This window comes from Pocillopora damicornis, chromosome 7 (assembly GCF_964200805.1).
Source record: "Pocillopora damicornis chromosome 7, jaPocDami1.2, whole genome shotgun sequence".
In the NCBI taxonomy this organism is placed as follows: Eukaryota; Metazoa; Cnidaria; class Anthozoa; order Scleractinia; family Pocilloporidae; genus Pocillopora; species Pocillopora damicornis.
Genome location: NC_142676.1, coordinates 126,991 through 404,055, shown reverse-complemented (window position 1 = coordinate 404,055; position 277,065 = coordinate 126,991). Strand labels below are relative to the sequence as shown.

Sequence of the window (277,065 nt, the reverse complement as noted above, 5' to 3'; positions counted from 1 at the left end):
TGTTTTGATGTTGAGTAAAATTTTCCTTTTCATATATTTCGCTTAAGGAAGCTGCCTTCAACGTCTTTTTCGCCTTTGGAACAGTTTAAAACCGTCAAGAAATATACTTTGCATTTTCCTTTCAGTCACGACGGATGAAGCCGTTACGGATGCCTCTCTACCATGCACGTGTTTCTATTTTAAGTGAGCTTATCTCGATTCAGCTGACATGTTTAGAGCGAACTGAAGGATTTTATAAATGGGAATGATGGAACCCCCCAATATCAAGAAGATTTTTCGAGGGATGTTGAGGCGTGCCGTACGTTCCATTGATAACGCAACTTTCAGCCATGTACTGAACTGCGAACTATAGCCTTGAAATTTTATGTTATAGGGTACTAACAAGGCAGAAATATTCAGTGAAGATCGCGTGCGGCTCAGCTGGGAACTTTTCCGGTTTAGCATTGAACAAATTGCGCGATTGTTGATTTTATTGATTAAGGAATAATTTGCAACCAAAGAAGATGCAGTTTTTAAGTTAGCAGATATAAGGTAACCAATCAGCGACTGTTTGAAAATTTCCACTCAGCTAAGCCGCCCTTGGCCACTTCCTTAATCTTCTCACTCCTAAGATCTCATTAGTATTTCTCCTCACTGTCTGTAGCAAAATTCTTAAAATGTTACATCAGAGAAAATGGTAATGAATCAACTAATTATATCCTAACTGATAGTTTTCTACATTCTCATAAATTGCCTGCTCGATGTTGTATTGATGTTTTAAGGAGAAATTCTGTCTTACTCACTCATGGTATTAAAAGGTCAACATGTTTGTCAGAAATGGCAGACTTAATTTTTTCGTTATTTCAAGTGTAGTCTCAACATTCTCGAGCCATGAAGACACACCGGAAATAAGTATCAGAAGTAAAGTCATATTGTGTCATACTCACAACTGTAAGCCTTCGAAGTCGGGCCTTTGTTTGACTTGTGATCCCTTTGAACAGCATGTTCTTATGACACTCATTCCCCCTCCCGCTTAACCTCCTCCTCCTCCTCCCCCCCCCCGCCCATGCACCCCCGCCTCTTGCAGAGGTGTTAGGAAGCTGTGTATCCGGTGCCTCTCACTCAGTGGAATAGTTGATGTGCACAGTTTTCAGGTATGCCTTAGCGCGGTATGTCTGGTATGGCGTTTGTATTGCTGGCTCTCAAAAAGGCGTCTACACCAGCTGAGGTGTGTTGATAATTCTTATTAATCATCAGTGCTTATCGCGGATTATTTACCCTGGACTTAAAAAGAGATTGAAATATCTTACATTCCCAAACAATTCAAGCTAAGAGGCCAATTGCATGGGCTCCGGTCGCTACCGAAAGAAAGTTCTTCTTATGTCTAAAGACTACTTTTAAATACCGTGCTAAGTATATATTATGAACCGTAGCGAGTAAATAAAACTTGTATCCCAAGCTTTGAAGGCAACAACTATACATTCCGAGAGAAGGTCATGCGCTAATTTGATGAAAAAAAAAAAAAAAAAAAACCAGTTTGACTATTTCCTGGGAAAACTGCGTATAGATATCGATCTTTGTCATTGTCATATTTACTAAACTAGGGTGAAATATTGTAATTGGAAATTCTCGTAACTGGAGACTGGAGACTAGGCTCTTCAGTGTAACCGCCCGAGATTATTAAAAAGTTTACTTCAGCGGTTACACAAAAAAGATAATTTTCAATATGGCGGACGGCGCGGAAACCTGTGTGACTTTATTCTCTCAATCCAGTAAAGTTTTCGTTTGGAACCCTGAAGATGCTGAGAAAATTCGTGTTGAATATCGCATAGTTGGATCACTCATTGGATCACTACCTCGTAAACCAAAACAGAACCATTGTTTTTCTTTGCCGCTTCTTCTTTCGCAAGCAGAGGCCACGTTACTTTTGAACAAGGGACTGGCAAGGATGTTTGACTTACCGGAAAATCTCCCGGTTCCATCGAATGAAGAAGTTAAGACGTTTCATGAGCTTCGCCATGACAGCGTTGTTAAACAGAGAGAGTTGTTTGAAAGAGAAAGAGAAGAAAAGCAGGTGGAATTAGCAGAAATTATCGAGGAGGGAAGAAGGAGGAAGAGAAAACTGAGAGAGAAAGATGAAAATGTAACTAGTCCAGTAAAAAAAGTGAAAAGTGAAGAATTAGAAGAAGGCAATCCTGAAAAATGCAATCAAAAGGAGGAAAAAGTTGCTAATCAATTGGATTCGAAAGGTAATATAGACAATGGTTTGACAACTAATGAAGAATCAGTAAGAAAAACTGATAGCATTGAGGCCCGTCACATTGAAATTGAATTGGGTTGTAAACGTAAGGACAAGTCTAGCTTGCAGAGGGTGTCGCCTAACCGTGATACTAATCATGAGGAAACGAAGGCCTTGTCTGCCCTTGGAACTTTAATTCACATTCCAACAATTATGCCATTGCAAAGACTGCAGACTCTTTCAGCTGCACATTGGACATACCCCCACACAGAAACTGAAAAGCTGCATTACAGGGTATTTTTGGACTTATGGGAAAAAGGGTATTATTTAACATCTGGTGTTAAATTTGGAGGAGATTTACTAGCATATCCTGGTGATCCATTCAGGTATCACTCATATTACATTGTTATTATTGTTCCATGGGGAAAGAAAATTACTCCATTTGATATGATCTCAGCTGGAAGACTGGGTGCTACTGTTAAAAAAACAGCCCTTATTTGTTCTGTAAATGATGAGACAGATGAAATTTTGTATACATCCATCAAGTGGAGTGGGATTAGTTAAAAATTTAAAGTGTTAATGATACAAACATTTTGGATTAATTTTTGTGAATTCTGATTTTAAAAATTTGAAGAGACACCATTACCTTATTGGTGAATTAAAGCAATGACTAGGTGAGCAAATGATTTATTTTCCTTTGAATTTCACTTTACATTTAAACCAAGGGAACACAAGAAGCATTTCCATCACGGAGCTATGGATGGTTGAACTCCTGCCTTTGTCTTTTCTCCTTTGCTTCTCTGGTTTTCAATGTTGGTGTAATTATAGGTGTGATGTGTTTTCTTTCATTGTTCCTTTTCACTTGTGTAACAAAATTAGATAGGAAAGAAGACTGGTTATGATCAAATGAAATTGCTTTCTCAGTGCTCATCACCTAATATGTACATATCAGACATTGGTTGTAATTTTTCAATGATTAGGTGGATTAAAAAAAAAACATAATTGTCACAGACTTTACAGGCCTTTGTGTATCTCTTAGGCTAATGGGACAAGCATTGTGAGCACAGAGCCTGTAAATAAAAATAAAAAATACTGTAGAGCTTAATTGTATAAAGAAAAATGTTTTTTTCACTTTCTATGGTGAAACTTGATGATAAGTACTGTCTACTTCGGTGTAGGGCATCAACAATGAAGTGTGAAGGTCTGGAGTTTCAATCCTTGGGAGAGAGACTCAGATTTTTTGTCTCGTTTACAGAGATTATAAGAATATTTTTTTCACCAGTTGAACAATCAAAAAGAACAATGTCTTTCTTTTTTATTTACATACACATGATCAATGGAATGATACTTTGTATACAATAACACTGCGTATCAAAATGTGATTTACAAAAAATTCATGGCTTTGGATTTTGTGCATTGGATGATTCTAGACTATTTAGACTATTCAAATATTTTATGCTTGCAACTAGTATATTTGAGTAATTCAGTGCAAGTCTGATAACAAAACTTTCCATGATTTTTTTTATCAAATTCGATCCAAACAAGTTTTATTTACCTAGAATGAAGTAAAAAGATTTTTGTTGATAAAAATATTGAATATTTCATTACATTCATGGGAATGAGAAAAAAGAACTATTTTCAGAGAATTGAAAAGCAAGGTCTTGTTAAACTGCTCCATATGCTCTTGAAAGTTTCATCATTATACTATAGAAGTTAAATTGCTTTTAATCGCACAAAAGAAATAAAAATGAGCTATCAGCATTATTGAAACCCTTGTTATTCAAACCTGAAAGATAAGTTCTGATTCTTCTTTTAAAAAGGGTAATCGGGACCGAAATTAACCCTATGACCCCTCAAAGTGACTAGCATCTAATTTCTCCCTCCATAATCACCCCCTAAAACACACATTGAGGTCAAAAGAATAAAAGAAAGGATCACCAGCCAAAGAAGTTCTTGATTGTTAAACAAATTCTCCTCGTCAGCTCCTTAAGAAATGTATGAAGAACCTGCATACTGATGTTGGGTTGTAAAGGGTTAAGTAGCAAAACACTAGGTATAGGTTCTGAGTCCATGTTTTTTAAACCAAAAGAAACTGGTAAAGTTGTACAGATAACTTACTTAAAACGAAAAATGTGTTTATATTTCATCTATTTTAATTTTTAAAGTATAATTTATTGAAGCAAAAGATGCATACTTTACAAAAAAAAGGCAACTTATCATTTCCATCGTTAACATGTCCTATAACTTTCACAACTGAAGCCGAGCGGTAAAGCACAATAGGCGCTCCAAGACCCATATTTCTCGCAACATACATCGTGTTCATGACATCCCTGATGGAAACAACAGTCACCACAGACCCAAGACCAGCATGAACAGTTGGGGCCACACATACCAGTGCAATTATTTTGTTTTGGATCAAGCGCTAAGTCACAGCGCTTTTGTCTCTTACTATGGTGCCCAGAAATTTCATTTCCCAAATCGCGTCTAGCCCTCAACTCGTGTGGAGTCTGAACGTCTGAAGTCTTCAGGAGATTGTAACACAGGGCATGAAATGGCTTTAACATTTCCGATTGGGTTACGTTTTCAGCAAGTGCTTGTGACAAACGTTCTAGAAGTTGAATTTCCGGTTCTTGCCGCAGCTCTCTTATGGCCTCATGGTAATGGATTTTTAACGCTTGAAGTTCGACCTGTGTTTCCTCGGAGGTCCGGCCCATCGTCAGAAACTCGTGAAGATTGTGTGATACTTTGGGAATGGCTTTGGGAATATAAAACAATGATGGACCGCGCCTAAAGAGGATTGAAAAAATTATTGATCAGAAGTTAATTCTCTGTGGACGTAAGTGCTGCCAGCTTTAAAAGATCGCGTGGTCTGTTTCGTCGTGTTAAGTGATATTCAAGAGGTTCAGGCGCTGTTTACAAAACGGCGACATTTTCTTTAAAGAAACTTCAAACATGCGGTTGTTTTCTGTAATAAACGGCTTTCAGAAAATGTTTATGTGGATTGGATTATCTTACCGAGTGCAGGCATGACAAAGTGGTTTCTAAATGCTGTCTATTTTACATATCTAAAAACTGTGTTTCTTCTTTCTTCTGTTTACAGACTGATTCATTACAAGTATGCCGGTGAACAACTTCATCATTTTTCAAGGGTTTTTTTTTTCCAATTTTCAGTAGTCTACTGTTGTACGATGAATTACAATGTTACCGGTATTACCCACTTTACGCTATGAATGACGTAGCAGAACAGAATAAGAACGTCAGGGAACTTTCGAGGGCGTTTTTCAGTATAGCTGCTGACAATTGATCGACAGATATCTTTCATCAAAGAGCACGGGTCAATGACAACTCTTCTCCCGATTGCGATAAAAAAACATCGTTTCACTTACCCTAGGAAATCTTGATCTGTAATCTTGTAATAGAACATGTCTGTACCAAGTTCTTGGTATAACACTATTATTCTCCCGGCCGTCTCCATCAGTTTTATCGAGCCTTGTTCAATATCAAAACAAATCCCCAAAGTCTGGTTATGATAGTAGCATCCTTTTACTCGCTGCTCTGAGTAATCCTCGAAGTGGAACGCTTGAGTTGAAGATTTACAATCACAGCTTGCTACTGAGCAACAAAAAACTACCACCGTTAAAAGAAAAGAAATTGGAATGTTTGAAGAAGACATTTCAGAAAATGCTGTAAGTTACAAACGTGAAGTGAAGTGACTACTGTTGTATGAGAATCACACTGCAGGACTCACTCCTGTTGAATTTGTGGCACGGTGTAGAGCAACTTGATTCTTAAATGTATTGTCTCTCTGGCCAAAGTCCACTTTTTAAACGTGACCAGCAGTTTCAGTTTCTTCATAAGCCGCCACAAAAAATTCCACCGGATCTTATTCCGTTTTTTCATTATCAAAAAACACGTACATCTGTTCTCATGATTGCCCTTTTTGGTAACATCTGTTCAAACTCTGCTAAAGGAAGCAGCTCTCAGCGCTTTTGTTTTTGTTTTTAATCCCCTAGTTTTTTAGGCCCAGCATTATTCATGATGAAAACTGTTCGTTTTACTTTCTTCACATCAAAGTATATAGAAAGAGTCGGTAGTGAATACAAGTGAACATCTTTTGCCGACGATACAGAAGCCCAGGAAAATAATCAATTTTTCTGCGAACCGTGAAAAGCCCTTTCTTCGACATTCAAAACGAAACAGTTTAAGGGCTTCAGAAAGCACCCTTTTGTCATTCAAGAATTTAGACGGCTTCAGTGCCTAGGGAAATCGTTAAATTTTGATTACCGCAATGCTTGTTTGGTTCAGAATGTTTTCATTTAGGACATAACTAAGGTTGGGATTACGTGAAATAAACATTTCATGCATGAATTCTTTCACGAAAGTATCGCGGGGTCTCAATCATTGGAAAAAGGAATCCGCGTAAAGTGATTTGGAGTTATGTAAACCCGGCATGACTAGTTTGATTAAATTCTGGCCTGAAATACAGCGATAAAACGAATTCCTTGTAGTAATACTTTAGTGGTGGTACATCCACAGGTTAGCTCTTTGTCCTCTGTTTTCAGGTCGCACATGAATCGGTAAAACAGAAAACCGGACAAAAGCTATGCAACATCTTAAAAATGGCGAACATTCATCAAAATCGTCAAATCCGCCAAGCTGATTTCGCTCTGACAAATTTGACTGATATTTTGTCAAATTTTCAATTCCGCCAAGCTGATTTCGCTGTAACGAATTTGACTAAAATCAACAAACCCATGAACATTCACTCAGTTTGGCGAAAGTCTTTTTAAATCTAGCCATTTTTGTTACCGCGTGAATTTCTGGACATAAATGGAAAAATCAGACAGGAAGCAGCAAAATGCTGAACCTACATGACTCCAAACGGATGAATGTCAGATTAAGACTATATTGATATATTTGCGTGAGCAATAGCTCGTGGCCTGTGTCAAGGCTGGGTTTATCAAAGTTTAGAGCTGCCAGATGATACATTTCAAGATTCGTTTCGATTCGAAAAGTAAAGTTTACTCGAGAGGAAAACTGTATTATTTTGGTGAAAAAGAAAAACACCCTAAATGGAAAAATAAAACAAAAAGGGCAAGGATTATCAAAAATGAAAAGTATTATGAGAGACGAACTTGAACAATCTGAGCTCTTAGGAATATTTTCAGTTCTCATCTTGAAGTTCGATACCCATTACTGTTACGATGCCTTTAATCCATATACAGAGGAAATTTTTTTTAAGTCATTGAGTATATCAGGATTAATTCAGTCGAGTGGCAATATGACTGGTTTTCAATTTTTGTTTTTTTTACATCCATCAACAACTAGAGCATTAAATTCAATTGTTTACAGAGGCAAGTTTGCCAGCTTGATGATTAAACCCAGCGGTTAAGCGCTGCGAACATTTCAAGGGCAACAAAAGAGACATTTCGAGTCGTTTCTAAAGAGATTTTAATTTGAGGCAGTCAGATTAATCTTTAATCTTTCTTTACACTCGCTTAAAATTTGTTGGGATGTAAAACACGATAATAAGATTTAAATCTATGCTAAAAAATCAACCTTGACATAATTAATTACTTACTTATAATATCAAATTATTTAGTAACTAAAAGTTTGTTTTCCATGAATGCTGTGAGTCTGACATATAAATTGAAGGCGATTCTGTCTGTCTAAGACTAAAGGGTAAGCTGTTCCAGAGGGTTGCGCCATTATAATGAAAATATTTTCAGAAGGTTAGCTTGCAGTAAAGGAACAACCAGTTTGTTTACGGAGTCCCTTAGGGAACTGTGTGTTTCATTGTGGAAGAGTTGGACAGGAGATACTCAGGGATAAGGCCATTCATTCATGAATTACAATCGCGCATACGAATTTCAGCAAAATTATTTTCAACAAGGGAGCATTTCTTAATTCGAATCCCATCAAAGCTGAAATTACATGATCGAAGCAGCCGTGATTAAATCTGCATGACTGAAGGGAAGTTACATGAGATGGACAATGATTAATGGAGTTGCCTTTTTTTTTTCTTCCCAGTGTACTCTGATCTTAACTTAACGGGTCTCTGTAAGAACGGAGCCCAAGCCAGAATTATTTAATTGTGTTACCTGAATATGTTAAAATTTAGTTAGATTGCTAGCTTGTTATGGCATGTAAAGAGTGTAGCTCAGCTTGGCTGTTCGAATTCTCTATCACAAAAAAATTCATCTGGCGAGTGTGCCGCTCTTGTTTCCTTAGTTTCGTTGGGACAACTGGTGGGAAGATATTGGCATTCTCGGTGATTTAGTAAAAACCTCTAAAGCTGGTATCTTCTTCGTCGCATCGCCAAGAAAGGTATACTAGCCAAGTTGGCAGAACTTTGAGAAGGGATGGGAAAAACCAGGCGTTTATATTGAATTTTTTTACAAACTTTAACAAATCTTTGGAAAGTTTGGGGAAGGGTATCCTAGCCTATACTCCGCCGAATTTTTCGAAATTACCCAAGTATGGTTTTTAGTATATTGATCGTTCAAAACGGATAAAGGAAAAACTTGACTACTTGATAAACCAACAAGTTTCTTTATTTCCCATGATGACATCTTTGCAACCAGTAAATGAGACAGTACTTATAACAGAATAAAGCGTATTTAGAACCACTGGAGAGAAAATATAATTGCATTGAGATGTGTGAAACTAAACTACAACTGACAGGTAAAGTCAGAACCCCTCGTTTTCTTGTTTTGCCAGAGTATAATATCATCATCTCGCGCATTATTTTCCCAACCATGATCCTTTTTTCATGCATTTTTTATAAGAACTGAAACCAGAACACTTTAAACCAATTGGCACCAAACAGTAAGAACTGTACGGTTTCCTCTTGCAACACAGGTCATGCTCATAACAGCCCCGATGCCAACAGCAATCTCCACAAAACCACTTCCAGCACCAACATCCTTTACCGCAAAGTCCGCGGCATTTATTCGCCGTTGGCCTCACGCATCCGCGCTTCTGCCTGTCTTGACCATAATCAGCGTAATCTTCCTCCATGTCATGTGCAGCTCGTAGCTCGGGTGCGATCTGTACACCAGAAGTTTTCAGTAAGTTGAAGCACAAGGAATGAAAAGGCTGGAGAATTTCTAAACGAGTTGAGTTATCGCCCAGGGCCGCAGACAGCTGCTCCAGTAAGTGAGTTTCTGGGACATGCTGGAGCTCACCTATGGCTTCCAGGTAATGATTCTTCATGAGGTCCTCTTGTTCCTTATCATTCTGAGAACTGCGTCTCAAAAACTCCCTCAGCGCTTCTGGACTTGCGGGAATGTTGGCAGGGACATAAACAGATGAAGGACCATGTCTGTGGAACGAGGAAAAGCTCTGCCAATTAAATGGCTTTCTTGTTGTGGATCAAATTGTTTAGTGATGGCAAAGGATTGAGCAGAGAATGGATTTCTGGCATGGATTTCAAACCGAAAAGTGGTCAATTAATGAACTAAAAAATCAATCGATCCTGTTTTAATTCTTGAGGCTTCAAAAAATGAAGCAGACAAAGGAACATCATGGAAATTCTTTAAGTGCCTATGACACGAATTTTTTATTTTTTGCGTAAGTACTTTGTTCATCATATGTGCAAACCAATTCCGATGGGAGAAAATTATCTAACAACTTAAAACTCGGTCTTTTGGCGCCCTGAAGTGCTCTTATTTTGTCTTATAAGTGTCCCGTGGACTGGTAACGAACTAGCGGCTGATGACGTAGAAAACTGTGAAAACTTTCAGTTGACGCTTGCAAATCTCTCACATCTCTTATAATTTTGTATCAGTCAGCGTTGAAATACTCTTGAAATAACGTGCGATAGCGAAGTATACCTATCTTCAGCAAGCTCTACCGGAAGTTGTGAGTACGGTTCAGCCGTAGGAAGACGGTTTCTTGCCTGCGGTGTTTAGGTGAAGATCAGAACAAAAAATACCCGTAACTTAATGTTTAGTTTGCTGCGTTTGTGTTTTGTTTTCTATGACGAAATCTACGTTAAGAGTGGGTAGCTGTGTTCAATTCTGTTGCCATAACATTTTATTCCTTCACACTAAGTGCGTTGAAGGTTCCCCTCGGTGCTCGAGAATTTCGTTGTTGTAGAGAAATTCCCTTGGTAAACCAAAAGCTAACTTTTTACGAAAGAATCAGCTGTATCACGAGGCACGATGGATTTTTACCGAAAATTCATCGAGCAGTTTCACCGCAAGTTTCTGCTTTCCTCAGAGATCGCAAAGGCAGAGGCTGTCGTCGCCACCGTCGAGCCCCTCAGACCGAACGGAAAACGAGTGAGTTTATAGTCATCTGATTCAAGCTAATCTCAAATAGGAATTTTAATAGAGAAAAACTTCTTTGGTTTAAGTGCAGCATTGCCATATGACCCATTCCACTCAAAGGAAAAATCTGACATTAGTACTATAAATGAATATTTCTTACGCATCGACTGTACACGTAACAAGGCACTTGGATTCGGTACCATCTAATTCAATAAAATTAGTGTTTCCTTATTTATCTCGTGGCAGCGCTGTTATCACAATGATAATGCTACTGATGCTACTTTTAGTTTCTTGAGGGCAGGGGGTAATTGATAGCTTGTGGGATGGCCTTTCGGAAACCAAGGTTAGGAGAATTCACGGCCCCTTCATACTTGTCTTTATGCCAGTATCTGCCAGAGGTTTCGCACTGTTACGCAACAGTTCGAAACAGGATAACGGTCAGCTCAGGAAAGGGCTTGAACTTCATTACAAATGATGTAAATCTGTTATTAAAATACGATGGAAACTACAATTGGTAGGATTTTCATACAATAAGAAAAGCGCAAATGTAGTCATGTGGAAAGACACGGAGTATGAGTACATCTCAAGCGCGTGAAATAAACAACAATAAGGAGCTCACCATTCTTCGCTTGCGAAATGTCAGCTGAAAAGAATGTTAGATAATCGTGTATGGCGTAGAAACTAGCCCCTTAATCAGCATTCTTTTTAGGCGAATTCATTGGTTATCTTCCCCTGATTTGACAAGTGGTATGTGTTCGTAACAGGTGTCTTCGAAGCCGTTACGGAGCATAAGGCCGACGACGTTGAAGAGTAAAATCTCCTCGATATCGACGATCGAAACGCGTCTATTTTGGCCATACAGCTACATCCTTTCGAAAGTAGTGTATAGAAATACCCAGTTTATGTGTATTATTCTTGTAGCTAACATCATTTGGCGCTTCGGCCACGTAATACGTTCTTCCTATCTTACTGATAATTGACGACGTGTGTTCACAGTTTTCTACGTCACAGCTACGTAACATGGTCATTTTGGCCGCGCGCGTAACAGGCACACATTTTGGCTGCCAAATCGTACCTTCAATGCCCCAATAATGGTCAAGGAGAACTCGCTAGGCGCTAAGGTCGATTATTTCTAATTTTAAATGCAGCTATCAAGCATAAAATGCAAAAAAAAAAATTTCGCTTCATGAGCACTTTAAGGAACTACCCTTTGAAACTAATATAAAAATTTAAGAGGAAAATTAAAACGAAGGCCCTTTTTCGTCCTTCGATGTAATTAATGGTAGCCATTTCCAAATGAGGACTGAATCACACACTTACCCAATGAAACCCTGACCCATAATGTTGTAGTAAAACATTTCAGGTCCAAGGTCCATGTAAAGAACCATCTCATCGCCATTGGCCTTTAACAATTTCATGAATCCTTCACGAATATCGAAGCAGACGCCCAAGGTTTTATTGTGGACGTAACATCCCTCTACGTAGTCTGCGGAATAACTCTGCAAACGGAGGCCTTGATCCACAGCTGTACAATCGGAGATTCCTCCTATGCACAAAATCACTACAAGCAAAAAAGGCGTTAATGTAGGGCGATTCATTGTGTCGAGCTCAATTTACCACCATTCGTTATCCTTGGCGCGTGAACGTTTTTAGAGAAATGAATGCGAGGGGACAAGTAATTGGGTTTTATTGGATCGATTAGCTCTGAATCGTTGTTAAGACTTCCTGTATGGTTGCTGGGATACTGCTCATATTGGGTTAGTATGTTAAAAACACTTTTTTATAGACACCAAATCATTTTCCTCTTTGACCTCGCTTATCTCCGCTCACAGAAATCTGCGTTCAGCTAATGACAATCATTTATTGCTGTTGTAACACAACCCGCTGTGAACTATTTTAGTCCAATAAATCCCTGTATTAGTAATTCTACTTCAACAGCAGAGTTTTCTAAAAATGCGCACGTGATGTAGAGCACATAAACTTTGCCTTAAACTCTTTGAAGACTTTCAAGGATGTTAATTTTGCGAAAGGAAAACTGATAATATTATTTACACAAATCAGCATTTACTTAAGCCATCGTGACAGTTCACTAATTACTTAATATGTTTGAGATGAATATGAAAAATAAAGTTATTGGAAAATATACGAAACAGTGAAAAGTGATCTTCAGAGTAAGTAAGATTCTATGAAATTTCAATTTAGTGACATTTTCAACTTAGTGGATTACAAGAGCTTTCCTTTCCTCAAAGTCCAATTTACGTGTTTGTTTTCAATAAAGCTTTAAAATGGCATCCTGTTTAAGAGGAGGAGAAGAAATCGTACTTGCAAATATTTGCAACATTGTTACAACTTCCCGTGTTTGGAAAGTTAACTTGTTTTTAACTTCCGAAAATGTGACTTAATTTATCATGACTTAAACCGGCTGTAGACGTACTTTAATTTATCTCTACTGATACCTCAATGAAACCTCTTTGTCTTCACTGAAACACTTTAACGGTGCAAAAACAAAATGATAAAGTATTCCTAGGATAATGTAGCCACCCTTTTTCACAAGGTTAAGCCTTTAGTTTTGAGCTCGCTGTTCGTGGACAATGAATAGGTATCACTTTCCAGAAACATTGTATCAAATCGGATTAATTTCGTAATGTCTTAAGTAACATTACTGAACATAAATCACGCAATGCCTCTTCGGTAAATATCGGATCGCTTTGATTTTTCCAACTGATACGTGTTTTAATACTCAAAACCACTTCAAAGAGTCGTCTTGACGTAGCTTTATGCACTCAGTGAGCGGTATGCGATAATGGAACGAAAACTGATAATGACCAAATAAATTTTACTTGATCACTGACGTTAGCGATGCCATTTTCATTCTGTAAATAGTGTTTATATTTTAATAAAAAAAAAAATTGACGCAAATACGCAATTTGACTGCATCAGAGGCAGCCATGTATTGTACGAAAACAGAGAACCGTGGATGTTAATCAATGAATATTGCTTTTATTCATGCTCATTTTGGTTTTTATAATCATTTAATTGCACCAGCATTATGTCATCAATGTCTTTTGGTCCACTTCTCGATCCACGTTATCCCCACCATCTCCAATTCAAACAATCCCTATAACCTCCAAATCTGGAGCATGTAAAACCGTACAAATACGGGAAAAGGCAGTGTGGACTTGTTGGGTTTTCCTTACAACAGAGATCATGCTCGTAACAACCCTCATGGCTGCAGCAATCGCCGCAGACCCAACTCCAACACGAACATCCTTTGCCACACATTCCTCGGCAGTTATTTGCCGTCGGGCGCACACAGCTACGCTTTCCAGTAGTATCTAAGTTCAAGTCATGCGCAGCCTTGAACTCTGGTTGAATTTCTGTGTCCGATGCTTTAAGAACATTCAGACAGAGCACATGAAATGGCTTCATTGTTTCTATCTGTGTAGAAGTATCCGCTAGGGCTGCTGAAAGTCTTTCCAGTAGCTGGACTTCCGGGACATTGTGAAGCTCGCACATGGCCTCTCGATAGGGGTTCTGTACGGTTTAGAGCACAGGTGTTCCCTTCTTTCTGACCAAGGCTGCTAAGGCCTCTGGAGTTCTACGAACTTTATTGGGGACGTGAGTCATGGAAGAGTCATACCTTGTGGAAACATGTGAACAACAATAAGCAACTTAGATCGAATAGGCTATCGCAGCGAACAATTTTAAGAACTCATGACATCACTGGCTCTCTGAGTAAGCCTGTGCTCGTCCCTACAGCTATGCACGATTAGTGTGCGGCTCTAGATATTATTGTTAATATTATTGTTATTGTCATTTTTTTTATTATCATTATCACTTATATCCTGTAATTTGTTTTTTAACTTTTTCGCCGAAAATACGCAAAGAAACAGCACTTCGTCAGCAAACTATGCCTTACCCCTCAATAAAATAAACCTGAATGATAAATTTTTAGGGAATAATTATCCTGACTGTAAATAGATGAAAATCGTATACGTAAACTGCGGACAAAAAATGAATATGAAAGCAGTTCTCGTTGTAATGAACACTACTTGAGTTTTAGTAAATATAAGGCCTGAAAAAAATCCAGGCCTGAACGGGATTTAAACCCATGACCTCTGCGATACTGGTACAGTGCTCTACCAACTGAGCTAACAAGCCAACTGGATTGGTTCCAAATAGACCCGTTAAGTTATGAATAAAGTTCAATAAATATGTGAAAATCGTATATGCGAACTTCGGACAAAGAAACGAATATGTAAGCGATTCTCGCAGTAATGAACACTACTTAAAAATTCCCGTACAGGCCTGAATGGTTTTCAAGCCTTATTTTCACTATTGCTTAGGTAAAATTTGTTAAAGATTTTGTCTGCAGTCATGATTACGAGGATTTCAGTCGCTCTGATAGCTTAGGCCTTTGATTTTTTCGGTTGCGACTAATACCGTGCACGCATAAATTAGTAATTTACTGATTTTGCTTACCAAACAAATGCTTGATCCAAGACTTGGTAAAGAATCATTTTAGGAGTGAGTTGCCTGTAATGTAGAATTTCATCGCCATTCATCTTCAGTAATTTCATAAATCCTTTGCGAATTTGGAAGCAAACGTTCAAGGTGTGATTGTGAATGTAACATCCTTGGACTTCGCCCAGAGAATGATTCTTTAACTGGAGACTTTTCGCACTAAAAGTTACTCTTGTAGCGGACATAATTGTGACAACACTCACAAGCACCACGAACATTACCAAAGGGTGGTTAATTGCGAAGGAAAGTGTTTGTTAATTTTCACGAAACGACGGATTGAATTCTCTGATTACAAGCCAGCGAAGCTCAATTTTGGCAAAGCTTTTGTCCCCACAACATGGTAACAAACGCCTTGAATTATTTGCCTAAGTTTTGAATTAATTTCACCTCCAGGTAACACCAACAAAGGACGATAATGAAAACTATATAACGGGAAATACGATGTTAGAGCCATGTTTAACAGGCTGGATGAATTTCATAATAAGAAAAACACTCACCAGCCTGATCAATTCACTATCACACGGAAAGTCCATCGTGGAGTTCGAAATTTTGTCACCTGTAATTACTGAGTAAAATGATTATTTTTTTTTGCCTAGCTCGCTGTCCAATTAAGGTCTTTGGCTCAAGTGTGTCAAACAGCCGCTTTGCTTTAAGCATCAGAAATCAAAGTTTTATAATCAGACAACTGCTTTAATAATAGCGAGAAGATAGAGACGATTGTATGAAAAGAAGACAACCAACGAAGTGGGCCATCGAAACGACATTACGTGAAAAAATGGACTTAACCCATAACCAATTAAATCACTTTCCTCTTAAACAAACCGTGAACAAGCGTTAGAAATTAATATAATGAACTTAAGGCCCTCTCGCAAAATATTGAGAACTGTGCTTCACCAAAACGAGTGTAACACTTCTAAACCTTGCGGGGAATGGGCAGAGGTTTGCTTTTGCTTTGCAAAAAAAAAAAATAATCACGTAGTATACAGTACTTTATTTATTCCTATTTCATAGGTTTTCCAGAATAAATTTTCCAAAATGTTAATGTCACTGTTTCTAAGCATGAAACAATAACATACGAGAAGTTATATTTTCTGTCATCAATTTATCATAACAAATCATACTATGTTTTTGAATCATTAATAACCATAATAACTTCTCTGTTTCTTTTTGCCGAGCTAAAAACTTACCATCTCTCTTAATCTATTTACAAACATGATGTTATCGACACATGCTGATCCTAGCAATATGCAAGACGCGTGTCATACGAACTTCATAATAGACCTCGCTCACCGTGGAGTCTCTGTGGCTCAGTGGTAGAGCATCGGAGCGCGGAATTCGAAAGTCTGAGGTTCGATTCCTCCTGGGGACTCAGATTTTTTCTTTGTCTCACGCTCGTGACAAGACGAAAAACACCTTTCCCCGATAACCATAAGTTTCATTCAAAATTAGTTCCATCACCACTTGGATATGTGTCGGTTGAGTTCCATATTTGTTTGTACAACGAGGTACATGGTAAAAAGTATCAGAAGAGTTGACGAGGGCCAACCTAAAGAAAAAGAAATTACAGTTAGGCTACATGAAATAACACGAGAGTTTTGAGTTATCAAAGTACCATACAAGGACCACATTGCTTGCCCTACCCCCTGTCCCCTTAGCAAATTTTGTCGTCTTCCGCAGCACAACAAAAACCAAATGTTTAGAATCCTAAAGAATGCGAACGGCAACGAAATTTTTTCTAATTCTTTCTGTCACGGACCAAAAACCATGATTATCTCGGAAAATTTAGCTTAAGGTACTAGATTTAAACAGCAAATTACGCAATTGTTATAACATTAAAGAGAAGTTTACTATGTTTTTCTTTTCGAACATACCGAAATATAACATTCTCTTGATGTAAAACCAAATGGGTTCGGATCCACTCAAAAACACCAGGTTACTTAGAATCAAGCAAGACACGGTCACAACACCAAACATGGCGCGAATCCGGCGGGATGCTGCTGGAGAAAGCTTGTCCTGAAAAGGAAAGAAACCAAACGGTTGGAACTAAAAGCATGGAATGCGTTATAACAACCGCGATGAAGGCCATTGAGTATGATAACCGATAGAGAATCGCGTCTGAAGATAGCAAGTAAAGACTATCCATGAAATTAATTTTACTGATGCTGGAGCAGACATACAGCATTTTTATTACGTTGCATTATGACAAGCCCTTACTGGCACTTCACGCTACGGTACCATCCAGAGAACGGGAGCAGCTCTGTAGCTGAGTACTAATGGTTTCCAAAAGGGTCCCAACTGATAAGTGGCCATAACATTTAGACGTTAGGCGTAAAAAATTCACACATTTTAACCGTTAGTCATAACGGTCAAAAGTTAACCTTAAAAAAATTTCTCGTGACCACAACAGAAAGATATTGACCATTAGCCGTAAAAGCCATCGCCCAATTGAGACCCTCTTCTAAGCGGAATTGGACCGTTTTCAAAAGAAGCTTGAAGTAATCAATTTAATTGAGATTTCATTCGAACGCAAATATACCTACCTCCCATCGTCTGACAGAAGGAAGCTTTAACACAATGCCTGCCATAGATTCTACCACAACTCCAATCCAATTAGGGATGAACCACCATACCGTGTGCGCATGCGCGCCATGCCACAGCCATATAAAGGCAAAAGCGGAAAACGAAGCTACAATTTGACGAAAAACACCTGTGCGGGACCCTCCCAGAGGTATGTAAATATATCTGCAACAAACCATAGAATGCCTATCAATACACACGATGCACAGTGAAAGCAGCATCTATTTTGACAATCTTTCATTGACAACCGCGCTCGCTTTATTCATCAGCGACGAAGCTTAAGTTGAGAATGACAAAGAAAGCTAGCTAATGAAGGTCCTTCAAACCCACAACAACAACCTTATCGTATGTCAGATTTTTAACATAATAATAATAATAATAATAATAATAATAACATTCACTGACCGCTCCCCCAATGGAGCTTTTCAGTCAATACAAACAAATTAGTGACGTAGATGAACACCGTGTTTGTAAACCCCAAAGCGCAGCCAAAGCGTCGAGCACGGGGCAACTGAGAACAATCCAGTGAGTAACGGGGTGGAGGGCATGAATCTGGAACCACCAGATTACAAGCCCGGCGCCCTAACCACTCGGCCATTCTGCTTTCCTTCCTTCATCTGCTCTGACACTTAATAGTGCAGCTTGATTATCAGTACTTGAATATGGACGTTCAATAGAAAATTACTGACCTTTTCATCCAGAAATTAAGACCCCTGTCGAAGTATCTGTGAAGTTGAACAAAACGGAAGACATTCTGAAACCATTACATTGTAATTATACAATACTCTTCAGAGATGGTTTGTTTTTTACGAGATTTAGACGATTCCCCTATCAGTAGTAGTAAAGTCAAAGGATGGGGAAATTTTGGGTCTGTTCTCATGGTTTGTTTCTGCATAGCTCCAAGATTTACCGATTGGAACGCTGGATTGGTAAAATTTTAATCTCTTCTCTTTATTCAAGAGCTACTTTCAGTTTCTCACCGACAACCCAAACCGTTGCCTCCAGGTGAAGGATGAGCGAAAAAGTTTGTAACTGATTATTAAATCTGAAAATTTGAAGCCGATAAAGAAACCGTGAAAAATCACAGTGTAAGAATGATGGTGTCATAAATTTACGGAAAGTTGAGCAGGAAAACAATCTGCTTCCTCGACTTAATTCGCAATTTCTGTGCACTGTTCTAAATGCGTGTTACATTCGCCATGGTATTCGATTCTGGAAAAGTGTTAATCTACTTTGATAGTCTCCACCAAGAGCGCGCTTTATACGTGCTGTACACAATCGTGTCACGCGTGTGACGTGCCTCTCCCCTTTCTGTCGTTCGCATGCCTGCTGTCCTGTGAAGCCTTCTCACTCAAAAGTATTCAATTTCCCAATCGTGAGAGCGAAGTGGCAAAAGGACACAAAGCTACTTACTTCCACATGTCAGTAAAGAGGTACAGTGTCGTGACACATCTGGGAAGTAAAGGAACTTCGATTCTATCGACCTCCGCCAGTAAGGTTGTACAGCGGTAGAACACCTTGTACTTAACAAGAAAGATGTGTAGCTGAGAGTACATGATCCCACACAGGGCCCAATTGTCCAAGGCACTAAATAAGCGAGGGTCTTGAGTAAAGGCCGTCGAGTAGATAAAGTGTAAATAGCACTCTAGGAAAAAGTACCAGAATAGGGTGCGTGCTGTTCCCCATAGAAGGGATTTTACCTCTTCTCTAGTAAACGGCCTGTACGGTTGATAAAACTACGGAATACGAGAATGCATGTATGAGAAACATAAAAATGTAAATAAACTGTATAAAGATGCCATACAGAAGTACTTGCAGCTATATATAGAAAACCACAGCATCACAAGTGGTTTGGTTTAAAGACACCTGATTGAAAAGCGGTTTAAGAGCAAAACATAATTAAGTTACAGGATAAACTGAAAATGCCAGAATGCAGAACAGTATAACTCAGCAAGTCATACCAAGGTTTAAGTTTGAAGCCAATAAGACAACTTTGCCCGCAGGCTGAACTGGCGCAAACAACATGAGAAGACTTTGAAGGACACGGGCTCTAGGAACAACAGGCTGGCGAGGTAATCTAGAGAATCGATTCTATTAAGCAGGAGCGTTTTGCTGGTAATCAATGTATAAACAAAGGCTTTAGGACTTGTATTACAATTAACAAAAACCACTTACTGTCCTCTGAAAAGTATCGAAGTCGACAACAGGACCATTGGCAAATAACGGCAAATAAAAGTTATAGACCAGCATGTCTATAAGCGAATACTGCTTTAGGGGTTTGTCTTTTTTCATCTCACGTGATCGCCAGCAATATTCCATTCCAAAGCTTATGCAGCGGAGGTTTCCCATCATGCATACAAATAATGTAAAATTTTTTATCTCTCCGATTGGACTCAGAGGATTAATCTGGAGAAACGAAAATAAGGAAGAAATTTCTCGTTACAAATCAAAATGAAGAAAATTTTGCGACACTTTTCTTTCCTTGCTCCACACAGGGCGCACGCTTTCAACCTTGTTGATTTGTATACACCACCCTCGAGAATGGAAATTTCAAGTTTGTTTTCTGTCAGATTTCTCGGTTTCCCTGCGTCATCTCATCTTTCAAACAGTCTTATTAAAATTACCCGTGAGACCATGAGCTCTGATTCTCTTAAATCATTATAAAATTATACTTGAAAAATAAATTGTTTGAAAGAAACTGGACAGCTCCAACACCATCAACAAGACCCACATTAACATAACAACAAAAATTAAACACAGACATTTGAATTTACAGATCAATGTCCTTGTCTGAGCAACTGCACACTTACCCCTCCCCTGACCCAGTAACCAAGTCAACTGATAAAATGTTAGGATTAATGTTGGGTCAGGGGAGGGGTAGGTGTGCATTTACTCAGATACTGACATTGATCTGAAGTTTCTTACCTGCCACATTCTTACTGAGTGTATCTGTAGAGAGAGAACAATACCAAGAGAGCAGATCCACATGGCAATGATCGACTTGAACAAGAAACAAGAGGCATAAACAAGCAGGCAATGTCCAACCATGAACAAAACTGGTTTGAGGCCGGTGATATAAAGCAAAAATGATAAGGCAAAGGCAAGGCAATACAGTGGTTTGAGCTAAAAAGATAAAGACAGACACATTAATTAATTCTATATAAATTACAACCTCTCCAACACACCCTTTGGTGACAGAGGAAAGTGGCAGTTGAGGAGGTAGGGACCTCAAGCAAACCACGTCTGCGATGGCAACACAGGCATGGCAAACAAGAGATCAATTGGGCACGACAATAGTTGAGCACAAGTGTTTTAAAACTTTGTACATTTCTTAGTTGTCCTCTACAAAACAACAACATGAAATAACCAAAATTTAAGTTTTCTCAGACTGATAACAGAAACCATGACAGCAAATTTATTAATAAGAGACAGTAAACACATCCAGCCATTTGCAAAATTCTAACAAGAAACATGAATCATTTTTTAATTGACATCTCCCTTGGTATTGCTGTTCTGAGTGCTAAAGGTCCCTAATATCCACCACGAGCCACCTCCCCTTCAATGAGTAGTTGTTCATGAGCATACACCACACAGGTAAATAGTGCTTTTTGCACACACTGATTGGCTTGTTCAGAAATGATTAGCAAGTATTGTTCACCTCTACTTTCATGAATAATAGAAAATAAAAGGTTATGAACTGGGTGTTCTCTGTCAACTTGTTCCAAGAAGCTCAACATTGTTTATGCATCTTGAAAAATTAAGCAAATTTTCTTTTAAAGTTCATGATTAACACATCTGTGCTAATCTTGTCAATTCTCAGCCCTTCTCATTCCTTTTTGTTTAATTTTCCTGATATCACACTGATATTTTCAGGTTCCCCAAATACTGAAGGTAAGGTTACAAAAGCTACTGAGATTCCATGATGTGGCTTTTTCATCTGGGAAATTGCTACTAGACTGGGTAAAAATTAAATTTCATTTCCATGAGATTGAGTAGATTCAAGAAAAAAAAGAGTTCTTTCACATTTCACCTGTGGAATAAATATTGAGAAAAAGAGTCCTCCAAGCATGTGAACCAACATGGCAGGCATCAAGGATTTTATTGCACTTATCCAAAATTCCCACTCAAAATCAGTCACATCCTGCAAACAATAAAGCAAACAAGCAAAAAAATTAGCAGATCATACAACATTCCCTAAACAAATGGAAGGAGCACAGACAGAAAAGATACAAAACTTATCAGTCTTTTAACTCCCAAAATCTAATTTCTAATTCTCCCTCCCAGCTGCTACACATTTCCTTGTAAATTTGTTAAGAGAATTTGGTGTTACATCACTACAACAACCTACTTGTTTTCTTGATGACATACGGACAGTGTAAGAAGAACTAAACAGGGAGAAGGCTCAATTTCTCAGCCTGGTCTGTAGTAAACACATCAGAAATAATCAGTGACAAAAATAAATATTGTCTGATTAACACTGGGAAAAGAAGTTCATGCGGTTTTTAGTTTTTTGTCACTGATAACTCATTCCCATGATGGACTGTGCCAGTGATTGATAATCAGGCCAAGTTTTAATAGCTAGGATGTCTAACCTTTTTTCTTCCAATAAATTTCCATCCCTCCTGTAGGTCATCTGCATAAATCTCATCTTTATAGTCTGTAAAGATTTGAGAGAAAATCTTTTTAATTGCCACTCAAAGTTTATGGAGTTTATGATTTCTCAGAGCCATTGAATCGTAAGATAGTTATTTCAAAAAAAAAATTGATGTCTTGCTTGAGAAAGACCACCATTGGCTCCTTCAGTTTGGATTTCAACACATGAAATCATCAAAACTAGTTAAAGGTTGTCTAGAAGCTTTAATTCTCTTACTTTCAAACATGACTGAGATAAAAAAAATATATAGGAAAAATCTAAAACTTTTATCATAAAAAGAAGACTTTTCATCAGTAGCTCAGGCCCACAGTCAGTTGGCCAGTAGCTGACTGATGCTCAACTGATACTTAAGTCCCTTGATGTCTCAGTTGAGATGTCTACTAATGTTGGTCAAATATCAGCGGACCATTGGTCTACTACTGGCCACATATTGGCTGACTAAGAGTCAGCATATTGGTCAATTATTGGTCAAGATGTAAATTAATGCATCAAGTATATCGACCAAAAAGGCCAAATGAAGTACACATAATTCCAGAGAAATTGTATTTTTATTTCATCAAATGCCTTTAAGTAATAATGGTTTCAAACAATTCTTCCCTCTAAAATTACTGAAGGGTTATGCTGGGTATTTTCTACAGCAATGAATGCCTGAGTTGTTTGGTTTCCTAAATTACAGAAATGTCATGAAACAAATGTCATGTCCATCTCTGAACAAATGTACTTCTTAGCAACAGAACTATTTTAAGCTATGCTTTGGTCACCTTCAGAAGCTTTGTAAATGCTGTACATGGCACATGATAACAAAGAAATCCACACAACCCAATAAACTGAAATCTCAGCCAAAGGTAGAGGGCCATGTTTTCTGTTCTGATGATCACTACTCTTGTTTTCATCCACATTTTCCATGTCAGAGGTGGACATCTACCATGAAAAAAATAGTAAAAATGTGTTGGGAGTAATATATTAAGTGAGAGTAGGATTTGTTCAGAAACATAACTTAAATAAAAAATGAAGATAATCATGAAAAAAAAAGATATTCTACAAAATTTAAAATGCAATAATGTAGTTTGATTAATCCAGCACCAAAAAATGAATATGTACAAATATGTATTGGTGTTAAGAAGTAAAAGTAAATTTTTCAAAGACCACAAAATTGCATAAGCCACAAGGGCGAGTGCAATTTATTGTATTTGAAAAATGCTCATTTACACCAAATTGCAAGAAAGATCATGTTGTTACTCGTTGATAATTTACATGAAAAAAGCATCACTGTGACAGTAAGTCATGACAGATAAAATTTTGACAAGGTGCACACCATCAGCAATTTGCACAACTTTGTTACAATTTTGCATTCATGTTACATGAAAAATGTCCTCATTTTCAGCCAATCAGATGCTGTAATTTTTCATGTATATTATTAGCAGTGGAACTAGACTAGAAGTGAAATTGAAGGGGTTCAGTAGGCTGGCTGATATCAAACATCACTAGAAAAACAAATTCAGTCTTACAGCAAAGCAAGTCTGATATGTTAATCATGAGTATAATTATAGGCAGAACTGGACAACACAATGTCCTTCTTATTATCAAAACTATGAGTAGATTTGGGAAACAAATTACCCATTCATATCCCCAAAACATATTCATTACGTGAAAAAAAAAATTGACTTTTTGCCAAAAGGAAATAAACCCAATAGTCTATAGTAAAAGCAACAGAGTCCACTACAATGATGTGTACAGTGCAACGACACAGGCATAACACTTAAACTGTAGAAAAATTTAAAGTTGAGTCTTAAGAAGCTGGATACAAAAACTGTATGCAGAAACACTAAGTTCGGAGATCTGCTTCACTCTCCTCGATCAGTTAGACATCTGAATGGAAGATAATTATTTATTTTGCGTGATCATTGTTGATAGTTTTGAAACCGCGTGAAATTACCGATACATTTAAACTCTACAATGTTTTCATTGTTATTGAACATTCACAATCAACGTAAACTCCAGTTTACGTTTCACAGGTCCCTTTGGCACGTAAATCACACGCGCGAGGCACAGAGAGCTGAATTAGATAACAGATATAAAACGTATCTCATGGATATGTACTTACCTATTAAATTTCCCCGCAGAATCCAGCTGTTCCTCTTTTTTCGGCAATGTTCACTATTCTGTGCCACATGGAAAGGCAACAGCTGAATTATAGATCCGAAGGAAGTTGGTTTACAACAACATCAAATCCAATCGCGCACACCTTTGCCCCTTTCCGATTAAATGTACCCACGTACCCAAATTTGTGAAAAAACCTTACCTCCTTCTTAAGTCTATCGCACAATATTCCACTGATACTACAACATTTTAGAATCACATTCATGAGGAATGAACCTTAACAGTCACCAACAGCTGAATCGATATCATTAACTTCCAGTTTCAGCTGGTTAAACAGAAGCCTTGATTAACTGATCAGCGGCTGCCAAACGCACGATTCTGAACACACTTTATATTTTCTTAACTAAGCGTCCATGAGCATTAGTTTTCTCCAGACCCTACTCCACTATTTCCACTTCGAGAAAATTGTTTTAAATGTCATCCACGGTCAATGGACTTCCTTCGGGAACAACGAGATCTCGTCTGACATTTCATGGGGAACACGCCATTTCACATTGCGCTATCAGACCCCCTATCGGTGGGTGGAGTTGGGCCAGAAAAGCTGAAAACTATGTGTTGGGTAAGGCTCAAGAGAATATAAAACTCTTGATAAAGCTTCAACATAAGAATCAAATCTGGTGTTCTAAGCTTTTATCTTACGTCTTCAAGTTTGAACGAATAAACCGAAATGACAGACAATCAGATTATTTCCGACCATTTTCGCAAGTTTATTTCATTATCTCGGCATGCTTACAAAGCAAGAAGTATCGTAACCCACACGCATTTAGCGCTGTGTAAGTGATATAACGGACCTAGTGAGTTTCTAAAAGTCTTGACGCCTCTTATTTATGGGACTGAAAAACTTAAGGAGAACATGTTTTCGAAGTAGTTCATAGATATATAATCTGGGTATTTTTCGGCGACGAGGTGCCAGACTGATATGAGGATTCCTCAGTTATCGACATGTGAAACTGAAGACCACTACCCTTTGGATGCAGCAGCATATCGCTGAAAGTATTCGGTGATGAAAAAAGCGCAACTCTTTCTATCCTCTTTGTATACGCGTGCCTCCCTAACGCTTCCCTGTTAGTGCGGCAGAGATGAGAGGGGGATGGAGGTCCTAAGCCTTGCGTAATTTCTTTTCATCAAGAATCTTCACCAGCACTGGAATTAGACATGAGGTAGGTAAATTCTGAAAGGAAGACGGCGGGAAAAAAAATTAGCAAGAAGCGAGGTAATATAGCTCACCTAATAATTTTATAGTTCTAATTTTTTTATCGCTCGGGAGGAGGAGGAATTTTTTTTGGGGGGGGACGCATGGCTTTCAGGGAGAGCGGAGAGAAGGTCTGTCCTCAAAAACAAAAAGTATTAAGGGGGCACTGTATGAAATTGACTGCCAGTCACTGACTGCCAACGAGGTGTGATCATAAGAATGTTACAGAACCTAATGCATAATGCGGGGATCAGGTAACTTTAATCGAGCCACAACGAAAATTATACCCCCTCCCCTCCCCCCGGACGATAAATAATGACCATTCCCTCATTCACTTTTATTTTTCTTGCTTTGTCTTTGTGTTAGGTTTGTTATCATTGTTATGTTATTTTCGTTGTTGTCGCGGCTGTTGTTACATGAATCGTCGGCATAAAAATTTACCTGCAAAGGTTATCTTTCTGTCTGTCAGAAGACCTGTTTCTTGCAACATTTTCTTAAGCTCGTCGTCAGGGATACCAGCACCTGTAAGTCCAAGTGCTTCTCTTAATTCACGTGACTCGATGTACCCTTTATTCTGAGCGTCAAAAATATGGAAGGCAGACATAAGATCTTTTGTTGTGTGGCAGGAGTTTTGACGGTCTTCTTCGTTTATTTTCTTTTCCTTTAATTTTCTGTGGCCTGAGAAAAAATGAATGAAATCAGGGTTTCTTGATATCTTCAGATAAGATAAATAAGGACTAAAGGTGAGGAACCTGTTATTACTTTTTGCCTGGGAGGGGGAGGGGGGGGTCACAGGTCTTTGGTTGTAGGTCCCACAAGGCTCTGTAATATTTTTGTGATCTTCTCTCATTGGCATCTGATTGGAAGTCAATTTTCCGCAGACCCCCTTCACACTCTGTTCGTTTCTCCTGAAAACCATGTGATCCCCCCCAAAAAAATCCTTCATCCTCCCCCCCCCCTCCCCCCGTCAGGCGATAAATACCGACTAATCTCTATTTTTAAGGAAATCTTTGAGGGAAAAAAAACGGGAACATTTCGGCTGAAGCGCTTTATTCGAAGACTAGGAGCACGCAATGAATTAGATATTTAGCGTTGAAAAAAGAAAACATCTAAAGGAAGCTTTAGGTTTAGGTTTAGCTTTATAAAAAATTTAAAAAATTTTCCTTCTACGGACTCGAACTCGTTACAAAAAATACTTTTAATGGCTCATATTATAGACAATAAAGCTATTCATTTAATATTATGAAGCCATACAAAAGGTGATTTTGAATATATTTTTGTTGGGAGCTAGCTGCTTACTGCTTTAAAATATTGAAAAAATAATCTTACCTCGAGATACCATCTTAAGAAAGCGCGTTATATTCAGCTCAAGCTTAGTTTCTCACTCTGATCTAAATGGGGCATGACTGACAACGTGTTTTATATCCTAGCTAGGTGGTAACTACAACTCGTGCTTGTGTTTGTTATGACGCATTCAAAATACCCCATCAACAGTCATCGTTATTTTTGTGACTAAATTAATCACGTAAACCCCCCTGGGCAGTCACTCAATAAGTCCATGGATGAATTATTTTTCAGTAAATCTATTGGATACTTACGCTATGTCATATTAGGAATACTTCAGAGTTTTAACAGCAAATACGTAATGATATATTTTCTTTAAGTTGATCTTACGTGTTTAGCGGTTGTTTTTCTTCAGTCGAATTTGAGATCAAAGTGTTTTCTTAGTTATTCGGCAGTTCACCTGTTCTTTTGCGCCTGTTTGATCAATCCTTTTTTTGCGCACGTAGAACTGGCTATCACAACAATAACTGCATCAAGTTTTAGCCACGTTCAATAGATTATTCAAAAGCCACGGCGGGCTTTTGGAACTTAAGCTGCTGATTTCATGAGCAGGAAAAACATCCATTTGAAATCCTTCGAGTTATTTAGTGATACTTTGTAAATCAATAAACCTCGCTTCGCTAAAACAACTGTTCTGGTGAAGTCAGCGAAACAAATAAACGGGGGAATCTACATTTATTTTGTGGCGTCATCGACGTTCAAGTTTCAGTCAACAAAACGCTTGTTTTCATTTAATTTGACTCACATCAGGAGCAGATAATGCCGAATGACAATTCCTCGCTGATGCATCTTAAATTTGTTTTGGGAACAACATCAACACCGTAATCGGGAAATTATTTGGCCGGTTGCAAACAAAAAAATTCAAACTAAAAATACAAACTCTATATCGGAACAGCAATTTGATCGAAATTTTTCGAAATGGTCTTCGAGCGAATGTCTTTCTATTCCGGTTAAAAAAAATTGAAATCAGCTTTATTTATTAGTTTAAACTAGAATAAATGTTATCCCTATTTGACTCAGCGCTAAAGCTCAAAAGGTTTTACTACTTGAAGATCTTCGTTTGTTGAAGAATAGTTGAAAATCAGTGACTCGGATCCACGAGAGAACCGCTCTTCACTCCTTAATTGTTATTCAAGAGCGTGACTTTGAAACTTACACCATCAATAACAGGTTGTAATTAAAAAAAATAGGTTTCTGAAAGAAAGAGCACGTCTAGGGTTGTACATTTTGAATAAGGCCTGGTCTGCTTAGTTATGAAAAATCATACGAGACAACTTTGTAATAATTTGTTCTGAGCCCTATGTGACTGTTAGAGAAAATATTTTTTCCACGAGAAACCCAAAACAGCATAAGATTCTGCCTATTTTTGGAATTAGTTCTGTACCCATAATTTAAGTCCCCATCTTAGAGCACGTGTCAGTCTACAGCTCTAAAATAAAAAAAACCCATTCTAGTCCAAAGGTTTCATTTATTAACCAAACACGCCTTCCGTATGATTATCCGAATCAGCTCAGATCGTCCAAAACAATGCTCGAGAGATCGGGAAGATTACATGAAAAGAAGGCCAAGTGACCGCTTGACGAACCATGTCAGCAAAAACTGACTTACTTCTTAATTTTGTGTTTTAAAAGATCGCTAGGATCGCAAAATCGTCTCAAAGTTGATGGCAATTGGAACGATACGGGAAATCAGAAAGCGGAAGTACTGCATTTTGTCGCTTGTTACACAAATATCTCTTGATTACGTGACTAATTTCCTTTGTGCATTGCAGAAGGCCATTGAAAACATTAGGACCAGTATAAAATGCGTAGTCATGGGAAACCAAACGGTTTAACACGTATAAGACACAGTTTGAGTCGAATATCTCCAAATAGCAATTAATTTTCTTGAGCCTTGAATATGCTAATTGCATCCTTCTTGCCAACTTCAAAAATAACATTCAACATCCAAACAAAAGCCACAACAACCATAGCACAGTATTTTCATTTAATAAAGATGTTACCTCTACATTTCAAAATCTGAACAATTGATCCATGGATAAACCAAATAGTTGTAATCATAAGAAGTTATCAACTTTCGATTTTCATAATTTGAAATATTCAGCACATCATGGAATGAACAAACTTCAAATTCAAAACTGAGGATTTTTTTATCTGATGACACTAAGACTCTATTTTCCTCACTCGGTAGAATACTATGTGATGATTGCGGACCACTATTTATGGCAAATAAAAGTGCTACTGCAGACTACAAATAACACTACAGTCTTCACTGTGGCTCTTTTGGGAATTAAAGATATCACATAATATCAAGCAAAACATCCCTTTTAGTTTAGCCTAGTAGTGCCATGACACATTAAGTTTACTTAACCAATCCTGACCCATTTTTGAACCAGTAACCTGATGTTCACGGAAGACAACTTTTTTTCAGCTCATATTTGAGTCATGTTTTACATATACATTGTACAGCAATGAAAAACTGTCCATGCCAACTTATTCTGAGCTGCACTAGCCTGGAAACTGATATCAATGTCATCATCATCATTGTGAGCCTTATGACAATGTGTACACAAAATTTACCTTTAGTTAGTAGAAAGAGGACAAACAAAAAGGCATGGAGACCCTCTACAAGAACTCCAGAATTTAAAACTGAGGTACCCTCCGTAAGTTCTTTGCTTGTGAAAGTCTTCATCAAATATCCATTAGGTTTGACCTGATACAGCTTTGTGCATGTTACCAGCTGCCTCCGTGACCACCACCTCCACTACTTCCACCTCCACCAAACCCTGCACCACTGCCAAAGCTACCTCCCCCAACCATAGGTGACCTGACAAAAATGGGATCAGAAGTAAAACTCCCTGTGTAACTGCTGCTGCCCCATCTGTCCACCATGGTGGGTGTAACAAATGATGGGTGCTGCAGCTGTAACATCATCAGTCGGAACTGAAGATCAGGGAGGAAGTCATAGGTATGGCAGGCACCACCTTCATCTTCACGTCTGTCAGCTGATTGGCGGCAGATTGGACAAGTTGCATGGTCTTCCAGCCACTTGGTCAAGCAAGGTTCACAGTATTTGTGACCACAAGCCAACAGCCTTGTTTTCGTTTCCGGCTGAAATTCCTCCAAGCAAATGGGACATGATTTGCTTTCATAAGTTTTTTGAGACTGTCTAGCTCTGTCTCTTTCGTCTTGAATTCTCTTCAGTTTTCTTTCACATCTTTTACGTTCTTGTTCTTGCTTATGCCCAATGTACAGCCCAACACCAACAATAATGATCAACAGCACACAGAAGACGATAAGACCATAGTTTGTTGAACGCTCGAGGACTTTACCGCTGAAAACTTCACCCATTCGGACAATGGCGAGTTCCACACCTTGATCGTAATCTCTCTTTTGCATGTATGGCTTCATTTCCTCAATGATAATATCAATCTGGTCATGGGATAACAATTCCATGGCTCTTTTTCCTGTGGAGACATACAGTTGACGATCTAAAATGGAAATCAGCAACATTGCTCCGTCATCACATCCCGCGTGGCCGACACCCCAGCTGTCATGTAAATGTTTGGCAAACGTCTTCGCTGTTTCTTCAACAGGTTCACCAGGAATGCCTCTCATTCGGTTTAAAACTGCAACGCCAATTTGAAATCCAGGTTTCTCGTCGTTGCTGCACCCTGAATCAGTATTTTTAACAACTGAATATATCAACTCTTCAATCTTGTTGGCAGCATTGTAGCTGAGAATATTCTCCGGATCACAGATCCAGGAAACCTCTCCTCTACGACCACAACCTTTAACATCTCTCGTAGGATTCGGAAAATCCTCCTTGTACCATTCTCTAGTTGCCCTTCCTTCTTGCAGGAAACAAAAAGCCGCAAAAATAACCAAGAAAATAACAGACGCGAACGCCATCTAAACGACTTTCAGTTTTGTTTTATCACAAGGATGGCCGCTGACTTATTTAAAGTAGGCGCGCATCCTTTACGTGGACTACGCGCATTGGCCGCTCGACTTCCTCGCAAGTACCTGAAAATGTTGCGTCAGGGGCTGTTTACAAAAAGGTTCGTGACTAAAACCCTCCAGAAAAATCTGTAGTGTTTCAGGGCTGCAATTCTATCTTTAACCTAGGGAAAGGACCACACTCTTCCACTTTACCTACATGTAAATTTCCTTGTTCTCTCGATATCCAAAAAGGGTTCTTGTGTAAACTGCATTCTGTTGCTTTCGCAAAAAAGGTTTAAGTTTGAACGGTAAAATGTAGTTCTTCCACCTTAAATATATTAATTAAATATTAGAATCAAACCATAGTTAAAATCTTTGAAAAATTGTAAGTTTGCAAAAATATGTGTTTAGACTTAACTATAAGCAAGTCTCAACTACCAGAGGTGATTAACATGTTACTTCTCCCTAAAAATATCTATACATAATTCAACAAATAAGTAATGAGAATACTCAAACTTATCAGGTAGAAGTTGTTATCTTGACTTCACAACAAATTCTTGTGACTAATTTAAAAGGAAATATGTGGCAGCTAAATAGGGAGAATTAACAATCAGATCTTGGGAGTCAAGGGTTCAGATACTTGAACTGAGTCCATTTTAAAGAAGCTATTAAACATTCACTTGGTAAAGCTTGGTCAGTTCATGTTGTCATTCAAAAACTCAATTCTCCTGCATAAATTTGACAAATTTTTCCTCGAAAAACAATCAAGTTCACTGTTATTTGTATTTAATGGCCCACAAATAGCCCAATCACCAATAGCTTATCAGGACTGTCCAATAACTGTCCAAGGTTAAACTGAGATTGTCTTCACTTTATGTTCATGAAAGATGTTTTAACTCTTCCTTTACACTGTAAACACTTTTAAAAGTAAATAATTTGTACATCTTTTTCAAAATGTGAAGCAGATTAGAATGTCTGAACCTCTATTTCTAGTACATTTAAAACAACTTTGTGTGATCAGATAAATCAAATGGAACTACTTTCAAAAAGCTGCAAATAATTTTATTACATGTATCAGTCCACAGCCAAGAACCTCTACAAAATATATTTACATGGAATATTGTGATACAGTTTGAACTTCTTATAAATAAAAATATGTGATGGGTGATCATGAGGAGGGTAGGTGCTAGTAGTGATGTCACACAGTCTTGAGTTTTGTTACAATAATGACTCTTAAACTCTGGTCAAGTGCTGTACACACACAAAGCCCTTCCTATAAAGAAAAAAACAGTAAAACTGGTGTCAAAAGATTATCAGAAGGAATAACAATGATACAAATAAAGATTTTAGATAATTTAAGTTTGAATTGTTTTGTTTAAGAAAACAATTTTTTGTCCCAGAAAACAACCTCATTGCCATCCCCTTCCTCATCCATTGTCCATTCTACAAGTGTAAAAATTTTTCAGTTTGTGTCCCTCTTCCTCCTCAAGAAAATTGCTGACTTTCAGACCCATCCTCTTTGGAAATTCCAATTAGTTCCACTTTATGGGGCTTCAACAGCAAGTGATTTGTGAAATTCCAATTAGTTCCACTTTATGGGGGCTTCAACAGCATGCGATTTGTGAGGAAACTCTTACAGTAGATCTGATTAAATGAAAAATATCATTTAATTTTAAATATTGACCTTACCATTACATGTATGCCAACTGACCTTATCTGGACTCCAGTCAAAGGAAGTGATTGGTTGAGTTGACAGACTGGCATTTTGCAACATTGATACAGAACCCATAACACCCATATCCAAGTCTTTTGCATCTTTTGTCACTCGCTGGTCTGGATATGAGCTAGGAATATCAAGTAGATTTGTAAGTAAATATATCAAGAAAACAAGAGAACACTTCTGTGCTTACCGATGGTGTGCATTATTTTTGGAAGGAAATTTTCATTTTTGGAGGAATAAGCTCAATATAAGGAGAGTAATTTATTTGACATGTACTTTGTAAGACATTGTTTTCCTAATATATTGGAATCCAAAGAATGGTTGCTCACTAAACTAATGGGAGATAGAAGTGGCTCCTGGTGGAAAAAAAAGTGTTACAAATTATACCACTTACTATTTCCAGAGATTAAGGGACCCAGACCCACCACAGGTCATGAAAATTTCACGGTTTTGTGGCAGATGTCTGACACACCAAACTGTAGACTTGTGAGCCTGTATGAGATAAGTGTTATATTAACAACCAAGAAGAGGAAGAAATTTAAAGAGATCAAAGGTAACCATCTCTAATCACACAAAGGCCCAAGAAGAGAATCAGAAATAATTGTTAAAGTAAAAAGGTTAATATACAATAATTTTGGTGAAAAGCAATTATAGTTGTGGTTAGTCATAAATTTCATTGAAAATAAGAGTGTAACTGCACATTTAAAGTTGTCAGTGTGACCATAAACTACACAAGTAGTATTACATGTTAACTGCAAATCCTGGGTGTTATAAATTAACCCTTTACACTCAAATATCAGTATGCATACCCTTCTCTATAGATTTCCCAAGGAGCTGGCAGGGAGAATTTGTTATACAAAAAAGAGCTTCTATAGTTGGTGATCATCCCCTTTCTTCTTGTGACCTTAACGTATGATTCAGGGGTGATATTGTAAGGAGAAATTAGATGCTGGTCACTGTTTGGAGTCAAAGGTTTAACAGATATAAATGCATATTTAAGTTTCAATCAAATATCACAGAATAAATATTTGCATCAAAGCAAAATACCTTCTCAGAGAGAGAAGCAAATCCTTTCTCAGGATGTTGTGTTCTTACATCAAACACGTGAAATTTTGATTCTAATGTGGTAGCCACTAGCTTGTTCATCATGATATCTTTTCTATCAAATTCAATTCCACAAACCTGCCACACAAGAAAATTGTGAGGTTAAAATAAATAGCAATTTGACTACAAAACTTAGATACAAGTAAAACATTGCTTCAAAATTGAATTTCAATGTTGTTCACAGTTTTTCTCAAGGCTAAAATCCAACAACAACCACCAATGTTCTAAATCTTGCTTAGCAACCTGGCCTCTCCTCTTTTTTCTATCTCTTGGTAAGCTTTTTGAAACTTTTCAATGTAGGAGCTCTACATGAAGCCATTTAAGACTCAAATCATGATAGTTCATTGTGATATCCCAAGCAGCAGCAGTTCATGTGATTCTCACCATTTGGAAGGGAGTAAATCAAACAAGACAACATCCTCAGGTAATGTAAGAGCACATTTGAAGACAACTATCAAACAGGTTTTTTTAGGTTTCTTTTAGAATCTTAAATAACGGTAAGTTGTAACTCTTTATACATACTTTTTAATTTGGAATAATACTTTAAATTAAGATCATATTTTTATAATCATATTTTAAAACCATTAATAAATAAATAATACTATCAGTTTATAATTTTTAAAAAGGATCACTTTTATCTATTCCAAGTGACCTTACTTAACCATGGTGAAAATCCGAAAAATAAAGTGATTGACATATGTTATTCACCCCATTTTTAACATTTGTCTCCCATCGGACAGTCATCTTTTTAAGGTCAAACATCTTTATATCACCATTGTCGTAGCCTGCTACAACTGAACGTTCTTCTGTATTGTAAGCATCTCCTGTAATAGGTAAAAATTAAATACATCTTTAGTCAATAAATGAACTGGAACCAAAGGAAACACTAGATATCCAATGGATATGACTGTATAGCAACTAAACTTAAAGCTTGAATACCAATCTAAAACAAAAATGAAAGAAAAGTAAAATAACATGATTTTAGCCACTGTTAAAAGTTATTAAAAGCAAATGTTTCAAGTGTTAGCCTTTCCGGCTCAAAACACCAGTGGTGGTTACTTTACATTATCAACTCGGAGGATTAAACCAAATTATCTTGTAATACACTGCACCAATGCAGCACCACAGTTTCTATTAACCCTTTAACTCCCAGACCAAGTTTGTGATTCTCCTTACTGTCAACCATACAATTCTTTTAATATTAGTCCTGAGAATTTAGTATTGGATCAACTAATTATCCCCTAATTGATATTTTTCTCCATTCTCATCACTTATCTGGTTGATATTCATCATCATCATCTTTTACTTGCCTTATTTACACAATACAAAAAATTTATTTACAGCAGTTATAGCTGGAAGGCGAGGAGACCCAGGAAGCCACTGGGCTTATGGAAGAGCCACCTCACTTACATTAATAAATAAAGTAAAGGAAAAGTGCTGCGAAAGTGCGGCTAGGCCAATTCAGTGATTATTTAAGTAAAAACTCTTGCATTTTTGTCTTAAGACTAAGAAGGTTTGATGTACAAGTGACTGAAACTGGAAGAGAGTTTCAAATTTTAGGACCTTGCTAGAGAATTGTAAATTGCTTGAGATTTGTACAGCACAAATGCGTTTGATAATTATTGGCTTTTCTGGTACCATAGTTGTGAATTTGGCTATTTGTAACAAAAAGATTGAGAAGCAATGAAGGCAATAGGTTATTTCTATAATAAGACATGAATTTGGCAATTTCGAATACATTTACTTGGAAAATATCTTAAATTCCTAGTTTGGAGAATAAAGGACCAGAATGGGCTTGATAGTCTGAGTTGGTGATAGCCCGCAGAGCTTGCTTTTGCAAGTAATAAATTCTATTTAAGTTAGATACGTATGTGGATGACCAGGTGCAGTTACAATGGATGATATAAGGATAAATTAAGGTGTAGTACAAAGTGAGTTTGGTTGTAGAGGATAGGAAAAAGCAAGACCTGAATATAATACCTATTGATTTAGCAATTTGTTTACATACATAGCTGATATAAACAATCTATACAAATACAATACCACACTTTCCTTAGTTAGAAACTTACCTCCTTTATTTATTTTTGAAAGAAAAGTAGATTGATAAATTATGTGAATTCTACAAACTGCAGCAATGCTCAAGACACTAAAGAGATGATGAGTTAATAAGACTTATCGAGGAAATTATTTTTACTTAAATTTACAGGCAGTTAAAGGGGAGTATTACAAGACCAGATCATAAGAGTTCACAGGCTTTATAAAAGTCTTACCAAATGCCACACACCAACAGTCACGTCCCTCTTCACCTTCAGCTGGTGCCATATTGGCCACAGGTTTGTCCTTCTGACGAGGATCCCAAACTTTTACAGATCCTGCCAAAACACAAATGAACAGCACCAAAGCCACAAAGTCAGACCTAAAGTTTTCAACCCAAAAATTTGTCTTTTCCTTTGTTCTAGGCACATTACCATTAATAGCACTTACAAATTGAAAATACAAATCAAACTAATTTGAAACATAATTTATAACTTCAAATCCTTCAAACTATACAACGTACATGTACATTGTCTGTCATGCCTTCAAAGGTCTCTTCAAAAGAGAAAATGGGCTATATTTGTAAAAAGAGGAAATTGAAACAGCCGGTCATTTACTCCTTTAGCTTCCTGATTAATCTCACCACTTTGTTACTACAACTGTATGTTGAAAGAAAGTCTTAAGTCCCCCAGGGGAAGGGGTACTGGACACAAGTAGCTTTCAAAGCATTACAAGTAATTTTCATCGCAGTACATGGCAAGGTTCCTGATCAAGTAATGTTTAGCTACTCAAGGAAGCCAAGGCAACCTTAAATTGGTTAAAAGGTCTCTTAACAAGGAAGGTTTAATGCCACTCAACAGCAAGAAATATAAACCTATTCTTGTGAAAAACAACATAACACCTTTAGGAGCCAATAAATTTGATTAATTTCTATCTCTGTGTATTTTTATGAAGTTCTCACTAGTTTGCTAACAGACTAATTAATTTGTGATGATATATCAATTTATGGAAATTTGTAGCACATTTTCCAACTGTTTTTGCAGATAGGCCTTAACTTTGATTTGTTACAAATTAGTTATGGGGAAAAAGGTGTCACTTAAACACTGCAGGTGTCTACAATAACTTAATTATGTTGATAGTTATTAATGACTCACCATCCCTACTCCCAGTGACAATCTCTGGTGCTCCCTCACCAATTCCCAGACCCCCCACACCATCAATAGCATTCACAATTTGTGAATGAGCTTTCACAGAATAAACTGGCCTCTCTGTGTTTTCAAGATTCCTGAAGAAAAAAGTAACACAATATAATTGATCAAGAAAATCAAGGTATACTGGTTTTATGGACAAAAACATACAGAAAGGATGATGATTCCAAGATTTATGTGTTTGTAACTCTGTTATAACATAATTGTCTGCTACATACCAAATCATCATTTTCCCATCAAAGTCTCCTATTGCAAGATATCTCTGTTGTAAACTTGAGGCTCCAAATGTTCCACATTTTAGTGCTGTCCTCTTCTCATCCTGTTACAAAAAACATAATGTATGATCCTCAAAACTATTCTAGAAGAGGCTCAGTGAGGCATAAACTCACAATTTACATCACACAATCTCTTACATTGTGTATAAACTATCTAACATTTTTGTAGTGAGAACATCTTGGAAAAAAAATTTAATTGCAGCTCTTAACAAAATACTTCTGTATCAGAAATTTATGAAAGAAAACGAATTACTTCTTCAAAGTGAGTTTGACAGCTTAGCATTATAGTTTATGTTAAAACTTTTGAGTGATCTGGATACACTGTATATCTGTTTGACCGGGAGATTATAACAAGCAACGAGTGAAGAGTCCCTGTATTCTTCATACGTGTTGATAACATCATTTTATCGGAAGACAGCTGCCGTCTACAAAATACAAATCTCAACACTAACATTTTTCAAAAGTTTCAGTTCCCCCTTCGAAACTTCGTATATTTGCAAAGCTCCTGTTCCACGCGCAAAGTTTCCAAGAACTACAAATCGTGCACTGCAAGGGATCCATCGTGCATCGAATAATGTGTAATCTAAAGATTTAGTAACGTGCTCTATAATCTTAGGTTTATCCACCATGGTTGCGAACCAAGGCAAACACGAACCACTTCACAGCAAATGTACGAAATCTTCCAGGCGTTCTCACCTGGGTAGGATATGGCGCATGTTTTCGCGCAATGGCCGCTGTACATCATGTCATTGGAGAATGTAGGCACGCAAGACGTTTCAAATATCCCAAATTGATCATAGGGGTTGTGCGAAACATAGAGTCACTTTGAGCTATTTATATACTATATTCACTTTCATACTGTCTTTGGTACATTTAGACATAACGATCTACTCCTGCCATACCAATTTTGCTGTCACATTCATAAATAAATTTTGAGCAGGTTGCACCTTTTTTTTTCTCAGTTTTCCTGACACAATTCGTGGCTTCTCCCCGGTGACTTTTAAGGCGTGTGTATGAGAGAGGCTCTTTTCTATTTCCTGTTGACCTTCATTAGTGAATACTGCAAAATATTTCCTCATAAATAGTATGACACTGTTCAGTTTAGAGGGTTCGATAACCTGATTCAACAAATGTCGCATAAAATGTTGGCGACATCAATTTTAAATAAAGGGGGTAAGTTTCTAAAGAAACTGTGGTGTGGCGTCGGTGGGAGAGTATAACAAAGTAACTCAGGGACCGCGCAGCAAGTTTTCGAGTGGGGGGGGGGGGGGGGCTAAAGAAGAAAGCGTGAAGGAAAATTTTTTTGTTAAATTATTTTTTGCTGAATTTATTTTTATTCTTGCAAAAAAGTGGGGGGGGTTAAAGCCCCTCCCTCTGCGCGGTCCCTGTAACTTGGTATTTTTAACTGAGTTGGCAACGTAAATTGGCCACCGTAAAGAGTTTTAAAACATACAAACACACACACATAACCCACAATTCCTCTATTCGCTCTAATGAAGGGCTAACGCTCGAAACGTCAGCTTTGAAATTCTTTTAGGTGGCCAATTTACGTTATCAACTCAGTTTTATAATATCAACTACCTTCTCAATTTTAAAAGTCCATTCGGTCCTTAGTATATGATATGATACTCAAAAACACCAGCTTACAGGCATCGTGAAAGCCTTCATATCTGAATATTTCAACAACAAATGCAAATGGTTCAGGAAGACATTTTCAAAGTACAGTTCTCACACGAAACACTAATGAAATTTTTATGCGCTCCTTGATATTCTTTAGGGTGGATCCGCATGGTGGCAGTTACAAACTGACAACAAGTTTGAGATGGCTAAAAATCGACCACTATCTTGCTGAGATATATCACAACCCATAAGCCGAATATTCAGCGATTAATTTTCTCTCCAGGCTTTGAAATTTCTCACACCATCACATAGTACACTTTGAGCAAACAGAAACTTGCCTCACCTCGTGAGGCAAAAAAAAGACTCGTCCGACTACTCTCTTGGAAATGAATAAAATGTCACAAAAAAAATATATCGGCAAAATATTCTTGAAGCAAAAAAATTATGCAGGAGAAGGTTTAGGGTAAGTTTATTTGAATTAACATCAGAGGTACTGATTTCTTACAAAATTCTCACAGGGGTAAGGATATACCAGTGTAACGTTTTTTGAAAAGAAACTTGTTTATTGCTCAAAGCAGGAGCCAAGCTGAAACGGTTCAGCAGCTTAAGCCAGAGTAAGTAGCCTTTTAATTTTCTTTTGTCTTGTTTACATTAACGCCTTCGTTGCCCGCGTCTTCCAGCTCTTTAAAGCCCACAATGCCCCCGATCTTTTTAACTTCTGAGAACAGATCCACACTTTCTATAGGTTCGTAATCTTCCGCCGCCTTTTCGGCAGCCTTTCGGACATGCTTAGCAACTTGGCAAATAGCAGTGTCGAGCTTGTTTCTGTGTCTCATTACAAAAGGACAGATGATGAGGTTGTAAATGACCGCCGTACCACTCCACGGGCCTGGAAACATGCACCAAACGAGGAGGAAGAACTTCAACAAAAAATACAACGGAATCCACTCAAGAAAAATTTCCAAAAAATTCACCATGCTGAAAACTACCCAGTATGTTAACCATTTGGTATCTTCCATCAGATCGCTGCTTTCGATCGCCTTCACTGATGCATAGGTCGGGAAAACGAAGCCGAGGAAATAGCAAAGAAGGTTCGCAGCGTAACCAACTGACAGGTATAATAAGATGAAACAGAGGCCGCCAAGAAATAGGGTTTGTCTCCTGACATTGGTAGCGGCCTCTAGCTTGTTTAAAAAATCAGTGAATATGTTGCGCTGTTCAAGAAGGTCGTTAATTACTTGAATTGACACACTACGTCGAACAGTTGCTACTAGCCTTTGGCAGATGTGAAATTTAGTCCTTTCCATACTCCATGAGGATGATCTTGAACCTCGAATAAGCGAGAGACGCCACTTAAATTTGGTCGCTTAATATCTAATTAACAATTTATGATTTCACTAATCAGGTAATTGAATATAAAGCGCGCAACTCGCGCATGATCTCAAACGGTATGTTAGATGTTGAAAGTTTCACCCCTTACCATCTTTGCGATTTCGCCCCCTGATGTAAACTGTTTTATTTTAGGGGGGCGAAACGTCCATAAACCGTATGTGAGAGTGACGGATGACTCACCACTGATATCTCGGGCGAATGTATCAAATAGACGACGCCTATCTGCCGGTTCTCAGGAGCTCCTAAATTTGGAAAAATATAGGCACAAGAAGTCACGATTTTCACATTTAATTCACTGGTAAATATCATATATGAAAGGCACCCGAAAAGCATTTTCTGAAAACCTCGAAAAATGTTGTACAAACTGTCAATATGGATTAGCTTTATGCTGAAGTTTAGAACAGTACTGGAATTACACTAAAATAAAGCCGCCAAGAAGTTTTCAACGCAATAGGTAATAAGGGCGAAGGAAGGATTGCGTTTTCCCAAAATCACTCTTTAGAATCTACCGCGACTGATCTTTCTTACCACTATGGTTATTATTATTATTATTATTATTATTATTAACATCATTATTATCATCATTTACACTATTAACACGACCATCATCGATGTTATTATCATCATTTTTTGCGAACAAATAAAACAAAGCCCACATGTTGCGGCGGAGAAGACTATTAAATGAGATTACTCGTGTGAGACTTCTAAAGTCTTGGATTTTGCTGGATGCAATTTTTATATTAAAGTTAATTGAGTTCACGATTTTTAATTCAAAGGACAGCAGGATCTCATAAGAATGAGTGACTTGTTTGTCATCAACGCAATTTCCATCTTTGCTCTCATGATATGAATGGAAAGAAAACCTGACGGTCAATCAAAATCTGAAGTTAATATTGTTAACATCAGCAATTCTGATTAAAATTGATGAGAATTAAAAGGAAACATGGCAAAAAGTTGATTTGTATGTTAAATGATCAGAGATCAGGCAATACCATAACTATGATTAGATCGACGTTTACATCAACGTACTCTTTATTCGCGGCTTTTGCTGAGCGCGCCATCTCTTAAAAGAGTTAAAATTCAATTGCCTAACATTTCCCGTGGCTTAATGCTGTTTGTGGCGTACGTTTGGAGGAATGTAACACATAAAGGTCATCAAGCTCGATTGGTTTACATCACAATATTTCAAGATGTTTCGGTTCTTTGAATATTGTTGTAAATCGAAAGGAAACGAACGTGAGGGCAGACACACAGAGAGACACACCCACACAATACAAAAGATAAAGCGAAATGGCTCAATAGAAAATGGTTAGATACATCAAAGACAAACGAGGATTTTAAATCATACTGACAAACTGCGACATTCACGAAACGTTATTTGGCTGCTTTAAGAAGTGGATCAAACTCCTTATTTGCTCATTTTCGGCAATGAAATGAGCTGATCGAATCTTTTCGAAAGAACCGTCGTAATGAAAAACGTTGAGTCAAATTCCTTAACCCTAAAATATCACTTTGCCTGCTTGCATCGGATCCCATTACCGGTCACACAAGGCAAGGGTTTTGGATAGTTTGAGTCTTCTTGCAACCATGACAACTCGTTTTAATGCCAACAAGCCGGTAGGAAAGCGGGAATCAAAATTATTCTTATGATTACTTTTTGCAGAGTTGTATCAAAATCAACTTGATATTCTCTTGCCTGAAATAAATCAACCTTGCCGTGCTTTTGTCGCGGCTCGAGCACATTAAGGCGAAACCATTGCTTATGTGTTAAAGGCACCTCTAGTCGTTGTCTTTTGCCAAAAGTTTGACGCATTTCGTTATTTGACGACCGAGCTAAGAAACAACCATCTTTCCAGTTGTATTTCTCCAAATGCGATACACCAGTCACCCACACTTTAAACATTTCTGATTCTAGTGGAAGACAGGACAGTAGACCTTTTAACTCCTGTGAGAGGCGGACCAAGACCGAAGTCCTCCTTACAATATCAATACAAAAACAAGCAGAAAAGTGATGAAAATAAAGGGAAATATCGATCAGGGGGTTATTAGTTGATTTAATACCAAATTCTTAGAACTAACGTGATAAAAATTGTAAGGCAGACAGTAAGGAGAATTACTAATGAGATGTTTGGTTTGTTCTCACGAAAAAGCTCAGGCTTGACTCTGTCTCATATACTCTTGAAAAATTGTTGTTCAAATATGCTGTACTATTATTGAAATTTGGTGGAAAGGAAATTAAAACAAACGAGATTACTTCATGCATTATAAACTCTTAAATCTTTAGTGTTTGTATTGGCTGCCTCTCTGTGCTTCCTCCAGTTTCATCGCTCAAAATCCTCAGTTGAGTTCCTTCTTACTGAAGTAAGCTCCTTAGTAATTCGCTTTCATTTCAATAGATATCCAAAAAGTCATTATTATCTAATTTTAATTTAGCAGCACGTAACAAATGTAAGGCATTTAAAGCGGTGAGGTAAACCACAGAAGCTTTAGATCAAAAACATTTAGCGGGTTTACATTTATTGAGTTTCCTGAACATTTTAAAGCATAAGGCCGTTTGGAACTTTCATGGGTCCGTTTTGGAGTCAGATGAAAAGTTCAGACAGTTCTCTGTACCTTTGGCTCATTCTGTTGGGTAAGTACCAATTTGTTGTAAGAAACAGAGAAAGAAAAATGTCACAATAACTGCGCTCCGAGAATAGAACTCAATAAAACTTTCTGACCAATCCATCTTCACGTGGTCATGGGCCAGGTAAAATGTGCACAAAATTGTTAAAGGAAATTCTATACCCACATGGTAACAGTGATTTTCTTCGAGAAGTAGGCAAGTGAAGTAATGGCATGACAACTAAGGAGTGCACCCTTATCAAAACAATGTTTCCATGAAGGAAAAAATCTAAGAGAAATTAAGCCTTTGTTGAAATGGACCAAAATAAAGTTAAGAATCAAATATACTTTCACAAATGAGAGAATCTTTTGAGTAGAATTTTTCCAAAATGTTTTGAGATATTAAAAAGACATGTTTGCTACATTGCTTCCAAGGTTATAGCTCAATAATCATCCCGTGCACATTAACTCCGCCCCATCTGCGTCAAGAACTCGAATTGTTGGACAGAATATTATAACAAAAGATGCATTTTTTAGGCTTCGGCAAGCAGGTTTTTCAGTAGCAACACGGTTTACCCAGAAAACTTCAAAAGTTTTCGTTCTGTAAGGCTTTGAGCGTACGAAACGAGCGAAACGAGTTGGAAACGAGCTAGACGATTATCCTTTGCAAAAAGTTCGTGAAATATTAAAAACTTTCCTAGATTTCGTCATTATATAGCTCTGATTTCAGGGGCCATAAAGGTCGGTAGGACATCTTAAAATAAAAGAGCTTAGCATATAGTTGACCGAAGCATATGACCAAGGCCAACCTGAATATGCTCTCGCGGGACAAATTTTTGGAATAAAATATTTCGCTTTGGAGTGAAGTTCACCTGCATGGCGTCTGCACATACAGCAAGGAATCGTTTACACGAGTAATAAGCAAATTAGATTTGACAATGGTATGCGAATTCCAACTCAAGCACTTTCAATCCAATAAAATCACAATTTAATTTATTTTAGCCGCCACGGAAAACAAAACGATGAACACTGTGTCGGTCACCGGGAAGATCCATCAAAATGTAGTGAACAAAGTGACTCAGGATTATTTCGTGTAAACACATAAAAAACTTGCCTGAAAAGAAAAAATCAGTTATTTTATTTTCTCGAGAATAAACAGGATTGTAAAGATTTCCGTATAACTCTAGATTATTCACAGCTGTAGTTCCAAAGACAATCTGTTTTTGCCATTGTTTTCTTTCTCCAAGAACTATAAGCATAATGAGATATAGAGCTGTGCGCAAATCTTGCCACACAATTAGATACGTTGAACAGTTTATAATTAAGTCAAATCCTCTATTGAAATATCGCAAAATGACAGTTGGGCGGCCTAAGCATCTACTAAAGAAGGAATGAAGACTTAAAACCATATAATCCCGAATACGCCTTTTTTAATCACTTTTGAGAGGAAAATCATTCGAAACATCCCAGTAATCCAGTCTGGCGCGATTTCATTCGTGCTCTTTCTTTGTTCATTGTGGACAACATCATTATCATTCGTTATTATTATTTGAGTCTAACATCTTTCGGCTGAGGTTTCACTTGTTAAAATCTCAACTTCATGGCATTTTTTCTTTTTTTTTCGCTAAATTGTTTAGTACCATTAATTTGTTTTGTTGAATCGTTTCACTGAAGTATTAATTCTCTGACGCTTCTATACTCAAGATTTTATTGACGAGTTTGAGTAATCTATTAATGACTTCAATAAAGGCAAGATTTTGACGCAGAAATTGCGGCTTTAAATGTTCTCGCTATCTGAAGGGTCTTCAGGGGTGATAGCTTTTACGGTTGACGGTTAATTTCTTTCCGCGTCGATTAAAAGAAAATATTTTACGGTTAACTTTCTTGACGATTTACAGTTGACTGTTAATCGCATTGAGACCCTCTGTCTAGGTCACTTATCTGTCATTGGAATTGTTAAATTTCCAGCTAGATCTGAAAAGTAGAAACACCAGAATTACTGTGACTTTATGACACAAAACACTCCAAATTCCTGTCACCCCCTCCTCCCTCAAGCACATGCAAACAATCGCTAATAAAAGTTTTTTTTTCCACTTTTCGATTCTTTTCTAGTGTTCTTCCCCAAAGAGACACAGCCACTAAAAATACTATTGACTCCTCGCCGATCTTCACACTCAGTAAAGGTTGGTGAACATGTGACACTGATATGCACAACAGGGCCAAGTGTTAAAGCAACATACAAATGGCAGAATGATTTAACTATAGGAACAGGAAAAGAGCCGAGTATAACAGGAAACATGATAACAGGAAATGCTACATTGAAAATATGGAAGACAAAATTACATCACACTGGAGTCTACAGCTGTACAGAAACACGAAAGGGAGAAGAAATTCTACAACAAACCCGTTCGGTTTTGTTAACCATCGTAGGTAAGACTATTATTCTGTTACGATTTAAAGGTATTGTTTGTCTTGTAGGTTTGATGTCATTAGATACATAACTTACACAAGTTTTCCTTTGTTCTATGGTAATCGAATCAATAAGAAACTGCACCTAACAAAGACCTTGTTAATAGAGCAGTTGCGGCCATTTTAACTTCTTGAAGCGAACAAAACCGCTTACTTTTTTTGCGAAGACCCCGAAGTTGTTCTGATAGCGAAAGCGAAAAGAAAATGGAAATCAAAGATATCCAGTTAATCACACTTTGAATTGACGATAGTCCTTGGGGTCGAGGCCCACGCATGAAAGCGAGACGAGTGTCAGCCAGTCCTGGATGGAACCCGAACCCTGATATCGTATGACCTATAGATCAACACGACACAAATAGTATAGGTTCTCCGAGCGCCAAACGTAACCAGAGATTTATATTGGAAGCTCCGATATGCTCACCTGGCGTGGGTTAGCGTTTATAAATGTGTAACAATGAACACTGACTGACTGCAATGTCAACACTACAAACCAAATATTCATAACATTTTCCAAACCAAACTTCTTCATACCACTGGCTTCTTCGCAGCACCTTGTGTGGAGAATGGCCAATTGACCTTAATTGTTATATACATTTTTTTAATTTTAGACATGTGCCATGAGGCCACAATTACGATTCAACCCACCCTAGCAAGAATTTATTCCGAAGGAACAGACCTCACATTATACTGTGAGTGTTCTAGCAATTCTAATGAAAAGACCATAACATGGATCAAGAACGGTGCCAAAGTTACACCACATAACCGCCAGAGTATAACTTCGGACGGCAAAAAATTGATGCTCAAGAATGTAAAGTTTGTTGATAGTGGTAAATACGCTTGTAATGTTACAGTGGACAGGATGGTGACAGCGACATCAAAGGAACTTGAGCTTTGGGGTACGACCCACAACTTTTATAGGTGGAAGTGTATCTTTTCAAAAGACTAGTCATTTTACATTCACCAAAGAGAGGGGGGGGCGACTTTGGGGGTCACATGGTTTTCAGGGGAAGCAGAGTGGGGGGAATCAGTCATCGCCGACAGATATAAAGGGAAACTAGAGAAAATGACTGCCAGTTAACCGTTTATGAGAGGGGGTGGTGTTAAGTAGACAGGGACAGTAGAATTAAAGATTTCAAGAAACTCACGGTAACTGGTTTGACGCGCGACTAACGCGCCTGCGCTCTAGACATTTTAAAGTGGTTTTAACTAACTGTGCCTACATTATACCACTGTTGATATGTGTCTAGTTAATGTTCTATGACGCACGTGCTCATGAGCGCTTGTAATCTCCCCTTTGAGTAAAACTTTGCTAGAACGCATGATGATGAGGCTTAGACGGGTTAATTCATAAATATACCAAAGAATAAGAATTTGGAGAACACTGAATACCTTACTTACATGACGTGAAAATCACAATATGTCTTTTTTTCCTTTTCAGTGGGAAACAAACCAGAAATCACTGATTATCCACCGGAAGTAACGCAATTTAACTTGTGGACACAGTATATTTTTTTGACTTGCATAGCAGAGGGAGTACCATATCCACGAGTAAAGTGGTACTACAATGGCGGGCCTAATGAGTCGCAAATTCCTGTGCCAAACGACGGAACTAATTTCACGGTCTTTGACAACGGGACCATGGCAATAAGGGAATTCAGATCATATCATGTAGCTGTCTACAAGTGCGTGGCTATTAATATCCTGGGGTCTACGAAGAGGATAATTCATATTCAAACCCCAAGTAAGTTTAACCCGCTGACAATGAAGGCGGCAGCGACGCGAAGGCGATTGGAGAGAGAGAGAGGAAGGGAGAGAGGGAGGGAGAGAGAGAGTGTGGAGCGAGTTCTCTAATCTGACCTAATCCTGGTGGAATGAGAGGTTACTCAAATACTTCCAAGAACAGTGTTCTATTTACAGAGTCATGTGATTTCCGAGCAGTATTTTATGTGTGCACTAATGTATTTAGTTTTTTGTGTGCAGTAAAAATAGAAGTACAAAGAAAAGTATCAGCAGCTGAGGGAAAGTCGTTCAATTGGCGCTGCACAGTCGAAGGTCTTCCAAAACCAAACGTCTACTGGGCGGATGCAAAGAGAAATGAAATAAGAGAAGGCACTCGATTCATAACAAGGTTTGCGGAGGAATTACGAATACAAAATGTACGCATGGGTGACTCTGGGCGGTACTATTGTGTCGCTTACCGTAATGAAACTCGTGAATCCAAATGGACTGAATTGAGGATGGACGTTTATGGTAAGTAGTGTTGAGAATATCCAGCTATAGCACCTGTATCATTAAACAAGGGAAAAATAAAAAGTGCCACGTTACATTATGCAGCGTCAAGTCAAGTCAAGTCAAGTCGTATAATGAGATTATGATAAAGATGATAATAAATCATAATAATAATAATGATGATGATGATGATGATGATGATCATCATCATCATCATCATCATCATGATAAGATTGAGCTTAGCCTAAACTTCTAATGTTTTTTTCCCCTCCCATGATAGGGCCCGTACCCTAATGAGTTTCTTTTAAAACTCTCCGCATTCAAACCCTACTTTAAGGACCTTTACGAAAATAAACTCTTTAAAAAAAAAGAATTCATCCGGCAGTAGCGGCTGAAAGCAAAACGCGAACTCGAGGTCTGGGCTGGTCTTTTCCTAAATTTTCTTTTAATTTTTTTTTTTTTTTTTTTTTTACCACGTAAAAATCATACATAGCCATCCAATATTTGATTAAACTTCTTTCTTCTTCATTCAGAAAATGACAGCCTCACAATCAAGTCTTCTCCCAAGAATATAACACACGTGTTTACTGGAACAACCGTAACGCTTAGGTGTGAGTTTGACAGTAAAGCACCTTTTACCACCTGGTGGGGCATAAAAGGTTTGGAAGGGTTGCCAGATTACTATAGAATGAGAGATTATGGCTCCTGGTTAGAAATAGATGACGTGGGGGAGTCGGACAACAACGTTTATTACTGCCGCGCATCGAATGGTTTCAAAACCGTCACGGCTTACACTCATTTGTCAGTGTATAGTAAGTGGAGGACATGATTACTCAGCCTTATCAATTCACTATTGTCATTTTACCAAATAAGGTCACGAGAATGTGCAAAATATGCCACGGTATTACTCTGGGGAACAGGGCAAAAATACGAGACAACAAAATGGCTATACCGAACGATTCAAACTTTGATTTTCTTTTCCCTTTTTTAGGCTTAACTTTTAAAGAAACCAACTTTAAAGCGTAACAGATTCTTTGTTGGTCACAAAGAACACTCAGATGGTTACGTTGGTGTTGTTTCAGCTTGTTTTCGTCTTTTAAGTACTCTTTGTGGGATCGATACGATGCCCAGATAAGGCCTTAAGATGTATTTGGCAAACTAAAATCAAATACTAAAAAGTGAAACAATGGTGGAAGTATAAATCCCTTAATCGATGTTTTAATATGTAATTCGAACGGACATTTTGTTCATAGCTCGTATTTTTCCGCGCCCCTTCGGGCTTCGGAAAAATACTGCTCAACTCGTAAAATATCCGAACTTATTATATATAAAACGATAAAAAAAATGTGTATATATTCAGTGAGAGGTCCTGTTTTTGTCTTTTGTTTGAAAATTCATTATGCTTCGCTGTGGTGTCAAGTCAGAAAATTCGTCAGGTATTGATGAGTCGATTAAGTTAAAAATAAGCTGAAAAATCAATAAATTTCTGTCCTCAGAGTCTACGGAGTGGAAACCGAGCAACATAACAGTTTACGTCGGAGACTCAGTTTGGTTTCACTGTGATGCACGAAGGGTCCCTCGATTTCCATTCAAAGTCGCGTGGTTTAAACGTGGACAGGGTAGTAAAATGCTCGACAAGAAAAGGTTTCGTGTTATTGCGAACGGTTCGATCCACATAACTGATATTCGGCTCAATGACGAAGGAAAGTATTTCTGTATTACCAACAAAAACTTCAAACAGACCTTTGGAACGCGGTATCTTCTAGTTAGAGGTAAACCCTGTCAGAGTTACTTTGGAATATTTCTTAATGTTACAAAAGAACCACTAAACTTCGTGCAAGGTGTCACTAGCCGTCTAAGAAATCCTTATGCAGGTAAATTTGGGATAGGTTTTATAAAAGTGGTTAGTTCAAATCAATAATAATAATGCAAAACAAGAGAGAAAAAGTGATCCCATTATATTCTCCTGCATGAGACCAAATAAGAACGTCAGGGCCAAGATTTTTGGGTCAACTGACTGCCGCGTATATCAGCACATTATTTTTCGGTTGTTGACATTAAATATGGTCCTTCTAGTGAGAACGTTGGTACAAAATCAGGATCCGCTATTCCATTTTTTAAGTAGTAACACTTTTCTCCTCGGCACAAATGATGTTCAAACAAGCTAAACAAGAAACTTAGAATTTCAAAATTTAGATGAGCTGTTAAGTATTGGTCACGAAGTGAAAGTGGGCCGCACCCATGACGGCTGGTATGGTAACCATTATAACAGACATTTACACACATCTTCAAAACTTTTTAATTCATACATCTTATTTACTTTTACAGAAAAACTCAACGGAACCAAAGAAACACCACATCAACTTACGGCTGCGTGCAAGAAATGTCGAAGTCATTTTCCTGTAGTGATTTTCGTGGTAGTAGTGAGTTATGCTGTACTTCTTTGACATGCGCAATCAAACATTCTTATTGTTTTTTCTTTTATCGTTATTGTGGAAACAACAGCTGTCATTTAAATGTTGTTACGGCCACACCATAGAGAGTGGCCGACAGTGTGCTGCTTGTTGCTGTACTCATATCCCTCATGAGCTGAAATTTCAGTCTTCTTGAAATACAAATGTAATTATAGTTGGCCACGGAATCCTCTTTAAATGCTCAATAGTTACAGGTACTGTCCCACTCCGCGAGAATGTTGGAGATGAAGCATCGCCTTGTATTATTGTAAAATTCTAATAAAATCATTTACCGAGATCTTGTGGTGAAGGAAAAGAGCGTTCAACCAGCGGGGATGATTTTTTTTTTGACATAAAACATGATTTAGATTTGAAAAATTCAGGTCATCAGGCAATAAATGATAATGAAGCAAACGAGAAATGAAGTCTTTGATTGAGGAATCAGTGAATCAATGAATCAGTGACACTATCATGAAATCGATGAATTAAGCAACTTAGCACACTCCCTTAACCACTAAACTATACATCAACCCACTCACTAACCGACTAATTAATCACTCACTACGGAATGACTGATCAATTCACTGACCAGCGCCTTCCAACTGGTACAACGCTTAACGTTACACTGGTTGAATAAAGAAGAGTGTTACATCATCTCTCATAGATTTTACCGGTTTTCGCTGGGCTGCTGTCTAAACGTGACACAGGCGTATGTTCAAAGACGCTCTTGGCCATTCATTCAATGACATTTGCGCCGACTACTCGAAATCTTCGCGCGCTTTTCTCTGCCCCAGTTGATAAAAAGAAAACTCGATGCAATGGCGAGTATATCAAAACATGATAAGTTTAAAGAAATGCGTAGTTTTCTGATGTTACTAATTAAAAGTGAACTGATTCATCCCACCATGTTTAGCAAGTTTTTGGCTCAAAAAAAAAACATTTGATCACGTAGTGTGATCGTCCATGTGAGAATAGTTTTGTAAAAGACTAATTTTGGTCGCACAGAGACAAACTTACGTATGCTGAGCAGAAGTAATCATTAGAGTCAAGTCATTAGAGTAACTCGACCCTGATGATGACTTATGTTCAGGCCGTTAAAACGTCAGGACCACACTAACCCAGAGGTCAGACTGAACGATCAACTATAGCCCGGGAGGGGGCCCTCCTGACTGCTGTTACACGAGCGCTGAAATCTTAGCCGTGAGAGGTCTCTAAGGGGTCTGGGTAAGGCAGATCCCTCACAATCCTTTAGCGCACCAACATATACCGTGAACAGTGCTTATTTTCAATCGAACCCTGCCATAGCATATGGCCGGGGGATATCAAAAAAGAGAGCCATTTAAACTTTGAATATATTTATTTTCCACATCATATATATGAATGTTTACCGTAACTGCTGCCAGCGATTTACAGAATAGTTTGAAATAACTGCTGCCACCTTCGGTTGCATTAAAATTGATTTCTTTAGGTAGGAAACTGATTGTGTTAAAGTGCACGAGTCAAAGAGATGAATACCGCGCGGCCAGGAAGACTGAAGTGCCTCTCTAGAAAGGGAAAGACCATATATATAGCAAGTGTAACGAAAATGTTCTGGCAGCTCGTCTCCACCATGTTGGGTGAGAAGAGGAGAGATCGTGGGAACGAGGTTGTGTCATTATTTGAAGTCACTCAGGAGTAAAGTGAAAGCCGTTCAGTTAGTTTTGAGTAATAACCGAAAGACGTAAGTACTCCAAAACTGCTTGCAATACCCATTTTACCTGTTTCATCCCGTTTTCCATACGTATTTTTGGTTAAAACCTAGCAAAATTTTCGAGAGATAAGGGAGGCCTTGATGAGGAAATATAACCAAAATACGGTTGCCTTTTTAGAAAACAATGATTCAACAGGTTGATTCTAAAATTTGCATAATGTGGCACCGATGCAAATTGGAAATTGAAAGACTCGCTCATGATCAGATCTTTAGATCCGATGTTCACGTTAACTAATAAAGCACCCAGTCAACAATATATTCTGAGTAATCCTAATTTAAAATATCCTGCCTTCTTTGATTTGATATTTGTCATTAGGTATCAATATCGTAACACTTTTCTGTAGGGGGTTTACGAAACAAAAGCAACAGGTCTATTATTAAGGAAACATTCGAAACAAAAAACTCGAGATGTTAATCACCTGAAAAAAATAGCAGATTTCATAAAGGAAGGATTAAAATTCGTAACTACTGAGAAATTCGATTGAAAAAATGGATCGTAAAATCTATTGAATGGAACAACGACAAGCTTTGAAATCTTCTGTTATTGTTGAAAATTTATGCTTGCTTGCGCGCAAAAGAAATATGATCAAATCACTCGCGCGCTCGTGTTTCGTTATGCAAATCCAAGATCTTTTGTTGTTGATGACAAATGACGTGTACAACTTTAACAAAACAATATTTTCTCAGCTGATGAACACGCAATAACACAACGGCAGCGCCGCTTATTCTTGACGTCAACATCTAGAAAACTGAAGCCGTCGAAATTTTGAAATCCCTCGGCAGTTAAGGTAAACACAAGTTTAAGTAACTTGACCATGGGTTACGGCTTAAACAAATTTGTGAACCACGTGGATCAAAATCTGCTTTGTAGTATTTGCGCCGGTGTTTTACAGGAAGCGGTTATAACACCTTGTGGACACTCGTTCTGTGATGAATGCTTGCATATATGGCTAAGCAGACCCAACACAACGACTTGTCCTTCCTGCCGCTCCGACGTTCCACCTTACGATGTCATTCCCGTGTTGGCGTTGAGAGGAGTCGTAGAGGGCCTGGCGGTACACTGTGATAATGATGAACACGGTTGTAAATTGGTTTTAAAACTGGAAAAACTACCAGCCCATTTACAAGAGTGCGAGTTTGCGTTGATTGAGTGCGGCGCGTGTGGGAAAAGCGTGAAACGGTTCGAGTTACCAGACCATCACGAAGAGTGTGAGATTATAAAAAATTTGGTTGCAAAACACAAGAAGCCACAGAAAGAAGAACTCACCATCGATAACCTTACAAAACAGATTGCACTGCTGGAAGTGGATTTAAACAAGACTAAAACAGCTTTGAGAGAATCAGAGGGGGATGTGCGCCGGGTCAAACGGGAACTCAGAGAATTACAATTTCAGTTGGAGGTGAGAATGTCAGAGGAGCAAGAATTTGATCAAGACTGGGACCCGGAATATAACTATGGGTATTCTCCCTCAAGCATCGCCCAACTTGCTAGTTTGGTGTCTCGATATCTTTTGAACAAACCGTATTACGTTGACAGGAATCGCATTTTTAACGCGATCAAACGCTGTTATGATTACTACCACGGGTACGCTGGTTATTCACAAGATGTACACATGTTACTTGCTGCGAGTTATGCAAGTAATTGGTTCACGGAGAACCAACGATCAAACTTCGATTCGTGGCTGCAAAATCTTGCGCGAGCTCGGTTTTTGATTTCAAACTAATGACTTGATCGCGAAAGATCGCTTTTGTTTTCAACGTCAGGCGATAAATTTGCATTTTTCCAGCATGACTTAAACATTGATATTGAAAATGTTCGCCGCATTTCATGTAATATTCCAGATCAAAGAAGTGCTGTCGTAAAACTTAAGGTTAATATTTGTTGTAAGATTCTTAAATTACTTAAAATCTTTGTCAAAGAGACTAATTAATCTGTGACAGCAGGTTGAACTCAGAGATCTTTACAAATTGTTCAAACAAGTGATATTGCGGCGGTTATGGATTGTTAATAAAGCGAAATGATGCGAAATTGTTTCCAAAACATGTATGTGAGTATTGTGTTCCTACAATGTCAAAACAAGAAAAGAATGAACGCCCGATAAATTTTGAATAAAAGGGAATTTTAGATATCGTTCTTAATGGAGTTTTAGCAGGTTCCGCCAATGATATTCCCATGCAAAATTTATTTGTGTTGAATCTTTCTAAGAAAACAAACAACTCCATAACCTAAGGCAGCCTAGTCTCTTTAGAAACGATCGCAGATCTCTGAAAAATCCACCGCTAAATTAATGAAAAAGGGAAATGAAATTAAAGTTTTCGATCAAATTGAATGAGATCCATTTCCCTCACACGTCCATTAAATTCAATTCCTTTTATCGAACGCGAAGAAAAAAACTTCATCTGAATAGCAATCAGGTCTACAGCTATTAAGCTGATAGGATTTTCTATACAATGAAGGAAAAAGAAAGAAAGAGTGATAAGAGTGTAATGTTTCACATAAGCTGGGAAAACTACTGTTCTCGCAGTCACTTTTCCTCGTGGCCTGCAAACGTGTGCTACTGACCAATATCAAAATTCAAACCGTATAAGTACAGCTAAAACTGCAAGTTCTTGAACAAGGAAAGACCTTTCATCGATAAGAATACTGTTTTATCCGATAATTAATCAGATAAACATATCTTTCAGCGGTAAGGAAGAGATTATTTGCAAATTCATAATCTCAACTTTAATACTCGTTTGTTCTTTCCTTAGAACAAACGTATCAGCTTCTGGTTTCCCTGATTTCCTCAATTCTATATGTTAGCATATGATATTGTGTTTTCATCCTTGACCTTCTTTCGGGCTAATTCGTTTGTTTCCTTCGTGACCCTCATAACATGATAATTAAAAAATCCCATGATTTCTTCTAGAATGATTTGTTTGCGTATTAACAGGAAACTAATCTTCAGTGTCGGGTTTTCGAGAAAGACTCCGAAAGAGAGGCCGCTCCTTTATAGAACCGCTTCACCACAATTCTAGTATTAAAAAAAGACAAAACGGAAATAAGTTACTCAAATCGAGTCTTAACACTTAATTATAACTGATAGTATTTTGTAAACAAGCACAAGAAGAAACACTTGAATTCTTGCCTCTGAGGGTCACTTCACGCCAAACCCAACCTTTAACTCCCATGATGTGATTACTAATTCTTCTAACTAGTTGCCTCCAATTGTCTTTCATGTTAGTTTAAAGATTTGGTTCTATGAAGATAATTGTTCTGTCCTTAGCTTTCCTTGATTCATTCAGTCTCCTATCCAAATGACTATGACTGTACCACCGACACAAATGGTTCAGGTGAGCTATTGTCTTCCAAGAAGATAATAGCTCACAGTATCTTTTTCAATATCATCCAAGAAGACACAAACCTTCAGATGCCCTAACTTCTCTGCTACGAACAGACAAAATGCCGGCAAATCAAGCCATACACAAGATATATGTGTCATAACCATCCCGTGTACTACTAGCTTGTTCAGCCGCTTTGAATAACCTCCTAAATTTTTGAGACAAAATCAGGTTCAGATTTGATTGAGTTTTTCAAGGTGTCGCCGTGGTGAGTACTCTGTATCTTCTCTATATCTGTATGTTCACTCTTTGATCAATAATAAAAATCCTATTATCTCGGCCAGAACCAGAACAATCTGGGGTCGTGGTCTTACAGGGTTTACCAGCACTCTATCCCACGATTGCACCTTAGGAAAGGGGTCTGGAGCGAGCATCTCGACCCTTGGCGTATAACAAGAATAGCTCACCGGGCGAGTTTGTACAAAGTGGGTTTCATTTTTGAGGGTTACGGTACAAATAGAACAGAAATTGGCGTAGCCTTGGCAAACATCGACAGCATTTTGTCTTCAGACACTCTACTTAAAATATGACGACGACAGCAAATGGAGAGGTTTAAATCTCTTTAATTGGAGCGCTGTAGTTTTTTTACAGGATTGCTCACGTCTACTGCATGTAAAGAAAATAAATCTTAAGCCGTCCTTCCACTATCTTTAAGAAACTAAAATACATATCTAGGACAAACTAAAACTTGTTCCAATCTTGTTGACCTCCATTGATATCAAAAGGAGTTCGAATTGTTTACAATTGCGATTTATATAATTTGAAATGTGGCTCCAAACGAATACATCGGCTCAATCATCTCTTAGTGGTCTTTATTGGTTTAAAGGGCTTGTGCCAACTACTAGTTTATCTTTACATTTCAAAATCTGAACAACTGTTCCATGGATAAATCAAATAGTTCTAATCATAAGAAGTTATCAACTTTTGATTTTCATAATTTGAAATATTCAGCACATCATGGAATGAACAGACTTCAAATTCAAAACTGAGGATTTTTTGATCTGATGACACTAGGCCTCTATTTTCCTCACTCAATAGAATACTATGTGATGATTGCGGACCACTATTTATGGCAAATAAAAGTGCTACTGCAGACTACAAATAACACTTAAGTTTTAACTGTGGCTCTTGTGGGAATGCAAGATATCATATAAAATCAAGCATAACATCCCTTTCAGTTTAGCCTAGAAGTGCCATGACACATTAAGTTTACTTAACCAATCCTGACCCATATTTGAACCAGTAACCTGACGCTCACGGAAGACATAACATTTTTTTCAGCTCATATTTGAGTCATGTTTTACATATACATTGTACAGCAATGAAAAACTGTCCATGCCAACTTATTCTGAGCTGCACTAGCCTGGAAACTGATATCAATGTCATCATCATCATTGTAAGCCTTATGACAATGTGTACACAAAATTTACCTTTAGTCAATAGAAAGAGAAAAAAACAAAAAGGCATGGAGACCCTCTACTAGAACTCCAGGATTTAAAACTGAGGTACCCTCTGTATGTTCTTTGCTTGTGAAAGTCTTCATCAAATATCCATTAGGTTTGACCTGATACAGCTTTGTGCATGTTACCAGCTGCCTCCGTGACCACCACCTCCACTACTTCCACCCCCACCAAACCCTGCACCACTGCCAAAGCTACCTCCCCCAACCATAGGTGACCTGACAAAAATGGGATCAGAAGTAAAACTCCCTGTGTAACTGCTGCTGCCCCATCTGTCCACCATGGTGGGTGTAACAAATGATGGGTGCTGCTGCTGTAACATCATCAGTCGGAACTGAAGATCAGGGAGGAAGTTATCGGTATGACTGGCACCACCTTCATCTTCACGTATGTCAGCTGATTGGCGGCAGATTGGACAGGTTGCATGGACTTCTAGCCACTTGGTCAAGCAAGGTTCACAGTATTTGTGACCACAAACCAACAGCCTTGTTTTCGTTTCCGGCTGAAATTTCTCCAAGCAAATGGGACATGATTTGCTTTCATAAGTTTTTTGAGACTGTCTAGCTCTGTCTCTTTCGTCTTGAATTCTCTTCAGTTTTCTTTCACATCTTTTACGTTCTTGTTCTTGCATAGGCCCAATGTACAGCCCAACACCAACAATAATGATCAACAGCACACAGAAGACGACATGACCATAGTTTGTTGAACGCTCGAGGACTTTACCGCTGAAAACTTCACCCATTCGGACAATGGCGAGTTCCACACCTTGATCGTAATCTTTCTTTTGCATGTATGGCTTCATTTCCTCAATGATAATATCAATCTGGTCATGGGATAACAACTCCATGGCTCTTTTTCCTGTGGAGACATACAGTTGACGATCTAAAATGGAAATCAGCAACATTACTCCGTCATCACATCCCGCGTGGCCGACACCCCAGCTGTAATGTAAATGTTTGGCAAACGTCTTCGCTGTTTCTTCAACAGGTTCACCAGGAATGGCACTCATTCGGTTTAAAACTACAACGCCAATTTGAAATCCAGGTTCCTTATCGTTACTGCACCCTGAAGCAGTATTTTTAACAATTGAATACAACAACTCTTCAATCATATCGGCAGCCTCGTAGCTGAGAATATTCTCTGGATCACAGATCCAGGAAACCTTTCCTCTGCGACCACAAGCTTTTACATCTCTCGTAGGATCCGGAAAATCCTGCGCGTACCATTCTCTAGTTGCCTCTCCTTGAAGGAAACAGAAAGCCGCAAAAATAACCAGGAACATAGCTGATACGCTCACCATCCTGACGATTTTCTTGGATTATGGCGGCTAAAACACTGAAAAATTCGTATCACAGACAGTGACGTTCAAACTCTCCTAGAGGGGAAAGAAGAAAACCGAAGGTTACGTATTCAGTAGCTTTAATAATGGCATTTCTCGCGGCTGAGAACGAAAATCGACAAGGCCGAAAGAATTGCCACAGGCCGATTTGGCCTTTTACCTGAAAGATTTCTTCTGTCAGTAAGGACGAAGTCGATGATTGAGAATTTTGTCAAATACTCCCAAAATTGCTTGAGTAAGCATGATTCACGCATCATTACCCACTGCGCGTTTTATTCGGGAATCGTCAATTCCTTTATTTTCATTTAACAATAAAGTCGGCTTTTCTTGTCATGTCTATTGTATTTATTTGTTTAAAAAAATAATACATGGTTGCTTGCAGATATGGAATTTCTATTCTCGTGCTCAACTCGACATCTCGCTCGTTCGCTGCGCTCACTCGTGAGCTATCGAGTTAAACACTCGGGGAGAAATTCTATATCTACTCGCCATTATATCCTCGCTAAGTGGTAACTACGGCTCGTGCTTGTGTTTGTCACGACGCACCCCATCGACAGTCATCGCTATTTTTGTGCTAAATTAATCACGCAAACCCCCCTCCGGGCAGTCATTCAATAAGTTTAGTTAACCAGCAAATATGTAATGAGATGTATTCTTTAGGTAAATCTTACATGTGTGGCTGTTGTTTTTCTTCGATTGAATTTGAGATCAGAGCGGTTTTCATAGTTACTCAACGGTTTACCTGCTCCAGTATGACAAGCCGATTGTAGCAATATTCAATAGCCCTTTTTACAGTTCCCAGGGCCATATTGAATTAGTAGCCGCGCAAACACGATAGCGAGGCTGCCGGTGACCCGCGTATTACAAAAACAGTTAATACAGCTGATTGGAGAAGTCTTTCGTGGTTCAATCGCTTCTAAAATGGTGCTAGTTTATAAGGATATGCAGATTACAACGCTAGAATATATCCAGAAGTTAAAAGTGAAGGATTTAAGGGAAATTTTGCGTTCTAATTCGGAAGCGACGGGCGGAATAAAAGCAGATTTGGTTTTAAAAGTCTACGCGATACTCATGCGACACGTGCTTCGACCGGGTGAGTATCAGCAGCAAAGGAACGATAATACTGCTCAAGATCACCAGAATACAACGGAAAATAGTGGTGACTTCCAGTACGATGAAACTTTAAGACGAATCTCTGCTCTCGGATGGTCTACTGATTTACGTCAGCTTTTTTGAGGGTTACGGTACAAATAGAACAGAAATTGGCGTAGCCTTGGCAAACGTCAACAGCATTTTGTCTTCAGGCACTCTACCTAAAATATGACGACGACAGAAAATGGAGAGGTTTAAATCTCTTTAATTGGAGCGCTGTAGATTTTTTACAGGATTGCTCACGTCTACTGTATGTAAAGAAAATAAATCTTAAGCCGTCCTTCCACCATCTTTAAGAAACTAAAATACATATAGAGGACAAACTAAAACTTGTTCAAATCTTGTTGACCTCCATTGATATCAAAAGGAGTTCGAATTGTTTACAATTGCGATTTATATAATTTGAAATGTGGCTCCAAACGAATACATGGGCTCAATCATCTCTTAGTGGTCTTTATTGGTTTAAAGGGCTTGTGCCAACTACTAGTTTACAACCTTAAAATTGGAGATAAATATACGAGACTGTTGGCTATTAATTAAAGAGCCCAAACACTTAAGTGGTACAACTTCCTCTTTCAGTTTCTATGATTCAATTTGCATTTTGTAAAATTCGAAAACTTCAAGGTAGGATTTTGTGTTTCAAGGCGCTTGGCATAACATGGGAAAGAGATACGCGACATAACAAATTTCAACTGCCTACTAAAATAGTTCATGCTCTCAGATCTGAGTGGTGATAAAAAATGACTAAAATGCTACTAATTTTGACCTATCAACTCCACTGGAGATAACAAACCCAAATAACTAGTTTCAACTAAAAATTTCTCAAATAAAATTCCTCAAATAAGAGGAAAGTCCATTTTTAATCACCTGGTAACAATAACTGACCATAAAACGTTAGTGAGGGAAAAATGCCTCTTTCTTCTCTGACAGGAAGTCCATTAACAGATTTATTTTGCAGTGTTTTTCTTTCCAAGAAGTTTCCTGAGCCTTTCATATCGCCCTGATACTGGTTGAAGATTGCCATAGATTGGATCTAGCCACATGACTCTGTCCTCAAAACTCATTTTCTGCAACACAGTGCTGTTGGTGTAGAATCTTGAAAGAGCATCCAAAGGCAGCAGTACAGACGGTCTAGGGGGAGGAGACAGCTTAGGCTGTGTTTCTGACACAGAATCTAAAGGTTCTCCCAGCCACCAGCCAGGTATCACCTTAGGATAATCATCAACAACTTCCTCCTCATTCCCTTTGTCCTCAACCTCATCCTCATCAACAAGCTCCTCCTCCCCCTCCTCATCAGAGACAACTTCTCCTTCTTCCACACTCCTCCTGACCTTCTTTCTTATCTTCTTAGGTTCACTATTGATAGAATCACTGCTTGCTTCTCCGTGTAGTTCCTTCGAGGCAAAATGAGTGGGTTTGCTTTCAGAGTATTTCCTGTAATGCTGGAGAAGTTCTTGTTCTTGTGATCCATACTGAACACCAGGGTGGGAGGGAGAATAGCCACCACTGTTATCCACACCAACATCTCCTTGCGTGTCATACTTTGTTCTCTTGGCGGCAGCAGGATTATGTGGTGGGACTGTTGAGCCCAGCTCTATTGAAGGATTAGCACCACCTAACACAAACAGCAAACAGTTTTTGAACAAAATAAACTTTTAAATGACCTTACAAAAATAATTTACAAAATAATTTGATGAAGTCAATTTAATATTGATAAATATTAAGTATTACATTAACTCAGTCCAAGACATGCAATAATTTTTGTTTTCATATGTCAGAACTGAATGACTGAAAAATCAGATCTTCCTTATCACTTTGTAAACATAGTAACAAAACCATTGAAGTTGCTGTAAACTCTTTGATGGTGTCAAAAATTACACCAGTAGAAAACTGAAAGAAGATAAAAATTCTTCAATTTTTGTTTAACACATACCTAAAATTTATTCAAGAGTTTATCTTCTATTTTCCTTCAAATTACCAGACTTACATTCCAGCCATGAAATTGGTTTAGTGATGCTTATCCTCAGGGAAGTTCCTTCTCATTCATACAAATTATTTTATAAGTTCACCAAATACCTTACACAATTTTGAGAATTTTTGTCACTAACTGTAAACAATCCTACTCATGAGCTAATTGGCAAACACTGCGGAAGACTTATCTTGATTTAGTAGCATAAGGTGACTATGTGGCATGCTCAAAAGGAGAATTTCATAACATACACAACACACTTGTACAGGAAACTAACATTCTTTCCTTCTAATTATTATACTATGAACATATTAAAAGTCACTTAGTATAATCTAACCATCTTCATCAACATCCATGTCCTGCTCTTCCTGATCCAGTTTCTCTCTCTTTCGTTTCCTGTCACTGCCTGAAGCAGCAGAGTTTGATGACATTCCTCTCATGTGCACATACTTTGCCACTAAATTATCAATCTGCTGATGAGGGAGCATTGGAGGAGCTCTTAGCTCAGCACTCTTGTCTCTAACACCTGAAAATTACAATCAATCCTTTGACTCCCACAAGTGATTAACTTATAATTTCTCCTGATAATATTGAATGGAGAGATATGATCCAGCGAACAGGTAAAGAGGAAATTTGAAACTTATTTGGCAGAAGTTTATCTTGATCTAATACCCAATTCTTGTGACTATTTTACAAAGAAACGTGTAGCAACTGAGGGGGAGGGGGGGGCCTATAAATCAGATCTTGGGAATAAAAGGATTAAAGCTTTGAATTCAAATGTGAGCAATAATCAATGATCCATCATTTCATGATTGGTTTTTTTCCCTTCCCAGGTAGACACAGGGTTGATGTTAGGCTTGTAAAAGGTGAGATCTAATTGTATTAAATGTAACATTGTGTATCTGCTAAGAAATGCACTACTTGAAAATAATGGAATTGGAAGAGTAACTTGTTGATTGCATTTTCCAAATAAAGTCACATATCCATTTAGGCAGGAAAGACCTTTGGTTTCATAAAATTTGCAGAACAAGGTGTAACACGACCACATCAGCTTTTGCTGAATTTTTTATCGTGTTTAAATAAATGCTGTTGTTGTTGTTGTTGTTGTTGTAATGTAACCTTGTGCATTTGCCAAGAAATACAGTACTTGAAAATAATGGAATTGGAAAAGGAACACGATTGTATTTTCCAAATAAAGTCACATATCCATTTAGGCAGGAAAGACCATTTTTTCATAAAAATTGCAGACAGCTTTTTGAACATGTATCATTTCCCTAAAATGTAAGTTGACTTTATAGGTAAATATCAAGGAAAATGTTAACCAAAATTCATGTCCATGGCATTGAAACTTATTATAACAATTCAATACAAGCAAAAATTTTGGTAGAAATGTATGGTTACAAAATTCCTCTTTGTTTTTCTGTTTGGGAAATTAATAGTGCCTAACAATGAACAGAACCATGGATACCTGAATAACCCTGAATGGAGAACTCAAGCCACAAAATTTTTCAATTATTTTTTTTTTTGTCCTGCTTCTTTTTTTCCTTTTTTTTTTGGCAAGTAATCATGGGAAATTTATATATTTGTGTCTGTGGCTACAGCCTTACTTCACAATTCTTTTATAGGCAACTGACAAAAGCCAGGAATAATGAAACTGACACTACCCACAAGGCTTTGATGAACCCGAGGAGCACTTTTTTCACATTTTCTGTATGACGTAAATTTATTCAGGTACAACAACTCACCTTCTGGTAGGGGTGTATTAAAACCGGGGTATTCAATAAAAGAACTTCTAAAGTGTTCCTCATTCTTTTGTTCATCTTGCTCCTCAATATAATCATTTATACTGCCATCGCCATCATAAATAAGCAAACTTGGTTTTGTGGCCTTGGGTAAATACCCTGGTGGATAACCCAATTGTCTCATTCGATAGATGTATGGTGGTAAATCTTGCTCATTAATTCCAAGTGCTTCCCTGAGTTCGTCAGAAATCACCCCTGGTTTGAATCTTCCAAAGCGTTTCATTGCTGAATCATCAAAGTGGTATCTAGTTTTAGAGTTCACTGGTGAAGCAAACTTATTGAGAAATTCTCGCCTGTTGGCATTGATTCTTTGCATGTCATGTGTCTCAGTGCAATCTTGGAGAGAGTGTCCAGGATTTCCACAATTGAAACAACAACTCCGACTTTTTAGCCTCACTTTTGGTGTTTCATCTGGAGCCAAAACTCGAAAATAAACTTGTTCGTATTGAGGAATGGTCCAGCCATCACTAATTTGAGGATTTAAATCGACCAAAGGCAGCCCACAGCAGTCTATGCAATATTCATCGTAGTACTGCAAAGAACTAATGATGGAAAAAGGTTGGCTACAACCATTGTCCCTGGCTAACTTGCCCACTTCACAATTTGTGTCACTGATAGACGGTGGAAAATTTTGGCTTCCAAACGATTCCCTCTCATTAATGTCGTCGGTTCGTCGTTGTAAAGTTTGAATGAATTCTTCAACCTTTTCTCTGGATCTGATCGAAGTCTTGTTATCGAAAAAAATCCCCTGAAATAAAGGAGAATGACGATCTTGTTGTCCGCCTGTAGTACTACATTTCAACTTCCACACACCGATCAGAGATTTCAAAGCATTCTTCAATCGTATGTTTTCTTGCTGTAAGTAGTTCCGAGGAATTTTACCAGGGCAATCATGCCTCTCTTCCGATGGTCTCGTTGTTTCCTTTTCTGCCTCAAATTCTGTAAAAAGAAGCTCTTCGTCGAAGCACGCATCTTCCGTAACTTCCGCCGCCATTTTGGAGAAACACTAGTTACCAGTCTGCTGACCGAGTAAACAGATAGCAATGATGATATATTCATTAAATTTTGCGACAACGGTAACAGCCATCTTGCCGCAATGTTATCCATCCATGAAAGCATTTGAAAGACTGAAATTCAATTGTGCCATATGGGCTCCTCATTTTCAGAGGTTTAGAAATGAATTAATCGCCAGAGTACATGTAGAGGGCACAACAGACCCTTGTGGCTCTCTCACTGCTCTTTGTTCCCCAGAATAATCACCCTTGTATTTCTTTTCATCAATTGATGATTCCTACTAGTGAGAAAGTGGAGGATGATAAACAAAGATTTTGAAAATCATTTTGGACTTTGAATCAGTTCTCCCAGCTAGTGACCCATGGAAGGCAATACTGATTGAATAAAACATGACTCTCAACACATGCACACATGAGCTAGGAGTCACCCTCACAAGAGGAATGGTGTCTCTTGATTTTTTTTCTCTTTCCATGCATATTTTTTCATGTTCTCAGAGATTAGCCCCTGCTTCACCAACACTAACTAATGACATACTGCATGAACACTGAGTGGGAAAGTTTCATGCTATCAACAGGGACAGAAAGTAGTTTATAAAAGAAATATTTGTTTATTTCAGTCAAAGCAATAGTAAGTGCACTTACACAGATGCATACATGTATCCCATGCAGTCCTAACTGACATCAAAAGCTATTCTTAATCTTATCCCATACCTCAGCATATCATTAAAATGACTGTAGAACTTGTTAGTTATCAGTGAAACAAAAGATAGGAAAAATGGCAATGTGAGTAAGAAATTGCAGATCACATTTTAAAGAACAGAGTTTTTCTGAGAAGTTCATTTATTCTTCTACAAACAAAGTCTTAAAAATTGGATTGGAAAAATGATCACCACAACAGATTTGATTCAATAAATCAAACAAATTGGTTCAAGTTTTCTGATTTTTAGTAATTCAAACATTAATTCAAATTCGAAAAGAAATGTGAAGAAAAATTTTTTCTTAAATGTAACATCAATTCACAGGAAAAAATCATGACAATAATTTAAATCCAAAAAGAAAGAAATGTAAAGAAATATTTACTGCTAAATGTTAACTCAGTTCACAGGAAAAAAATATAAGCAAACAAACAATATTGTTTCTCAGTTCACAGAATATTTAATATTTGATGTAAAAAGTTCTTGCAGTTACTGATAAAAAGTAATGAGCAGGGAGCAGTTTCCAAAGGCATCATTCAGTATCCCCCCCATACGTCATGTGACCCCTAAATAAGGATCATCTTCACCCTGAGACCAAGTATCACCATCATCATCACCAAGGTTACCATCCAAAGCATCAACTCCATCACTCCCTCCATCGATTGAGAGGGGACAAGCCTTAGGAACAGCACCTGTTGATAGACAAAACAACTACTTATTAAAGGGTAATTTAGTATTATCAACTAAGTTGATTATGTAAAATTACCGCCGTAAGGGTTTTCAAAGCTCACATTTTGAGTGTTAGCCCTTTGTCAGAGCAAATAATTCCTGAGATTCACTCTGATTAAGGGCTAATGCCCTAAACAGCTTTGAAATCCCTTACAGTGGTCAGTCTTAGTTATCAACTTAGTTGATAATACTAAATTACCCTATTGTACTCTCCCACTGATGCAGCACCACAATTACTTATTAAATAAGTTTACCTATTAAAGTTTCTTCATTTTATTACTTACTTTTTAGGTTCCAAGTTATTCAAGAAATAACATAGTGTGGAAATGCAGATTGCTGAATTACAGATATAACTGTAAAAGGGATGAAGTGCACTTAAGGGTTCATTACTGACATAGTCAGCTGGCAGCTCACAGCATGAACCTGGTGTTGACATAATTCTCCCAGAAGGCATTACATGGTGAGAAGAACAAAACTTAAATTCAATTTTGGCAAAATACCTCTTCTTAAGACATATTAATTCACATTCAAGCAATGTTGTGATGAAATTATCAGTGAAAATTTCAAGTTTATTCACATGTTTAAGTGTCCATGGGTGCCTACCTCTTTATAGAAAGCTTTTATCACTTACTTATGTATTAACCCAAGGAATACAACTGTGGCTAGCATTCCAAAGTTCCTTTTGGATGTGACAGCTAAAAGCTGGCTTTGAAGACATCACAGAACAGTACACAAAACAAGGAATTATGCTGTACTTACAGACAAAGGACACTGGTGCAAATCTTTTGTTAAAACTAATCCTGAATGACATTCCTGAACCTCTTATCCTTTAGAGAAATCAATTCAAATTAATGCAATTAATGCACTTCAAGCAGTGATATCAGATCACTGGGACCAAAAATTGCTTTGGGTTAGGGTTCCGTAAGTTATGTAATCCTTCAAAATCTCTGAGGTTAAAGATATTTCAAGCCAACAAATTATGTCGATTTAAAGATTTTATCATCATCTCAATTGTTCAGGTCTTCTTGAATTACATTTTAATCCCAACTGTACTTACAATCCACTGTCAGTGCTGAGGAATGACTTCAGGAGTGGTGATGACACACTGGAACTTGATTCTGATATAAATAAATAAATAAATGAAACGAAAAAATACCGACAACTTTTTCTACTAGATTACAGTATACACTACCCAAAGTTCAAACATTAGAAAATTCATTGCAACCTTTGAGCATTAAAAAAGTATACAAACGTAAAACGTAAACAATATCATGTATGATATGACCAGCCATTAGTTTAAAGATTATTATAAAGTACACCGACAGAGATTAGCTTGAAAGATTAAACACTGGAACACTCTGAGCAGATTCATGGGAAATACATTCTTTCTGTAAGTAAAAGTTTAAAGAAAATCATTATCGAGGGGATAATGAATACGATTACCGGTATGCCTAAGAGAACATGTGTTGCGGTGGTGATCACATAAGTTTTATACTCACTTTGTGAAACATTTTTCACAACGTAGGAGGACAAATGCTGTAAGAGATGTGCAAATAAAGGTTAGCATTTATAGTTAATGGATCAGACTGGTCTTTTAACATCGATCACCTTTGTTGCAGATGTTGAACGAGTCAGGGAACGCAAACAACGTGCTGCAGCCGCCATTTTGAATTTACCGCTGATCATGGTACATCGCTTTTTCGGTTGCATCATTAAGCGTGTGTAGGTTGATGGGAAGGTAGCAAAATGGCGGCGTTATCTGCACGTTGTATTAGATCAATTGCTCGTGTCTCGGTGCAAATATCGGTAAGAAATTCAGATAGTCTGATTTAAAGCAATCAAATAATACACTGGCTGATCTGATTCTTATTTTTTCACAGAAAACAGCTTTGAATGCGAACAGCGCGACACAAGGTGACTAGTGCTACGATATTTTTGCTTCCATGGTTGTCAGTTGATGTTATCAACGACTAATTATGTAACAGATCAAAATGATGAGCTTAAATATATAATTCGAACCGTTTCTCTTATTTTTAGCAAGAAGTTTGTCCTCTGCAGTGGGAAAGTCCATTCTTCGAGACTGTGGATTGTAAGTATTTATTGGTGATGTTGTCACGTGTATCTAGGTACTGTTCTTTTGCGATTAACCGTTTAATAAGATTGTTGGATTGATCTGCGTTCTCGAGAAAAACCGTTTTGGTTGATTTTGGTGATCAACCTCTCAATGGGTGGGAAACCAGTTTGAGTCAGTTGTAAAACATGGGAAGTAGGACCTCTGCTGTAGACAAAAAAATGCTTGGCAACTAATGCTTAGTAACTTAGGCTCTTTCCACATACTGGATACTGAAAGTGATTGAATGCAATCCCCTTCCTTTGACAGCTTTGTATTTCCTTACTTGAGCTATGAAGAACCCATGCATCATGTAACCCCTTCATCTTCTAGAAAATTTGCCCTAAACAGAGAAATTTATTTCTCTTTTGGTGGAAATTTAAATTTTATTGTTAGTCAAGATAAGTGTAACATTTTCCTGACTGCTTGAAGAGACAATGCAATCAGAGAAATTAATTTTGCACTGTGGTTTGCCCTCTGATGATATATTTAAGCTTGTACATACACTTGGGGGGGTTTGTGTGGGAAAGTTCATGAAAGTAGTTATCCACCACTGTATTTAGCCATTTTTACCAGCACAGATTCCTTAACTCCTTTTGAACATAGCTACAAGACACTTGCTTGTTCATTTTTAATGTGAATGGTTAAAATAAAAAAATTCTTTAAGATTTAATAAAAGCAGAAAATATGAAGTAGTCTGGGTGAATTTTAGAGTCATTTATACTTCAAAAGACCTAAAATTTTTTTGCATATGATTTCTTTCGTTGACAGACTCAAGACGATAGCAAGGGATAATGTAGTTGGAAAACTTGCCAGGAGACACACAAGATTATCAGCAGCAGTTAGTGAGTATATTTTTGCATGTCTTAAATTACTTTAAGATTCAGAAAACCATGAACACTGAAAATTCATTATATTTGGCCAATTGTGCTCTGACCGATCACAGTTAAGTGTCAGGCACATGAGTAAACCCCAAACCACAAATTCCTTACAGCTGCTGTTTATGGTTTAGTTTTCTGACACCTGACTGGCTTTTTCCACAAAACGGCATAACCTTTAGTAACTATTTCTTGTGTTCACAGTTTTCTAAGTTTCACAAAAAATTAAAGCCAGCAAAAAAGAAGATTCACACAGAGTTGCACAATACATGGGTTTTAATCTGGACTTAGTGACTGACTTTATTTAAGGCTAGCTTAAAATTGAAAATATATGACAACTTAATCAAAATTGTGTACTGAGTAACTTGATCTAAGGCAAGCTTAAAATTGAAAGTTATGACTACTTTATCAAAATTTATATTCAGGGGCAATCTTGAGAATTATGAAAGAGGTGGTATAAAAATTGTGGTGAGATCACAAATTCACTTGAGAGACTCTTTGTTAATCCTTTCTCCCCAAGGATCTCATCATTAGTTTTTTGTTCATCTCTCCTTTCACAAATTCACTTGAGAGACTCTTTGTTAATCCTTTCTGCCCAAGGATCTCATAATTAGTTTTTTGTTCATCTCTCCTTTCACAAATTCACTTAAGAGACTCTTTGTTAATCCTTTCTCCCTAAGGATCTCATCATTAGTTTTTTGTTCATCCCTCCTTTCATCTTGTCATTTTTAAGTTCAAATTAGGTATTGAGTGAAAGAGTATCCCAGGAGTTGATTTAATTAATTCCTATTGCCATGTCTGCCCAACATCATATTGATATTGGACGGAGAATTTACTTATTGATCACTGCTCACAGCCACTTTTACCTTTCACTCCTCCCCTCCCCCCTCATCTATATCAATGTCACCTTTGACCTAGTGAGTCAGAGGCCTAAAAATTAGAAGATTTGAATTACTAGGAAACAGTCACAGCAATGGGGTCAAAAAAATTGAAAGGCTATTCTATTATTAATTATTACTTTTTTCTTTCTTTCTCTACCTCTGCCTTTTACTTAGATCAAATATTGTTTACATCTGTTGTGGATATGATGTGTGAAGATGAGGAGGGAAATGGTGATGATGATATCACCACATCAGAACTTGTTACTGATGAGGATGAAATATTGAAAGTTTCGCGAATGAAGTGCTTTTATGGGCAATGCGTCATATTTTCTTAGCTTAACATATTGAAAAAGTTTTATCATCGCTCCACAATTAGTAGCAGGCTCTGATTTTATCTATGGTTGAAAGACAGTAAGCAACTTTATTTTTGGTTTTTATAGGTTTGGTGATATCAAATCCCCCGGTGATGATAGAAAACTCAGAATCAGATGATGATAGTTTGGAGGCAGTTTGTGGAGACGATGATGAAACATTTTCTTGTTGTGAAGATGCAATACCTGGTCTTTGAACAGTTTGTGATGAGAAAAAATTGGGAAAGTGACTGTATGAGGTTATGTAATGGTTTTATTTCTCTGTTAGATGTCTTTCTTTTTATTAATAAATGGTTTGCTTTAACTTGTAATTCTCGTGTCTATGTACTTTATCCAATCACTTAACCAGCGTAAACTTAGAGTTTAGTGTGTTGCTGAAAGGATCATCTCAGTCTATGCTTGAACCCCAAGTGCATTTGGTCCGGAATCCTGCACGCTCACCATCACACATGTCTCTAGCTAGACTATGAGTAGTCCATACTTTTTTAACGAAGTCCGTAGTGCGAGTCAAAATAGTAATCAGAAAAAAGAAAATTAAAGTTAGCGTGCCGCACGGAACTTCGAGAGTCAGGCGCACTCCCAGAGTTCGCTCTGGACCCTTGCGACGTACTTTGCGGGAGGAACTGCACGTAGTCTGGTTTCTAGCTTCCACACGTATTAGGCTACGTTATCCCAAAACTCATTACGTAATTATCACAATGCATTTAAACGCACAGCGCGGGTTTTATAATGACTAAAACAAACTCGCATCGCATTTTTTCCAGGTTAATCAATGAGAGCGTTAGATCCAGGAAAACATATATGCTTCGATCCTATGCCTACTTGAAAGGAAGAGTGAAAAAATAATACAAACGGCTTCTTTACGAGCCCTGAGCGTGAAAAACTCAATGAACACAGAAACTACTTTGATTGTTTTGAATATATAAGTATTGGAATGTTTTCAACATCATGATGGGTAATTATGATAGACGATGTAAGAGGGGGCGAAGTCATTCAGCTTCGGGGCGACATGGCAAGAGGGCGAAGGGATCTGCATTCTTCGCAACAGTTCACGAATGAGTCTTTTGTGAGAGTACCCACTTTTGCTTAATTATATCAACGGCTTACTGATTTATTGAGCTTTGTATTGAAAATAATAACAAAGCCTCTTTATGGTAGAGGGAAAGATTTCGACCATAACGCCGACTCACTGCTCGAATTTTCACTCTTGTTTAACTTTTTTAATAATTATTGCGTGAAACACCACAGTTGTTAGAAAGCAGAAGATTAACTGAAAAAATTTTGTCGCCAGTTTTCTCCCGCTGTGTGAAGTTGTAATCATTCAACTTATTTTGAAATAATTCCTTGGCTTTTATGACTGATTTTTCAGGTATAACTCCTATAAACAGGTTATTTCGCTTTTCTCGGATCAAATTCAATAAAAACTCATGTGGATCTGGTTTATTGGCTTCGGAAGTTTTTTTTCTTGACCCTTTTAAGGTGCACTTACCGCAAAAAGACTGAATTGTTCAATGGCATCTCAAAGCAACCTATTCTCTCTCTTTATTCACACAGATCTCATCCATGTACGACTTCCAGCTCTCAAGTATCTTCTTTTATAATCATTTACTGAATACTGTAATTACCTTTAACTAAGAAACAGTAACATGTAGGTATCCAACCTAAAATATTCAAAGCTCAGGATGATACGAGCTTTATTTATAAAATGAATTAAATATAAAAACCACCTGCAAAGGGAACTGGTACAAAGCCGATGTAGACTTTATTAACGCGGCTTTACATACAAAAACACTACAAAAATGGATACCTCTGGAGCAGGCTTTATCAACGATCATGGGTATTTGATCAATTTTATCGCCAAAATGAACCAGATGCGAAAAACTGAGGTGTTATGTGATGTCGTGCTAATGACAGAGAATGGAAACACAAAGTTCTATGCGCACAGAGCTGTTCTTGCCGCAAGCAGTGAATATTTTTACAAGCTCTACACGGGTACTTCGCTATCAAGGTACCACAGAGAAACAATTCTACAAGGCATAACAGACTCTGTTCTTCAGGTTGTTGTAGATTACATCTACTCTGCTCATGTTGTTCTTACTGAAGTAAACATTGAAGAGATACTTTGCGCTTCTTTTCAGCTCGGATTAGAATCACTAAAACTTGAATGTGAGCAGTTTCTCATTCGTCATATTTCCGTCGAGAACTGCATCAAAATGACGGCTATGGCTCGCGTTTACTCATGCGAGAAACTTCTGCGGGAAGGAAAGCGATTTATGCCAGAAAATTTCTTGGAGATTCAAAACTCAGAGGAATTCTTCAAAATGCCAAAAGAGCAACTGGAAGAAATTATCGCAGACGATGACTTAAACGTGAAAAATGAGGAACAAATTTTCAATTCAATTTGTGCGTGGACAAACTTTGATGTTATTTCAAGGCGTGACTCATTTTCCGACTTATTGAGTCACGTGCGACTGCCTTTCATTGCGCGAACCTTTCTGCTCGGCACGATCGATAAGGATCCGTTGGTTACATCATCTTCGGTTTGTAAAGAAATAGTAGCCGAGGCCTTGTCTTACAAAATGGCTGGCCACAAGGAGAAGAAATTGCTTCAGAATGAGAGAACTAAACGGAGGTAAAATGTGCAGTTAGAGCAATTTTCGAATGATTGTCGAAATTTATCTAGAATTGCATTGGTTTTGCCTAGCTTCTTTCTGTGATTGGTCCAGAAAATTCGTGCCACCCTCTTGACAAATCAGAAGCGAAAGTGAAACCGATCACGACTGTGTCACCCTCGTTTTCCCGCGCTTTAAATAGTTTGGTTGGTTTTACAGTAAATTCTCGTTGGCTCTCAAAGATATCTTTCCCCCCTCTGATTGGTTGTTGTTAAGACGCTTAACTGAAAAGTGCTCTAGTCAGAGCTAACTCATGTTGGTCATAAAAATTCACATTCGCCGTAAATTAAGTTTGCGTAGGGGTGGTGACCTACTGGTTAGCGCGCCAGAAATCAGACCGAGAGGTCTTCGAGCGAACCTGGCTGTTGTGTTCTGATCTTAGGCAAGCAACCGCGATGAGATCCGTTAAGAATGGGTCCCAGGTTCGAAAGACTTAGCTTACGTCTAAAAGTTCCCTAATAAACATTTCTTTATGTATTTCATGATGGTCAGTTCAAAATGTCCTTGAAATCCTTTGTCTTTTTGAGAATACCAGGTGGAGGTCTCAGTTGACAGATGTTATCATTCTAGTGGGTGGAGTTATCGAAAATGGCGTCCAAGCTTGCTGTCATTGTTTCAATCCGCTGACCAATAAATGGCACTGCCTGTCTCCAGTGATTGACAGTCGGTTGAACTTTGGCATGGCCAGGTTACATCGCTGGTTGTTTGTCGTGGGTGGTTCCACTTCTGGAGAGAATATGAATGTTCTTTCGACTGTAGAAAGGCTGGACCCAAAGTTCAACACTTGGGAGAAAGTCGCCACACTTACGTCAGGTAAAAGTGGTAAACCGATTTATAAGAAAGGTCCGAGAAGAAAAGTGCTGGCTTTTTTGAGATGCTAGATGCTCTATGAAATTGAATTGGGTTCTGTAGTTAGTCCTATGCTAACTCAAGAGCTGTTATACCCAGGTGAGGAAGAAGAACGTACAGAGAGAAGAAGGATCAAGGGTAGGAAAACTTACACATGAGGATGAAAGCAACAAAGTGTGAAAGCAGACAGCATAACCCTAACACACCAATCTAGCCAAAAGATCGATTCAGAACAGGGATATTTTTCACCGCTGATGACCTCTAAGTTAATTGTCCTAACAACGAATTAGAAATATCCGTTTTTGTTTTGTTTGTTTTCCAGGTCGCTTTAACCACGAGACCGTCGAGCTCGATGGGAAAATCTACGTCATAGGAGGGGTCCTGGGAAACAGTAATCAGGAGCAAACAATGGAGTGCTATGATCACGTGACTGATTCTTGGTCCTCACTGTCCTCACCCCGTCAGACCCGTTATACACACTGCGCTGTTTCATTGGATGGATATATCTATGTTATTGGAGGTAAAGTTCGGCTCTAAATGATCGATAAAATACTTCTCCCCAAACTGACTAATTCGAGTTTCCTTTCTTGTCGATTGTATACCTCTTAATTCTTTGATAGCTTCAGAATAATTTTTGACTTCCCAACATTTTGTTTTAGCATTAAATGTTAAGATTTAGGCAAATCGAGGTGACAATAGACCCTTGAATCATATTTTAAAAAAAGTTGCAAAGGGATTATCTTTAACATGCCGACTGCAATTCGATCAGTAAAGGTCCAAAGGTCTAGATTCCATTTTAATAAGGCACATAACGCTAAAACCATATGGTAGACTTTAACCCCACGAAAAAAATTATTAGAGATTTTTGAGCAAAAATAAGCATGTTTAAAAGGTTAAAAAAAGAAAATGTCTTGCTATATTGATTGATTAAAGAACAAGTATAACGAACAAAGAAACCGACGAGAGACTTAGTAGAACACTCTCTTCATTTGATTCCACAATGAACATTCAGCTGTGAAGCTCTTATTATAACATTCTCTTAAAGGAATATCCAAAAATAACACAGTCTTGAGAACAGTAGAGAGATATGACCCGCATCAAGCTAAATGGACCCATGTGGCTAATCTAAACACGCCACGAAGCGGAGCATGCACAGTGGTACTCTCAGGTCGGATCTACGTCATGGGAGGCGGGTCAGATTTTCGCAACATTTTGTGTTCCTGTGAGATTTACGAGCCAAGCAGAAATAAATGGACCTACGGGAAAGGTAAGTGGAATTTCGTTTCAAATATTTCAGTACTAGAAGTTACCAACTTTCCGTAGGTTAAAACATAAATTCAGCTTATTTGTAACATATCGACGTTCTCGTCACTCGCATGCGTGAGCTCTGGGAACTAGATTGATATCACTGTTGACTCGTTTGATAAGTATTAAGAGAAACCTAACCATTGTGTTTGCTAATTTAAGCAAAACCCTTGAAACTTGGCTTTCTCGCTGACTGTTTTTCTTATTTCGTATCTTGTAACAGCAATCTGACCAATCTGGATGCTAAATCAGACTTGGCAGACAAACTTTTCAAACATAGAAGAGATTGGAATTTAAAAAGGCGGACATTGCCAGGAAATAAACCGGGAGAAAGCTTTTCAAGTTTGCACCATTTTACGTCATTGAAAAATTAAGGATATTTTAAATAAGACTCTCCATTTCTTAAATTAGACATGAACACCAAGCGTGACCGCGCAGGCGCAGCAGAATTTGGCGGGAAGATCTACGTGTTCGGTGGTTCTTATGGTCACGTGGCAGTGACATCAGTGGAGTGTTATGATTGGCGGGTAGACCAGTGGAACATCATAACAGAGTTACCTTACCCACGGTACGGGTTTCGCTGCACAAAGACTGTCGTCAGTAGGGACATGATGGCAGAGGTTCCTCCTCTAAAGCCGAAAGAACCTGCCCAGGAAAAGTTGATCTAGAACAGGCGTAGAGCTACGTAAAGATTTTTTTCACCACGCAGCATGGGCATTTCTTGAAATGTTAATTCCTAGGATTTTAAGGTTTTTCCTCCATCCGCAAATATAAGCTTCATTAATCTACGCGGTTTTGTGCGCGCTCAAAAGTAATGAGCGGCAAAGTCGCATGTGGGTCAGTATCCACACTCCTGGTGTATCTTTACTTGATATTTTGCATCCCAAACTTCACGCAACTTTGCCGCTAAGATTCATGGCTCGGCCGCTACACACTAAAATCCCACACAAAACCACTAGATAGACAGTCTAAACCTTCCGCAAGAAAAATGAAACTTTTCAAATGCAACACCACCAAAATTTACGGCACGTCCACATATTGGTTCCAATAAAACCCTCCTGGAGGTGGGTTTCTTCCCTGATTAATCAATTAGGATATTCGCATTCTTAACTGAACTTTCGGCGATGAATTTGAGACAAAACTTAAAATTCTCAATATTCAAATGAGACACTGATGCTCACCGGAAGTTTAGTATTCATTGAAAACTGCTTTTCCGGTACGGGGTAACGCCCACTTTTAAATTACTATCTATGCAATATAAGTGACGCCTGTGGTTCTGATATCCGTCTATTTGTGAGGTGAGTTCAACATTGCTATATTGCAGTTTTCATCAGCTCTAAGACTTTGAAATGCAAATCATATATTGAACATTGGACGTTTCAAACAACACATAGTCACTGAGGATTATTATCCGAGAAATCTAAAACTTGGAATATTCGGACAAAACTTCATCACAAAACAGAAATAGTTAGACGTATTAGCTCTATATTGAACAGGAAATAATCAAAAAAATTTTGCAACTGAGGAGATTTGAAATGTGATAAAGTTAGATTTCATTGAAAGATGAATAGTAAGCTGTAAAAAATGATTTTAAAAAAATATGTATGACACTAAACGGCCAACTGCAAGGGATGCCATACACGATGGCCTGTGTTTGTTTTATCGATAGAAGCAGCTCACTTACCCTGGTTTGTTGACGCTACTTCACTCAAATTGAATCAATTAAATGAATATTATACAATATAGTAAAGTTCTTTGGTACCTAAAGGGACTGCTCTGTTACCCCTTACCAAGCTTAGTTACCGGTTTACCATATGATTCACGCCCGGTGATCTGATGGGGTTTCTGGTTCCACTTTTTTACTTGACTGAATAAGAAAATTTGTTGTCCAGCCGGACGCATTGAATAAATTTCATTTCTAGAGAATATCATATATACATACCTAACTATGAGGTTTTACAGTAGTGTAGAACCATGGAACAGTAACAAATCGCTGGATACTTTGAGAACGGAGGTCGTGGAGCTGGTCATTCCTTCCATGCTCGTTTTACATGGTCGACTGAAACGACTTCTTATAGATTGATTGAAGTCTTGGAATATTGACGTGATTTGAAATCAAGTTCAATGAGTTATTAATGTTGAAGCAGTTACTCCGTATAATTATTTTATCTAGATTAGTAGTTTTATTGATCTTCAAGTGAAGAGATTCGACGAATGAGTCTAAACTGGAACTCGAGGGGTAAGATTCTAAAGAAACTGTGGAGCTGCGTCGGTGAGAGAGTATAACAAGGTAAACTGGTATTACCAACCGAGTTGATAACGTAAATTGACCACCGTAAAGAGCTTCAAAGCTGACGGTTCGAGCGTTAGCCCTTCGTCAGAGCGAAACTGGAACTATTTTTGTTCCCTTGTTATACTAATATATTGTTTTCTTAATCAAAATATGTTTCTGCTGAATCTTAAACTATACCTGAGAGTGAACCTGTGTTTCCTAACACTGAGTAATTTTCCAATCAGTGACCTCTCTCTCTTTCTTTAGGCTTAAGTGGTTCTTGTACATGCATCTGCTCAAATCTCAGACCGAAGGTGGAGTGGTCATGATTCAAACAGGAGTTTAATAAACAGAAGAAACATCAGTTTTACCCTGTAATCTGAACTCTGTTTAAGAACCTGTTCTCAGCCTTATGCCTTGTTAGACATTCATAAGATAAAAGACTTATCGTCCTCTTTCGTTAAACAAACTCGGAGGTTTCCAATGTGCGGGAGTTTATATTTAAACACTGTACCAAAGGTGGTTAGATCACGCGCTAAGCGTAGTGCTCAACGGGTATGTTGGTTCAGTGTCCTAAACTTGCTCTTGACACCTTGAATCTATCGCAACCATTAACAAATACTCACGTGCCATATCGTGAAAGGCACTTCAGTCAAGAATCAAAGAGGAAAGAGAACTCTGTAGTGAAACCAGAAAGTTTCCACCATCAATACGTCATTTATTGAGGTAAACGCCCCAGCCCTGTATTGAAGTCACTCTGTCTGAATGAAATGAGGGTGGGCGTTTCGTAGAAAGAGCCGGTTAGAGGACTTTATTTCAATTCCTTCGATAAAGATCCTCGTGTGAAAGAAAAAAAAAACAGATTCTGTGTTTATATCCTGTAATCAATTGCAATAATAAAAAACAGGGATTTAAGGTAAATATGCTTTTTTTAGGGCTTCTTAGGGTTTCATAAGGTCGTAGGTTTTTTTCTGATCGATATCATTCCTTATGTTGTATTAATCCTGAGTTTGATCGCAATTCAAACATATTGAATTCCTGTCAAAATTATTAAAAAAAAATGATTTAATTGAGTTACAGCGTGTGACATGATTAGAATACCATGTTAGAAATGTGGTTTTCAGCTTTTTCTGGTCGGTGCAACAGATATTTTTATAAATACTTATCTACTAAACATAAAGTTATTTTGTTAGCAAGTTTTGTTTGAAATACTGAAGGAGTTAAAAACATTAACAGCTCAAACAAAAACACCAGCTAAGGCTTTGTAATGTCTCGCTATTTAAGTCAAAGGCGATGTAAAATATTATTTCCAACAACAAAAGTGTACTTGATGACTAAGAGCTTGTGGGGAAAGTTATATTGAACAGTGGAAATTTCAAGACATTATGAAATTGATTTCTTAAATAAATCACAGTTTGGAGGAATAATAAATAAAAAAGATATATTCTGACAAAGGATCCCAAGATAATTTGTTTTAATAGGTATTCAAATCGAAGTGATAGCAGACTCAGCAAGTGACATGCAAGTTTAGGCCAAAATTATGCAAGTTCTTATGTAAACAGTTTGTACTTTTTGGTATTGTTTGTCAACCAATCATCGTCCGTATCGCAAATTCCTCAATGGCTGCCATAGTCGGCCACTGATGCGGAGTGAATTCAAAATATTCGATCTATGTCACAGCTTCATCTACAACAGTAGTGATAACAAATGTAGCGAGGGTATGTACAACAGTCTGCAGTGGTTTAAATTCCCTTAAAGCTCAAAGTTCAAGCTTTTCGGTGAAAGAAAGGGCCTTTTGTTAAGAGAATATGTGACCCGTGTCGTCCATCATTGACATGGTTCATAAAAACGCTTATGCTACAAACCCTGATAGCGGAGTCGAACTGGAGGGTTTTGATTCCTCGTTGAAATCGGATACGGCTCGACAGATCACTCAACAATGGATTGAGGTGAGATCCATAGACATTTAGTGTCATTTTACAACAACCCCTGTGAAGCTTTTGCGTGCTTGTCCATGGACAGACGGTAGTAGACACTAGCAACCGGTTTGATTAACTTTGGTGTCTTTAATGGTATCTAGGAGGCTACAGGACGTCAATTTCATTCGCCACGATTCATAGAATCTCTGCAAGACGGCGTTCTACTGTGCTAGTAAGTTTTTATAAGGACATGTTGGCTTGAGGCCCAGGATAAGCTTACCACTGCATACCACTGAGCTCATCGTATATTTGTTCTCGATCTGCAGTCTTGTGAAGCGAATACAACCAGATTCGTCGATAATTCAAGATGTGAACGAAAATCCAACCCCTCAGGAATCTCAGGTATTGTAAGAAACTTCTGTCTGACTCTTTGTAGTTCTTTCTGTGTCGGTGAATTGCACTTCGAACGCTCGACGTTCCTTTAATGTCGTAGAGGATACGGCTAGTAAGCACTCGAATATAATTGTTTTAAGTTTAGTGTTTTGCGGTTCCTTGCTGTTATGATGAGGAAAACGGTTTATTCCTAATTAATGTTAACAATTGGATGGTACAAGGCTAATCGAAAATTTGAAGCTTTCACTCGTTTCTCCAAGTCATGCCTCAAGTTGTGTATATAACTAATGAAAACATTCGTGACAATCGGTCTGCTTAGCAATATGGTGGAAGGGAGATATGGACTGTACGTTTTACTGGATAATGGAGTAAATTTTCATCTTAAATGTAAATTATGCTTCCCACGAATTTTTTTGAAACCTTAGTTGTTGCAAAGGTTACCAACAACACTACATGGTGCGAAAATTTGCTTGTTGCGACCGGAAACTAGTTCATATCATCGCCGCCATTGTTGTGGATACGTTTAGTTAGTCATCGTACAAAAACGCCAACAGGAAACGTGATTGTTTCAAAATGAAGTTAATTTCAAGTGAATCTGAAACAGTATTGTCTGGATAGGTTACATTTAAAGACTCGGTCTCAAATATTCGGAGAATAATCCGCTCCTGTAGTGTAATTCTTCGCTTTTGTGAAAATCACACAACGTCTTTGATACGCCATTCTTTAGCATGATAATTTGCATTTGTTGACAGAATCCAATGTCTCAAGACGATGATTTCATTCAATCAATCAATGTTTTATTGAGCCACGATATTTCGAAGGGCTCCTGGGTGCAATATTATAGAGTATGAAAATTATTATTGTCACGATCAATTGTTCTAGAAATACACATGTTTCTGTACATTCCATACTTATTTTCGAATCGGCAGCAGCTGTAGGTGTGAATGAGTAATTGCCAAGTTTCGTGACTAGCTTTGAGTTTAATCACCTAAATCCCAAAATATGTTGTTTTGGCCAGCTTTTGGTCAGCTAAGTGCATATTTCTCACACCATCATTGAGATGCTTTATCATGCTATCAGATAAACATTTCAACCTGAAATTTTTATTTTAGAAAATTTTTAATTTCTAATTGTTAAATTTGTTACGAGACAAAGTTATTTTCTTCACTTTTTCTAATGTAATATTGTTGAACAGAAAATCTTTATTACGTGGCTATTTCAGTTTAATTATATCACAAATATTTGTTCTTGCTACAATATTGAGCCAAATAAAGGAATGATAGGAAATTTGAACAAATTAAATAATTTAAGTTTAGTGACAAAAATTGTGCGAAATTTCTATCAAGATTGAGTGTATGAGTGTTAAGTAAAAAATATGTAACACTAGAAATCCAATTGGGACAGAAAGTATTAAAACCTAGACAAGTTTTGGAATACTTTTTATTGTGTAAACCAAGAAACTTACTTTTGAGCCAGTTTTATAACTAGCTTCTATCATTCACTGTTTGTATTCCTAACATAAACACAGTCTTAATGACATCAGGGGTGTTATTGTCTGCAGTTAAACCATTTTAAATGTGTGTTTGATGGTCTTTAACATCTTATTATCAGCCAGTTCAGTCAAGTGATGTAATGAAGTGAAAGCCCCCTAGAAACAGACAGAGTAGAGCATTGGTGTAAATTAAGACCATTGATAAAATTATTATTGAAATGTTCAAGCTGGTGTAGACAATACCCAATTGATACACAACTTATCTAGGTAAAATATGAGAATGTCTTCATGTAAGATAATTGACTAGATTAGACTTAAACTTAATTCACGCATTAATCAATTGTTACAATTTTAGAGTTCATCTTTGATAATTTTCATGTAACTAATTTTAGTTGGTGTTTGTCCTGTTTTGAAATGAATATTTAGAGATATGAGTACTGCTGAATTTTTTTTTTTTTATAATTATGTAATGTCAAATTTAAACAGCTTTGGATTTACAATTTGACTGCATGTCAACAAAAAGAAAAATGTAGTGTATAATGGTGCTGGAACTTTAGAATCCTGTATTCTTGGAGTGAAGGGCAACTCTTTGACTGCATGTTGCAATTCTTTTTCTGGCAGTGAAATTTTTCTCAGTGAAATAATTTATACTTAAGTGATCAGATGGATTTTTAACAGCCGTGATTGACCCAAAACAATTGGCTCCATTATCAACAAAGACTTGAGAGGGTCCAAGTAAAAGTGTACTAGTTGCACAGGTGGCTTGGAAATGATTATGTGTAATTTACCGTGTTTTGTCAAAACAACAAAAAATTGAGAATCATGTTTAAATGGCCTAATGCTGGTTGGCAATTAATCCTTTGTATCTGATGCGGCCTTCCTTTCATGATCTAATTGAACTGAAGAAAGTGTGAAGTACATTTAGTTGTGTTATTGTGAGAGTTTATTTTCCAAATCATCATTACTAACATAAAGGGGTAAGTTTCTAAAGAAACTGTGGTGCTGCGTTGGTGGGAGAGTATAGCAGGTAATTTAGTGTTAACAGTTTTTGCTTACCTCCCTGAGCTCTTTTAAATCAGGGTGATGTCAGTGATACGTCAGATGTTTGCTGTTTATTCAGAATTTTTTAACAAAATTATTGTATATACATACATATAGTATGCACACTTACCTTGTAGGGTTCATTTCTTGGGATCAGCCTTAGAGTAATATTTGAGTTAAGACTTAGTCATAGTCTAAAAGCTGTCTGAGACCCTAAAGGTGGAAATAAAAATGGAACTGACAATATTAAACTAAGCAGATTTAAGTTTGGTATAGGATGTAATTAGATTTCATAACAATTAACGGTTGGTTCAATGGCTAGGACCCTGTCAAAATAGTCTCAGCTGTGACCCCATTTCCTGGTGACACATGTAAGAATTCTGTTTTAAAAAAAGTCACGCAATCATAGATGAAGCCTAAAGAAACAAGGAAGCTAACAAGAGGTGTGAAGAAGATTCAGACAGATTTGATTAAGTTAAACTTAGAGATACAGCCCGACTTTTTCCATGTTGTCTCATAAATATCATCCAAATTTGATGCCATGAAATAATCTATGTTTGTGAACCATTTGTGATGTGACATTTTGAGCTTTGTAGATGATAAAAATGAGTTTATTACATACCAATAGTTAACTAATGATTTATTGTTGACATTTTTTGCAGATAAACCTAAAAAAGTTCTTGCGTGTTTGTTCTGATCTTGGTCTGAGTGCTTGGCAACTTTTCGATCCTCAGGATTTAGAAGCAGGAGATAATGTGATGTAATTATCTTTGACAATTCATTGAATTATTCTCAGCTAATAACACATTAAATGTATGGCAGTATCAGTGAATCAAAATTACAAGCAGCAACTGCTTTGAATTCAGTTTGTACAGCTGAGCATTACTTTTTAGTGTGGCAGGCTATCTTTTTAAAGATCCATATTTTTTAATTCATTTGATTTACTTTGATTTGTTATGTTTAGCAACTACAAATCAGAAGATGAAGTTGTTCAAAAGGTAATGGATAAAATTATCATGTTTTATTTAGTCTTTTTTTAAAGCTTGATATAAATAATTACTGTATTAATTTTGTTTTTCTCATGGACCTTCCAAGAAAATCAAGTTAAGGTGTTACTATAAGAAGTATTAGCATTATTATATTCACTATGTAAACATATTGATAGAGGTTTACAAGGTAAACCAAGGGCTGGGAAGTTTACAAAGACAATCAACAGACAGAGAAACTTTTTTTAGTGAGAAAATATGTTACATGTGGTCTTGGTAACTCGAGTGCCTCAAATATAATTTACCTACAAGGTGAATGTAATCTGATTAGAAGTTAATCAGGATAAATAAACTTATGGCTCATGAACTTATTATTTTAGTTTTTCTTGGCCAGGATATGACTATTAGCCTGGTTTTCTGTGTTTATTTCCCCTAAAAAATAAGAAAAATATGTTCATTGTCAGGTTGTGAGCACTTTATACTGGCTTGGGTGCACTATTCAAAGCATGTCTTACTACAGAGGACCTAAACTTGATGTTAGCAATTTTCAAAGGGAAAGTGATGGTACCATAACAGTAAAGGTATGTGACTCCATAAACAGAGAAAAACTAATGAATTATAAACAAGTTTTTTGTGGCTTAATTGTTCTCATGATGTTGAATGGAGGAAGGGATCACTGAACAAAGTATATGGCATAACTAAAGCAAATTGCAATGAAATGAGAGTACCATTTCTTAGTTATTTGTTATTGAATTATTTTTTTTAAAGGGGGTGTCTATTACTTGTAGCTCTTAGGTGACAACTTAAAGTCAACCACAAGTTTACCATGTATAAAAATATGTTATCTATTTAGATTCTGTAGATTCCATCATGCACTGCTACTTTTGATAATATCAAAATCAGATAGATGCCGTGATAGTGCGCTCAGAAGATATTATTTGAAGTGAACTGCTGTGGGTTTATCATCAACTGAAATGCTGGGCCAGTTGTTAAGTAAAGTTCTGTCCATTAATTGTTTGTGACTCTTGTCAACTTTCACATTTTATGTCAGTTGGTAACCCCTTGTGTCTGAGGGTTCATTTTAATGAATTCTGCCATATTGGAGCCTAGTTCATGAAAGCCTCGTTCATGAAAGTAATTTCCCACTCAGTTTGCTAGTGGCTTAATTCAGTTGTAGAGCTCATTAGTTCAATCTTAGGGTTCTTATTTACAGAGCTGCATTCATTGTCCAAGATCTTTTGGAATGCTTGATCAATGTTTACTCATATTTTGTATTAATAACAAAGGACAGCTGAGTGAAATAGACATGGAAGAATTTTTGTACACAAGTATTTACAATATGCAAGTGCCATTTGATGGTTTGCCCAGTGATGTTGGCTGCAACTACTGTTCTTTATCTCACATTCCTTCATATGTTAGATTACTCAGCCCTCTAAGAGCTCTGTACTTGCATTTGTTATGGCTCTTTTGTTTCTTTCATATTTGATTAAAGAATGCCTTCATTAAGAAATGCTTGCCTAACAGAGCAGAAAGCTTAAACTAAATTATATTATGCATCCATTCTCAATTGTTCAAGACTGACTTGTGGTTTATAAACAAATTCAACCACATAACCAGTACTCTTGTTTTAACATGTGACAATATTTACAATCATAAGTCTCTCTGTGTAACCAATATTTTGCAGTAAGCTTTACAACATTACTTTCAATGTGTAAATAAATTTCTGACTTCTGTGTTGTACCATATAAGCATGTATACATTACTGATCATGTGGAACAGTGAAAAAAAAATTGATGCTTTTTAAGACAAGGTTTATAAGTGAATTGAACACTACAAATGGTTAGGCAGAGTGATATTGTTTTTCTGATGCCATCTTCTGTAAAGTTTTGTGTCTCTAGTTGAATTCTGAATTTTAACTGCTGAAAAAGTATATTTCTTTCTTCCAAATCTAGATTACAGTTTGTGGTTGTTGCCATAGATGGCCCAATTTAGTTTTTTTTGGGGAAGCTTCTGCTGGTGCATAAAAACACAGTTAAAAACTACCCGTTATCATTGTTCAGTATGTACATGAGATAAAATGACTCATACGGGCAGACAATCAGAAAACACTGAGATCAATTTAATGAAATGTAAAAGTCTCATTGTCAGTTATGTGTTGTGATTAATCTGATATGCTTTTTGTTTTGTTTTTGTTTTTGTTTGTGGGTTTTTTTTAAATTTTATTTTTGTTTGTTAATTTTGTAATTTTCTGTTTTGTGTTTTTCTGACAAAGTTCTTTTCTTTGTTTCAACAGCCAACTGCCAGGGTCCCTGCTAATAATTATTCCCACAGAAGAATGGAAGACAGACCTCACATGAATGGAGGATTAAGACAGGAAAACTCAATACCAATGCACCTTACTAATGGTTATGCTGATAATAATAATACAATGGCCAATGTAAGTGTGACTAAAACATTATTGCATGGTATAGCCTGAGGCATCTAACCAGTGAAGTATAGCCATTAGCTATCACAGGGATGGAGCCACCAGCCAGAGTTACCTTATTGTTAACCCTCAGAGTGACTAGCATCTACTTTTCCCTCACAGTATCACCTCTGAATTAACATTTTGGTCACAAGAATAAAGGAAATGTTCATGTACTAAAGAAGCTCTTGATTGTTAAACATATTCTTTTGGTCAACACCTAAGGAAATGTGTAGAGAACAATATGGAAAATATGTGTCTTGACGTTAGGGTTTAAAGGGCTAAGTAGTTTGTTCAGTTTCTCTCCATCCTTGAATAATAAGGGTGACTCATCTTATAAGCTTGAAGGCCCATTCTCCTAGCAGGAATTGATTGGGAGTACTGCAGAATGGTATGCTGGTGTATAGCAGAGTTATCCCTCAGAATTTGTGAGGTTTTCCTGAGAGTTTTCATGTACCCATGTATACTCTTAGGTCATGAGAGGTACATGTACTGGGAAAGTCAAGTATAATTGTCAGAACATGTACTGGGAAAGTCAAGTATAATTGTCAGAATGGATATAAAAAAGAATGTTTATTATGGTCAGAGAGTAGAACTTAAATCCAGGTCTTGAGGAGAAAAAGGGCTGGTATTGGTTAACATGTATAAATTGTTATATAATTCTAATAAAAGGCTGACATTTTGTGTCTTTACTTTGATCTGCACAGGGAGATGATGCTGTGGAGTTTGCTGTTAATGTCAGAATACTTGGTGATGAAAAACGATTTGGCTTCTCTGTTATGGGAGGAGTAGATGAGGGATTTCCACCAAGAATTGATGAAATCTCCAAAGGTAAACTGACTTCATGACATGATGTAACATTTGTACCTCTTGTTTGAGTTTTATTTAATTTTCCATGGTATAAAGTTATAACTGAAGTGAAGAATGAATTTCTCTGAGTTATCATGAACGTTGCTCAGGTTGGGTTTAATACTAATAAATATTTGTTTATATTTTTAATAGATTCTCCTGCTGCAAAAACTGGTCTTCTGGTTGATGACGAGATCTTGGAAGTGAATGGAGAGCCTGTAACCAACCTTAGCCACACAGAAGTCATTTTAAGTATTCACAAAGTATGTCTTTAAGTTTATACAAAAATAATTTTAAAATCATTTATTTTGATACTTCAATAGAATTGATGGAATCCTGGTTAATGTTAAAAAGTTCAAAATGTTTTTAGCAAAGCACATTTAAAGGGTTAAAACTTCCTCTTTCAGTTTGCTGTTTTCTTTTGGAAATCAAGTGGTTATGAAGCTTGTGTCATGCATGATGTAATTGGATCTTTTTTTCATTTTATATTTAGTGTCTTAGAAACAGGGTCATTGCACTGAAAGTAAGGAGAGGACGAAGATCTTTTCAAGGTTAGTAAATAAATGTTTTGAAGAGGGTCATGGATCTGTTGTTAACTTATTTGTCAGAAAATGAATGGACTTAGAGTTTATTTGTGTTTTTAGAAAGAATAGCTTTACCTGATTATCTACAACAATTTAATTGTAACTGATCAGAATCTGAGATATCAGTGTTTCAGATTAGAGCAAAACCAATTGAGAAAAGTAGTAATGCGTAAAAACATAATTTAAATACTTGTGACTTCAGTGGCTTCCTAGATTGAATCAATGTTTAATACCTGTTGCACATTTAGGGCTAAACAATGGTATAGATGTTTATGATGGAATAAATGGCAACTACAATGGGCAAGTGGATACAGGCACAAGAGATAAACTTCAGCAAATCATGAGAGAGCATGAGAGTGATCCACAATTCCAATATTACAACTCTGATGCTGAATCAGAAGGATCACACAACAGTGATAAATTTTATAGAAATGGAGACATTGGTGTTGTCTCACCAACTGACCCTGGGTGGAATAAAGATGTTGGCAATAAAAGTTTTGGAATATCAGGGAAAAACTTAGCTCAATCAAACTTACAGAAACACAAGTCACTCTCAACACCACTTATTGATTTGACAAAGCTGGATGCTATAGAGGCAGCTGTTGATGTGGATGATGATGATGATGATGATACATGGGCTCTGCATAATCAAGCTTATGATAGTGACAATGAAAAAGATCATCCAGGTAGGAGCTTATCCCTCATTAAAACATAAACAACTGAAAGCATACACTCTGATTGGTCAATGCAGTGTCTACTTTTGCCCATGGGTGTACACTGCAGATGTGACATCTGGCACTTTGTTCATGATGGAACATTTGTACTGATTGTCTAAAGATACAAAACTGAGAAATAATTTTTTTCATGAATTTAAGGAAATGTGATTACAATTACTTTAATAACTAGTAGAGCTGCACAATGACTAGTTTTTGCCCACTTGTTTTGTCTGGTCATATAAGACTACACAAACAGGTTTAGTTCAACTAAAGGGAACTCTTTTCCTATAATGTATCAATGTTATATTATGAAACAAATGGTAAACACCGCAGCATACACTATTGAGTTATAGATACACACAGGAGGTTTGCTAAGCACTCAAGAAGCTAGAGTCTTGCTTGACTGTTACCTCAAGTGACTCTTATACTTCTCTTGTGCTCAGCAACCTGAAAGAAGTGTCACTTATGTTATGATGTTTAATAGCAATAGGCCCTAGTGGATTTCACTTGGGTCTGTTACCACTTAGGTAATAAACAAAATTGGTTGAACTTAAAGCAAGTCAGTATAGCCCCATCTAGCGGACTTATTTTTCTTTCTTATTGTCCATTTACTGAAAAATGTAATGATATGCTGCAGAGAAGTTGCACCTAACATATATTTGTTTATAAATGTTTTCAATAAGCTTTGAATAATCAGTGAAGAAGACCACTTCTTTTTCCTTCTGTGTGATCAATCCTCAGTTTTTAGAAAATAAACACTCAATAGTTATACAGAAATGAAAAAAGGGGGTAAGTTTCTGCTAAAGAAACTGTGGTGTTGCGTTGGTGAGATATTATAACAAGGTAATTTAGTATTATCGGCTGAGTTGGTAACGTCAATTGGCCGCTGTTAAGAGTTCCAAAGCTATACAACTTGAGATTTTCAAACTTTAAAACTTAAGCTTTATATCTCTTAACAATGGCCAATTTATGTTATCAGCTCAGTTGATAATACAAAATTACCTTGTTATTTAGGATTGTTTTTGCCAATTTAATTGGCAGAACATATTATCTATTTACTAACAAGGATTTAATACATTCTAGTCAATAGCAAAGTTTGTTTTCTACTTTAGAATAACTGTTGTTGTTTTGTTTACAAGGAGCAGCAGAGAAAGAACTGTTTTTCCCAGGCATCAGTGAACTAAAATCAAAGCTGCAAAGTGGTAACGACAGAGAAGGAATTTCGTTTGTGGAAAACCTCTTGGAGCAGAAAGATTTTCAAGATGCTACAAAAGTGAGTACGGATTTGATAACTGCTTCAATACGTGATCAAGAAGAATTATAAGTTGGGGATGTAACCAGTGTCTCTTGCTTAATTCTGTATTTTTTCCTGTTGGTTTTAGGTTTACACTAAAATGATTGAACTTGAAAGATCTGGACGAGGACCGAGTGCAGTCAGACCTGTTGCTACAAATTCACAACATCTCTCTTCTCAGGTGATTTAATCGTTACTTCCCAATACTGCTACCTTGAAGCTAGCTATGAGAATTTTGAGGTCAATCAAAACATCACTTTGGCATAATTATTATTCTTAAACTTAGCCTGAGAAGGCCTTTGTTACATCAAAACTTATTTCTTTTGCATTGTTGTTTCTATTAGTGTTTTTGTATTGTTTCGTTGTTTGTCTGTTTGTTTTAGGGATCCAAACATTTATGTAGGTTCCTTAAATAAAGATAAAATAATTTCAGTTTTAAAGTGCGCATTCTGTTGAATATTTCAGTTGAAACATTCCCTCGAGGCAGCCAGACATTCAAGAGATGCAGATGAATTGGTACAAATCTTAGAGATGCCAAACTTTCAGGTAAATTAAAGTTTTTTTGGGGTGACCAATTAAGTGTTGGAGTATTTTCATCCGCTGACTTTAAATCTTAGGCCATGATCAAATGTCGAACCTTCCAAGTGTCGAAGTGATTTAAAATGAAACACAATCCATGTTCTATTGTGGAAAATTCAACGTTGCTCTTGGTTTGTGCCCTGTCAGGCAAATTCTGTGATTAGTTGCATTTCGATTGAGTGTTCTATAACCAAATCTAAAGTTACCCCAGCGGCCAACAACAACAAATTCTATATAAAATGTCACAAGAAACCCGACATCAGTAAAAACAACTAAACTGCGACTGAATCGCCATTGGGTTATTTTTTTGCCTCTGATCAGTTGAGAAGATGGTACGAGTATCTATACCAATCGTAGAGCTTAGAAGGCAAATGTAGCGTGTCTCCGGGTTACTTTTGACAGTATTCTGAAAATTGCGCCATTTCAGGGTCTTCTGATGGCGCATGATAGACTCGCTTTCAGAGAAGCTTTGCCGAGCGAGGAAGAAGAACAGGAAGTGGATGCACCCGAATCCCAAGATCAGCAAGAACCGCAGCAACCTACGGATGAATTCTCTCATGTGGAAGACGACAATGTGAAGATTGTGAGAATAGACAAAGCAACTGAACCACTTGGAGCTACTGTAAAGAATGAAAATGGCACCGTGATGATAGGTAGAATTGTTAAAGGAGGTGCAGCAGATAAGTGTGGTAAGAATCATCTTTGTTATCTTCTCTCTTACAAAACGGTTTCAACCTTGCTGATGCTAGCGGTGTTCAGAACATTTGTCGCATTTAAGCCTAGTTATGGCCTACCTCACTTAGGAGTCCCCTTTAGCTAAGGGGAAAGGTAACGAAGAGCTACAGTGCGTCTTTTTCTTTTCCTCTTTTAAACATGCTGTTTGGTTCCTAGGTCTTCTTCAAGAGGGCGATGAAGTCCTTGAAATAAATGGAGTAAACATGAGAGGGAAAACTGTAACAGAGGTTTGTGAACTGCTGGCGGACATGAACGGGACGTTAACATTTGTTCTAAATCCAGCCAATCGATCCCGCGTCCCACCTGATAGAGAAGTCCACGTGCGCGCGCACTTCGACTACCATCCTTACGAAGACGAGTTGATACCGTGCAAGGAACTGGGACTAGCATTCAGAAAAAGAGACATTCTGCATGTTGTCAATCAAGAAGATCCTAACTGGTGGCAGGTCAGTGGTGAATGTTGTCCCAAACTGTTACCTACAACCCGAAATTATCTACCAATTTGTTATCGAGTTCGTTAGTAAAACATTCATTTTTTTGGTTTCTTTGTTTGTAGGCTTGGAGACCAGGCGAGGAAGGCAGACAATTAGCTGGACTCATTCCATCCAAGCATTTTCAGCAACAGTAAGTTTATAAAAGAGCTCGCATCAGCCACATTTAGCAACTACAATATTTTCATGGTGATTATATTTAACTTTTCATTTCTTTCCTTTTTTCCAACAGGAAAGAATCGATGAAGAAATCAACTCGAGAAGCCGAGCCGTCCAACAAAGAAAGTAAGGATTTTCAATGTTGCATTTTAGAGCTGTCTCTAACTCATTGGTGGTCAGTCACTTTCGCCGACAGCAGGCCTCGCCGTATCACCCTCACCCGGAAGACCACACTGCATGATAATTTTTTACTCCCAAAGTCAAACTATGAACTGTATAACCAACAGAATGTTGTTTTGTTTTCACCTTCAGAGAGTGGATGTCTTTGTTTCAAGCGAAAGCGAAGGAAAAAGGTTCTTTACAACGCGAAACACAACGAAGGTTGGTGTAAAGTAATTCCCCAAGCAATTCCACGTTGCCATTATTCACTATCACGCCGTCACGTTTGATTTGCTTGTACACCGGTCTAATTATGTAACAAGGTAGATTGGTATTATCAACTGAGTTGATAACTTCAATTGACCATCGTCAAGAGTTTCAAAGCTTACGTTTCGAGCATTGGCACTTCGTTATCAACTCAGTTTATAACACTGAATTACTCTGTTTTACTCTCCCACTGACATAAAACTGTTTTTTTTCCCCTCAGAATATGTGGCGGACGAGGTGTTAACATACGAAGAAGTGGCGCATTTACAGCCAGATCCTCACAGAAAACGGCCTGTGGTTCTTATAGGTAGGCCGGGTCGCTGTGATTTGTTACTTTAAAGACACTTAACTCGCCCAGTCCCCCTCTCCACTTAGTAGTGGGTAACAGTGAACTGTCAGGGAAAGCTGAGAAATAGAGGGGGGAGGAGGAGAGGGATAGTGGGAAACCTCTGGTGGAATAGCATCCCTTTCAAGAGCGAAGACGTATTCTTCTTCTGGTTCGTGTTACAGAACCAGAGATAAGCATTCACTTTTGGTTTTAACGAACACAGTATCATTGCTGGGAAATTATCCGCCTTCAACCACTCCTGTCCCATTGCCCAGAGAGATGTGATGGTCTGTATTTGCAATCAATGTTCGCTAGGGTCCTCTCCAGTTTTCAAGTCCAAGATTAATCTCACGCGACTATTTCTGCTAATGATATGAAGCAAATCACTCTTAAAGCATTTTAGACTTTGCAGTTGGGTTGAAAAATATGAATTGATCCTCTGTAAATTTTTTGTTCCATTTGTTCCTGTGTAGGACCTGATAAAGTTGGCCGGAAAGAGTTAAGACAAAAGTTGATTCTATTTTCACGAGAACGTTTTGCCCTAGTGGTACCTCGTAAGTACATTTCTGTTCGCGTTTTATCACTGAGTCATCATGTAATCAAAGAATCGTTCCTAAAGTGCAAACGAAAACTTAAACGATTTGTTAATGGACCTATTGTGTGACTCTCTGTCTCTACGTCTGTATGTATGTCTGTCTGTCTGTCTGTCCGTTTGCGTGTTCGGTTGTTCTGCTTTCTATTCTATCATCTGTTTCTCGTTCCCTCTGTCGGTCTATCCACCTATCTCCGTCCGTTGCTCGCCCTGTATGTCCGTCCTTTCTTGCTCTCTTTCCGTTTCCCTGTCAGTCTTTCTGTCTATCTGTCTGTTCCTCTCTGCCCTCGTCTACCATCTATCAGTAGGCTCTTCCTTTCCTCTGTCTGTTTTATTATAATTTTTCCACCTATAAATACATCAAGCGGAGTACTGTAATAAAAAATTTCTTTGGAGTGTTTTAATTATCATACTTCAGACTTCACATCATACTTCCCGCTTTAGACACCAGCCGCCCAAAGAGACCTGAAGAAGTCAATGAAAGAGATTATTACTTTGTTCCACTACCCACGTTTGAGGCGGACATTGTGGCCCATAAGTTCGTGGAACACGGAGAATTCGAGGGTCACTATTATGGCACCGCTTTAGACTCCATTAGAAGAGTGGCCAACTCTGGCAAATACTGTATTTTAAATCTCCATTGTGAGGTATGTCGCAAGTAGCTTTACAGTTCCATTTGTGATTCTATGCCATGCAGAGAATTTGAGTTTCATTCGAGTACAGTCCACACTTTGCATATCTTAACTCAGCACACTTATTACTAATACTCTACTCAAGTAATATTATCATATGACCCATGCGACTCGCGTGCTTTTGATGGAAATATAATAAATAATCTCCCCGCATGAGGGCCGTACGCGAGTAGGCGATCAGGCCCAGAAAAAGACGCTCAACCCAGCATGTAGCCCTGAAATGCAGGATGACAATTGAGCACCGATCATATGAAAAACTGAGATAGGGTGGGCCGAACGGGAACATTTTTGGCTCACGGTTATGACGGATCTCGAGCCGAATTGCTCAAAGTAGAAACATTTTGTTTATTAACCTCTGATATGCATTTTTATTCCAGGCGCTCAAGATGCTGAAAGCTTCTGATGTGAAACCCTACGTGGTTTTCATTTCACCGCCATCTTACGATAGAATATTGACCCTTCGGAGAGGAAAAGTGGATCCATTCAACCCTAATCCAAATTCACCTATGTCTGTGAGTACCAGTTGTTGTCGTTATCGTTAGAGCTGTCGTACCAGTTACCGGGATCAAGCTGAAATCAAATTGACAAAAAAATATGTTAGGTTTTTGTAAGAAGAAGATAAATTTTCTTTGAAATAGCGGATCAATTTGTGCGCACCTCCCCCTCCCCCAACTCAACATTAACCCTTAATTGCTGTCAGTTAACCGTTGTTGGGTTAGGGGAGGGGTAAGTGCGCAGTTGCTCAGGTTCGGGCATTGATCCAAAATAGCGATAAAAATTGTTAAATAGGAAACAAAAGGGAAAGGCCATCGACAATTTTGCAAATGTAAGAGAAATTTTGAGACTGTTCAAAGAAGTTTTTAATACTGGCTAAAATAAGGCCATACAGCTAGTAGGTGTTAACTGCTGTGAGAGTTCCCGCTCATATTTGTATTGTTTTCATTCTAAGGACGCGGAATTACATGACATGGTGACTAAAGCGAGAGAGATGGAAGAAATGTACGGCCATTACTTCGATAAAACAATCGTGAACACAGACTTGGAAAGAACATTTGACGAACTCAAACAGGCCATCGATAAACTTGATGTGGAGCCACAATGGGTACCAGCTTTTTGGGTAAATGACAGCCGTGGCAACTTGTAGAAAAAAAGCCATGGGCACCAGCTAGAGATAAACGGTGTTTCGCGAGACGACACCTTGTGTTATGCGAATGAAAAGGAACAAAGAAAGATTCATTACCGTTTTGTATCGTGGAAAGAAGGTATTTTTTTCTGAAAAGGGTGCCCAGACGAGGAAACCAAAAAATATATGGAACATTGTCAAATTAAAGGAAAATAAGTTGCCGAGGAATTTCATTTTAGTTATGCAAGTTATTCAATATGTACAGCGAAAAATTGACTGACTTTATTTTCTAAAGAATGTATAACTAATCTTTTCATTTATGGATTCTATATTGAGCCAGAAGGGGATCTGTATTAGGTGAACAAGAACGAATGCTTTAGTTTATGTAACAGAGAGTTTATATCTTCCGAAATTTTTGAGATATTTTACCGTTACTTTGCAGTATGTAATATTCTGAGTGTGGAAGGTACGACAGGTTGCTTTCCCTTTTTTGTGTGTGTGATGTTCTCCATAAAGCAGCTCCCTAGCGCTTCTGGAAAAATACGGATCAGATACATAAACTTGATAACGAAAAATTTACTTCACTGGTGGTTCTTGCTAAGAAAATCAGCCAAGTTTGAAATGTTTTTTATGTATACATATCGATGGAGACTGAGTATGTAGCAGGTCATTTCAGTGGCCCCGACCAGAAGTGCGTCATTATTTTTTAAATGTCAGTGCTGATTTCAAGTAACTTCACACAAGTCAAGTTAACAGGCAAGTTTTATTTGATTATAGAGAATTGCAAATTGTATCAAACCATTTGAACGAATGAGCAAAAAAAAAAAGCAGACAATGAAAATCTGTCAGAATGATGGAGGGAAGTCTGTCATTTGTGAGAGTTAATTCAACTGAGCTGCTTAAGGTTCAAAGCGTACTTTGAAAAGTTATATTCCCGAGAAATTGAGCTTTCATACAAAGCAAATCTTGATATAAGGCAAAAGGAGTAGGGATAAAGAACTATTATAAACAGTAATAATATTTCCTTCACGTTTTAGCGATAAAGAACGTAGCAGTGAGGTAATGAGTGTGTGGAGCAGTTTGTTCGTAATAACCGAGGATTATTTTTTACCAAAGGTATTCGAAGGGACTCTTATGTATCCATTTATATATCTGCGAGAGGTTCAAAATTATGTCTTGCTGAAAACAAAAAAAAAAAAAGCTTTACGGGTAATCGACAATTTTTTCATCAATCATATGTTAGCGTAGTTGTTACTTGGCTTATTTGATCTGGTAGTGCATTCCTTATTACACTTACGCAAGGATATTAATCAGTCAGGACTCAAAATTAAAAAGTTTCCAGGCGTCAAAAGGCGAAAAAAGAAGAAAACACAGAAAGACATGAAATAGACCATCATCAAACCTGGAAATTTCCGTGGAACAATTAGCAAACGCAGAAAAACATGATACTAGTACTGAGCGCGTGACAATCTCTTTGGTTGTGTTTCGCTTCTTTTTCTTCGTCCAGCTTGGTCAGTAAAGAAACCGCCCGTTTCACTATAGACAAAGTTTTACGCTTTTTTTCTTTTTTTTTTTTTAAATTCCGTTTCCTACCTTTTTTATCCCATTCTATGTATTTGTCATTCGTTAATCATGTTATGTAAATAGAAAGTTTAGGTGCAGTGAAGTTTTTTGTATCCAGTTACAGATGTTTGTGAAGTCTATCTTTTTTAAAAAAACCAAGTTTTGTGCAATTACTTGACTTCACTCAACAGAAGGCCGTAGCAAAGTAAAACGATTGAACTAAGGAACTGCTTACAATTTAAAAAGCAGTTTGCAGAGTACAATAACAACCCTAACCAGAGATTTACCCGTAAGCAGTCTTGTGTAAATTTTTAAATAGCTGTAACAAATTCGAAGCAAATATTTTTATATACTTCATGGGCCACAAAGTATTTAATTATTTCATGAAATTGTATGTTAATTAGTTTTAGATTTTGTAATTGCATACAATTCAAAATGATAGGTAAGAAAGCAAATTATGAGAAGATGATGCAGTTTTCTGCAGCTCCACTGTACAATTTACTGAATTGCTAATTCTCTAAGTAATGTATTTCATGGGAATAAACTAAATTAATACAGGGTGATTTTAACCTACTCTGGATAATTGTCGTTTATTTTACTATTTTAGAGCCATTAACCCTTTACAGCCTACATGAGAATGTATATTCTCCATACTGTTCTCTATACATTTTCTGTGGCACAGACAAGGAGAATATAGCTAAAAAGCAAGAGCTTTTCAAGTCTGAGAACGTTTCTTTCATTTTCATGAACTCAATGATTGATTCTGTAGTGATACCTTGGTGAGAAATTAGATGCTAGTCACGCCCGAGGGTTATTAGGTTAAGCCGGCGGGCTATAGAAACGGTTTTGTTGAAATCTTCTTCATCTGAACTGCTTGTTAATCAACTGCGCCAAAAACCAAGTTCGCTTGTGCTGGTGGATATTAGAATGGGGAAGGGGGGGCGGGGGCGGGGTTGTGTTAACCCTAGATACCTCTAGCTTTCCATGGGGGTTCACCGAAAAACCCGCCGGTACTCCGTTTGTAGTCCACGTGCATTTGGAGCGCGGGTCCCTATCTCGAAGAATGAACAATACTTGAGTTTGTTAGTGCTAGCTAGCTCAACCTGCCTGAGAAATGAGTCAGGTAAGATTCTAAAGAAACTGTGGTGCTGCGTCGGTGGGAGAGTATAACTGGGTAACTTAGTATCATCAACTGACTTGATAACGTAAATTGGCCACCGTCAAAGCGATGACAAAGAGCTAACGCTCGAAACGTCAGCTTTTAAACTCATTACTGTGCCCAATCTACGTTATCAACTCAGATGATACTAAATTACCCTGATAAATGAATCACTTAACAAAATGATTGGCCTGGTTCTCACAGGGGCAGTTGCGTTGGTACTGAATTTTATCTTTGCTAGCGAAGTAACACAATTTTTTTTTCCTTGAAGGGGTTATTTTAAAGTAAATTGAGTCTTATAAGTCATTGGGAATTGTCATAAAATAAATGATCAAAATAGCAGCTTGGAAATGTCGACAAACACTGAAGAGGTAAGAATATATCAAACAAATATTGCCAAGGATCTCACATAACAATTGTCAAACTCTTATATTGCAATTAATTTTCTGATTATTTGCTAGAGAACTTCAGGGAAATATTTGCTTTGCTTTGATTGGAATGAAAAAGAGCTGCATCACTATTAAGCCTTTCACATGCATGACTAAAACCAATCACAAGTCGGACACGCTTGTAATCATGCGCTCCAAACGGTTTGCCTTTGTTTTAGCTTTCATATTTTCATTCTCCGGATTAGCTGTTGTGACTATTTTAGTTTCGAACTGAAATACGCTTTAAGTCCACAAACAGTGGAATAATCTCAAGCAATGATGAACAAGTGGCGTAGATAAGCACCCTTCAAAGTGCCAAATAAGAAGAGAGTATTTACTCTCGTTTCCAGTCGTTGTCTACTTCCTAGTGGACTTCCTCTCAATGACGTCATGACCAAAGTCACGCTATTAAATCGAATATGGCCTACTTCGAAAGGACCTCAAGTGAATGATAACTTCGAAACTTCGAAATACGAACGAATAATATTCAAGGGAGAATGAACATCAATTTCGGACGAGCTCTGTCATGTAAAGATGATGTTTAAGCAACTATGCCCGTTACATTCACACCATTCAAGTTGTCTCGTCGCGACTGTAGAAAGGCAAAGACCTTCCTTGTATTATTATTGGTTAATTCCATTCTCTTCCTCGGAATCTATGTCGCCGCTTCAAGAAGAATTCAGGATCGATTAAGAACTTCACCATTTCCACCAAGTCACATCAATTTAACGACCCAGGTTACAGCAATAAAAAATACGTCAGAAAATGTTCGGTTGCATCCAGTAAACCTGTACAACCTTCCCAAGGAAATTCAAGACGCGCTGATGAAAGTAAACTCATTTATGGAGTCAAAAATGATTGAGAAATCCACTTCCATATGTCAATTTGCGTGGAAACTCGACAAGGCAGAAAACACCGTAAATCTATTTATTTGCGATTAATTGACTATTTTACGAGACATCTAGTGGCGTGACCTGACGAAACTCACAAGCTATTCTTACGGAATCTCTATGTAATCTTGTATTTGCTAAAATAAGCAATTCTCCGTATCATCCAAACAGATTGTTAACCTTGATTTCAAAAAAATGTTATTTGAACTATGCGATTTCCAGGTCAAATTGTCATCTAATAAAACACCCAAAAACATGGTCTCAGAAAATGAATGAAACATAATACGGCAACAAGTACATCAGCCCGCTGAGACTAAAATTTTTTTTATTTACATATGCAGCATCGCAGACATCGCTGAGACTAATTTTTTTTTTATTTACATATACAGCATCGCAGACACAAGTCGGTGCACGAGCCCTATCAGATATCTTTATATATGACTCCATACTGTTCCAAGACAAAGCATAACTCCTAACTTATTGTTTTCACTGTTGTTTTCTCTTATCAAAATGGTAATTTTGCGTAATTAAGTGTGTGATGGTGCGGAAATATGTCTTCTCGTCGCTTAATTGGATTTTTACGCCACAAAATACAGTAACTTCGACGCTGTAAATGTAATAGATCCTTAACAGCAAATAAATTATCCAAATCTATAGGTATTATTCATAAATCTAGGTTTTTTTCTCTCTACTCACTCCCTTCGTACTTTATACAATTCTATGATCCTTCCATATTTGTATTATTGCAATTTAGCTTGGGCTGGTACCTATAAGTCAAACCTTCAAAGAATTGTAACCTTACAGAAACGTGCGTTAAGAATAGTAAGCAATTCTACATACATTGCCCATACTGGCCCTATTTTAAAGGAACTTAAACTCTTAAAATTTCATGATATCCATTCGTTTCAATTAGGTACTTTTATGTTTTCATTCGAGAACTCTACACTCCCTTCCAAATTCAATAACTTTTTTTTACTGAATAGTCAAATCCACAATTATAATACTAGGAATGCTCAGTCCTTCCGTTTGCCACTGTGCAGAACGAACACCAGGAAGTTTTCAATTTACTTTCAAGGTCCAAACTTTTATAATTCGTTAAATTCTGACATAACTAGTTCTCCCTCCTCCGCTTCTTTTAAAAGAAAGCTTAAGGAATTTCTTCTCTCTAAGTATTAGCTTCTGTAAGGCAGTAATTCTTAACTAACTTACTTAATATGTGTGTGCGTGTGTGTGTGTGTGTACGTGTGCGCGGTCAAAGTTAATTACCATAAGTCCATATTGTAATTCTAATATAAGATTAGTTATTTTAAGTGAGAAAACCTGACTTGTTATAAGCCTCGTGGTTTCTTTCAGGTTTTCTCGCCATTTATTTTCTGTCATCAATTTTCTTCATTTTTTTTTTTTCCATGTGTAAATGTCGTATATGGCAAATAAATATTGTATTGTATTGTATATTTCCCTCTGCAGACAACCGTGTCTGAATGATGTGACAAATACCCCTACCCCACTCCCTCCCTTTTTTTGGAAAAAATGTGATTTTAATTCTACAATATTGGACAGTAATCAATGAAGAAGCAGCCTTTTAGGGAACAAACCCCAAGTAACTGATAACATTCTTTTTATGAAGTCTTCTCGCGCCGGAGGAAATTGAGAAGTTTTTAATTTTCTTTGATGCAAGATTTTATCAGCATATACTATTGACGTCTAGGGTTAAAACTTAATCGGGAAATTTTGAGACAGACCAGTAAGTAGAAGTTATCAATTAGTTATCATTAGAGAAAGATGTTTTTCGTCTTGTCACAAACGAGGGCCAAAAAAAATTCTGAGTTCCCATGAGGAATCGAACCTCAGACCAAGAAGCATTTCAGACTCAATTTGGAGCCAAGGCCATTTCTTGCTATCCAGACCGCCGACTCCTTCGCCGCTACGCTCTTCCTGTCCCCTTCCCCCTCTCTCCGAAAAAAATAACAAAAAGGGAATGCCTGCTCGCAGGTTTCAGGCAACCTTGACTACCATAGTCAAGAGTATTGTTATACTGTACAGCCGTTTCGAATGACACATTCGTTAACACCGCAGCCAGTCATCTGGGTACCAATTATTATTTACCATGTTCTCGTTTTTTTTTTCCTTCATTCCCTTTTGTTCCTCGTGCACGTGTTAAATCTCTTCTATGGAAGACTTATGGTACCTGCTGATGTAGTGCGTGCAGCGCTAAGAGTTATGTAATGTACCGGCTGCTCCCAAGAGACGACTTACCAATACCTGTTGTTCATTTTCTGTCATTTTACTGAAATATTTCTAAACATTGAATTGCTTAAGCTTTACATCGTTCTTTTTTTCAATCATAATACTACGAATATTCTCTCCTGCAGTTAGGTAATATCGCATAACGAACAGGGTTAAAAGCAACAATCAATTCGTAAACTTTACGAGTATTCTACCGACACCCATAGTGTTTTAATTCAGTTAAAAAAAAAAAAAAAAGGACAAACTGCGGTAAACCACTTCTAATATCTAACAGCAAAGGGCTTATCGTTGTAAGAAACGACCAGATTATGACCAATCAGGGTGCGCGTAGTATCTCGGCTACATTTCAAATCTTGGGTTTCTGGCACGGACCAGAGTAAGGGACGCTTACAACGCGCTCGTAGTTACGTAACATCCACGAGGTTCACCAGTCATCACACTAGCGAGGCAAAACGTGAAAAAAGCATAGTCCTGAACGAATAGAGATGAGTAAGAGTCAAACGTTCTACAATTCCTTTTAGTTTATCTGCAGATAATGACACTTTCACTAAAGTGGCTAAAAAACCACTTGCCTTTGAAGTGGGTGACAAGTAGAAGTTTCCTGGAAGCCGCTTTAGAGCGCGCGTGGGAGCTTAAGGCGCGTGAATTTGCGTGGAATGAAAGGCAGGTGTCTCCTCGTGACAAGTAATAAAGAAACAAGACCTTACACTTGATTTATTTTCAATAATCAGCTGGAATAATGTTTTTCGATTTTTCCCTCTACACGAAGAAAATTCTAGTTAAGATCAACCAGAGCTCTTTTGTATCAGTCATTTGAAATGCTCCGCACGCATCCTAGACATTCTTCTGTTCACTCACGTGCAATTTAACGTGAAAAAAAAAACAGTTCTGACAGTCCTTAGAAGAATTTTGTTTCAATTTGGGTGGAAGGAGTTCCCAGACAGGAAGATATCGGAATAAAAAAAATTGACATTTGGGATTCCAGATTCCAAACAATTCCATGACACTGTCCTGCTGCCTGAAATTCAAAGACTTAACACTGAGTCCCTTACAATTAAGAGGTTATGTAACAAATGGTGAATTACCTACGGGCTTTCCAAACATACCACTCATGGCTCATCTTTATTGTTATAACCATGGCTGCACTTTTCTCTTGTCCTTTTGCAATCAACATAGATTAAAGTTTGCTCGGTTGGTTGAGAATTAGAAACTGAGAACGGTATGGAAACGAGTTCGTTCAGTCGATTGAGATCACGACAGAGTTATATATTCCATAGTCACACTTTGAAGTCATGTTTTCATGTACAGAGCTCGTCTCTACAAGCCATTTAACCACTCTGACAGACTACTTCACACCCAATCAGTCTTTATTCTCTCATAATTTTACAACCACATTTCTTTACTTACAATGTAACTTTAACATTTCATGTACAACTGTTTACTTTTAACCTGTACATATGTACATGATAATTTTTCCTTCTCCTAATCTGATTTTATTTATTCATGAGCAATTCCCTAGTCCTTGATGGAAAACTTTAATTTTCCTCCTCGTTCTCCGATTTACGTATGTGGTCTAAAGACCCTACTTAATTTAAGAACTTTTTTGCCGAAATTATTTGTCGCAAAATTCCCCTTTCAGAAATAAGTGTAATCTGTATTGTTAAACACACGCCTAAAGAAATTTTCCGATTCTTTAATTCTATTTCTTTTCTAAAACCAGCCCAAATTTTTACAATCCTTATTAGTTCTCTAATATTAATTTCGTAACTTACTCGTTATCGTGTTTGAAATGGGAAAAAAATGATCGTATTGTCTTGTTTCCTCGCGCGATAGAGCGTCCGGTCAGCTGTAGACCGTACAGGTGCTACAAAATTTATGAGCATTAATTGAAAATTTCACCCCACTTTACCACTGTGTCATGAAGTTGCTACAAAATGCTTCCTACAGGTGGTAAAAGGTACCAAATAACCGGTACTTCGTTGTGTATTTCAAGCGCAAAACCCTTTAAAAAAAAAAGAGCTACTCGCGAGTGAAATACAACACGCGAGGAAGAAATCGAAAGCACAGCGGCGCCTAAAATCACGCATTATTTTCAGTTTCTTTCCAAGTGTATTCATCACAGCTCCAAACGAGAGCGTAGAATATAAGTCGTTCACTTGATTTCCAAGACTTCAGTGAATTCAGCTGAGTGGATATTTGAGCGTTTGCATGTATCTGGACTGACGAAACCAGGAACAGATTTCATTTATATTATGCGAAAGTGATAGCGTCGATAACATTATTATATGCACGATCGTCTTCTCCATGGCATACTGCATTTTTACGGCAAAACTCAGCGGTCATAGACCATTTCCGAGGTAGAAAAATGTCATATGTCCTCGATCACTGGTGAAGATCGTCGATGGTAGATTTTTTTCAAAGAATTCGCGGCGCTCGATATCTGGTTCAGAAGTGAATTCATTTCAGTCACTAATCCTTCGGCTTCTTTTTCTCGAGAAGAATGCTGGTTAAAAAACATTGTTTGATCGTATTTATCGCCATATCTGTGTAATTCACCCGTCGGTGCCATTAAATGAGACTGAAGCAGTTCGCAATCGCAACGATCGTGGACGAAAACTTTCTTTCTCCGAGGTCGCGCACATTCACACAGACAGCAGGCATCTGTTTTCCCGGGAACACTCGGACTTTGTAACACTTGTTTAGTTTCCTCGACAGCGGCTATGAATTCATCCAATACATTAAAAATGTCTTTTGATGGCGAGTCCATGGCTTAGACACAACCGGTCCCGGTGTTGATTCTTATATTAACAAAGCGCATACGCTAAATTCTGTACGTGATACGTTCAACTGCAGAGGCGCTGGCTTCTTTTGTTTTTGTTTGCGACACCGCAAAAGACCATGACCTCATATTGCATAAGTAATTTTCATCCAATCAACAGCGAGGAATCGTTTTTTAATATAAACTCGACAAGGTGAAGGTTAACGGGAAGAATGATGACAGAACTCAAATTGAAAACGAAGATCGAACGTGAACTTGCCTTCGCTTATTATTGAAACATTTCTGTCACGAATCCTTGCTTAAAATGTCTTTATTCAATTACAAAAACTTGACGCCTCGGAAAGCTTTCTCTTTAAATAGAAACAAACAACGCAATTCCTGAGCAATTTACGACACTGCATGCATAATTCGTTACGTCTGACGGCAATTCCCTAAAAAGGAAGAAATCGGGAATTCAAGAGTTGTTTGAATTTATTAGCTGAACTTCATTTTCCGAAATTTTCTATTTCTCGTCGAACTGAGATAAACTTGTGCGAATAGACAATAATTGGCGTTTATGTGTCTAGATAATTCGTGCAGATATGTTTATATTAGTCACTCGCTAAGCGTATTTTCGTCGAAAATTCCAGAGAAGTTTAATTCGTAACATGATATATGGGTTGGCGTGGGGAGTCTGCCCAAATAAACGCGTCAAAATCATTATTTAAACCGAAACATGGATGAAAAAATAAATAATTAATTCAAAACACAATCTATCTGCAATATTCGATTGGTTACTGGTGCCGATTTAAGGTACTGATGAGCAAAAAAACCTTATTCACGCGAACAAATTACAGTAAAAGTGCAAAATTACAGCAGACTAGACATTCTCCGTTGAACAAAGCTGTAAAGAAAAAACCCTACTCGGAATTAGAGCGAATAGTTTACGTAGAGATGCGGCAAAAGGGCGAGAAAATTGGCCACACGTGAATCGGATTGGACGGGGCGCTATTAGGCAACGAATGAAATTACGCGCGCTCTGCTATTTCTAACTTCGAGAAGGTATTTATAGAAACAACTGGCGGTCGAGGTATATGCAGCTAAATACAAAAGCAAAATAAAACGTAGATATGAAATACATGACTGCGTCTAAATAAAGAAAGATGGCAAAATGCAAAACCATTGGTCAAAATAAAATCGATTTAGTGTAGTTGGGTGTTAGTGGCTTGCTCCACTGAACCACCTGCCGATCACTGCCGATAAGAATCGTGCCTTTCGTGACCGATCGTGCGCGGTAGGTGTTCCTGTTTATTACGAAATAGTAGGTGCACCCGATCTGATATGAAAAACGTGATATATGCAATACAAGAAAATGTTCGTTCTAGTCACAAGTATGTAACAAAAATGAACAAAGATCATTTTTCGTGTCTTCGGCCTAACAGTTGATCCCTTAATCAGCACAGTAATTGATTTGTGGGTGATTTCAAGTCGAAGATGTGCCTCTTTCAACACTCAGAGTTCTAAGCTTTCAAAACAAAGAAAATTCACGCACGAAGAAACTCATGCTCGAGTCGTTACTCATTGTTCACATACATATTCCAAACCGCAAACTTCGTAAACAAATGTACCAACTTAGCTGCAAGGAAAAGGCTTTCTAAAGGAAAACTAGATTTGTTTTTCACATTAAACATTCATTTCTTTTCTCTGTATGTCGTCATTAGGTCTGTTGTGAGACGTTGGAAGTTTTTGTTTCAAACCAGAGTAGCATTTTAATCTGTACTTAGGAGGTCTCCTGGTTAGAAATCCATTAAAAAATGTTTGAATAACTGCAGGGAAATAACTTGGAATTTCGCAATTTTTTTATTTTAAAAATGTATGTTTTTTCCAAAGTAATATCTTCTGCCATAGATAATAAACTTTTAGTTTTATCTGACCCAGCCAAGTTATGAAACTCTGGAACCAGTTAATGGACACCCAACTCTATATTCTGGAAAAATCTCCACCTGTTCATCTCAAAATTAAGAGCCAACGGGTGTTACATAGATCTGAGCAAATACTGAGATAAAAGTTTCCCCAATTTCCCGAAAATTGTCGATAGGAAGATAAGCATAAATTGACAGGAACGGAAGTATATGCTGTCACCTGTCATGACATCTCATACTGTAAGATCGATTCAAATAATTTGATGACATTTTCTCCGGGTTCGCGAGCTTCAGGGAGGTACTCGTTACGCGCGCGTGTCCCCCTAGAGAGGCGTGACACTGCGCGTAACCACAATGCTTTCTAAAAACCCGCGCGCAAGCGCTTTCATTTCATTTTCTTGTATTTTAATAACGACAGGCTTTCTCTTCATTATTCGTCACAACACGAAATGTCCTGTACTTAAATTATCGTAAACGGCACTTATTCGAGACTCCTTCGGGAATCGTTCCCCAAAGGGTCCAGTTGAAACGAATGACACTTTTTCAGCTTTCCGAGGGCGACTGTTGACGAAAGAATGGTGAATTTGATTTAAATTGGATTTTCTTTCGAGGAAGCTTAACATCGCGCTGTGATTGGTCTGAAATCATTCGCACCACCTTCTCAACCAATAAGATAAAAAAGAAAAAGGCCAGGGGCGACATGGTGCCGCGTTTTCCCGCGCTCGGGTAGTTAACATGAATTTGCTCCGGGTTTCCATCGGTCCACGTGATGCTTAGTTTTGCTCTGATTGGCTGCTGGGATTTCTCGGGTTTTGACGCAACGACACACGATAGAAAAGCGCCCTGTTTTTAAAACCTCGTCGTGTGTCGATCTCACTAAATTCTTTGCTGAAAAAAAAGGAAGTGTTAAATATCCAAGTGTACGAGAAGCTTCTGACTCTTCGAAATAATTCAGTTCGTGATATTAATGGGCATCAACCGCCTCCAGATCAGTTTGATTTGCATTTTACCGGTCTCCCTGACCTCCTGGTCTTTTTAAAATTCAATTTTTTCGACAAAAATACCGTTAAGTGAATTACCAAGGGAATACACAAGCCTAGGAAGACGGCAAACACAAAGCATAGGCACAATATAAACATTTACAATAAAGGCTGTAAATTCAAAAAAACTTTTTTCACACGCTGAAATTAACGAAATGACTGAGTTATGAGCTCACCGTTTCGCTCTTTTTAAATAATTCCTATCTCTGCTGTCAGAGGAGAAATCAAGATTCGAGGCTCGTTAAGTTCATCTTCAGGGGAAGAGAAAAGAAAATTGTAGCTCGCAAACAGGTAAGCAGTAACAGGATTCAGCGCATAATTTAGCTTTATGTGTTTGCGCGGCAAGCGGCATCTTTTCTATTTTTCAGAGTACACAGAACTTTTTCGAAATCGCCTTGTATAACAACACAAAAAAATGGTTGGTAATTCTAAACAGGGAGCATTTTATTCTGACAAAAGTAGATGGAATTTATCTTTTTGTGTATATTTTTCACTTTTCAGAAATAAGACAATGTCGTCGATTCGTTATTGATTTTTAACATTAAATAACTGTAAATAGATATTAGAATTGAGTGTTAAGAACTCCGAGTTGAATCAAACTTCGCTCGTGACACAGGTGGGAAGGTAATATTTTCTCACAGGGGCCCTTTGTGACAGTACTGACAAGGTAAAGATCTCAGCTTTTGCATATTACTGGATGGTGTACCTGATCAACTGCAAACAAAGCTACTCAAGTTTAGTTATGCACGAATTCAGACAGAGCCTGAACGCCAAATGATAGGCAATAGAGAAAAAGTCATGATTCGACATGAAAGAGGACTCTGACTGAGTGCCACTTAAATAGAAATTTGGCCGACGTTTGTCACCGTTAATTAGAAGGATGGCATATCATGTCAACTGCTCCTTCTGCTCACAACTTTAACTCTTACCAGGCGCCCCAGTCATAATCCGATTAACTTATGGGAAATAAATGAAAGGAAATTTGTGACGTTTTTCTGTTTGAACAGAGGAATTACGCAAGATTCACACACCCTAAAACGTGGCACAGCAGTGAACTTGCGGAATGTTTTGGAATAAACTCACAAAAACAGAAACTTTGAAACTCAAATGGGAATTCAAGTATAAAATATTCAGATGGAGATCACTTTTTCGATAGTTATACCTTTTAAATGTATAATACTCAGTCTAATACTTTTTATCGTAAAATTTTATTTGTAACTCTGAACCGCTTTGAGACAGTGTTTTTTTCTTACTCTGCGTAAACTAGAAAATATGCAAAGTATGAGAGAAGCTTATGGCGAGCTTAAGTCTGGCTTTGTTCTTCGCTTTGTTCAGATCTGGGTGAGTTCACAAAAGGACCCACCATTGAGAGCGCTTATTGTAACTCGTTCACTGACAAATCGACATATAAATAAACGGTTACTTGTCAGCACTAAAGGTTTCGTCAAAGTTCAGCCAAGAAATAAGCTTGTTATCAAGGAAGACAAAATTACAAAATCCAGAGTTTCTTGAGTTGGTGGACAATTTTCTACTCGAAGCAAAAGTAACGCCTTACTGTAGGCAGACTTTTACAAAATGCATTTTCTTTCGAAGGTATGAAGAACTGTTTTCATCGATGTCTGAAAGTCATTGTGTACCGCCACACATAGCACAATTTTTAATTCGCTTGAGATGAATCATTAAGTGAACAAAATCATGGCGGAAGATATCAAAGAGTTCAATAAGGAAAGAAAATAAGTACACAAGTCGTTATTTAGTTGTGGTACGTTATGATTTGCAAGTTGTACAAAGATAAAAATCTGCTGTTTACTCGACATTTTCACAGTCGATTGCTTTAAGGAAACGAGTCAGTCCCTATATCTAGCGTGTCGTATGCACTACGATAACTTCAAATCGACAAGCAAACCAAAACAAACTCTTGCAGAGTTTTAGGGTTTTTCTCGAGGAGAAAACATTTCAGATGCGGCCGTCTGATCTCAAGAGTTAACACTCAACAAAAAGTACAGATGTTAGTTATTCCCAACAGGCTAACGTAGTGCTGTCATCTTTCCATTTAGATCAACCTTTGTAACGAGTTCACTGAATCAGTGGATGAGAAGACTTCATGTTAGAGGCCCGTTAGAGTGATGGACGGAGACTCAAATGTCATGGGTAATTTCAAAATTTTAATTCTGCATGCTTTCGGCAAGAATGATATTCCTATTGTTGTTGTTATTATTATTACTATTATTCTGCGTTCAGTGATCTGATGCACTTAATTTTCTTGAGAACTTTCGATCTTCTCTCGAATCAAACCTGTAATTATCCCAAAAGCGATCTCGTTCATTCTCGAAATCTTGAATATTCTGCGAGTTGCGGTCAATCAGCGAAAAATTAGTGTGATTCAAACTGTAACTATTGAAAGTTAATTTACATTTTCAATTGACACTTTCACTAGGTGCGCGATCGTGAATTAAAACCCTCATCAAATTAGAGTTAACCATGGACGAAAATGCTTTTCCCAAACTTTTCTACGAAAGATCAAGTCGTGCCTTTAAAGCACTAACTTGCTTTAAAACATCTCACAATCTTCATGCTACTGCTTTTAACATGCAATTTCAGTGTATTCTGTGGCACCTTTTAATCTAAGGTTACTGATGCAAAATCTGGGTCCTTCTAGAATTTATCGCACTATGTTACTCACTTTTAATTGGGTTGAAATCGCCTCGGGCTATTTTCAGAGCTGCAATGATCAACATTGAATTCCAAAAATATATTTTTGATAGTAAAATTAATTCTTCTGGTTTACAAAACAATGAAGTCTTAGTTTTTCATAGAAGGTTGAGTAAATTATTAAAAAAAAGTCTTCATTTAGGCTTTCATTCTATTGTTCAAGGAAAATACTCGTTATGGCGTTAAATACGTAACAGTGCTTTAAAGTTTAAAGGAAAATTTGAAGTAGATCCGCTTAATTTTGCTCAGCATTGTCAATCTTAGGGGAAAAGCAAAAATTCCAAGATCCAAATTGATGAATATTGGCAGAACGCGGTTAAACTGTTTGAATTAAAATTCACTGTTGTCAGATATTCATTATTTATGACACTGAAGGTAAACAACCAATCAAAAATAGGGGTTAACGAACGACTGGCATTTCAAACCAAGCTCTAAACACCACAAATATTTATCCAAAGTTCACCATGATTGGTGAAGCGAACACTGCTCCGTTATCTGGAACATGCCACTTCAGAACATTTGCTCGCACGGCTGAGAAACAAACAATAATCGTAGGTTAGTTTACCGAGGGATGTCGCAGTCACGTAGAACTCGAAGTAAGTGAATTGTTTACCATGACAAAACATTGCAGGCGTTTCGCATGGTCGGAACCAGTAGATGGATCCATACCTCATTTGTGAGTCTAGATTCCGTCGACAAAAAGTGTAATGAATTTCATAATTTCTTGTAACTAAATCTTCTGCACATATGAAAAAAAGTCTCCATGTAAGCTTTGCATGCCTTCTGTTTTCACCAAATGTTATTAGCATTTTAAGTTTAGAATCAGGGAAATTTTCTTCGCTCGATCGATTTTGACCGCAATTGGTTTAAGGCTCTATCTCGAACTACTTTCGCTTCGTTAAAAGGCCTTTAATATCTGTTTTCTTAGCGGTCCAAAAGGTAGAAGTCAACAAATCAGTGATCTGTTATGATCTGTATCCGTTATACGACAACACGTTCAAGTATTCCTCCGCCATGTTGAAAAAGTGCAATGAACGACAAGCATTATGTTGTTGTTTACAGGGCAATCTTACGGTCAAAGAAGACCTTCTCTCACCGTCGTTCTTAAACGAGTCCTTGAAGGATATCCAGATGGTGGACAGATACTAAAAGTAAGTACTTTTGAAAGATAAAAAATAATTTCATTTTATCAACGAACAACTTCAAGATATGTATCGATATGGTAATTAGTTACCGTTGATACCGGTGGAAAATATGCACGCAGTCATTAAAATCGATGTTCGTTCGAAATAATTAAGTGGTAAGGATAGTTACGTTGCGAACAATCAAGAATATTTGAATGTTCGTTCGGTAAAAGATGTCAAACTTTTGTGGAAATGTGGCCTCATTATGAGTGACAATTTGTTATCATATGCCATTGATATGAAGTAAAGTCTATAAGTGAAGTACATTTAAGCCTTCAGTTACCTACAAAAAAGAACGATCACAACGAAATAAAACAATTCTTAAAAAGGACACACCTCAGACGCTATACTCTACCAACATAGACATGGCTATCAATAGACTAAAACGAACGTAAGACATTCATTTTTTTGTCTCTGAGTAACGATTACAAAGAATTTTCCAGTGGATATGTGTAAGTCTTACGCACGAGCTGAGCGATGTTACTCGAAGGTAGATTACAAATTAGCTTCCTCTATATGCCTCTTTAATGTCGATAAATAATGATTTATTAAAGTAGGCTAGAGCAGAGTCTTCAAGGTGAGGAAGTCTACTTGCTCCGTTAATACTCTGAATTTGTCTTCCAGGAACTGATTCAAAATGCTGACGACGCAGGCGCAACTGAAGTGAAACTTTTGTTTGATTCACGTGACAATGCATTTGGGACATCTACCCTTATCAATGTGGGTTTGTCCAAATTCCAAGGCCCAGCTCTATACGTTTACAACAATGCCCTCTTTAAACAAAAAGACTGGACTGGAATTGAGAGCATAATGCAGGGATCCAAGAAAAAAGACCCAGTGGCAGCAGGTCGCTTCGGGGTTGGGTTCAACTCAGTTTATCACGTGACAGGTATGGCTGGCAAAGAGATAACAAGGGTCCTAAACTTAACAAGTTGACAAAACCTAACAGTCTCAGAGAGTCTTGCTCAGAGAAGAAAAACATTTAAATACGACACTAAAACTTGCCACCATTTAAATTTCCTATACTGTTACCAATCAAGAAACCAGGATTTCATTCTGAATTTAAACTTATGACGATAACGGTGAAAAGTAATCCTCGATTAACCTGCTCCTATAACCTGACAGCGCTATTGTATCCCTTACCCTTGATGAGTTAAAAATGGTTTCAGCTTTTTCTTTGTAAAGCATATTGCATTTCCTAGTGCAGGACCAACGTGCTTTGCTTTGCAAATACTAAATTGCAATATTTGTTCTCCTTAGATTTACCAAGTGTTGTCAGTGGCCATCACGTTGCTTTTCTCGATCCTCAAGAGACATATTTTGGGGCTGGAGAAACTGGTAGGAGGTTCGATATTCGAGAGCCCCTAACATATCAGTACCGAGATCAGTTTTCGCCTTACGAAGACGTCCTGAGTTGCAAAATCTCCTCTGGATTTTTTGAAGGGACTCTATTTCGTCTCCCTTTGAGAAAATGGCCATCTAAGATTTCGATCAAGCCCTACACAGCAGGAAAAATCAATAATCTTTTTGAATCGTTCATAGAAGAAGCTCCTGTAATTTTGCTTTTTCTAAAGAATGTAGAAATTGTAAGTATCTACGAAACCAGCTGGACTGGGAAGGAAAAGATGATTTTTTCTGTCCAAGTGAAGGAGGAGTTTCGAGAAACAGTTAAGGAGTTGAAGTGCAAATTCGTCGAAGAGGCCTCTGGTTTTCTATCCAGACCCTTTGAAATGAGTTACGAGACGGTAATAGAGATTAACCGGCCCGAAAATTCTCAACAACAATTCAAGTTCATGGTCTTAAATAGGGTTGGACATGAAAGCATGCATATGGCTGAGCTTTCTTCATCTCTTGGCATTGTTCCATGGGCCGGAGTTGCAGCATCACTGGATACACCTGATGGGAATACCAATAAGGTAAATGGTCGCGTCTTTTGTTATCTTCCCTTACCTGCCGACTCCGAATGCAAGTCAGGTCTTCCTGTTCATGTCCATGGTGCCTTTGGTCTTACGGATAATCGTAGAAATCTGAAGTGGCCCGGTACGGAAAGCCAAAGCGATGAAGCAGCAGAATGGAACATCTGTCTCACCCGCGAGGTCTTGAGTAAAGCTTATGCTAGCCTGGTCGTTGCACTCACTCGATCGCAGACCCCTGGTCAAGATTTGCTTCCTATAGTTGACAACGTTTGGCCAGATATTGATTCTGTTCAAGGCCAGTGGAAAGCTCTATTAAAGCCTTTCTTCGCAGCTCTGGCTGATCAAGCGGTCTTTTGGACCCCATCTCTTGGCGGAAGATGGATTTCTTTAGAAGAGGGAATTTTGGACCGTATGGAATTTTCTCCGAAGAAGGTTCGTGACGAGGTTCGTGAGGTTGTAGTGGACATACTTCTTCAGGCGAACGAGCCAGTAATATTCCTTCCGCGGCAGGCAATAAAGGCCGTCGAAGAATATGCAGAACATCAAGTGAGGAGGCCTAAAGACATTACGCCCTCATATGTACGTGCCGTGCTAAGGGGGGATCGTTCCGCGCTCCAGAACAGAGAGAATACCAAAGAGTCCCCTCGAAGCCCTTCCATTGAAACCTCTTGCATCCACGGACTCAAGGGAGTAGGCAGCGAAGATCGTAAGGTGTCAGAAAGACTTGGAAAAATGTCTTTAGAGCACCTTACCAGAAATGAGAAATTGTGTCTCTTAGAATTCATTCTGATGGATCGTAACTTCACGGACTTGGCTGGTCTTTCCCTATTGCCTATTGCTAATGACACCTTTAGATATTTTCGAACTGACGTTCATGATTATAATCCAGATAACTGTGTACTCATTGGGTCTCGAAACCACCCACGAAGTCTCATTCCCGGGAGCAATGGGAGATTCTTGGATGAAAACATCGAAAAAGGTGTACTTGACATATTACGTTCTCTGGCAGGGGAAATGGAAAGTAAGCGCTTGGGGCCCACACAGCTAGTAAACCTATCACCCTCTCTCGTGCCAAAGCTGGTTCGCGAAAGCATACCTAAAGCTTGGGGGATCAGTTCCACAGTTGTGTCTTGGGATCCTAAAGATGAATCCTTACCTGATGATTTATGGCTACGTGGTCTATGGTCTTGGCTCAAAACAGAATTTCCCAAAGATCTCACTCCTTTCGAAGGAATTCCTCTCATCCCCTTAGTGGACGGAAGGTCCGAGAAACGATATCTTATCAGACTGAAAAAGGACCACTGCCTGATTCAGAGTTCATCCTATTTCGCATCTTTACCGCGGAACGTGGTGAGTGCACTTCAAAAGGCAGGTTGCATCGTTCTTCCTCACCTCCCCCCATTCTGTGACCACGCTGCCTTAAAACACTACATCGAGCCGCCAACTTCCTCAGGTGTACTAAAAGTTCTAGCAACGGTCATGAATGAACCAGGGAATGACAATCTCGCCAGCTGTACTATTGAAGAAAAAGTGGCCATCAGAGCATTCTTGTCCAGTCTAAGAAATCCTACTGATGATGAAGTGGTAGCCTTAATGACGTTGCCAATCTTTCAGGCAATGGATGGGACGACCTTCACAGCAGTTCAGCCAGTAGGACCCTTATCAGGAACAAAACTTGATGTTGCTCCGCCTCGGTTACATCTACCATCGAGTACAAAGATTCACTGCTCACATGAGATACTTTCTGCCACTGATGATGACTCGTACCAGCTACTGCGGCGACTTCCCGTTCGAATTCTAAGCACTTCCGACTTTTTGATTGACAAGATATTTCCTTACATAGAAAGTGGAGGATTCTACACTCGAGAGGAAGTCTCTAACCTGATGTTTTGGGTGATACAGAGACTTCCCGCTCTATCGAGCGACAACAAAACTTTCCCGGATCATCTCAAGAATGTGCGGTTTGTTCCGGTTGCGAACGGGTCCCTCAAAGCACCTTCTGAGTTATACGACCCGGAAGATGAAATCATTCAGAAACTATTTCAAGGCGAACCCGACGTATTTCCTGCTTCAGAGTTTGCCAAAGCTCATGCACTAAGCTTGCTTCGAGTGTTCTTGGGCCTGCGGCGAAGTCGTTCCTTAGAAGCCAAAGATATTCTTTTGATCGCAAAGCAAATCACGGCAGCTCCTGAACAGTCTGCTCTCAAAAGAGCCGAGGCATTGCTTCAGTTCCTGAATGATAATGCGTACCTGGTTGAGAACGAGGTCTTGTTGGAAGAAAGCTCTGGGTCCGCAAAGAAAGTACCTTTGGGCAGCGTTCTGTCAAGCTTACCCTGGCTACCCGCGTCCAAAGAACCCCTAAGTAAATACCCACAATGCATGGCCTGGTTTGGCGTAGCGAGAAGACTCTACCCTCCTAAAGATATGAGAGATGCGGACATGGTAAATATCATTGGTTCATCTATGCCGATTCTTCGCGGAAGTCTGGACGACAAGCTTAAAAAGGCTTTTGGATGGTCTTTTCCTCCTCCAATTTCCTATGTTCTAGAGCAACTGAAAGGTGCCATAACTACTTGGCAGCAACAAGTACACAAAACATCTGAAATTGAGTTACTGAAGTTCCAGGGAATGCTGAAGGATATCTACAATCATCTGTCCAGCGAAATTGTGACAGCCGAAGCAGTATTAGTTCTCAAAGAGCATTCATTTCTGCCATGGATATGGCATGGTTCAGGGTTTGCTAAACCTACCTGTGTTGCTATGAGAAGCGAGTGTGCCTTGGATTTAAGACCCTACGTATTTGTCTTATCTGAAGATTTCCAAGGCTACTCTTCCTTTTTCAAACGTTGTGGTGTGTTAGACACTTTCAATGCCACATCAGCCCTAGAGGTCCTGCACATGATTCGAGATTGGCACTTGGAGAAAAAGCGTCCCTTAGAGGAAGTGAAACGCGATCTCCGCCTGTCTCGTGACATCCTAGACTTTTTGACCAAGGACGGATCTCGCCTTTCCTCTGACATCCGTAAGAGAGTTTTAGTACCCATCCAAGCTGAGGAAGACAGACTCATTCTTCAGCCATCCACTGATGTGAGCTATTGCGATGCAGAGTGGTTGAGACTAGGAAAGAGTGATACCAGTATTTCCGAAGTTGCCTTCATAGTGCACAAAACCATTTCAACTGAAACTGCTCGGCTTCTTGGAACACCCCCGTTAAGTAGGAAATTGGCAGTAACGGAGCCCCTTGGATTTCAGCAGAGTGGACCGTATGAACCAGTAACAACAAGATTAAGAAACATCCTTAAGGATCACAACGACGAGATGGCGACTTTCAAAGAGTTGATTCAGAACGCAGACGATGCAGGAGCAACAGAGGTCAAGTTCCTTCTTGACTGGAGGTACAGCAGTGCAGAGAAGCTACTGGCACCTGGTATGGCCGAGATGCAAGGGCCAGCCCTGTGGATTTACAACGACGCCCTCTTTACAGATAAAGACTTCGAGAATATAAACAAACTGGCAGGAGCTACCAAGATAGGGAATAAAGACAAGCTAGGCCGTTTCGGAATTGGATTTTGTACTGCTTACAATATAACTGACCTTCCTAGTTTCATCAGCCGTGAGTTCATTGCCTTTTTTGACCCAGAAACAACTCGTTTAGGAGACCTCATCAAGGACAAATCTCGTCCCGGCATTCGTTTGAATCTTAGGAACAATGCAGTGGCACTGAGTGCATTCTCTGATCAGTTTAAGCCTTATCAAGGAGTCTTTGGATGCACAATTGATAAGAATGATCGGTCATTTTTTTATGACGGAACCCTATTCAGGTTTCCTTTAAGAACCATGAGACAGGCCAGTGACAGCGAGATTTGCAACAAGTTCTATAACGAGGAGCAGTTCACCCAATTGATTTCAGCATTTCAGGAAAACGCATCAAAGATGTTGCTCTTTCTACAGAGTGTTTGCAAGATAAGTTTCTTTCAAATAGCGTACGATCAGAACCCATCCTTACCCAATGCAGTGTTTGAGGTGGAAAAGGACATATTGTTGACGTTGCCGTCAACAGGCATCCCAGCAGACAGGCTGACGTCAGAGAAAAACAATAACCAAGGAATCCGCAAAAGCGATCTTAATGGCAGCTGGGTCTTTGAACGGCACCAACACCAACACCTTGTCGACTCCTCTAGAGTAGTGTTTATGAAATTTCAAGCCTTCCCAAATAGTTCATTACAGTCCTCAAGAAACCAACGAAACACTGAAGTTTGGTTGATCACGTCATGTTACGGTGAAAGAAAATCGCTCGAGATGGCCAACACAGAAGATGGAAAACTAAATGGCTTGTTGCCTAAAGCTGAAGTCGCTGCCCTACTATCAGACAACGACGAAGCTAAGCGATGGAGCCCTAAGAAAACAGTGGGAGAAGTATTCCTTGGTCTACCTCTGGGAGTAGAAACAGGTTTTCCAGTTCACGTAAACGGCTACTTTGCTGTGACGACAAATCGCCGTAGTTTATGGGAAGATACGAAAGAGAGTCCACCGTCAAGAAAACCGATTGAAGTACTTTGGAACCAAAGTCTCCTTGAAGACGCCGCTTCAAAGGCTTACGTTCAACTCCTGGTAGAAATTGTTAGTCTACAGAGACAGGGAAAGATAGTGGAATTTCCATTTGACATCCTTTGGCCGGACCCAGAAAAAGCTCCCTCCAAGACTTGGGTAAAGTTTGCCTGTACTATTTATCAGAATATAGCAAATAGTACAGGAACTCTTTTGAGAAGTCAGTCACAATGGGTATCGTTCAAAGATTGCGTCTTTTTAGAAGAGAATGTCTCACGGTTACCGGAGAGTTCTCCAATAATGCGCACATGCGGCTTCAACGTAATTCAACTGCCAAAATTTGCTACGAACGGCTTTGAAAGAAGTGCTACACAAGAAATTGCTGCACAAACTGTTACCATGGACAAATTTGTTTGCGACATCTTTTTTCCGGCAATTGACAGGTTGCCGAACAGTCTGAAGGATCCAATAACATGTCATGTTATGGATGAATACCTTAGAGGATCGTACAAGTACGAGAAAATCTTGCGAGGATATCGATGTATCCCAACATCACCAGATGGTTACCATAGGTCTCGGCCCGGTGAACTGATTGACCCTACTGGAGCTGCTAGCAGCTTATTTCTTGAAGAGGAGCACATCTTCCCAACTGGCTCAGGTTTCCTAAGAGCAGAACGACTCGTTGCCTTGAGAAACCTTGGGATGGTAGAGGCCTTATTGCCGTGGGAAAGAATCTGCGAGAGAGCCACGTTCATTGCAACGTTAGCCACTGTTAATTATGAAAAAGCTCTGCCGATGTCGAGGAACTTAATCAAATATTTGAATGACAGCTCAAGCAAGCTATCTCCACCAGGAACTCAACAAAGGAAACAATTGTCAGAAATTTGTTTTCTTCCTGCTATGGATAGACCAACAGGGTATCACCTGCAGTGGAAGGGATCAGAGGGAAGTGCGAAAAAATTGTTTTCAGCCAGAGAGCTACGACGTGATGACTCCACATATTTAATAGGAGCGGTACTCCCAATCTTAGACGAATCTTCAGAGACCGGATGTGACCGTGTGAGCAAAGATGTCTCTAAGCTGTTAAGGCTTGGTGATCAGCGTCTGACTGTCAATGACGTCCTTCTGCAACTCCACTCCGCTGTACAAGGTCTCGTTGCGCATGATGCGGCCAGCAGAGAATGTGCCAGGAGGGTTTCCACTGCCGTTTACCAGTTCCTACAAGAGAGATTAAACACCTCAGACAAGCAAGTTATTCAAAACCTTCTCCATGGAAAGCCATGGATATTTGTGGAAGGCAAGTTTGTAACTTCTGATCAAGTTGCCTTTTCATGGAAAAGTCATGGGGATCCTTTTCTTTATTGCCTTCCCGATGACTACACCATAAAATTCAAAGATCTCTTTAGAGCACTTGGAGTCAGAGAATCGTTTTCCGGTGAGGACATGGTCGATGCATTATTTGTTCTTGCTGAGAGAAAAGATGGCGAACCTCTCACGATTCAAGAGTTTAGGACTGTAAAATCGTTCTTGGAAGATATTGCCTCGATGGATGAAGATGCTCTGAGTTCTTATTGCGGTCAGCTCCCCTTACCAGATGTGGATTTGGTGCTCACGCCTGTAGGAGAACTAACAATCAACGACACACCTTGGCTGGACTCCTGTGGGCGAACGAAATGTATTCACAGTGATATTTCCGCAATGTTAGCCCACAGGTTAGGAGCTCAAACTATGCGAGAACAAAAGCTGGACAAGTATTCTCATCGTATAGGAAAGCCCTTTGGTCAGAGTGAACGCCTAACAGATCGACTAAAAAGAGTACTGGAAGCTTATCCGTGTGATGTTGGAATACTTAAAGAGATTATTCAAAATGCAGAAGATGCAGGGGCCACGGAAGTTCATTTTATACATGATCCGCGTCAACATGGTACTACTCGTGTTTTTTCGGAACAATGGAAAGACCTCCAGGGACCAGCACTTTGTATTTACAATGACTGTCCCTTCACAGAAAAAGACTTTGAGGGGATACAAAAGCTTGGTATAGGAAGCAAGACTGGCAGCCCTGAGAAGACAGGAAAGTATGGTATCGGTTTTAATGCAGTATACCACGTGACCGATTGCCCAAGCTTCATCACAAACGCCGAAACATTGTGCGTTCTCGATCCACACGCCCGATATGCGCCTGATGCAACACTGGAGTTTCCCGGACGTCGATTTGACCCCCTTGATGACGAATTTTGGGAACACTTTGCTGACGTGAGACCCTGTTATTTAGAGGAGTTCTTTCATTTGAAAGAATCTACGATGTTCCGCCTGCCAATTAGAAACGATTTGTCCGCTAAACAGTCAGAAATTTCCTCCAAGGCTTTTAGCAACTCCGAAATTGACCAACTGCTTACCATTTTTGAAAGCGAAATCCGAGAAACGTTATTATTCCTTCGAAATGTCACCAGAGTGAGCATTTCAAGGATTGAAAACAATAAGTTGGTTCGGCGGTACGAGGCTTCTGCAACAATTCCAAACACTGACATTCCAAAGATCCAAGCTCTCGACGTAGAAATCAAGCGGAGCTTAGAGTTGAGTACCAGCTGTATTCCATGGTTTGGAATTACCTACACCAAAACCATTCAAGACACATTAGGAAGACAAGATAATTGGCTCATTCATCGATGCCTTGGTTCTCGTCTGCATGGTGAAAAGAAATTAATTCCCGAAGGAAGCAAGAATGGTCTTCTTCCTCGAGCAGCTGTGGCAGCCTGTGTGACCACAAATGAAAGTCTCTCGCCACGACGAAGACGTTCCGACAGCTTACAAAATCCAAGTCAAAACAACAAAATTCATCGAGCGTTTTGCTTCCTACCATTGCCGGTTGAGACAGGCCTTCCAGTTCACCTTAACGGCCAATTTATACTGGATAATTCTAGAAGAAATCTTTGGAAAGACGATGGAGTTCAAGGACCGAGAGCTCAGTGGAACAATTTCATCAAAAATAATGTTTTAGCTCCTGCCTATGCAGAACTCATCGTAAGTGCAAGAACATGCATACCTGGAATTTCAAAGGGAGACCCATGGTACTTTAACGATATCACAGAGGCTAAAAATGGTTTGAAATGGTATCACAGCATCTTTCCGGATTCAGATGATGTTCACTCAGAGTGGAAAAGCATTGTTTTAACAGTGTACAGACTTCTAGCGAGTTCCAATCAGCCGGTATTACCTATCTTGCGAGACCAACCTTCGCCCAGACCGCCCATGACCTCTCCTCGGACCTTTTCAAGGTTTGGCACAAAGCCACTTTTTCCGTGCTTGTGGGTTCCTCCTTGCAGCGACAGAGAAGAGCAGCAAGCACTATTCAGTGATCTTTCCAACTCAGAACTGGAAACTCTACTCCTAAAAATAGGTGTGCCGATAGTTTACGCGCCGCCAAGACTCTACACCAGTTTCAAACAAGCCGCTGCAATGGTGAAAACCGTCAGTCCCGAGGATGTTATGGCTATCATCTCGAAGCACAGGGATAGTACAGATGTGCTTCCCTGCTCTATTAACGGTACCACCTTCAAACAAGCGAGCGAATTGAAGCTATTAATCGAGTATTGCATGGGAGATGAAAACTTCCTCCAACGGTTAGATGGGTTGCCCCTTCTGCTAACTGAAGACGAAGTACTTAGAGAATTTGATTCAAGAAATCCAGTTTTTCTCACACCATTTTCCAGTCTTCTGTCTTCTCAGAAAGACCTTTTTGTTCATAAGGAATTCATCCCGCTGTTTTCAAACTTCACCAGAAATGACATTTGGAAGTCCAAAGTGTTTAAACGTTTCGACACGATATCTATTGCTCCATATTTGATTCAACTTCTTCCATCAAAATGGTTCGCAGGCGACAAACATGTCTCATGGGAACCAAGTGACAGTTGCACACCATCAGTTGAGTGGTTGACGACGCTGTGGGAATTAATCATATTGACATACAAAGAAAGGCAGTCAAGCTTCGAAGACAAAGAGGACCCATCCGAGACTCTTCGACCACTTGAAGACTGGCCGATTATTCCTACTTCTAATGGCACCTTAGCTCCTCTGTCCCTCAGCAAAACTGTGTTGGATTTGAGTACACGCATTTACAATGAAGACAGGTTGGTGAGAATCCTGTGTAAGGTTGGAAGTGCTCAGCTGGATTTTTCAGTTCTTCCAAAAGTCGACAAGGATGAGGCTTCACTCATTGCATCCCCACATCTGGCGAAGCCATACTCGAGACAAGATGTTATCAGCGTTATACACTACCTATCTAAAGGTGATGACTTCAAATGCGAACTCGGTCAAGGCGAAATCGTTACACTTCTACGATTTTTGCAGGAAGACGTCACTACCGTCTATAGTAACCAATCACTACTGAGAAAACTGCCGCTATACAAAACCCTGAATGGGAAATTTGTTAGTCTCGATTCATATGCCTTCTCGTACGTTGTCGATCTGCCTCAGTGTGTATCCCTGGCTGACATCGAAGCGCGCATTGAAAAAGAAAGTTGTGTACTATTGGAGGTAATTCAAGAAATAGAACCTTTATACAAGGCTCTCGATATCAGCCAGCTGTCACAAGTAGACGTATTCGTCAAATACATATTGCCAAACCTTGACGCGATGTCAGAGAGAGGCCTTCAGGAAGTGCTGCTCTACATCAAAGATACTCTCCTATTCACCGTAAAGAGTTCCAGTGAGAAGAGCATTTTACTCGATGCCCTGTGTGAGGCACGTATTTTTCCAGACAAAAGCGACACACTAGTCCCTGTCAGCCATTTTTATGATCCTGAGAATCCAGTCTTTACAGAGTTGCTCTCTCCTGCTGATTTTCCACCAGGAGATTACAGCCTTCCAAGCTGGCTCCCATTCCTTCGTCAAGTTGGACTTCAGAACCGTGTTTCCCAGCAACAGTTTATCCAGTTTGCAGAATCCTTAGCGTCTGATGCAGTGACCAGGTCCCAAGATACTCAGTTGAACGATGTGTCTAAAACATTGGTTACTTGTCTGTTTCAACAGGATGACCTGCATGATCCAAGCTTTCTACATGTCGTATCCACTATAAAGTTTGTCGCAACAGAAACTGCATCTAAACAACTGACAAACCTGCAGCCTCAATTTGCGTGTAAAAGTAAGGAAGACATTCCTCCTTTTACTGAGTTCCACGGAGCTTTACCATGCGAACAACAGAAAATTTCGTGGACCTCCACTCCTCTCCTTCCAGCCTGGGCCACTCCAAATACCGCCGAGAAACAAGTTTTGGAAGACCTCGGAGTTGCACTTCTCCCTCCACTGGACAAAGTTATCAATCACATCGCTCTTCTAACCAAAGCACACAGTGGAAATGTCCATAAAGACACCCCAAAAGACCAAAGGGAGCTTCTTCACGATGTCATATACGAGGCGTTCACTTTCTTGAAAGGTGAATGTAATTGCTCCGGTAACACTTTGTCAGACAAGTGCACGAAGTCTTGTCTAGCTATTGGAAACATTCTCAGGAAAACACCTTGCATTCCCGTTGAAGAAGGCCGCGTTTTTGTGGAAGGCAATCAATTAGCGTTTGAGACGACAACAGAGATGCCACCTTACTTTTATAAAGTACCGCGAGAGTACGGCCATTTTGAGCATGTACTTAAGAGACTTGGAGCACATGAGAAACCAACACCATCACAGTTTGCTGATGTCCTTGGGAGACTAAAGGAGGTGTGTGAGGATAAGCATATGGAGCCCAACGAGAAAAAGGTGGCTAGAGAAGCTACACATGGATTTTTCACCACCCTGTCACTGTTAGTGAAGGAAAAAAGCGAAGAGGCTGCGACAAGATGTCTTTTTTCACTGAACCAACTCTTTTTACCTAGCAAAGAAGGTTTTCTCAAGCCATCAAATGAGCTGATCTTTCACGATTGTCCCAGCTTTGAACGTCGTGCACGAGACTTTGCCGGTGACTTTGTGGACATCAGTCGGGAAGGAGAACTCACTGCAGACCGCCTCTCTTACCTTCTCAGTCTTCTACCTTTGCGTCTTAGGGCAAAGACGATTCAGAATTTACTGCGAGAAGAGATACATCCTACCTGTAGAGATAAGCGATGCATAGCAGACAGCACTATTGGATCAGATCCCTGTCCATTTGTAAACAGATACCGGAACGTTTTGCTCTCTCCGAAGTTGGTGAATGGAATTCTACGTGTAATCCGTCATCAAAGACAGACACCGAATTTGCCTCAAGATGTCAAAGACCAGGTACAAGTCCTTTGTAGCTCGCTCAGTGTAACTTGCATGGCATCACTTGAAACTCATTTGATTCACTTGGAATCTGGTAAACCATTACAACATAGCCAAGAAACCCAAGACTGTTTCTTAGAAGAACAGAATGGTGAGTGGGAATTGTTCATCAGGCATGGCACAGACGAAAATCCCCTCCACATCCAACTTTGCTTTCAGGTAAATCGTTTGATTCATAATCAAATAGAGAAGGAGATCTACCTTCAAGCAATGCTTGCATGTAGGGTACCAGAGGAGATCCTACCCTCACTCGACAGATGCGGTGTAGCGCAAGATCTCATGGGAAGCGAGGCGCGCACTACGGAGCCTGTTCTTGGATCTGAGATTCCGGTGATGTATCACTACCTGCTCAGGCAAGACATCGAATACTTTTTTCGGCAAGGTGAAATAGTTGGCTACGAGAAGGAACGTAGAACCGAAGATGGTCAAATTGATGACTCTGAGCCTCTCTACGTGTACGCGAAGGTGGTGAGGAAAGTGCCAAATCGTAAGAGATCCATGGAAACCAGCAGATTTGACTTCAAAGCCAAATATCGCGTTGATATTGGAGAGCCACGCCTCGTGGAAGTCAGCGTACTTGATCTTTACAAGTTTGATCGATCAAACGCTGAAATTCCAAATGCAGAACCCGAACTATCGGATTCTCGTGAAGTATCGATTTTTACTGGAGACCCCAAGGAATCAGAGCGCCGGGCAGCGAGTCGAAATGAACGTCTTGAAAAGGCGAAACAAGAAATCAAGGATACCCTGTGGGAGGCTTGGAAGTTACCTGAAAATGAAAGAAGGAAAGTCATTAAGCGTTTGTTCCTCCGATGGCACCCGGACAAAAATATAGGCTCTGACATTGCTAATGATGTGATGCAATTCCTGCTTAACGAAATAGAGAGAATGGAAAAGCTATTTCCTTCTAATTGGAGAGACAATCTGCGAGATGCTAAGGAAAAGGGAACACAAGATGGAGCCAGCAGCTTTCATGATTTCTTCAACCAGTGGAACCAGCGAGCTCGGCAAGAAAGGCAAACTTATGACACGTTTAAACGACAAAATCATCAAGGAACTCCTTATTCGAAGAGGTCCACCAACCCTCAGAAGAACGAGGCCAAGCGGTGGATGAAACAAGCCAAAGAAGACCTAAACGCAGCAAAACATCTAGAAAGTGAACAACCAAAATTCCCTGCGTTGGTTTGCTTTTTATGTCAACAAGCAACAGAGAAAGTTTTCAAAGGCGCCTTGTATGCAGCTTGCGGCATATCTGAGAAACAACTAGAAACACACGATGTACTGAATCTTGCCTATGAGATTACTGAGTTAGATGGATCACCCGCTGATATTGCCCTCCTGGCTGCCAAGCTCAAGAATTATTACGAGCAAACTAGATATCCTCATTTTCATCGTGGCGACACGATCCCTGCGGAAGCTTTTACGAGCGATCAAGCACAAGACGCTTTAGAAATTTGTGAATTACTGGTGCAGAAAATAACAGACTTTGTTAACGATAGTTTTACAAGGGTGTGACAGTTTGAACCACAAAAACTTTCAGTCGAGACCAAATATTCAGAAGAAAGGGAGGACTGTAAGATATAGCATGACGAAGAGTAGTTATGGATGGTGTAGTCGAGCCAAAGCATTTACTGTACAAAGTAGTAAGATGCATCAAAACGAATTGGTTTCGCGTCAAGAAAAGGTTAAGGGTCTAAGGTACTTCAACACCTACGTAGCGAAAGTTTGGGACCTAACTAAAAGACATTGGCCATCTAGTTCTCACTGATGTGAGACTGTGGAATAAAAGAGAAATTAATAGTAATGGATAGTGATGACCTGACAATTTTACATTTTTATCACCACTACTTCATAACTTTAAATTTTTGTATTAAGTTTATTTACAATTTAACACCCAAATTTCAGCATTTATAACATAAGAAAATAATGCAAAGGAAGGTTGGACATATAGTATGTGTAACAAATGTTTTAATGATCTAATAGTTTTGTAATGAGAGTAATTGCAGGTACCACCGCTTAAGTAAAATTAGCACTTAATCAACGAAAGAGAAACGGGTGAAAAGCCATCAGCGATCCACAGTTGAAAAGAAAGAGAGTTCAGAAAAGAAACTGGGGGTTCTTGGTACATTGTTACCACCAAATAATAATTGTGTACCAAAGGAGCCTTGCTAAGACTGTGGCAACTGACTGGCCAACAATGAACAGTTCCCTTTGGTTTCCTGTAATTTATAAATCAAGAAGAACATAGAAAAACTTTCCCATCATTTAAAATTTATTTCAAATCCTCACTTCTTGGGGGTGACCTCTAACAAGCAATTAGCCTATGGCATAAATTAAGTGTAATTGTAAGAATAACTTAACCATAATAAATGTAACATTAGGCAGTTGATAGCTATCTTTTAACAATGAACAGAGAGATGAGGGATGGGTTGCTTCTCAAAAATTATGAGGTAAATATCAGACTTTGCAGAAACAGATTAGAAGTAATTTTACAAAGACAAACATTTTGTAAGAAATTAATTGTTGTATTGTGCGTAATGCTGAAAACTATTTTAGGAGCAAATTATTTTTCTAGGAATTCCAATAAAAAATTTGATGTTATTTGTTAGACCTCTTTTCTATTTTATTTCTTTGTGAGGATCTGATTAGTGGAATACTAAAACTAACTACACCTAATTCCTTCTATGAAGAGGCAAATTTTGTAACAGAAGTCTATTTTGGAACAGGGTCACCAATCAAACAGGTATTCCATCTATCCCACTGGGCTGGAAAAAAAGTCAGAATCTCTAAATAGCAAAGACAATAAAACCTTACCAGACCTATGCTTGTAAATATATCATCCATGTATGTGGCAAGTGCATTTCTGCAAGATCTTGAGAAAAAGTTTCTTATTGCAATACCAAGTTGTTGGAAATAACATCCAAATATTAAACTTATGGTGGACAGTGGTGAGAAGAATATTTTGGAACTCATAACCACTAATACATCAATTCTTAGCCTTATCAATAAAAACAGCTATTACACATAAAATATCATTTACTTAATTCCACTAGATCATAAAAAAGTGATTTCTGCCAGTTCTCTAGGCCAGGATTGGCAAAAATCCTGGTTATACAAGTAGATTTGTACCTCAAATAGCAAAGTGAAAAAAAAGTTTGAAAGATGAGTGATTCCAAGCATTTCTGGCAGCTGATAAGCTGCTTGACTGCTTCAATGAAACTACTTAAGTGCAACTCTCCTATATAGTTTTAATTTTACAAGTTCAGTATTACATGCATGTTGCAAAAGTTATGATGCAGCCCAACAATGGGGCACAAGATGAGTACAAAAGGCTTTGTAATACCAAGCATCATGTTACAAGGTATTCCCCAAACTGTAACACTAGATCAATGTGTCTCTGACAATGATTGACACTTCAGATCTTTGTCAATTTATTTACAATACCTATCTGCTTTCATCTTTTCTCTCCTGTTTAACATTTCTTCATGAAGTTTACCATCAGTTTTTGCTTTTTTCAATCTGCTATTCTCCTCCTCACTCAGACGCAAATTCCTGTCTTGAAAACTTTGGAATTTCTTGACAAAACTAATTTCATGATTCCGCAGATCTTTTTCTCCCTCAGGTAAACTGCTGGTGCACACTTTACTATGGAAAAAGAAGAAGCAATACCAAATTATTTTAACATCAATCCACAGTCACTCATTTCAAGTTACTGACAATCTTTTTTTCAGCCTCTCATCAAACTTTGATATGGCATACAGTAGCAATGTAAGGCAAAACTCACTTAGGCATGTAGTGTCTAAACATGATGAGGTCAAACTGAGGGGTAAGCATTACATCAAACCTCAGAAGCACTTGCCCCTTTGCCCCAATTATGACGAATTATGGATATTAACTAAACTAACTAAACTGTATTTATTTTTTATTTTTCATATCTTAACCCTTTTACTCCTACAAGTGATTAGTATGTAACTTCTTCCAATGATATCTATACATTATCCAGCAACAGGTAATGAGAATACTCAATCTTATCAGCTAGAAGTTGTTAATCTTCATCTAAAATTCTTGTAACTAATTTACAAGGAAATATGTTGTAGCTAGAGGGGAGAATCAAGAATCAGCTCTTGGGAGTTAAAGGGTTATGAAATAGTAACACCATAGTTAGTCTCCTCTACTAACTATGGTAACACTTACACTTTTGGAACACTGGTCCGAACATGGAATGTCTCCTTCTCTCCAACAGTTTTTTTGCTTGCAGAGAGTTGCCCATCTTCATTGACTGACAAATAGCAGCCATTATATGTTTCAAAAGCAACTTTGTCTTCTTCAAAGACACACTCAAACTGTTCCTGAGGACCAATTGCATCTGATCTTCCAGTGACATTTCCCATCATATCAACAGACATATATTTTCCTGTATGACAAAAGATTGTCAGTGATGGTGAAACCTGAGAATATTTCATTCTTAACCTTATCACTTTCTAGATTTAAATACTTCTTCTCTTCCGTCACTTGTCTAGGTATCTTTAAGAGTTTATTTTAATACATATCAGAAGTGACAACATCACAAGACAAAGGATAAGTTTTTTCCTGATCTATCCACTTGAATGGCCATAACCTATTTTACACTTTAAACTAGTGTGGATCATGGGTGATATAACCCTTTAAATACTAAAAAGAAGGCCTGTCTACAAGCAAACAACACTGAATGCTTAATAAAGAAGTACACATAAGCACATAAAAATCAAGTAGGCATGTTTGTAACAATGAATGTTATGAAATGATGAAGAAAATAATTATTTAATTAACATAAACATTGTTAAATAATTAATTATTGCCATGACAAAGGTATTGAAAATCTATCAAGAGCAAAACGTTGTTGCCAGCTCAGATACTCACCACCTGTAAATTTCAACCAAAATTAAATTTCACATGTGATTTGCTACCGTTACATGCATAAATGTACATGTATAAATATGTTATGTAGTAATATTTTTAACTTGAGACAACAAAAGACAAATAAATAAAAATCTCAGATTGGTTTAAAAAGATAGAAAAATAAACAGTTGAAGGTCTCAAGTAGAGCTTAAAAAAAGTAAAAGTTGGCTGAAGGCATTGTGAGCTGAAATCGTATCATTTAAACAAGAACAAGTACCTATGAGCCAAGTACCCCTAAGCTGTAATGTCGTAACTGGTAAGCTTACAAAATTAAAAAGGTTAAATCATTTCTTACCATAACCCGATTTTAAGGCAATATTTTTCTCGGAAAGTGGAACAGCTGTAAACACTTCAACAGGTGCCGGCGAATTTTCACCATCATCTCTCAGTTCACCAACTGTGAACAATCCAGTGTTAAGTGCCTCGATATAGGTTGTCTGGAAAGTTTGCAGTGCAATGTTACCGCTAACTTCACGAAAGTTTTCCACTTTTCTCCAACCTCCATGACGGAGCGCATCAACATCTGTTGGCTCCTCTTCCTCTCTTTCCCTCTTCTTCTTCTTGTGCTTCTTTTTCCGTAAGCTATCGTCTAATCCTTTAAGTTTTAAACGCCCAGATTTCACTTGTTTGTAATTGTCAGCCATTTTGAGAAAACAGTTTGAGCCTGCGAGGTTTTTTATAAGCAATCGTAACGAACAGATTATACTATATGTAAGCAAAATTGTTCGTACCCTATAATATGGCGATCGCAATTTTCCGTAATATCACTGTGGAGCCAGTGCTTTTTCTTTACATGCTCTGCGTTTTTATGTCGTTCCCCCTTATGCAGCAGCTCGCTTTCCAGAAGATCTGTAATGCAGAATATGACGCCGAATCTTGCAAGAATCTCACCACCTCACAGGAAAATTTTGTACATAAGAAGACCTCCAAATGGATTTTGTATCAGTCTGTGTCTTCGATGCTTCCTTCCATAGCAGCTTCGCTGATCCTCGGTTCCTGGTCAGATAAAGTCGGTCGTAAGACTGTGCTCATTCTACCATCTGTTGGGAGTGTTCTGCTCTACATCAACTATATGCTGAATGTGGGTTTTTTCTCACTGAATGTCGACTACCTACTAATTGGGGTATGCATCTCAGGTTTCTTCGGCGGATTCGCCACAACACTTCTCGGTGTCTTCTCGTACATATCTGATATAACTGATGAATCCCAGCGTACGACGAGAGTAGCCCTGTTGGAATCCATGATATTTTTGGGTGGTACTGTTGGTAACCTTATTGGTGGAGTACTTGTATATCATAGTGGCTACATGGCGGCCTTTGGTCTGTGCTTAGGCCTGAATGTTCTGATAATAGCATACGTCGGTCTTATTCTTCCTGAGTCTTACTTTCCTGATTCAAATCAGCAAGAAAACTGGGCTTTGGTAGCGATACACAATCACATCAAGACATCATTCCATGTCTTAACTAAAGAGCGACCTCAACACCGAAGACTAAATTTGCTGGTTATCATGTTTGGAATATTGGTTTTTGTACTAATAAGTGAGTTGCTGAGGTTTTTTTTTTATTTTTCATGATTTGTTAGCTAAATGGGTATGAAACTGGAATGCTTAGAGCACTGAACTGTATATCAAAATTATGGTCCTGGGTTTGCGCATGGTCATGAATCCATCATGTTCGTTCCTCTCAGAATGTATTTCATTTCTCCATTTATGGGTAGTCTAGCCTCTCAGTTTAATCATGGTAAGATTTAAAACCTCTGGATAAGCTGTGGTTCCTTTGTGTCCTTAAAAGGGAGAGCTGTTGGCTCAAGTCATGGAAACCAAAAGAACAAGGTCACCGGATAAACAAACAAACAAAAACAAAATTTATATATTTTAGCAATTAAAATAGATATCTAACAATCCCTACCCACAAAATAGCAAAGCTCATTGGGGTGGGAGGGAAACAAACATAAAAACAAATATACATTAACAAGGATGCCATTTATCCTTGAAAACAGACATAAATTTTTACAATAAGCTCCTTTTAATCACCTGGCATCTCCTCCTGTTAACGTTAGCTTACACATTGTATAAAATTTCCCTAACTTCAGCTCCTTCTTTCAGATTTTGGTGGTTTCAATGATATCTCAGTCCTGTACAGCAAGCACAGTCCAAGAAACTTCACTTCTGAACTGGTTGGTTACTTCTTTGCTGAGGTTTTGTTTATCAAAGGTCTTGGTGTTATGTTAGGGATACCACTGATGACAAAGATTCTCAAATGGTCAGATCTTACCATTGCTATTGTTGGTTCTCTAATATCCATTGGACAATATGTATTCCTTGGATTTGCCTCCAGCAGATGGATGATGTTTGTTGGTTAGTAAAACCTTTTTGAACTTAGTGTGTTATGGTCAAACTCCTTGAAGTAAATGATGTATTAACATTTTAACCCTTGAGAGTGATAAAAATCTAATTACTCCCAATAGTATCACCCCTGAATCAAACATTAAGGTCATGAAAATAAAAGAAATGATCACAAAGTAAAGAAGCTCTTTATTATTGGCTTATTATCTTTAAAAGCACCATAAGAAATGTACAGAGGATATAACAGAGAGCATACAGACTGATGTTAGGGTGTGAAGGTTTATTTGGATTTCCTTGTAGGTGGATTGATTGCCATTGGGGCTGGTGTCACACCACCATGCATGAGGTCAATGATATCAAAACAAGTTGACTCTTCAGAGCAAGGTAAGAACTAGTCCATGGTTATTTGAATCTACTATGCTTATAACATAGGTATTCTCGATAAACTGTTATTTTCTTTAAGTTCATAAACTCAGTTTCACCAGCAGTACTGCTAGCATATTGTAGTACAATGAGTATAAGTTGTAACAAGGACTGGGGAAGAAGGAAAAATGAAATAAAATTCTTTGTTGTGTTGTATGTGGTTGTATTGAAGCTCTGACTACTTTTAGTGGTGCAAGTGTCCTGAAAATTGTCTGTTTGTGATTACCTCCACTCATGATTTCTAAACTTCATCATTGTTATCAACTACAGTACCTGTGAGGGTTAACATCACCCATAATACCAGACCACATGAAAAACTTTAGGTTGAATACTTGAACACCCAACAAATTTCTTGACTGTCTCTACTTTAATGGTTATTTCATAATTTATCAAACCCCTGATTGTAAATTGTTGTTTTTCTTTGATTTAGGTACAACATTTGCTCTCGTTGCATCTCTTGAAGTGTTGGAGACACTCCTTGCATCATTAATTTTTAACAGTATTTACAGTGCCACAGTGGACTGGCTACCAGGATTTTGTTATTTTTTGATGTCTGGAATGACTGTTATTCCCATACTCTTGCTTATGTAAGTCATTAAGTGTCACTGTATCAAATGTACACAACTTTGCTGTTTTAACAGACATCTGCCATTTTTCCTCTGCAAATGATTGATTTTGAAACATTGAAACTAATTGATGCACTTTGTTGTTGTTCAAGATTGTAGCTTTGTTCAGACACTCAGTTGTTTTTCGTGGCTCAAAAATTATTTTTGTAACACCTTTTAACTTCTGAGATGATTTTAAGTTCAATTGTGATTGATTCCTGTCTGTGAAATGTACTCAAAATTATTAATTCTTCTAAGTTGGAAAAGATGTTCATTAAGTTGACTAAAATGTTTCTGTGCTACAGTTAAAATAGGTGAACAATAATATTATTATTATATTTAATTTATGATTTAATTCTCTATTTTGTTATTTTTATTTGACAGATGGTTGTATGTTTTGGAGAGACAAAGCAATCCTTATGTAGTGATGTCTTCTTCTCCAGATGTGGATGGCTCCTTAAATAATGAGGAGGCTTTTGCAAAGTCTTCTGGACAGTTGGAGTATGGATCAAGTAAGGATGTGAAAGATGTACTGTAGAGCCACATTTGAGTGAGATGAACATTGATTTTGTCCTCAAATACAAAACGAAAAAGGCTTTTGAAACAGTTTGTCATGTGACCATTAATTGTTGAACATGTTGCTGGAATTGTGTCAATGCAAGAACTGTAAAGATCATATTTCATTTTTCCAGAATGGTATTTTACCTACAAATGCTATGGCATGTCAAAATTTTGTAAGACCAGTTGAAATCTTAAGTAGTTAGTAGTTCAATCTAGATGTACTTGCCTTCCAGAAAAATTCGCCTGAATTTCAAAGTGCTACAAAAATGATTCAGACTCATAACTCTAAGGGGTATAATAAAACAGAATAAACAATTAACTACTACTCAGAGAAGTGGAAGTGAATAGTGGTGAACATTTACTCAGCTGCTTCGTGGCAAGGTAAATGTCCACCACTTTAACCGACACTGAGGTGAATAATTGTTTTAGTATATACCACACAGAAACCAAAAAATTAGTTTATTCCTGTCAATATACCAATAAATGGAAAATAATGAAATTTTTGAAGAACAATTTTATCTCTTTAGCTGCATGGAGTTGAGTACTGCTGGCTAATCACTTCTGAACAAGCCCATAAGTGCACAAAAAGCATTCTTCACCTGTGTGGTACATACTAGAAATAACAGGCATGTACTTTTTCCTATAGTATCCATACATCGTTGAGGTAGAAGTTGTTGTCTTAATCTAACACCAAATTCTCAGAACTCTTTCACAAGTAATCGAGTTGCAGCTAGAAGGGAGAATAAATAATCGGATCATGGGAGTTAAAGAGTTACTGAAGTTGCATTTTACTAATTTTCGGGTAACCTTATTTACTGAAAATGAGGATAAATAATTAAATCAATTATCAGAAATATTTATAGTGAGCAGATATTTTTAAGAGCTCTTTCCATGACACCAGTATAAAAGAATATTAAATTGTAAACTGTCTCATAATGATGCAGCATATGAATGATTCATTCTTATTTTCTTTATTAATAATTGTTATCAAATTATGAAATTAAGGTCAAGAATGGGGACTTTTGATTTATTGCCAGTCAAAGAATTAAGCATATATTGATAATTTAGCAACTATTAAGTAATGAGGTTCAATTTCTGTTACAATGTACTTTGTTACATCACTTCCTTTTGGTGATACTTAATCACATGCAAATAATAGTCTTGTTTGTTGAAAAAAACTACTTTATTAGTGATGTCTTTGTTCAATTCAAAGTGTAATGCTTGCAATAAGTAAAATTTTTGAACAGTTTGTTAGTTGAAGTTTTAGGGCTCCTTCAAAACATACTGAGAGTCAGAAGTTTTTTTCATTCATATATTCTGAAAGGCACAGAGGTATAATAGTTGACATGCTGACCATCAGAAGTAGAGGTCTGGTAAGCTTCCACAGCAGTAATGTGTAACTGGAATGTTAGACAACATTGAGAACGGCTGAAGGCTACTTGTCAAGTATATAAGTTACCCTCACCCCTTCCTAGTTACCCCTTACCAATACCTGACTGCAGGGTTGCAAGAACCTATTATTACCATTACAAAGGGGGCAATGGGAAGGAAGAGGAGTAACTGGTCATACTTTTGTTTCCCCTCCTCATGATTCTCAATGCACACTGCTCGTGGGCTTCCTCCATTAATATTCAAAGTAGATGAAACTTGGTGCAAGTCAGTAAAAGACTAACCTTTCACCAACAGTTATGAAAAAATAAGTTAATTAAATAACTCTGAGAAGTCATTGTTTTCATCTGAAGCTTGGAAACAGTGTGGAAAATTTGCACAAGGAAACAAGAAAGGAATGATTCTGCTGTCCAGTTGTGAATGCCATTTGTTTTTTCTTGTTTTCATGTGCTCAGCCAAAGCATCTGAAAAGTTTGCCAACAGTTCTCTGTGTTCAACATTTGGTAAAGGTGAAGTCTCCTCTGGGTCAACCTCAACATTGAACAGTAGTGGAGGTTCATGAAACTGTAAGTTTCTGCTATCTAGGTGGAAGAAAGAAAGGGGAAGACAAGTGAGCATTCAATCATTTGTCTCTCTTACTTTAATTGTAAATCCCAACCTTTACACTGCTGCACTTGTGAGTTTTAAGGTTTGCCAAGTTGTTCACCTCTTTCATGTTTTATCATAGTTGCAGACCATGCCAATGAAATTCAACATCTTTTCGTTTGGAACCAGATTAAGTTTAAGGTTTGCCAAGTTGAATGCCTCTTTCTTGTTTTATCATTCTTTGATGACAGAGACATTCAGTTTGAAAACACTAAAAATAATAGCTTCAGACCATGCCAATGAAATACAACATCTTTCCATTTGGAACCATAAAAAGTTCATCGACCCACACCACTACATAGGTAAGGTTAAGAAACACAAGACTTCATCCACAGGGGAGACAACAGAATAGAAAAGCTCTAAGCAGGTAAACTTATTACATGCAACCAAACAGCATAAAATGCAGTCAACAAAAATGCAGACCCATGAGGAAAGGGCATACCTTCATAAGTCATTAAGAGGACATGTAGAGGGAAATACTGGTCAGAATAGAAACTGCTAAATGACTCTTAAACTACAAGTTAGATAAAGGAGGATAGCAAGTAAGCACAGATTAATTAATGTGGGATGATTCAGACTCCATAATTACCTTTAACTCCTGTATACAAAACTTTATAAGATCCTGATGTTATTGCAGCTGGCTTGGTGACATCCAGGTAATGGAAAATGTACTTATGCTGAAATTCTGCTGATGAGTTAAGTAAGACTGGTAACAAACTTTTGCCATCTAAATACACAGCTTCAGTACTTTCATTGAGCAACTCCAGCACTGTTGGAACAACATCCATTATTGTCACAGGAGTCTTGATTATTTGTTTTTCTTTAAGTTTTCCTTTCCATCTCATCACTGCTGGAACACGAATGGTTTGTTCCCAAATTCCATTTACACTGCCACCTTAATGAGAATATACCAGTAATCATTTCTTTTCTTCCTCAACATAAAAACAGTCACTGATAACAGGTACACAATAGTCTTGCATGAAAAAAAGGAAAATAAGAAAAAAAAACCCCTTGATTATGGAAAATTTCAAAACGAAAATAGCAAGTTTCGAGAAAAAAAATTTTGGATGTGAAGTCAAACTAGAACTCAGTACACTCATAAGAAACTACAATTGAATAATATCTATTCCCAGTATCTAAAAAATTATCTTGTGCTTTTGCTATTGGTATTTCTATATCAAAATGTGTTGTCACAGTGTTTTCCAAACCATTAAGATGCAGTGCATGGTATCTTCGGTAAATTAGTTAGTGGAGTTTTCTCTGTTATTATGCTATTGCTGGAGAATTGTTTCCTCTTAAAAAAAATATCCTCACTAAAGCTGTGAAGTATGTACAGGTACTATGAACACCTTTTTCTTTCAAAGGATTAATAGAGGCAACGAGTCCAGGAGTCAATCAAAATACAGGATTCACTTCATGTTACCCATTCATACAATAATATTAGCTATCTACTCATAAAATCAGAGCAAATAGTTTCTGTAATAAAATGGTGTTATAATAAAGGAATGATCAGTCTCACCTTGCAGACATGAGGCTTCTCTTTCACCATTTTCAACCACACTACAACTTTCAGAAGCTTTATGAACATGATGACCAGTGGCTGATAAAAATAGAACTAATGTATTATTTTCTAGATCCCGCTTCTTTAACACTCTCAATATCCTTCCAACACTCCAGTCAAGCTCCTTAAGAGCATCAGAATAAGTACTTTGTGATGAGTTAGAAAATTGCCTTGAAGCAAATTCTGGTTGATTAAGGTTCATGAAACTGAAAAATAGAAGAAAAGGTTTGGAAGAAATTGATGAAGACTCCAAAAATTGCACAGCATTCCTTGTAAACCGTAAGGTCAAGTTTTCGACAGTGTATGGCTGTTCTATGATATTGCTGTTTCTATACAGAACACAGCTTTTAACTTGGATAAAATCCATTGTGAAGTGTATAACATCATGAAGAATACTGCTGTATATGATAAAAGCGATAATAACTATGATAACAGTGACTATGTTAGCAAGGCCTTTGTACCAACCGACAAAACTAACAAATGGAAGAATGTACAGTAAAGGACTGAAAAACGCACAGACAGACTGCCATGTGTACAGTGAATCAGATGTTGTCTTGTAACTTTCCATGCAAGGTTCTTTGTTTGCAGACGCCACGCCGTACCAGGAGTCGAATCCGTGATTGAGAGGTAAATATTCAGCATTTCTACCAATTCCTAATCCCCATAAACCCACAAAACTTGTTGTGTAGCCCTTGGCTTTCAAATCTTCCGCTAGAGTTATTTCTGCGTGCTGTAAGCCTCCTGAAGAAGCTAAAGACGGAATTTCTTTGAAATTCAGAAACTTACTCTTGATGATTCCAGTTCTAGGTGGCAACAATCCTGTTAACAGAGATGAAAGAGAGGCAATCCTTGACGACTGGGCGTAAAAGCGCGAAAACACAACTCCTTCCTCGATCAAGCTGTCTATGTTTGGAGTTTCTTGGGAGTTATCGTAGTAAAAACCCAGATCTTTCATAGAGAGACTTTCAGTCAGAAAGATAATTATATTAGGAGTTCCATGAATTGAGTCATTAAGGGACAAACAGAGATGAAACATCAGAAAAGTGACCAAAGTTTTAAGTTCCTTCGCCGTCATTTTCAGACAAAGTTTACTAGGTACGTGATGTATCAGTCATGTTGTAATCATTTATTGCTGGCTCATAATAGTTCCAGACCTCGCTCTCTTCAGGTTGTATCTTGATTCGATGTAATGACTTGTAATAACATAATAATACAATTAGTGAGAATTAGTACTTCCTGTCATAATAAACCTTGAACCCTTCATCCTTGTATCGAATTCTTTCTCTTACAAGCAAAATGCAGCAATGGAAAAACTTATACCTTGAACTAAAATAATCTTTTTTTTTTTCAAGGTGAACGTAATAAAATTTAAATATTCCTCTCTAAAAACCCACCTGTTGGTTAATTTTCGTTCACTTCTGAATTCATTCGATATCATGGTGTTTTTGTCGGCGCTGGCCATTAAGCTCTTACTTTTTAATTATACTGACTTACTGAAAACCAGTTTGATATGAGCCAGGTTTTTCAATACAGGTTGCAAGTAGAAATATCGATGTTGGCTCGTCACGATAATTCTTTGAAAAAATCGTACGTCAGATCAGATTATTAAAAATTTTGTGCGTTTTTTCCCTCCACTCGTTTATCTGTCAACGTGGCTGAGTTCGTGTATTAATTTAAATTAATGACGCATGGCTTTCATTTGATATTACGAAGTTATGAACACAAATGGAAACTATAAATTATTTATCTTTTCGAAACATTAGTCAGCCCTAGACCCCTATCAACTGAGCGAGAACATGAGCTAGCAAAAACAATAGTAAACAATATTCCTTTAGAATGGTTCGTTCGTCGAGTTAAACTCCTTACGCCAATGAACGCTATGCCGAATAAATCGATAGAGGTAACCTCTCCACTCATCATTTCTTTATCTGGCTTTCAGGGAAAAACCTGTTTGTTTTACGACGTGTAAAAACCACAGAATTATTTCAGACGAAAGCTGGGGGAGTTCTAATAATTTATCTATGTTTTGGAGCCGTCCTACTAGTGCGTAAGTTCTTTTTGTTTGATTTTTATGTCCACAGAAACCGGAAAAACGGCTCTCCGAGGAGCAAGTTGCTGGTAAGTTCTAGAAGTAGCTGTGGTCACTGTTTTGTTGTTGATTCTGAGGATTTTGGTCACCAGCAACATTTTCCTTAGCATATTAATCGACAATGAATGTTGTCATAGTCGGAGCTGTGGTTCTTTGTCTCGGACGGATGAAACGAAACGGTATTGCGAATGGAAACTAAACTTTGTGATGCTAATCGTGTTTTTGGTAAGCACGTAACAACCTGAAGTTAAGAATGAACCACGGTAACGCGCGCTTAGTAGGTGATGGAATAAACTTACCATTTGCCGTCAAAGCCATGCAGCAAAGCTTTTCTACTCTTTGTCATGAAGAAACGAGATCTTTATTTATTTTCAAGAGATAAAAGAGGTAAAGATGACAGTAGTAGGTGGTTATGTTCGGCGGCATTTCTTTAATAGGGAATGCGCTCAAATACAAAACAAGGTATTTAGATAGCAAATTCTCGAAGTACTTCAGTGCGTAGAAACTGGATTGTATGCAAAATATCTCGAGTTTGATGTTTATAGAAACAATATATACTACACCTGCCGCCAGCTTTTATCATGTGAGGTGCTCTCGTACAGCACATGATCCGTGGACACAATCTTAATTATTCAGAACGCCAGCTTTACAAACTCTAAAAATAGAATCGATTTGTGGCTCAGTTTTACCCCGCTATCTTCTACGGAACAAGAAGACCTTACAGTTAACCACTGGTGGTTAAAGCTGTGTTTCAAAATTAAAATAGAAATAGATATTAACTTAGTAAATCATGATATGTTGTAAACAAAAGAATTAACACGCGGGATCTAGTTCAGTGCGAAAATAAATTACAAGCGATTGATATGATAAAGCGTTCACTGTGCATGATTTCTTGGCGCTGATCCTTCGCACAATAGTAGTAATTCAATACATGGTGGCGTGGGATATAATGTAATTTGTCGTGGAAACGTAGGGGAGCTTATTCGTGCCAAAAATAAACCGAGGTTTCGTCTTATTATCTTTACCGTTCCACTCTCTGTACCCACTTTTACATTCAACCAATGCGTTCGTCTGGATTGTAGTGGTACATGGAAACTGCAACAAAAGTTTCCAAGAGATAGATTAGCTTAAAACTATGACCGAAGGATGTGTTTAAAGCTAGTGAGTGTCCTCCTGAAATATGGGACGAAAATGTTTCTCTTATTCTGAAAATATAACAAGATTGTTTTGAGGCTTGATGCTATCTTGGTGCGATGTTATTATTTTGTTAAAAAATTTACAACGTCATTATACCTATAGCTTTTCCCAAAACTACCTGCGGATTTTACTATTCATCATTCATGTTATTTTATTTTACCTTCAAAAGTCACACGAAAGGTTTGATGTGGGTAAGAGCAAAAGTTTCTGAATACACTGGAACAAATAATACAAAACAAGGAATCTCGAGTGTAATCCTAAATTTCATTTCTTGCCGAAGAACCAAAATAATAAAATTTTGTTTTCAGGTAAAAAAAAATAATTTCTTAGCGCCATCGAATAGATTAGCTTTATCAAAATAAACATGTAGAACAATTAATGAGTTCTCTTACTTCTTATCCGTTCTTTTCGTTAGTCTTCATACAAGGAATACAAGCTGTTGGGATTGGGGGCGATTCTACCTCCCCTTTTAGTTGTCTCTGTCAAAACTACACAACACTTTATATACCATAGAAAACATTTTGACTCACTTAAGGCTAAATTGTCCTCAAACTGACGAGGGAATTAAAAGAAAAGTGACCAACAGGGATCGTTGTGGTCTAAACATTCATTTAATTATAAAGTCAAACCTTTTTCGTAGCACCTTGAACTAGAATAGGAGCCAGTAGTCAACATTACTCCAAATAATAAATTAGTAAATATGCGCAAATTTACTAGAGCCTGAACACGGGCATGCAGCCTTAGATTCACATAGCGTTCAATACGGGACATAACCTTACCTTTGTCAAACGATAAAACAGGAAAAACTGCGATCAACTCTTTCAACTCATCTTTCCCAGTTACTGTGCACTGACTCTTTATGGACAATTTACTAAGGAGAAGACATGTTCCCGCCTATACACGCCTTCGCTTCACAGCCTGAATGGGCAAGATTCGGTGACTTCATTTGCCCTGCCGATAAACAGCAAGGTATCATGAATAATTACTGAGTTCCTCTTATTAAGTGAGATGTCAGTTATCAACCGTGACAAGTGCGGGTTTTACGCCACATTTGCGTTTTGTTTTGAAGCGAATGACCTATGCGATGACCTTTGCAATTTTGTCATAACAGTATGTAAAACTATAATTATACCTTAGTTTCTCTGTATTTCATTGTTCCAGTTTAGTCCTGAACTGTTCAACCATTTTGATGCTGAATGTAAGAGAATTAGTCGTAGGATGTAAATGACTGCTCCTGGCAAACAAACACCTGAATAATCATGTTGTTTTACACCAAGGAAACACATCGGGGATTCACTATTTCTTTTTTCCGATTAAATTAGGACACTTCTAGACGTATATTGCATTAAAAAGACGTGCTTGCCTTGAATACTTTTATTGAAAAGCCCCTTGTTATTACCTTGCCCACATAATATAAAATGGGCGTACGTTCTAGTTATCACGCCGCGAACCAACAAAACTTCCAAACAATCCAACGTGATTTATTTACCGCAGGTTTATGTCACTTGATCATAAGAAGCTACTGAATTTTTAACGAAATTTGGAGGGTGTTGAGTTATTTTGATTTAAGGCTTTTGATGAAAGGTAAGCATGCCATAACACTTCGCGTATCCAAGGAATTCTGAGGGAGGGACGAAAATGAGTCAACAGTCCTCTAAGGCTAACTATGAAGGAGCAAATCCACCCCAAATTGCTGGTAAGGTTTACAGGCTTGTTGCTCTGATTAACAATTTGCGATCAAGGTTTTATTCCATCGAAGATTCATTCACTTAGTCATGTTCGAAGCCGAAGATTAAGCCCAGTTGTACTGAACTTTCGAACAATTTGTTTGCACTACAACAAAGACAAGAGGAAAAAAACTTAGAAACAGAGAAACTTGAAATGTTCATAGAGTTCATGACTCAATTTGGTGGGAGGCAGAGACAAACATGTACTTCACGTTTGAGTCTGCCGTTTCTACAAGTCCGATTGTTTTTTCTAAGATATATTTTTCTAATGGCTGTGATGAATCGCTGATGAATTGATTAACAAATACCGTCTGTCAATGATTTAAATATGTCTGCCATCTTATCCTTATGACAAAGTAAAGATCATTGGAAGTTAAACGAACGGCTACAGCTAGTTTCTAACGAAAATGTATCTTACAGAACCAGAATTCGAATCGCTGGACTTGCTATTTGCTCAAAGCTCCCCATTTCAAACTTTTGTCTTTCAGCTGCTACCATTTTTAAAATATATATCTACGTCTATCGATACCCTGGTGCAAGAATTTCTAGATGAAACAGTCACTGAATTAAATTAACTACTGCAAAATCGCTGAGGGTTTACACCCCTCGTTGTTATGGCCCAGCGCGGGATCTGGATCCGAATTTTTGTGCCTTAATGCTTCTCAACCGAGTTTATGGTGCTTTTGAGCACTAATTTTTTTAAAGTCATCATATACTCTAGTTCTACAGTCGTGATAACTTTGACTGCGCAGTATTTTTTGAACCCAGGTGTAATTGTTGATTCTATGTTCTGATCGTACGCGTGAAAAAAGACTCACTTGTCACAACTGACCCATATTACCTGAGTCCCACAGCCAATAACATCACGGAAAAACTAACCTATCAGATTTCACGAACCAGACTTGCAACTGCCGACTGACGAACAACTCCTCACTTGAAAAGGATGATGACTTCCGTTCAGATTGTCAAGTCAGTAGTCGTTGATATTGACAGCAGTTCTTTTCAACTTTATCCTCATTAGAACTATCAGATTACACCATAGAATTTCTCTATAAACGCTAAAACTTTTTCTTTTGAGCACTGACAACGAAGTAAAGAACATGACAACTGTCAGGGCACCCTTAACACTCACTTATTTGAAGGAAAACCTAAATGAACATACCAACATGGCTCAAACGCACAAATGCTATTTTCCGTAGAACTCCGAGAGGCGTTTTCCTTATTCGACAAAGATGGCGGTGGATCAATTTCATCGTCTGAACTGGCGGCTGTCATGAGATCCCTGGGACAAAATCCAACTGAAGACGAGCTCAAAGAAATGATCGCTGATGTAGATGAAGACGGTTTGTGTTTTACTATTATCTTGTATTACGTTAAAAGAAAATTGCTCACTGAGCTACGAGCACAGATGCTTTAGTCACAAAGCGAATTGGGCCCCATGTCTTCGCTGTCACTTTATGATAGATAGTCAGTGAGACTCTGAGTCGATCTTTAAGTTAGGAGCCAGTCAAATAAAGATGAATACCGACAACGAATCGGGAATTCTCGGGTGAATCTGACGATAATGGCATGAAGATTGAGGCAATGTGGCCGAATGGTATGAGCGCTTGGCTTGTCTCTGGTGGTCCCCGGTTCGAGCTTTGCACTCTGCTACTTACTGGATTTCTTCCCGGTCATACCGAAATCAAGCTTTGGCTGCCCTTTGTATATGTGTAACCAACTCTTCTATCTCCTGCCATTTGGAGTTTTTTAACACGTTCGTTTATGCAGAATGTTTCAGTTGGTTCTTACTGGCCCTGAAAATTCCCATTGGGGAGGTGGTCAATTTAGTATACGTATAGAGGACCGCTACGAAATATAAAAAAATTGTTTCGGAATTTATCAGGTTAAAAGGTTCTGCACTTTGCAATCTATCCAATGCCATCTTATTGTTGCTATATTCGTTGATAGGAAATGGTGAGATAGACTTTGAAGAGTTTCTTCAAATGATGTCCAAAAAAATTACAACATATGATACAGAGGAGGAAATCAGAGACGCTTTCAGGGTGTTTGACAAAGATGGAAACGGTCTGATTAGTTCGCATGAGTTACGACAAATTATGATGAATCTGGGGGAGAAACTAACAGATGAAGAACTGGATGAAATGATGAGAGAGGCAGATCTTAATGGTGATGGACAAATTGATTACGAAGGTAAATGTTATACTTATCATTGTTTGTGAATAAATCAACATTAACTCGCACTTATAGAGTTCTCTTTGAATGAGTGTCCTTGAACTAAAACTAAAAAAATCACAAAAGCTAACCAGCATAGCAAGGAAAATACCGCCAGGGACTAACGAGAACTCGAAGGAAAAACAGGCAAACTGACTGAAGCGCGGGAAAACGCGAGTGACCAAGTCAGGTTGGCTTCAGTTTTGAATCTGATTGGTTAAGAAAGAAGCTCGAGTTTTCTGGACCAATCACATAACCAAGAAAAGCAAAACGAAAACAATCCCGGATTGCTTTCGACCCTCGATTAAAAATTGCTCCGAACACCTGAAAATAATTAAGAAGCTCCTTATTAGAGTCTACGCACAAATTTTGAATTTTCACTGTTCTTGTGTTAAGTTCTCTCATTAACATGGCAACGCGAGTGGGGTTTTTACTTAGAGGTTTGCTCAAACAGGAAGGGGCTCCTTCTTTCCTGATGCTTGAATGACGAAACTAAGGCTTGCTACAGCGGATCATCGCTAAAAAATTAACATCATCTCATCAGCTAACGGTTTAGAAAACATTTATGTCCATTTGGAAAAAAAATTATATCCAGCGTATCCAATAAATATAAATTTATATTTATGTCCAGCATATCCAAACAATAAGTTTTTTTATTTTCTTCGACACGAACTGTATCATTGTTCTTCTTTTTTTTCTTTGCAGAATTCCGATTTTTGATGACAAAGTGACGATCTTTTTGCTATGTAAAAAGTGCTCGGGGGCTTAAAAGGCAGAGGGCTTTAAAGCTTGATGGAAGCCACCGCAATTGTCCAAATTGAGTATAATCACATCCCATTACCTTTATCAACAAAGGTTACAAGTTGAAAATGCCGTCAAAGTATATAACTATGATTAAAAAGGGAGGCGTTTTGCGGTGCAAAAAGGCAAACGATTCATCGAGATCCACCGCCGGTATGTTTTTATGGCCTATGTGCTTGACACCGCTGTGTTTTTTCACAGAGGAAGTTTGTACACTTCATACATTATACAAATCTCACATGGTCACATGTTATCATATGATTATTATAGCTTGAAATGAATCACGAGAAGGATTTTTCTTTTCACTTCAAAATGAAGATTATATCGCGCGAGCGATTATATAATTGACTTGCAAAGATCGAGTTTAAAGTTTTAAAAGAAGCCTCATTACAACTAAGAATCATTTCCCAGTTATATGTTATAAGGAGAAATATAAATAGTTATTTGTCGCAATTTACTAAGTGGTTTCTATGCGTTATTAGCCTAATTTTGGATAAAGTTTAATTTGAGTGGGAAGGTTTTATTCATTCTATTTATTTTTAATTTATCGCCGATTCTTCTCGATGCGAGCACAAAAAGACATTTGCTTTAATAAAAAATTAAAGGCTTAGTCGAATTCTGTAGCATATTTCTTGAAGAGGAGATAACGTACGAAGCTTGAATTTAAGAAAACAATTTTCAGTGTTTTTTTAGATGCTTTAAGTTAATTTTTTCTGATTTTATGATGAGAAATCTAACCTCTTGCCATACAGTAAATATGTCACCAAAAATTTCCACCGTTGAATTAATCACGGTTTACATAGTTATTGGTCTCTGAAAATTATTTCTTAAACAATTTCTGTCATTTATTCATGAGTACTGTTAAGATTTTCATTACATTTTTAAAGAAAAGAGTACAAGTGATTTTAGATGGAGTTGGTATATCTTTGTACTATAAGGGAGTTTTTTTACCATCAGCCATATCATAAAATTATAGAAGATAAGTTATTACTTTTGGTTGCGATAAGCGATCAGCGACGAGCAAAGGTTTGTAACCTGCAGCAAGTTATGAACTGAGGTGATCTTTCAAATGGAGATCAGCTTGTCGGTTTTACATTTTACTCTGGCATTTCTCATGCACAGTTAACTCAATAATTGAAACATCAATAAAATCTACATGAAACTGGCTTTGTGAGTCATTCTATGCTGCAGAAGGCTGAAAACTTATAGTTGCTGTCAAATGATGAATTTACAGATTTAGTTGAACTTCCACCACTCACCCCTCCCATCCCCGCGCTCACCCTAAGTTCACTTGTGCACATGCGCATCATACAGTAGGCCTTCTTCGCAGAAATCTGCACTCTTGTCGGCCAGCATGCATCCTCTAATCTCTCTGACAGTTGAGAGTCCCTAGGGTTTCTGATGAGTTTCTCTCTAGGTTCTAGGTTTTCATTTTGTGAGCGACGTTTGAAATGAGACAATTAAGATGAGAGAGAATGACTGTCTTCGTCTTTGAGCAATGTTTCACGTTTGTGTTGCAAATACCGGAGTAGTTTGTATAGTTCATTTCCCTTGTGACAAAACTCAGTGTTTGATCGCGCCCTTGTGTAGTATTATGATATTGTAAACTTTGTGGCAACCCAGTTTAAAGGCAACGTTTACCTAAGTAAAGTTTGATACGGAAATCCGGTTTGTTGATCTACGAAAGCGAATCAATCAATCAAGGATTGAAGATGTCGGTATAACACACACGTCATTAAAGTTACATGCTGATCAGGCCTAATTACGGCAAACTTTCAAAACATTGCAATTTGGTTCTATCTGAGTCAAAGATTGGTTTGCGGTGCAATAAAAAAGATAAACATTTTGGTCCAATTGTACAGGGACGGTAAATGGTAACTGTTGATATAAGTAATGCAAACATTTTGACAGATGAAATGAAATAACAGACAAAATGTCCCTAAGCGGAAAGTTTCTCCCAATTTTCCCTCAGGGAACTTTTTTATGAACACGCAATGTATGTAAATGAAAAAGAATGCAAAGGAGGAGATAGGAAACGTTCAGGGAAACACGCATTTAGGGCATTTTTCCCTCGCAAAGAAAACGCCACTACTCATTGTGAATACTCAACTGATATCAGGGAAACTTTTTAAAGTCTGCGTAATTACGCACACAACAATCGTGTAAGAAAAAGTTGATCGCAAGATTTATTTGACGAGGCAGGGAAGGAAATGAAGGATAACAGATAAGCTGAAATGGACAAGATCGCTTGCTGTCAGCAGTGTTGAAACACTGAAGCAGAAATGAACAAATATCCATTTTCACGCCTGGGTCAATTCTTATATTTTTCATGTCAAGTTATTTCTGACCAAATATGTTCACGGTTTATTCATAAAATTGTTCTCCCAAAGGCAAATATTTGATTATTCTCCGCAGTTTAGGCCCTGACCTTAATTTTTTACAAAAATTGTCGTTATAATCAAGCTAAGAAACAAATCAGTACGTTAAGGCCAGATTATTTTAAAAGCACTAAAGCAGTTCTGTGGCAATAATCCTCCACAAACACCAATATTTGATAACATACAAAACAGCCTGTAATTAACTTCACAAGTCACAATTATATAATTCAAACGTGGTGTACGAGAAGTTCCTGACCATCATGTCTTGGCCGTTTATCGATAGCTTTACAGCAAACTACTGGTAGTCTTTACACTTCGCCTTGGGGTTTGAGTGATACAATTCAAAACGTTTTTCAACAATAATAAATTTTAGCCATTGACACCTCGTAAACGGCTATGGCCATTATTCATATCAGCTATTTCTGGAAGAGTTTTTTTCTCCTTTTCCACAAAAGAAATAGCAATTAATCAGCCGTTATTACATAGTCTCCAAGCTGGACAACAAGATCTTTGGCTGTAGTACAGAGGATCATTAATTCTCTAAAACAGACAAAATAAAGAAAGAGAAGTTTCTTCAACAAGATTCTGCTGTGTCTCATAATGAGAGGACCAACCTTGGTTTGGCTTTTCGTCCAATCAGACCCAGGTATTTTAATTTGAAACAGGTGCTGGAGAGTGTCATTAAATTCCAAATGGAAATTAGCCCAAAGTGTTCGGCGAGCACACAAAACGTCATGACGTCAGAGACAGCCAAACATTAGAAAATTTATGCGAATTTGTCCGTATGTATTGATTGCTACGATCTATAGTTGTTTATCATTGGAAACATCCGTCCACCGCAAACTGAGGTGTATGAGCCGCCGAGTAGAAAGTTCCCTCGACGCGAAAAAACTTCAAAATCATGGTGAATATTTGTAACAGACGATAAATAACTTTTTTGGGGTTTTAGCACTGCGCTGATTGCGGCTAGTCTGCAACTCGCTCGTTTAAATGAATACTCGCATTGGGTTATAAACTCAAATGCAAGATAGCGCGCGCAAGGCTCAGACATAGAGGATAAGTTGGGATTTATTCATGCCTCTTCCAAGGCGTTTACTCGCTTTAGCTCGGTGTCCGATGTTTTTATTTTTTTTTAGGTTGAACGCCAACTTACTGAAGAACAAATTAATGGTAAGACGTCGCTTAACTTTAAAATATCTAGAGATGTTATTTATGTATTTTGATTGTAACACTACAATGTTGCGCTGACCAGACGAGAGCGCTTGTAATAAAGCTAAACTATCTCTTCGTGCGCAGAGTTACGTGAGGCCTTCTCGCTTTTCGACAAAGATGGAAGTGGGACTATTTCGAATGAAGAGCTCGAAGTAGTAATGAAGTCTCTTGGACAGAACCCAACTGAAGACGAACTCCAGGAAATGATTCGCGAAGTCGATGTGGATGGTAAATTGCTTTTGTCTTAAATGTCAGGTCACTTGAAAGTTTTGCTCCTCAGCCTAACTGTCAGCTGACGAAAATCCTTCAAGAATCTTCACAGAAACAAACAAAAATCATGCTTACTGCAAAAAGTTGACGAATTTCGTAGGATAAACCAGATCAGTTTTTAATCTGGTTTATTTTATCTGGATTACAAAAACTTTAACAAGTTCGGTTTTGTGTAGATTTTGCGCAAATGTGTAAAGTGTTGCAGAAACGTGAGAAGGAAGATTTTGTATTTGTAAACGTTCTCTTCAATATAGAATTAGAAGTGAAATGTGATAAATCAAGCGGAGACTCCTTCACTTTTAACCATTTTTGTTCCCTGTGGGATTCCGTTCGGCTCCGCTGGAAAAAAGGAAAAATTAATCTACACTTAATCACCAAACACGTCCTAACAATAATGTGAATTTTCTGCAGCCGGCTGGCGATTTTTTACGAGCTTCTTTCTCGAGTGGCAAATTTTATCGGCAAGGGCTTAAAAATTTTACGATTAACCACTTTTCTTGTTTAAAAGTGAGAAATATTTCAAATTTAATGGAAAATTAATTTTTCTTAGATTCCATTATTTTTCTGTCCACTTACAAGGAAATCCAGATTAACATAATGAAACCTTATGCACGTATTACTATACACTTTCCAATTTCCAAACGCTTTCACGAAAATTGATTTTGTTTTCTAATGAGTGCAAGAAACACATGCATTCCTCTTCCTTCAAAATTTTAATCACAGATGGTTCCTCAAAATCAATTAATTTCTTTAGTAGCTTTTCTTTTTCTGTTCTTTAGAGACTCGACTTTCGTTCATTTTCTTCATCTGTGCGTGATTTTCAGGAAAGTTTTCACCGAAAAAATAAACATAGAACCATGCCGATATACGAATCTTTTTCAATTATTAGTGAAGCTTATTTTCGATTCGCGCAGGTTTGAAAAAAATTTCCTAACACAATATATTACTAGTAAAGAAAGGCTCACATGATAAAAAGCTGCAAAAAGATAAGATTTTTGCGAAATGGAAATATTACATGATTTCAATCGGAAGAAATGACCAAGTTGTTTGCTTTGTAATATTTGGAAATTTGAATGTGTTTTTCTATTCATTTCTCTCCGGATCAAACAACCAAACACATTGGTGATCTTTGGTATGTAAATTTTAGTGGACTTTTCTTCAAATCTCATATTGCATTTCAATGATAAACAAACATTGATTAGTTATTTTCTGTCGCAATGAAATCCAACTGTCGAATGGTGAGATAAGGAGAGATAATGGTCAATTCTTTGGCTGTTCTTTTTGGCGGATCAAACAGTCTGGTACTGACTCTAAGTTTTCTCAGTTCGAACATAGGTGTTAACATTTTCATTGTCTAAGACCAATATTAATGGAGCTTCCTAAACATGGTCTTCGCCTTACAGGGCCATGAGTACACGCTATGTAAAGCAATGGCGCCTGGGACGTAGAGATAGTTTGCACATTCAAAATACATTCCTTGGAATGATTGAGCTTTTTAGCCACCGCTGCACATTGAGCCTGTTCTTATCGGTGATTGAGCGGAGATGAGTTTTGGCATTCTATGGTAACTGAAAGGGGAAGTCAGGTTGAGACGAATATCATGAAAAATCTGGAATATCTTCACGCTTCATTTGGACTCGATCAGGAAGTCACGTTTCAGACTTATTTGAACCGCCGAAACGTGTCTTGTTTAGTGTGAAGAAGGCTATGTAATCGTTGATCGATTTCAACTTACGTCAAGAGCTGAGGCACATTTTCTTTTGGAGCAAACAAAAAAGGCAATTTAATGAAAAAGAAGCGCATGTAAAGCGAATGCCAAAGTGAATAAGTTCTTAAAAAACAACCGGGAACGTAAATGAATTAATCAGCCGGTCGTCAGCTGTTGCAGTTAGCTCGACGCGAAGAAAGTGTTTACACATACCTATATCTCAATCTATCGCGTCGATAGTATTTTCAGACTTTCTTTAATTGAACAAGAAAGGCTTTCTTCAAAATTGGGAATTTTCAGTTCATTGTCTTTAAGATCCTACGTTCTTCACATAGGATCTTAAAAACTAGGGCACAAATTATCTCGGAAGAAAAGCGTTTCAGTGCCTGAAGCCAAACAGCATAGTTAAAAATAATAATAATAATAATTTTTCCAAACCAAATTTGTCATAAATCTTTCAACTCACGAAATGAGTTTGATTAACTTATCCATGAGGCTTGATCAATTCAAACATAACCAGCTCTTTGTGATTGACAGAGAGACTTCATTCATCTGCAAAATTATGTTATTTTTACCAAAAAAGCATCCAGCATCTTGTACTCCATTTAAACTTGTGTCCACGAGGTACAACTTGTCATCTCATTTTGGTAAATTTTAAAGGCGTATCCCGCTGTTTGAAGCTACGACAACGCTTTAGCAGAGACGAGATACTTAATCAGGAGTATCGTTTGGACTCATTTTCAATCAGTTTTCATCAGTTTTCTGTATGGGATGCTGTTTGAGTTTTGTTAAGCTGCTATCAGATGTTCTTAGGCTTTTTTCGCGAATGACGTGCGGCAGCCAGCGAGCTGAAGTAACCTCATGTTCCTTAAAAAGATCGCTCTTCTTTAGCGAGCATCTTTGGAGCAGGGTGAATTATCTAAACCACTGTCGCATTAAAGCAGCATTCCCCTTAGATATTTGGGAACTTGTTAAATATCTGTACATGTACATAGGTTAAACGCTGCTGAAAATGTCACGATATCGCAGCTTTCCCAGATCTTTAGTGTTTGGTTGGAAACATATATAGTTGTTTTTGAACACTACTAAATAAATACGGCTTTTTTAAGAGTTAATTGTGCAGGTGAAAAAAAAAGCTCTATACTGAAATATAATTTTAAACCACCAATAATGGGATTATCTCTCATCAAAACACCGCACTATGAAATTTAACATTGAATTACAGATAAATTACATCACAATGTCAAGGTCTTATTTGGTCTTAATTTGAAAATAAACCTTTATTTGCATTGTTTTTTGGATTAGTTATTTCAAATTCCCTTCAGAATTTCTGTCGACAGCCCGTCTGCCCGATTAATCCGGCTTTTGTTTGAATCAAATAATGGACATATTTCCTAGTCGTTTCGACAAAGAATCAATAAATTAAAGTGTTTATGTAAAAATAAAATATAAATGTCTAGTGGCTGAACGCGAAATGGTCGCGGATGCTTATTTACTGTCAAGAATTTGACCATAAGTACATCTTGAAAAAATTTGATCTCAGTTGTATCTTTCATGATAACTAAAACCTTTGGCAGTCATATCAAATAACCGCAAGTGAAAATAGCTGTTGTTATGACCAGTAGCTTGTGTAAAGCAGTACGATAGAGTACCCTTAGATCGGAGAGGGTTCCCAATATTTCGCGGTCCGTTTTGAAAGCAAGTTTCAGTTGTAGGATGAGTAGTGTTACCGCAAGTGAAGGATTACTTAGTATTAGGTGTGGCTAACCCCTCCTGTCAGGGTCGTGTTTTATAGCACTGGAATTACGTACGAAGTGGATAATGGCCTTTTTTGGAAAGTAGTGACTCGGAACAGTTTGAACAAAAGATCGCGAAAGTGTTGATTAAGTACACTGAGAAGTTCTCAAATAAGTAAGGAAAAGTCGTCCATTTTGTGGAAGAAGAAGAAGGACGTTAAAATTTCAAAACAATTTTAGAAGGAAAAAAACCCATAGCACTTAGGGCTTGTTTTGGTCCAAGTTCGTAGACTAACCATCTTACCGTCGAACAGATGTCAAAATGCTACCACATAGTTGAAATTGCAGTTGCATACTGGAAGATTAAACGAATCGCTGCCCGTGATGCAGCACATTTTAGTTTGGGTTCTTATATTTTTTTGTCTCCAACTCGTCCACCCGTGTTGCAATCTTTAACGCAAGATGATGTTTGTTGGAATACGATGAATTTCATTTCGTTACACACTCGTGACTGTTATTTCTACTTTTTTCATTTAACTTCTAATATATTATGTTTAGTTTGAATCGTATGTTTATGCGGAGATTCAGTTCACGAAATATTATAATGCAGCTAATACGAAATCCTTTTGTTATCTTAAGGAAACGGTGAGGTAGATTTTGAAGAATTCTTGCTAATGATGAAGAAACAGATGCAAGCGAGAGACACTGAGAGCGAAATAAGAGAGGCATTCAGAGTGTTTGACAAAAATGGAGACGGAATGATTAGGTATTTTCAACCTTTGACACTTAGTTAGGTTTCAAAAATAAAATCCTACGCAATTCATTTTACAATTCTTTTGAAGTCAAGAACGTCTGACAATTAAGTAAAAAGATATCTTGATTTATATAAGACACGGTCAGTCAATACTTTCTAATTTACATTTAGTGGTAAGTAGCCCTTTAAAAAGTTGCTATAAATAATACCGTCAGGCGTTAAGGGCCGGGGTAATCGGAATTAAGCAATGTTCCAAAAGCCTCCACAGAATGGCTTATTCACCTATGTTCTAGGTAATTCTATCAGTTCCAGACCACGCCTCATTCCAACAATGAGTCAGTAACAATGGAAAAAATACACAATACCTGCTTTATTTCCCTGTTTTAATTTCCTAATGTGCAAGAATGGGCCCCATGTTGTTTAGTATTTATATACATTTACTTACTTATTTCTTGACCGATTGTTCCGACAGTCATTCAGAACTTCGTAATGTGATGACGAGCCTCGGAGAAAAGTTAACAGAGGAAGAAGTCAGTGAAATGATGAAAGAAGCGGATCTGAATGGAGACGGATACATCAACTTTGAGGGTATAACTAATAAACTGTTTGTGGACAGTTTGCTCTTTGATATCTTGACAGTTTCAGACAATAAATGTATCTAGTAAATTAAAAAATGATACTGTTCGGGAGATATATGATCGAGAAAAGTAAAAAAGAAATATCACATCATATTGCACATGTCTCAAAATCTAAAGCGGGAAAGAAAATGTGGCCCGGTAGTTACCGTCTGGTTTTAAAAAGCCTGAGTTCGAGTTTCCGGCCGGGTATGGGTAACTGTGTTGGCGTTCTCGGCTAAGACACCCATGATAATAAATGGCTACCAGTAAAAAACAAGGTGGAATAACATCCTGTAAAGTAAAAGCGGCAACACTCCTCGTCGTTTCATGTTACAGAAACTGAGATAAACTCTCTTTATAAGACCACTTAACCCTTTTAACAAAATCCCTCCCATAACGAAATGCCCAAACTAAGATGATCTACTCGTTTTTTTAATTTACATTATATTGAGATAATCATTTCTTTCCTCAGAGTTTGTGATCATGGTGACAAACATTGAAAAGAATCCAGAGGCTCCCCCTCAATATTTGTTGGCTACTAAGTAGTTTATGAATCGATCAGACATGATTGGAAAGTTTCTTCATCTACCACTGAAGAGTTATTTATTGTCCATAAAGAAAGACGCAGGAGTGAAGTATAAATTAGAAGAAAGTGTATATGGCTTGTAAATATACATGTAAATATGTAAATATAACAGTATTGTGGGGCACAGTTAGGCCTTTTGACATGACATTTCAGTTCAGAGTTGATTCTCAGCAAAGTTCAGTATGCAATCATCTTTACATTCAAACATAAGTCTTAGCGGTTTATTTGGCTTACCCGCCGTCATTCTAAGATTACGGACTGTAAAAGCTTTTAAAATTTTACTCTCTCCACAATTAATTAATATTGACCTGTATGCTGTTCACTGCCTTTGTTGTACGTTATCTCATGACTGACTGACTTACTGACTGACCGGTCAAATAATCTGTTAACGTAACGGTCATTTTTTCCGTACATCATTTCATGATCGACATACTGAAGTTCTGCTTTATACACTTGTTGTACTGAAACACTTTTGTATCACTTGATAGTTAATATCAGCATTAAATTTACGTCAAACAGTTTCGTTTCCTCTGTGCTCTTTGGCAGTTGAAAAAAACTTTGAGGCCATAAATCCTGCAAGTGTATCTAGCATCAGCCTAGAGTTTTCTTTTTTTACGTTGTATTTCTTTTTATAAGGTTTCAAGAAAAAGGATACTTAATCCATCTGTCAACCTCTAAGCTTTTCCTGACTTCAGTTAACTGCTGATGGCAGTGTGGACTGAGATTCAAAGCCATGGAAGATAAACGATTCGCATGGGAAAGGGAAGGCGTAATGTGAAAGTACATATGGAAGTGGGAGTTGAAAGATAAGGATGTAAATAGAGGGGAATCGAGTAGGAATGAGATGTAAGATTGGAGAAAGGTGGAAGATAAGGATGTAAATAGAGGGGAGTCGATTAGGAATGAGATGTAAGATTGGAGAAAGGTGGAAGATAAGGATGTAAATAGAGGGGAATCGAGTAGGAATGAGATGTAAGATTGGAGAAAGGTGGAAGATAAGGATGTAAATAGAGGGGAATCGATTAGGAATGAGATGTAAGATTGGAGAAAGGTGGAAGATAAGGATGTAAATAGAGGGGAATCGAGTAGGAATGAGATGTAAGATTGGAGAAAGGTGGAAGATAAGGATGTAAATAGAGGGGAGTCGATTAGGAATGAGATGTAAGATTGGAGAAAGGTGGAAGATAAGGATGTAAATAGAGGGGAATCGAGTAGGAATGAGATGTAAGATTGGAGAAAGGTGGAAGATAAGGATGTAAATAGAGGGGAGTCGATTAGGAATGAGATGTAAGATTGGAGAAAGGTGGAAGATAAGGATGTAAATAGAGGGGAATCGAGTAGGAATGAGATGTAAGATTGGAGAAAGGTGGAAGATAAGGATGTAAATAGAGGGGAATCGAGTAGGAATGAGATGTAAGATTGGAGAAAGGTGGAAGATAAGGATGTAAATAGAGGGGAATCGAGTAGGAATGAGATATAAGATTGGAGAAAGGTGGAAGATACGGATGTAAATAGAGGGGAATCGAGTAGGAATGAGATGTAAGATTGTAGAAAGGTGGAAGATAAGATATAAATGCACAAAAGGGGGTTTGGAGACGAAATACACAAAGTTAGACATAGTGAGATAAGGAATGAGATTTAACGGTACCGTAAGGGAGGGGTTGAAGACGGGTTCATACAAGGGATCGTCTCTCGGTTCACGTAAAGAGGGGAGGGAGATAAAATACAAATGTGATTATTAGGGGCTTGGAGATGGCAGATTCAAAGGTACACATAAGGGAGGAGAGAATGATTCATATAAAAAGGGAGGGGATATAAGATAAAATAAAGTTATGGCAGGCTTGGAGATGACGGAAATACAGGTAAGTCTGTTCGGTGGGAGATGAGATACTAAGTAATATAATAGAGGGGTAGGAGTGAGAGACATCGGTGCCCAGGGATATTTTCAAAAGGAGAACATTCTTTTAATGCTATTTTTATCAAGGATATCTACAAATAAATAAATCTCTCGAAGGTAAGCGTTTTCCAACCTCGCAGTTTTGGGGAAAATAATTTTTGGTTTGAAAAATTGGTAGGTTTGACAAATAGAGACTAAATCAGGGCTCGAAAAAAACTTTGGCTTCCAAAAGTAAACTCAGTTTTTGTTTCCTATATTTTGCGACTTCGATGAAATTCTTTGGGGCTCCAAGTTATATGTCATCTGACCGCGTAAGACTGAAGCCGATTTCTTGAAAAAGATGTCTGCATTGCTTTAGCTCAGCGGTCTCAACCCTAACAATGAATCCCAGCAATCTCCACGGGTTACAGAGTATTCGCGGTAAACTTCGATTCTTAATGAAATGTACGAAATATTTTGGCTTCTTGCACTATGGCAAACTCCATCAACAACAATTTTCTGGGAAATCAGAAGAGACGAAATTTTATCTACAACCCGGTTGCATCATGCTCAAGAGTAAGCAATCCGCTTGAACCTCAGCATAGGAACTCGGCAAGTGTTGTCCATACTCAATCAGTGGTACGAACCCCTGTACATCAGGAATCACCGCACAAAAAGTTTAAAAGTTGCCATAGCTTATCTGACAGAAAAGCAGATGATATTGTGGCACAGGAAGCTTGTCGTGACCTTCCACGCGATGCTTTTGATGACGAAGAGTTTTACACTTTGGAAGATGACCTCGACGACAACGATCTTTTGACAGCTGAACATTTGGACGAATGTGATCGACTCGCTTCATCCAATTTACATCCACTACACCAACAGCAAAGTACTGCTGGTAGAAATGTCACTGTTTCCTCGAACGTGGGTCTTGATGAGAATCACGAAGTCAAGTGTACACAAGATTATGTCTCTTTAGCTAATTCAATGGAATTACATGCACCTAATAATATCAAGCCCTTGGTAAAAGGTGAAGCATTCTTGAATTCACTCGTGGACCAGCGTAATGGGGTAGTTTCTATACAAAGTAGTGATGTAGGTGGGAACAATGTTCGAAAAGTAGAAAGAGGTAATTGTCTTGTGCCAAGGCTCTCAGAAGGTGGTCAGCCAACAGAAATGGACAACTTGAAAAAAGAAATTGAAAAACTCAAAACTGAGTGTGCTGCTGCAAACTCTGCAGTGAAAAGACTGGAAGAGGATAAATTCTGTAAAGATGGAGAAATTAAGATGTTACGTGATTCTCTAGCAGATTATCATGCAGACGAGAAGAGAAGGCAAGCAGAGAAAAAAGCTGCAGATGAAAAACAAGCTAGAGAACAGAGTGATAGAGAAAGAGAATTGCTTAAACAAGTTGAAAACTTAACTACTCAAATCTCTTTCAAAGAACAAGAAATTTCACAAATGATAGAACTGAACAAAAAAAGAACAGGGTCTTTGACAGATGGAAGTTGTAACAGCCCAAAAAGGAAACCAGTCAATATCAGTGAAACTTTTCCAACTGGTAAATCATTCTTCCAGAAAACATCTCCAGAAAGCAAAGTTAAATCACCAAGGACAAAAGGGATTGAAAAGGATGTTAAAACCCTGAGCAAACAGAACTCACCAAGATTCTCTGAGGGAGAAAATTCAGAAAACACAGGACTCAGTGGCTCTTCCAGTAGCAGTTCTACCGTGGACATAATGAGGGCCCATAGAAGAGATAATCATGCTGCTGAAATAGCCATTACACAATTACTTGTTGAAAAATTTGCAGAAGTGGAACTTGTACAAAACTTGTTATCACCACAAGAAAAAGAGCAGCAGCACATCCTTCAGGAACAAGATGGCTGTGGTAGCATCCTCTCTCTTCTGACAAATTGTTCAAATGTTTACCCTACATCTTCCATACCAAAAACCTCTATGAATGAGACAGATGTCACACATACTTTGAGACTGTTTGAAACTCAGGCTGCCTCAAAACTAGCCAGGTCTACAAGTGGTGTCACTCAGAAAGATTCTTTTGTTATGTCCGACAGCAGTTCTGTGATGCAAACTTTATCTGGGCTTCTAAATTATTACCAAGAAGGAAATGATGAAAGTGAAGAAAAAACCTTAAATTCTGTTTTCAAAAATCGTCATTTGCCAGCAGCAGTTAAACTTCTACCCTTACTAGAGAACTGCATTGCCTATTATGTCCATCAAAGGACAGAACACCATGATGAAAACATTGTCAGTACTTGTTTGCCAAGAAATTCTCCAACAAATGACTCTGCAGAGTCTAGAGAAAGTCTATTTCTTGAAAGTGAACATGCAAAAAAACTTGCAGCATCACAAACAAATGCACTAATTTCACTGAGACTTCTGAACATTCTTGTGCTACACAGCTGTGAAGTTTGTGAATGTATTTTAAAGTCAGCGATGGTGAATGGTGACGGTAATGAAGTTGACAGTGATAATGTATTAGACACAAATGATGAAATAGCTAAGGTAAATGTTAGTGCGTTTCTCTTCTCGTTAATCATTTCCATTTTGATTCCTAAAAAGTCCTGGGCCTAATTCATAAAGTCACAGTCAACTGATAGGAAAAAGTTCCTAAAATCCCACCCAATTACTTCTTTCTTTGTTAAAACTTTGAAGTGTTCATATAAAACATAGGCTAAAGCTTAGCTGTTAAGACCTTTTTTTGTGTCTTGTTTCAGGTTGTAGAGTTCAGATTTTTTTTAATTGTGTCTCGTCATGTGTTTTCCACAGTTGAATGCATCTTAAGATATATTTCCATGTTTTTAATAAGGACGACTTTAGGTGGGTTGAATTAGTGACTAGGTAGAGGAACCCAATCAGAGCCAGAGTTGATGACATTGACAAGAGATAGTAAAAGACCTGCTAAACAAGATGTGACTAATGGGCTGATAATTTAGATTGGCTGTATATGTTATGTCTTTTTCACTTGTGGACTAAAACCAGAGAAAAAAACACTACTCTATAACCAACCATACCATACCTCTGTGGTGTAAAGTTTTTGTTAAATTTTCTAGCAGCACATGCCTTTTACAGTTGCTCAATTATTGTGGGAGTGTTTTTTTATTTTTTTAATTTTATCTCTATTTTTTTTTCTTTTTTACAGATATTCTCAAGTAAAGGAGAAGAAGATGGCTTCATTCAACACCCATTGTTCTCAAGCATTAAAATTGCTGCAAAAAAAGTAATCTATTCATTTTCAGCTATCTTTAATTAGATAGAATTGTTACTTTTGTTTTTAAATGAAAATATACCATATAATTTTTTTAGTGCCTTTGCTACATTTTTATAATATACCAATAGTGATTTTATTTGCACCTAGGCTTAAAAATGACTGTTGAACTGAAGAAAATCATCACTATTTGTGCGTTTACTTTTGCCACAAAATATTTACTCTGTTGTTAAACAAATGAATATAGAGATGTTGAAATCCTGTGTTTTACCCTTAAAAGATGATATGAATTTTGGTCCTGGTTATTTTCTTTTAAAGAGTCCTGTGGACATTAACTCACACATCTCCAGTTTAGGCAAATTGATGGTGGAGACCTCTGTGGAAACAGGTGTGACAAATGATGTCTTTAACTGATTTTATTTATTTTGAAGGGTAGACATGCTTGTTAGAATGATGGTCATTGCAAAATTGCTTCAGTAACTTCTTGAGAGTGATAAATATCTTAAATTTACTTTGAAAATTATGAGGCCAAAAGCTTTTTACTTGATATTCATGTGGTGCTTACTGGATAATTTTGTTTTTCATTCTGTTGGTTTTGACTTCTAGAGAGGATTGGCAATGAGGAGAGTGTTTATCAAACAGATTTACTGGGTTACATGTTCAGATTAATAATACCTCAACCAGTGAGTAGAAATGCTGAATACAAACTACAGTTATGTCAGTAATTCATGCTATGACAAATGTGTTAAGCAATGCATGCAAATATGAGTTTCTCCATGCTATTGTCTGAAAAATGTCATCATTCTTTGAATTATCATACATAAACCTACCACCTTTGTCATGTAAATAATTTTTCAATGGCTTCACTATAACATTTAAGGTCTTTTCATGTTCTTGTCTCTCATAACTTGTTGCCAGAGACTAATAGTTAGTGTAAATAGAACTGATTGTTCTTGTTTAGACCCCCATGAGGGTAGAAAAGGATTTTTATTTCAGAGTTTTCTCTTTCTTTCTTGTGGGTTCCTTGTGTGTTCTTGTTTATATCACTACTACTGTCAGTGGTAGCACAGAGATTTAGACCTGTTTATGATGTATGGGATTATAGTTTAAGATTTGAATGAGTTGACAATTAAAAGGAAGATTGACTTAGGAGACTGAGAATAAGTGTTGCTTGTTTATTTAGACACACTTCTTCCTCAAGTCTCATATAGGTCATCTAAAGGTTTTACATTTGACTTTTGATAGGATCACTAGTAACTTATGGCAAAAAAAATCACCTAATTTATGTGGTGGCAAATTTGATTAGTTTTTCAAGTAATGTATTTCTGTGATAAGTCAAGGCAATGTTAACATTTTTTATTTTTTTAATTGAATTATTTAGAATAATTCTGTGAATGTTGCTCATGATACTCTACAAGTCCTCACTTCACTGGCAAGAAATTGTGAAGTTAAATTCTTCCCAAGGTTTGTAAATGCTAGAACAGTACAATGACTTGTTAATAAGGTAATAACAGACACCTGAACTTGGTTTTGGGACAGCTTTGCCTAACCATCAGCTTTATCAAATAACAATAAGCTCAGCCTTGATAATTCTTCAAATCACATTCAACCTTTTCCAGTGATAGCAAATTATTTGTTATTATCTGTAGGCTTTACATTCAGATTGCGATTGTGACACCAATGTAAGATAATATGTTTTTTCTAAAAGGAATACAAAAATACAATGTAAAAACAAAGTTATTTTATGTTTCAGACTATTGCCGTTGTTGACTGAAAACCTTCTTTCGCATTGTCTGTCCAAAGACTGGACTCTTAACACATTGTCTTTGGTCACATCACTCCTAACACTTTTAACCAGACACAGCTGTTTTCGAAGAAGACTCTGTTCCCAATCAGGTGAAACATCAAACATTGTGTCAGACTCATGTTTCTGCTTTAAGACAAGTTTTCAGTAGAGACTATGTTGGCAATCAAACATTGTAATCTTGTTTTCATTTTGATTTTGGCTCTGCCTCTGGTATTTCTACTTCAGCTTGTCTATGGACACACCTCAACAGGTTTTTGTGCAGTTGTTTAACAAACTACTCTTTGCTTATCACACAGACGATTGTATTTTACTCAAGATTTATCAGGGATGGCTTTTTAAGCCGGCTAATGCTCCTGACCTATGCTATCAAGGAGTTCATTTAAAGGTACAAAACAGAAACCGTAGAAGAGCCTTTCTAAAAGTCTCCATTTTTCATACCTTCCAGGAAATTTGAATCCCATTATATATGGCTGTGGTGTGTTTTCAGTTGGAAAAGTCTTGGTTTTTTTCTTCCAAATTGAAATGAGTGGGGCAAAGAAAAAAACTTCCTTTTCTGAGATCTCAGACAAACATTCACCTCTCCTTATGACTACATTTCCTATTAAAAATATCTCTTTTGTCACTATAGCACCTTAAATGAAAGCCTCACTTGTAGTGGTGAAAGCAAAGAAACTCTTTAAGTTGTTTAATGAAAATGGATTTTTTTCCTCTGTTTTGCTTCTTAGATTTGTACTTTTGTCAATAACCTCCTTAAAAACTCAGACTCATCAGTCTTATTATTTCCCTTGGAGAGTGAATGCCACTGCAACCTTGAGGTAAAGCAATTTTAGAGAATTAAGTGCATCTGCAATATGTAAACTTAAATGCTACTCTTAGTACCTGTAATATAATTTTTTTTCTATCCTCTCAGAGTTGTTTATACATAGGTACCCTTTATTTTTTCTGAAATTTACGAGCATTGGTTTGAATCAACAGCTTTTGAGATGAAATGAAAAGCTTTACCATGTCACATGAACAAACAATTCATTTTTGGCCATATTAATCAATAAATAATCAATAAATAGTGAATATTCCTGACTGATGTATTATGGGTGTTGGTCAGCCTTGGTGTTCGAGGTACAATGTATGTCTGAACCCTTCTGTTTGTTGTGAGAGGGTTATTTATAACACTGGGTGACAATACTCCCAAATTCCATATAAGTCTTGCTTTCAAAGAGTGAGACCCAAAGTTGTCATGGTTATCCATATTATTACAGCTTTTCTTGATTGGTGTATTGATGGAATTACCAAATTATTTTTCAGCTAATCAAGTGCCTTGTATTGATGTTGGATAAAGAACTGAACTCTCTCAGCCAAGTTCCATCTGAGGCACTGACTGACCATACACATAACAGGTAAATTTATTTGTGTTGAAACCAGAGAGTGTTTGAAATTAAAAACTTTGAATCTAAAAATCTTCACAGATTGATATATGATAATATATGCTACACACTTTGAGTACTTTAGAAGGCTAAGATTTTCCTTTCCATGGTGCTAACCTTAACCCTTGACCTAAGACCTGTGTATTGCCGTGCTGTAGATTTATATTTTAAAGTATGGCTACAGGCCCATAAAGTTATCAGAACTTTTGAGAGACAGGGACCTGATGTAATCAGTCAGTCTATAATTTATTCCACCATGGTTTTCTTGTAGCTGTGTACAAAAATATTTTGTTTGATATTTTTCTTGTCTTTTTTTCTCAAAATTTTTTTCAGCCACAGTCTAATGTTACTGAGGCAAGGTGTGTTTCTTCTCTCCATGTTATGTCTCAATGATCGAATGTTTGTGGAGCATCGGGCTGAAGTAGAACATCAGTATGTTAATGTTGTGAGCGGTGTTACCAGACTTTACAAGCAGATTGTTGGTGTGATTTCAGAGGCAGAAGGTAATGAAAACACAGTCAGAAAAGTGATTGAAATATTAATTAATGTATGTAATACTAAAAGATTTGTCAACTAGTTGGAATGTATTTTCTATACTTCTCACCTTGCTGTTTATTAATATTAATCACTTTAGTACAACTCATCAACAGGAACTTAGCTTGGCTTTTCATTGCAAATGAAGCCTCAGTTGTGATCCTTATCAAATAGTAAGGAATTAGACCAGCTATTATGTCACTGGTTAGAGCTTTTTTAGGAGCTTTTAAAGAATTTTATAAAAATTTAATTAGAGAAGTAGTTGCAATCTAGGAGTTAATAAATATGGCAAGGTAATTTTGATCAGTGAGGTTGTTGTCTACATGAATAGACCAGTCTGATTAGCCAGTTTTGATTTATGGTAAAGAGCTCAATCTCTGAAGTGAAATGAACCGGCCTACTGACTATAACTCCTTCAAACTTTTTCTGGCTCTTTTATACAGTTGTATGCCAGTTTTTTTCCTCAGACTGCTAGATCTTTGTGGTCTTCTGATTCTTGGAAACTGATTTTAATTTCACTGTGTGTTCACAACTCTCAATTTACATCATGTTTGGGTAAAATGCTCAGCGGGAAGATCAGGAGAGTAGGAGAAGGCAAAAACCATTGTGTTCTAATTGACTTTGTCCTATAGAAGACTAAATTTGATGCAAATTACCTGACAGTGTGGCTGTGGAATCGGTGTTGACTTATCTCATGTCTGTTTTTTTTTTTTTCTTGACCAGTATTTGCTGTCCAAGAGTTAGTTGATTTTGAACACATCCAGGGGATTGAGTGGTCACAGGAATCAGAGGATGAAGATGAGACTGTTGAAGGAATGGAACTTGCCGAATGAAATTCAATTTATTCTCATATTTTAATGACTGAAACTTTTCAGGTCTTCATTAATAATTGCAGTGATCCTTTCTGTCAACATTGGCTCAGAGGAAAGTTCTTAGACAGAAAGAATAAACCAGGATAGAGGAGAGAGCAACATATGTGCTTACTCGAAAATATGTTAGAAGGTTTTCTTCTGTGAATGTAATGAAACTTCTGCTTACTTTTTGTTAAGGTAAACTATGATTGATCTAGCTGATATCTGATCCGTATGCTCTGACGATTAACCAAGGTTAAGAATTTCAGGTTTCTTGTAATGAAGTGAGGTTTCCTCATGCTAGGTATAGGAGTGTTGTGCAAGAAAATAATCATTTAAAATGTTCTGTTTGTAAAAAGTATCTTTTTATGTGAAAGGTTTGTCAACTGTTGATTTCAACAAACTGTTTTAAAATTCTAAGGTGTCTGGATGAGCTGGTGAAATCTCTTTTCATGCAACACCATTAAAGACCCTTAGTAGTAAAAACTGTCCTCTTCCTGACCAGAGAGGAAATAGGTCAATTCCTGCCAAAGCCTGAAACCTTTTTTTGCTGTTTGAGGTCCTTCCTTCTTTAAATAAATTTCTCATCCAAAGGATAAGTACCTATTTCATTTTTCGGTAACGACAAGTTTTCGAGAAAATGTACCCTACCCATCTTGTGGAAGGTTTTGGCCACCCCTCTGGAATTCAAATGACCCGGGGAAGCCCTGAGAGTAAGTCTGCCTAGTGGAGTATCCCAGCGTCCCTTGCTGGGTGCTAGTCATTTTGGCGGTCATGCAACATTCTCCACCTCGTGCAACGAACATCATGTTAGCCAGAGTAAGCCTTATTCGCTCTTCTATCGCTTTAGTGCAAGAATCCCTGCTAGTCCGACAAGTTTACGTGCCACGGATTGTGTTGACACACGCATTTGCCTCAAAGAAAGAGCTTCAAGTGAAAATAAAGCGCCCTCCTACAGCGTATCAGTTGTTTGCTTCTGCAAATCGGGAGCAACTTGCTAAGTTAAATCCCGACAGACCCAAACAAGAAATCACTAAAGCTTTACATGACCGATGGAGGGAGATGTCTGAAGAAGAAAAAAACCCTTACAAAGAAGAACATGATAAACAAATGAACTTGTACAAAGCTCCTCTGGAAAAATTGCCGAAGAAACCGCCTGGAGTATTCGGTTTGTTTGTGAAAGAGAACTACTCCAGAATTACATCTGGTTTGTCTCCGGGGTCCACAGCTCCTGACGTTATGAGAGAATTATCTAGTGAGTGGAATAGCATGTCTGACGATGATAAGGAACAACTGAAAGAGAAATACGACAGCTTGGTTGATGAATACAACAAGCAAATTTTGACCTTCGATCAAAATTTAACCGACGAGGAAAGAGCCTTTCTGTTACAAAAACGTGGTGAAGAAATGCGAACTCTTGCCAAGAAAAAGCGCAAACTTTTAAATGTGGGTAAACCCAGATTACCTCCTGGTCCATTTGTTCGTTTTATGCTGAACTCCCTGGGGGAGGTGGAAAGTGAATCACCTGTTGAACGGCTGAAAATTTTGGGACAGAGATGGCAACAGTTGTCTGATGAGGAGAAAGAGGTGTACATCGAGGAATACCGCCTTGCTCGTGAACAGTATGTTCAAGATTTAGCTGAATGGAAGGCGAAGCACCCAGATGCTGAATGAACATAGATCCAAAGTGACAAAATGACAATCATCACTTTTACGTGCTGGCTTAAAAGTCAAATGTGTGAATGTTCATGCAATGTTTGAATATGTCTACACTGTTGACAGTATATTAAGTTTTCGAAAGAAGTGGCAAAGTCGAGTATTGTCTAATACTGAAAGGTGGTGTGTCTTTGGTTTCTTCACAGATGTCAGCTGTGTCTAAAATCAAATTTAAAATTTCAGTATCTACCAAATGGGAATTTAAAAAAATTCGGATTATAATGTTGGGCATTAAAATGTACAAATCAGCCCTCTAGTAACACAGCTTCCCTAAAAGGATTGGTGGGCTTCTTAGAAGGGGTTGGGAGGGGGTGCATTGGAGTGTGGTTTTGGGGGATAGAGCATGTTGCATAACAAGACCAAACAATGGCTTCAAAGGAGACTAACATTCTCTTGGTAATTTAGTGTTAACAACTGAGTTGTAAATGTAAATTAGCCACCATATAGGGTAAAAAAGCTGACATTTCGAGCATTAGCCCTTTGTCAGAGTGATTCATCAATCACTCTGACGAAGGGCTAACACTCAAAACATCAGCTTTTTTTACTCTTTATGGTGGCTAATAATTATTTATGTTTTCAACTCAGTTAACACTAAATTACTGTTATACTCTCCCACTGACACAACACCACAGTTTCTTTAGAAACTTACCCCCTTTATTCATTTAACATTCTCTTGCATCATGATCAGCTCTCTTATTTGATATTGATGAATCAACTGCATTTAGAAGGCTAACTTCTAAAAACATTAGACCTTCTTGCCCATAGAGGTCCTTAATGAAAGGAAAGAAGTAATGGATCATAGTTTGCTTGTGTAAACCTGACAAACAGCTTCCATGAGCCCTTTCCAATCCACAATCTCTGAATGACCTTTAAAGTCATTATCTGTGCCAGTAGTTCTATATACCACATGTAAATGAGGAATTTAAGGCCAGTAGCTCAAACCTCAATTTGGAGTCAACTTCTTCACTTTTAAAACATGTAGTATGGATGTCAACATTACTGCTCTAGGGCAAGTAGTCTGTGGGCAAACTCTTGGGTGCCACAGGAGATGTGAGTGGGCTATAATTGAACCTCGTGCTCATTTTTTCAGTCAGATTTTCTTTGTGAATGCAGTCAGTGACCATGATACAATGTGAGTGACAACCTGTCAAGGCTCAGCCCTTCAATGTCAAGATCCAATCAGTGTTTCTCACTACTGACTGTTATACAGTTCCCTGAAAATAAGACTGAGGAACTTGATGTTATAGTAAAATATTACCCTGTTGGTGATAAGCTTGGCTCCTCTCCTTACCTGTTTACAACATAACATATTGGACTTGTAAGGAGAAGTTGCAAGGTAATCCCCTCTAGGGGTTAAAAGCTTAAGGGGAGGTAAATCCCCAGGTAAGAAGATTGACGTTTCCTCCTGATTGTTATATTATTTGCATGAAATAACTTAGGTTGCAAACATTTGTTAGCCTGTGTGAAACACTTGGTCAGTAAGGACGAGTGTCCAATTTGGCAGGCAAACAATCCTAGGTGAGTTGGAAGAAAAGTTTCCCCCCACAAATGTCCCTTGCCCTCATGTTCCTCATTTCTTGAGGCCATGAGCCTGAAACAGGATAATGGCCTAAAAGTTATTAAAAGTTATTAATAGTTAATTATTAAATCACAACCTGTGTGCACACAATGTTAATATTTTGAAATAAAATGTTTTGTGGGTTGTAAATTTTCCCAAATTTCTTCCTTCAGAAATCTCAATTTATCTTTCCTCGCTCTATTCCCCTATGCTTCATGCTTTTGTTTACGACTGATTTTTCCTGCGGCTCCTCTTGATCTTCGAATGGCCGTACAGCGCGATGTACTGGGAACTAAGAACAACAAGTAGTCATTTTCAACATGGCGTCCCTCGCGAGGTTTCGTGCGAACTTGCGTTTGGAGAAAGAGCATTTTCTGGCATGGTGGAGTTCTTTGAAGAGACTAAGATTGTTGCAGAGATGTAAACATACAGAATGTGCAGTTGAGGTTGAAGTTGGAGGCCAGTAAGTGTGGGATTAATACCCTTGATATCTTTTCACGTGGTATTGCCATCGATGGAAAATATGCGAAATATTAGGACCTTATTCATTCCTTAATTAAATAATTAAGCTTAATTTTTAAGCAGTTTTGGTCATGTTTGTGTCGTAGAAAAATGTCATTCGCAACGGGTAAAATGGCTAGGTTGGCAGACGGAGCCGTGGTTGCTGAGGTAAGCTGTTGTCTTCAATATATTACAATTATTATTAATCCTTAAAATAAGTTTTATATTAAGAATTGATACTTTCCATAAGGTATGTTGCAAACCTAATATTATTACGAAGTAACGTAAATCAAGTTGATAACAGTTTTGCACCTGTGGATAATATTGTTTTTCATCAAAAGTCCATAAAGATCCAACTTGTTTAAGCATCTGTACCAAAGACAATAAAGATAACAGTTTGAACAGTCTTGGAACTCGATGTCAACCACGCAAGCTTGAACTAAACATTGAGGGCATGGTATTCAAGATACATACAAGCAATAATGCCTATTTTGCGAGGTCAAGATAGCTAGACGAGGCTGATTACTAGCCATCTTTACAGAATAACTTAGGTCCGTGGATGATTTATTTTATGGCAAAACATTCTAATTGAGAAATAAAATCATAAAAGTGGTCATTATTTTCTTTGTCTTGACTGATTAAAGATGATTTTTTACTTAAGTGTCACCCAGACTACAAGAATCAAACTATTTCACATTTCAAAAAAAAATTGCACTAAATTTTGCATGTATGTTGACTGATGCTGCACACTGATCAAGTTAGCCCCTTTTTGTAAATTAATGTTGTAACTTCCTTGTCAGAAAAGTGGGCTCCTTTAGAAAAAGGGAGCCCTGAAGGGCCAATCAAATAGTTCACCTCTGCCTAAAGAGTTTTAAGTTCTTGTTATAAAGAAATGAGTAAATTTTGTGTCTCTGAAGCCAATTTTCAATTATCAAATACTTCTATTGCTTTTTTTCACTTCAATAACCATTAAAATTTAAATTTGAATCTTTCATTACATGTACACAGAAAATATCACATCCCTAAATTTAGATTTCTACAATATTTCTATCTCCTATAGCACGGAGGGAATTCTACTCTAGTTGCTGTTGTTGGGGATAAGAAATCAAAACCAACTGGTGACAAAAGCTTGCATCTAAAAGTAAGGTGTACTTTGTTCTTTTTTTATGAGTCAGTGAATCTAAATCTTAAATATGATTTGTTATTTACCTGTTTCTGTTGTGTCATTGCAGGTTGATTATAAAGAAAAAGCAGCTGCAGGAGGCCAGATTCCTAAAACATTCTTCAGGAAAGATGTTATTTTATCCGAAAGAGAAACAATTGTCAGTAGACGGATTGGTATGAGAATTTTTTGTGTAAACTGAATTAACAACAATTAACAACAATTAATTAATGGTGAGGCGTGAGTGGCCCAGTGGTCAGAGCGCTGGACTCTGGGTCGGACGGCCCGGGTTTGAGTCCTGGATGGGGCACTACGTTGTGGCCTTAAGCAAGTCGCTTCACTCACCTTGCTTCGTCTTCTCGGATAAGATGTTAAGCCGGAGGTCCTGTCTCCTGCAGGGTTTGGGGTAGGAGACGTTAATTTCCCACGCACGAGATTACTGTGTGATGGATGTCCTCCCCTGGGTTGGGTTGGGTGGATTTTAGTGTTGTAATGTGCACTCGATCATATTATCGCATGTTAGACTGCGCAATATAAGAAATAAACATTATTACAATGTGTTCTATGAAACATGATGGTTCATAAATGATATTACTCACCTCTTAACATTGTGACCTTGGTTCTGTATTCTCTCTCTCTAAGAATTTTCTAACAGGTTCTTTGGTTTTCTTCATTCTAGAAGTACCAACATTATACCAAATTATATTTGAATCTGGACTCGGAGAACTATGGGCCACCATGTTGATACATTTGCTCCTGAAAAAATCCAATATCTTTCATATCTATTTGATCATTATTCTTTTGTATTCATGGTGCATACTATAACATCAGGTCATAAGTATGGACCCCAGAAAGCTTACCTAGAAGGGATTTTGTGGCTAAAAATAGAAGAGACACATAAGTGAATGAAACTTTTTGGAATCGTCTGCCATTTTACTTTATGCAATAGTGTAGTTTGATCGTCTGTGTGAGTGTAGTCCTGAGAAGGATTGTTGTCAGTAGTGGTAACTGATGTTTCAACAACCTGAGCAGAAGTTGTCATCAGAGTCAAGTGAATCGTTGGTGTCAGTTAAATGATGTCATCAGTCAAAAGTTGTTGTCAGTTGAATCAATGACTGACCCTGGAAAGCTGGTTTACTAACTTGAAACAGACTCCCCTCAACAAGTGTCAACCACTACTGTCGCCATACAAATGACTCATTCACGACATTAACATTACAAATGAACCAAACAGAACAACCTTACTTACTAATGGATGGAGACCGACCAATCACAACTGACATACACCACTTGAGTCTTACAGCCAATAACATCACAGCAAAACCAAACAATCAATTTATACAAACCGGACTAAGAACATTCGACTGACAACAAATATTCACTTGACTCTGATGACAACTTCTGCTCAGGTTGTCAAAACATCAGTCACTACTAGCGACAACAGTCCTTCTTAGGACTACACTCACCCAGACCATCATTACACATAACATTACATGTTACCCCCAGGTTCAAACCATTTACTGCATTTTACTTTATGATAAATCAGAAACTCATTTTCCACTTTCTTCTTTAATAGACAGATCACTCAGGTCATTATTCCCCAATGGTTACCATGATTCTACTCAGGTAAGATTGGCATTTTCCTATTCTTTCAAACTAATTTAGTTAGTGAAGGGAGACTGATGGTGTTCTATTTAACCCTTAAAGCCCTTAGAGTGACCAGGATCTCATTTTTCCTTGCAGTCATTGTGTCATCCTAGAATCAAACATTAAGATCACAAGAAGTAAGGAGATGATCAGTGACTCATTTTTTGATGGTTAAATTAACTCTCGCTGTCAGCCACAGGAAATGTAAAGAGAATAGAATAGGGATTATGCATACTGAGGGTAGGGTGTTTTAACACACCATTTCAACCCTCAAAAGGGTTGAAATGTTTAAATAATGCATTGGTGAGGTAGACTATTTCTAGAGAAATATCTCTCTCTCTACTTGCACTAAAACATCTTTTATATCCAAGACTAAATTTGTGGAGCATTATTTTGATATTTACTGGTGTGCTGTTTATATGAAGAATAACTGTTAGAAATATTTGTATCTATCTAATATTACATGTATTTTCACTTAGAATTGTGTGTTATTCCTTTTGTTTGAATGTGTAACAGATAACAGGAATTTTATGGGCAGCAACTGGGCTTCATGATCCTGATATTGCTGCTATGAATGGAGGTCAGTTTTAATAATAACTTAATAATAACATTTTTTTCTGAAATCCCATTCATGCCATGGGGGGGGGGGGGGAAGGGAGAGGGGAAGTAGCAGAACTCCAAGTCACTTGATATTTTTGAAACTGAGATAAACTATGTCATCAAGTAAATATTGGTGGACACTCTAAGAACCTTAGCTTGGGAGTCACTGAAGTCTTTGTGCTACTGGTCTGGTGATATTAGAGCACAAAGATAGGAAGCAAATCACAAACAAAAAACATCAAGAGACAAAGTGAGAAATTAAGTACTCACTAATTTTGGTACTAACATTTGAGTACTATTTTATCTGTATTTTGTTGCAGCTTCTGCAGCTGTTTCAGTGTCTGATATCCCTTGGAGTGGTCCCATTGGTAAGATGTTGGATAAAAGCTTAATGTATTTCAGCGCTGGTTTCATTATACCCCTTAAATGATAATCCACTCAAGAGCGTGCTTCTAAAATCAGTTCCACCTTGTAACACATTTCAGGTTTCTTGGCCATTTTGCATTTCATGAAGTATATGTCAGCTTTGGACTTGCTTTATGCTTTTAGTTAATTTGATAAAAAAGGATGAGAAGAAGAGGAAGCTTTTGTGTTTCACCAGTGGGAAACTGAACCCTCAGTGGGTTGTCAACTAAATTTGTCTTTCTAACTGTATGTTATGTCAAAAAACTGAGAGACACAGGGTCAAAAATTATTGATTGAAATAATAGAAAAAGCTTTCAATCAGTTGAATGAAATTATTTTGTTTGTGGTTTTATATTTTAGGTGCAGTTAGAGTTGGAGAGGTTGATGGAAAGTTTGTTATTAATCCCACATGGTCAGAACTTAGTATCAGCAAGTTGAATCTTGTTGTTGCTTGCAGTAAAACAAAAGTTGGTAAGATGAGAATATAAGCAACTGTTTAGTTGTAAATTCATAAGGTCACATTTCCCCAACATTATCAATGAGCATGTGCTTTTCCATTAGGGTTGACAATTAAATTAAAGAATGAAACTTAATTTGCTTACCAGAATGATGTTTTTATGAGAAAAATAAAACAATTAAGAATGAGACAAAGATTAACCTTTTAACTCCCAGCAGTGATCAATATGCAACTTCTCCCAATAATATCCATACAATATTCAGCAAACGGGTGATGAGAATACTCATACTTATCAGGTACAAGTTGCCATCTTGATCCAACACCAAATTCTTGTAACTAATTTACAGCAGCTAGAGGGGAGAATTAACAATCAGATCTTGGGAGTTAAAGAGTTAAAGGAAACTGTACTTGGTATTCATCATTATTGAAGGGAATTGGATGATTAATTTTAGGAGCATAAGAGAATAATAGGAGTTTCTTTGGTTCCCAAGAGTAATGAAACTTTTGATTTACAACTCAGGGCCTCTTCATATGAGCCCGGTTGACCGGGCTAGCCCGGTTACCGAGATCTCGCCTCACTCCTATTTCCTTTGTAAAAATTTCGATGTGTTCATATGAGAAGGCGGGCCAGCCCGGTTACCGAGATCTCGGTTGTAGAAACCGAGATCTCGGTTGTAGAAACCGAGATCTCGGTAACCGGGATGAAATATTTTCCCATATGAACACTCCAGCCCGGTTGCCGGGATGAAAATTTTTCAACTACGCATGCTCAAACTCGTTCCCAGGGCCTCAGTCCATGTTTCGCGCCCTTTTCGACTCTTTTTCATCCCGGTAACCGGGCTGAAATTTCCCATATGAACAGACGACAAAATTCGTCCCCCCGGTTACCGGGCTCATATGAAGAGGCCCTCAGTTCTTGTTGAATGTTTGAAGTTCTGAGCTGTGGGAAAAACTTAATTTATAGCAAATAAAGTAGCACTGTACAACTTGTGTTTTCCACTTAGCTTTGATTAAGTCAAACAACAGAATAAGAATCTATGATAAATAACTTTCAAACTGATGGTATTAAAAACAGTGTTCTTGTGACTTTCAGTGATGATAGAGGCATTTGCTCAAGAAGTGAGCTCTGAGAGATTTTGTGAAGCTGTAAGATTTGGCTTTAAGAAGGTATGCCATGAAAAAAGATATTAATCTTACTTAATCGTTGAGATGATACTAGTGAAATTATTACTGCATTTAACTGAGGGTTATATTTCATCAACAGTGTCAAACCATTATTGAAGCTCTACTTGAGTTGCAAAGACAAGCAGGAAAGAAGAAGGACATGTCACGAGTTGGGCGTGACACACCTCCTGAAGAGATAAAGGGTGCTATTGTGAGGTAAAGAAGTCTTATAAAAAAACTGATTGGATCGAAAAAGGTTTAATATCCACCTCTTTATGGACTGAAACTAAGAGCAGACCTCCTCCCCCTCCCTCCCCCCCCCGAAAAAAAAAGGAAATCATGCCTAACTGAAATTAAGCACACATAATACAGACCTTAATCAAGATACACAGGACTCATACATTACTTGAACAAGGTCAATCTGTGGCATCATCTTGGCAAATTCGTTAATTGATAACTCTTGACATAGCAAATTTTGAATCGTTAAAACAAGAACATTGCTGTTTAAGAGATTGACACTAAGATCAGAGCCTGACAATCTATCACGTTTTGCCAGTTTTAGTTAGTAAAGATCACTGAACATATTTACGTTCTGTTTTTTTCTTTTCTCCTAGGTTTAATTTAAACAAAGAATTCGACAAAATATTTTCAAACTTTGCCTACTCAAAGGTATGACATTTACCCTTATCTATCCCGGGAGTGTTTTTTTTATTGTAAAGAAAATAATCGGGCAGAGGTGTCTGAAATCAGGAGATAGTGCGCGAAATTGGACAGAAGTGAACGACATCAGACAATAGTGTCGGACATAAGACGGAAATGACCGAAACCGTTTGATAGCGTCAGACATCCAGTGGAATCGTCAGAAATTTGACGGATGGGTCCGAAGTCGGACCGAATACTGGGCTGTCAGACGGAACTTTCCAAAATCTGATATAACAGTTCCAAACAGTTATATCAGAAATAGTAGGAAATAGTAGTTCTGTCGATGTTATCACAATTTCTGTAAATTTCAGTCGCATTTTGGAGCACTGGTCTAATATTTATGACACGAAATAGTATCAAACTATTTTCGCTTTATGATGCTCTTTTGATGAACAAACAAAACTTACGGAGGAACAAACTTTAATAGGGAAACGGCCAAATCAAAGAGTTTGTATTGCAATAATGATTTTAATGTCAAGTGTTATTTCACTTCAGATGGAACGCGACAAGGAAATGTTTAAAGTTAGGGATGATCATCTCTTACACTTTCAAGGTGTGTTAGAAACACAGATTTTATCAACATAACAGATCATTGGTTAGATTTGGTTTGGATTAACAATTTTACCTAGAAAGTAATCCAGGTTTACATTGGATTGGCTCCGTTTTGCTCTGCGCCACTCTCTCATCCAACTAAGAGCAAAAACAAAAACCAGTGGGGACCAGTGTTCCTCGCGTTTTTCTGCTCTCAGGGTGTTTTCATTGATTTTACTCTGGTTTCTCTTTGGTTCCTTGTGATATTATTCTGTGCTCTGATTGGCTGTTTTGATAAGTGTGGTTTTTGACTCTCACTCGCAAAGTGCTCTCTTGGTGGGACTTAGTGATTGAATGAACTACTACAAATAAAACATGCCAGACAAATACAACCGCTATCTTAACAAAGATAAATTTTTAATGGGCGTCTGAGAACTCTAATCTGCACCCCACAACTGACGTCTAGCACAATATTTTTAATATAATATTTTAATAAATTGTAACCAAGTTGTTTGGTTTCAGTTTATTCGGCTTATTGTTTTAAAAGGTGGTAGATCCAAATAAAAATTTTTTTTTTTCATTTTTGACTTTAACAGAGAGATTTCCAAATGTTGCCGCTCATGAGATAGAAAATGCAATATTTGAAGAAACCAAATCAGTGTTTAGGAACAACGTTCTTTATTCGTCCCAAAGGTACATAATCATTTTACAATTTTATTCCTTACGAGGATTATTTCTTGATACATTTAACTCACAACGTAGAATGGTTTTAGAAACGAAGTTAACTGCAAAGGGGATGTTTCCGTCCACACCACTCAAGATAAATCAAGGAAAACTTGATCTGTAGGATAAACATGTTAGGGGAGCTGATTTTATCTCAGACTTTACCTTTAAGGTGTAGAGTGGCCTACTAAAGTACTCCCAAAGCGCTGAGGTAATCGATTCGTTATATCATGACGAAGACTACTGAGTAAGTTTTAAAAATTTACAACGATGTATACTTATTTTGTTCAGATGTGATGGACGTGCGTTTGATGCTCTTCGACCCATAAGATGTGAAGTTGATTTGTTCAAGAGTCTTCATGGATCTGCTTTATTTCAAAGAGGAGAAACCCAGGTTTGCCTCTCTCTAAAGAGAGTTTAAGATCCATGTTTGGTATATTCACCGCAAACGTCAAACCGCGGTCAGCAGTCTGTAGTTAGAAGTTAGAACTTTCGAGACTTTCAGCTTTTTAGATCGACGTCGGCTTTCGCCTGAAAACAAAAAATTATCATGCGCGCCGCTATCTTGAATTACACAAAGTATGGAGGGCACAAACACAAAATGTGGCTAAAACGTTGGTTTTCTCGCGTCCCAAACGGATTGCTTATAAAGAAATGACTTCACCTCACATATATTTATGGGACGTACGTGAGAATTTTCGAACAGGAAGAAAAAAAGCGTCTAGGGAGTTCAATTACCTGAAACTGCTTTGCCCGAAGTTCAAACGTGGACGGCAAATGGCGCACGTGACCACTGGAGTCTGGTCACGTGCCTCCCAGACGTGTGCGGTCACACGTATTCTGAAACCAACTTGCATCTAAAACTCCCTAATGATTCATTTCGACTTCGTGACTCACAACCATTATAAAAGGTAGTACTGTAATATTTTATCTACACAGCTACTGCAGTAAACAAATTAACCCACTCCTTATTTTTCTCGAAAGGTGTTTTGTACAGCAACACTTGGATCCCTTCGTTCTGCAAAACAACCTGACGCCGCCGTAGTAGGGGTCGGGTAAGTAAGGATTTGTTGGAGCATTTTGTGTAAAGTTTGCCGATGATAAATTTGCCTTCGATTTTTCTTGATGGTTTCACGAGAAGAAACAAAGCTACCGTCAGCTTTTTTAGGTAACATAACAGCTACCTGGAGAAAGTTTACAGTATTGCATGCTTTCTGTTCTATTGAATGGACTTGTTCTTCTTTTAAAAATTCGGTAAAATTTTCAAGTATGATGACAGGTTTCCTTAATAACATTTCGTTTCCTTTTGTTGTGCAGCGACGTCAAAGAAAGACCATTCATGCTTCACTATGAGGTAGGTTGTGTATCGAATTCTGTAATTGCTGAAAGCGCTGGTGTCACCTGGACTGGGGTCTAGATCTTACTACTAACACATCAATACAGAGAAAGCTTCTTTCTTAATTGTTGTTTATTTCAGTGTTATGACATTTTTACTCACTAATTACTATTTCACAGCTAACATTTCTTTTGGTTGATTACAAATAGTTTCCACCATTTTGTGTGAATGGAATAGGGTTGATCGGTGGTTCGAGTCGACGAGAAATTGGTCATGGTAAGATAAACATTTTGCATCACTGATTTGTAGAAGAAGACGATATTTGCCTTAAGTATTTAATTGCTTCAATTTAATACTGTGGGTGTTCCCTTTAGATAAACGACAACTGGCTCCATTTAGCGCGAAAATCCGCTAGGAAAACTGAGTTCAAGGACAAATTCCAATAATATTTTCAGATAACGTTGTTTATTTTTAATTTGTGAGAAATCAAACAGTTTTGTTCGTTTATTTTAGGTAATTTAGCAGAAATGGCTTTAGAACCAGTTGTTCCCAAGGATTTTCCATTCACCATCCGACTTACATCTCAAGTGTTAGAATCCAATGGTAGGCAAGATAGTCCATCCTCAGATGAGGTTCAACGGGTATCATGTCTTACAAGATGCAGTTTTCTTTTTGATTTCTAGCCCGCGATAAAAATCTTCGCAGCAGTTTTGTGTTTAACGTCTGTATTTTTCTTTTTTTAACAGGCTCATCATCTTTAGCATCTGTTTGTGCTGGAAGTTTGGCAATGATGGATGCTGGTAGGTATTTTCTTTAATAATTATCATTGTTATATTTATAGCTATTTATATCACAGTTTTTGTCTTTCTTCGTTTTCCTTTTCATTGATCTTTATCTTCATTACTGCAGTTTACGCTATTGATAATACCACTGTTATAAGCAAACCTTCTGTTACTATGATCGTGATCGGCTCGAAAGTTATCGTTATCATCGTTATCGTTACCTTTACAGTTAACGTTATCACCATCGCCACCATTACTTAGAGTAAAATTGTTTTAGCATGCTCTGAAGAAACAACTTAATACTTGCATATGATTATGTGGCACTTTTAACCCTTAAATTACTATTTTTCATGTCACAGGGATTCCAATCACTCGTCCTGTTGCAGGGGTTGCCTGTGGTTTGATAACAAGCAGTGATGCAGAGGACCCGGATAAACCAGACATAGAAAATTATTGTCTTCTGACAGATATCTTGGTAAGAAACATAATACGTGTGAGTATGGGGTTTAAATTGATAAAGTTTACTCAGAAAAAGTTTGGGAATGTTTTGTTGTCTCACTTTGTTATAATAACAACACGTATTTCATTAGGGCATTGAAGACTTTATGGGTGATATGGACTTTAAACTTGCTGGAAGCAGAGAAGGAATAACAGCTCTACAGGTAAATTGCCTTCTGTTTACTACCCATCTAATATTATTGTGTTAGATATCAAATTAAGCTTTGGTGACTTGCGTGTTTTGTTTGTGATAGGCTGATTTCAAGGTACCAGGCCTTCCGCTACACATTGTAGAAGAGGCAGTCAAAAAGGCAACTGGTAAGTAGTAGTAGTTAACAGATGAGGAAATAGAATTAACTGAAGCCAGACAAGGAATATTTAGATGTGGAAATACGTAACTGTGATACTTGTGGATGGCAAAGTGAAATCAGGAACCGAACAAACTTCTTTGTGATTTGTGACATTGACAGAGAGCCAATTTCTCCTCTTAAGTTTTTCTTTTGTCCTCGGTAGTTGCACAAATGTCAATCTGATTTTCTAGACAGGACGAGTTTTTTTACCTTAGTGTTCCTCTTTGCGACCATCAAATTGCTATTCCCCCCAATTAAAAAATTAATGCTCGTTTTGAAGACGCCTTGGAAGGTTTTCTGGTAGAATTTAAAGGGCAACGCTTGTTAACGTGTCACTTCACTTTCCAGCTGATCGGATGAAAGTTTTGGATTTAATAGAAGAATGCCAAAGCGGTCCGAGAAAAATACCTAAAGACAATCTGCCAGTTCAAGGTGAGCTTTTTTAACTATCTTTACTGAGATATCGTTTATCATACAACAAACGATCACTGTCATCATTATTAGGTCATCCCCTGACTTGCGTTTTGGGATCCAGCCTGAAAAATAACGATCGTCGAGCTTATCACCTTTCCTTATGTTCTTGCTGTTGATGGAGTTTTATCTTTCTGCTCACGTAGGAAATGTAGTTCTTTCTCGATTACAAGTTAGAAAGCTGTTTTCTGCTGGCGGACTAACAATAAAAAACCTACAGGAAGAGACAGGTTAGTATCAGCTACTAAGTGAAAAAGAAGGAAAGATAATTAATGACTTTCACGTAGCACAGTTCAACAAACGGGACAATTTACTCACATATACTGTTATCCTTTACTTAGCACGAAATGACCGGGAACATGTAGCCAGCGCTCGTTTTACTGTCTAGGTCTTAGCTTTTGTATTAGGTAATAGAGGTTTGTAAAATATTCTCCTATGTAAGTCATTGAGAACTGACTAACTTAAAAATAAGGTATTCTTACAAATAATTCTTTCTTCACTGGAGAGATGTCTCATGTACGCGAACATTTAGCTCACTTTTAGGGGTATGGAAAATAAATTTAAATCTTCAAGTCGATTATATTTGAAATCATTCTCATTTATCTTTATCTCAAGTGCTAATGATCAATGTAACGTGTTTCTGGTTTAAAGGTTCAATCATTACACGAGTTGAAGATGATGAGTTTCACGTGTTTGCTTATGACGCGAAAGCTTTCCAGGAAGTATTAGACAAGATGAAAGAAATTACTGCCGGTGCCGACACGGAAAAGGTATCACAATCTTTGCTCCAGGGTTAAACTGATTCATCATTTGAACAGGCTGCGTGCATTCAGTCAGATATGTTACTGTTGGTTGTAAAATAACTGACTGATTGCCTCCCGTGTTACCTGGAGTCGTATAAAACAACTTAACGATATACTTGCTACAGGAGGTTGCGCCGGTAAAATGTGCGAACAGGAATCAAAGTTCTGGGTAAAAAAGCTGATTTTTTTTTTCATGTTCAGGAAACCATGGAATTAAATAAAAAAGAAACCTGCTAAACAAGGATCGCAGTGCAACACAGTACACTTTTTTTTGTTCTTAGCTGCGAGGATCTTCTAATTTCACAGTACACTTTCTTACCGAAACTTTGACTAACATTCCGTTACATGAAACCTAAATCGTTCTAACGTGATATCATAAATTCTCTATTATTTAACGTCTGCAACAGCTTAGAGATTTCCAACTTTATTTCTTCTTCCCTAATTTTCTTTTGTCTCTTATTGCGTTTATTTCCTTCACTAAGCACTGGACAGAATCTCTTGAAGTTGGAGCTACATACAAAGCAACTATTACTGAGTTTAGGTAAGAGAAAACAAACTTTTGAGACCCGTGTCTTTCTGCTTTTATCAACTCGTCAACTGTTCGAACCCATCTCTTTTCATGCTCTGTTGTAACCCAGTTTGCTTTTTTACGCTGAGGCTGCAAAACTTGTGGTGCTTACTTAATATGCATGCACGTAAATGTGATCACATGACACCAGTACTCTGAAAACACCACTGGTTACCTATTGATGGGCGCATAGTTTTTAAAAATTCTTTTATTGACATGTAAATGCTTGAAGGGCTTAGCGCCACCAAACCTCTGCGATCTTATAACAAAATATTTGCTCAGATACAATTTGAGATCAGTTATTGGCCATCGTTTGGTTGACGTTGGTTACAAACTTGCCAGATATGGTTCAAGATCATTTTCTGTAACCGCGGCTAAACTCTGGAACGCACCGTCGCTGGAAATCCGTTTAAGCGACAATTTGTAGCAATTCAAGCGCAATCTTAAAATACATCTTTTCAGGAAAGCCTCTTACATGATGATTCATTATTGGTTAGTTAGTTAATTAGTTATTTAGGTAGGTAGTTAGTAAGTTTTTACTCATGAGGTTTTTTATTCTCAGTTCTTATTGTGATTTTGACAGCTTAGTTATGTTATTAGTAAGTTTAAAGTGCTATTGAATAGCGACAGAAAAAGCGCTATTTAAATATAGTATTATTATTATGATTATTTTGTCATTCCAGGGAGTACGGGATTATGGTAGAACTTTTACCGGACACACCCAGTGTACTTTTACACACTTCAGAAATATCTCACCATAAAGTAAGTCGACGTAACGAAGTAACTGTGACAAGATAGTCTCAATATCACATCGAGTGGTCATAAACTGGACTTACATGTGGCACATATTTTCATTCAGATAGGAAGTGCGGTCTACTGCTTTCATGGTAAAGCCATGGGCCTGCTGTACATAGCCTTTATGGCTGGCGGCCCTTTGTGCCCTTTAAAGCTATGAGCGGAGAATTTTAGCCGCCCGTTTTCACAGGTCCGTCGCCTAACGCTCACAGCACACTCAAAACCACCAGTTACTCAGGCTTATCGTGATACAATAAAAGCCTTGGGTTTGTCCAGTCCAGCATGTGTGGTATTTCAGTTATTTTGCACAATCTTGTATCGAGTGATCATTGATGTATGTTCTTCAAAGTTCACCGCTTCATTGAAAGAAAGGTTTTCATAGTCTAGGAAAGTTGTTTGGAAATAGTAAAATGAAACCCTCTGAACTAAGTACTTGCTTCTCAGGTTTTATTTTCCCAGTTTTTTCCGCAAGCATTATAGGCTGATTTTTTTACCGACGGATATTTCTTATTAACTTAAAACCTCCTCTGCTGTTGTCTGAGCTTTTTTTCTTTTCTTTTCTTTTCTTTTTTTTCTTCAGAGTCATCAAACAACGAATGAATTTACACTGGGACAAATCGTTGATGTAATGTATCTTGGAAAAGACCCTTTCTCTGGAAAAGTTCGTCTGTCAAGAAAAGCACTTTTGCCGAAGCCGCATAATACCATGAACCACGAAGATTTTGTCGAAAAGTTCCTGAGCCCTTCAAAAAATAAGAGGACTTGATTTGCTTACCAACGCTCTAGTTTAAGAGCTTAAATGAAGATTTTCTTGGTACTGTCAATTAAAATTATTTTGGAACAGCAGACATCAATCCTAGTTATTTAAGAGAGATTTGGTGCCTAGGTGGGGAATTGTTTCCAAAACCTGGCAGGCACCTGCAAAACTTCCTTTCAAACAAATTGTAAAATGCTCAAAGCAGTCAGGCTGAAGTCCCCCACAAAGTGCTGTGAAGTTCATGAGAGTATTAGTATGAAGAAAGCGATATATTAATGCCACATCGCCAATATGGATCCCTGGTTACTGATTACGTGCGTGTTCCCCTTTAATGCTATTAAACTCCAAACTATTCCGGCTGGTTCAGCTTCAAATACACCTACCTCGTTCGATGCGGAGGGCCAAAGATGACATAAATTCTAAGATAAGACAACAGACAGAATTACATCTTCATTTGTTTTTAACTTAGCTTCTTGCTCTGTGGCGGACCCAAAATTAGACTCGGGAAGCAATTTCTTTAATTGCAGCTCACCAACCAGGGTAGTATCCTCATTTGTATCTAATACGTCTTGCAGCATTCGACTTTTAAGGGCAGCACCCCTAACCCCTGGTGGTCTTTGCAAAAAGTTTGAACCACGATTTTAAGAGAGAGTTTGACCTCAAGAAGTTGAGAACGGAAGGTCGCTCTTGAGAGTCGAGCCGATTTGCTGTGTGAACGAGTGGGCAAATTTCGTTAATTTCATAAACCTGACATGTCCAGTGTTTCCACCCCACTGGGGAGCTGAGGGAGCGCCGGGAGGCCACTTGAGCTATTTCAGCCTCCCCTCCACTTCGTAAAAGCGAGAAGGAATGGGCTCAATATTCTATCAAAATGGCGGACGGATTAAAGCGGTGGACAGATAAGGGAACGAATCCGTGTGCTGCAGAGTCGGTGGCTTCCTTAAAATGCTTGGAAGAGAATAATTACGATAAGGCAAGATGTGCAAATTATTTTCTAGCATATAAAGAGTGTAAAAGAGCTTGGAACAAAAGGAAGGCAGAAAGAAGAAGACGTGGTCTACCGCCTGGCGACCCTGTCTAGCTTCAAATTTAGCTGTTGGTGAATGTGATCTTGGACTTTACTCAAGCATTAATAAATTGAGTTAACTTGAGTGATGGATGTTTCGATATGAAACATTCAAAATATTCTATCTATTCCGTGATGGTGATACTTTGGCGGTAAGGACAATCTGCGTATCACATACACAAATGGAGGTCCGTTGGAAATGCTGATCAAAGGCAGATCATGAGCGTTACCTTTCTCAGGAGGACAGCACAAGCGTGGTCGCTTATCATGGGGACAATAATAAATTGCTGGATAAAGTGCAACTTACTTCTGGGAGCTTTCAAAATGTGGAATTATTTTTTTTTTACTCAAGGGAGAGTAAAACTGCTTTTGTTTATCACACTCAAGGAAATATGCAATTCGGGTTCCGCAGAGTTTGTGAAATTTTAAATAAAAGAGATTTGCAATCCTCATGAGTTCTTTTCAGGATGAATTTGACATGGATAACCAAACTGTGGTGGCTTGTTAAATTTGTACAGCTGATTTTTAAAGCTTTAGCCCTTGTTAGATAATTTACCTTCCTAACTTCGCTTGGATTAAAGCATGAGTGCTTTACTTACCCCAGTTGCTCCACAACAGTTTCCTTGAGAGCAAATACTTTTGAAGCAAATAATGCAGTTTGATATTCAAAAAATCAAATTAAACTGATTCTGTAAAATTTCCAAAATATGTTCTTTGCTGGAGATGACTTTGTCTCTAACAAAAAATTGTATACATGGGGAGTTTATCATCATATGTTGTTGACAAAAATTCTGGCACTTTCACAACTTCACCAGTGACTTGCATAAATTGAAAGTTTTGATGGGTCTGACTATACTTAGTGTCAAATAGAAACCCAATTCTTTTGTTTTGGGGTCAATGTAAATTTTTTTCAGGACAACATGATACATTGGAATACTCCTCAGTCATCTCCATAATGCACATGGCATAAGAGTGCGGTTGGGCAGAAAGGGATGATGGGAGAGCTTTTCTTTCTGCTTTGTCTATACGCATCACACTTTGTGCTTCAGTGCTGCACATCATATGAAAATGATTGGGACTTAGTCAAACTCTCATGTGTAAGGATACATAGGCAGTAAGTGATTATCAAAATCAATTTAAGTTGATTTGATTCAACTTTATCTTCCTCTCACAAATAATCACAACAATGATTGCTATTCTTTTTTATAACGAGGTACCAGATCTCAGTAGAAAGGTGACAATACATACATTATAACTGAAATGGATCAAAGAAAGAAGTAGTAAACTGAGGAGAGAAAAAGAATTTGTTCCCTCTGGGAATTGTATTGAGTTCAAATTGTACTGTATGATTTTTCTTCAAATAATATGTCATCAAGTAACATTTTAACCCTAGTTCCCCTACTCTACGGCCTTACACCTTCTTCACTATTTGGGTGAAATTTATTCGTAAATTCCTCTCGTCATTCGCCTATTAAGTCACTGTCCTCTTCGCCTTCACTCTTTCAAGCACAACAACATGAGTGTCACGCAATCTCTCTTTGGCTCACTCGAAGCTCTTCTGATCAGCGGCTGCGCTGGAAGGGAGTGCGCACTTCCTCTGTGACACGTACGAGGATGTAAACACGGCGGCCAAGCAATACTGAAACTCAACTTACCTTCCCTGCAATTTGCAACTGAAACCGAGTGGCGTGCCTGATATCCTACAACGAAGTGTTACGGTTGGTTTGATTAAATTGGGAAAGTATAAGGAATGCTGATGCACTAATTACGCCAAAGGAAGACGAATTTTTTACGTACTCTTCGAAGTGAAGTAAGCTTAGGTATTGAGTAACCTCAGCCCAGCAGAGGAATTCATATTCTACAACTTTCAAATCTAAGCCGTGGCTGAAAGACACGAAAAATTTTGTAATTTTAGTTATATTCTACGATTCCTAAACTAATCAAGGGAGTTCTCCACTGAGTTTCTCTTGCTTGTGCGGCTTCGATGCCTTCCTAATTGGAAAGTTATAGCCATAAATTGAAGCAGATTAAAGAATTGTTAGCTTGGTTTACTTTCAGGAAACGTATGATACCATTAAAATTACTAGTTTTAAACACCAGTGATGAAGAAAGACAACATCACAATTTACATCAGGAATAATTGATACTTTACATTTATTGACAATTATACACATTTGTCATTGAAATGCCTTTCAAGCCTTACCACCAGACTTTGATGGAATGTTCCTAGCTGAAATAAATGTATTTGTGAATTTGCTAATTTCTAAAGTACAGACAGGTTTTTTTTTTATTGTAAAGCTGGGAGGAGTAGTAGTAATACTTAATACTTCTCAATAACTGGTTGCTTGATGCCCTTTTTTGGTCTATTTTTATCAATATGCTAGATATAAGTCAGTATGTCATGGTTTACTGATCTTGCTGGCAAGGCAGAGTTTCTGCTGGAAAGGGTTGATACTGCTGCAGCTTCAGCACTCACAAAGGACCAGATTAACCAGGACGGGGGTGTATTCAGTAAAAATGTTTTTCCAACAAAACCAGTTGCGAGTTCTGTTTCAACACAGAGACCAATTCCTGCACCGGTTGTCAACCAAGGAGTTGATTTTGCAAAGACAGCCAATGAGAGCAGTGTATTAGGTGAGAACTAATAAACTGCTTACATCTATATTCTCTTTGGAAGCTCTATTGTCTGTGGTTAATTTAGCTTCATGTAAATTTACAGTTCCTTTTAGTTGTACATTTAAAGACAGCAGGATAGCTTGCTGTTGAGCACTTTATGTCATTTCACAACCTCTTGGATGAATTTGACGAACAATATTTGGTGTAAATTATAATAAAGAACATGTGGACCAGTGTCTACAAGCTTTTTGTAAGTACATAGTACATTATTGTGAGCCACAAGGCACAATGTCTTCTCTGTCATGGCTTCAATATTGTCCAGAATAATTTCACTTGAATTGATGTATTGAAGGCTTTGCTTTGTTTTCTAGGTGGACCTACAGTACCTATCAAGTCTCGGCTACCTTCTTCTGGTTCTAGGACACCCCCAAGGGTAACAAGAACAGAAAACAAAAATGATGATAAATTATTTGAGTTCCTCAATAGCAATGTTCCCACTTCTAAGGAAAGGAAACCTATAAAACCAAAATTGGTGACTGAAACATCATCTGATGAAGTTGTTAAAGCTAATGATACTTCATTGCTGGTTCAGCAAGATGCTCCAGATGGAAGAATTAATGATGGTGAGCATGTTAAAAAGTTAAGCAGTATTTGTTGCCCTACATGGTGGGTTAGACCTTGCTATGAAAGGCAATTGGTGCATTGGACAACAGACAAAGCTTTTTTGTTTGAAAGTTGAAAGACTCTATTGTGTACATAAATTCCTGTTCATTAGACGAGTGTCAACAAAACAAAACATGTGATCCAGTTGACAGCATTATTCCCCTTTCAAGCAACCTTTTTCTTGTTGTCTTAGTTGAAGCACTAATTGAGATCAGTCTGCTTTTAAATAAGCTTCTTTACTCATGTGGTAGTAGTTCTATTGCTCAGGGATGCAATAAAGTGCAGTGTTTTATAAAAAACTACAATTAAGAGTTTAAAAAAAGCTAGGAATTAATATTGTATTTGGTTTACTAATGACCAAATTATTGTGAGGGTCTAAGTATACCTTACCTCCTTTGAACAGATGAAAACCTCTGTTTATAGTTAAACTTTTATTGTTATAAAAAAGAGAAACTTTTAAAAATCAATCTGGAAGTGAACCTTGAGCTCATGGATCAGGGATTGTTATTGTGTTTGTTACTAGATGCTATTGGAAAGAATTCAAATACAGGAGAAAAAGACACAAACATATCTGATGGACTGAGACTAGTAGAACCTCAGGCACAAGACATGCCTCAGCATGAAGCTGATCACCGCAGCCAACCTCCTACTGATGATCGTGTGTCCAACCTTGAATTTGAAAACACACTTCTAAAGAAGGAAGTATCATCACTGAATGAAGAAATGGTTTCTGTGGTGCAAAGGGCTAAGGAAGCTGAAAGGAGTAAGTATTGACACTGAAAAAAGAAAACTCAAATGAAACCCAGTAAACCTACTAAATTTTCCTGGTTCCTTAACTGTGGCTTCATAGTTGTGTTATTGGTGGCCAGTGCTTGGTCGCGAATAGCACCCAACTAGTATTGAGAGTCATTGGTATGCACTTTGTTGAAGTGTAAATTTTTCCTAGCTTTTTTTGCCTGCCATTTCTTCCCTCAAATTACATACAGTTGCTTTGATGTGTGTTGCTGAATCATCGAATTTTGCTCATGAAAGACTGTTCACAGCTCATTTATCCACATTATCTTAATTCTAAAGTACTTTATAAGGAATTCTGACTACTGGGTAACTTTTACAGTGTAAGTAAGTCTGTATTTTATACTTAGAATGGAAATAAGAAAAAACTAGCTTTTTTTTTTTGAATATAAATTGTTCCTATCTGAAAAGTTTCTTGATAACTGTATCACAGGAGTAAAAGAAACAGAGAGACAGCTTCAAAGAAGTCATCAACAGTTGGCAGCTTCTGAGGAAATTTCCAGGCAGTTGAGAGGGAAGGAGGATGATTATACAGAGTCACTTAATGCTAAGGACTCACAGCTGGCTGTGCTCAGGGTCAGGATACAGGAGTCAGATCAGGAACTGAAGACCAAACAGCAGCAAATTGAACAGTACCAGTTAGAGAGAGAGAGGTCTGTTAGTATACAGTACATTTGACAGTTATAATAGTAATGTTATCCACTGCTTTTCGAAATCAGAAACTAAACTATTAATTGGAATGCTTCATTATCCCCAAAGTTCAATCAAGTTTGACACCACACCCTTCACTTTCACTTTTGTCATGTAGATGTTAACCTGGCTAGTTGAACAGAGTTTAACTTGGTTGAATTTTTGTGTTTGTGGTTGGTCCACCTGCAGATGAACTTCACTCAGTAATACTGATTTCATTTGTTAAGTGCCAGTATTTGTCCAATTCACCGCTTGAATTTCAGGCTAAATTTCATTCTTAGGAGTTCTTCTCTGCTCTATATTTTTGGGCATTGTTTTTCTTCTGAAGCCATTACTGATATATTACTGGTCTAATAAAATTGTTATCTGAACTGCTAAACCTGGGGTCTGTCATGGAAGACCTCATTGTGTCAACATCTGTGGTGCAATACAAGTTTTAGCTTATGAAGCCTCAGGATGATTTTGAAGACTTGTCTTGAAGAGTTCTCATTAAAAGATGGAACCAGGGTGTAAGCACCTGCCTGCCTTCATGTGAGACAGAAAGGAGTTTACTTCTTAGTGTTGTAGTTTTAATTTTCTTAACTGGGTTACTTCCATACTAATGTACTAGCACTTAGATATGTAAGAAAACCCTTGTCTTCTCCTTCAGGCTACTTCAGGATCACTCAGCATCAACTGGTGTTCACAGTCATGCATTGGACACTCTGAAAGCTAAACTGGAAGAAACTGAGAGCAAACTTAAAGCTGAACAGGAATCTCAAAAGAAACTCGAGGTATATGTAATGATAAATACTTCTGTAAGACTATAATGCCTGCTTATTTTAGGGCTTGCCAGTATTATGTGAAAGTTTTTCAAAGGCTTTTTTCTAAAGTTTTTAATAGTAAAAAAATGGTCAGGATCTTTGTGTTGCAGTTAAATTTGTTAGTGATCTTGATATTTCTTTAAATTTATTGTTATGTCATATAATTTACCGTTATTATCTGAAGAAGTTAAGCTACATTAATTGATAATATAGTAGATAAATGAATGGCATGGAAACCTGATAATAACTTTAAAGGCTTATAAACTTAGGTTTCCTTTTTCATTTTTTTTTTAAGAAAGAGTCCATGGACAGGCAAACGAAGCTAGAAGAGGGACAAGCAGCCTTGGCCGAGTCACTCAAAACTTTGCAGAAGAGAGTCAATGAAGAGAAGAGTATCCATCAGTTCCATTTAATTTACTTAATAATTTAAAACAAAATTGAACTAATTATATGGCCTGGCTTATCAACTGTCTGAAGATGAGCAAAATTAGAACTAGTTAGGGTTCGAGTCTTCTCAGGGGAGGGGTACTAAGGTTTTTTTTTTTCACACTCGTAACAGTTAAGATACTGAGCACGAATGTTTTTATGCCCCTTTTCCTGAATGAACAAAATTTCTTTTGTTCAAGTTGACTCTAGCAAATATATTTTTATCTGTCCTAACTTAAAACAACGATTCAGCTAAAAATAACCTGTACGTAGGGATTGAAATGACTTCTTGTAGTGCATAGAATAGTTCCTTACAATTCTTTATTTCCGAACTAGTTATGATTTGAATACATGTTGGAGCTTTTTCTCCTTAGCCATTGAATAGATAAGAACAATGAAAATGCTACAGCACTCAAAACAGCAAAAGGAAATCTAGAAACTGCGAAGCAAGAACTGAAGGACTATAAAGATAAAGCAGCCAGAATTCTTCAGGTGACTGGATCATTTTGTTATTATCCAATTGTTTTAAATTCTTATGGAAATAAAACAAATTATGGGTTGTGAACCCTTTACAGTGTTAGTAAGAAAAATCGTTCTACCGTCAGGCTAAAGACAAGGTGATAGCAAGTCTCCGTGATGGAAGCAAAGGTGAAGTTACCAGCGGTGTTACTAGTTCAGAATATGAAGAGGTCTGCCATGAGAGGGACATGTTTAAAGATGAAGTCAATCAGGTCAAGTACAAAATGGAGCAACTCAAGGCTGATTTACAGGTGAATAGTGTTTTTCCTTTTTTTAATCTGCTTTCCGCAATCACAGCTTTGCGCTGGTTAAATTATCTTAAGTCGTCTCAGACACCTCAACATTTGGTTTTGTAGTTTTCACGTTTCGCAATGGACAATTTTTGCAAAGAAACTTATTAAAGGATGTCGCGAACGCGGAAAAAAGTCCAAAGAACCCTGACCAAAGACTAGGTGTCCTTGTGCACACTAATGACGTAAAACGTCTCCATAGGCGCTTCGCGCACGCTCAGTAGTCCGAAGAGTTAGCCATCTTCTCGCTTCAGTCTTCAACCTACCTTCACAGTTAATATCCCACCGTCTCGTGCGAGTCACACTGCGCACGGCTCTCTCAATCAGCACTACTTGTAGACAAGTTTAGTCTGTTCAAATACCATACTTGAATGAGTTGAAACGTTGAATAGGACTGTGCACTAAGTATCTGATCGTTTGAAAAATATTGCTTCATAGGACTTGGAACAGCAGCAACAATCCGAGGCAGATCTTGCTCGAGAGAAAATGGAAGAGTTAGAGAGTGCTCTGGATGACGAAAAAAGAAAAAAAGACGCCTGTGAACAACAAATTCAACAGCATCTCCAAGTACCTCAAAGAGAAATATTCCTAGCCAGTATAAACCTATTTAAAGAACCCACCCATTAATTTCTGTCCGATCTCTTTAGATAAGAGACCACATGACCCCTGTTGCTCAAAAGGTGGATAGCCCCATCCACTGAATAAATCTCTTTCCGACGGATACCAAAACACGTTTGGTGAACACCTATCCGTCGTAATGCTACTCGGGAAGGTTGAAAATTGTGTTGCGTACAGCAAATCCTCCAGTATTTTGTTCCAGCGTGACCTTTGTTGATGAATAGCTGTAATTTTAGCCATTCAGCAGTTCAGCTGGTATCCCTTTATTTATAAAAAAGTATCTTTATCCTGTGCATTCAAAATTCGAATGTTTTTCTTTGTTTTCTGTTAGGACCTGCATCAGGCCCAAGATGAGATACGAGGAATTAAAAGCAGCTTTATGAGCCAGTTACAGGTATCTTTCCATCATCGATAACTGTTTTTTTGTTCTCTTCTGAATTCTTATTAATCTCCGTTCAATCTCATTTGGCGTTTTCTTCCAGGAGAGGGAAAATGAAATTCAGAAACTTAGAAATCAGGTTAGTCAAATTTTGATCACAGCGAGTCAAGACTAAGACAAACCTTTTCTCTAGAGCGTCAGTGTCAGTTGATACCTGTGCTGTCAAGCTTTGAATGTGTAATTTTTCTTTGTCGTTATTTTGTCCAAACAAGTTGGAGATTTAATGCCGGCAGTGCTAGGCTTGATTCTGGGTAAGGTCGCTGTTTCCTGACGATGCTGCAGCGTTTTGTATCCGAAATTCGATTATCAATTTATGTTTTTCAGCTTGCAACCAAGGCACTTACGTCTACGAGTGAAGAAGAACTGGGAAACCGAGTCCGAGCGCTGACAGAAAACCTCATTCAGAAACAAACACTGATTGAGGCTCTGAGCACAGAGAAGAACTCCTTGGTTTTACAGTTAGAGCGGCTGGAGGTATGAAAACCTTAAATCCCACTGAATAGATTATACAACAGCTCCCTGTTGGCTTGTTGGCTCAGTTGTTACAGCAGTACACCGGTATAGCAGATGTCAGGAGTTTAACTCCCGTACAAGCCTGGATTTTTTTTTCAGGCTTTATTTTCAATACTGCTCAAGAAGTGTACAACTGTCACAAATATTGCTCATAAACTATACAAAACCTAAGGTGAATTGTCCTTTTTTAGGGGCGTGGCCAAGGGGGGTTGGTTTTCCTGATGTGCCTCTCACCGGTCTCTTCACTGAGAAAAGTGATAATTTTTAATAACAAAACAACCTATATTATGTTATTTAATATAGTGACTAATCCTGTGTTCTAGTCATCTCGTACTCAGTAGAATAAGAACGTTATTTCTGTAACTAACATGACAAAATACGCATGTTACCGTGGTTTTATTGACTTGACAACCTAATCCAAGATCACTTTCTCCTCCCCCACCCCTTCAAAAAAATTCACCTACTACACCTTCTGATATTATTTTTCGTCAGGTAGGGGGAGGGGAGGGGAAGAGGAGGAAAGCGCGTTCTCTGCAATTCGCCTGCAGGGCCGGTTGTTCGGCCCTCATCTACCATGTAAAAACTTGTCATTTATCAAGATTGCTGATAAAATTACAACTTAAGATATCCTTCTGGCTCGTTTTCTCTTTTATTCACTTGTTATTTTCAATCTATAGAAGCAATACAGAGATGTACAGGCATCTACGTCTAAAATGATTGCCGGCTCATCAGCAACTTATGACGGTTTTGATGACAACGATGAAAATACGCGTAAGTTTACAGCCATGCTAAGTTTCCGTATCACGGCTGGCAGACTTTTTCAAGAGATAAGTCGATAAATAATTTGTTTATGTGCCCGTCAGGAGAGTCTCAGTAGACTGCAGAGACTTGCGGTTATTTTATTGTGCGAGAGGTTTTGGTTCCGATTGCTAGATACATGGGCGTGGTGATGAACTGCCTCACTCGCAGGAAAGGAAATGTTGAAAAAACATTACAAATACTGCTGGGTTCGTCATCGAATCCTTTTTCTCTTTTTGTTTTGTTATGAAAAGTGCCTGATAACAATTTCTTTTTTTTTCTTTTTTTTTTGTATTTCTCTTGAGTGATGTTTCTATTGTCAAGAACTGAGAGGTTATTACGTTATCAAAAGGTTATGCCGCCCCTTCGGGGTCTTGATGAGGCTTGCGATTCGCTGACGGCCTCCTTTAATTTTCATGTGTTTCTTTAAGCCGAAGTGGCCTGCTGATATTAAATTAGGTCATTCTTGAAAGAGAGCGGCGGTTTCCTACGTTACCGCGGTCTGTCTGATATCTTCTGTTCTTATCTATTTTTAGTGTCACGTGTGAGATCAATATCGTCCATTATGCCCTCACAACTTAACGACTCCCGAAAAGTTAAACGAGCTGTTAATGAAATCGACAAGTTCAGGCAAGTCCTACTTTTAGAGAATAGGTGTCACATCTTAACTCCCCGTGCCAAATGAAATGAGTGAATAAATAATACCCTGTAATCGGGCGTTGTTTTGTACTAAGTATAAGAGCAAAACAAAGAAGCGCCAAAGTTGGTGGGCGCTGGCCTTCGGCTTTCAAATATTAGTTTGGCGGACTAAATTTTGAGCCATCAAAATGACCGAGAACCAGATCTCATAGATTATTTCAATTTCCAAAGTATTGGACATCTATTTTTTTTCTCCGCCTTGAAACATTTTAAACGGATGGACGGAAATGAAAGTTACGCATGCGTCTAGCCGTGAAACTTTAGGTGTAGCTACTGCAAGTTAAATCAAAGGTCGATTTTTAGTCAGGCCAGAAATGGGATTATTATCATTTCTATTAAAATGTATGAGATCTGTGCGAGGCAAGAAATTAAGGTTGAAATGGCCGGTACTCCCAAACCACAATTGAAATAAGTGATTATATCTTTTTCGGGCTAAGAATGTTGATCCGCTAAATCCTGGGTTGCCAACTTTTAAGCTTGAAATTCCCGATGCCAACTGTGTAGTAGAGACGTTAGATCCATTAAGGTAATACTTGCAGATAACTTGTACGAAATCTATTTCCTTCTACGTCAATATCCGACTTTGGCCAATACAGTTAGTTATTCCCTTGAGAATGGATCGTTAGGATTTTTGTGTCAGAGAAGCTTTATCTTTTCACCTTTTGTCGGTTCTTTTAAGCTTATTAATTGCCCGAAGTTTTTTGGTTTTTACTTCGTCCTTTTTATTTTATTTTATTTTTCACCATTACAATGTCATTTTTGCCGCACCACTCACTGATAAGCGAAAACAAACTCGTTTCTATTTTTTGAAATGTTGCTTGAACCTACACGTTGTCACATCATTTTATCCTTTTTTTCAGTATAAGACTTGGTCTGTTCCTCAGAAGGTATCCCATTGCACGGCTCTTTGTCATCATTTACATGGTAAAGTACTCCTGTCTCTTGTATATAGCATAATCTGTTTTACTCGGCCCGTTCTCCTCTGGACCTTGCCACACAAGTAACTCTAGATCCTTTGTGCGTCGTTTATGGCGCGGTCTTGTCTGTACGTCATCTTCGTTATGAAAGTGGTGTCTAGAAGTGATTTGATGATATATCCATTTACTCGCAGTGATGCTTATCCATATTGAATTAAACACTCAAGTTAAAGTGCAAGTGTATATCTCTGTTTACTCTTGTGAGGTTATTGTGGTCAAGGTAAAATTACCTTTATTTGGTGGTCAAACCGATGGAAAAGCTCTCTTTGCGAACATTATTTATCCTAAATAATTTATTTTCATAGATAATTCGGAGTGTGATCATTTATTCCTTACATCACATTTCAATTTCCGGGGAAAAAAGGCCAACTGGCACTTAACTTCGTTTCTAAAAATGAATTTTAGAAGGACTATTTGCATATTTTTGAATGGGAAACGTTAAAGTTTCGCGTTCTACTTGCCTTCAGTTAAATAACTGCGCCCATTTGCTGAGAGAAAGAACTAGAGGGTTAATTTCGCGAAATATTGGTCTCTGAAGACGATTGTCAAACTTGACACAGTTTGTTGGAGAGTGTTAAGAGTATATCAGCGTTCTCGATTTTACTGAAACCTTTTCCGAAAATTGGTCTCATTTCTATTTAAGTATTTCTAACGTTAATGGATTTTTAAATTATTATTCCCACTCTTTGACGTACTTGAGGAGGCAGTGTCACGGAATCGACAGAGCAGCAGGTGTATTTGGTTGGATAAATGCGGCTTGTTCGCCAAAACTGTTCAAATTACACTTTTAGTTCTTTCTTTTGTTTGTTGATTGATCTCCATGTCGATTCTGGCGGGTGCAACCTAACGACAATTATATTTCTGTTTTCATGTACGAGGCTTTGTGATACATTTTTGTATTATTTTCTGTTGATATTGAAATATATATCTCCTGACGCTTCAGTACCTTAGAAACTTTTCTGTCCTTATTTATTGTTGTATAGGTGTTGCTTCATGTATGGGTCCTGGTTGTTCTTCTCACCTACCAACCCGAGGTTCATACAACCAGTTCAGTTCGTCTGCCTCAACCTCCTAATCCTAACTAACTCTCAAGCGTCACACGAATAAAGGACACTATTTATTTCGATGATAATCCTGAAAAACTAGCAAGTAATAATCCGGTGGCCGGCTTATTACAAAAGGAAACCATGGACGAATGTGAATAAAAGCCTTCTGAGGAAACAACAATGAGGGTCACGATACTGAAGAGATAGAAAGGTAGAGAACTGTTGATTCAGCACAGATTACTTATATTTAAAAACTTAAAGCTTACCCGGGCAGGTAGTCAGGTCACACTTGGAATAAATTCTGACTTTCTTTTAATTCAGTGTACGAAGATGAATGAAGAGAGACAACTTGTTTTATTGAAATTGGAAAGATAAAGAAGCTTGCAAGGTTGGCTGTGATTAGAATTTCACAGCGTGTACATTGATCACGAAAGAGAGTTTCTATATAAATCAAGTTGCGCCAACAGGTAGACAGTTTACATGTAATAAGTTCTACAAAAACAATCATACCGATCAGATAAGGATTTTTTTTCTAACACAAACATAATTAAAATCTTTTCGAAAAGTAATTCCCAACAGGTCAGCTGAAACTTAACGGGCTAACAATGCACTTAAAATATCTGTTTGTCGACACAACTGGTTGATGCTTGGAACTGTGGCTTCGCTGCAGGATCCAAGCCTTCTTTGATTTGAACTCGCTCAAGGATTTAACCGCAAAAATGAGTGGCTGATGAGAGATAGAACGCTCCCATGGAGGAGGAATACAGATTGCGTGAGTTGCACGTGGTGAACTGTTTGACCCCAGCTTTCGTGGCTCGGATAGTGTATTAATTTGTCCCCCTGTTGACCTAGCATTGCGTTCGATTAAATACAATCCCTGTTTTCAATTTAAGTGATATTTCAGAGCATTACAAGCCTGAGAATGCATCAGTGCTCGACACTGACGTTGATCAAAAGTTCCAACTTTCTGCCTCCTCTCGCAGTCTATCAGTTGTGTTGAACTGATAGACAGATCTGAGCCATTCGTGTAGTTTTGCGTCATTCATTAACTCATTAAGAGTTGTGTTTCCTTGCGGTGATATGTCACGACTCGTTGACTCCTTTAATATTCCTACCGATGTGTGTTTCCTATTGGGAAAGTTTGCTCGCGTCCACCTTGTTGCAGCTCAAAACAGACCTCGTATTGTAATCGTATGTGAAAACAAGGCACGATAAAAATGCTTGATATCCATCAAGAGTTTGAAACACAGGCACAGCTTAATTAGTTCCTTCACTCAAAACCACATCGTTGAGCTGAAAGCAGCAGGAGTGAAACCTTTCAATTATCACAGTCTCCAACATCCGCGACACCATGGTGTTCGATAAGCACTTCTTAAATTGATGACAATAAAATTTGTTATTTTTGCGGTCCGCCAAGGCTTTGATTAGAATAAAACACCTCCCAAACAACAAGACTGAAAAAGTGTTTGCTACTCCGAAGTCAACTCTATCGTATAAATACAGACGATTGTTAGTCAACCCCGAGCAATTCCTAAGACACATTGTGTGACATAAATGATGGAGTGAGAGTTTGTAGACTGTCTTAACTGTTATATTTTTTTAAACAGCGGAAGAACAGATTGGAGATCCATTGAAATACTTTATTCAAGTTATCCATTTGTGTGGCAATTAGCGTTTTCCGATTCGTTTTCAATACATCTGCGTTGTTAAAACAGTGTTGTGATAACGCCATGGCAGATATGGAAGGTGTGTCAACATCGGTCACGCCCATGCGATTGAAGAAAAGGAAAAAGAAGCTCATAGTGCAATAAAATGTTACTTATTCCAGGGCGTTACGTTCTTGTTTAGTAATTCTTTTAATAACACACATGCAGGTGACTGTGAAAATGATATGAATGGGTGCGCGCAAACAGTTATTAGTTGCGAATGTTCGAAAATGATTTACAGGACAATCCGAGGTTCCAATAGTCCTAGCCGTGTGTAGGGCGGATTTACGGTACTTGCTGGCTAACTACTTGTTAATGAGTATTAAAACATCGACGCTGCCAGTGAAACCGAACAAGATGAACGAAAGAATAGTTATTGTTCTGCTCAAAATCGTATGCTTGGTAGTCGATTCTCGAGGGAATAATTTTCCCCTTGAAAAGGTGTCGGCTAATTTCAATCAATTTTTTTTGTTTTTCATGATCGAAGGGCGTTTCTACGGATCAAACTGGTCTTTGGAAATGTAGTTTGTACTTTGATAAAGAGCTGTGTAAGTCAAGAATGAAATTTTGCTTTTCATGGAGTCGCTCAGCGCTTTATTCAGGTCATCGGGTGGCAATGCCCTAAGCAAGTTCTTTGGTCACCACACTCGCCCTGCCGGCTAGATCCAGTGGTTGTCAACTCCAACGTTATATATATTCTAAAGGAAGTGGGACAGATAACTGGGTGTAAATGGGCTCTAATCGCAATCAAATTGTTCAGTGTTCGGTCAGTAGCTGTCTGGAGTTATTTGATAATGATAATGCTACAGCAAAACAGGCCAAGTGATTGCATCAACCTGTCGGTTTAGATTGAATTGTTTGCAACATCTAGAATGTTCTTCTCGTCAACTCGCCAGTATCTGTTGAGAGATTCTTGTAAACTATGCGTTTAACACTTTTCAAAACAAAAGACTGCATTTTAAATTCCCTTTTTAAATGCAAAAGTGATTTCGTATGCAAAGTGTTTGAAATCAGTAGCTGTGTTCTCAAAAGCACTGTTTTTTTAAGTTTATCACTTGTTGGCATTCAATATTCAAATATTCAGTGTTGCAAAAATATATCCATTTGAGCAAATTTACTCGCTTGTTTCTCTTGCGTCAAAAGACGCAGAAAATATTCATTTGTTCTCAATTTTAAAACAAAACACATGGTGACTCCACGAAATATTTCCAATCAAGCGGTGTTCAAACTGATAAAATTATCAACACACACATCTGCTTCTACGCGCATGCGCAGCCCACCAATATATACATTCCAAATACAACTTGTTTTCAATTGGTGAGCGCTGTGAGTTGCTTGGTAGGTTGTCTTTTCTCTTACCAACCAGTAAGAATGAAAGCAGCTGGCATCTTGCTGACGATAATTTGAATGTGAAAAGACATCTCTATGCGTTTTACGCACCAGAGATCGCTGTTTGAACAAAACTCGGCTCACAATATTCATTGGGCTCTGGCGATTTCGCGGTGTCCGGTCAACAGCCCACGGTCGGAAGGAATCGAAGTTGACTATTGTCTCTAAATTCACACTTATATCATTCACAGATGTAGAGTGCCACTAAACATGTCCTACGCTAAAAGGCTTGCGCTTCATTCGGGCGTAATTTTTGTTACATGGTGCGCTTTTCTACAACAGACCGTGAACGCAACTGAAGGATGCCCAGGTTTAAGAACAGAGTGTAAACCGGGGATTGTTTTGCCTGTATGGGGAGGCAATCCTTCTACAGGAGTAATTGTTGGGCGAGCGTTTGTGTATTTGCTTGCCTTACTGTTTTTGTTTTTGGGCGTTTCAATAATCTCCGATCGCTTCATGTCGGCTATTGAAATAATTACATCGAAGGAGAAGGAAATCAGGGTAACAGACAAGCAAACTGGAAAGGAGCGAATTGTTACTGTGAAAATATGGAACGAGACTGTGTCAAATTTAACTCTCATGGCCCTGGGATCGTCAGCTCCCGAAATTCTGCTATCTGCCATTGAAATTTGTGGAAATAATTTTGACGCTGGAGAGCTCGGTCCGTCGACGATAGTCGGTTCTGCAGCTTTCAACCTATTGATTATCATTGCAGTTTGTGTTTATGTTATTCCTGATGGAGAATGCCGCCGAATCAAACATTTGCGAGTGTTTGCCATCACAGCCTCCACGTCAGTTCTTGCCTATGTTTGGTTGTACATCATACTAGCAGTGTCGTCTAAAGATGAAGTCGAAATATGGGAAGCTCTCCTGACTCTGTTTTTCTTTCCGATTATGGTCATCTCTGCCTACATTGCAGATCGAAGGCTGTTGTTCTACAGAGCACTGAGAAAGGGTAGAAGAAGACAGAAGCGCGGAGGTATGACAGTCATTCAAACAGGCGATTACGATGTTGTTGGAGTTCAAGTAAAGGATGGTTTTATCGACGGAAACGTAGCCGATGGTCGCTACCAACCTGGCGCCGCCGAAGCCGGACAACAGTTTGATGATGACGAGCTTCTCCATGACCTGACGGAGGACAGGCGCGAAAAGGCCATTCAAGCCCTAAAGGACATACGACAGAAACATCCCGACGCCGACCGTGAAACCGTTGAGCGATTACTTGAGCAAGAAAATTTAAAACTTCAACCAAAAAGTCGTGCGTTCTATCGAATCGAAGCCACACGCAAGATGGTCGGCAGCGGAAATGTGTTGAAGATGAAGCACGAAAAGCTTGAGAAGGCCAGCAGTTCCTTGGCAGACACTAAGATGGAAATGCAAGATATCGAGTACGAAGACCCACAGGTTGTCAGGGTTAATTTTGACCCCGTCCATTACATTGTTAAAGAAAACTGTGGAAGTGTGTTTATGAACATTTCACGCACTGGCGGTGATCCGAATAACACGGTTTTCGTGGACTTCAGGACAGAGGACGGCACGGCAAAGGCCGGTGAGGACTATGAGAAGACAGAGGGGTCAATCTGTTTCAGGCCTGGAGAAACTTCCAAGACATTCTCAGTCGTAATCGTTGACGACGATATCTTTGAAGAAGACGAGCATTTTTACGTCCATCTGGGAAATGTTCGAGTAGCTGGAGCCGATGGGGATTTGGTTCGCAACAAATATCGAGGTCCTGCAGGAAAAGTTGGTAAAGACGGAGTAGCTACAGTTACCATCCTGGACGATGACTACCCAGGGATATTCACATTTGAGGAAGAGAAGCATCAAGTGACAGAGGCAGATGGAACCATTAACATTAAAGTTATTCGCCACACTGGTGCGCGCGGCACTGTTCGTGTCCCTTACCATACTATGGAGGGAACAGCTAAGGGAGGAGGCGATGATTACGAAGATGCTGTGGGTGAGCTTGAGTTTTCAAACGACGAGACTTGGTAAGCTGCTTTACAATCTTATACTCTTTAATACAACCTAATACACAAGTAAATGTGATCAGCTTTTGTCCTTCTGTACATATTTAATAAGCCGAAAAAATAATTATTACAAAGAGAGGTTGACATTATTTACTTACAACCAGCTTCGTGCAAGGACTTTGGAGGTTTCACCTCTCTTTTTAGACCAAAAACAAAAATTTTGTTATTATCGCCTACAAAAACCAATTGAAGTGGTCAGAAGCATTTTACGAATCGGTCTTGGATCAATCGCTCGACTACGTTTATGTAGTCCTTACATCGCAACATTCTTCCTCATTTTGTCAAATCTTCTTAAAACGACTACTGTTAATTCGTGTAAATTCATCAAATTTGACTTATGCCGATGATGAAGCCATCTTCGTTTTACATCTATCTGATAGATCGCTGACAGATGCCACTGAATTGATTTGTGCAAACAATGAGATAACTTTGACGACACCACGTCCATGTTATGGTTTGTCCGACAACAATTTAACGATCCCTAAGATATTTTTCTTCGCCTTTTCCTTGGCAGGATTTCGAAAAAAAAGCGTTTTGATCGTTCCACTAATAAACAACATATCACCGAATCAATCTTTCCGTGCCATGCCTGTAAATTTTTCAAATCAGCTTCTGTGGATTTTTTTCTCTATTTTTGTATGAGGAGTGTTTTCTACTAAAGAAATTAATATCTTATTCTGAAGGATAATTAGCATCGAATAAAACTGTCACCATATGGTAGTGTGGTAAAAGTTTGTGGAATCCCTGATCTTTGTAAGCGAAACAAAAACACACTTTGCGATAGCAGTAAACACATTTTCACAACTTTGGTCACAATGCCGCACCAGTTGGCAAACTCTAATTAGTGCTGTTTTTGTTTTTGTTGTTGTTGTTGTTTTTTTTTAACTCCAAACCTTATCGTTCTCCATGCCTGACGGTAAGATATTTGAACCAGCCCCAACAAATTGAAAACAATTGCTCTTGTTTCCTGCAACATAACAAGCAATTTGCATATTAATACTCCTGATAAACAGAGGCTATCCCAGGGAATGAGATCTAATGGATGGAAATTTTTATCAAAGCTGTGAAAAGGCTATAAGCAGATAAACATGTACATAAGTGATCAGAGTTTGTTTTGTACCACCCATATAGGTTTTTCCTTCTCTTCTTCTTAGAGCACAAAGCCTCAGATATCGTAAATATGATCCCCAACAAAAGAACAGTACTAGAAATGCTATGGTAATTTTATGGCCAATTAAGATTTAAAAAGCAGGTTTTATAACTTGGGTCTAATTTCAGCTAAAGAATAGCAAGCTCAAGGTGACAAATGAATAATGATTCTCTAATATACAACCCATGTTAAAAAGCCAATGAGGATGTTTTTATCTTTCTAGACCAATCCTTGTTCAACATCATTTTTAATAATTTGTTCTTAATTATGAGGGATATGGAATATTTGATTATTGCAGTATTTTCTTTTTCAACACATACACATAGAGTAAGAGTAGGAGTGAGTAAGTAAGGCTTGTTTTAATTTTTAATTTTGACTTAAAATACCATACGATACAATCAAAGAAGGCCAAAGGCCGAAATGTTGTGCATGAAAAGGCTGGATCAGTCAAGTGTTTATCATCTATGTTTCTGAACAACACTTTATGCACATTTCGGAGAAGATATCTGCTTTCTGTGAATCCTCTCGCTGAGAGCTGTTCATTTGGTAGCCATTTTACCCTCCATAGGTATACACATGTATTTATATACATCTACATTTCTTTTCCAAAACATTGCAATTTGAAAATACATATGAAATATATATACGTTTTCTTTTTCCATTATAAAGGTGTCAAAAGAATAAATTATAGGGACAATTTTTCAAAAAGAAAGTACAATAACTGCATTGATGAACTATGCATCACCTTTTTGATGAGGAAAGAAAGGTACATATATTTTAAATATAGTTTCAAATTGTAATGGTTTTGAAAATGGGTGTCTATATATATATATATATATATATATATATATATATATATATATATATGTGTGTGTGTATGTATGTGTGTGTCCATGTGGATGCATGTGTGGTATACTATAAAAATAAATACAGCTATCACTACAAATCACAAAGATGTTTGCAAACATTGGAAAAGAAATCAAAACTTGGCTGATTTGTTTTAATTTTTGAGCAGAATTTAATTTATTACAATTTAATGAATTCTGGAATAAGTTACATTTAAAATGTTTGCTTTTGCCAAAATTGTTTATCAGTGACTTAAATACATTAGCCCAGAGGATGCCAAGTTACATAAATATTTAACAAGAAAAATAAAAAAAAATAGTCAATTAGGTATTCTGGTTATAGATTTTACTTCATATCTTTCATTTGGTTTGTAGATATGTTCTCAGTTTTTGAGATCTTAAGTTCTCACGTTGCTTTGCAACTCCCACATAAACCTATGTTTGTGGTGGTGCTACAACCTCTGAAAAAATCATAATGAATTGCTGGAAATATCACATTTATAAAAGAATCTTTTTGGACTTTACCTTAAGGGTGGCATTTCTTTGTCAGTTTGGGATGTGATACATAACAGGTGTTGATTATTTTTACAACCTTTTAGTAAAGTATTTTTTAAAAATTTTCAAAGATAGCATGCATAATTTTGGATAAAGTTATAAAGACTAAGTCTAATTCTCATTTTAATTTCAAAGACTACATTTCTTCTTTGCCACTGATGATTCACACAAATGCATTATTTTGCAAAGAACAGCAGTAAGAGGTTTTTTGAATAATGCAGAATGTTGAAAAATAAATTTGGAAAGGTTAGGTGGCCTTATCATCTTGGCTTCAGTAGTTTTCCACCTTAGAAAATATTTAATAAGAATTTGGAAAGGGATTTTTTAATGACAGTGTTCACATGAATGTCTAATTACAGTGAAATTCCTGGCTGCAGTAGACATCAGCTTTATCAGCCCTCAGTTTAAAAAAAAATACTGGACAGGTATATCATAATTTGGAATGTACAGATTTTATCCTTTATCTAAAATAGTTCTATTGCTATTTGGTATTCTGTGGTGATTTGTAATTAAAGGTGATAAAAATGATAAAAACCCATCTATATGATAGTGGCTAATATTTGTGTGACTGAGATGTTAAAACCTTAACTCTCAAATCAATTTTGTATAGCCTCCTCATTTCCAGTGACTTATGCTAGTACTTCACTACTCCCTGCTCTGATCTGCTTGTCATTGATCAGTTTTGCTCTCACAAGCTGTTGCCAAAGCTATGAGATCACTTCATCAACACTTAGTGTCCTAAAATCATAGTTTTATGTCTTAATTTTACCAGGAAAAACATTGAGATCAATATTATAGACGACGAAGAATATGAAAAGAAAGAAACCTTTTATGTTCTCCTTGGGGAACCAAAGATTGTCAAAGATGAAGATGATGACAGTGGAGCTGGTACTGATGTGGGATATGATCCAGAAAAGGAGCGTCTTGAAGAACTGGGAAAGCCAAGATTAGGTACTAAAGATATTATGTAAAAATAAGGAAAAGAAAAGAGATAATGTGTCATGTTTATAAGAGAACAAAAAGTTTTATATATGCCAGCTAAATTATTGTACACATCAGTTAACATCACATCATAAACCCAGTTCTTTCATTACTTAAGATGGTTGCTCAGTTTGTTGCTTGATAAAAACCACACAACTTTGTGTCAATGCTATAAATGAATCTTTTTGCTTCTGTATTTATTTCAGGTGATGTACCAAAGGCAGAGGTCACCATATTGGAAAGCAAAGAATTCAAAAACACAGTGGACAAATTGCTGGTCAAAGCCAATCTAGCTCTTGTTGTTGGTACATCCTCATGGAAGGAACAGTTCACTGATGCTCTGACCGTTAGTGGGAGTGGGGATGATGATGACAGTGATGAACCAACAACACCAACATATGGTGACTACATGATGCACTATCTGACCGTCTTCTGGAAGCTGTTGTTTGCAATTGTTCCTCCCACAGACATCTGGGGTGGATGGGCTTGTTTCGTTGCTTCTATTGTAATGATTGGTGTGTTAACAATGGTCATCGGTGACGTAGCCTCACACTTTGGTTGTACCATTGGATTAGCAGACAGTGTTGTTGCCATTACCTTTGTTGCCCTTGGAACAAGTCTTCCAGGTAAAAACATAAAAAAACACTAGCAGCAGTGCTTACACTGAATCTAACTCATAACACACTTGTGACATGTGGTGACCTAGTGACTAACAACTTGGTCTCTGTTAAAACTCCTTGTAAGGGTCATTGTGTCGTATTGTGAAACAGTGAGAGCCTCTTTCTAGGAGTGAAAGTGTGTGCAATGAAGAGCTAGATGATGGATGGGAAATGGAGAGTAGGGAGCTCCTGCATCCATAAGTTGTATTTTATCTTGATGCAATAATTTTTAATGACTGTTATGTTGATTTTCCACAGATACATTTGCCAGCAAAGTTGCTGCAGTTGGTGACGAGTATGCTGATTCATCCATTGGTAATGTGACTGGTAGTAATTCTGTCAATGTTTTCCTTGGCCTGGGGGTGGCATGGTCTATTGCAGCAATAGCCAAAGCGGCAAGAGGTGTCAAATTTGTAGTTCCTGCTGGTAATCTTGGCTTCTCTGTAGTTATATTCTGTGTTACCGCTGTAACAGCAATTGCTGTTATGATGCTACGTAGAAGTAAAAGAGTTGGGGGAGAATTAGGGGGTGCCAAATCCTATAAACTTCCAACATCACTTTTCTTTTGTTTCCTTTGGATATTTTACATTGTAATGTCTTCTTTACAAACATATTGCCATATCAATGTATCCTTTTAGCTTTTTCCAAATTAAGGAAAAATGCTTTCTTTGTGTCAACTAACAACAGCAGTAAGGAAGATCCTATAATAATTAAAGGTTCTCAAATATCTTTGATACAAGTATCAGTTTGTATTTTCAAAATGCAATTTTAGAGATAGCTACATATATTTCTGAATTATTACAAGCCATAATGGCTAACAATGATATCAATCATGCAAACCAAAGAATGAGCACCACGCCTAAATGTATGTCATATTCAATGCCCTAAGACTTTAGAGATAACTCTCAAGATAAGGAACACCATATTATTACATATCCTGGTTAGCCTCAATAGAATAACATTCTTCTCGCCATTTATTATAAGAATAGTGGGTAAGGAACATGATAAATGATAACAATCACCCAGATTTTGACTGAAAAAGCAATTTCCTGTACACCCTTTTTGAACGCTGTAACACGAATATGCAACTTTTCGTATCTGGCCTAGGGTATTTTAGTTTTCCAGTCTCTGTGTCAAACTCTTACTTGGCCCAGAAATTATATCTAAGACATTTTTCTCTTTCTGCACATCTTGTCTCTTTTTTGGAATTCGGGTTTTGCATGATAATAAATGTTAATGAAAATCAATTTAAGCAGTCTCTACCATTGTGAAGGATGAGGAAGACAAATGTTGAGATGTTACCTTGTCTTATTGTATGCCTGTTACATGTATCTTCCTTCACAGCCTGGCAAACAGTGATGTGATAGTGACTGTGCAGTGAGGATACTATCAGCTGTACTAATTTATACAAAATTTTCAGTTTATAACATCAGCTACCTAAATACTTTATTTTTATTTATTATTTTAGCCTTTTCAACTTCTTGAAATAATATTTGTCATGAATAATTGAAATTATAATGATAATAATGATCATTACTATTACTATTATTGTTATTATTATTATTATCATCATTATTATTCAACATTCAACATAGTTTGGCATTTATGGTGTTATCAGGTATCAGTATTTTATGCTCAGAGGCATGGTATTTTATAATGAAGAAAAATGTTTTCAATGTAAAATAGGGCAGGCCCCAAGCATTCCTAAAGAGTATGAATAGCAAACATGAAATAAAATTTAAGAGATTTCACATTTCAGATTCAAGAAACTTCTCAATTAATAATGATAATTCTCAGGTCCTAGGTTGTTTATAAAATTTTGTCAACCTATATGGTAGCATAGCTCCAATACTTATCAAGCATAATGCGGAATGAATAGTCAATCAATACATCAAAGTTGGTGATAAATTACAGCAACTGTTTCTTTGCAGGCTTAAAGCTTTATTAATTTTGACATGCTCACAATAGTTCTGACCTAATAATGACAGTATCCAGCTGCTGTCTTTGGTTTGTTTTTCTACACAATCCAAATAACCTTAGCAGATGCAAGCACAGAAAAGTTCTCAAGTTATCATTCATAAAACACCATTTCATAACAATGAGTAACTCTACAAGAAAACCTAAATGATTTAATTGTCAATGTTTTGTATTTACACAGAAGTAGTCAGAGGTCTAAATAGTATTTATGTTATAATGACCAAAGAACAAATAGTTTCCACAAACAAAATGATAGACAGTGTATCCCTTGAGGTGTCCAAGTAACACACAGAGAATGAACCAGATCAGTCGGAAATGATAAGAATAAATGAAATAATCAGTTCCTTCCATCTCCTTTACAGCAGCATTCAGCACTGTAAGGAATTTTGTCTTTAAAAGAGTCAGCCTTATGATTCCTACTAAAATGTTAAGTATGCAGAGAAGATAAGGCCTGAAAATCTATCAGGACTGCATTTACTGCTGGTTCACTAGAGATCTTCATGCCTGATGCAAGATAATTCAGTTTGGGGAGATTTGATTAATCCTATAATTTTCAATTGGTTTCTGGATTGTTACTATGGACAACAATTTATCGTAATGTACTGTTTTCAAGGGATGATGGAAAGCATTATTAGGAAGAACTCTTGAAATTGATAATATTTATGCCAAATAGCTGCAGGAATTTTTGTAACATAAAGTAAGATGTTTCCTTCCTAAATAACTTTTGAATTTACAATGAGCCTTTGGATGCCTCTTGACTATTAGTAACTGGCCATAGCAAGCTAATGATGGGAAATAAGTGAGATACAGCTATTCCTTATGTGAGTTTATTTCAAAATTTACAAACAACTTATCTAATAGTTGCAAAAGAGTGTGAATGAGAAGGTAAGGCTTGTCATAGGTATGAATATTATTATCATAATTACTGTTTTTAAAGTTACTATGTTTCTTTGACCATTCCAAATAATAATATGTGCATATGTTTTAGGAAACCTCCCTCCAAATTACTGGTCAAAATTTAGTTTACTTTCCCTTTATTATTTGCTAGTATTTCTTGGGTAAATTTATGATGCCAAGGACCTGTCAATTTTGTAGGTACTCATATTTAAGAGGTATCCACAGTCTAAAATTGCTCAGCATTCAATGCATGTTTTGGCGCAGGCCAAAAAAACCAAAAGGGAAGGACAATCACAATTCTAAAATATTTGCAATTAGGTGTATAAATATATGTCATTCTGCAGTTTGGCTTAGTAAAAATGCTAGTGTATTATGTAGTGAATTGCAACTATTATAACTTACAGCAATTATTATTTTCTATCATAGGTATTTGAAAATATAATTTATTTCATTTAATTTAAGTCATGTTGTGGCCTAAGGACACCTATTTTAATGTTAAAGCCCTTCCAAACATTTTACAGCAACATTAATAGAAGCCTTTGCTGAAATACTTATAAGTAAATGGTGTCTTGTTAGAAAGATTGTAGAAACAAGACTAAAGGCCCTTTTATGATGACTTTTACTTTATAGGGAGTAGTTTAGGGAAAAAGAGAATTTTTAAAGCCTCTTTCGGACATTACAAATGTTCCTGAAAACTATTATATGAGAGCTTAAAATAAACATGTTGAGAGATGTCTGGTGTTGTTGGGTTTGTTTTCTGAAACAGGGTGGTAGACTGTGCCACTTAAATTGTTCCCTGCTTGTAATTTCCCTTATTTCAGTGGAGAAACCTAAGTCTCCAACACCAACCCCACTGAAACCTCCATGGGAGGGGACATATTAAACAGCCATAACACTGGAGTGATGTCTTGATGCTGGCGAATTGGATGTTGAATTCACATACCGGTATCAATCATCCAAATTTCAAATTTTATTGTACATCCTTGTCTACCACAAACTACCAAAGCTAAATATCTGGACTACTGATAACATCAGCCAAGCAGAATGGTGTATGTAAATGAACTGTACATCATGCACTGGAATCAGCTGACTGTTATGTATGAACTCTACTCATATTACATGAACAGTGTCCTCCAAAGTTACTTCACTAAAGGAAAACCATCTCACTCACCTATCGTGATATAAGTACTGGCCTGGTTCAACAAAAATCAACGACGAAGCAAGCCTCTATACTCACGAGAAGAAAAGATGGTTATTCATTTGCCCGCCAATTATCCATCCTCGATCTTTCCATTAACTCTCAAGAGTCCCTAGGTACTTTAATTTAGAATGCAAAACACTTCGTAACTTTTAGAGAGCCTTCCACTCATTTAAAGCCGGGCACACCACGGATCCCTCGCTCTTCCTCAGAGGGAAGAGCCCGCAATAACCTTTAAGCAGAAGTGGATCTCTATATCGCGCTATTTCCGGCGCACACATTAACGCAGAATTTCTCTTTTTCCCAAAATCATTATCGTTTTACTCGCGGAGATCAAAAGGGAATATGACCATAGTCATTGTTGTTCCGGCTTTCCCTGACCAGTGACTTAGCAGTTCAAAAGAAATACCTCTCTAAGGAAGATGGAAGTGCCAAACCGGCCGAAAAGGAGCCGGGAGGGGTTACATGTAACGTTTATAAAACGCACCTCGACGAAACCAAACTGGCACGCCAACAGGAGAGACGTGCTGCTTCTGGGCCTTTTAGAAGTCTAACAGGGGAATAAACTGTTGTCAACAACTCAAGACTGACATGCAGATTCTAATCTAGAGACCAGGAAAAAGGGAAAACAGCTCTTGCCAACAGCGCTAGCCGCGATAACCATGCACGCTTGTAAATTTCCTCGGTAATTATTTACTTACCGCGTTTAGAGATTCCAGGGAGTAGCCTGGCTAATGAAAAATTGTCTTAAAAAGCTAAGAAAGTCGCCAACGAATGCCACCATTTTCAGTGGCGGATCCAGACCTTGAGCTAAAAGGGGGGGAAGTAGGGGTTGGCTTTTTTTGTCGGTTGCTCTGCCGGCTTTTCTCCCTTCGGCGATTCTTTTCTTCTTTCCGCCCAAAATAAGGGGGAAGGGGGCCCCTTCCCTAGATCCGCCACTGATTTTGAAAGTACTTGGCCGCACAAACAGCTTTGGTTGCGTGCCTTTCCGCTTTTGTTTCACCCGCCCTCCCGTTCCAAAACCTGTCCTAGTAATAATTATCTGGAGATCACTTTTCTTCTGTTGATCAATAGAGTAGGTCAATGTGTAGTGCTAACGCTCGATCTGTTTATTATTACTGCTTCAGGTTTTGCCTTGAGAAACTCTTTCATCCCCCATTTCACCTCCAATGTTAACTTACATTACAATAAAAAATTCCCTCAGTGTTGGGGTGCTGAAGGCAAGGAGAATATTGAAGTTTCCTTTTTTCTACTGAACTTCAATTTTGCACCATCAAAGCTTAAAAGGAAGAACACTTATAATTTTTTGGATTGGTGAGAAATATTTTAAGGACCAATTTACTCCAGGGTTGCAACTCTTTGAGCCCCACCATCCCCTCCCTTCTAAAAGGAGAGTAAGACCACCAGCAATTTACTCACAACAACTTGTAGTGTTATTGCTGCAATTAGTGTAGATGTAAGGATAGCATGAGTAATTTTTATGTCCAAAAATTATTTTTGGGAGAACGACATTTTGAACACAATTTATGTCAACTACAAAACAAAAAGACCCTCCACACAAAGGCACATTAATACTAAACAGTCTGGTAAACTGGGTTTGTATACAAAATCAACTATGCAGGCTGTATTTGTAATAATTTTATGTGAAGCATAACAAACTGTGTCGCTGTTATTTTATAATAATATTCATGATGTAGGAGAGGAGAGTTTGAATAGAGAAAATAGAGCTCTTTCAAGTTATTCTTGCTCTCATACGGCAACAATTATTATTGTGCCCTTCCATGTGATTTTCAGATGTTATGTATCCTTATTTGTTACAGTTTCCTTGTGTAAGAAATCTAAATAAGTTAAGGAAATGCTACTTTAAGTGAGATCTGGCTCCTCATTCATTCCTTTTTTGATTCGTAAAAGCATTGTAGTCAGCCACTGATCTATTCTTGATATACTATCATATTCTTTGACCTGTCCAGGAGAGAGGAAGGGACAAAAATCATGATATTAGTACAGGTGTATAACTGGGGAAGTTGATGGATACTGGCTGGTAATAATTCTCAGCATTGCCATGTTTGATTTAGGGTTAGAGAGGACACAGAGAGGAGGGACAGGACCTTCTCACCCCCTCCCCCCCCCCCACTCCAGTTTATCTAGACTACCAAACACTCCCTTCCCCAAACTTACCCTGCTTTAAAATTCAAGATGGGAGCCAAATTTTTCACAAAAATACCCTAAGTGCATGCTATGCAAAAAATACCCTTCCTTTACAGACTCCTGCTCAATGAATCAATTTCTGATTATGTATCAGGTATTTGGTTTACATAATTTGCATAAACTGAGCAACTCACAGCTTCAGTGAAGGACTCTGCATTTTGCTCTTCTTGGGCAACAAGGAGATTCTGAACATTAAAAGAAAACATTTAAGTACCATAATGAAACCAATGAACTTCACATACATAGAATGTTATTTAGCTTGATTTAATGATTCAGGATGTATCAGAAAATCAGTTGATAAATAATTACCTTCAACAGTTTACATTCTCTTGTGTCCTCAAATGCTGGGTACATATTGCAGTATTTTCCCACTGCCCTCTGAGCCTCCACAACATCAATACACATTTGACACAGAGCTGCCTTAAAGAAGTACTCTTTGGCACTATATTTCAGCAGTGAACTTTCAATGGCATCAGCAGCAACCTGAAAGATCATATCAGATTGCCTTTAAGACAGACAACAAGGTTCTCATGTATTTTTCATCTAGAATATAGTTTGCAAGTCAAATAGTTTCAGTCTATAAGACCATCAAAATTTTGTTTGAAAACTAATCAAGTTTACAACAATTTTTTCAAAGATTCATACATTGCTGAACATATCTTTGAAAGCCTTTATCAATTGAAAATAATTACTCCTATTAGAGAGTATATTTAGCTAGGATATAAATAGAGTTTCTGAGAATGCCAGGAAAGGAAAGGAGATGGGATTGATTCCTGAAATGTCAAATCTCAAAAAACAAAAAAGGTTCCATGAAGCATTGAATAATAAAGTATTTAAACTATCTTGAATTATTAAGTATTGATTATCAAATTTATAATTGTACCATCAACACTCTACAGATAAACAAACTATACCGAAATCTTAGAGTTTGAGTATAGATCTGGTAAATTAATTTTCAAATTGTACAATTTGGTTTATAAGGCCTAATGAAAACTTTTGATGCACATAATTTCCAAATTGCTGGTATACAGTCAGGTACTTGTCAAAATGCAAACCTGTTCATAAATCTCAATAGCCTTTCCATATTCCTCCATCTGGGCTGAAAATGTTGCAACTTTCAGTAAGCACTTGTTTGCTGAGCTGAAGATGATAGAAAGTAACAACTGAGATAAGAGAAGAAAAAGAAAAAATGAAAAGACTGTAAAATGATATTGTAATTTTGTGAGTCCATTTATTAACTTTAGGTTCTTGGTTAGTTCCCCTTTAGTCTCCTTTATCCACAAGAAAATGTTTGTTTTTATTGGTAAAATGCTATTCTCAAACATGCACTGAATACCATATTTATTTGATTAAATACCACCCAAGAATAAACACTGCATTTTAGAGCAGAAATATTAATAAACACTGCCCTTGAATAAATGGCACATCATCATGAGGTGTTTATTCAATTAATAGACTCAAGAAGCACACAGCAATCATTGCTTTGATCACAGTTGGAAATTTAGAGTGAACCAGACACAAATCGTTTTTAATGTACCAGTTCTGATGTTGAGAAAAGATATCTGACATAAGATCTTTATTCACTTTATGTATTGCAGTAGTATTTACATGCAAATTGTAAAATTGAAAACAATATAAAAATGACTTTTAAGAAAAGCACTAAAACATGTTTCTATTTTCTTAAATTAAAATGATCAGTTACCATAGTATTGTTTGGATTTTAAATAAATAATAAATGCCACATTCGAACCACCAAAAATTTAATAAACACTTCTGGGTTTAATGAAATAAATATGGTAAGAGTGCTCTGGAAGAAACCCACACAAGACCTAAAAGAAATGATTCCCAGTTCCTAAGTTTATGATGGATCACTCACAGCACACTGAACATGGTCACTATTCCTTCTCCGAGTCACGAGAAAAAGAAGTCTCTTTGGTTCTTCTTATGTTATAAATTAGTTTTAATTAAGAATTCCTCATGTAAGTTAACTTTTACAAAGTATTAAAAGAAGGAATAGTGGTTTCACCTGGTTGATTCTTCACCTCTGTAATACTGTGCAGCTTGCTCATAGTGGAATATAGCCTAAAAAATAAAATATAAAAAGTGACATGCCTTTGATCCATCAAGTACAAAGCTATTATGATACTTCTACTGACATAAACTAATTTTAAAATCCTTGTATGATTTCAGTGTGCTATTCAGTTCCAAATTTCCATGGTGGCCAATGCACTAGTTCCTGGAAATATACAAATCCAATCAAAGAAGGCTGATGGAAGTTTGATGAGAGAGGTGTTTCATCCTTGCTTATCAGACAGCATGTCACCTACAAGAAGAGTATTTTGCTGTTTGTTACCTTTTCCAAGTCAACAGCATTGCTCTCATACATCTCAGCTACTGTAATGTGGTGTTTTGCAGCCATTGTAAAACGACCCTTATCGAGGAAACATATAAAAACAATACAAAATGTAACAAAAGAATGAAACATGTGAGTGAAGTTTGACCTTATACTTAAACAGTGCCCCTCAAAATCATCTACACTCTAAAGTTTAACATCCAACTTGGGGTTTTCTTTCACACTGCCCTCAGTCATACCAATGAAAAAAATGGATAGAGTTGGTCATTCATATCAAAGGAAAACATGTCTTTGAGTCCCCTAATGAATAAATCATACTTGTCTCTTAAGGGTTTGAGATGTAATGAACAGTAGCAAACATGTTTGAGGCATTTTGAATGTACCTTCCCTGCAACTTACAAGTTAAGCAACAGTTTAAATAGAATAAAGAATTGAATGAAAAGATTTTACCATGTCGGTATAAATGTTGATAGCCATTTCAAAAGCTCTTACAGCCTCTGCAAAAAAACAGTAAGTAAAACAATCAGATTAGAGATCAAACTCTACTTGATATCCAGTGACAACCTCCCATGAGAACCATCCACTCAGCATATATCCCTCCAATAAAGGAGTGTTCTTACAACCTTTGTACAAGTGTGTGCACCCAAAACTCAATACTACACATTTTATGTCTTCTTTCGTAAGTAGGATATTTTTTTCTTAAAATATAATTTAGTCCAGGTGATTAGCAAGCCAATTTTTGGCCCATCTCTCAGCTACTTAAGGAAATTTCTAGAATTCTTGTTAGACAGAAAATGAAATTTTATATTATTCCAAACACAGACTTCTTTTAGTAAATATACTTAATTTTGCTGACAGTGTCCATCATTTTCATTTAGAAACATGTTTGCAGGGAATTAGTGTAGAGTATAAGAATTATGTTCTCCATGGTGGAAGGAAGCTCAGGTCATCAAACTCTAGCTAGAGAAATTCTTCTTAGTGGCCAGATAATTGCCTAATCTACAATGCCAAATGACCATCCTGCAATTTAGACCAGTGTATATTCCAAGTTAACCACAAAATTTATCAAACAGTTCAAAGATCATACCTTCTACATCTGTTTTCTTAAAACAGTTCCCAGCATCAACATAACGCTGACCTGCCTCATGTTTGGACTGTAAATTGATTTGTAGTTTGGCTGCCTCCATAAATGCTTTCCCAGCAGCTGTTTAGTTTAAAAAGCAAAAACAAAAACAAAAACAATAATTCTAAATAGTTTTGAAAAGTTGTGTAATTCAGAAGCAGAGCACACCTTTGTCAAGTACTTGCTATAGAGGACATCAAATCCTTCCCTACATCAACATACTTTAAGTTAAAAGTATTTTTTCTTTTGGTCACAGAGGCAAACCACTCACAAAACTGATTTCAAAATCATCCAAGACCTGGTTGATCATCAATCATGGCTGCTTCAAATTGGCTGGTCAATGATTCACTAGAAATATTATACCCTCTGACCATAGCAGAAATGGATCATTACCTTACGCCACATCATGACTGTTGTGAGAAGGCTTGTTCCATGTATATTGGTCAATAAAATGGTCAACGGCTGATTGAAAAATTTGTTTCTTTCTTAAGAGAACCAAATCAACTGATTCATCATTCGCTGTTACCCTAGTTACTCCAGAGGAATTTAGACTAGAAATTTCTTACATACCAAACAATAAATCTCATGGCTTATACTTGTGTCCGACACAGATATTAAAGTGCTCTTCAAATCTGATAAGTGGCATTCTGGTGAATATTCTAAAGACATCTATTTCAACTGGAGTTTATCCCTCTGAGCAATGGCAAAGATTATTCCGATTTTCAAACAAGATGATAATACTGACATTAACAATTATAGGCCAATTGTTCTACTTCTTTAATTTCAACAGGATATTTGAAAAAATAGTGTTTAAAAGAATGGAGTCTTTTATTGAACAGAAGAACCTGCTCACTCCATCCCAATATGGCTTTCGCAAGGCACATTCTACTCAGCATGCAATCCTAGATATTGTGAATGCAATACAGACAAATATGAACAACTGTTTATTCTCATGCGGGATTTTCATTGATCTGAAAAAGGCTTTTGATACTGTAGATCACGAAATTCTTTTGCACAAGTTAGATCACTATGGTTTTCACGGCATTATAAATATCTGGTTTTCTTCCTACTTGCAAGGGAAAACTCAAACAACTCAAATTCGTCCTCATATTTCTGAAAGGTTAGATTCTACCTGAGGAGTGCCTCAGGGTTCTGTTCTAGGCCCACAGCTTTTTTTTGCTATATATCAATGACATACAGGAATCATCAGATAAGCTTAGTTTTTACCTTTTTTTAGAGGATATAAATATCCTTTTTACTGATAAAAATCTGAAATCTTTGGAACTCTATGTAAATCAAGAACTTAACAAAGTATATGATTGGTTAACTGCAACAAATTGACCTTGAATATTAAAAAAAGTAATTTGCCTTGCCCAAAGGAAACTTTCTTATCAACCTTAAATCGTGATATTTGATAACAAACAGAACAAGAAGGTGGCTCTGGAGCATAAAGATTATGACAAATATCTCGGGATTTTAATTGATAAAAATTTGTTTTGGAAACACCATATTGACCATATAATCATTAAAGTAAGAAGAACCGTAGGATTAATCGTAAAATTACAACACTACCTGCCCGCACATACCTTCTTAAATATATACCAAGCTCTTATAGCTCCTTACTTAACATACGGTCTGACAGTACAGGATCAGGCTTGTAAATCTTACCTTGACAAGCTCCTAAAGTTACAGAAATGAGCTCTTTGCTTTATCTACTTTTCTGATCATAATGAGCATGCAATTCCTTTATTTGTTGACACTCATATCTTACTGCTAAAATTTGTTTATTATGAATCTATAGCTAATTTGATGTTTGACGTTTGAAACAGAACAGCCCCATCCAATATTCAAGATCTATTTCAAGATATATCTAATGTTCATTCTTACAATACACGTTCTTCTGCCTCTAAGGACTTCTATACCAAACCTTCTAGGCTATCTGTTCAAGTGAATTCCTTCTTTCGAATAGGAGTAAAAGTGTGGAATGCAATACCTCAAGCATTAAGAAATCTTTCCAAAAATGCATTTAAAAGAAAACTCAAACAAATTTTATTCAACATATTAGGTTCACAACACTCTTATATAGATTCATCTGAAATTATACAAAAAGTAAAATACTTCTCCTGATCTTTCCTGACTATTTTATAAACAGTAACTGTACCTTTAATATTTTAAATTAGGTCAATGTAATGGTTTTTCTTGTTGTTATTCAATACTGTCTCTTTCCCTTCTACTTTATTAGTTAATTTCTGTTTTTAACATATTTTTGTAATTCAGCTATTAAGGTGATGGGCAGGCAATGGAGGACAGAAAGTGAAATGATGGTCAACTAACTCTAACTGTTAGACAGTGACTGTCATTATGTTCCATCAGCCACTTGACAACTCCACCAAAACATTCACAAACCATACCATACCATGCAAGTGTCTGTTGAAAAAAAGCCCCCATAAATGGACTTTCCATCCACTCTCACGAGCAATTGACTGTTGACTGAGGCTTTGTACAGAGCATGCAATGCCTTCATCCCACCCCCTTATTATTCAGATCATGGGAGGGGAGGGATAACTACACACCCTTGATGGTGTAGGTTGACTAAATATACTGTCACTCGTGGTATACATTCAAAAAATCTACAATCAATTCTATTCAGTTACGTTCATTAACTGTAACAGTTGTATCAATCATTTGATTAACTGGCAAGATACATACCACTCCATTTTTGTGCCATTTTAAACATGTTGCCAGCACTAATATACATCTCCGTGGCTTCTTCGAGCTTTGAAGTACCCCTGACGCAACCGAGAAAAATTTCGTCCGTTCAGCTGACATGTAACTTCAAATCTCTACCTGAGATCGTCAAATTATGTGTCTAGATGCAACTGAATTCGGCAGTCACTCACTAAAACTTACCCAAATAATCCACCCAAAAAACCCTGTGACGATTTCACTTTCTTCTCAGCCTGAGTAATAAGCTCGATTGCTTTCTCTTCGTTAGACATACTGTCACTGAGAGTTTTTTAAGTAGTACGTTGGTAAGATAAAGACATCTATCCACAAAGTTCTCTGTGAAAAACTCACTAACTTCCCACTTCCCGTGATCAGCGCTTTTCTAGTTGACGTCACTAGCATTCTTCGTCCGGAAAACACTGGGGAGAGAGAGAGTATTTCCCAGCATGCATCCTAAAACTTATAAAATTCAAGATGGCGGATAAAATCGCGCGGGAAACGATAATTTTTTGAGAGAAATATTTTGGCGTATATTTATATTTCAAAGCGATAGTAGTCAGCGTCAGGCATAATTAACAGTTAATTTCATTATTATTGACAAAATGGGGGTAGGTTATGCCTCAGAAATTTCTGAGATCAGAGTTTCTAAGGCTGAAGTATGTGCTCAGCAATCGGAAGGCTTTTTTATTTTTAAACCTTTATGCCACATCGTGTTGCATATTTTTTTCTTTCTGTGTTTCATGTCCGCAGAAGAAATCTAGCAAAGGTAAAGAGAAGAAGCTAAAAAGGAAGGAGGTAAGTTCAGAAATATTTCTTTGCAAGTCGAACCTCATAATCAGGATCCACTTTAAACCCTCTTTAACTTGCGATCGAGAAACCCATCAAGGACATAGTTAAGTACTATTATAGAATGCAACATCTTCTTTATCCAGACAAAATGTTTTTTTTAGCTCATGGGGAAGGTTTTAATACCGGTAATAGTGTTTACAGTTGGGGTTTTCTTCTTCATCATCAACACTCCATTACTTCATATTAAGGTTGTCACATGGTTTTATCGTTGTGGCGGGGAGCGATGAACAACTTTAAGTATCTTTGATTTGGGTTTTACAGGAAATGCATGTTGTCCACTCAATTAGATTAAATTATATCTTGTGACTAAGCACAATATACTAAATAATTAGATAATCCTGTTAAGAAAGACATTTTGCATTTTGTTTTAAGGAAATGGCCAAAGTTAATGCTGCCCAAGCTGTTATTGATGTTGCTAATGAGGTAATTGTGATATCTAGTGAAACTGATATTTGTGAAGAAGCAATTGTAAGGAATTAAGTGAAATTAACTGAACAACAACATAAAAATATTAGATAAGAATCTTACCATTTTGAAAGAAGTGATCACCTGATTTACTTGAATCATGGGTTGAATTCTTATAAATGAAGGTATATAACGTTTTTATTTGTTCAGGTGAAAGATCCTTTGGCATCTCTAACTGCCTTCAAGACATTCAACCGAAATGGGTGAGCTCTATGTGGATATGACATGGAAAAATGGAACATTTAAACTTCATTAAATATAGGGGAAGACAAGGGCTCAGAGAATATTGATTTGCATTGCATTGAAAATTAGACATGGCTAAATGTAAGTCTGGGTAAGAATCAAGACAGTGAGGTGTCATGTTATAGGCACAGCTAGGAAAATCTTATGATATGACAGGGACTGTTGGGTTTTATAGCTTCCCTACACACCTCAAGTCATTTTTTGTCAATGTGTTTTTTTCTTGATGGGCATGCTGGTTTGTTGCTATTCCACTTACCTTCCAACCCTCTGGTGAGTGTGGGATAAGAAGGTGTAGTCTTCTTTTGGTTTGCAGTCCAACAATCCTGGCTGGCTGGATGCCTTTCATGTGGTTTTCATAGTCTCCTGCTGAACCTTGATACAGTTTTCTCTCCTTCAACACCAAACACCACCCTATGTTCTTGTATTGTTGACAAGTTTAATATGCTTTGAGTGACATCCCACACTTTTAGAGGGGGAAAAAACCAATATTGAAAAAGTGTTTTAACTTTCTTATACATTTTGTTAGGTTGGATCTCTGCCTTGAGTGCAAGCGACTACAAGACATGTCTACTGAGGATATCAACTGGGCATTTGACCTCACAAAACACAACATGCAGTTACTGTAAGTGTTTTTACAAATTTTGAAACTCAGGTTATTCATTAATGTGGGTCTATTGCTTGAAAATTGTTATCTTTCATAGATCTTGTAATCATTTTGATTCTTCTGAAAACTACAGTTATGAGAATAGCAGCTGGGGATGGAATGACAAAAGGAAGAGAGATGAAATGACAGAAGATAAAGCTCGGTAACTATAGACAAAGCCCTTGAGTGTTGTTCATCCTTAGCCATGTATTTGATAGATACAGCTACCCATGATTTTGGCTGAGTGTTCTTTTGGTCTCTAGATATTTGATTGCCAGAGAAGAATCTGGAAAAGCTGTGGCATTCTCACATTTTAGGTTTGACTTGGAGGAGGGAGACGAAGTGCTTTACTGGTAAGTTTAACTTTGATATAATTGATGAAGAATGCCCTTAAAAACATGAATTTGAAAACAAGTCGATTATTCATTTTTGTGGATATGCAGTATCATTTGTCCTTTGTCTTGTAATGTGGTCACTTGCATTATAGATTACAATATTTGACTGCATTCTGTCATTCTTCTTGATGCAATAATTTTGACCAAATATACATCATCATCATCATCATCCAGATCATTAACATATCTTGGAAATGCATGATCACAGTTTTTGAATACAAGCCAATCACAGCTGAACATAATGGCTCAAAAGGGGCCACATATCTAGTCAAACTTATTGGTTTAAAAATGGCTAGCAGTATACAAGCAAAATGTTTTGATCCACCAAAAGTGATTACATTGTGTGGCAACAGGTCTGGCTCATCCAGATAATTGCCAACATAAAGTTGGTAATTAGGGCTGCAATATTTCATGGAAATTAATTTTTTTATGTATTTATGTTATAAAATATTTGAAGTATGTGTTGATGTAAGTACTGACAACTTAGTTCTTCTTTGTTTCTTAGCTATGAGATCCAAGTGGAATCTGAGGCCCGTGGCAAAGGACTTGGAAAGTTCCTAATGCTGATTTTAGAGATGATTGCCCACAGGTTGGTTTTAGGTGTATTAATTTGTTATTATAAGTAATTCATCGCACCATTGTTGGCATGAACAATTTTTATTAACTATCAAGGATGTTAGGTGGGTATATCATATATTACATGTGCATAGCCTGGTTTAATTTTCCAAACATTTTATTATTTTAGAGCCCAGATGAAGAAAATCATGTTAACAGTGTTTAAGGGTGTGTATACAGGAGATATTAATTCTTATTTCATGAAACTTATTTCCATTATGACTGAAACAATAAAGTTATTATTGGTGTACTGTGGAAGATCTGTAGTGAAAATCATTTGGCTCTTTTCATTAATATTAATCAAAGTGATTAAGGTATACTAATATTTTCATGTGAAGAGTGTTCATAATTCCCCCAGACTCAGCTTGGCAATAAATATCTCAACTTATGTATTTTGTTTTACTCTTTTGCCCCTCTTTCCTGGCTTTTGAAACCCGTTAATCATGTGATTTGTTTGAACCTTTATGTTATGCATGGACAGATTCAGAGAAATGCATAAAAATTATGGAAAGTGCAAGACTTCACTCAATACATGTATCTAATGGACATTTTAAGATAATCAAAGTGAATACACAGAACCATTTAAGACTCAGTAGTTACTGACTTGTTGTTTTTTTAATTCTAGAGAATGAGAGAGCTCAAAATTTTTTCATCAAGATTATGAAGTAGGTTGATAGAAATCTCATCTAAGTTATGTGAAAAAAAAAAGAAAATTATCTCTAATGAGTGTTCTTTTCATTTGGATTAAGGAACTTAAATTAAGTGATGAAGTATACCTTGTATTGGTATATGCATTTGATACAATTGTAAAGAGAACCATTTATCACCGCAGCCATGTCAACACCTTACATTACTGCAGGGATATTTCATTGTTTGATTAGTTTGCATGGGTGGAAATGTTTTAAATGGCTGTACAATTTTGATAATTAAGAACCAAAGAAATAGCACACATTAGACTTACAGTAATTCTAATTTCTTATACTTGACTCTTTTGACAGAAGAGGGTAGATAAGAGGAATTTTTGACATGTGATGTTTTTTTTTTGGGAGGGGGAGTGAACTAGCAAGAAAAAGAAAAAGACTTGTTTGTTTCTTTACATTGTTAGGTTCCAAGCAGATGAGACTTCACCAGGCATCTGGGATCCAATGAACTCTGAGGATTATTTTTACGACATCCTGAGTAAACCTTTGGTGAGAAAAGCAGCTACAAACAATGACATGGGCAGCAGGGACACAGCTGCTTAGACCTTCATCAGATTTTGTGACCACCCATCATATTCTGTCATATCTCCCCTCCTCTACCCCCATGTCATCCATCTCATTCCCCATGCACTTAACTAATTCTCTTAAATGTTTATTGAGGAGAAGAAATTGTTGCATTTAGATGCCTCTAATATGATTATGATGAGTGGAAAGTATGAGGGATCCTACATTAAATCTTCTCAGGTAGACTGGTCCATTCATAACTTTAGTTTGTTTGTGTTGTTGATCAGAATGTTTCTGCTTAATAAGTTGATTCTAAAAGTGTGTATTCCTCAACCTGATGGAGTAGATATAAGTTTAAAAGGAAACTTTTACAAGAATGCTTCTTCAATTTGACTTATGGCAAGTGCTCGCAGTGATGCTTGCAATAAACACTGATTTACAGTATCATAAAATGTAAGTGGGAAAATGTTTTCAATGTATCATGAGTGTGGGACTAAAGCAAAATTCTGAGTCCCCATGAGAAATCAAACCTCAGACCTACAGCTTTCCCACTCCAATACTCTACCACCAGGCTATTACTAGGTTCCAATGTGTCACTCATTCTACATGCTGCAGCTAAATAGTTAGAGTCAACTTTTAAATAGTATGATATATTTACAAATCAATTGCAATTGAGCTTAAGAGGAAGAGATGAAAAAGCATTTGCTCTTAGAAAACCTTTATATAAAATCCAATAAACCAGGTTGATTTGTACTTGTTTTTTGCAAAGGCGACAAAAATTTGTTATAGAATATGTTAACTTTAGCCAAAGAGATCACTTTTTAATTGATGTGGTGATAACTTAAAAAGCAAAAAGTGAGAGTTAATAAAAACTATGTGGGTTAGTTTGCATCAATTTAAACTTTATTTATCCAAGGATGGTATTTCTGGATCCTTCTCATGTATTAACCTGACCATATATCTTCTCTTACCACTTAATTAAACAGTTTCAAACTCTTGTGCTCCTCTGGTCATAAAACTATTTGCCTGTTACTGGTGCAATGTTATGATGTAATTATTTACCATGCATAAATAGAATGTTCAAATGCCTAAGCCATAAAAATATCACCTTTGTGAAATCTGTAGGGTGGCAAATTGACAGCTTTATATGTTAGAGTTCACATGGCAACCAGGTGGACAATCAGACATGGTTTGATGCTACTCTGGTTTAATGAATTTAACTGAAGAAGTTACAATTCATAGACCCAATTTTTTGACACTCCTGTCTAGTATCTTCATCATTGGTGATCCAAACACTGCAACAAGAGGTCCTTTTATACAATCACCAATTAGCTGCCTTTTTTTCTGACAAGGTGTAAATAGGTGTCAGGAAGTAAGTCACCATCATTATGATTTAAAGGAGCATGGGTGGAGTTAATATGCCAAGCTTCCAAACAAAGGCACTGGTGGTAACACTGATTAGTGGTGATAATTTTTAGATTTATCCCACCCAATTGTATGGTTAGTTAGGCACATGTGCTCCAATAAAGCTGAATTTTCTTTTTTGCAAAAGAAACTGATTAAAGTAAGAAAGAAATTTCATGGTTGTGCCTTTTGCAAGAATTAAGGTTTGCACCTTTTGTTTTTTTTGGTTTTGTTTTCAAAGTGCAAAAAATTAGTAAAAACAAGGTAGACAGGGTACTGTTTGCACACAACCCCCTTAACCTGTGTTAACCCTTACTCTTTAGACATGAGCATGGAGTGCACGCACCAAAAATGGGGCAGATCAGGCAAAATAAGGGAATATTTAAGAAAACTGTCAAAACTATCGAATTCTGTTGTAGTTAAGGAGTTGGTAGGCCAGAATTCATGAGGATTTCATTTCTTAAACTCTTCCTGAACAACCACAACTTCTGCCTGTCTCTTTTTCTAGGGTTGGGATCATTACATTTACAGGTCTAGCTGGCCAGATACGGGATTTTAAGTTGTTTCCTTTTTAGATAATATCGGTAGTACTAATAGTCTATTAGATTTAAAACTTTAGAAGCATTTTTCTTTTAGGGAGGTATCATATCCAGTCGTGCCCCAGGCTTGCCCCAGGCCGGATGAAACACTGTCAGGACCTGGTTACCAAGCTGACCCGGGCACGTTTGGCGCGGAAAGGGATGATCAGAAACAACAATAGAAGTTACGTTGAAATTTAGTTTTGCGATTTTTTCAATTCCTTTACGATGTCATCCATTACTAATGGACTAGGGACATCGGTAAAAAAAGCTGTGGGCCCTAGAGCCAAAGTGACAGTTGTTTTGGGCGCCCAGTGGGGCGATGAAGGAAAAGGAAAGTTGGTTGACATCTTAGCTACAGATGCCGATCTTGTTTGCCGGTGTCAGGTGAGATCTGTGTTTCCATGATAAATGTGTCCATAAATAGAAGGGAAGTTGCAAAACTGTGTATTACATATATGTTAGATGATCGCCTTAGATGTCAATTAAGTTTAACGAGGACATAACTTGCTTTACCTATACATGATTAATTTGCATGCGAGTCGGTCATGGTTTATTGTTTGCTTATTGTTTGTTTGCCATAACAGGATGAATGTAGATTTCAATTGTGTTGGTCTGTTGCTTACCTTGCTAGTATCTTGAAGTAGAGCAAAATATTTATCAAACAGACGTTATGAATTTGAAAGTTAGGGTCCCTCGAGATATTTACTTTGCCCTGACCTGAGCTTTGTACAGTGGCCACAGCATCTTTTTTCTGGTTGGCTTAGCTTGGCTTGGAGGGGAGTCGGTGGGCGTGATCAAACTGAATTTTTTACGAGATCAGATCGAAATGGGACACTTTTTGGTATTCTCATAAATTTGTCTCTACCTTTTCCCATGGAGAAGTACCATTACTAGGAAGGTGATGACAGATATCCTTCCAATACACAAGTATTGTTCATGTTCAAACATAAGAAATGGAACAATTTATTGACTCTGAGTGGAAGGTCAGCTCATGGCATAAACTTGCCTTGAATTGAGGTCAAATGCTGAAGGATGGGCTTGGTTGCAATGTGTTTTTTTGCCAGTTACTCTGTAAATTATTGTAAAGTATAATCTTTACTTGCCCTAGGGTGAACTTTTAATTTAAAAATTTAAGTTTAAAATTCTCTCAGTAACTGCTATTATATTGTAAGCCAACAGAATTGACTACAATCTGAGGTCATATTGACTAAGAAAAAAGAATGGCTGGTAATATCTGGGAGTCCAGAACCCAAAACATTGATCTCTCTGCACCTTATAAAAAGTCATCAGAGAAACATGTAATTTACCTGTGCTGTCTATTTAAGGGTGGAAACAATGCTGGTCATACAGTTGTGGTTGACTCAAAAGAATATTTTTTTCATATGGTTCCAAGGTAAGAACTCTACAGTATGACAAAAAGCTCTTTTCTACATTTTGTCATTGTTTGTTAACCATAAAATAAATTATACCCTTTTTGTGGTTTCAGTGGGTTGATTCAACCAAAAGCTGTCAGCATTATTGGTGAGCAATTTTGTTTTTTTCAGAATTGTATGATCATTATATACAAATCCTTGTCAATAAATTTTATTGGGGCATGCATGTGGTTTTTGCAAGTATTTTTAGTTCTCTTTTTCTGTTAGGAAATGGTGTTGTTATGCACATTCCACAGTTCTTTGAAGAGTTGAAAGAACTTGAAACTAAAGGTGATCCCTTCTCTTCCACTTTCTTTACCTCATGTTATTACAATAAATTATTTTATTATTATTATTAGAAGTATTATCATTAGTATTATTATACTACTTTAGTATTGGTTGCAGGAAACTGCACTTTATTATAGAGGTCTTTATATTACATACTCTATGTACTGCTTTAGGGCTTATTTTCATGAAATTGCTGTTATGTTCAGTGTATCTACAAAGACAAGACAGTGATCATATAATTTATATTGTCAATAGCATATTGCTTTCAATTTGCAGTTTTAAGAAATCAATCAAAATAAATTATATTTGTTTCCTGGCTTTGCAGGGGTTACTGATTGGGAGAAAAGACTTCTTGTCTCTGACAGAGCTCATATAGGTGAGAAACATGTTTAACATTTAAAATGGTAATATAACAGATCTTTTTTAGATTGATTGTTGAAATGTACAAATGGTTGTGTGAACAACATGGCAGTGTAATTTTATCCATTGTTAATTTAATTATACCTGGTGGTGATGCTAACGAATATTTGAATGATGTTTTTCCCTTTTAGTATTTGACTTGCACCAAGAATCTGACAAATTACGTGAAGGTGGAAAGGGAGGGTGAGTATGATAAAAGACTGCCTGAGGTGATTCAGTATGTCTGTACCTATCAAAAGTATATTATTTGCAATAGAATGATCCCATCTGATGTAAATATAACTGACTGAATTATATTTTAACTGATACAGTGTACATTTATTCACGTCTTCTAGTGTAATGTCTATTACCTCCAGTGAGTAAAGCTGTAAACTTTTGTCTTTTGTTAGGTTGGGGACCACAAAGAAGGGAATTGGTCCAACATATGCCTCAAAGGTACTGTTACTCGCATTGTTTGGAAGTAGAAATCTTTCAGTCATTGTAGAATAAAACTTCATCGTTAGATGCTCACATAACAAGTGCACAGTTGTGTACATAAGTGCATAGTTCTGATTGTGGCTGTCTTCTCAAAGGTTTGCTTTTTAAAACTCATGTACAAACACTGCACTTTTGGCATCTTGATGAGTGCCATAGGGTAGTTGTAAACATGTGTTTAATTACTAGAGGTGACTGCATATTGGAGCTGTCCCTGTCTTATGGTTTATGTGTTGACATACTCCATTTTATTACATCTTCATTTCATACACTTAGTTCAGAGTTAATTTTGTTGCCTTTACATGTACAGGCACAAAGGATAGGCCTCAGAATATGTGACTTAGTTGGAGACTTTGAGGCTTTTGAGAGAAGGTAAGCAGCTGCCCTGTGGTAAAGAATGCTTTGATCAGTGTCAGCCATGCAAATTGATTATGATACTATGTTAATTCTTTGTTGTAATAGATTCAGAGGACTGGTGTCACATTTTCAGAGGCTGTAAGTATTAAAAGAGACATAATTGTTTTTTCTCACTGCTTATCTTTAAATTTAAAGTTTATTTGTGTAAATGTTTTCTTTACTTACCTAACCAAAATAGAACGTAGTGCTAACTCTACCTGGCCAGTTTTAAATTAGCCATCTTGTGGAGTACATGTGATTGCTAATTCTAAGCTTAAACATCAGACTGTGCTTTTCACTTTTTCTCAGATATCCAGGTCTTAGTACAAACATTGAGGAAGAGATAACAAAGTACAAGGTAACGATGTTAAAGAAATTTCTCTGTTTATGTTCTCATGCTTTAGCAATCCTGGATATGTTTGTGTAACTATTTGTCACTTTTAACAATCAAAATAATTAGTTTACTTATGTTTAGGATAAATAGTATTCATAATTTATAAATTTTTTTCTTTTGGTTTTAATTGTAGCACTATGCAGAAAAGATCCGTCCTTTGGTGTGTGACACAGTAAGTTACATGAACAACGCACTTCAGAATGAATCGGCCAAAATTGTTGTGGAGGGAGCCAATGCACTCATGCTGGATATTGACTTTGGTAATTTTTAGCACAAGTGTTGCTTTGAAATATGCATTTTGATTTAATTTTTGAGTTGTTAACCTTGTTGAATTGAGTCAATAGTACCAAATAATTCATACAAAGATTACATCTTGAAATACAAAACCACATTTTAAGTTATTTTGTTCAATCTCTTCATTTGTGTGTCATCTCTCTGTATTTTGTTCATAACACTCCATCTCATTTCAGCTGAATTTCTGCTGTAACTGTATTTACACGCCCAGATATGGTCCAGACATTATCTAATGTGATGAACCTTTGGGTATAAGATAGATAAAGAAAACTTCCTTTTTGTACTATAATAACCACTTGAAGACCTTTACCGCATTGAATTATCTGAAGATTAGTTTGTTGTGAAATATGTAAGTATCATAGCAAAACCTCTCCCAATTGAAATAGCTCTATTCATTGTGAACTGGCATGAGCTAAACAATGTATTTTATTCCCCTTTCCATACAAACCTTAGGAACTAGACCTAAGACCAATGGCAGGAGTACATTGTAACTTATGGAACAAATTTATCATTATTGATAGTCCATGTCAAATTTCTCCAGGCTGATATGTATTGGGTTTAGTTTGTTTGGTTTAAGGTTTAAAATTTATATAAATGTCTTCTACCCTTGGGATACCAATTTGCTTTAAACACAACACTGTTGTGAGATCATCATCTTGCAAAATAGAGGTATTTTTATTGAGAATTTGACTATTTTTTATTACTATGAGTGGTCGTAAATATTCCCATACAAACTCTCACAATTTTGCCAGGACTCTTATTCTGTAAGATGATCATCTCACAGCTGGAGCTTAGGTGGCACAAACAGAACACTTTGTAAGCAAATTGCAAAAGAATGTCTTTAATTTCAAAGAATGTTTGAATATTTTTTTCCAGGTACATATCCATTTGTTACATCTTCTAACTGTGCTGTGGGTGCAGTTTGCACAGGTCTTGGCATTCCACCAGCAGCAATCGGCAATGTGCATGGAGTTACCAAAGCTTACACAACAAGGGTTGGTCTTGGAGGATTCCCAACAGAGCTTAAAAATGTAACTTGTTTCTTTTTACTTAACAACTAATGATCTCTTCATTTTGCATTTAGAGACTGTTACATCACGTATTTATTATAGATTGAGTGAACATGGTATCCATTACTACTTTTGTAGTGTTTTCCTCTTTTTTCAACAAGGCAATAAAACAGAAGCTTGCTAAAGAAACAGCTGTGAATTTCTATCGAATTATGGGGATGTAATTGTCAAGGTTATCTAGAACGTGTTACTGTCACCTCTCTCAACTCTTGCTCTCTTTGCTCCTTATTCCTGGTTCTTTATATCATCTATCAGATATTTGCAATATCATAATACTTGACTGACCTACCTAGAGTAGTCTGAACAACAGTTGTACATAGTGTCTTGAGTTTGATAAAAAAAAGGCAATTTTACCATAAGGTTATAACTTTATCATGATCTCAGAGTTAATCCCATGCTGATAGATGTCAGATGCAAACTTGCAGTGCTGTACGTCTACCAAAAGAATTAGGGTTTTGAAGACTACTCTTATGAATGCTGACCATCTATTCAAACTTAAAATATTTTGCTTATCTCCCCAATTGCATTTTCAGGAACTTGGAGAGAAGATGCAGCAGATAGGAAGGGAATTTGGTGTAACAACAGGCAGAAAGCGTCGCTGTGGATGGCTTGATCTTGTAATGATAAAATATTCACACATGATCAACAATTTTACAAGGTACATATCAATGTTCAACTCATGGTTATTTATAGTGATTTACCATGGCAGCCACTTTACCTCCCCTTTTTTTCCTGTTTTTGTTTTGATGTTTGTTAAAAATCAAACAAGTCATTTTTTTTAATTAGTTACAGGAAATAATTTTTCTAAAATATACTTTGAAAATGAAGATTTAGATTTGATAGCTATTGGTTTGAACTGTGTTGGTAAATTACAATTTTTAATATGACTTTCGTTTAATGGGATTGTATTACTAATTATGGATCAGTAAAAGTGAGCTCAGAGCATAGGTTTGGTTATTGAGATAGATTAAGAAGAAATGTTTTGGGCATTTTTTTCATTTGCAGTCATTTACAAATGAAAAAATATATATATTATGCTTGAATTTCTGTATTTGATGGTTAATGCTGTTCATATTTCACAGTCTTGTGATTGCCAAGCTTGATGTTTTGGACACTTTTGAGGAGGTGAAAATTGGGATTGCATACAAGTATAGAGGACAATTCATGAAATCTTTCCCTGGTATGATTGTTGGTTTTGTTGCCTTATGTCCATCAGTTATTAATTGGAATAGGACAACAAAGTTTCACTTTGACATGTGTTACGGAATGTACTTATGGCAGATGTTTTTGTTTACTTTGATGTTCGTTACAGCTTGTGTGGAAGTCTTGGATGAAGTTGAAGTGGAGTACATTACCCTACCTGGTTGGATGACCAGTATTGAACAATGTAGAACATTTGATGAGTTACCAGCTAATGCACAAGAGTATATTAGGAAAATTGAACAAATTACACAAATTCCAGGTGAGATTTATAGACTGAGTGAAATGTGAATAAATATAGCCGTGATTTGCAAAATATACCTATGAATTTCTTGACTTTAAGTAGGAGCACTGATAGGGTAAGGTTTTTAAACCAGAAAGGAACATCCTCATAATGCTGGCTATCATGGGGTGGATTCATATAAAATTGGTGTCAAAGTGATCTAGAATTTTATTCCTGTACACACAGGTGCAAGGTTCTAAGCTGAAAATAATGAATTTTTTAAGTCCATGGTAGAAGGCATGTTAAGGCTGTATGCTAACATTGTGCGTTTCTTTTTTGTAGTTCAATGGGTTGGAGTTGGGAAATCCAGAGATGCCATGGTATCTCTGTTTTAGAGATATGAAGAGGCTTACGAAAACCATCTTGTATTGTGTTTGTGAATGCAATTTTGTTCCCATTAACTGTTTTATTATTGATGTGCTGTTTAATTGTATTGTAAACGAATACGCAAAATATGAGTGTTGAAATTTTACAGGTATTTCAATGGTAAAAAGAAACAAACAGAGCAAGAAGTTTCTGTCAAGTAACGTTGTTGATAGGATTCCACGCTTTGCCTGATGAACACTACGCTGACCGCACAATATGACACAAGTTACTTCAGATATTCTTACATTGTATTATTTGTAATAATTTTGCAAAGAAGAAACTTTTAAACTAGTACATTTCTGGAAACTGAAGGTGATATTAATCACGAAATAATGAAATGGCCCAGCTGATTAAAAAAAAAAGCCTCTTATACAAATGAAACACCAGGGGGATGTGTGGATTTGTGGATGTATTTATTTAAAAGCCGTGAAAACAAATTGTTCTGTCCGATTACAATTAATAATTTTCTAGCAGGTTATAAGAATTTAGTATTCTGTATGTATTTTAATGTAACTTTAACGTAACTAGTCTGCAAGTTTCTAGAAATATCTGTTATAAATGCGAGTGATAAACAATTTGTTGTTCTATGTATCTTAAAGTTTCGTCCCCCAGCATCCGGATTGTGACGCAGCTTTCAGTAAAATTACCAAACCTCCCAACCCATAACTCTTCTTGTCTACCTCAAGACACAGGATGAGAGTGATAAAGCACAACCCAACGCAGGAAAGAAAAAGTCTATCAACATACATCTAATATTACAGCGTTCTATTGTGGAATATGTTTGCTGAAACAAAAAAAAGTTCGTTCCGTAGTAGCAAGAACTTTAAAATCACCCTGCATGCCTGCAAACAAAATAGAGTTATTTTTATGGTAGAATTTCGTGTTGGATGTACCAGCCTCGGTGAAAACGTAACTTCTTCGTTTGCCATGTGAGTGAATAACTTCAAGACCTCAAGTAAGGTTCCCCCTTTTCGGCGAAGTCTCAGGAAAGGCGCATTAGTCGGTTTAGTTCCAACTGCTTCAGTGAAATGTTCGCTACCGTAGATCTCCGTAGGGCCCACGAGACGTGTTCACCTCGAAACCTAACGATGAGTCTCAACATCTATCCCTTTGGCACAGTCAGCCCACCTCCAAACGGGTAAGGTAAACTGTGAGGTCGGGAGTTATGCGGGGACAACTTCCATTCCTTCCACCTTTTCAAGATCTTTACCGTAACGCTCTGCAAATTACGATGATAAATTTACTAAAACGTATTCAATTTGGTAAAATTAGAGTAAGCTCTACCTTTTAAATATCTTCTTAGAGAACTAGAAGAACAGTGTTAAAATTACATCCTTCACCACAATCATAGTCCCATCTCGTCACGCGATTCTTTCTCCTCCCAACGCGAGGAAAGTACTGTGAGACGTTACGAAAGAGACTTTGCGTTCCTCAATTGGGACACTTGATACAATAAACATAATATTAGTCATTTGGGAGGGCATACGCAGCAAAATCTCTAAACAGAAACTGTAGTCTTTACTGTTTTGACCTTGTAAAAACAAAGGTCCAAAAAGACAAGATAAGTTGTCAGAGAATCATGATAGTTTCCAAGGCAGACAAATTTATTGACTAGAGTCAGTTCTCTTGTCTGGCTTCTAAACAAATCAAACATGGGCTCATCTACTGCAACTTATTACGTGAATCACGATCTAAAAGTATGTTATACACCTACCAGAAAATCCTACGAATGCACAGCCCCAGGCTATACTCCAGAACCAGCCAATCATGAGGAAGACAATTGTTGCCAGCTGCATGAAGCCTACAAAACAATTGACGAACAGAATGGAAGTGCGGCTGATCAGCGGTATGTTCTTCCGTGTCAGGAAGAAGGCGATCAGGCCAGATATGACTGTCCCTGTACAGAAAATGCACAGTCAAGTCAGAACATTCCATCATTGAGAAAACAGCCACTCACTTCTCAAATCTCAAAGTTTTTGTTTGCAGTTTGTATCAGTTGTTTCCATATTTGTGGATCAGTGTTTGTCTACCCTGGCAAAATATTTTTTTCGAGGCTTCTTGAATTTAACACCACATCGTATACTAAGCATCATTTTTTAAGTGACCTTTATCAACAAAGCACTTTTAACGAATGGTTGTTCGGAGAAATGACCGCCCCTGTTTCGTTGGAAATGTAATTCTAAGCAATACTATACCAGACTGTCTATTGTCCTTTCCCTGCTCTAGCTTCTCACTGACTGTTCACACAAATTACAGTTAACAACAGACTTATGATTAGTGAGTATTCATTTTCAATATAATACAAGCTAGGTAAAGTATACTTTCCCACGCATTTCATTTACCGGCGGTAAAACCGCGTGTCGCACGAATTCTATCAAGCTAAGATTTTACCGAAACACGTAGTAAAAGGAAGACAGACCAAATTGAAAAAATTTAAAGATGAGGTCCCACAACAACTGGATTGAAATGTTTCCTCCAATGTTACTCATAATGGGAAAGGAAATGGTTGGAAAAAGGAGGCGATACTGCCAAAAAAATTAATGTTACATCCTGAAGTTTTTTTTTATTCAGGGGAGACGGATGAGAAGAAAAGAGTTTGAACAGAAATGATTGTAGAAATGCGTTAATATGCTATAGTTGACATTTAACACATCCATCGGTTTACTGTGTCATAGTTTTCCTAAGAATCGCAATGTTGATAGGACTAATAGTATCTGTCAAACTATTTTGTTCAGAGTAGTGTTGTTAACCGAGCTTGAAAACACTAATGATTCGTTACTTTGCTGACAATTTTGTTGCCTTGTTCCTTAAATCAAATGCCCGACTTTATCGATTCCACTTTGATTAACACTGCCACATCGTCTCTTTGTTCTGACATTACCACACTATAGTGATTATTTCTTCGTGGTGAGTTCATAATCGCACGCGCACTCTGGCCATCCAATATGAGGTGACAAGAAGGCGAGAAACTCTGCAAATGACAGCCCACGGTAAAAAGAAATTTGTTTTCTTCAATTATCTCTTCGTCAAAGACAATAAGTAATCAGGCCTTTCGGATTAGCACTTAAGGATTAGTACAAATGAATTGTAAAATAATCACAAAATTCATCACGGACAGTATTTTTACGCATAAATGTTTGAGCATTTTGCAATTGATAATAGGCAAGAAATAGAAGAACAGTTTGAGGAAGCGTTTCTACGGTTGGTCTTTGTTGTATCTAGTATTCAACGGAAACGATTTTTCCAATCTTAATCTTAACAGGCTGCTCGGAAAAATGATTCACGAGATATGATACACAAATCGCATGTTGATAACGATGAGTTAATGGGCAAATAACGAATTCTACAGAGTCATGTGTCATAAAAAAAACTGTTATGGTAATAAACATTTTTCCAATAATTGGTTTCTCTTCCGTTTTTCTCTTTTTTTGTATACTTTTGCTATTTGCTATGTTTTACGTTATGAAAATTAAAATGCTTTTGGGAAATTTCCGTTTAACTAACTCTATTACCAGATTTTTGTTTTTGCTTTTCTTTTTATGTTTTCCTACTTTACACGCAATTCAAAGACTTCGTCGTGCTGGGCTCCTCACAAACATATTATAGCATCATATACATCATAGCGAGGGCCGAAGTGAGAGAATAATAACTTTTTGATGTATCATGAAAATGACTCGGGAAAAGACTTCGCTTTCTATTTTCTGTTTGAAAGACCGTGTGATATCCTTGTGGCTTAAGTCTTGTGGCTAAGACTTCCTTTAAAAACATAATTGCGTCAGCTTAAAAGAGTGTAAGATTAAATGGAAAGAATAAATTCTCGATCGTCCGATAGTTAAAAATACATCTTAATGGTCAAACTATTGGAAAATGTTAATTATAAAGCGAAATACCATCAGAAGTTTCTTGCTTCAAAACCCAGCCGTGAATAAATGTTTAATCAGTCCAATACTATGGAGCTGATCTTACCTGATCCGGGGATGAGAATGTTAAAAATGAGACAAACAATGGCGACGGGACGCGGTAATACTGGAATGGCATCCTTCGCTGAGATTGTCTGTTTTCGCTTCACTACTGTTGCCGGGTCTTCCTTTGGGATTATTGTTTCATTAGGAATTTGAAATCCAGGAAATGGAGTGTACAAGCCAGCTGTTGCGGAAGATGAACTCGACACTCTTGCCGAACGTGGTGTAACTCGAGAACTTTCAAGACTGAAACTTCGTTGATAGTTGCCATTTTCTAAGGGTTTCACTTGAGGTAGACCCGCACTCAAGTCGCCCGCAGCTTGAGAATTATTCTCACCAGTAAGAACTGGTGCATTTAATCCCAAAGCTGGCAAATTTTCCTTAGTATTTCGGCCCTGACTTTCGTTGTCCCCGTCAGTGACTAAAAATTGTGTTGAACTGCTCCCGCGCTGTTTGTGGGCAAGAGACATCTTCAGGTAATCAACGATTATTCCTCAGCAATGGATGTCTCCTCCATTATGTTTCACCGCAGTTACATAAATTTTGAAGTTATGAATTTCCCAAGATTCTCTATCAGCTTCTAGCGATTTGTTACTGAACTCGAGAGAGAACTGAGCGAAAGCAGAAAGCTGCGAGATGTTGTTATGGATTAAAACTTTGACATCACAATAGACTCAACCTGAAGATCAATTTACATTCCACATCTATCAACGCCTAATTGTCCTTAGCTCGTCAAAGCCCTGAAGGCATTTATATATGACTACCATATGTCTGATCGATGCTTTAAAGGTTTTCAGCTCTAATCGCGCGCAATAAAACAGAGTGTCGTGTTCTTATCGGCAATGAGGTACAATATTGCGTTAAACACTTTTGTATTGGATCTTTTGTTCGTTAATGCATCGCTAGCTGTAGCGAGAGCGAAACACAAATTTTTTGAAGTGCAGAATAAAACAGGTATCTCAGTTTCCAGCCTGTTTGCACATGTTTCATGTTGTTTGTATTGGATCCAATTTTGCTTGCAACCTATTGAAAATATGTCTTCGAGTTTTATATCCATCTTAAGAGAGACTTGGAACATAGCAGATATTCTTTTCAATTCTATAAAATAAGGAGATTAGCGGTTAAGAACAATTTAGTACATTTGCATTGAAAAGGAAATAAATAAACCGCTCGAGAATTAATGTTGTCATCCACAATACAGACTTGTGTATTTTTGGTTCATTTACACGCTTGCAAATGACTTCGGATATATTCTTAACATTCGAGGAACATTTTTGTATATCCCAATTCTAATTTCTCAACTAATTAAGAAATACTGATTTCGGGAACATAGCTTGTGATAATGTTGTGAGGTGTAAAAGAGCTGTTTGCTGAAAGCCTTTCTTCAGAGTTTACAGGTTTCTGAATCAATAATAACAAGTAGCAATGAAATTACCGATGAAATTACCAATAACTGATAATTAAAAGTGCTTACGAAAAACTAAAATTAATTTTCAACCAGAAAAAAATTCATAGAAGGAAAAATGTTTCATTTTAAAGTGATGCCGATATTCTATGTCTACATCTGGGTAGATTAAAATTGTAAAACGCCGGAAATTTATGCAAAGAAAATATGTCAAGATTTGTAGAATGTATTCTGCGCCGGAAAGTGATATAAACAGATCTGATAAGTTTTCACTGTGCTATGAAAATCGCATCATGGATAAGGGAAGACAACGAAAGGTTTAATTTGAATTGTAAAATCAATTAAACGTGTAAGACTCTTTCGTCAGGAATACATTACACTTGCGGGAGTGGAGTCGGGGACTACTCCTGAATGCTATGCCATAAATTCTATGAGGAGTTACCGCTGTACAAAACACGTTTCGATCTAAGAACACTAAACAGAAGAGTAATTCCACAATTAGGGTGTGACTGTACGATCAGAGGTTTAAAGACGGTACAGGAGACATTTGCTGATCTTAAACAGGTCCTCTGTCACATAAATAAAATAGGTTTTATGAAGATGCCTTTAGTTTTGGAGTACTACTGAGATCTTCCTTTGTCGAATCTCTTAACGGTCGATCAGTTTTCATTTGAGGAAGATAAGTCTACGGAGTTCATTATGTAACGAAAAAAAAATCGCTTGTACAGTTTCATTATTAGATATTGGTCCGAGTGTTTTGAAATATCCCGAGTAGCTCGCTATGTATGTCTCTCCGTCCTTCAAATTTCTTTATTTACGTTTGTCGCGCGAGAAACGATATAAACCACATATGTCAGTTTTGATCATTTCAGCCATTTCAAAACCTAAACACAAACATGAAATGAAGTGTGTGATCGTCTGGGTGACTCCTTCTCGCAAACGCACTTTAGATTCTTAATATTTAGTCCTGAAATTATTATTCAGAATTCTTACGACAAAAAAATTTGCAACGCAGTCTACGGACCGCCCCTTGTGATCTAAAAATTTGCCAGGAAGACGCTAACAAGTTTTAAAGGAGATATGTAATTTGAGTAACAAACATCATACGTCGTTTCTGTAACTTACGATATCCCCTCAGTTCCACCCTTGAAAATAAAAACATTCTCATCATACGGCATGAGGACTACCATGGTAGCTGTACACAATTTGAATGTGTCTGGATAAAAAAGGTGAAATATTTTAAGGTTCAAACTCTTTTGTCTTGGAAATGATTTTGAACGTGCGGAAACTGCTTTAATTAAGATATTTTTCGCTTCAATTGAATACCAAAATAGCTAAAACATGGCTTTGCCGCCAGAACTGAACTAAACATTCTGTAGATAAACATATTTTACTTACCGGCGCCTGGTACAATGCAGTTAAGAATCAAACAAACCACGGCAGCTTTGAAAGGTAAAACTGGAAGATTCCTTAGAACAAAACTAGTCGTAATTTTTTCGTCTCGAGAGCCGTAAGAGTTCTTTACATTTCTATGGTCTTGTTTATTAGACTCTGTGGACCGCTGTGAGGTGCTGGTGTCTAACAAATGATTCCCGCCAACAATTGTTTGAGTTCGCAGCTCAGCGAGACTTAGCTGCTCATGAGTTTCAAATGGATGAACTGACTCAGGATACGGATGAGCGAAAAGCGACCCACGGGGTAACAGAACATGACTCGGTACATGAAGGCTATTTTGCGTAAGAAGCAATGGCTTCACATTATGTTTCTTTGAGGCAGTTCTTTGATTTTCGTCTTCGCTGGTAGGCGCCATTTTTTCCACTTCCCACTGCATTCGTTTTCAGACCAGTTCAAACATTATTTTTAGCGCGTTCAAATTCGCATAGCTTAGTTTTGCTGTAAGTGAAAAATATGTTTACCGAACGTCAAATTTGCATTCGTACTGTATCTCTGCTCAAAAAAAATTTCATTTACAAGTAATTACTCTTTTCAGTGCGGCAGCCGTGTTTGTTTAAGTTGTTTGTCAAGAGCTTTGGATTTTCATCTTTAATAACATTTCTTGTAAACCCAGGACACCCAATCATTGAATCAATGACGTCGTGGTTATTCTGCCAACGAGAAAAGAACGTGTTTTTCTTTGGTGTCAAATCATGATTAAAAAGAAAACGCAGAGGAAATGATAATGGTGTCTACTGATTGTTTTCTGTTGCCGGCTATTTGCATATCATGGAAATTGTGTCAACTGCCAGGATAGAAGATTTTCGTTTCATTGAGAACAAATTGCTCAATTTTTAACTTTACCGCTTATCGCGCCGAGTGGAAGCAATATCACTAAATAATTCAGCTTAGTTTTAATTTAGATTTTTTATGATAAGTATTTTTTTTTATCTTGACTAGAAATTTACTCTTCAACCATAATGCAGCGAAATAGAGATGCTTGGTAGAACACGAAGGATACCTTGGAGACCAAAACGTGGAATTATGAGCGTTCTTTTCTCGCATTCACATGTTCTGATTGATGTAAGTGTCTTACTGCTGATCGCTCGCCGCTATCGATGATAAAGAACTGAAAAAAATCACCTGCTTCACTGAAGTGTTCTACAATTGAATGGCAATTATATTTGTCAGCCAGTTGGATCGAAGGACACTCACTTAAATTTTACTGATTGGTAATGGGAAGTAGCAATTTATGAGCCGGACACAGATTGATACACAATAAGGACGGGAAAAAAATGGGGCATTTCTTAAAATTCGACTTTAAAAAATTCCGACTCAGTTGGAACTTCATATAACACAAAGTGAAGTATAGTTCCTTTTAAACGTAACTGACGTGCGCGCTAAGGAAAACTCTCTGTGCTGTTAAAAACAGCACAGTACATTCAATTATCGAGGGTCGTAGATAGTAAATTATTTTATTACGGTGTGGCCATTATCTAACTCTGAGTCATTTTTAGGATTTAATCTGGTATCTGTTCACTTCCTCGACGTCCTTTTCCAGGTAGGAAATTAGGGGTTCAGAAAAGGTGCATAGTAAATGATCTCTCCAGTTAACAAATAGAGAATGTAATGAGGTCAGGGGAAATTCATAGTGCAACAGCTCTACAGCAGCAGTAGTTTGGACCACAATCAGCCACAGTGCAAGAATGATGGCGAAACACAGCCAAGCCTAGTTTGTGAGAATCTGTATATTCATCATAATTGTCCGCTAGGGCAGGTTGCCTTTTGTAGACGTGTAAAGACTCAGTACAATCCCAGGTAAGGTTATGTACTTCCTTTGGTCCTTGTTCTCGTAACTTTTTGTCGGTACAGATGTGCTTGCAGTCGGGTTTCTCTCCACAGGTCCTAAATGAACACATTTAAATCACATTTAGGTAGCAGCTATGGTATTTGGTCAGCAATGACGGTGCAAATCATATCTGCAGAAGCAGGGCTTAAATTTCGTATAGTTCTATGGCAATAATTCGTCAATTCATTAAAAATCTGTCTTCAAAATACCACAACATCAATTAATCCCGTCAATAAAGTGGATTTGCTTGATCGACCGGTTAAATACAACCATCATCATATCGTCATCATTATCACTGAAAAAACCAGAAGCTTCCAGGTGGAACAGAGGAAGGTCAGTTGTTGCCAACAGAGTATAAAAGAGGGGCCATAAAAGCTTAACCGCTAATTGATTGCCGATGAGGGGGAGGGGGGGGGGAAGGGGGTAATAAGAATATTACAGAGGTCAGGGATCAGGTACATTTTCCTCCGGACCGCTCCTTCCCCTTCCTCCTGAGTTAGGCAATGACCGTTCTCTACCATCGTTGTGCTTTTGAGATTTAATAGCCTTTACTGACTAGTCTGACCGAGGCCAGACCCTCTTTGTGTCTCTAAACTCAATAAATATTTCACGAATAAAATGGATCGTAAAAATGAGCTTCAAATGTAAACTTACATTCTCGGTCTCAATACTAACTCGATTCGAAGTAGAATAATTGCAGAACTTTGTATTTCTCAATTAAATGCAAATTACTTTTTTATGATACATTACACAGTTAATTACCGTCTGACAGCATATATCAGGCCTGGTCCGTTACTAGGAATGGCTGCACACGTTGCCATGGCAATTTCGTCCAAATAGTTGTAAAAATATGAGCGAAATCCTCTTCGCACGCGCAAGTGATCTGAGAGAGATGTTTTCAGAAAGGTTAATTTATGAAAATTTGAAAGCCTACTCGACAATCTCGAATGGAGTTGAAGCATTGAAAATATCTTAGGTTTTTTTGTCTGTCTATCAACACTAGACGGGGAGTAAGTGTAGATCAATTACACCTTCTTCAGGCCATAAACGTGTGTACCGGTAACTTTACCCAGGAAACCTTTCGGCATTGTCGCGCACGCATTTTGCGTTTCGAGTAGACACCACCTTCATCTTGACTCATACTCTGCTGACGACTTTTTTTTACACTGAAATAACTTTGATTTAACCAAAATTCCAGATGAATCTTATTTCCTCTAATTTTACGCTTTCGATCACCTTTCAATAAACTCGATCCTTTTCAAATTGAGTTGATAAACAGCAAAAGTAAATCATATTCATTTCCTTCTTCAAAACTTCGACCAAACAACTGAAAACAGATTTGACAAAAAAAAGGCCATCATGAAATTGCGACATTTTACGATTGAGTTGATTATATTGACTGTTTTGACGTATTCCTAATTATTTATAACAAAAAGATACATCGTGGTCTAATAAAATATCTTTCAGGAAACATGTATAAAAGCTCTTATGTCTCTTCCTCAAATATATTTTTTCTAATAGCTAGAAGCAACGGGTTCCGGTGAAAGTGATTTGGTTCATGAATCAAGTTCAAATAGAGGACCACGAGCGTGTAACTCTTGTCTTACCTTGTAAATGACTCCTTTTCACAGAATCAGCCACTAGGAAACTAAAACCACCAGCTAAATTCATAAGCACAAAACACGTCTTAACAAATTGTGCAACCATCGCTTCAGATGTACACAGAGATTCTCTTTCCTTGAAGGCTTTTTAGATTTTTTAAAGCGATAAGTGATGATTTCACCGTCTACTGTCACTAAATGCTAAAACAATCGCCATTTTGCTGTCGAAAATAGAGGTCATATTTTTTCCTGGAACTTGTCGCTGTCCTGATCCGCTGACCCAGACAACGGGTGGAATAACACATCATTCTATCAAGAAAAGGTCAACGTGTAAATTCTCCTCTACTATGTTAATTGCTGACTGAGAACAAAGTAAGGAGATTCAGTCAACCCATAATCGACCAGCTCAGAAAACCAAAAACATCTCACTTCAAACTCACCACATAAAAAAACTCACACATTTCTCTGTTTCATCTGAGCCATTTTTAAGTTTTAAATGTTACAGTTTATTTATTTTTTCTCTTGTATTTGAGGTAAGTCACGACATAACACTTAAAAAATATGGGAAGCCACAAGCCAAGTCCTTTCACTTAAGTGTTGTGTTGTGGATTGCGATTGGACAACAATGGAGCAAAACTTAAAATATGTCGGATAGTTGTCAAAAATTGATATTTTTTGAGTGGCAAACAGGTCTTTTAAGAATTTTCTCAGTGACTCTTATTGACACCAAATAGATAGATAAATATAATGATCTTTTAATCAACACAAGTAACAAAAACTCACTTAAGTTGCATGGCTCCTCCATTAAGGGGCCGAGGGAAAAATTCACGCATGACAACGCAGAGAACTCCCCCCCTGTCTTGCCGACTTCGCGAGGACACTCTTCAGGTTTTCTCACAGGCGTCAAAACGTTTTATTAGTGAATTAGAACCAAAGAGTTAAGCTTTGTCCTTAAGCTAATCGTGGTACATCAAGCTAAATTTCAATACAAGTAATATTTGCCTCTGTGCGCAGATACACCGTCATTTGGAAAATTTTCTTAAATTCAAACAATTATTAGTAACTATGTCTCTTTAAAACACTTGCCACACGAACTGCAAAAGTTACTGCTCGGCTGACACTTAGTTGAGCATTCCGGACAAACTTTTCCCACAATATTGGTTTGTTCACTACCCTGAACCATACTATATGCAAGCTCATTGTCATTGACGGTACAGTTTTGTCCCAGGCTGCGCTTTTGATGATGTAGATACTCGACCATGGGGTATGAGAATCCTGGTGCCGTACCATAGACATGATAGCGTGCGGGTGCAGGTCCCACAGGGCCTTGGTAAGGAGGTCGGGTTTGGCGAGTAATAAAGCCTGGATGCATTCCTGCAGTGTAGTGCATCACAGGATTTTCAGGTGAGTTAAGAGAAGCCATTGCTTTTTCATGACTCGGAAGTACACATTCTATTGCTCTCAATACGTCTCCATGACAACCTTTCCAAATGAGCTCCAGTACACTCCGCTTCTGAGTTGGGAAGAGTCTGGTAAGGAGCTCTAGCGGATGCAGTCTTCCTTGATAGCTTTGATTCTGGTTTCCAGGACTCCTCAGATTCTCATTGGTGCTGTCATCCGTATGAGTCAAAGATCGTTCTGTAGGGTGATTGGCTGGCTCTTTATATTCCCGGATGTAATCATTTGTTTCGCCGTTTGTGTCATCACTGTCATAAAATACACTGTCATCTCCTGCCTCAGGGGGGGAGGGATACGAGGATTCCATTTCCGAGAACTTACGCTTTAGGCCTACAACCGAAAAAAAAAGGATTTCATATCATCTACTATTCTCGCTAGAAACAAAATTAATGAAGGAAAGAAATGGCCGCACCACGAGCATACAGTTTTCTCCGTGCAAATGCGTGATGAACTATTTCTGAAGACTAGGGGAATTGAAGGCGTTCAGTTAGGAATGAGATACAAACATTCATCGACAAACCGGAAGTGATAGCTGAAATCTGGGAAAACAGTTCAAAGAAGAAAAAGAAGACAGAAGAAGATGTTGTCTCTGTTTCCGTAATTAATCTTGGGGCTTTGATCCAGGGTTTGAGCGAGCTTTTTCATTAAAAGACTCTAATATTTGGTCCGGACAGCTGCAAAGTGATGTCTTTTATCAATCTTTTCTCCCGCCCGACATTTACACTGTCTTGTAAAATTCGACAACTTAAGAAGAAACTTGTAAAAGCGTTCCTAATTAAAATCGAAATATGTTTATTTACCTTCCACTGGAACTCAAATTGTCTCAAATCTTCGTGAAATTTTTTGACAAGCTTTTACCCTCGAAGGTAGTGATAGTTTTCAATTTTGTGCTCTTATCAATCGACCGGAAATCGTTTCTCTGTTATTTAATTGCATTCGGCTCATAAAAGAGAGTGCATAAGATATGCTTTTGACAAACGTGACACCGAAAAATATTTTTAAATTGGCTCAGGGAAGGAAAGCAAACTAAACTTGTACCGATGCCAGGAATTTTCGATATGAATGGCCACTGAGAGTAAAGAAAAAAAAAGCACTCGTAACTACCAAACCAACCGTAGGGAAATACAGTACAGACCTCTATTCCAAAAGATGCAATTATAATAATTACCATGGAGTTTTTCTGTTGATCAAAAGTTTATTTGGTATGGTTTTCTCTAAGTCCTTATCAGAAGGCGAATGTTTTGCTTTTATTCAGCGTAAAACGTCGAATTCTCCTGACCAATCAAACAGTTTTATCAAAATAATGGTCAAGGTCACCCACATAAGGAATACTTTCTTGTCTTCTAAATATTGTCTTGTATCTTCTCAGCGGTTGTGATATACACGAAGCTAAACAACTTTACAGCGATTCGAAGTTCTCTTTTTTTAAATGAGCGAACGCATTTTGTATATAAAAAAAAAGTGTAACCGATTTTTTTCTCACCTGGCGCCGATGAAAGCGAAGAGTGTTTGGTGATTCTCGCCTCCTCAGTTATGGCTGGATCAACATCACTCAAAGCTGTGTTATTGTTTGCATCGAACTGTACAGTTGCTGAACATATGATACTCGGTAATGCCTCATTCGAACCCGTCGCTTCTGACCTGTACATTACACAGCCGGGGTCTACGCTGACAGCAGTGTTCCGAAACTGGCCTACCACCGTGGGCGCTGGCGGTGTTGCCTCGTCCTCCTCCCGTTTTAGCGCCACTTGCGCCGCCATCAGGCGCTGTCGCTCAATTATTAAGCTGCATTTTGAACAGGAGCAGTCTTTCCATTGACAGAATCGCTTATGTCCTTTCAAAATTGATTCTACGCCATGATTCCGACATCTTGCACAGCGAGGATACCGAGGTACACTGTCATCGCCTCGAGCATCTTCAGACATTGTTGGTTGATACAGTACGGTTTTCGTTTTCGACACACTCTGCGACATCCACAGTTCTGGACGAAATTGTTAGTTTTGCAATTTACGCTTTTCCAATTAATTACCGTCAAACAGTTGATATATCACCTACGGTATTTCTGTTCTTAATGAGTTCTATTGTTTGGGTTAAGTTTGATTCGAGCTCTCATTGGCTGATGCAGGATTAAGCGCCATCTTCTCACAACATCGGTTTGAACCTTTTTATTAGCCAGCAGACCGTGTTAGTCAGAACACCTCCATTTTCATGGTAATTTGTAAACGACCTGAGAAGGTTATTCTTTCATCTTTTTTTCTTTTGAAACTAATGACATCTTGCATTTAATGTCTTGGTTACGGCAGTCTCAACGTTTCAACAGACAGACATTTTTACGAATGTATGCACATAAAACATGAAAAACTTTCCAGACTTAGTTTGGTTCATTTTCTTGTCATTCAGTGTTTGCTGTAGGCTTTCCTTCAATTTGAATGTAAATAGCGCTTCCTCTGGGTATTGCTTTTCTATTCAAAATACATTTTCATTCAAAAAAAATACGACAGCTTTCAGCCGGAGACTTTGTGGTCAGCATAATGAATGAGTGGCTTTTGTCTGCGCTAGTCGCTTTGTTTGAATCTACAGAGAGCCCGCCTTTGCTTCTCACTGCTTGGGTTTCAATGAAAATTGAACTTCACTTAGTTCTTATTCAAAAGCTGTCAGTTATACTTTGTTTAATTTCCGTTCAATGGTCAACATGAACAATTTGAGCTACAAGTTGACTTAATCGAACAGCATCACGCTCTGGCAAAAACACGGGATCCACAATTAACTAGGACACCTTGTGTAAGTTTCTTCAAGTCCTTCTGTTTAATCCTTGAAAAACCGGCACAGACTTCGAAAGAATCTAGCAGAACCTTATTCACTCAGCCAACACTCAATATGAATCACGACGGCTTACATATTTGGTGCCGCAGCGTCGAGTAAGAAACGAGGAATCCACGCGTGGAACTAAGTAAAGGACTCGAATTGAAAGGGAAGTAATATATTTATTGGATGATTTGAGAGGAAAAATTTAACATTAGGTATTGTTATTCAAATACAAGAGGTCCACAAACACTATTCGGCTGCTCATTTCTAGACAAGTACTAATTGTTTCAGGATAGAGTTTTGTAATACAATTATGTCTGTGAGCTGTAGACATTCAGTTTAGTTTAATGTCATAGTATCTGGTCTTTTCTTGCAGCCCACTGGCTCTTAGGCATCTGATAGATAAAAGTTGTCTGTGTTCATGCTGTTCTAAAAGTTGAGATATTGAGTCAATCAGCTTCAACCTCGACTGAATCAGTCAGAATTGTCTGGCGAAGTTGACACCAACATATCTCCACTAAAACAGTTGGAACATTACACTTCCAGCGAACAGGCTTTTTTCAAGTTGATCAAAGATAAAGATTAAACTGAACCTACTGCTATTTATCTCTTATAATTTTCTCACTGTGTATCAGTTTGGAAGGCTGTGGTTTGTTCCCAAGTGTTAAATACCTAAGGTATTGCATCTACCGTGATAAGAACATTAATAACATCCTATTTGGCCGAGGTTATGATACACATTTTAAACTGAAAAATTTAGCGAAATGATCTGAAAGTTTCAAGCATTCATCGCCAAACAGCAGACGTCAACATCAGTGTGCTTGTTTGTATTGCATTACGATCTTTATCACAGACGAACAAACTAATCCTTCATTCTAAAGAGGAGATTAAACGATTTGCGAATTATCATTACGTTTTCCTATTAGAGAAGAATATAAGATTTTCGAGCAAAGTTAAAACTTTCACAAAACTGGACAAATTAGAAAAACCTTAGTTTAAAGTCAACTTGCTATAACTGAGCCCTGCTCTCCACGATAGCGTTGACTGAAGCTATAGAAAAACAACATTAATTGACTACCTAAACAACAGTAAGCCAATGCATCATATTTAACTAGTCATTCTAACTACCAGCGCTGCTGCTTAAGGTGCAGCACATGTATCCTACGTTATTAATTTCGGACTATTCTAAGTTGGTACGAAAATAGTTTTATGATATAAGCTTACATTTGGTTTCAATTACCTTATTGCTTTATACAACTTTGCTTTCTCTGGGAAAAGGCTTTGGAACAAGTTTATTTTAACAAATATTAAAAGATTGAATAATTAAAAGAATGGGAAAATGAAATAAACCATCCCACATCGCTGTATATGTACATTACAAAAAAACTACTACTTTTCTATAGCTCTGCCTGTAGCACCTCACTGATTATCCATCATTGACTGTGCTTAGGATGACTTGAAGCCCTCGTTAGCGAGAATTCCTCGTCATTAATACATTCTAACTGATAATTATTGAATAACTTGCCTATTTTTCTACAACTATACCAAACTATTTCTAAGATTATTCCTTTGTTGTATGAACTAACAAAATAGCTTAGAAAACATGATAAAAAGCTGTAGAACTTTCAGCAGCCAGTAGTAGCTCTCCCCATGTACATATTTACAACTTCTCAATTAATCCACGTAGCCTGGCTCGTATGACTCAGATCAACACTAATAATAATCTCTACTAGGACAATTTTCGTTTTATAAACTACCGAGTGAGAAGCTCTTTTATCATTCTGTTATCATTCACCAATCCATCACTCATAAGTAAGTACAAAGTTCAAACTCAATTCTTACAAACAGAAATATCTACTCTATTTGTTCCAGTTTTACTGGCTCATTTTTAGTTAACTATTACGAATATATTCACGTTATTTTAATTTCTCATCCTCTGAAATAAAATAATTGATTTTAGGGCTTTTCGTCGGCCTCACTTTTGGGAGAGGCGCGGGGAGAATGGTTCGGAGGGCTACGATCATTCCTTTGTGGTAGTCGGTCCCCAGGAAACACTCTTCCAGCCGAGCTCATGGTTATTAATGCAGCAGTTGCTGACCGCATACTTTGGCTATACCGCGTATCTTCAAGATGCGGAATTTTAGTCAAACCAGGCATAGTTGAAATCGGCAAAGAGTTGTGCTCGGAGATGGACGGTATCAGCTTAGACTGTACGTCCGCGGTCTGACGCTTAGTCGGATCCTTGAGTACTGGCATAGGACCGGCTCCTGGGTAATACACACACCCGGGACATTGGCCACTCACACATTTGGAAGCTGCGTGGTACTCTACAGCGCTCAATGGAATATTGTGAGAAAGAGTGGGAGACATGGGCGGGAAGGCTGAATAGCCAGATGGCGGGGGAGGCCCGGGAAAGAGACCCCTGGGTACAGTGGCAAGTAACTGGCCCCGAGCAAGGGCTTCCTCGTGACTTGGAAGAACGGTCTCTATTGTCTGGATAACGTCACCTCCACAACCCTTTAGAATTAGCTCCAGAACGTTTCTTTTTTGCTCTGGAAAGAGCCGTGTAAGGATGTTCATGAACCTGGAATGATCAGAGCTTGACATGACTTTGCTGTCACCATTTTGTAGAGATATCTTGTCGTGTCTCTGTCTTTTTGATTCTGGTGACATTCTCAGGCGCCGCTCATCTTCATCGTCGTCTCGTTCACGTTTCCATCTCGTGGAGAAACCTTCAGTGTTGTTATCCATTGGAAATTCTGAAAAGTAAAAACATTGACTTTAATAACAATGGCCGCTATAAAATCATATTCGTATAAAATCTGCTCATCGTCGCTCTAAGATTTGATTTATTTCAATGAATGAACCAAACGGGAGAGAAGAAACACTATCTAAATGTTCGTTGGACTGTTAACCTGTCTGACCACCGCGCGAGTTAATACCGCAGTTCTCTGCTACTGAGGGATCGCACATAACAATTTTTTTTTGTAGACAAATCAAAAATTTTTTTTTAAAATCACGGCACCTTTTTGGGGAGACCAAACGGACTGTTCACTGAACCTAGAAGAGTTCTAAATACTCTTTTGCTAACGATAGAGTAGGGAAATCAGTTTTATGTCCTCAGTATCAAAGAAGTCTTAATGCAGTGAAAGCTGTACGCAAAAGTCAGAACAAAGAAATGAGTTGTTAAGCGTTTAAATAAACTTTTTATATCAAGCTTCATCTGTTGGCTCTCTTATCCATCAGTAAATCTCTGATTAGATATCAACAATGCAGATAAAAAATGGAAATCATGAAAAAAAAAAGAAAAAAGAAATTCACACAGATCACTGATCGATTTCTGAAAATCATGGAAACAGCGATGTATAAAGCCCTTACTTCAGATTACCTTAAGCCACAAGTTTCGCTTTGGTTTCGTGCAGTCGGTGGTTAGAGGAGCTTGCTTCAGTTATGTTCGTGACTGCAAGTGATCCGTTCAAAAGTGATGACTTCGTTTATAATTTAAATTATGCAAATGACCACGCAAAAAATCTTTTAAAAGCAAGCCAAACGCCTGGTAATCATTATTTATTTTTGCAATGCCTTAAAATGCAAGCAGCTAACAGTTTGAGGTCATTTCTTTTTTTCTATGTAAGACCTTGTTGTTTTTCCACTGTCATCAATGTCAATTTTTTACCAGCTTGACGCAGACAGCAATTTCCATTGACCACGGGAAAAAGTGTTCAATTATTTCATATTCGAGGGGTGCAAATTTTTTCATGTTGAACTTCACAGCGCTTCAATTTTGTTCAATTTTGCTGTCAAGAAAAGACGAAAATCCTTCGCCAGCACAACCAAGAAATGGCTGGATAAATTTTCCTTTCAACTTAAAGTTGGCAAAACCCTAAATTACCTGTGCTTATGTGGGGAAAGGTGCTGTTTAATTTTTTTGTACACACAGCTGGGGAAACTTCCCGGCTAGAACTTCCTTGTTCCAAAGAAATAATGTGCCAAAGCACCTATGAAATGGAAAGATCGTATAAGACCACTAACGGCGTTTATAAAAAGACATGCCACATCAAACTATGAAAAACTGTGGCCTTTTCCGCTAAGATTGATACACTACACCAAGGGGTGCTTTCAGACTATTTAAAAGAAACTTGTTAACAACTGAAAATGTAAAATGTCCAGTGATTGCAGGCTAAACGAAAAAAAATCACGAAAGAAGAACATGAAATTGGCAGGTTCAATATCATCCTCAGAAAATTTTGTGGTGATAAGAAAATCATTTAAGTGAAATATGCCGGCGGGAAGCAAATTAATATAGAATACTTGGGCGAGAATAAAAATTGTGCATATCTTTTGTGTGTTTTAAGTAAAAATCTAATTGGACTTTTACATAACAGTGCACCAAAAGTTTTCAGTTACTTGAACACAGTTTATATACCACTCAATCATACTTAAATAAATATGCTCTCAAACCGCTGGAGCAATAAATGATGAAATTTATAAGAAAATTCCGGTTAGAATAGTAAATTTTGAAAGGTAACTGCTAACACAAAATCACTATTTTTGAATAACAATTGCACTATACGCTCTAAAAAGACAGAGTTAGCCGCAAAAGTCCCATTATTTGTAGCGTATTATCATAATGTCGTTGATTATCACTCCAAACATAAATGGCTGCTTCATTTTCCGCACGACAGAACAAGTACATAAAAGTGGTACGTCACCTGGGCAACCGCTACAAGTAAATAGGTGTTTTATTATTCAATGTTCTTCCCTACTGTGTTAACAAACGCGTTAGCTCGACATCTAGAAATGCACACAACATATTTCCCTTACTTGGAAAAAGATTCATCAATTTAAGACAATCAGTGAATAGCTTAAAATCTTAAGATAGAATATTAGTAATAAAAGAGAGAGTATCGTTCAAACAGGAAATGACCTGTGACTTTTACTGTTACAGCAACTAGCCAGCTCTGAAGTCAGTGACTGTGAACATGTCACAAACATAGTTTAGCTCTACAAAGTTCCATTTTTTGTCTCACTGGAATAATTTATTTCACCCTTTCATCATGTGGCAACCAACCGCTATTTATCAAGCTGGTTTCAAATCAAACTCGTGATTACAAGACTAAGGGTATTTGGTAATGTAGTGACAAAGTTTCAAATCTTTTTAATAAAACCTAACTTTGAATTAATCAACTTCTTAAGAACACGTACAAACAGGAATTACTAAGAGAAGATTCCCATGCCACTTGTTGATATTCAGTTTGAATACTTGTCGCTTATTTTGACATATTATAGTTAACTCTCAATGGAACTCTATAATGAGTTGTATATTCAGATGACGTTGAAAATTTACGATGAGAAGTGCTACTCAAATGTGAACAAACTCACCGAACGCAAAATGCTTTCGTTGTTCCGACTGTTGAGCTCAAACAGTGTGTCTGTGATGAGTCAAAGTCAGTAGGTAAAGGCGATCAGCCAAGATTTCTTTTAAGCATAGCAGGCAGGTTTTACTCTCTAGGGAAGCAAGGTTACAATAAACATAGCGCGTTCTGACTAGTTGTTGCCTTTACACAATATCACAGCTGGGAGATATGAACCACCCGTGCCTTAGAAAATCCTGGCTTCCTGATTGGCTGGACAAAAGCATCGACATGTAGTGGCATTAATTTCTTATAACAGTAGAGCACTGTTTTCCTGTTTTAGATGAACCACATGGCCCAATTGTATACTCCAATATCGGTTTCACTGGAGTTTTGAATCACTTTAGAGCCTCAACTGTGTATTATGTCAGTTCACATAACTCGGGCTAATCTTGTGTTTCTTTACATAGCAGCGTTCGAATTTTACTAGTGTTAATAAAAAAACACGTGTTCAGAAATAAAGACTTTGCAACACGTGTCGGAATCATGATTATTTGCACTGTGCTATTGTTAAAGCTGTAAAAATATTGCTCAAGCTGTTACTTTTTACCTAATTCCTTGCCAGCTGAAATGGAAAGTAAAAAATGTTTTTATTTTAAATTTGTGCTTTTGAACGTCTTCATGAGACAATAGGAGCATGTCAAAATATAGTCAGTTTTAGCTCTTGATGTGCAAAGTCAAATATGGACTCGATTTCGAACAGTTCCTCATGGGAATATAGGGAAAATATCTATCTTCATTGAAGATAAGAAGTCCAAAAAAATTTAATCAACAACTATTGTAAGGGAGGGGGTTGTAAATTGCAGCCCCGAGGGCAAAGAAAGCTGGTGCCAATTTTATTCATAAAGGCACAGTCCGCTAAAAATAGACAAAGAGTCTGAGCTCGCTCAGAAATAAACACAACACTTGCGTTGATTATAAACAAACTGTAAAATAAATCAAATACAAACATCCTGATGACATTATAAACACTGGTTTGACTCCCAGTGACCAGAATAAACATACAGATTTTATTACAGAATAACCGCACTGAGACTTTCCAGATTGTTCGCGTTCCAGAATGTTACAAATATTTTGTTGCATTTTTTAGACATGATACTTTTTCGGCAGTGTTTCTTTGATAATGCCATAATTATGCTGGCCCTAATTAAATCCACTTTAGTTTTAAATCACTCAATTTGGCTGGGAGAAGCCACTTCAACTTGCTCTCAGACTAACGAGCGCACATTAGCACCTAACCAGAGACCACAGCCACAAATAAATCAGACCTAATTATGTTGCAATTTCAAGTTCGTTATTGAAAATCAGCGAGAGGTGTTCCTTTTCTGGGCGAACATGCAATTCTAAAGCAGAAACAGTGACATCATTTATTGGGGGGAGGATTATACAAGCTTCAAATTTTGCTGGTTTCATCAACACTTTACTCGACTAAGTATTTTTGTGCTACTTGAGGTCTTAACATCAAACTTTCAAACAAGATTAAGTCATACCGTAACATAATTCGCGGGGAATATGCAGCTTTTAGAGAGAGGTTCTGAATGTTTTCCTAGCACGGAACTGTTTGGAAATTTCTTAAAATAAAGTATTTAGCATGGATGGAACAAAGCCAGGTATTCAGTAACAAGGACAAAGCCTAGATGCCTTTCATTTCAATGCATCGCCTTTTTTTAAAGAAAGTTATAATTTAGGGTGTTGCTTTGTTCAGAGTCATTTCAATACAGTATAATACAGGTTTTGGTCAAATTCCGTGTCTCAGTCATTATGGACGAAAACTGTATCCCTGAACTGAAAACCTCCCAAAATTTATCACCAGAAATGATGATCCACGACTCGAGGACCAGCATAAAAACGATTAAACAGAAGCAAATTACTTCACATAACCCAGCTGCTGTATTCTTTTTCTTTAAAAGGAAACACAGGGGTAAATTTAGAAAAGAGAATGTTGATCGTGTATATCGCGGGCAAAATTTTCAACAACCGTCTGACTGCAACTTTGTTAAATACAGACAAACAAGATAAGTTAGCAACTCAATAAAACTCTGTCCATACTAGCGCGCTTGAAACCGCCTGCGATGAATTAACCGCCTCTTATGTCATAGTTCTTAGGTTATCTATACAACAATGACTAAATCTGAATGAACTAGGCGTGCATGTTACGATATCCTCCAAAAACAAACCCTCGTCTTGTTCATGTCCATTTCATTCAAAAGTTCGATGTGTGAAACTTTGTTAACACTACGCTGGGTCTACGCACTGATACCGTTGGCGTAATCTGAGGTTACCCTTTCATGGGAAGAATTGAGCTGTGATTTAAACAGCACGTTTTTTCATATATCTCAAAAGGCTATAGTTAGTTTAGCAACGGTAACGAAGCGAGATAAGAAAAAGGGGCCGATTTTTGCTGTAAAATCATTCGATGGGTTTGTAAATTTTGGCAGCCAATCAGACGGTTGCGTAATCAATTCAAAAGTAATGAAATCAGCTGGAAGACTACCCCGACCTTGGAATCGGATGATGTTTGCTCGTTTTATTGTAGAAGGAAAATTTTGCAACAAGAATTGTACTCAACTCACCATCGTTTGCGCTGCTTGCGGGAGACCCCAGCTCATTGTTGGTATCGTCAATGTTTGGCGAGCTTGATCGAGAAGACAAACTTGCGGTTCTTGGCAGTTGAGCATCCTTTGGGGACGTTGGTGAGGGTGGAATGATTCTTGGTGTCTTTTGTAGATTTTGATTAAAACACAACTGTACTGTGCCGTAGGAAAGATGTCCAACCTCCTCACTCTCTTGTTGTCTTCTGAGCGCCACTTGTGCGGCCATTACTCTTTGTCTTTCAGCTATGAGATTGCAATCCGCGCATGCACAATCTCGCCATTTACAGAACCGTTTGTGTCCTTTGAGTATGGATATCACCCCGTGATTTCGGCACCGAGCACACTTTGGCGAACGCTGAGCTATGGAACCCATTGGAGGCATCGGAGTTGACTTGATCTCGGTTGAACTCGGCTGAAATAAGAACAACAACGCGTAAGCCGGCTAAAGAACTAAGGCAATCAGTACACCAGACAAAGTAGTTGAAGTGGAATAGGGAACCAACAATAATTTTAAGCATTCTTATATCCACGACTGGCCTCCAGCTAAAAAGCAGAAGACCCCATTAAAGCCAAAATACCGCGAATTGTAATGACTGCACGAATTCCCTGACTTCAACATAAAACAAGAAACACTACCAATTTGCTCTCCTACACCTTAGTCCTTTGCAGTAGTTGTCTCGCAGCGAAATTTTGAACTCTAAAATTTTAGTATTCGACCCGAAAAGGAGCAGTTTTTGTAGCCAGATCATCCGTCCTTCAGGCACTACTAGTAATACCTATTGTAAACTGTGAGAGACACTTCTAAGCGTGAGACAACAAACTGGTCTATTTCGGTCTCAGTGGCCCTCTAAATTTAGCCACTTCAAATGAATATATTACGATGAATTGGTGAGAAATTTGCTCATCATTGTTCACAGTCACTGTGCGTAAAACAATTTCCACAAAAATTGTCTCCGCTTAGTTTAATTGATTAGGTATAAAAATAGAAATTTCTAGAGTAACTTATCTACACGGCTAACGTGAAATTGTAACCTAATCTACGCTCTTGACCGAAATTTCTGGTCATGCTCTGAACGTGACAATTTAGAATTATCCAGAAATCATCACATTCTTTTCAGTGAAATGAATAAGCTGATAACAAACGAGTTTCAACGTATTAAAGTAACAGTTAAAAGTTTCGCTACATTCATCGCTCTACAGGTTTTTGAGTTTTGAAGGATCTATGGAGAGCTTTGTGAACAAATCGAAATGTTACAAATCTTAGCGCTTTACAATTACTTATTAATAACGAAAATGACAGATTTGAATTACTTTGTCAGAAAGAAAATATATGTACAAGCTCTGAAAAAAAGTTCAAAGATGACGTTGAATTTCCACTCTTCCATATCAAATCAAGTTCTTGCTTCATTAAGGAGAAAGAAGAGGGTTTGGATGAAACTTGTCTCTTTCAAACAGCATGAAAAGAATGAGACACAGAGCACCAATGGAGCAGAACAACAAACTGATATCAGCAACACAAGAAGCAAACTAAATTCATAGAAGATCACTAACAAGAACAACTTTACCGAGCAATGAAGAGAACTTACTTTTGAGGTAGTGAAGTTTAGACCTTCCTTTGTAATGCTTTGACTAATCTACTAAATGTTACTAATAACTACACTAGATACGTCAGTTAATCATCTGGGGTCAAGGTTGTGGCTCAACCATTCTAGCACATTCCTCAGTCTAAACAAAACAGGTTTACTGCTCATTGTTGCTATGACAATTCAGACAACCTGTCAAGGTACAAGTGAAACAATTCGTGGATAGCAAGTCCTGACGTTTTATAGGTGGATAAATGCAAGTTGTTATTTTATCTTATTTTGAAGTTATGTTAAACTTTTCGACCTGAAGTAAAATCAAAACAAGGGCAGGGTGTTTGCTCGAGGCGGAAAAATAATTTTAAAATGTTATGTATTGCATTGTAAAATATATATCACTACTTCAGGAAAACTGGCTAAAAGCTAGCAGGATAACCGATGGAAAGGTGCGAAGTTTATTTGCTCATTAAACTGAGGGTAGGTGGACAACAGAAATTGCGCAACTTTGATAATTGAATTGAATTTCTCAACATGGCTTAACTGCGATTACTCAAGTTATTGGAAACAATTTCTTTACCACACTGATATAATACAAAATTTATCAGCTCGTGAAAGGTAAATAATACCTCACAAAGGTCAACAGTGAAGCTACAAAGAAAAGTTATAAATGAATATCTTATATAAACCTCTTGTGGCACTGCGGGGCACTGCCACATATTCATGAGATAGCTGATCTTCATAAAGTTTGAAACATTTCCACGTGGCCCCCCTAACGGGTTCATATGACAAAGAACGGTTTGTTGTATTATGCGCTGAAAAAACTTCATTAACCTTGTCAATGGCATTGAAGTAGACTCTGGTTAAAATCTGCTGATACATTGTATCAAGAGCATATCAGCTGTGTTCAGATATAAATAATGCGGTAATAGGTTGTATTCTAGATTTCCATTTGAGGAAGAATTAAACTGTTGAAATATTAGTGTATGTATGTATTTCCTTCCAGGTGTAAATGTTTCATAAAACAATCTTTTATTTCCTTTTAGAAGGTGTCATAAGTGTCATGACATATCTGTCATAGCAATTTAGAATGCGGCAAAAAAATTATTCCATTTTGTTAAAGATGGGTATTTCGCAAGAGTACTATTAATGAAGTTAGTCACCGTTGTTTTCATAGTTTGTGCGTCACTCGTAGAACTAAACGAATCCACAAACACAGCGTGACATTAAACGCGAACTGATTAACTTGATTGGAATCACACTGGCATTGTAAGCCAAGATCAAGGGATCCTTTGTCCTTGTTGAAGTTATCTATCTCTAACAGTCCCCTCCTATTGATTGCTAACTTAGTTATGGCTTCTCCTTGACGCAAAGTCCTAACGGGTGGTCATTTTTGTTGCAAAGTTCGTAACCCTTCATTCTAATCTTAGCTCAGCCTTTATTCAGCAGCATAACGCAGCCTTTAAAGTCTAAATTTAACCCTATAATTTGGTTTACTTTTGTTTCTCGTGGGAGCTGGGTACAGCAGGTGAACTGTCTGAGAATTAAACTACGTCATTGCACCGCTTGAGATTATTCAACCTTCATCAGCGATGGAAACCGATTGACAATAACGAAAAATCGTTGACGAGCAATTGAAATATTTATATCTAACTGTAAGAACAGTGGGCTTAATTAAAAGAGGTCCTAGCGTTAATTCATTGTCTAATTCCGTTTCCTATTTACGTTGGTTTGAATTTGCAGATTTTCTGCTGTTTAGGATCAGAAACTAAAGATACTAAATTAATTATCAGTCGCTTGCGACGGATCCATCCTTCTTATCATCGCAACAGAGCCTCGCAACTTTTAACCACTCTGTCATTCCAACTATTTAGCTATTTTGTATGAAGTTCAGTTCATGTGCTATTTTTAGCTATACGAACTGAAACTCCAGAAATTCAACCGACGAAGATAAGATGTGGATTGTTGCGCAGTAAATCGGATAAGATTTAAGCGTCTCCAAAATAAACAACTGGTTTTTCTTTTTTTCCGTTTGGTATGAGATAAATCCACTCTCACATCTTATTGTTTCGGACAAAGAGACTATGCAAGTAACACACGAATAATCTACATCATGTTTGAATCGTGGATATCAGCCACGATATTTTATGTTTTATGTAAGAGATGATATATGAAAGGTTCCTTAGTTTTAACAAATCAGGCCAGACGTCTCTTTTGATTTAACCCGATTAAGTATCTAACTTCATCTATGGCTTCTTCCTCTCTAGAGCTTTCTTTCTAAGACAGAAAACGTACTAAAAGCGTCATTTAGATATGCGTCGTTGTTTTTTTTTATTGATACTTAACATGCAGAGGTTATTAGTCATTTATTTAGAGATAGAAAAGGAATAACACTCTTTTGCATTGACTGTTAATTCAATCGAACTCCAAAGCCGGATACAACAATGTTTCAGCTGAGTGAATTCCGATCCAATGTTAATAAACTATTTGTCCAGCAAACCTTTCGCTGTCGGCTTCTTCAGATCAAGTTGAGCGACGTTTTATTTGTCTCGCAATGAAAAAGCAAATGGAAAAAGAAAGAAAAACTTCTGTAATTGTAAAATACGATTACTGCATCATTTGTTGTCAAAAAGAATTATAGCCTTTCTAGAATCGGACTTTTTAAAATGGAGGTGAGATAGAAACAAACAGGAATTTGCTATTACGATACAACCAAGAATTGAAGTAATATTTCAGCCAAACATTGAAGCGACATTTCAGATTCTCCTTACTCCTTTCAAGATATAAATTTCCCTTCGACTAGATAAGTTATGTGCATTTATTCTTTGAACTTGGGGAAAATTTTGCAGCAATGTAGGCCAAGAGACAGGCTTGCCACTAACAAAAAAGGAAACAGGTTCCTTGACATCCCATGGTATTCAACGGTAGACACGCTAGTCGAGTGGTGAAGAGAGATGAAAACTAGGAATGTTTAAATGTTTGGGGATACAAAATTGAAGATCTTTTTTAAGAAGGACTTTTACTTAACATCCATGCTTTAAAGTTGCATGTCAAATAAACAGGTAACAGTCGGAGATTTTAGACAAAGCGTCGCCGAAAATGAAGAGTGCAGGGAAATAAAACTAGTATCCGGCAATAGGAAATTCTCAATGAGCCCTGAAGTGTTCATCAATATAGCGGCACAGTTAGGACAATAGGTTAGTATGAAGGGAAATTCTACAATCATCTTCAGTTCAAGCCACTCAAACAAAACGAAAATCTTTCAAAGCGTTCATACCTTGTTGTAAAACTGGTGCATTCTAGCTTAGTCAACGAGTCAGTTCTTAGTCACAAATCATGACAGTCAAATCAGTTGTTACTTGTTGGATTTATCATTTCTCTTTAAAATATTATTAAGGGACACAGCAAACCAGCATTTAAAGGTTAAGTGCTTCATTTTCTCCCGGCTGCTTTGTTCACATGTCATCCCAATACCCGCCTGCCAAATTTAAGGTAATTCTAGAAAATCTGACACGCCCTGAAGAAAATTAATTAATTGCCGACGTTATGTAATGAGTAAACGAGACGTTTCCGCTTATGCGATTAGCTCAGTTCTGGAGAAAACTGAAAAAAGTTTGAAAATACCTACTACATTAAAATGACCGTGGGTCGAGAAGTTTAACGCTAAACCGGAATTTAGCGATAGGAACAATAATAATGATTGTTGACAAAAATTATCAAATAAAGCGCCGCTTGTTTTTCGCTAAATAAATTTGTCTCGTCTCACTATTACTACCATCCGACTGTCCTTCCTCAATATTGTTTGTGGCTAAAGGATTTGTTTTGCCTTCAGCACATGAAAATATAAACTTAGATATCCGTCTACTACTTAACTCAATAACTTTTCATCCACTTACCTTTTAATAATCACACGTATCTAATACAAAATTTCAATGCAAATGAAAGAAACAAGATCGGATTTGAGCAACAGATGTCAGTTGTTTTCAACGTATTGATACGCGCGGAAGATTTTTCCGTCGACACCACAAAGATCTTATGATAAATAGGCTGGCGTATACGAATATATATTGGGTACATTAATAACATGCGACTGTAAATCTTAGCGATGATAACAAAACACGCGGCTCAGTTACGTCAAGGCCGCCTTGGAATGTTCTTGAATGTAGCCTGACAGGCCCCCGAATTGATGCGGACATTTCAATCTCCTTAGGTCATCCTTTTTACAAACAATGTATAAATAAACCAGAATTTTTGCAATCTTATTTAAAAGGAACTATCTAAAACTCTTTCCCACTAAAGAAAGCCATTACTGTACCTAATAAAAGTTGAGGTATTTAACCTTATTTTCATTTTGAATAACTGTTCAGCACACGAGAATTTGCTGCGTTGATAGAAAATGAGTTAAGGTGAAAACCAAAATAACAAAAATGAATGTTTTTTTGTAGTTCTGAATGTATCCTGAATCTTTGCATGTCAGATAAAGAACAAGTTCAAATACAGAATGTCACTGGACAAAGTCAACAGAACCAGACTGGTTCGAATGGTCTCAAAAGATTCAAGAAAAGCTTGGCCAATACTTTTCAGCTTTATCGTTCTACCCATTTATCTAAAGAGCCATTGGTAGAAACTGTAGAATATCGGATAAGCTACACAAAAGAATGGAATCAAATTTTCCGCTGCAAGGCGCAGTTTAACCACATATATCTTAATTGTAGGCGTAGGTAGGTTCTTTTGATTCTCTGGTAATATCTTTGTCATCTCTATTTTTGGAGGCCACATATTCTTTCTGAAGCAATGAAGTTTACGACTTCCTTTTTAACCCTTCTCTAATACATAATTATGCCACTGTTAGCTACAAAATAAGGATGATAGCTGTTTGTAGCAGGCCTCGTTTAAGTGAAATGAAACTGGAAACCGTTCTGTGTTCATTGAGCGTAACATGTTTGCTGACCTGTTTCAGTAGCCGTGTTCTTGTGCATAACAGTTCTGCTAGCGTAATTTATTGGCCATAATTCCGTTCAAAAACAAGAAGAAAGTCTTCGATACTCGGCAAGATCAATCACCAACTTTACTGATTTCTGCTCACTTGCTTCGACTGACTAGAGATCCGGTCAATTTGATCACAAAGCTGCTAATTCAGAGTGATCCACCCATAATGCGTTAAATTTGGAAATTGCATTGCATGAGCCGACCAAGAATAACATGAGTTTCCTCGAGGCACTTTTCTTAATGTCGGCGTATTGCACGCAAATAAACTTGTAACTCTAATGAACTGAATCCCACTCTCCGGAAACTTTGATGTTCTCCTACAAGCACGACAATTTAAATCATCATGCAACTAGAAATTTTTACCAAACCAGTGATCCGATCAAGTTTTGAGACATACTTTTGTTATCTAAAGTACCTCCATCACTCACTTACTAAAGTCAGTTTAATAAAATATGTCGAGTGAAACAAGTGATAACGAAAGGGGCAAGATTAAACAACCGGGAATTTCGGAAGTAATTTCTTATTAGAAAAGAAATCGTTCACCAATACATGGTTGCGATGGTGTATCAATCAGTAATGATTCCAAAGCAGTACAAGGATGTACCTGAACAAGTTAAGTACATCACTGACACAAAACAGTGAGTTCAAAAGGTAATTTGGAAGAATTGAATATTGGAAAAAGCCAAGAGGTTAGATGACTGCAATGATACTAAAAGACATATGCAATGCCTAGTAAAGAGGTTTAAACATCTTGCTGATACAGCTTTGCTCATCCACAAACAAATGGATTTTTATGTTCGTGAAGGTAAATACCAATTTAACTGTGTTAGATCTTCATCGAAACTTGATTGAAAGCAATCTTTTAGGTTTAAATCATTTCTAAATATGCCCCAAGGCTGGCTTGTATAATAGCTTAAAGCTGATCCTAGAAAGTAAATTTGAACATACTCAGTTAAGATTAATTCATCATGACGATGTACTGAAAAGTAAACTAACAAGTTCATTTTGCTTTACTGTTAATATAGTATTACTAGAACTTTCGTTCATGCCTCTTTAGATTGCGATCTCAAGTTCGGCCTTGATATATTTATCACAAACAAAAAGTACTATTTATGCAACAATATTCCTTTGATGAAAGAAGGCGTGGATTTATCACACTAACATCGTTCAGTTCTTTTATAGAGAAGAAAATTTTTTAAGACGGAGTCAACACCGAGCTTGTGAAAGAGTTTGATTGAGATCGTCTTGAGCGAATAGCAAACTTTTAATGTTTAGAAATGAAGTAAGGTGGGCGAGGAAATAGAATAAACAACTACTGTGGTGACAGCAATCTGCTGTTAGTCATATTGGACAATCTGACCCTCGCCTAAGGTGACGAAGCAGTAAACTAATCCATACTGACATAAATATCAGCGGAAACTGTACGGTGGAAAAACGTCCAGATTCCTGATCAAGCCTCGACTTTGGCCGATCTTTTCCACAACAATAACTGACTTTATCATCTGACAATTTTGCAAGAAACTTGTGGACCTTAAGTTATCCATATCCTATTTTCAGCAAATAGACAATCCCTAGAGCAGGTAGAAGGACTAAGTTACATCTTGGTCCGTTAAAACTCCCCCCCCCCCCCCTCCAGACAAATATCCAGAAAGTCCGATACAATTACGATACCAGGACTCTAATATCAATCTCTTGCCTTTTACCGTCCATGGTCTTTTTTTTTTATTTAAGATTGACTTTTTAGACAACATCGATACTTGGACGATATTAAGCAAGTTTTCCTTTCTATTGAAGACATCACGGAAATGTTATCATATCAACAAAACGATGCATCAGTTCGCTTTACTTATCAGTCGTCAGAATTCGTTTATCACAGATTGGAACCGATGAAAACAGTGTCATCGAGAATACGGAAACAGAGTTTATTACCGCCATCTACGGATGTAGTAGTTGTTCTGAAAGACACTTGTTGTTCGATTATTATCGTTTAGTGCTTTCGTTTTCAGATAAACAAAACTAACTAGAACCCGCTATTAAAAATGATTCATAGATTAACTGTCTGGAGGTCTTTTTTTTTAAACGAATTTGCTTTGTGTTCTTTCACGCGACGACCTCTACGGATCATCTACTTAACCACATGGATATTTTGCGGTTTCCGAATAAAAAGGTAAAAATATATCGGTGTTAAGGATATTTAGCATCGATGTCGCAGATAAGCTCTTGTTTTATGATCTCAAGCCAGATTTATGTCTTTGTTTTATTATTTAAAAAGGCGAGGTAAGATTGGGCTCTCTACATTCGGATACATTTGGCTATTATTGGAGTTCAAAGTTTAAGGTAACTGAAATGAAATATTCTCTCGTGGTTACTTTTAAATGTTTCGACTGCGTGATATTTATAGAGCGGTTTGAGCCTCAAAACAACTTTACTGCTTTCTCTCTTTTCTCGCCGAAGAAATAATCAAAAACAAGACAAAGTGGAAAATTTCTTATTGCCACCTAACTGTCCCTATTCCTTGACCCATATCCTTCTGGCCGATTGCACCTCTCTTGATGTGATCAGTGTTATGCAAATTATATTAGAAATACAATTTAAAAAAAATTTCCACTTTTCGTGAGGTTGACTAACCGAGACAAATTTGCAAATGACATATCCTTTTCGTCGCAATGTTAACCGACGGAGGCGGTGAAAGAAGAACGTTCTTAAGTTTCTGGGTGTGAAACAAGGGTTAACTCATGCCCAAAACTTTACTCTGCGGGAAAAAATTTTTTCTCCAGTAAATATATTTTGCCCCAAACTTTCTATATTTATCGCTGATAAACGAATTTTGACGTATTAGCCGTTGTAAAGACGTTCATAATATGTTTCCTCACCAAGCACATTTTGTTATTTAAGTTATGTACAATTTTGAAATAGAAGACCAACGTTTAAAACTATGCAAACATTTTCTTCGAAAACAACAGATTTGAAAACTAAAGAACTCTCTAATTGTTCAATTACTTTGCTACAAGCAGAAATGAACCTTGCAAGGTTCATGTTGACAAGCAGAGAATACACGAGGCCATGTAAGGTAAGTTTTAGTGCATATCATAACATTACATGATTTGTTCACCTACACAGCATAAATCTCGAATAAAGAAAAAGAGTTCGACGTTTTCTTCTTCTGGAAATTCTATTGCAAATACAACAGAACCTAATTGGCTCTTTTACTGAGCTAAAGGAGGTACTTGTTGATTTTGGAGCTATGCAGACCTCACCAGAAGTACCAACTTATTAACTTTCTGTTTAAGGAGAAAGCAACATTTAAATGAAACTCAAAATTATAGAAAGGCTTACTGTGCTTATTGGACTCTCTTCGGTAAAAGGCTTTCCATCCTCAGCTGCCATTTCATTTGTGACTGTCGGGTACATGTCTCCGGCGACAAACTTTTACAGCGTAACCCAGGACACGCTGTCTACACGCTCTACTGAGCTGTCATTCCCTCTTCTGCGTCACTTATTGCTATTTTAAGTTCAAATCAAATTCTTCTTCGAACTCCTGTGCAGAATTTTCGCTGTCCTATTGTTTAAGCCGCGTCCCAAGAATAAACTCGCGGCTATTTTAAGCATAAAAAGGTGCTGGCATGGCCACCTCTTTTTATCGGCTGTTCAACGAGTCAAGGAAAAAATGTATTTATCACGACGTGCGGGTGCGAGGTAAATACAACAGCGCATGTACTTCATGGCACCTAACTGAGACACATATCCCAACACCCACGGACTGACGCAAGTGTTAGGAATGAGTCATTCAATAGCTTCTGTATTCAACATTACAGAAGGTTCTTTTCCAGTAGAGAGGAATCCTATATTTAACTGTTTTTGCAAAGAAAAAAAATTCCAAGCAGATGCGATTCAGTTGATTTGTTTTGTTCCCGAAGCTGAATTACTTGTTTATTTGTTACAGAGTTACTTTTATTTGGATACAGGAGTCTGTTTGCTATTGACAACAAGTCGGCTGCACATCGACTTGCCGCCGCCAGGCCGGCCGCGCGCCGGCTTAAAAAGCTAAGACTTACATTTCTACGTCAGTCACGATTTGATGACGAATGTTTTCTCTCGCACTTAGTAGTAAAGGGCACTGAAAGAACTCTAATTCGCTCATGGATATTTCGTAGCTTTGAAGAGTGGGCGGTTGTTTTTCGTATTTTACAACAGAAAAATTCGATGTGTTAGGTTAGCGTGACAGCCAGAGTCATGTGGAATTTTCTGTCTCGACTTCTCGCATAATTCAGTCCAATTAATGAGATGCCAAGACACGCAACGCTCATAAAATCACGCAGCCAATTTTATGGCTAGAAAAGTTTCATAGCCGGTGAAATAAGGACCTCGTCGTTGATTTACTGCTGTTTAAAATTCCTGCGCCCCTTGCGGCCGTTTTGAATATCAGGATAACGTGTGATTTTTAAAGTCTAGTTGTCTGTGTCTTTGATAAAAATGTTGCAAATGAAGTGTGGAGTACATGTTGACAACTGTTGGCCTAAAGGTTTGTTTAGCACACGGACATCAAATACAAAGCCAAGTCGCTGAAAATCATTTGAAACCTTGAAATTATTTGATATCACCGGAAATTATAATCTTATAACACCTCGTTCAGGGTTTAGAAACCACAGTTACTCTTCCATGAAACATAAGCTTAAATGCAACTTTTCAAAAGTTTTAGCTGCCATTGTCTATGATTGAAAAGTAAAATAACAATGGATATTTACTCTTAGCATAGACAAGTTAATTACTTTGCTGTTCCGGTTTCTCCAAACTGGCGTCTATCAAGTAGTTGTCTGGCTTCACATGTAGATAAAATATCTCTATAAACTGTTAGCAGCATAATGACCTTCCCTAAGAGTTGAAGTTTAATAGATTAAATGTCTTAGCAAGCAAAGCATTACAACAGTGGGAGTCAGCATTAAAAGTGATGTTTATTTTAACTCGTCATTGGAAACAAAACTTGAGATAGCACAATATATATCCTTCTCATGAAATATAAAAGGCACTGTACCTGTTGTTTTAAATTGGCGTAATTCGGATAACAGGATTAATAACATCAAAGAATGGACTGGTTTGAGGCCGAGCGAGTTTGACAAAATTCGTATGGAATGGAGAGAATTGATTTACAGCTCATCGTTGGCGCCCCCACGGTTAGTGAGATTACGGGACAAGTGAGGTAAAGTGAATTGAAGAGGGATTAATTCTTGTTTATTCTAATTCCTTTTCGATTTGACGAGTTCTCAGGATGTAAATTTTTAAAGGGATTTTCCAGAAAGCGCTGAAAGACCAAAGGCGTGTGAGCAAAGCCTGAGTATCTGAGAAGGGAGGGGCAGAGATGAACAAAAGAGACATGCTTTGAATACTGAATATAGACTCTGACAAAATGGCGGGATGACGTAAAGTGCAGTTAGCAAGGTTTTTATTAAAGCTTACTCTTTGTTCTGATATTTTCTCCGTTGACGCGCTGTCTGAAGAAACCAAAGCTACTTCTCTTTTCGAAATTATTTTACTTGGCTATTTCTGGTAAGGCGAAACGAGAGGTTGTCTCGATGGCAGAGGCGATGAGTAGTGTTTTACAGTCGCCTTATTATTTTGATTTCCTTAAAAGAATTTGAAATACTCGGAGGTGAATTGATCGAATATTGAGTAAAGTTCAAAACATTTTAGAATAAGTTCCTTGTGTGAAACCTTTTGATGCGTCATGTCGGTTGTTTGTTTTTGTTATCTGCTTTGTTTCAAAATCTTGAACTGGAACAAATGGATGAACACATGGGGGAGTTGAATTTGAATATGTGCAAAAGTTCTTGTTTCTTGCGCGAAACGTTTGCGATTGCCAAAGCAGAATTTTCGAGAAAACTCAGTAGTAATTTTTAACAATAAACTAACGCATCATACTCTGCGTGTGAATTACGGATTTAATAAAATCTCAGTTCAGACAGATTAGAAAATAAATTGCAACTATTACTCGCCTATTACTTCTAATGTGGGTTTTAAGGCCCCCTTTTAATCACTAACTTCTGCTTGCTCCAATTGTACACATGGCCTGCTTCACAGCGTAAAATAACGTAGAACCGATAAGTTCTTGAAGACCGTAAACGATGAACCGCTCGACTGGATCTCTAGGTGAAACTAAACCTTTTCTTTGGTTAATAAAGTTGTGGTTTACGAACGATGTTACGGTTACACTGAAGAGATGACTATTACAGTTGTTTCAGCAACATCGAAATGAGCTTGCAGTTGGAACTAAAGCTTATCATTTCACGATATCAACTCTGATTAAAGTAATTTATATTTAGCAGTAACTGATACCTGGCAATTCATGCTTGTTTCATTAATGTCTTGAGTTGGCGCAGTTCAAAGAACAGGTGTCAGCGTTTGTTGAAGAGCACTAACCAAGGCTTCCCATCACAAGCGGGTGGTGCGATGGTCAAACATAACTGGACAACTGTTTCAGCACACAACAATTGATAGACTGTTCTCATTATCAGTAGGTCTTTCGAGAGCAATCGATTTAATCAAGTGACTCATGACTATGGGTTGCTTATCGATTGGACAGTAACATATCCTGGTTATTCAAGTATATCGTATTTTGACCAGCGAACTGATCCTCACAGGTACACCACAATGGAAAACATTGAAGGAAACAGAGTCTGGGAAAATGGAGGTTTCTACAGATTCGTGTGCAGTGTCTTCAATTCCTATTCACATGTGAGGATCAGTTTAAGGTTTGTCAGTGCTTTTTTTTTAATTGTGACAATTGTGTTTTCGCTCATCGATTGACATGGACTGGCGTTGATTCATCTCTGTTCGATGAATTGTCACTAGAAATAAACTTAAAAACGCAGTCATTTGTGTAATAATATGGAGGTCTATTATGTGTGTAATGTGGACAGGTCAATGTGTGATTATATAACTTCTGTTCATTTCCTGTCTAGCACACGTGAGTCTAAAATTAGATATCGTCGCCAGCAACTGATGAGTTATTGAAATCACAATAAAGAGGTCAGCAAAGCTTTTGATCTGCCTCTGTTGAAGCGCATGAAAAATTGACTCTTTTTGGAGTGTCTATCATTTAAAGGAGAGATTATCATCTCGAGTTAATTCTTTCGACCTCTTTCTGTCAAAAAGAACCGATTAAGCAGACAACACAAAATCTCATTTCTATATTGACTTAACTTTGAATAATGTCTGTTTCCATCCTTGGGACCATTATACTCGATCCACCTTTTCAGGTCAGAGAGGACAAATGTTTCCAAAATAAGAGAGGTACATTTGTAAATGTGGTAACAGATTCTTGGGGAGCTTAGAGAAGACAAATGTTTCTAACATAAGAAAAGTACATTCACAAATGCGTTAACAGATTCTTGGGGAACGAAGTTTTTTGAGCGATAGCTTTTTTTTAGAGTGTCTATTTTTGTATTCAAGTTTTTTTTTCTTTTTTTGAGATTAAAACTGATTAGCGTTAATATGGGTGTCTAGTTATTGTGTTACATCGGGATCAATTTATTGCTATTACCTAATGGTTACATAACTATGATAATTTTGTAAATTTGTTTTGCATTCATATGAACAGAAGCACATCTCCAACTTTGTACCGTGTCATTCGTTTGAAAGAAGATGATGTTTACCTAGTGGCACAGCATGTTTGGTGATCTCAAGGATCCTAATAACGGTTAAACTTATGAGCGGATAAGCTCTTTACGGATGCTAGGATGAGCGAAAACTTTACAAACTGCTTTGATTTCACCGCAATTCATGTCACAGGAGCACTCAGTTGAAGAAAATTTTGTATGCATTCGAAGTTAAGGTAGCCCCTCTTTTTCTATTATCCGCATGATAAAGATGTTAATACCAAGAAAAAGTTTAAAAACTCCTATTTCTGTCACTGACTTAACTGAACTTACCAGCAAAGAGGTACCAACCAAACCACCCCCTTTGGAAGTCGTGTTCTCAGAATCAGACATTATTCAATCCACTTTCTCTGAATCAGCAATAAAAGCTTTACAAGAAGCTTCTTTCCTTGCAATGTCTGCCACTATTTCTATTTGTTTGTCTCTCAGACCTTTTTTGCTTATTTTGTAAAAGGAAATGAAACTGCTGGAAAAAGGAAGAGCTTTGCTGGAAATTTTTTGCAGCGTGCCTCTTCACAGTCAACTGAGAACTAATCTTGATTAAATATCTAATAAGAATTTTACCGACGGAGGGTGGATGGCATAGGTGAAACAGATGGTAAATTGATGACTAGAATCTCATGATAAATTCTGTTGTTATGTAACCCTTAAAAGAACTGTCACAGATTAATGAACCACTAGGCGCGACCTGAGGAGTGATAAGTGAATCGGTGTCTAAGATAAATTGTACCGAAAGGTCTGGAGTCTGGCATTTGTTACTTAATCATAGAAAATTTATGTCATTAGGTTTCTAAATGTTACCATTTCTAGCCTTTTTAAACAATATCTGTTTAAGTGTGTCCTCAACAATGAGCGTCTTGCTTTAAGAATTACATAACATCAGCTCAAGGACGCGTGCTGTTGTATGTACGTGATTCAAGATTAAGAACTGTTGATGGAACAAACACCTTATACAAAGAATTAAGTAGGTCTCGGTAAAAATATTGCCTCCTTCCTCATGACAAATAGATCTAGACAAAGCGAATCTGACCGCTCCATAGAAAAGTTCGAAAGACCATCTTGCGTAGAGTTGCAACCAACACCTAAAATAGAAACGTGTGGCTATTTAAGTCAAAGTCCATTTGTACTCCGCAAACAAATGTGAGATTTTAATTAACGAATGCATCTGTACCGCCCAGGCTGACGATTTGTCACGAAAGCGATTTTCGGTGTTTAAGAAGGACAACTATCATTTCAATTTACAGTGCTGACGAGGAGCGTTCTTGGGTACAAAAAGCCTGAAATATCTTTAATGTTTACCAAAAAAACTGAAGAAATTTAACGAATGACGCAGACGATCGTATCATACGCAACAGTCATCGTGTATCGGTTGAAAATTTATACGCCCTTTAGCTCACCTCTTTCAATAGTGACCTTTCTAGAGTCTTCATGGTGGCGATCTATCGCTACTCAGAAAAAAAGATTCTAACGATCATTCATGTGTCATGAAAAGAAAAGACAGAAACTTCTTCCTATTACATAGCTTCGTTCCTTATGTAAAGATTTAGAATCGGAAGCTCCGCACGAGTTCGTGCAAAAATTGACTCATTAAATATATTTTAGTATCTGAGCGAGCATAACTCCCCTAAGGGCTCATTTGTCTGCGTCAGTAAAGATGGAAGAAAAGTTTTTTGTCTTTTCTTATACTATTAAAGTGGATGACCGCCCCCCCCCCCCCTCCCCAGTAATAGACTGTGGTCGTGCAGCAAAGGTTTTCCTGCAAGTGCTGTCGGAGAGGGAAGTTTCTTCTTCAGTCCTCTCCTTTTGCAACACCAATTGCAACAAACTTCCGAAAACCCTTATTTCATTTGTTATTTGGCTCCATGTCTTAACTGAAAAAAAACTAAGTTTCATCTATAAACCTTTCAAGCCAGTCCAGTCCTCATAATGTGGTTCATTGTCAAGTCATGTTATCAATTAAAAAACAGAAAAAGACAAAGCAGTTCGGGTAATTATAACAAGAAATAATCGTCGCATCTGTGTAATCAAATATAACGTGCTGAAAATTACTTCTATCTCTTTATCGTTTTCATACGCAGCAATAAAGCCAATGCTCCGGAACCCACTGACCTAACCCAGCTGTCGTACTAGACATGGAACATGAAGGTTTCACCATCTCTCGACGTTTGTTTAGATTTAGTCGTGTTTTTATTTACTGAATCTTTGTAGTTTCTTGTCAAACTCTGCTAGTATATTGGGCAAAGAGTGTTTCGTTTTGGATGTCAAGTGAGAGGCCAAATGAATGAAGACTGGCACTTCCATTGGAATGCCCTTTGTCTACCGTTGAAAAGATCGAGTAAGGAGTTTAATGTGTTGGAGTAAATTCGAGACAAAGAAGAACTAACAACAAAATCAACTCAGAAACTGATAAAAAAAATCAACCATATCAACACCAGATCCCACAGGTGACATGCCCACCACTTTTAAGAAGGAATGTTTCAACAAACTATGTAAGTTACAGCCAAATGCAAAGACAAATGAACGTGTGGTGACTTTGTACTTATCCCGGCCAAGCCCTTCACCAAAGTTCAAAAAGTGATAAATATATATTTTCATTCAGTTTCAGCCTTTAAGATTAATAACAAGTACAGAAAGGTTAGCCCCTCTAACATTTTTGTCCTAAGTCCGTACTTCCTATGTCAGATGCTGACCTACTTTGTGATCGAAATCTTGCATGAAATGTTCCCTATTTACTTTCCTTCTCCAAAATATTTACAAGTCGAATCGCAAGGAATATGATTACACATTCGAGCAAAAGGATGAAAAGAGACGGTGAGCCAACTTTCACAGGGAGTGACTGCTCACTAATTTTTGCTTTTTGCCAATTAAATGAACCAAGCGTTAACTTTCTCTTCTCCCTTGTCTTCTTTCTTGTTTGTCGGTGTATGATAAGAGTTATACTCGTAATGATGACAAAGTTAAAATGTACTTTTGTTTTGCTAACAAAACGTGGGCTTTCTTTTCTTAGTATCATCCGTTTATCTTGGACAAGTGACATGAGATATGACAACAGACAGTACCTCACGATATTCTGAAGCATGTTTTGAATGATTCTTTATTATTTCTATCAAATTGATTCCCCAAAAGATCCTGAGCACAGGTGCAGACGTAACAAAAGACTACGCTGGTGGTTTTAAAATCTCAATTACTTTTACTGAAAACTGACGCCTTCTTCAGAAGGCGTCTTACCGACCTTCACCGCCCCGAGTAACAGGCACTGTCAGAGGTCTATCTAGACCTTGAATGGTAGTTGGTGGCACAGAGAAATACTTAAACCTCCAACAGATATTAAACTAGGTTATTTTGAAAATGATTTAGGGAGATAAACAAGTCATTTCTCGAAGGTCAAAATTCCTTTGGGTACTAACGCTTAACCCTAAAATCAAAAAGCAACTCCTGACCTATTTTAGGCTTCGCTTAACGATCTCCTTGTTATATTGCGAGCTCCATTCTTAAAACGTTCGCTTGTTGTGCATTTGGACAACTTCAGCTCACGACCCAGACTATAAATATAGACTTAACACTTCGTCTTATAGTTTTATGGGAGCATTGAAATTTATTTGCATCACCGCCTGTTATGCTCTCTACACATGTAACCCTAACCCCACACACATCAGATCAGCTACAGCATTCTTTGTTTCAGTTTAGGTAATGACAACCATTTGAGTAACAAAATCGGACCACTTTTGCCATTCGAACACCTTTTTTTATCTTGGTGTCTTTAACCAATGATCAGAGACACTAGGCCTGTATATTTATCTACACCGAGTGAACGAAATTGATACACAAAGCAAAACTAGCGATCTTCGTTACGTCTATTATCAAAGACTTAAAATGTTATCCAATACTGAAACGTGATTGTCAAACTGATAGAATCAACCTGGCCTCTCAATCAATTTAGCAAAGACTGGAGTACAAAAGCTGAAACAAGTTATTTGTGTGGATACAGATTTCTCACTCAACTTCAACTTAACATACACCACAAGTAACTAATGATCTGATCGTGGCTGAACTTGGCCGATTTTAACACCGAGCATAACCACGGTAAATAGACTAATTTACTTACAATTACAACCTTAATACTCACACCACAGCCTATAACACTCCTGAACATATAACTCCTGTTGTAAAGAAATATCTACACGTCTAAAAAATAACGAAATAATCAAATGACAGAAAGTGTCATTGGGATATTGACGGCACTGTCTATTGAGTTATAAAAACCAATAATGGTGTCTAAAAGCAAGTATTGATAGAGTAGCAACGAAGCTTTTAGAGACAACATCACAAGTGTAAAGGCGTTTTGTAGCATAGAGGCGCGTTGTCTACGTACGGTAAAACACTCAGTTGTTGTACATTGAACCTCTTGTCCTTTGTTCCCTGAGATTAAGACGTCAACTATTTATTTATTCATTTATTTTGGAGGGGGGAGGGGGAAAAATTCATTGAATAATTTCTTAATTGTATCTCAGAAATCATTGAAGTGTGAAAGTCCAGTTTCTGGAGCTCTTCTTTATCATGTTTCGAAAAAGTTCTGTTTCGAGATAGGTCCAGCACCAGGAACCAATGTGCGGTGTAATTATATTAAGCACTGCTGTGAGACATGACATTAAATCAGATCATGATTGCTCAACTCATAAATTGTTTTATATTGTTTCAACCTCGTTTTCTCCGGTAGAGTTTTGGCAAATTTTGTCTTCCCTGGGGAAAAACAGGCGAATGCAATATAAAGAATTTGTCCCATGATATGTTGATGTTTTCTCTTGCCTACCTATTGCTGTCGCTGTTCTAAATATCCTCGACTAACTGTACAGTTAAACGAAAGTTAATTCATCACTAGCCTTGTCCCAAAGCATGGTGTGAACTTAAAATAGAGCAATTATGGGCAATAAAGCAATTTGTTACCTTCATGCTTACGTTAAGTTGAATCGTTCTTACAGATCACAGAAAGAAAATAGGCCTCCATAGTATGGGTGCTACATAACCTGCGTCTGCCCCATAGAGATATGAACCGAGAAAAATGAGTTCAGTGACCTCAAAACTATGATTCAAAACAAAGTGTGTTTATACTCACCATGCCAGTAAACTGATCTGTAGAGCTTTCTTTGATTGCTTTGCGAGTTGACTGCCTCTGAATGGCCTCCATCGCTTGTTCTTTTCCATTCGTGGACAGACGAATGCCGAACGAAGAACTATCTTCAATATAAGTGCGGTATTGCTTTTCCGAGTTGAAATAAATACACTCGTTCCATCGTCTGAATAAAACAAACGCGCTATACTGTTGAGATTTCTGACCTGTGGTGGTTTTTCCAGTTGGATGATTAAGCACGTGTTCTCTGAGCTTTAGAAGCCACGCTTTCTGCATCGAACTGAGATTACAGCCGTGCGCAGTGATCCAGCGTACACCCACAAGGAAATTCAAACGTGCATGAATAACTGATTCGCACGCGAGATGTTTTAAAACAACTCTGTAAATTTTCTAGAAGTTTACCCTTTTTTCCTTTCATAAGAGTGATCCGCAAAAGCTTCTTTCATTTACCTCCGGAGCGATTTAATCTTTAATAGGCAGCTTATAAACAGTATTCCAGAAGTTACCAATTTGTTTACTTGTTACAAAGTTACTTAGTTTTAGATACAAGATATCCAATTGGTTCTAGAACCTTATGAGGGTCATCCCAGTCACGTCAATAACTATCATGACTGAATATTTCTTATGTTTGAGTATGGAGCTCCTTGAATCCAAGAGGAAGGAAGTTAGAAATTTCGATGAGGATAGTTTGATTCTAGCAAACTTACCTTTGAGCGGTTTATTACTTCAGTTGTCAATTTTAAGTGAAAAATACTGTCGTTTCATTTAGCGTGACTTATTGCGGTCGGAATATTGTTTTCATTTTGAGCGCCGTCTAGAATAATCTGTCTAGCTACTCTATATTGATGACTTCACATTAAATTTCCCGGTTGAAATGATTTAACGCTAATTTTAAATGAATGGTCCCTCACCTCCTTGTCTGTTCAGTGCTCGATGATCTTAAAGAGAAAGGATCAATTGATATTTCTCATAACTCGTTGATTTTATAGCCTTTTTCAGTATTACTTCACTCATTTAACTGTGGTCGATATTGGCTCTGTAGTTTGTAGTAAAAGTAACAGTTCCAACACAAAGAGATGAATAGTTGCCCAAAGTACTTTCCGGTTTATGAGTCAAATATGAATCACTTTGTCGTCATTTTGGAGTACACCAAGCATTTCAAGTCGTACTGCTTTACAAAGCTAGTTACACAATTTCTAGTGAGCTTAGGCTCAGGTATACCCGTAACCGGATACCGTGCAGCGGAAAATTTCATTTCCTCGGTGCCCCTCTGGAGGCACGTAGCTAAGTTATGCTATAACGTCACCTCTATAAGATGTCTAAAGAAAGTCTGAGGGGTCGATCAAACAAAATGTCGATGAGAAAAAACATGCGATTTGTCGCTATGGAACCTATATACTACTTTGGCGTACAAGTGAACAAACTAGAACTGTTTCCTAAACCATGATTTTGACTGCTATCATGAAATGGTTGAGTTTTTCCAGCAATAAAGACAATTCAATGATGATATCCTCAGGAAATCGACCCTGAGATCCTTTTTCTTCGCAGATAATGGTTCCGGAATCCGGCAGTAAGATACAATATTACACAAGCTTTGGTCCAGAAAACTGCACCTTTCGATTTAAAATACAAACTTAGAATTATCAGTAACCAGTGGTAAAACTGTTTGTGATGGTTTGTGTAGACATTACAATTAAGGTTTTATCGTTATGATTTGAAACTTCTGGACGTCTTACATTTGCACCGTTGAACTGTCTTTATGAAAATGATGTCGTGACAAACTCGCGGTGCTCCACGTAATTGATCCCTATACGTGCCACTGAATCTATATCGGCACCGTACGTTTATTGGTGCCAACTAACTATCAAACAAAATTGCGTTGTATGTTTTAATCATCAAGAATAGTTCTTCGGTGGGTGTCTTTTTTTCCTTGCTTTTACTTTCAAGGAAAGTTACAGTGGCTTATGTGCCTATATTATAGGAAAATGAAGTTAAGATAGTCCTAATGGAATATGTAAGATGACTAGGTCCCATAAAGGGGTTGATCAAATTTTAAAAAGTTGCTATTTTGAGTCGCTTAGTTTCCCTTGCTGGCCTTGATAACGATGAAGTATTTCGAAACAAAGAAGTGTTGATCTCCTTTACAAGCCATGTAACTACATGATTATATCTGACGGAAGGTAACACGTTAGTATGGCTCTCGTTCAGATAAGATATGTTCTTTCTGATTTATAACCGCCCGGTGACATAAAGAGAATACTTTACTGTGTGACATGAAAACAAGTCAATCAAACTTTATAAAATTTCAATTTTTTTTTAAGCTGTTGGCAATCACTCAGTCTGCTTTGTTGTTCGTCACGTGATAAGGATTGTTGAAAGACAAAATTGGCATCCAGCAAGAATTTTCTGTGTTTGTGTTTTTAGCTGACCTAAGTCTTCGGAAAATGAATGGAAATAATATAATACCATAAGCCACTCGGTTAAAAAAAGTTATGATAAGCCAGTTGATCATTTCCTATTCCTTTTGGCGGTCTTATCTCACGGATAGAATTTCGATCACCTTTTCTTGTTGCGGTCGTGAATTTGACATGGAGCAGATATTTCTACATAGACTACAATTTGTGGTTTAAATATTAGGGTAAATCCATCATGTTGCAAAAAGATGTTCAATTACGAAGAAAATGACTTTACCTTACAAAAATTGATCCCGTTCCTGGAAATAACCCTTCTCCTATTTTTAACCTCTTTGATCTTCTCGTTTTGTTAGGTTAAGTCCATGGCGAAGTCTTAAGTTTTAATTTCGCTCTTTCGACACCCCTTTTTTTCTTAGAGGTGACTTAAGGTGTAAATAAATAGTACTTTTCATCCTCCGCACTGAATTTCTAATCAGGTAACTTATACAAATAGCACTTAGCTCTTTCAGAGGCCGTACCTTGGGTACGCCCTTTCTTCTCCGAATTTTTCTGTTTATTCTGTTGTTGTGTAACGGTCTTCGAGGGCTATTTTCTCTTAAAATATCTTTTTAAGTATGATTCTAATTCTGTCAGTAAGTACATTATAATTTTTGTATTGACAATCTTGTTTTCGTTTTTCCCGACCTTGACCGTAAGAGTAAGAAATTTAAGGTAAAAAAATGATTTTGTAAGCGTAAACATCTCGAAGGTACATGTTTAGCATGCATGAACTGTTTCTCGTAACGTGATTCGCTAACTAAGTGAGAAATGATGTCAATGGATGAAGATTGACAGCTCAGTAAATGTCACCATATAAGCTGGTGACCAGCATTCTCCCTAAGATCTGAGCTAGTTCTCAAGGTAGTAAGTTGTGTAATAAAAAGGGGAATAAGGAAAATATCAACAGTACAAAGAGTGTAAGAAATTTCCTCTAACAGGATGAGCGATTTAAACTTTCGATGGCATAGTGCAGTCCATTGACAGGATATCTTTGGTTATCCTGAACTATGAAATTAGAGAGATATTATTACTTTATACCAACTGTCAAAATATCAGTCATCGATATTTCAGTCTAGTGACGCTTTAAATTATGATTAACTGTCAATGTGCATCTGTGATATTCGTCCTACAAAGAAAAAGATGGCTGGAGCTCATCAACGTCTTTTTTGTTACCGTTTTCCTCTCGCATTCGTTCTTTATCATTTTCGTGCGAGTTTAAATGGCAGGCTACTCATTTCCAGTTTCTTCATTCTTCCATCAATGAAGTGTGACACCTCGGGCATGCGCATTGATTGAATTTGTTTGAAAGGAAGGTGCATAATGCCGCCATTTTTAAGTCGGAGAAAACAACTACACACATGCAGTTTTGAGCATCTTTGAAGTCAAGCACAGTCGAGTTAATTGTGTGAGAAGATTCCGTGTCTTGCTCGCTGTGATTAGTTTGCAATATGTTTTCCTCTTGGGCTGGTTGTCAGATCGACAAACACAAATTGACATAAAATGCCTATCAGACCAGTCAATTATGCGTGCCTGATATACCTTTTTCTTTGGGTCACAATACAACAAAGGCTACCACCTACCCGGCAGACAACACCAACTTGCTATTTTTAAATAATGCACGATGATGGATTTCCCACATTTCTTAGCCGATCAGCTTTGTACTAAAATTTAGTGGAAGAATTAAGCAGCCTTAAATGTCGGCCGGACTGCAGGAAGTAAGGAAAGAAAAGAGTTATAGTTTTGATAGTAGTAATAACGTCTGTTTTACAAGCATATCTCGGTCCATAGTCCATTGCGTGGCTGACCTTGACCCGACATTATGTAACATTATGCAATTGACCGACGGCGTGCTTCAGGTTTGTCCATGAATAATTGATGATAGACGAATTTTTGTTGAGGAAAAAGTGAAATGTATTGTCAAAATCAAAACTATTTTTGAAAGCAGTAATGAGATTATTTTGAATGGAACTTTGTAGTCTCTTGATGAAGCATAATCGGTCAGAGAACCGTAAGGTGATTTTAAGGGGAAGAATTATTATTTCGGTGTTGATTTCATATTTACTGACATGCTGCCGCGATGAAGTGTTCCTAAAGAGAAGAATACAATTACCCAGCTCTGATCACAGATGTATTACTATTTGGATATAACTTAGCAAACTCGTTTTCTTGTGTTTAACGTACTCCATTCTCGCCCCATATTAGCCATACTGTCACCTTTAAACTCGTTTGATAAAGTTGAATCAGTGGACTTCGTTATTCCGTGAGTTCATAGGCAACCCCCAAAACATTCTACAGCACGGAAACACTTTTAGATCTTTACAAGCTGTTGATGGTGCCACGCTTTGTTACACTGTTTCTAAACATTTTCCAACATTGTTTGTCTGACATATCAGGTATCATGCTTCGCTGTGAATTGGTCATTTATAACGCACATATATGAGATAGTGAAATAAATTATAGAGAGTCCACGCTGAATCAAATACAATTTTACAAACTTGAATACGTAACCCTACACTTAGTCAATTACTGCTATTAGCGACCTGATTTGCGTGATGGATCAAATAAGTCAGATTTTGTTTGTAGTTTATCACTGCTGCCGGCCACTATTTCTCTATCTAGCATTACTGTTACTAATGACAACTTCTATAACTGTCATAAAAATGATAATAGTAATGATAATAGTTGTGATAATAAAGGTGGCTCCCCAACTACTTAGCGGTGATTTTCCAAGTAAAAAAAAACAAGTTATATGATAAAATTAACGTCCATAAGAAAACGTTTTACATAACAGTTCTTTGAATTAATTTCATATCTTTACTCATGTCAATATGCCCTAAGTAAATAATAAACGACAAATTGGTTGAAGTCAATAGAACTTACCAAAGGGAGGCTGTTTGTTAAACCAGACAAAACGTCGTTTTTGGAAGAAGTTTCCTTTGAAGCAGACATTTGGTCCCAAAGTCAGACGCACTGAATCAGTTGTATTAAAAATTACTGATATTAACGGCAAAATTTTTTGCTTTAGGTTGTCTGTTCAGATAATTCTGTTTGGAAATTGGACGTTTTCTGCGAGAACCTACGAGTTCTGTCACGTTTCATTTTCCGTCCACACGTTTTATCAAATGCATGTTTCTCTCAGATTGAATTTCAGCGAGAATATTGCAGCTAGTGGGTGGCACTGACGCAACACCCTGATTACAGCAAACTCCTGACACGAAATCATGTTATGTAATACCGATAAATTGAGACATGAATTATGAGGCCTTGTTTCCGACTAAACCACAGACTAGCTGGAGTAACGATAGAGGAACTGTTGTGGACAAAGAAATTAACTTAGTGTATTTTTTTGGTAAAACTGCTCAAAACTTAAAAAAAATTTGTTTTACGAATAGCCTTACAAGCTAACTGTGATTACATAACATTAATTTGTTTTGTGTTTGTTAGTCTTTAAACACTAAATCACTGAATAGAAAATCAGTTATATTACTTAGAATAAAAATTCTTTTTAAAATTTAGTTCTTTTACAAGTTTTCATTTAACGCCTGACTCTTCTTTATATAACTAAGTACCAAACCACGCCAACATTTACTGATTCGCGGGTCAACTGACGGAAAAAAAAAAAGAAGATAAACTGAGCATAACACATGTAGGGTCTCGTGTGCGTGTGTAAGGTCGAAAGTAAAACACGTGAGTCATGTAAACTTGGTTTTAGTTTCACATCAATTACAGAGACATTGTTACACTACCAACAAATAAGTAGAATATTGCGATTGTTCGATCCATTCGTCCAAGAAAAGGACTTGCTACATTTCTGCTAAAAAAGTAGTATCATCGTGCTTCTCAATTTGTATTTGAACCGTGGCTGCGTTGATTTAACATTAAATGGATAAATAAAAAGTCACTTTTGTTCGTTGTCTGAGACCCACTAATTAATAAAGTTATATTTAGACGTGACCTTAACTGAGCGGTTCAACACAATTACTGCTGTCAAGGTTATGAAATTTAAAAATGTTTATAATAAACCAATCACCCTAACCAAGAAATGAACCTTGATAATTGATTCCGCAGGGTAGTTTTTCGAGTCTGAGACTGCAACATATTTCTTCTACCCTCTGGGCTGAAGGATGTAGTTTTCTTTCCCGTTGAGATGGTAACGGGAATCGGAAGTTCTTCATACATTTACACAGCGCTATTACTAAAAGGATTTTGCTTCCTGTTCATCTCATTTATCCTTTAAGTTAAAGAGCAAAATCTTGCTGGCCAATGACAAGTCTTCCCTGAAATATTACGGGAAAGACCGAACTTTTTTTTTCTGATTTTAGCCCTGTTTTGTCCAGTAAGAGTAACTATTGTATTCATCTAATGCAACATTGTTATATTTCACATTGGATACAAGCTACTTACAACTATATTACGCACCTCTGCTCAGAAAAAAGAAAGATTTCCACAGAGATAGAGTAGATGAGAAGCACAAACGACTGAAGATGGTAAATTTGATTAAGCTCCACGTAATGATACATCATATTTTATCGATATTTCCTCTCTTCCCTTTGGGACAACATCAATCAGCTATTGCCATTAGATGGTTAAGAGGCACTCGTGTATTTTATCACCGCATCATGTTAAGACTTAGTTTGGAATCCTTCATCACCTCAAACAATGAAATTTTGTTAAGCTCATTATTAGTGATAAGTTTATTACCCAAGGTGATGAGATAAGGTAAGATATTTTGTTCATATTAGTAAGCCTTTCGATCGCCAAGTTTTGTAGTTTCACTTTGTTGTTTTACGGGAAGTTTATTAATGAACTGAACTCATCTGATCACGCCATAATTTTCCAAAGTTCAGCTAAAGGGTGTGCATCAGCGTGTGACAACATTCCTTTTGGAAGAAACCATTGACCTGGTAATTTAAACGAAGTTAAACCGACGTTACTCAAGATTTATTTATGAATGGTTCGTTTACGAAGGTAATTGAACTCAATCAGTTGAGATGAAACCACTTTTTCATTAAGTTTAGACATAAACATTAAGTTGGAAAAAAAACCGTTTGATATTCCTTTATATCCTTTATTTTTTGTCATGAAGTCTTCTACAAAGGTCTTGCAGGATCATTCTAATAAAATTTCTATATAATTGAATTTTACGGTGACAAAGTAACAGTTAGTGAATGGTAAATTCTGAGGATGACAAACTTGTTGACATACATATTACAGTCAATTTATTAAATATGATTATATAATACCTAAAAAATCAACAAACATTATGTAATGAAGATAGAACTGAACAACAAACAATGAACAACAGTCCTTTGGAGGCGGCGAAGGTAATAGAATAGGCGGCTACCCCCTGTGAAGGGAGTTAGGTGTAAATTGAAGACGCGTGCATCACACAGATTCGGTAAAACCACAGGAACGCGGCCGCAGGTTGTTTAAAAGAATGGATCATTGATTCCGTGATGCACCTAACTGGATTGGTGAAGGCCCTCAGTGGCCTTAAGTCAATAGAATGATCATTACATCGACGAGTCTGCAGAATGAATTGTTTTATTCCTAAAACAAAATTTGCTTAGGTGTTTTGAATTTGTGCCTGCGCAGAAGCTGGAATACCTGACATAACCATGAGAAAAAAGTGAGCAGTACATGCTGTCGGACCTTCAGCTCAGAGTTATAATGATCCGATAATGACATGGCTCAAGGGGTCTAGCGGTTAAGATGAAAGATCTGCTCGGGATGGCAAGAAACCAACTTATACATCTCGCTAATTGTTTTTGAGAGGGGGGACCTCAGGGAAGCGTGCGCTTGATAAACGTTACACCAAATACGTTTGCCACCTGTTGTTCCAGAAAAGAGAGGAG

General features: G+C 37.5%; 34 protein-coding genes, 2 long non-coding RNA genes and 1 pseudogene across 58 annotated transcripts; 19 read left to right on the top strand and 18 right to left on the bottom strand.

Annotated features, from left to right (window-relative positions):
* Positions 1-1,568: 1,568 nt before the first annotated feature.
* Positions 1,569-3,979, top strand: LOC113686905 (tRNA-splicing endonuclease subunit Sen34). The gene has a single exon (XM_027204591.2). The coding sequence runs from the start codon at positions 1,706-1,708 to the stop codon at positions 2,780-2,782; it is 1,077 nt and encodes a 358-aa protein (XP_027060392.2). The 5' UTR covers positions 1,569-1,705; the 3' UTR covers positions 2,783-3,979.
* LOC113686906 (uncharacterized) lies at positions 3,501-6,119 on the bottom strand. Its single transcript, XM_027204593.2, has 2 exons — positions 5,605-6,119; positions 3,501-5,005 (listed from the first exon to the last, which is right to left on the bottom strand). The coding sequence occupies exons 1-2, from the start codon at positions 5,889-5,891 to the stop codon at positions 4,447-4,449; spliced, it is 846 nt and encodes a 281-aa protein (XP_027060394.2). The 5' UTR covers positions 5,892-6,119; the 3' UTR covers positions 3,501-4,446.
* A 2,635-nt stretch (positions 6,120-8,754) lies between these two features.
* LOC113686926 (uncharacterized) lies at positions 8,755-12,221 on the bottom strand. The gene is made up of 2 exons (XM_027204609.2): positions 11,812-12,221; positions 8,755-9,542 (listed from the first exon to the last, which is right to left on the bottom strand). The coding sequence occupies exons 1-2, from the start codon at positions 12,087-12,089 to the stop codon at positions 8,963-8,965; spliced, it is 858 nt and encodes a 285-aa protein (XP_027060410.2). The 5' UTR covers positions 12,090-12,221; the 3' UTR covers positions 8,755-8,962.
* Positions 12,222-13,469: 1,248 nt separating this feature from the next.
* Positions 13,470-15,374, bottom strand: LOC113686898 (uncharacterized). The gene is made up of 2 exons (XM_027204581.2): positions 14,974-15,374; positions 13,470-14,131 (listed from the first exon to the last, which is right to left on the bottom strand). The coding sequence occupies exons 1-2, from the start codon at positions 15,231-15,233 to the stop codon at positions 14,035-14,037; spliced, it is 357 nt and encodes a 118-aa protein (XP_027060382.2). The 5' UTR covers positions 15,234-15,374; the 3' UTR covers positions 13,470-14,034.
* A 617-nt stretch (positions 15,375-15,991) lies between these two features.
* Positions 15,992-24,902, bottom strand: LOC113686897 (protein-cysteine N-palmitoyltransferase HHAT). 2 transcript variants are annotated; one of them, XM_027204579.2, is made up of 12 exons: positions 24,549-24,902; positions 24,351-24,432; positions 23,008-23,167; positions 22,185-22,249; positions 21,623-21,733; positions 20,518-20,715; positions 19,768-19,998; positions 19,006-19,328; positions 18,282-18,317; positions 17,556-17,757; positions 16,887-17,028; positions 15,992-16,561 (listed from the first exon to the last, which is right to left on the bottom strand). In XM_027204579.2, exons 3-12 carry the CDS (start codon positions 23,165-23,167, stop codon positions 16,470-16,472), a joined length of 1,560 nt encoding a protein of 519 aa, XP_027060380.2. In that variant the 5' UTR covers positions 24,351-24,432; positions 24,549-24,902; the 3' UTR covers positions 15,992-16,469. The 2 variants fall into 2 exon arrangements, with proteins under 2 accessions (XP_027060380.2, XP_027060381.2); XM_027204580.2 differs by having other exon boundaries at positions 24,351-24,408; positions 24,549-24,705.
* Positions 24,903-25,089: 187 nt separating this feature from the next.
* LOC113672357 (troponin C) lies at positions 25,090-27,174 on the bottom strand. The gene is made up of 3 exons (XM_089211680.1): positions 26,928-27,174; positions 26,040-26,276; positions 25,090-25,577 (listed from the first exon to the last, which is right to left on the bottom strand). Exons 1-3 carry the CDS (start codon positions 26,938-26,940, stop codon positions 25,531-25,533), a joined length of 297 nt encoding a protein of 98 aa, XP_089067806.1. The 5' UTR covers positions 26,941-27,174; the 3' UTR covers positions 25,090-25,530.
* A 1,740-nt stretch (positions 27,175-28,914) lies between these two features.
* LOC113672369 (uncharacterized) lies at positions 28,915-30,895 on the bottom strand. The gene has a single exon (XM_089211678.1). It carries the CDS (start codon positions 30,851-30,853, stop codon positions 29,675-29,677), a length of 1,179 nt encoding a protein of 392 aa, XP_089067804.1. The 5' UTR covers positions 30,854-30,895; the 3' UTR covers positions 28,915-29,674.
* A 1,028-nt stretch (positions 30,896-31,923) lies between these two features.
* LOC113672375 (dynein axonemal assembly factor 10) lies at positions 31,924-37,918 on the bottom strand. Its single transcript, XM_027188655.2, has 9 exons — positions 37,677-37,918; positions 37,168-37,268; positions 36,896-37,026; positions 35,978-36,079; positions 34,416-34,531; positions 33,651-33,785; positions 32,998-33,095; positions 32,595-32,727; positions 31,924-32,156 (listed from the first exon to the last, which is right to left on the bottom strand). Exons 1-9 carry the CDS (start codon positions 37,851-37,853, stop codon positions 32,082-32,084), a joined length of 1,068 nt encoding a protein of 355 aa, XP_027044456.2. The 5' UTR covers positions 37,854-37,918; the 3' UTR covers positions 31,924-32,081.
* A 1,552-nt stretch (positions 37,919-39,470) lies between these two features.
* Positions 39,471-40,151, bottom strand: LOC113672370 (receptor expression-enhancing protein 5 pseudogene; annotated as a pseudogene).
* Positions 40,152-42,686: 2,535 nt separating this feature from the next.
* On the top strand, positions 42,687-50,396 carry LOC113672340 (contactin-3). Its single transcript, XM_089211676.1, has 8 exons — positions 42,687-42,868; positions 44,953-45,270; positions 45,918-46,205; positions 46,748-47,050; positions 47,290-47,559; positions 48,072-48,350; positions 49,035-49,310; positions 49,867-50,396. Exons 1-8 carry the CDS (start codon positions 42,802-42,804, stop codon positions 49,983-49,985), a joined length of 1,920 nt encoding a protein of 639 aa, XP_089067802.1. The 5' UTR covers positions 42,687-42,801; the 3' UTR covers positions 49,986-50,396.
* Positions 50,397-51,288: 892 nt separating this feature from the next.
* LOC113672356 (E3 ubiquitin-protein ligase NRDP1) lies at positions 51,289-53,782 on the top strand. Its single transcript, XM_027188637.2, has one exon. It carries the CDS (start codon positions 52,557-52,559, stop codon positions 53,463-53,465), a length of 909 nt encoding a protein of 302 aa, XP_027044438.2. The 5' UTR covers positions 51,289-52,556; the 3' UTR covers positions 53,466-53,782.
* A 1,883-nt stretch (positions 53,783-55,665) lies between these two features.
* Positions 55,666-58,744, bottom strand: LOC149041921 (uncharacterized). 2 transcript variants are annotated; one of them, XM_089211673.1, is made up of 2 exons: positions 58,593-58,744; positions 55,666-57,957 (listed from the first exon to the last, which is right to left on the bottom strand). In XM_089211673.1, exon 2 carries the CDS (start codon positions 57,880-57,882, stop codon positions 56,707-56,709), a length of 1,176 nt encoding a protein of 391 aa, XP_089067799.1. In that variant the 5' UTR covers positions 57,883-57,957; positions 58,593-58,744; the 3' UTR covers positions 55,666-56,706. The 2 variants fall into 2 exon arrangements, with proteins under 2 accessions (XP_089067799.1, XP_089067798.1); XM_089211672.1 differs by lacking the exon at positions 58,593-58,744 and adding an exon at positions 58,082-58,199.
* A 514-nt stretch (positions 58,745-59,258) lies between these two features.
* LOC113672358 (zinc finger CCHC domain-containing protein 8) lies at positions 59,259-64,216 on the bottom strand. The gene is made up of 3 exons (XM_027188639.2): positions 62,788-64,216; positions 61,380-61,568; positions 59,259-60,688 (listed from the first exon to the last, which is right to left on the bottom strand). Exons 1-3 carry the CDS (start codon positions 63,836-63,838, stop codon positions 60,021-60,023), a joined length of 1,908 nt encoding a protein of 635 aa, XP_027044440.2. The 5' UTR covers positions 63,839-64,216; the 3' UTR covers positions 59,259-60,020.
* A 226-nt stretch (positions 64,217-64,442) lies between these two features.
* Positions 64,443-66,986, bottom strand: LOC113672373 (uncharacterized). Its single transcript, XM_027188652.2, has 5 exons — positions 66,890-66,986; positions 66,781-66,817; positions 66,339-66,399; positions 66,041-66,108; positions 64,443-65,244 (listed from the first exon to the last, which is right to left on the bottom strand). Exons 1-5 carry the CDS (start codon positions 66,965-66,967, stop codon positions 65,108-65,110), a joined length of 381 nt encoding a protein of 126 aa, XP_027044453.2. The 5' UTR covers positions 66,968-66,986; the 3' UTR covers positions 64,443-65,107.
* Positions 66,980-69,832, top strand: LOC113672374 (uncharacterized). 2 transcript variants are annotated; one of them, XM_089211675.1, is made up of 5 exons: positions 66,980-67,087; positions 67,162-67,195; positions 67,319-67,370; positions 68,163-68,236; positions 69,591-69,832. In XM_089211675.1, exons 1-5 carry the CDS (start codon positions 67,028-67,030, stop codon positions 69,716-69,718), a joined length of 348 nt encoding a protein of 115 aa, XP_089067801.1. In that variant the 5' UTR covers positions 66,980-67,027; the 3' UTR covers positions 69,719-69,832. The 2 variants fall into 2 exon arrangements, with proteins under 2 accessions (XP_089067801.1, XP_089067800.1); XM_089211674.1 differs by having other exon boundaries at positions 69,325-69,832.
* A 1,283-nt stretch (positions 69,833-71,115) lies between these two features.
* On the top strand, positions 71,116-76,088 carry LOC113672348 (kelch-like protein diablo). Of its 2 annotated transcripts, none has more exons than XM_027188628.2 (5): positions 71,116-72,153; positions 72,729-73,006; positions 73,365-73,562; positions 74,088-74,309; positions 74,759-76,088. In XM_027188628.2, the coding sequence occupies exons 1-5, from the start codon at positions 71,321-71,323 to the stop codon at positions 75,013-75,015; spliced, it is 1,788 nt and encodes a 595-aa protein (XP_027044429.2). In that variant the 5' UTR covers positions 71,116-71,320; the 3' UTR covers positions 75,016-76,088. The 2 variants fall into 2 exon arrangements, with proteins under 2 accessions (XP_027044429.2, XP_089067797.1); XM_089211671.1 differs by having other exon boundaries at positions 74,571-76,088.
* A 2,159-nt stretch (positions 76,089-78,247) lies between these two features.
* LOC113672346 (protein PALS1) lies at positions 78,248-95,618 on the top strand. 2 transcript variants are annotated; one of them, XM_027188627.2, is made up of 24 exons: positions 78,248-78,568; positions 78,700-78,770; positions 78,865-78,940; positions 82,127-82,224; positions 82,429-82,462; positions 82,915-83,031; positions 84,744-84,887; positions 85,622-85,745; positions 85,917-86,026; positions 86,257-86,314; positions 86,596-87,033; positions 88,209-88,336; positions 88,446-88,538; positions 88,823-88,903; positions 89,364-89,625; positions 89,828-90,117; positions 90,228-90,295; positions 90,395-90,447; positions 90,634-90,702; positions 90,968-91,054; positions 91,549-91,629; positions 92,112-92,314; positions 92,737-92,871; positions 93,309-95,618. In XM_027188627.2, the coding sequence occupies exons 1-24, from the start codon at positions 78,455-78,457 to the stop codon at positions 93,501-93,503; spliced, it is 3,129 nt and encodes a 1,042-aa protein (XP_027044428.2). In that variant the 5' UTR covers positions 78,248-78,454; the 3' UTR covers positions 93,504-95,618. The 2 variants fall into 2 exon arrangements, with proteins under 2 accessions (XP_027044428.2, XP_027044427.2); XM_027188626.2 differs by having other exon boundaries at positions 88,203-88,336.
* A 10,127-nt stretch (positions 95,619-105,745) lies between these two features.
* LOC113672353 (sacsin) lies at positions 105,746-124,741 on the top strand. 3 transcript variants are annotated; one of them, XM_089211654.1, is made up of 5 exons: positions 105,746-105,780; positions 107,547-107,640; positions 109,264-109,352; positions 110,010-110,274; positions 110,646-124,741. In XM_089211654.1, exons 2-5 carry the CDS (start codon positions 107,616-107,618, stop codon positions 123,653-123,655), a joined length of 13,389 nt encoding a protein of 4,462 aa, XP_089067780.1. In that variant the 5' UTR covers positions 105,746-105,780; positions 107,547-107,615; the 3' UTR covers positions 123,656-124,741. The 3 variants fall into 3 exon arrangements, with proteins under 3 accessions (XP_089067780.1, XP_027044432.2, XP_089067779.1); XM_027188631.2 differs by lacking the exon at positions 105,746-105,780 and adding an exon at positions 106,925-107,082; XM_089211653.1 differs by lacking the exons at positions 105,746-105,780; positions 107,547-107,640 and adding an exon at positions 108,646-108,797.
* LOC113672354 (protein FRG1) lies at positions 123,997-127,745 on the bottom strand. The gene is made up of 3 exons (XM_027188632.2): positions 127,374-127,745; positions 126,335-126,554; positions 123,997-125,785 (listed from the first exon to the last, which is right to left on the bottom strand). Exons 1-3 carry the CDS (start codon positions 127,720-127,722, stop codon positions 125,572-125,574), a joined length of 783 nt encoding a protein of 260 aa, XP_027044433.1. The 5' UTR covers positions 127,723-127,745; the 3' UTR covers positions 123,997-125,571.
* Positions 127,746-127,789: 44 nt separating this feature from the next.
* On the top strand, positions 127,790-132,260 carry LOC113672350 (lysosomal proton-coupled steroid conjugate and bile acid symporter SLC46A3). The gene is made up of 5 exons (XM_027188630.2): positions 127,790-128,616; positions 129,183-129,434; positions 129,723-129,806; positions 130,276-130,432; positions 130,835-132,260. The coding sequence occupies exons 1-5, from the start codon at positions 127,818-127,820 to the stop codon at positions 130,986-130,988; spliced, it is 1,446 nt and encodes a 481-aa protein (XP_027044431.2). The 5' UTR covers positions 127,790-127,817; the 3' UTR covers positions 130,989-132,260.
* On the bottom strand, positions 132,025-138,863 carry LOC113672349 (arylsulfatase H). Of its 3 annotated transcripts, none has more exons than XM_089211656.1 (4): positions 138,672-138,863; positions 134,565-137,790; positions 133,635-133,940; positions 132,025-132,981 (listed from the first exon to the last, which is right to left on the bottom strand). In XM_089211656.1, exons 2-4 carry the CDS (start codon positions 135,679-135,681, stop codon positions 132,713-132,715), a joined length of 1,692 nt encoding a protein of 563 aa, XP_089067782.1. In that variant the 5' UTR covers positions 135,682-137,790; positions 138,672-138,863; the 3' UTR covers positions 132,025-132,712. The 3 variants fall into 3 exon arrangements, with proteins under 3 accessions (XP_089067782.1, XP_089067783.1, XP_027044430.2); XM_089211657.1 differs by having other exon boundaries at positions 138,285-138,812; XM_027188629.2 differs by lacking the exon at positions 138,672-138,863 and having other exon boundaries at positions 134,565-135,799; positions 136,001-136,226.
* On the top strand, positions 136,270-143,801 carry LOC149041920 (calmodulin-like). Of its 2 annotated transcripts, XM_089211668.1 has the most exons (5): positions 136,270-136,506; positions 136,688-136,724; positions 140,819-140,962; positions 141,570-141,812; positions 142,539-143,801. In XM_089211668.1, the coding sequence occupies exons 1-5, from the start codon at positions 136,477-136,479 to the stop codon at positions 142,562-142,564; spliced, it is 480 nt and encodes a 159-aa protein (XP_089067794.1). In that variant the 5' UTR covers positions 136,270-136,476; the 3' UTR covers positions 142,565-143,801. The 2 variants fall into 2 exon arrangements, with proteins under 2 accessions (XP_089067794.1, XP_089067795.1); XM_089211669.1 differs by lacking the exons at positions 136,270-136,506; positions 136,688-136,724 and adding an exon at positions 139,338-139,588.
* An 804-nt stretch (positions 143,802-144,605) lies between these two features.
* On the top strand, positions 144,606-152,413 carry LOC113672351 (calmodulin-alpha-like). Of its 2 annotated transcripts, XM_089211667.1 has the most exons (6): positions 145,737-145,916; positions 146,149-146,182; positions 146,309-146,452; positions 150,578-150,704; positions 151,165-151,280; positions 151,782-152,413. In XM_089211667.1, exons 1-6 carry the CDS (start codon positions 145,914-145,916, stop codon positions 151,853-151,855), a joined length of 498 nt encoding a protein of 165 aa, XP_089067793.1. In that variant the 5' UTR covers positions 145,737-145,913; the 3' UTR covers positions 151,856-152,413. The 2 variants fall into 2 exon arrangements, with proteins under 2 accessions (XP_089067792.1, XP_089067793.1); XM_089211666.1 differs by lacking the exon at positions 146,149-146,182 and having other exon boundaries at positions 144,606-145,916.
* A 1,741-nt stretch (positions 152,414-154,154) lies between these two features.
* Positions 154,155-161,989, top strand: LOC113672372 (ATR-interacting protein). Its single transcript, XM_027188651.2, has 11 exons — positions 154,155-156,297; positions 156,935-157,012; positions 157,319-157,388; positions 157,607-157,683; positions 158,382-158,464; positions 158,754-158,896; positions 159,104-159,192; positions 159,533-159,622; positions 160,110-160,201; positions 160,562-160,731; positions 161,486-161,989. The coding sequence occupies exons 1-11, from the start codon at positions 154,264-154,266 to the stop codon at positions 161,593-161,595; spliced, it is 3,036 nt and encodes a 1,011-aa protein (XP_027044452.2). The 5' UTR covers positions 154,155-154,263; the 3' UTR covers positions 161,596-161,989.
* A 370-nt stretch (positions 161,990-162,359) lies between these two features.
* Positions 162,360-163,574, top strand: LOC113672376 (HMG box-containing protein 5). Its single transcript, XM_027188656.2, has one exon. The coding sequence runs from the start codon at positions 162,388-162,390 to the stop codon at positions 163,285-163,287; it is 900 nt and encodes a 299-aa protein (XP_027044457.2). The 5' UTR covers positions 162,360-162,387; the 3' UTR covers positions 163,288-163,574.
* Positions 163,575-165,168: 1,594 nt separating this feature from the next.
* Positions 165,169-179,228, top strand: LOC113672365 (polyribonucleotide nucleotidyltransferase 1, mitochondrial). 2 transcript variants are annotated; one of them, XM_027188646.2, is made up of 28 exons: positions 165,169-165,350; positions 165,496-165,556; positions 166,449-166,529; positions 166,621-166,726; positions 168,127-168,176; positions 168,714-168,777; positions 169,118-169,165; positions 169,563-169,673; positions 170,753-170,826; positions 170,924-171,039; positions 171,438-171,492; positions 172,021-172,078; positions 172,653-172,749; positions 173,071-173,173; positions 173,764-173,834; positions 174,097-174,133; positions 174,325-174,391; positions 174,629-174,718; positions 174,862-174,915; positions 175,257-175,372; positions 175,488-175,559; positions 175,650-175,713; positions 176,094-176,177; positions 176,363-176,446; positions 176,868-176,986; positions 177,502-177,560; positions 178,271-178,349; positions 178,963-179,228. In XM_027188646.2, exons 1-28 carry the CDS (start codon positions 165,208-165,210, stop codon positions 179,146-179,148), a joined length of 2,349 nt encoding a protein of 782 aa, XP_027044447.2. In that variant the 5' UTR covers positions 165,169-165,207; the 3' UTR covers positions 179,149-179,228. The 2 variants fall into 2 exon arrangements, with proteins under 2 accessions (XP_027044447.2, XP_089067781.1); XM_089211655.1 differs by lacking the exon at positions 166,449-166,529.
* Positions 179,229-181,785: 2,557 nt separating this feature from the next.
* On the top strand, positions 181,786-192,663 carry LOC113672344 (golgin subfamily A member 5). 3 transcript variants are annotated; one of them, XM_027188621.2, is made up of 17 exons: positions 181,786-182,015; positions 182,590-182,839; positions 183,193-183,444; positions 184,008-184,247; positions 184,710-184,929; positions 185,616-185,739; positions 186,065-186,161; positions 186,581-186,687; positions 186,801-186,965; positions 187,443-187,571; positions 187,954-188,016; positions 188,105-188,140; positions 188,386-188,535; positions 189,252-189,345; positions 189,909-190,002; positions 190,932-190,995; positions 192,032-192,663. In XM_027188621.2, exons 2-17 carry the CDS (start codon positions 182,602-182,604, stop codon positions 192,131-192,133), a joined length of 2,175 nt encoding a protein of 724 aa, XP_027044422.2. In that variant the 5' UTR covers positions 181,786-182,015; positions 182,590-182,601; the 3' UTR covers positions 192,134-192,663. The 3 variants fall into 3 exon arrangements, with proteins under 3 accessions (XP_027044422.2, XP_027044423.2, XP_027044425.2); XM_027188622.2 differs by having other exon boundaries at positions 181,788-182,025; XM_027188624.2 differs by having other exon boundaries at positions 181,794-181,923.
* A 1,089-nt stretch (positions 192,664-193,752) lies between these two features.
* On the top strand, positions 193,753-205,015 carry LOC113672343 (sodium/calcium exchanger 1). The gene is made up of 4 exons (XM_027188620.2): positions 193,753-197,180; positions 200,542-200,720; positions 200,957-201,376; positions 201,668-205,015. The coding sequence occupies exons 1-4, from the start codon at positions 195,400-195,402 to the stop codon at positions 202,045-202,047; spliced, it is 2,760 nt and encodes a 919-aa protein (XP_027044421.2). The 5' UTR covers positions 193,753-195,399; the 3' UTR covers positions 202,048-205,015.
* A 1,554-nt stretch (positions 205,016-206,569) lies between these two features.
* On the bottom strand, positions 206,570-214,313 carry LOC113672345 (alpha-soluble NSF attachment protein). The gene is made up of 10 exons (XM_027188625.2): positions 214,076-214,313; positions 213,875-213,954; positions 211,130-211,246; positions 210,493-210,539; positions 210,043-210,120; positions 209,716-209,771; positions 208,745-208,829; positions 207,999-208,172; positions 207,824-207,874; positions 206,570-207,443 (listed from the first exon to the last, which is right to left on the bottom strand). The coding sequence occupies exons 1-10, from the start codon at positions 214,162-214,164 to the stop codon at positions 207,345-207,347; spliced, it is 876 nt and encodes a 291-aa protein (XP_027044426.2). The 5' UTR covers positions 214,165-214,313; the 3' UTR covers positions 206,570-207,344.
* Positions 214,314-214,341: 28 nt separating this feature from the next.
* On the top strand, positions 214,342-219,411 carry LOC113672338 (N-alpha-acetyltransferase 40). Of its 2 annotated transcripts, XM_027188615.2 has the most exons (11): positions 214,342-214,500; positions 214,643-214,687; positions 215,114-215,164; positions 215,357-215,409; positions 215,976-216,071; positions 216,187-216,255; positions 216,356-216,445; positions 216,993-217,076; positions 217,233-217,270; positions 217,728-217,767; positions 218,208-219,411. In XM_027188615.2, exons 1-11 carry the CDS (start codon positions 214,495-214,497, stop codon positions 218,344-218,346), a joined length of 711 nt encoding a protein of 236 aa, XP_027044416.2. In that variant the 5' UTR covers positions 214,342-214,494; the 3' UTR covers positions 218,347-219,411. The 2 variants fall into 2 exon arrangements, with proteins under 2 accessions (XP_027044416.2, XP_089067791.1); XM_089211665.1 differs by having other exon boundaries at positions 214,373-214,687.
* Positions 219,412-220,329: 918 nt separating this feature from the next.
* Positions 220,330-227,464, top strand: LOC113672337 (adenylosuccinate synthetase isozyme 2). Its single transcript, XM_027188614.2, has 16 exons — positions 220,330-220,676; positions 221,618-221,685; positions 221,779-221,813; positions 221,933-221,995; positions 222,318-222,368; positions 222,544-222,595; positions 222,802-222,847; positions 223,197-223,258; positions 223,349-223,381; positions 223,592-223,640; positions 223,810-223,936; positions 224,847-225,001; positions 225,574-225,698; positions 226,123-226,220; positions 226,353-226,502; positions 226,806-227,464. The coding sequence occupies exons 1-16, from the start codon at positions 220,518-220,520 to the stop codon at positions 226,856-226,858; spliced, it is 1,326 nt and encodes a 441-aa protein (XP_027044415.2). The 5' UTR covers positions 220,330-220,517; the 3' UTR covers positions 226,859-227,464.
* Positions 226,910-234,275, bottom strand: LOC113672339 (uncharacterized). Of its 2 annotated transcripts, none has more exons than XM_027188617.2 (3): positions 233,655-234,275; positions 228,604-228,786; positions 226,910-228,108 (listed from the first exon to the last, which is right to left on the bottom strand). In XM_027188617.2, the coding sequence occupies exons 1-3, from the start codon at positions 234,085-234,087 to the stop codon at positions 228,053-228,055; spliced, it is 672 nt and encodes a 223-aa protein (XP_027044418.2). In that variant the 5' UTR covers positions 234,088-234,275; the 3' UTR covers positions 226,910-228,052. The 2 variants fall into 2 exon arrangements, with proteins under 2 accessions (XP_027044418.2, XP_027044417.2); XM_027188616.2 differs by lacking the exon at positions 233,655-234,275 and adding an exon at positions 230,856-232,021.
* Positions 233,568-234,829, top strand: LOC149041919 (uncharacterized). The gene is made up of 3 exons (XR_016188231.1): positions 233,568-233,708; positions 233,805-233,972; positions 234,651-234,829. It is a non-coding gene; the product is annotated as an uncharacterized LOC149041919 (long non-coding RNA).
* A 320-nt stretch (positions 234,830-235,149) lies between these two features.
* LOC113672341 (uncharacterized) lies at positions 235,150-237,449 on the bottom strand. The gene is made up of 3 exons (XM_027188619.2): positions 237,147-237,449; positions 236,302-236,422; positions 235,150-235,595 (listed from the first exon to the last, which is right to left on the bottom strand). Exons 1-3 carry the CDS (start codon positions 237,244-237,246, stop codon positions 235,337-235,339), a joined length of 480 nt encoding a protein of 159 aa, XP_027044420.2. The 5' UTR covers positions 237,247-237,449; the 3' UTR covers positions 235,150-235,336.
* Positions 237,450-237,873: 424 nt separating this feature from the next.
* On the bottom strand, positions 237,874-240,707 carry LOC149041918 (doublesex and mab-3 related transcription factor 3, truncated-like). Its single transcript, XM_089211664.1, has 2 exons — positions 240,082-240,707; positions 237,874-238,928 (listed from the first exon to the last, which is right to left on the bottom strand). The coding sequence occupies exons 1-2, from the start codon at positions 240,569-240,571 to the stop codon at positions 238,204-238,206; spliced, it is 1,215 nt and encodes a 404-aa protein (XP_089067790.1). The 5' UTR covers positions 240,572-240,707; the 3' UTR covers positions 237,874-238,203.
* An 855-nt stretch (positions 240,708-241,562) lies between these two features.
* On the bottom strand, positions 241,563-274,336 carry LOC113672368 (doublesex and mab-3 related transcription factor 3, truncated). 6 transcript variants are annotated; one of them, XM_089211658.1, is made up of 4 exons: positions 269,669-269,990; positions 268,743-269,037; positions 249,391-249,823; positions 241,563-244,162 (listed from the first exon to the last, which is right to left on the bottom strand). In XM_089211658.1, exons 2-4 carry the CDS (start codon positions 269,031-269,033, stop codon positions 243,360-243,362), a joined length of 1,527 nt encoding a protein of 508 aa, XP_089067784.1. In that variant the 5' UTR covers positions 269,034-269,037; positions 269,669-269,990; the 3' UTR covers positions 241,563-243,359. The 6 variants fall into 6 exon arrangements, with proteins under 6 accessions (XP_089067784.1, XP_089067786.1, XP_089067788.1 ...); XM_089211660.1 differs by having other exon boundaries at positions 268,743-268,923; positions 269,669-269,955; XM_089211662.1 differs by lacking the exon at positions 269,669-269,990 and adding an exon at positions 263,903-264,711 and having other exon boundaries at positions 268,743-269,186.
* On the top strand, positions 260,979-263,797 carry LOC149041917 (uncharacterized). 2 transcript variants are annotated; one of them, XR_016188230.1, is made up of 4 exons: positions 260,979-261,174; positions 262,613-262,723; positions 262,934-263,000; positions 263,572-263,708. It is a non-coding gene; the product is annotated as an uncharacterized LOC149041917 (long non-coding RNA). The 2 variants fall into 2 exon arrangements; XR_016188229.1 differs by lacking the exon at positions 262,934-263,000 and having other exon boundaries at positions 263,572-263,797.
* Positions 274,337-277,065: the final 2,729 nt, after the last annotated feature.

Excerpts from the sequence above, each read along its gene's own strand:
- LOC113672345 (XM_027188625.2), bottom strand. The coding sequence starts at position 214,164 with ATGTCTAACGAAGAGAAAGCAATCGAGCTTATTACTCAGGCTGAGAAG. Across the intron at positions 210,540-211,129 it reads TAAGAAAACAGATGTAGAAG|AGGCTGTAAGAGCTTTTGAA; the intron begins GTATGATCTTTG and ends GTTTTTTTGCAG. Across the intron at positions 208,173-208,744 it reads CTATTGAGATTTATGAACAG|GTTGCTGCTGATGCCATTGA; the intron begins GTTTGCATTTTG and ends ATGATCTTTCAG.
- LOC113686906 (XM_027204593.2), bottom strand. The coding sequence starts at position 5,891 with ATGTCTTCTTCAAACATTCCAATTTCTTTTCTTTTAACGGTGGTAGTT. Across the intron at positions 5,006-5,604 it reads ACAGATCAAGATTTCCTAGG|GCGCGGTCCATCATTGTTTT; the intron begins GTAAGTGAAACG and ends AATCCTCTTTAG.
- LOC113672357 (XM_089211680.1), bottom strand. Across the intron at positions 25,578-26,039 it reads CAGAAAGATAACCTTTGCAG|AATTTACCTACCTCATGTCT; the intron begins GTAAATTTTTAT and ends TCTTCCTTTCAG.
- LOC113672344 (XM_027188621.2), top strand. The coding sequence starts at position 182,602 with ATGTCATGGTTTACTGATCTTGCTGGCAAGGCAGAGTTTCTGCTGGAA. Across the intron at positions 184,930-185,615 it reads TACCAGTTAGAGAGAGAGAG|GCTACTTCAGGATCACTCAG; the intron begins GTCTGTTAGTAT and ends CTTCTCCTTCAG. Across the intron at positions 189,346-189,908 it reads TGACAACGATGAAAATACGC|TGTCACGTGTGAGATCAATA; the intron begins GTAAGTTTACAG and ends ATCTATTTTTAG.
- LOC113686926 (XM_027204609.2), bottom strand. The coding sequence starts at position 12,089 with ATGAATCGCCCTACATTAACGCCTTTTTTGCTTGTAGTGATTTTGTGC. Across the intron at positions 9,543-11,811 it reads ATGGGTCAGGGTTTCATTGG|ACATGGTCCTTCATCTGTTT; the intron begins GTAAGTGTGTGA and ends CTCGTTCCACAG.
- LOC113672350 (XM_027188630.2), top strand. The coding sequence starts at position 127,818 with ATGGCGATCGCAATTTTCCGTAATATCACTGTGGAGCCAGTGCTTTTT. Across the intron at positions 129,807-130,275 it reads AGTTGACTCTTCAGAGCAAG|GTACAACATTTGCTCTCGTT; the intron begins GTAAGAACTAGT and ends TCTTTGATTTAG. Across the intron at positions 130,433-130,834 it reads ATTCCCATACTCTTGCTTAT|ATGGTTGTATGTTTTGGAGA; the intron begins GTAAGTCATTAA and ends TTTATTTGACAG.
- LOC113672354 (XM_027188632.2), bottom strand. The coding sequence starts at position 127,722 with ATGGCTGACAATTACAAACAAGTGAAATCTGGGCGTTTAAAACTTAAA. Across the intron at positions 126,555-127,373 it reads TGCCTTAAAATCGGGTTATG|GAAAATATATGTCTGTTGAT; the intron begins GTAAGAAATGAT and ends TTTGTCATACAG. Across the intron at positions 125,786-126,334 it reads CGGACCAGTGTTCCAAAAGT|TAAAGTGTGCACCAGCAGTT; the intron begins GTAAGTGTTACC and ends CTTTTTCCATAG.
- LOC113672369 (XM_089211678.1), bottom strand. The coding sequence starts at position 30,853 with ATGGCGTTCGCGTCTGTTATTTTCTTGGTTATTTTTGCGGCTTTTTGT.
- LOC113672373 (XM_027188652.2), bottom strand. The coding sequence starts at position 66,967 with ATGATCAGCGGTAAATTCAAAATGGCGGCTGCAGCACGTTGTTTGCGT. Across the intron at positions 66,109-66,338 it reads CTCAGCACTGACAGTGGATT|GATAAGAGGTTCAGGAATGT; the intron begins GTAAGTACAGTT and ends ATTTCTCTAAAG. Across the intron at positions 65,245-66,040 it reads TGCACCAGTGTCCTTTGTCT|GTGCTGTTCCTAAGGCTTGT; the intron begins GTAAGTACAGCA and ends GTCTATCAACAG.
- LOC113672337 (XM_027188614.2), top strand. The coding sequence starts at position 220,518 with ATGTCATCCATTACTAATGGACTAGGGACATCGGTAAAAAAAGCTGTG. Across the intron at positions 223,937-224,846 it reads CATGCTGGATATTGACTTTG|GTACATATCCATTTGTTACA; the intron begins GTAATTTTTAGC and ends ATTTTTTTCCAG. Across the intron at positions 226,221-226,352 it reads ATTCATGAAATCTTTCCCTG|CTTGTGTGGAAGTCTTGGAT; the intron begins GTATGATTGTTG and ends TGTTCGTTACAG.
- LOC149041920 (XM_089211668.1), top strand. The coding sequence starts at position 136,477 with ATGAACGCTATGCCGAATAAATCGATAGAG. Across the intron at positions 140,963-141,569 it reads CGCTGATGTAGATGAAGACG|GAAATGGTGAGATAGACTTT; the intron begins GTTTGTGTTTTA and ends ATTCGTTGATAG. Across the intron at positions 141,813-142,538 it reads TGGACAAATTGATTACGAAG|AATTCCGATTTTTGATGACA; the intron begins GTAAATGTTATA and ends TTTTCTTTGCAG.
- LOC113672353 (XM_089211654.1), top strand. The coding sequence starts at position 107,616 with ATGGACGGAGACTCAAATGTCATGG. Across the intron at positions 107,641-109,263 it reads CGGAGACTCAAATGTCATGG|GGCAATCTTACGGTCAAAGA; the intron begins GTAATTTCAAAA and ends TGTTGTTTACAG. Across the intron at positions 110,275-110,645 it reads CTCAGTTTATCACGTGACAG|ATTTACCAAGTGTTGTCAGT; the intron begins GTATGGCTGGCA and ends TGTTCTCCTTAG.
- LOC113672349 (XM_089211656.1), bottom strand. The coding sequence starts at position 135,681 with ATGACGGCGAAGGAACTTAAAACTTTGGTCACTTTTCTGATGTTTCAT. Across the intron at positions 133,941-134,564 it reads AGAAGCCTCATGTCTGCAAG|GTGGCAGTGTAAATGGAATT; the intron begins GTGAGACTGATC and ends ATTCTCATTAAG. Across the intron at positions 132,982-133,634 it reads TTTGTATACAGGAGTTAAAG|ATAGCAGAAACTTACAGTTT; the intron begins GTAATTATGGAG and ends TCTTCCACCTAG.
- LOC113672365 (XM_027188646.2), top strand. The coding sequence starts at position 165,208 with ATGGCGTCCCTCGCGAGGTTTCGTGCGAACTTGCGTTTGGAGAAAGAG. Across the intron at positions 174,719-174,861 it reads TCAAGTGTTAGAATCCAATG|GCTCATCATCTTTAGCATCT; the intron begins GTAGGCAAGATA and ends TTTTTTTAACAG. Across the intron at positions 175,560-175,649 it reads AAGGAATAACAGCTCTACAG|GCTGATTTCAAGGTACCAGG; the intron begins GTAAATTGCCTT and ends TGTTTGTGATAG.
- LOC113686898 (XM_027204581.2), bottom strand. The coding sequence starts at position 15,233 with ATGTTCGTGGTGCTTGTGAGTGTTGTCACAATTATGTCCGCTACAAGA. Across the intron at positions 14,132-14,973 it reads TTGGATCAAGCATTTGTTTG|GTATGACTCTTCCATGACTC; the intron begins GTAAGCAAAATC and ends TGTTTCCACAAG.
- LOC149041921 (XM_089211673.1), bottom strand. The coding sequence starts at position 57,882 with ATGGTGAGCGTATCAGCTATGTTCCTGGTTATTTTTGCGGCTTTCTGT.
- LOC149041918 (XM_089211664.1), bottom strand. The coding sequence starts at position 240,571 with ATGTCGCAGAGTGTGTCGAAAACGAAAACCGTACTGTATCAACCAACA. Across the intron at positions 238,929-240,081 it reads TTCGCTTTCATCGGCGCCAG|GCCTAAAGCGTAAGTTCTCG; the intron begins GTGAGAAAAAAA and ends TTTCGGTTGTAG.
- LOC113672348 (XM_027188628.2), top strand. The coding sequence starts at position 71,321 with ATGGATACCTCTGGAGCAGGCTTTATCAACGATCATGGGTATTTGATC. Across the intron at positions 72,154-72,728 it reads AATGAGAGAACTAAACGGAG|GTGGAGGTCTCAGTTGACAG; the intron begins GTAAAATGTGCA and ends TGAGAATACCAG. Across the intron at positions 73,563-74,087 it reads ATATATCTATGTTATTGGAG|GAATATCCAAAAATAACACA; the intron begins GTAAAGTTCGGC and ends ATTCTCTTAAAG.
- LOC113672374 (XM_089211674.1), top strand. The coding sequence starts at position 67,028 with ATGGCGGCGTTATCTGCACGTTGTATTAGATCAATTGCTCGTGTCTCG. Across the intron at positions 67,371-68,162 it reads ATTCTTCGAGACTGTGGATT|ACTCAAGACGATAGCAAGGG; the intron begins GTAAGTATTTAT and ends TTTCGTTGACAG. Across the intron at positions 68,237-69,324 it reads AAGATTATCAGCAGCAGTTA|ATCAAATATTGTTTACATCT; the intron begins GTGAGTATATTT and ends CCTTTTACTTAG.
- LOC113686905 (XM_027204591.2), top strand. The coding sequence starts at position 1,706 with ATGGCGGACGGCGCGGAAACCTGTGTGACTTTATTCTCTCAATCCAGT.
- LOC113672346 (XM_027188626.2), top strand. The coding sequence starts at position 78,455 with ATGGTTCATAAAAACGCTTATGCTACAAACCCTGATAGCGGAGTCGAA. Across the intron at positions 84,888-85,621 it reads ATAATAATACAATGGCCAAT|GGAGATGATGCTGTGGAGTT; the intron begins GTAAGTGTGACT and ends TGATCTGCACAG. Across the intron at positions 88,904-89,363 it reads TAGAGATGCCAAACTTTCAG|GGTCTTCTGATGGCGCATGA; the intron begins GTAAATTAAAGT and ends GCGCCATTTCAG.
- LOC113672358 (XM_027188639.2), bottom strand. The coding sequence starts at position 63,838 with ATGGCGGCGGAAGTTACGGAAGATGCGTGCTTCGACGAAGAGCTTCTT. Across the intron at positions 61,569-62,787 it reads TAATACACCCCTACCAGAAG|GTGTTAGAGACAAGAGTGCT; the intron begins GTGAGTTGTTGT and ends TGTAATTTTCAG. Across the intron at positions 60,689-61,379 it reads CATGGATGTTGATGAAGATG|GTGGTGCTAATCCTTCAATA; the intron begins GTTAGATTATAC and ends TGTTTGTGTTAG.
- LOC113672351 (XM_089211666.1), top strand. The coding sequence starts at position 145,781 with ATGCGAATTTGTCCGTATGTATTGATTGCTACGATCTATAGTTGTTTA. Across the intron at positions 150,705-151,164 it reads AATGGAGACGGAATGATTAG|TCATTCAGAACTTCGTAATG; the intron begins GTATTTTCAACC and ends TTGTTCCGACAG. Across the intron at positions 151,281-151,781 it reads CGGATACATCAACTTTGAGG|AGTTTGTGATCATGGTGACA; the intron begins GTATAACTAATA and ends TTCTTTCCTCAG.
- LOC113672339 (XM_027188616.2), bottom strand. The coding sequence starts at position 231,321 with ATGTCTCTTGCCCACAAACAGCGCGGGAGCAGTTCAACACAATTTTTA. Across the intron at positions 228,787-230,855 it reads CATTCTCATCCCCGGATCAG|GGACAGTCATATCTGGCCTG; the intron begins GTAAGATCAGCT and ends TTTTCTGTACAG. Across the intron at positions 228,109-228,603 it reads TGCATTCGTAGGATTTTCTG|AGCGTTACGGTAAAGATCTT; the intron begins GTAGGTGTATAA and ends CGTAATTTGCAG.
- LOC113672338 (XM_089211665.1), top strand. The coding sequence starts at position 214,508 with ATGCCTCAGAAATTTCTGAGATCAGAGTTTCTAAGGCTGAAGTATGTG. Across the intron at positions 214,688-215,113 it reads AGAAGCTAAAAAGGAAGGAG|GAAATGGCCAAAGTTAATGC; the intron begins GTAAGTTCAGAA and ends TTTTGTTTTAAG. Across the intron at positions 216,256-216,355 it reads ATGACAGAAGATAAAGCTCG|ATATTTGATTGCCAGAGAAG; the intron begins GTAACTATAGAC and ends TTTGGTCTCTAG.
- LOC113672372 (XM_027188651.2), top strand. The coding sequence starts at position 154,264 with ATGGCAAACTCCATCAACAACAATTTTCTGGGAAATCAGAAGAGACGA. Across the intron at positions 157,013-157,318 it reads TTAAAATTGCTGCAAAAAAA|AGTCCTGTGGACATTAACTC; the intron begins GTAATCTATTCA and ends TTTCTTTTAAAG. Across the intron at positions 159,623-160,109 it reads AATGCCACTGCAACCTTGAG|CTAATCAAGTGCCTTGTATT; the intron begins GTAAAGCAATTT and ends ATTATTTTTCAG.
- LOC113672343 (XM_027188620.2), top strand. The coding sequence starts at position 195,400 with ATGTCCTACGCTAAAAGGCTTGCGCTTCATTCGGGCGTAATTTTTGTT. Across the intron at positions 197,181-200,541 it reads TTTTCAAACGACGAGACTTG|GAAAAACATTGAGATCAATA; the intron begins GTAAGCTGCTTT and ends TAATTTTACCAG. Across the intron at positions 201,377-201,667 it reads CCTTGGAACAAGTCTTCCAG|ATACATTTGCCAGCAAAGTT; the intron begins GTAAAAACATAA and ends GATTTTCCACAG.
- LOC113672356 (XM_027188637.2), top strand. The coding sequence starts at position 52,557 with ATGGGTTACGGCTTAAACAAATTTGTGAACCACGTGGATCAAAATCTG.
- LOC113686897 (XM_027204579.2), bottom strand. The coding sequence starts at position 23,167 with ATGTCCACCTCTGACATGGAAAATGTGGATGAAAACAAGAGTAGTGAT. Across the intron at positions 17,758-18,281 it reads CTTAATTTCTGGATGAAAAG|ATATATTTACATACCTCTGG; the intron begins GTCAGTAATTTT and ends GGTTTGTTGCAG. Across the intron at positions 16,562-16,886 it reads CAAGAGAATGTTATATTTCG|GTTGGCCCTCGTCAACTCTT; the intron begins GTATGTTCGAAA and ends CTTTTTCTTTAG.
- LOC113672375 (XM_027188655.2), bottom strand. The coding sequence starts at position 37,853 with ATGGTGGATAAACCTAAGATTATAGAGCACGTTACTAAATCTTTAGAT. Across the intron at positions 33,786-34,415 it reads AGACAAATGTTAAAAATGGG|GTTTGTGGAATTGAATTTGA; the intron begins GTGAATAACATA and ends CTTGTGTGGCAG. Across the intron at positions 33,096-33,650 it reads TTGCTTCTCTCTCTGAGAAG|GCTCACAAGTCTACAGTTTG; the intron begins GTATTTTGCTTT and ends TATCTCATACAG.
- LOC113672341 (XM_027188619.2), bottom strand. The coding sequence starts at position 237,246 with ATGGTTGCACAATTTGTTAAGACGTGTTTTGTGCTTATGAATTTAGCT. Across the intron at positions 236,423-237,146 it reads GAAAAGGAGTCATTTACAAG|ATCACTTGCGCGTGCGAAGA; the intron begins GTAAGACAAGAG and ends CATCTCTCTCAG. Across the intron at positions 235,596-236,301 it reads CTGATATATGCTGTCAGACG|GACCTGTGGAGAGAAACCCG; the intron begins GTAATTAACTGT and ends GTGTTCATTTAG.
- LOC113672340 (XM_089211676.1), top strand. The coding sequence starts at position 42,802 with ATGGGTCCGTTTTGGAGTCAGATGAAAAGTTCAGACAGTTCTCTGTAC. Across the intron at positions 42,869-44,952 it reads CCTTTGGCTCATTCTGTTGG|TGTTCTTCCCCAAAGAGACA; the intron begins GTAAGTACCAAT and ends ATTCTTTTCTAG. Across the intron at positions 49,311-49,866 it reads GCGGTATCTTCTAGTTAGAG|AAAAACTCAACGGAACCAAA; the intron begins GTAAACCCTGTC and ends TTACTTTTACAG.
- LOC113672368 (XM_089211658.1), bottom strand. The coding sequence starts at position 269,033 with ATGCAGAAAGCGTGGCTTCTAAAGCTCAGAGAACACGTGCTTAATCAT. Across the intron at positions 249,824-268,742 it reads CAGATCAGTTTACTGGCATG|CCGAGTTCAACCGAGATCAA; the intron begins GTGAGTATAAAC and ends TTCTTATTTCAG. Across the intron at positions 244,163-249,390 it reads CGCAAGCAGCGCAAACGATG|AATTTCCAATGGATAACAAC; the intron begins GTGAGTTGAGTA and ends TTTACTTTTCAG.
- LOC113672376 (XM_027188656.2), top strand. The coding sequence starts at position 162,388 with ATGCAACATTCTCCACCTCGTGCAACGAACATCATGTTAGCCAGAGTA.